This window comes from Schistocerca americana, chromosome X (genome assembly GCF_021461395.2).
Source record: "Schistocerca americana isolate TAMUIC-IGC-003095 chromosome X, iqSchAmer2.1, whole genome shotgun sequence".
In the NCBI taxonomy this organism is placed as follows: domain Eukaryota; kingdom Metazoa; phylum Arthropoda; class Insecta; order Orthoptera; family Acrididae; genus Schistocerca; species Schistocerca americana.
The window spans coordinates 343613461-343901818 of record NC_060130.1 but is presented as its reverse complement, the minus strand read 5'-3'; the positions used below and the strand labels follow the sequence as shown (position 1 = coordinate 343901818).

At 38.4% G+C, this 288358-nt stretch overlaps 1 protein-coding gene across 1 annotated transcript; it reads left to right on the top strand.

Annotated features, from left to right (window-relative positions):
* Positions 1 to 92208: 92208 nt before the first annotated feature.
* On the top strand, positions 92209 to 279710 carry LOC124555796 (WASH complex subunit 4). The gene is made up of 19 exons (XM_047129858.1): positions 92209 to 92427; positions 92571 to 92710; positions 104974 to 105139; positions 133169 to 133359; positions 135728 to 135952; positions 147537 to 147782; positions 161104 to 161289; positions 161452 to 161550; positions 171450 to 171683; positions 171768 to 172100; positions 184968 to 185087; positions 195852 to 196017; positions 207415 to 207569; positions 215585 to 215764; positions 227290 to 227533; positions 242850 to 243067; positions 248386 to 248566; positions 255159 to 255352; positions 279412 to 279710. Exons 1-19 carry the CDS (start codon positions 92376 to 92378, stop codon positions 279532 to 279534), a joined length of 3453 nt encoding a protein of 1150 aa, XP_046985814.1. The 5' UTR covers positions 92209 to 92375; the 3' UTR covers positions 279535 to 279710.
* Positions 279711 to 288358: the final 8648 nt, after the last annotated feature.

Below are 288358 nucleotides of genomic sequence, written 5' to 3'. Positions count from 1 at the left end.
GTGTAAATGCCTTCCAATTCCCACTCAAGGAAGACAAAGATACACAGTTTAGCTTCAATATTATAAATTCGCCTCAGTTTGCGGATGAACTCAGAATTAGGTTGATAATCATTTTGAATATTTAGCAGTACTGTACCCATTGGTGTTAAACTCGTTTTCAACCAATGATTCCCACAGCTACAGAGACACTACTTGTGATACCTCATAGACAAAATACTTACGCAGTGCTATCAGACGAAAAGATCAACCTGACACAAACAGTGGGAAGTTGGTTTTACAACCTTCGTACCTGGATAATGAGCTTTTTCCTATTTGAGATGTCTGTGAACGTTGTTGCTTGAGATGATTTAGGACGAAATTAAATTCCTTCAGCTACAACAATGTTTAAAGAAATCGTCATAACGGCACAAAATCGAGGTTTGTGAATCGTTTACCGGCCGTACTCTGCAGCATTTCGCTGGCTGAAAGGCAAAAGGCTTACTGATAAGTTTCACAGAAGGAAAAGGGGGACGAAATGTATCCCACTGGAAGTTCATGTTGTTTTATTTAAATGATTACAAAATCAGGTAAACCTAACAGTCAGGTTGTCAGTATAAGCACATTACTGTTGTCAGTATGATTTTGCACTGCCCAGGGCCTGTAATGACAAAGGGCCCGTTTAGGTCAGGCATATTGTATACAGAAGTGGAAGAGAGAGCAGCACTAAATTCTAATCCATATGCATTGCATACACACAGAAATTACTGTTACAGTGAACTTATGGAGCCCAATGAGTGAACTGCGTATTTCCCGGTGAGAAAGATCAATGCCAGACAGTCTTCGCTACATTACGTTACTTAAACTGGTGTCACTCTGAGCTAGAATTTATGGTCAGCGAGTAAGTGTAAGGTCATTCAGTAGGATGCGAGTTTTGCAACTGTGAAATACTTTCCTACATTATAGAAGCGAATGTTAAATTTGAATTAATATTGCGAAAATTTTGTACTTGGATAGCTTAGAATGAAAATCTTTCTGTTTATTGCAAAGGAAAACAATTGATTTTCTAAAACATTGTCTACCATACAAAACTTGAAACAGGTCATGTTAACCAAATCCTATGGGAGAACTAACAGCGACGTATATCGGAAGGCAGTAAGATCTCTTTTCCTTTTGGCAACACACACACACACACACACACACACACATATTCTTTCTTTTTTATTTGTTTGTTGTGCTCGACTATCGGCGAGGCACGAAACCGTCTGTGAATGAATTTCTTAGTTTTGAGTACATTTACGAAAGAAATACAAAAACAACTATGAGAATTACTGCTTTATGATGCTTAGTTTGCAGTCAGTTCTGAGTGTTATTAGTAACTACGCTCCAGTCCCCAAACCTAGTTACAGAAATGCGAATCAGACGCATTACGTATTCCAGGCCGTAGCAGCCGCGACTTGGAGACACCAGCTATGGTCACTTCCGAGCCCGCTGTAAGATCACATCGGTTCGTCTTGTTCCTGCTGGTATTGTAACTGAGATTTGGCAACAAGGCAATGTATGTTTGGCAACTCTGTGATCGACGAGTTACTTCCTGGTGTGCACGGAATTAAGGCTCAAAGTTCACTTGATTTTACCTGTCATTTCCATTGAATAATCTGAGTTATTATCGCTTGAGGTGTAACAAAAGATTGTAAATTTACGGTTTTCGGCCTAGGAAAGTCGTTGCACGTGGAAATCGCAACTAATCTCTTCCTTCAAATAGCGGTTTACCAGCTCGTGGCACTATTGGTCTTGTAAGAGGAAGCTGAGACACATACTTCTTCACCAGCTCTGTGGTAATGTGCTGACCTGTGAAAAGGGGTGTTATAAGGTTCGCAGATCCAGTCTCACTGAGTGTAGCGTTTTTATCCCTTCTGTGAAAGAGCTACAAGCAGTCAGATCAAACATCGATAAGGAAATCGCATGAAAATACTTTCGGCTCCTAGTGCTATGGTGAAAAACTTACAATGCTGCACAACAGGTAACGCCTCTTTCCGCTGCTGACAAGCAAATTTTGGGTTTTTAGGAATACATAACTTTATTTATGAAATGCCACATTTGCATACCTCTTGAGTATGACACAGCATACCAATTAAACACAGACCCAATCAAAATCTAAGTGAGTAGTACGTTACCAATTCGTGACGATAGAGGCATTCTTGTGTACAGATACTCAGTTTTATTAAAACAGACTTTCGTCTTAAGGTTATCGTGGGTAGTTTTATTTCATTTTTTATAATACAGTTCACAATTTTCGTAAGGTTTCCTGTAATGTTGTTAAAACAATAGTAAACATGAGAGAGAAATTAATCATCAATGATATATGCGAATTCTCTGATGTCATCTATAACAGTCTGAAAATGCACATGTAGTTTATTGATTACATGCATGTAGAAAACTTGTTCTGAGTTAAAGCTGTCAAACAAGGTTTGAAGAAGAATAAAATGCCACTAACAGACGACAGCTAATGTAGAAAATACTTTTCCGACGTATTTTGGCACGATGCCCTCTACCCATACATAATACAAAAGTTTCGAGATGCATCTACTGTCTGGCTGTCTATTAAACCTGACATGAACAAAATGTCGCAGAAGTTAGCCCTTTTTCCACATACGACTATTTTGGGTTGAGAAGTGAAGGAAATTATGTTACAAGTTCCAATAGATTGATAATTTTAGCAGACAGCAGAATTGCGTTTTAAAAAACATAGCAGTGAATGTATTCGAACTCACGACATCTTATCTACCGTGCGCAATACTTACCATTATGCCACTAGCTGACACGTAGCAATAACACTTCCAGAAGTCAAGAACAATTCCTCCAGAACTTCTGCATTCCACAGTGCTGTGGGATAATGCATATCGCCAGGTCAATACTTATGAGAGACAATCAGTTATACCTTCTCTTTTGCACTGCACGACGTTTTCAACAAACCGATAGCGCAATAGAGTAGCTCAAGTGGAAAGGAACGCTTCCTATTTTAATTTCTGCATCCTACACTGTTGGCAGTTCTGTTTTGGTGGCAGTTACGAGATTTTATTTTGGTGATTACAAAATAAAGACCAATGCATGCACTGGGTAGCCGAGGCAGCTAGTTCATGGTGATTCGGTCAACCAAGTAAATGAATTTACTCAACATGTTTCAAATTGATACAGGGGGCCTGTGTGTCAGAATTCTCAGCCAGTGTGGTACAACGGCGTTATGATAGAAAAATGAGCCCCCTAAGAACAGGATTTGGTGCTCTGTTGGCCTGATGATAGGTTGATATATCTATGGTCTGGGTTCGATTCCAACTTTGGTCAATGATTTTAGATAGGGAGAGACAGATTCCATTCTCTTCAGGCTACACCAAGTGAAGAAGATATAATGGCATTGTGGTCTGAAATTCACATTAAAAATGATATTCCTTCTCTACCAAGTAGACGTTAGGTTGAGCCACAATAAAGTCTGCAGTGGCGACATGTAGAAACTCCATCACCAGTAACCTTTCTTATACTAGTTATTTATTTCTAGTGACGAAACAAACGCTATGTAGGCTCACAGGACACTTATTCCATCTTTTATCTGAGCTTCTGTATGTCGATAAAATTACTTCTGAACTGGGAATGTGCCGGCCGAAGTGGCCGTGTGGTTAAAGGCGCTGCAGTCTGGAACCGCAGGACCGCTACGGTCGCAGGTTCGAATCCTGCCTCGGGCATGGATGTTTGTGATGTCCTTAGGTTAGTTAGGTTTAACTAGTTCTAAGTTCTAGGGGACTAATGACCTCAGCAGTTGAGTCCCATAGTGCTCAGAGCCATTTGAACCATTTTTTTTTTGAACTGGGAATGCAACTCAGGCCGCCCTTAACGCGGAATTTGATCCCTTCGTGACAATACAGCTCGGCTACAGTTTGTTGTTTGTTCAAAACTCCAGATTCCTCAACATCTCCACATTTTGCGCGCGAATGGGTTCGAATCCTGGCCCGGCACTAAAGATTTCATTATGTATTATCAAGCTCTAGCATGAGAACACCTATCTGCTGGTGGATAATAATTTCGATTTTTAATGTATTTTCATTCGTTGTCAACACTAACGATATTTAACGTTTTTGACTCCCAGTGAGACACAGAACTATTTTAGAGATCACTGTAAGTTCAAGATGTTATTCCGAGCTGCTGGTGGAGAGAAATTCGGTAGCTGACGTCTCTTTGTGTGTAGTCAACAACGATATGCGTGGAGCTCTATTCCCAGTCAGCACTGAACTCTTCGTCATACTATTTCTAGTTCAAACATGCCCACATGTCGCTGCTGGTGCAACAAACCCATATTTAACGTTCGTTTTCTCTAGAATATAACAGCGGTAGGTGCTGGGTTGGAGTCCTGGGAAGGAAAAAATTAATGTTCCGTCTCGTCATTTCAGTTAAAACATCTAGCTACTGCCGAGAACATCAGATATGTCACAGTTGATTGTGCTTCGATATCTATCTTATTAGGTTTTGGGTTCGAATCCCTGTGCAACACAAAGCTTTACTTCACGACGTTTCAAATAAGTTACTTATTAAGAAGCAATATTTAACATCTCTCGTAGTTCGTTAACAGGGAAAATAGGTGCTGGGTAGGAATTCGTGTCCGTTAAAAATGTTTGCGTTATGTAATTTTAAAAAAAATGGTTCTGAGCGCTGTGGGACTCAACTGCTGTGGTCATAAGTCCACTAGAACTTAGAACTACTTAAACCTAACTAACCTAAGGACATCACACACATCCATGCCCGAGGCAGGATTCGAACCTGACGGTAGCGCCTTTAACCGCTCGGCCACTCCGGCCGGCTATGTAATTTCAAGTTGGTATTTGCTAGCTGATACTGTCTAAAATCGAGGTATATCACTCTCTGTATGCCTAATCAGGAATGACTGTTAGTTTCCGTCAGTCACGAAATCTTTGCTTAGTCTGCATGACCTGAGTTTGAATCCATATGCAGAACGAGACGGTTCGTCGTGTCATTTGAAGTTCATACATATTCTCAACTAGCTGCTCGTAAATAACTTAAATTTTTAATGTCATTTTGTGTTAAATAATAAGTACGGTATGTTACTTTGAAGAAGAAATCATGAATACGACGAACTTACTACGTGCATTACCTATCTGGCGTAATAATGAGAGTGGTAACATTTCAGGTATGTCATTTATTGTAACAAATGTGAGCTTACAAGCCTCAAGGACAGTCTTGCCTATGATAAGGTGTTCCCTGATATTTGTAGTATCGTAGTATTACTTTACATCTTGAGTTATTGCGATACAGAGCAGTGTTTTCTAGTGGTGACTTGTTGAAACCATTTTCAATAGTCAAACGACTGTACCAACGAGCGATTAGAGGACCTGCTAGACAGCTTCGTTATGTGGGTTACATGCGAATCAGGCGAAATGCAATTCAGGTCGTTCGGATACTTTTGAGCATGACTGTACATCGAGTGAATTGGTGTGACGAGTGTGCTACCACCTAACAGGATTTACGCCAACTGCCAAGCGAATGCGAATTAAGGTCTCCCATTGTGTGCTACCATCTAATGGCACTGACGTGAACTTGTACTTGAATGGTAACGCCTATGCACGCCACGAACCATACACATTGTTTATAGGTCCGTATGTATTTCACCCATAAGGCAATTACATCATGCCAGTTGAGCATGCGCAGAGGCTCCTTAAAACGTGCACAACTGAAGGTGTGTCTGTGCCCCTGATGCCCAGTTTCACGGAGGCTAGAGGGGTAGTGATGTGGCATAGTGCGGTAGATTTAAGTGCCGTATATTTCATATTACTGCATCTTATTACGTTTCACAGCATTCAAAGAAAAATATGTTGTTGTTGTTGTGGTCTTCAGTCCTGAGACTGGTTTGATGCAGCTCTCCATGCTACTCTATCCTGTGCAAGCTTTTTCATCTCCCAGTACCTACTGCAGCCTACATCCTTCTGAATCTGCTTAGTGTATTCATCTCTTGGTCTCCCTCTACGATTTTTACCCTCCACGCTGCCCTCCAATACTAAATTGGCGATCCCTTGATGCCTCAGAACATGTCCTACCAACCGATCCCTTCTTCTGGTCAAGTTGTGCCACAAACTTCTCTTCTCCCCAATCCTATTCAATACTTCCTCATTAATTATGTGATCTACCCATCTAATCTTCAGCATTCTTCTGTAGCACCACATTTCGAAAGCTTCTATTCTCTTCTTGTCCAAACTATTTATCGTCCATGTTTCACTTCCATACATGGCTACACTCCATACGAATACTTTCAGAAATGACTTCCTGACACTTAAATCAATACTGGATGTTAACAAATTTCTCTTCTTCAGAAATGCTTTCCTTGCCATTGCCAGCCTACATTTTATATCCTCTCTACTTCGACCATCATCAGTTATTTTGCTCCCCAAATAGCAAAACTCCTTTACTACTTTAAGTGCCTCATTTCCTAATCTAATTCCCTCAGCATCACCCGACTTAATTAGACTACATTCCATTATCCTTGTTTTGCTTTTGTTGATGTTCATCTTATATCCTCCTTTCAAGACACTGTCCATTCCATTCAACTGCTCTTCCAAGTCCTTTGCTGTCTCTGACAGAATTACAATGTCATCGGCGAACCTCAAAGTTTTTATTTCTTCTCCATGAATTTTAATACCTACTCCGAATTTTTCTTTTGTTTCCTTTACAGCTTGCTCAATATACAGATTGAACAACATCGGGGAGAGGCTACAACCCTGTCTTACTCCCTTCCCAACCACTGCTTCCCTTTCATGTCCCTCGACTCTTATAACTGCCATCTGGTTTCTGTACAAATTGTAAATAGCCTTTCGCTCCCTGTATTTTACCCCTGCCACCTTTAGAATTTGAAAGAGAGTATTCCAGTCAACATTGTCAAAAGCTTTCTCTAAGTCTACAAATGCTAGAAACGTAGGTTTGCCTTTCCTTAATCTTTCTTCTAAGATAAGTCGTAAGGTCAGTATTGCCTCACGTGTTCCAGTGTTTCTACGGAATCCAAACTGATCTTCCCCGAGGTTGGCTTCTACTAGTTTTTCCATTCGTCTGTAAAGAATTCGTGTTAGTATTTTGCAGCTGTGACTTATTAAGCTGATAGTTCGGTAATTTTCACATCTGTCAACACCTGCTTTCTTTGGGATTGGAACTATTATATTCTTCTTGAAGTCTGAGGGTATTTCGCCTGTTTCATACATCTTGCTCACCAGATGGTAGAGTTTTGTCAGGACTGGCTCTCCCACGGCCGTCAGTAGTTCCAATGGAATATTGTCTACTCCGGGGGCCTTGTTTCGACTCAGGTATTTCAGTGCTCTGTCAAACTCTTCACGCAGTATCATATCTCCCATTTCATCTTCATCTACATCCTCTTCCATTTCCATAATATTGTCCTCAAGTACACTGCCCTTGTATAGACCCTCTATATACTCCTTCCACCTTTCTGCTTTCCCTTCTTTGCTTAGAACTGGGTTTCCATCTGAGCTCTTGATATTCATACAAGTCGTTCTCTTATCTCCAAAGGTCTCTTTAATTTTCCTGTAGGCGGTATCTATCTTACCCCTAGTGAGATAGGCCTCTACATCCTTACATTTGTCCTCTAGCCATCCCTGCTTAGCCATTTTGCACTTCCTGTCGATATCATTTTTGAGACGTTTGTATTCCATTTTGCCTGTTTCACTTACTGCATTTTTATATTTTCTCCTTTCATCAATTAAATTCAATATTTCTACTGTTACCCAAGGATTTCTAGTAGCCCTCGTCTTTTTACCTACTTGATCCTCTGCTGCCTTCACTACTTCATCCCTCAAAGCTACCCATTCTTCTTCTACTGTATTTCTTTCTCCCATTCCTGTCAATTGCTCCCTTATGCTCTCCCTGAATCTCTGTACAACCTCTGGTTCTTTTAGTTTATCCAGGTCCCACCTCCTTAAATTCCCACCTTTTTGCAGTTTCTTCAGTTTTAATCTACAGGTCATAACCAATAGATTGTGGTCAGAGTCCACATCTGCCCCTGGAAATGTCTTACAATTTAAAACCTGGTTCCTAAATCTCTGTCTTACCATTATATAATCTATCTGATACCTTTTAGTATCTCCAGGGTTCTTCCATGTATACAACCTTCTTTCATGATTCTTAAACCAAGTGTTAGTTACGATTATGTTGTGCTCTGTGCAAAATTCTACCAGGCGGCTTCCTCTTTCATTTCTGTCCCCCAATCCATATTCACCTACTACGTTTCCTTCTCTCCCTTTTCCTACACTCGAATTCCAGTCACCCATGACTATTAAATTTTCGTCTCCCTTCACAATCTGAATAATTTCTTTTATTTCATCATACATTTCTTCAATTTCTTCGTCATCTGCAGAGCTAGTTGGCATATAAACTTGTACTACTGTAGTAGGTGTGGGCTTCGTATCTATCTTGGCCACAATAATGCGTTCACTATGCTGTTTGTAGTAGCTTACCCGCATTCCTATTTTCCTATTCATTATTAAACCTACTCCTGCATTACCCCTATTTGATTTTGTGTTTATAACCCTGTAGTCACCTGACCAGAAGTCTTGTTCCTCCTGCCACCGAACTTCACTAATTCCCACTATATCTAACTTCAACCTATCCATTTCCCTTTTTAAATTTTCTAACCTACCTGCCCGATTAAGGGATCTGACATTCCACGCTCCGATCCGTAGAACGCCAGTTTTCTTTCTCCTGATAACGACATCCTCTTGAGTAGTCCCCGCCCGGAGATCCGAATGGGGGACTATTTTACCTCCGGAATATTTTACCCAAGAGGACGCCATCATCATGTAATCATACAGTAAAGCTGCATGCCCTCGGGAAAAATTACGGCTGTAGTTTCCCCTTGCTTTCAGCCGTTCGCAGTACCAGCACAGCAAGGCCGTTTTGGTTATTGTTACAAGGCCAGATCAGTCAATCATCCAGATTGTTGCCCTTGCAACTACTGAAAAGGCTGCTGCCCCTCTTCAGGAACCACACGTTTGTCTGGCCTCTCAACAGATACCCCTCCGTTGTGGTTGCACCTACGGTACGGCTATCTGCATCGCTGAGGCATGCAAGCCTCCCCACCAACGGCAAGGTCCATGGTTCATGGGGGGGGGGAAAAAAAAAAAAGAAAAATAACCAATTTCAAAATTTTGGGTGTTCGCGTACTCTTGTGGTCTTACACAGCAGCCGCCACTGATCGGACGTTTAACATCTACTACAGACGACTTCCACTGCAGCTCAGGTACATTCATCAGATACAAAACAATTCAACAAGAGTTGACAAGACTTGGTTTTCTTGCTCTTCCTTCTCCCTGCAAATCCCTTTCTATTACAAGAAATTATTGGTGCCTCAATCGGTGCAGCCTGAAAGAGGATGGAAGTGCATAGTCATATGGTTGTATTCTACTGCGACTCTGATACTTGGAAAAGAGTAACATGCTGTTCACCAGTAAACCGCGGCCTTCATAATGGCTGCCCTTTTAGCCTATTTGACCATAGCATATGTATCTTTATTGAGATGTTATATCACAAAGACTAAAAGTTAAAATATACATATTGTAATTCATGGGTAAGGCTGATTAAATGGTCTTTACTCCACAAAGCACACCCTGAACCATTTTTTGCGCTGGGCGGGGTGGTCGAGCGGTTCTAGGCACTGCAGTCTGGAACTGCGCGACCGCTACGGTCGCTGGTTCGAGTCCTGCCTCGGGCATGGATGTGTGTGCTGTCTTTAGGTTAGTTAGGTTTAAGTAGTTTTAAGTTCTAGGGGACTGATGACCTCAGAAGTTAAGTCGCATAGTGCTCAGAGCCATTGGAACCATTTTTTGCATTCACAGACTTCACTGTCACACTCGTGATGTTTGACTGGCCAAAAGGCTCGTAGTGGGGCAGTAACAGGCAGATGCGGGACCCATTCGACCAGCCAGTGTGGCTGCGGTGGCCAGCAAACACAACCCTGTGGGGTGCTGTTATCAGATAAATGGAATACCCTGTAAATTAACATACGAATTTCTCAGGGTAGGATATTAGAATCCAGACTGTTCATAATACGTGTCAATACCTTACCTTATACTGCCAGTGTTAGTCATGGAAAAAATTATCTTTGCTGATGTCGGTAACATTACAGACACTGAAAAAAAAAGAAGTTCATAAAGAGAAAATAGATCAACCTGTGAAGGAAATTTGCAATTGATCTACATGCAATAAAGTTGCATTAAACGCAGAGAAAATTTATACCTTGAACTTCAGTTTGAAGAGGAAAATATCATTGTTAAGTTAAATGTAGATGGCACCTTTACAGGTTACATAATAAACACAAAATTACTAGGAAAGGATATTGATTTTCGGTTGAAATGATGTGACCAGGTAGAAATATTTGCAAACACAATGCCATCTGCATGTAATTCCCTTAGGATACTGTCACCAGCGTGTAACATTCAGTGCCTTGCAGTTACTTGTACATACAGTTCATGTGTACACTCATTTCTTTGTTATGTAATTTTTTCTGGGAAGCAAAGAACAAAATACAAATCCAGCCTTCAGACTGCAGAATAGGAGATAGGACCATAAGAATAATAGCAAAACATAATAATCAGGCTGCTCATTGTAGAAATGTGTTTAAAATTGTCAATTTTAAACACACTATCTACCCTTAAATAGGAAACATCATCTAAACTAAGTTTATATTTACTAAAATAGAATAAACATAAAATTAAAAACAGCATTTTATAAACAAAATTATTGAAAAAGTCAGTTAGAAACTTTCCTGTTGAGCTATACATTTTACATAGTGAAGGATTATTTAGAAAACACAGAGTGACCATTTGGTAAAAAGCGACAAAAATAAATAATAAAACAACTTTCTCATTTCATATCAGAATTGTTGTTTTTAATATCCTACACCAATGCCCTACAATTGATACCACTAATTTGTTATCCTCTTTCTGAACTCAACATCTTACTCATTGTGGAAGGATACTGACTTAGGTTTTAGGTGAGCAAATGGGATATTGCAGAACATTAAATCAAAACTAAACATCATTGTTTATTTTATATGTCATATGAATGCATAGTGTCTCTTTGTCTCTTCTTTCGGACATATCCTAAAGAACAGACACTACACATTCATATTATTGATTTGTCTCAATGGGCAATGAATCCACCATCTTCAGTGCAGATATACAATTATGATAGGCCTCCTGTGGGAGTCTCAATGTGCCAAAAATGGAGGACATAGATGGGGACTGTCGATAGGTGGCACTAGGTGTGAATGTGGGATGGCCAGGAGGCATACACTATGTGATCAAAAGTATCCAGACACCTGGCTGAAAATGACTTACAAGTTTGTGGTGTCCTGCAACGGTAATGCTGGAATTCAATATGGTGTTGGCCCACCCTTAACCTAGATGACAGCTTCCACTCTCACAGGCATATGGTCAATCAGGTGCTGGAAGGTTTCTTGGGGAATGGCAGCCCACTCTTCATGGAGTGCTGCACTGAGAAGAGGTATCGATGATGGTCGGTGAGGCCTGGCATGAAGTAGGCATTCCAAAACATCCCAAAGGTGTTCTATAAGATTCAGATCAGGACTCTGTGCAGGTGAGCCCATTACAGGGATGTTATTATCGAGTAACCACTCCGCCACAGGCCATGCATTATGAACAGTTGCTCAATCGTGTTGAAAGATGCAATCACCAACCCAAATTGCTCTTCAACAGTGGGAAGCAAGAAGGTGCTTAAAACATCAATGTAGGCCTCTGCTGTGATAGTGCCACACAAAACAACAAGGGGTACAAGCCCCCTCCATGAAAAACATGACCACACCATAACACCACCGCCTACAAATTTTACTGCTGACACTACACACACGGGCAGATGACATTCACCAGGAATTCGCCAAACTCACACCCTGCCATCAGATTGACACATTGTGTACCATGATTCGTCACTTCGCACAACACTTTTCCACTGCTCAGTCATCCAATGTTTACACTGCTTACACCAAACAAGGCATCATTAGGCATTTACCAGCATGATGTGTGGCTTGTGAGCAGAGTACTTGCAATGGATCCTGATGCAGTTTGGAATTCCTGTGTGGTGGTCTGGATAGATGTCTGCCTATTACATATTATGACCCTCTTCACCTGTCGGCAGTCTCTGTCAGTCAACAGACGAGGTCAGCCTGTACGCTTTTGTGCTGTACATGTACCTTCACGTTTCCACTTCACTATCACATCAGAAACAGTGGACCTGGGGATGTTTAGGAGTGTGGAAATCTCACGTACAGATGTATGACACAAATGACATCCAATCACCTGACCATGTACAAAATCCGTGAATTCTGCGGAGCACCTTATTCTGCTCTCTCACAATGTCTAATGACTACTGAGGTCGCTGATGTGGAGTACCTGGCAGTAGGTGGCAGCACAATGCACCTAATATGAAAAAGTAAGTTTTGGTGGTGTCCGGATACTTTTGATCACATAGTGTACCAAGATAGTCAGCACAACTGCGGTAAGCACTCTGCCCGGGTGGTACAGTGGTTAATGCAGCTGCTTAGTAAGCAGGAGATCCCAGGGTTTAATCCCAGTATGGCACACATTTTCACTTGTCACCACTGATTCTGTATAAAATAATGAAGCAGCTGACATCAATAGTTCTTTCCCTTTGCTTTCCTCTTTCCCCTCTCTACTTTCTATTACATAATAAAACATCATTCTCATACTCCTGAAGTCAGCTGATAGTGTGCAGTCCATGCAGAAATTGATACTGAGAAATGAGTGGCCAGTGTAGCAATATCTTCTTACATTACAATATGCTTTCTTTGCAATAGTTATAAACAAAACAGTACTATACACTAGAGATAAACTGAACAATGTCACACTATTTTTAACAGACTGGTCTTGTAATTTGGAGGATGCAGACTATAATCCCCATCCATCTAGCCTGATTTAGGTTTTTAGTAGTTTTCTTCATATTCTTCAGGAAAATATGAGGATATTTCTTACTAGAAGGACATGACACTGACTACCTGTCCCTTCATTGTCAAGTTATACCATATAAGCATTAAATGTCTGTTTACACAAATTACATTTTTTGTTGTTAAACTATAACACCAGGACATGTCAAATGTCCTAGTAAAAATGATCCATAGATGAATTTGCAACTGTAGCTGTCAGTCGCACCATGGACACCTAAAAGTGAATGTACTTTACTATCTTTTTGTTTACCTTTGAGATCTTACAGGGTTCAGTATCCAATCATTTCAGCCAGCTATGTGTGTTTCTACATGAGTGCTGAATTAATAGACTGAAGTACATGTGCAGTACAGAGCTCATGCTAATATGCAGCACAGCCCACAATTTTTTGAATAACCAGTCATGAGGCTTTGTGACTGCTTCCCTCATCTATTTGCAGAGTGACACTTCTAAATTACCATGTTTTGGTGTATAAGCGAAAGTAAAACTAAAATTATCTAATTATTTTCCTCATAATTTGAACAAACTCACTAGTGAGTATAATTCAGTTAGATTACTTGGAAAAATTTGGACAAAAAACTTAGGTGGAATACATATATGGAGCAGTTGCTTACTAACCTATCATGCAAATTGAAAGCTTTTGTCAGTAATCAACAGCTTTTGTCTTCTTGCTATGCCTTCCTTCACACTCACTTAGGATACGTTGGTTACATCTCCTTGTGCAAAGAATTCATCTGACAAAAGAGGACAATGAGGACAATTGCGGCTATTACAGGTAACAAATTGTGTCAGACATAGTGCAGTGAACTAATAATACTAACAGCAATTTCCTAGTGTTTTAAAGCTTCCTTGCTTAATATAGAAATATCAGCTAGAGACTTGTCCCTACAGGAGCACTGACCAACATTAAAAATCAAGGAATAGGAGTAATATAGATTTAAAATACACTAGAATAAGCAAGTGCCAAAAATCTTTAAATATATCTACATCCATACTCTGAAATTCACTATGAGGCCTATGATGGAGGATATTTTCCATTGTGCCACATATCTGTGTTTCTTCCCATTCCATTCGCATACAGAGTGCAAGAATCATGATAGCTTAAATGGCTCTATGCATGCTGTAATTGTCTTTATTGTCCCTATTTGACTGATACATAGGAGACTGCAGTACATTCTTAAATTATTTGCTTAGAACTAGTCCTTGCAACTTTGTTAGTAGGCTTCCATAGGTTAGCTAGCATCAATTCCCGCACGTCTGGCAGCTCAGATTTTTAAGCATTCCACGATATGCTCCAGTGGGTCAAACAAACCTGTGAACATTCATAAGGCCCCTATTTTCATACACGCAATAAAGATCAGTTAATCAAATGATAAGGGTTCCAAACACCTGAAAATTGTTCTCAGATGGATTGTATGAACATCTGTCAGCAATCCCTTTTGTATATTGATTTCATTTTCTGAGTATACTATGAATGAACTAAAGACTGCCGCCTGCTTTAACTATGATTGAGCCTGTGTGTCATTCTACTTTATAAAGCTATAAGTCGTTACACCCAGGTATTTATATGAGTTGACAAATTTCAATTGTGACTCACTGTTATTGTAGTTACAGATACTCCACTTTCTGGATTCTGTGAAGTGATCTGTTTTACATTTCTGAACATTTAAAGCAAGTTACCAACTTTCTGGTACAGTGAAATCTTATTAAGATTTGACTAAATATTTGTAAAATTTTTTTCAGATACCACTTCATTTTAGATACCTGATGGATGCAACAAATTTACTGGGGAGACTGCCTATACTTTATCTGTCTGTCATCTGGAGTAGTGCTTTGTGGTATGCAATCCTTAACAGAGATGGTTGATGGAAGACATATTGTTAATGTTTAAGTTCTATGTGTATGGGACAGTACACAATATAGTTTTTAGTGTGACATAGATTGCATGAAAATAATCAATCAAGTTTTAAAAGCCATTAATATTTATATTAGCATTATTTTCCCTACCATTATGAAGTCTCCTTGTTGACTTTTGTTGATTTCCTTTCATTTCTTGTATGACAATGTCTAAGTATGCACTGAGTTTTATTACAGCTTAGGGAAAATGCTTCAGTTGTATCTCCTCATATAGGAGGATAGTAAAAGCCTGCCGTTAACCATCTATCAGAAAGACCGTTTTGCTCCTAGTCTGTTTCTCATAGTATCATGATTTTCTGCAAGTCTGGAGTGAATGGAAGATTTTGTTGGCCCTACTTGCCTTTTGTCCATATTTATGTGAGGAACAATTTTGATACATTAAAAGTTTCATTTCAGTCCAAATTTTTTTTGTCTATGTCTCTTTTGCTCTGTATTCATTTGTGAAGCAAAATTTTTCATTTGTACCATTATACACACATCGAAAAAAGTTTTGCATCACTCCAGTCCCCAGAACTCCTGAAGATAGATGTTTACTGTGGATATTGTATCACAGACACAGTTCCTTTGACTGTTCAGAGATCTCACTAAACCCACCTAAAGATGTACACAACCATACACCAGCAGTGCCTATTAGATGGAGGGGGTCTGACAACTAATCAATTCCAGTCATTCCACCAGGAAGGAGGTACATGGCTTGTGTTGTCTGTAGTTCAACCATGTCTATATGGTCAATACCGCAGTTCGATCATGTCTACATTGTTACTTTGTGCCAGGAAGGGCTCTCAACAAGGGAAGTGTCTAGGTGTCTCGGAGTGAACCAAAGCGATGGTGTTTGGACATGGAAGAGATACAGAAAGACAGGAACTGTCGATGACATGCCTCGCTCAGGCTGCCCAAGGGGTACTACTGCAGTGGATGACCACTACCTTGGAGGAACCCTGACGGCAACGCCACCATGTTGAACAATGCTTTTAATGCAGCCACAGGATGTCGTATTCTGACTCAAACTCTTTGCAACAGGCTGCATGATGCGAAACTTCACTCTCAACATTCACGGCAAAATCCATCTTTGCAACCACGACACCATGCAGCGTGGTACATATGGGCCCAACAACATGCCGAATGGATCGCTCAGGATTGGCATCACATTCTCTTCATTGCTGAGTGTCGCTTATGCCTTCAAACAGACAATCGTTGGAGACGTGTTTAGAGGCAACCCTGTCAGGCTGAATGCCTTAGACACACTGTCCAGCGAGTGCAGGAAGGTGGAAGAGCCCTGATGTTTTGGAGTGGCATTATGTGGGGTTGATGTATAACGCTGGTGGTCTTGGAAGGCACTGTAATGGCTGTACGATATGTGAATTCCATCCTCCAGCAAATAGTGCAACAATATTGGCAGCGTATTGGCAAGGCATTCGTCTTCGTGGATGACAATTTGCACCCTCATCATGCACATCTTGTGAATGGCTTCCTTCAGGATAATAACATTGCTGGACTAGAGTGGTCATCATGTTCTCCACACATGAACCCTATCAAACGTGCCTGGGATATATTGAAAAAGGCTGTTTATGGACAACATGACCAACCAACCAGTCTGAGGGATCTATGCCGAATCGCCATTGAAGAGTGGGTCAATTTGGACCAACAGTGCCTTTATGAACTTGAGGATAATATGCCACGAGGAATACAGGCATGCATCAATGCAAGAGGATGTGCTACTGGCTATTAGAGGTACCAGTGTTTACAGCAATCTGGACCATCACCTCTGAAGGTCTCACTGTATGGTGGTACAACATGCAATGTGTAGTTTTCATGAGCAATATAAAGGGCAGAAATGATGTTTATGTTGATCTCTATTCCAGTTTTCTGCACAGGTTCCGGAACTCTCAGAACCGAGGTGATGCAAAACTTTTTTTGATGTGTGTATATGCACAGAGGTGACAAAGGTTTGGCTATATTAAGGAAGTTCAACTGAGTTTATGTTATGGTAGCCATGCAGTAGTGAGACTTTCACAAGATAGGCTAGCACAGAGAACTGAATCAAACCAGTTTTCATACTAAATACCTCAACAACCATATAATTGTAGGCCAATTTTTCTATATCATCACATAGGTTGTAATTTATGTTCATTTATATTTGTTTCATACAGTGTTTCACCTTCGCTTCACTCTATAAGGATGCCACATGAGACAAAAATTAACATAACAATCTACTACTTGGATACATCTTTGTGTACAAGTTGTTTCAGGGAGAGTGTGAGGCAGTTTGAACATGGTTGTTTGACCAACTTATCAATGAGTAGATTCTACTATGATCTGTATCAATTTGAATACCAAGAGCTTCTACACTTAAAGGTTTATGTAGCATGTGTGACCATTCATATCTAGTAAGTAATTGTTATGTCATTGTAATTAAGAAATACAATTCTTTACAGGATTAAAACCCAAACAGGTTGTTATGAAGTAATGAATAACCAGTTAATGACTATCAGGCAAAATTCTTGAAGTGAATGTAAGAAGCAACACATCAGCTAATAACCCCTTATGCAGCTGAGTCAACTTCAGGTGCCTGCTATGTATACTTACATCATCTTTCAATGTCATAGCCCTTGAAAGATTTATCATTTTTATTTTCATTTATAATGATGAATAAGACTTTGTCACATGTCATTCAGAACAGAAACTCACTCAAAAATTGTTATGCCAGAATAGCAAATAATTCCTCATACTCTGGCAAATTTTAGTTACCATAAATTATTATAGTATGTTCAAACTGTAAAAAAAATCGTAAAACTCAAGTTCAAAAAAGGAGTGAAAGTAATGTTCCTCAATTTTTCCTTTCCATTTACTGGTGCTAGTTTTGAAATAACATTTGAGTTAAAGCAAGTAGCCCCTTACGCTCTCATTTGTAATAAACAATTACTTACTATTGTAGGTAAACTTAAGTTGTATGATTTGCAGAAGGTATATTGCTATCATTCATGGTCTTTGCAGCCTGATCAGTCCTGTTTCTGGAAGATAATTCAGTCCAGCTATATTCCTCCTTAAAGGTTCTACACGTTTGTCAAATAATGCAGTTTAAGTTCCAATCCTCTTTCACCCGCTGAGTTCAATAGATCAGAAACACTTTCATCAAAATTAATATGATTTTCTTGCAGAAAGGGAACTAAATTTAAAATAAATGAAATGCTGTATATGTGAGTTACATGTGGGGCTAGAATTTGGATAATGAGCATTTCCATTTTTTCTGCACATTCTTGCTCCTCTTTATTATTATTGCTACCTGAATTACATGCCCCACTTGCTTCATTAAAGACAAGACTATACTAATTTCTCAAGGATAGATGGAAATTCAAGTGAGACTATAATGAAGGAAGCATCTCGGGTTGTGCTTGAGTTATTTAGGATTTTGACATGAAATCTTAATCTCAAGACTTTTAACAGTATTTGATTAATATTCATACTCATAATAGGTCCACCAATTTTGACCTTCATTTGTTCCTTTACAGTAGCTGGTTCCCTGAAATTTCTTCTTCATACAGAACTTCTTTCTTCCCTGGAAATGGTTCAATGTTAGTGTAATGGGGGGGAGAAGGGGGGTGGATGTTTTTAGATCCTTCACCTATCGGTCACTTTCAGTTTACCTGAAAATATGTGAGTTTTTGTTGAGGTGGTGATGTATTGCTTTTATTTATTGATTTACTAATAGACTGGCAGACTATTACACTAACGAGAAAAGTACCACTCTGTCCATCGACACAGGTCGGGTGGTGGCAATATTCATATGACACACATTTGCTTAGTTTCTGATACAGAATTGCTAGGACATGTTTGTTGCCCTACTCTAACAGCGGCTTGTTGAAGCAAAATGCTCAATGTGAAATAGTAGTATAAGATTTGTGGCATAGAGTATAAATGTTTACATAATGTTCTCATCTGTGGAGTGCCTTGAATAAGCAACCTGAAGATGTAGGATCTCATTTAGATATCTTATTTCACCCTGTTATTTTCAAGTATCCTATAAACTTATAAACAAACTTCAATGGATAAGAAAGGTGGAACATAGGCAGATATGGCATACTGAGGATATTACAGTATGTATCACTTCATCTGCCAGATATCATAACCCTGTTTACAGACAGACAGTTACACAGATAAAGAACATGTAGTTAATACCATATGGTTTAACACAAGGAATGAAAGTTAGTTTTTTGGTATATAAATATTTTCCGTGCCCATTGTGGAAGTCAGTACTTTCAGTCAAAAATTCAGTTGCCTTTTGCCAGAGGAAGACGAGTCATCTTATATACTCAGTCACCCAACAATATAATTATTTTCTCAGGGGCCCAGATTTCTACAGGTTTACACAATCTCTGCAAGAACCAGCAGATCATGAACTCAGTACAAAATATAAAATTATGTGTAATTCTGCTCTCATATGTTAAGCCTACTTTAGTTTTGCTTGGAGATTTGTCAGCTACCAACACTTTGCAATAAATCAGACATGTGTTTATGATGAAGGTTGATATAAGCTGTTATAAATAAACAGGTGCAACTTCTCTCCTGTACTTGCAACTACATTCAAGTGAGTAATTTACTGGAGTACTGATAAAGATACCTGTCTCAAGTACTAACCTCTCCTGTGAAAACTGCCTCATCTCTAGAAGTACAGGACCTTTCACTACCCAGTGATTACAGTGAGGGTGGCAGGTCTGTGGTAGATCTTAGGGGGATTCCTTGTTGTATTCCGTTCCTGTATCTGTGCAGTTGACCACTTCTGGGTAGTTATTGGCCTATGTGAATATGCTGCAGTACATCTACCAGTTGCAGAAATGAGCTGGCCAGTCCTTTCACCGAATATCCTCTCATTTCAAGAACTCCATCACCGGTACTGTTCAATGCAGACAGACATTGTCACAGATAAAAATGAAGTCAAGGCCTAATGTATTCCTGAATAGATGCACATGGGGAAGGAGTAAATGTCCCAATAACGTTGACCTGTGACTGTATCATGTTCAAAGATTTTGAGGTCAGTACACCCATGCATCATTATGCTTCCCCATACCGTAACTCTTGGACCAATAAAAATTCATGTTCAACAGTGCTAGATGTACCCTCATGTGATGAGAGGTGGGAACACCTAAAGCAACCAGGAACATTGTCAAACATGTCTGTTTTAGTGACCCAAGTGTTGTGATGTGATGAGGCATAATGTTGCATGGATTTACTGACCTCCAAATCTTTGAAGACAGTACACGCACTGGTCAGTGTTATCATGACACTGTACACATTTTCCAATGTGCATCTTTTCAGGGGCGCTTTTGGCCCTGATTTCATCTTCATTTATGACAATTCATGACTGCATAAAACAGCACAGGTGAAGAGTTTAACCTAGCTATGTTATTTGGCAGTGACACATCATGCGAAAGTCACTTTTGTCCCTATGTTTAGCCACCAGTGTACTGTAGTTTTTAAATGTAATGTAATACATGCTGTATATTTCTAACATATTTATAAAAAGGTAAGAAGATTTGAAAGAACAGTATGGTTAAGAACATGTGATGATTACAGAGTTTTTTATGATGTTCCAAATACTTAGTGCTCAAGCAAGTACTTTTTAAGTTTCAGTTTGGTTTGGTATTTTCTTCTTCTAGAGTGTTTCCTTTTGTGAAGAGTGGTGCTCCATAGATATGTACACAAGGAAGTGGATAGTGAGAGTCTTAATTATACACATGCATGAATCTGTATGTCGTAGATTTTGTTTTCAATAAAAACATGTAGAAAGTGTTTTAAATTATCAATCACATGGACAACTGCAACAATATGATAGTGAGGAGGAGGAATTATTGCAGGTAGACCATACTGTAGGTGATGTAGGAAAAGAAAGGCTTCTAGATTTGAAGATACGTTGAGAGCATTTTTGGTTCAGTTAAGCGAACAGCTACAAACAAACTGTGAATAGTTAAAATTATAATTATTCTCAGAAACAAAAGCAAAATAATTGAACAGTTACAGAACCTCAGAGCAGAAAACAGTGAACAGTTACAGAACCTTAGGGAAACAGTTAGACTGTCAGTGCTGAATGTAATCCTAATTTTAACAGTGAACAATGACTAACTTGTACTTAACAAGACAGTTTTTGGAAATTATTCTTGTTTTGGCAATTGTGTGAAAATATTGGAAACTTCTTTGTGGGGGAATGCAAGTAAAGACTTGAAGGTGTGACACTAGGAAGGTAATTTTTGTGTCAGTGGCACATTTTATTAAGGTTTTGTGCAAAAAATTGTAAAACTAGCATATACAGTTAGACTAATGACTGGTAGAAACAGCTGATGAAAAAAGCAATGGTTATGTAAGTGGGCATTAACATTTGTGCCCTCAGGGGCTCATGAGCTTTTTTCATGACATATGACTGGCAGTCACTAGGTTCCAAGTTTTATATAACTATTTTCTGATTTTCATTCTTCGGTGCTGCAACATTTATTTGAATTTTTTCTTAGTATCTCCAAATTATCTTCTTCTGCCATTCTCTTTCCTCTACATTATGTGCAAAGTGTTTTATTAGCTAGCAAGTGTACAAATGGTAAAAGGTTTTAAGTATAATTTCACATTGTGTTAATGAACAATTTATTAATTGCATTTATGGTTGAGAAGTGAATTTTTTTCTTTGTTTTTAGAATGGAATTCATGTGTTCTTGCCTGTGACAGAAATTTTTTTCTGAATAATGAAACATTTGATATTGTTTATGTTGTTATGATGCAGAATTTATTTATATGTATGTATGAGTAGGAAGAAAGGTTTCTTGAATATTGAAAAGGGAATATACATTTAAGTATTTCTTACCTGGAAACATTTCTGTTAGTGATGATTTCTAATGTTATTTTGTATTTCTATTCAACCTCAGTACATAGAAATTTATGTGCAGGAATTTTGACTGTTTGGTAAATATAATGTTGTTTTGAAATGAAATCTACATTGAACTGTTTCTAATTACTCATATTACTGAACAAAATGTTATTTAATGTGTTTTGTATTGCTGTTCTATCTGAGCCCAAGGAAATCCATGCTCATGAATTTTTGACTGTGTTTGAGAAATTATTGTGCTCTATTTGAGGGGAATTTGTGTCTGTTCTGAATAATTTAATGAAAGGTAGGAAGTCAGGCTTTTTGTTTGTTTTTATGATATTGTAGGACTGCAGCCAGCAAAGTGAATATGATTATAATGAAAAACCAAAAGGATTTCTAAGAATATTTATATGTATGGAGAACTTCAAGCTGAAATTTCAAAAATTTTGAAAACTTTGTCTGCTATCTCATTGACACTCTGAAATGGATGCTGATTAGAGAAGGAAGGTTGTTTTACAAACCACATATGCATGGAAAATTTGATAGCTGTTTCATAGATTAGAGCCATGTCTTACATGAGTATCTTTTTGTGAGTAAACTGGAGTAATGTTGAAAATGCCCTGGATGAGTATTTGAAAGTTTTTTAATATGTGCTAGATGATTATAAATTGAATGTGAATATATTGATGCAAGATGTTCATTGTAATGGTTAACTGATATGTTGGGGACTGTGAGCCTTTGTTGAGGTTTTCTATGTGTATTATGATGATGAAATACAGGGAGATACTTTGGTGATAACGTTGATGAAGATAAAAATAAGTGTTAGGACCCTGGTTCTTAACTGTGGTAATTATATTCATTTATGTCATGTAGCATTTGTTTGAAGCAGGAAGTAAGAAGAACATTTGAAGTGCAGTATTTGTGGCTCTAGCAGTTATAACAAATATACACTGGTGTGCTAAAATTAAGGCCAAAAATAACTTTTGCATAATGTGTCAATGCCAAGTAAAGTAACTTGATGAAACTTGTATCATACATATTCTTACGGAACAGAAAGTAACTGAATGAAATATGCAGCCATGTGAGCAGTAATGATACTTTTATTCCAAGATAATAATCTCACTCAAGTAGTTGTAATAGGCCATTCCATTTTTCCACCAGCATGGCAGACAAATGCTGGAATGTCACTGGTGCATGCGGATGCGCTGAAATACATCTCTCCAATGCACCTCATGCCGACACAATGGGACTCACGTCTGGTCACTGAGCAGGCCAGTCCATTCACTGAATATCATCTCATTCCAAGAGCTCCTTCACCTGCACAATTCGATGCAATCATGCATTGTCAGCCATAAAAATTAAGACTGAGCTGAATGCACCCCTGAAAAGGTCCACATGGGTAAGGAGTACAGTGTCACCATAAATTCAAATGGTGAGTCCACCATATTCAGAGATTTGGAGGTCAGGACACCCATGCGGCATTATGCATCCACACACCATAACACATGGACCAACAGGTCAAGCATGTTAAACAGTGTTCCTGGATGAATTTCATGTTCCCACACCTGCCATATGAGGCAATGTACTCTCAAAGCATGCCAAAACTTTCCCTTAGGCTTCACTCTTTATTATGTGCTAGCATAAATAAGTACTGGTTTTGTGAGTGCACTAGAACTAATGCTGTTCTGTTTAAATGAAGTTTGTAAACAGTATGGTAACCTGGAAGAAGAATTTAGGAGGGAAATAAATAACAATGATTTGAAAAACAATGTTTCAGTCTGGTTTAATGACAATCCATCTTGTTCACAACAATGAAATTTATCTTGTGAAGTCAACATAAAAGCTAAATGAACTCACACATTATTTGTAATAGTTCCTTCCAGATTCCAGATAAAGCACAATAGTAGTAATATCATTACTAAAAGTGAACTTACATTGTTTGTAGACAATGTTTTTTTATGAGACAAACATTGCAACATATACTCACTGGTATTTAAGATGAAGTATTTCAGTAAGAATACTAATGTGGGAAATAACGTAAGTCTCAAGTAAATAACAGTATTTGAATGAGCACTTGATATATAGGTACCTCAGTACTGCTACAGTTTAGTTGTAGCACACTGTAATTATGAATGATATAGCAGTGTTGAGAAACGGCTGGAAATGGTAAAACTGAACAAGGCCCCAGGGGCGAGGTGGAATCCCTATTAGAATATATACAGAATCTATGACCTACTTAGCCCCTGGTTTAATGATAATATACCATACATTGTTCAGACAAAAAATGCTGCCCAGTGGCACTTTCTTGTGGGTGACACAAATCTGTGACTATTCATGGTGCCCTTCTTTCCATATGTTTAATTATTACTATCACTCCTACTTAATACAAGTCCTACTCAATTGAGCAATATTATGAGATGGGTCACATGAGTATTTTTTAAGTGGACTCATTTTTAGACTGGTATCTTTTTTCCAGTATCATACCAATGAACTACAGTGGGTCAGGGGTGCAAAGACTGTTACTATCTGATGGGAGCCATCTTGGTGTATGGCAGAATGCACTCGACTCCCACCTGGGGCATCCTCGATTAGTGTGATGGCAAGGAAAACAGAAGTCCATAGAAGGTGATCCCAGAACATAGCATTGTAGGAAGGTGAGGGTGACAGGCTGCAGGCAGACATGAGTGTGACGATAAAAATACCTTACCATTTTCTTAGACTCAGGCAATTATTTGTGCACACCCCTGTCCATGGCATGGCATGGAATTCCGTGTTTTCCCTGCACCAGAGCAGTAGTTATAATGAATGGCCTGTGGGATATGCTCACAGTTGGGAGGTGGGCTACTTACTCAGTAAATGCCAACATGGCAGGAGCTGATGCAGTGGCCAACACACATGACACAGTACTGGTGCTGTCTGGTGGCAGCCAGTGATGTCTTCTAGCTATGCAGCCTGATGTCCCAGTAATTGGCAGATGACAGTGACACACAGACTCAAATCCTGGATCATTGGCTGGAGAGCAGTGGCTGGCAGCTGATAGACCCTGGCAGTGTGGAGCCAGGTAGCCATCAATTTGTGCCTCAGACCATGAGGCAGCAGCAGAGTGTATGCTTGCAAGTGCCAGGGTAGTCAGACTGCAGTCAGTGGTTGCAGACCAGTGGCAGTGATGACAGCTGCATCATTAGTAAGGCATCATGTGGCACAATAGAGCCCAGTTGTACCCATTATGATAACATCAGTAGATCTTGCAACAGCAAGTGGCAATTAGTGGGCTTCATAACGTAGCCATTCCTTGCCAGTGATCTCATCAGCTGTTCTGGGACATTAAATACAGCTCTCTGGTACTTACCACACAGAAGATGCACCTCTGTGTCAATGAACACTCCAGCAATTATGGAAGCTTCCTGAAGGAGTGGTCAGTGTCTTAGGCAAGGTTGATGATTTGCAGAAGGAGACGGTACAGAAGCATCTGCTCCTGCTGAGCTGCTGTGTCTAATATGACCCTTTGCTTTGTCTGCAGTCTTCAGTGCCCAGAGCTTGGCATTGGGAACTATGCCATTACATCTGATACAGCTGTATTAAAACCTGCAGTCTGCCACTGACTTTACTTACGACAGAACTCAGATGATCATTCTGTTTCATATCCTCATAAATTTTTACCTCCAGTTATTTATATGAGTGTAATGATTCCAGTTGTAACTCACTAATGTTTTAATCAAAGGATACTACTTTATGGTGAAGTATAGTTTTAAATTTCTGAACATTTGAAGCAAACTGCTAACCTCAGCATCAGTTTGAAATCTTATCAAGATTTAAGTGAATATTTGTGGAGTTTTTCTTACAGTATTTCATACATAAATTCTGCAAACCTGCAAATTCTGAGGTTACTATTAATATACGCTCCATTCAAGAAAACATACTTCATCCTCTCTGCCACTAAATCTAGAGCCCAATCCCAAATTCAGTTTGATGCCCTAGAATACACATTGGTGAGATAATGAATAAAATGGTTTTTGGAAACGAAGAAATACTTCAGCTGACTGACTTCATTGATCATTGAATATGTTAATGTCATATCAGAAAAATGCAAACTGTATTCCACATGACAGATGTTTTTGGAGTCCATGCTGGCTAGCATGGAGGTATTCCTTCTGTTTGAGATATCTCATTAAGTTTGAGATCAGAATATGTTCCAAGATTCTATAATGAGTGAATGTCAGTGGTTATGGAAAACAATTTTGTGTCTCACTTCTGACAGGTGTAACCAGTTCTTTGTTCTTGCTACCCAGAAGAGGGTTCATTTTGAAAGCTACACAATATTTATAACATGACACTTTGTTTCATATCAATTAAAGAAGAAGAGACCTACTTATTGGACCTGAAAAGCCATAAATTTTAAGTTTCTCCAAAGAATGTTATGATTTGTACAGTAAAAAGCTTTATACAGATCAAAAAAAAATTATCATAGGTGAAATCTGTTCATTCAGGTATGGTTAGTGAAACAGTAGATGACACCATGAAATTTTCACTCTGCAGTGGAGTCTGCACTGATATGAAACTTCCTGGCTGATTAAAACTGTGTGCCAGACCGAGACTTGAAATTGAGACCTTTGCATTTCACATGCAAGTGCTCTACCATCTGAGCCATCCAACAATGACTCACGGCCCATCCTCACAGACTAAATTCTGCCAGTACCTTGTCTCCTACCTTCCAAACTTCACAGAAGCTGTCCTGCAGATGTTGCAAAGAGGCAAAGGTCTCGAGTTTGAGTCTCAGTCCAGCACATAGTTCTAATCTGCTAGGACATTTTAGAAGATGACACGTTCAGTGGAGAGCCCTTCTGAAATCCAAATTGTGACTAACACTGAATCTTGTATTTGCAGATCTGCTCAACAATTCTCAGTTATGTTAATTTTTCCAAAACTTTTGAGAAAGAAGTTAACAGTGAAATGGATTAGTACTTACTGATATGTGTCCAAATGCCTTTAAAGAGAAGTCTAATGATGGTATACTTTAGTCTGTCTACAGAGCTACATTGTAAAAGTGACGCATTGAATACATTGCTTTATACAGAAGCTGTATAAGAAGAACATGCATTTAATATTTTATTTGAAATATTGTCAACCCCTTGAGAAGCTTTTCTTCTAGGACAATTAAATTTCCTGTAAGAAATTGGAGTGATCTAGAATTGATTGACTGCTTGTGGTGCTGATAGTAGCATCTACTGCCTTGTGTTTTCTTTTCAGATGACCACAGCAAGTTTCCTCATTACATTTAGAAAGATTTCATTAAAGAAACTATATGTTTGTCTATGCTGAAATAAATGTTAACTCAATGTTTAATGACTTCATGCCCATATTTAAACTGAATTCTAAAGAAACAGTCACCAAACATTGTGTTCCATCACAACCTCAAAAAGAAATACAAGGGTGACCAGAGGTGTCAAAAAATCGTCTGAAACCTTAGGTATCTTGCTTCCATTAGAAGTAGATGGACTGATCCAGCCTTTTGCAATTTTACAAAATTACAGGAGAATTTATAGAAAGGTACTGCTAGCTGCAAAACAACTTAAAAACCATAAAATACTATCACAGGCAGAAAATGAGTGTAAAGTTGCCTGTAGCATTATCAAATGTGAGACCTGCAAACACTGGGCAGAAACATTTGAGTTCACAAATTAAAAACAAAGATTGTCAAATAAGCCACCCAAAATAAGTAGCAAACTTTGTGAACAACTACTTTAACAATGCAGTTAAGAAATTACAACAGAAATATCCAGACACTTATGTCTTACCCACCCAGAACCAGTCACCAAACTCAATGATAAATTATCCAGTAACAGAGAGAGAAGTGGCACAAGCTATACAGCAGTTAAAAAATTAAAAATCAACCAGTCTAGATGAAACACCAGCTTGTGTTCTTGAACATTGTCATATACCATAAAAGCTCTATTGACAAAAGTAATAACATAATCATTCAAATCTGGCTTTTTTCCTGAGTACCTAAAAGAACAAAAAGTAACATCCATACTCAAAAATGTTGATGTCGAAAATTGTATAAAACTACACACCAGTCTGTTTACTATCCATCATTTCCAAAATTACTGATGAGGCCTGGACAAAGGTGATCATGTGAATGGAATTTTCTTGGACTTATCTAAGCCATTTGACACAGTTGACCACAGAACTTTATTGCATAAATTAGAGTTACTAGGAGTAAGAGGTGTGATAAGAAGTGGTTTATGTCATGTGGAAAACCTGGTTCAGTGCATTGAGATCTTACATGGTTCAGAAGGATTTCTAGTAAAATAACTATCAGGTACAAAACACATTAATATAGGTGTCCCACAATGGGAGTGTATTAGGCTCAGTCATTTTTCTTATTTATATTTATGTTTTCCCACAGAGTGTCAGATGTGAAAAAAATACTGTTTGCTGATGACAGTAATATAGTGATAAAAACTAAAATGACAAAAAAGTTGACGAAAAAAGCTAATGTGGGCCTCAAAGATGTCCAAAACTGGTCACTGAAAAAGAAAGCAACTCTAAACATAAAGAAAACTAGTTATATGCACTTCCAGTTGAATAAAATACGCAATAGTGGTAGATTAAAAATTAATTATGATTTATTAGTATGTGTAACTGACACCAAATTCTTAGGGTTGAATGCAGATGGTTATCTGAGATGGACAGATTATATAAAAGCTTTGGCAAAGAGACTAACCACAGTGTGTTATGCTTTGTGAATACTTGCACCAGTTTACATTATTTCACGCATCAAAGCGACTTATTTTGGATATATACAGTGCCCTGTCACGGAAACATGTTTTGGAGAACAACTGCTGGTTACAGTCAGCCTGTCTTCAAGGTGCAGAAAAGGTATGTAAGTACTGATTTATCCAAAAATCTAGAAATTATGACTGTCCCATGTAAAGCCATTTTCCAGACTATAATGTATATAAGAAAAAATATTCATCGATATATATGAGCATGGAAATAGATCCAGTCACTACTTATACCTAAACCGAAAAAACAACTCAAAAACACACAACAGTATTCTACACTGAAGCACCAAAGAAAGTGGTATGGCATGCGTATTCAAATACAGGGATATTTAAACAGGCAGAATATGGCACTGTAGTCGGCAACACCTATATAAGACAAGTCTCTGACACAGTTGTTACATTGGTTACTACAGCTACAGTGGTAGGTTATCAAGACTTAAGCAACTTTGAACTTGTTGTTATAGTTGGCACATGAGCAATGGGACACACCATCCACAAGTAGCGATGAAGTGTGGATTTTCCCGTATGACCATTTCACAAATATACTGTGGATATCGGGAAGCTGGTACAACTTCAAATCTCTGGCATTGCTGCAGCTGGAAAAAGATCCTGCAAGAATGGGTTCAATGACAACTGAAGAGAATCATTCAATGTGACAAAAGTGCAACCCTTCCACAAATTTCTGCAGATTTGAATACTGGATCATCAACAAGTCTCATTGTGTGAACCATTCAATGAAACATCATCTCATTTCAAATTGTATCAAGCAGATGGACATGTACGAATATGGAGACAACCTCATGAATCCATGGACCTGGCATGTCAGCAAGGGTTGTTTGAGCTGTTGGAGGCTCTCTAATGGTGTGGAGCACCTGCAGTTGGAGTGATATGGGACCCCTGATATGTCTAGATGTGGCTGTGACAGGTGACATGTACGTAAGCATTCTGTCTGATCATCTGCATCCATTCTTGGCCATTGTGCACTCCGATGAACTTGGGCAATTCCAGCAGGACAATGTGACACCCCATACATCCAGAATTGCTACAGGGTGGCTCCAGGAACATTCTTCTAGTTAAAACACTTCCACTGTCCACCAAACTCTCCACACGTGAACATATCTATGATGCTTGCAACGTGTTGTTCAGAGGAGATCTCCATCTCATTGCACTCTCACTGATTTATTGATAGCCCTGCAGGATTCATGGTCTCTATTCCCTCCAGCACTACTTCAGACATTAGTTGAATCCATGCCACATCGGGTTGTGGCACTTCTGCATGCTTGCGGGGGCCCTGCACGATATTAAGCAGTTGTACCAGTTTCTTTGGCTCTTCAGTGTATATAATGACCTAAACTGTACAGCAGACTACCACAGGAAATTAAAAGCATAAACAGACTTCACACCTTTAGCCAAAAGCTGAAAAGATTTAGAATAATTGTAGGTAGCCACTTAATATTGATGGACACACATTAAGCAATACTATATGACCTAATTATAAATATTGTGAGAGCAATTAAAAGAACCAAAAAAAAATTGTAAGAATCCATGCATGTTTATTTAAGAGGTAACATTGTACCAAAAATTGATGACATCCATAGTTTTTGTATTGTTCTATGGATGAATAAATATATTAGTCTATCTGTTTTCATGAACCATTTGGCTACTATCTTTAATTACTAATTCATCTTCTTCCATGAGAGACTTTCCTATGTACCATCTAACTTGTTATTTTATTATCAGAATCATTGATTTCTGACATGAGATGTAAGCTTTTAGATTTTTATAACTCTTCATAAAAACAAACAGTACTATGAACTCGGCTAACACTGGCCCACTTTTCCATTCTCTTTGACATGATGAACTCTGATACATTGACAGGGTGCTGGTAAACTATAGTTTAATATTGTTTCAGTATCCCTTTGTCATGTGTGACTAAATCAATTTGGTGTAATCATATTTTAGAAACTATCTATCACAACAAAATTTTTTTAAAAAATGAGGTAATGTTACTTTTACTTGGGGTGAGATTTTCCTGTTGTTCAGATCTGTCCACAGTAAGCTAAAATTGCACTGAGCCCATGTTAAACCAACAAAAAATGACCACATATTTAACAGATTGCTACTAAATTTCTATGAATAATTTATTTCCCAAAACTGAGATAAATAACTAAAATTTACAGAGATAGAATGAAAAAGGAAAATATTAATTAGTTTACTTTTATTAGGTCATTTATTTCAAAAGCATGACACAATTTAAATGTTAACCTAACCTATTACACAAAGCTGTCCAATTCTTATCCTCAGTTAAAGATCTTAAGTTATCACTGATGAAGGTCCTAAAAGGGATGATGGTCAAAACCTTATCTCCAGATTCTAAAAGTGTGAAACTGTCTCACCAAACAGATAAAAGTTTCTCAAATATTTGCCAGTGAACTAAAATGAAGCTGACATGGTAGGAAAGCCATTCTTAAAACAGCCACATGCATACATGTCTAAAGAAACATTGCATCTTTCTTCTTAACAACACAGGCACTGCAATATCACAATTATCCACTGATTCCAGGCAGTGACTTCCAATCATAATGTCCCTTCCCCCATTATAATTACATAATGTGTGTACGAGTACATGTTGTGATGCAGGAATGATGACATATGGAAGTTTGGGTCTGTCCTTTCATCGTGCATGAGTAACCAAAGTGATTAAGATGACCACTCACATAAAGTAGGGAATGTGGGTCCTGGTCCAGCACAAATTTTCATTGTCATCATTCCCTTATACATTTGATGGTTGTTTCAATTTGCAATTCTGAATACATTTCATGCTTTTCATAAAATTCTGCTCTGGTTGTCACTGAAGGCTTCACACATTGTCCTTTGACAGCCACGCACATTTCGTTTAGCATATCTGCATCTCTATTCCTCTGGATTGTTTTACATAATTTATGCAGTTGGCATTATTTTTCAGATGTTTCTTTACAAATACTGTATACCGTGGACTATCCCTCCCATCATGAAATAGTCTTTCCCTAGTGCTTGGCCAACTAGTCTTCTAACCTTCGACTACCATTACTTTATATGCTCCTGCCCAGGGCTAAATATTTAAAGTTCCTCATTTGTATGTAACATTACTGACTTTTTATCTAATTTACTGAACATGTACAGTTTTTTACTTATCTTGTTTGCCCTTTGTTCTTTGGTAATCAAACACAGCCTCATGGTCACTGAAAGCAGTTTGGACAGGAACATCCTGAGAGAGATCATGTTCAAGCAACACCAACCTATTTGATGCCTCATAAATCTCCTGGATTTTTTAAAAAATTTCTCTTATTATTATTTAATATGGTAAACAATTATTGAATGAATACATGCACTACAAGTGTTCGGTAAAATCCACTAAAGGCAAAGACTAACTAACTAGCTTAGCTGTCTGCATAATCAGTGGCAATGACTAACAACGTAGTGACTAAACTGTTCGAATCATTGCCCACCCAGCCTATATATGTACACACATAGTATACAAATGACACAGCTGTAAAGCACTAAGCTATTACATTTTAGATAACAAAAAACATAAAACATACCAAAACAATTTAATTTAGGCAATGAATTTATCTTGATTATCTATTAGCAGTATAATCAGATAGTGACATAATGATAGATATTATTTTATGATGTGGAAGTTTTTCTGTGTATTGAGATTCTCAAAGATTGCCAAAAAGTTTTTGAAAGTAAAATTTTCTAATTGGAACAATTAATAGATGTATGTTAATGAAAGCAGATATATATTTTTGGAAAGAGAATGACTTCAGCTACAAAACTATTGGTCTAACAGTAGAATTTTGGCAGGATCACATTTTCAAATTGTAATGTTCTGAAATATGAAAACATCAAATACTTATAACTTTTGAAACAACTTTTCAGAAAATTAGACTGTTTGCTCATAATAGGATAATAAGGATGAGTTGTGTGTTGGCTCTCAACATGTATCGTGCGGTTAAGATTGTTCTGAGTTCTTCCATTCCATCATTAATTGATTCTTTCATATTTATCATTATGCTGTGTACGATTCTGTTGAGATTCCCCTCTGGCAGCGTGTCTGGTCTTATCGATCTTCGAGACGTTGCTTCCTGTTAGCCTTGTGTAAGGGAATAAGATCTTTGGGGGGATGGCCAGTTGGTTGCCTAGCGGTGATGAGTCGGTCAGTCGGTTTTTAAAATCGGTAATTACAGAATGTCGTACGATGAGACCGCAGCATGGTGTGGAGGTGGAGAGTTGGCTGTTGCTCCAAGAAGCCGCGTGGTCTATCCTGGCGGTGCGAGATGTGTGGGACGAGTTGACAGGACAAGGCTGTAAGCTCTTGCTGTGAACACCCGGGGGCCACGGCTGTGGTTCCGAGTCACTACTTGGTGGACGCGGCAACGGATGTCTTTAAATTTTCCGTCTGGAGATGGGAATGATGGACTAGTAACTCGCCTAACCTGAGGAGTGGTATTTCACCGCCGTGGGTGCAGAGAAGATGAGGGCTCGGTGACAGAGCACGTTGCTGCGTGTGTGTGCCCAGTTGGGTACGCTGGCGATATGGACACGGTCGGGTGTGAGGAACCTTTGCATCAGAGTTCACCTCCTATTTCTCTGATAAACTGCAAGTTAAGTTGGTTAAAGGTTTAGATGTTAATTGAAGAATTTTGATTTGTGCAACCAGCGTCTTTTCTGCCTTGTGGCCTCCTGCGATCGGGTTTCCTGTCCCTGTTGCCGGTGTATTCACAGACAGTGATCTTTTCCGCTTCTTATTAGTACTGCCTGGTGGGAAGTGTATTTTTGGGCAGGGATTATTGTTTTAGATTGCATTTTTTCTGCCTTGTGGCCTCCTGCGTTCAGATTTCCTGTCCCTATTGCCGGTGTAGTTATAGACAGTGATCTTTTGACTTCTTATTAGTACTGCCTGGGAGGAAGTGTATTTTTGGGCAGGGATTATGGTTTCTGATTTGATTCCTCCTCCTCCCCTGGCCTCGTGTGAGGTCAATGTGATTGCTGAATGTGAGACGTCGTGTGTCTGTTAGTCCGCTTCTAGTCTGAGCATCCTTCGGGAGACAATTGTGGCCGCCCTTACACCTGGTCACTTAATTATTTCTATCCCAAGACATTTTGGTGACAGGACATGGTATTAAAGTTGTTAGTTACTGTAAAATATTAAATGGTTGTATTTTACTCTGATTGTGTTTGATCACTGTTTAAAAAGGTTAAGTTTGCCTTTCGTTGATGGGTTTTTTAAAATTACGTGGCTTTAAAATTGTAAATGGTGAATGACTGTATCTTTACTTTGATTGTTGTAATCTACTTGGCATCGTTTGAAAATGCTAGTTCTGCCTCCCTGTTAGCAAGCCCTTGTAATTTAATATCTTGTTGTGCCAAAATTTAAAAGAAGTAGCTCCCTACATGTTCAGTAGCGAAATTGTATGCAAATTGGTGTTTTGTTTTTTGCTTTATCAAAGTCTATTTTAACTAAAATGGCTTGGCTATTAACGGTAAAGTCAAGTTTTTAATTTGGAAAATTTTGATTTGTTATCAAATCTTTTATGAAAGTGGGTCTTAAGTAAAATGGCTTGGCCGTTAACTGTAAAGTAAATTGTTTTGAAAAGGCACTCATGCCTGCTAGCTTTTTTGGATCTGTTTCTGGTCAAGTGGTAAAGAAATGACTTTTAATGGTTGAAGTAATCAATAAAGAAATTGTAAATTGCAACTTGCCAGTAACCAACTAATTTTGGCCTCGTTTCCCAACTGGGGGTTTTCCTTGACTAATCGTATCACCTGTCTCAATGGGGTTTCAAATAAGCTATCTGAACCAAAAACCAAACAACTTTTAGTGGGTCAGAATTTTGACGTGTGCTTGGTTTAGGGCCTACAGGTATAATAAACTGTGAATATTTATTCGCATAGATTGTTTCTAAATGAAATAAATATACCATTCTCATTAAAACTATCCTGTGAATAATAAAGTTTAGTGAAGTACTGTGTGAATAAGAGTTTGATAATTTTAATCAGGCCCTTCTTATGGCATATGCAGTTTGTGTAGGATGTAAAAATGAAAATTGTTTAAGGAATTGAATTGTTGCAAGTGGAGCTTTTCCAGCTTGCTATGTCTCAATGTCTACTTGTTTCCATTGTATTTAATATATTTCTAGCATAAGAGGGTTTGTGAGCTATCTGTGCTATTTAGTTTTCAGAGGATACCTTTAGTATTGTTCAGCAGGATGGTATGATGTCCCACCATTTATGAAACAGACACTTACATTCAAACCAATGTGACTGGTATGATCAAACTATAAATTGAAAATCATTAATTTCATTTCATAACGATTCTTCAATTGCTTAGGTTTGTTCATTCTGCTTTTAATGAACATTTATAGCTGCAGGAAAACAACATGAGAATATTGTTAAAATAATATAGAATGTACATGTGCATCAGGTTGACATGTTATGTATTGATACTATTATTTTTCACATACAAGAACGTGTTCTCAAACAAGATTTCAAAATATGTTTTGCAGATATGTCCATTTCCTGCCTCCTATTCCCTCGCTTTCAACATCCCATGAATAGGAGGGCTCTGGTTATCACTCCCCTGTACAGTGCTTTACATTTGCCCAATAGGCTGATGAAATGGAGCATAGTGAGTGGCAAATAATTTGGACGGTATGAAAGTTTAAAACCTCAACATTCTGAAAGTCATCACTGAGTATGACCCAAATTTTCATAGAGGATTGATTCTGGGGCTGATATCCTGCAAGTGTGCTTTTTTTGCCTCAGAATATGAGACAGAGTAGGTGATGTTTCCATGTGAGTTTCATGGCAAATACTCAGTTTGAATCTTATCAATCACTTCAGACAGAGTGCTCTTCCTTTATAATTTGGTTAGCTAAATTTTCATGCAGTAAAAGAGTCTGTGTTATGTCTTAACAGAACTTTTAGCTATATCATTAAATTTCTCGAAATTATCTTTTGGATGTGGGATGCTCAACAGTATTTAAAATGATCTGCCTCTCTTCATATTAGTTATTTCATTCATTTCTACTTGATTGGCTCTCAGTGTGTGATTCAGTTTTTTGATTTTTGTTTCTAGTTCATAAATTATGCTCAACAGGCTAACATTACTAATATTTATTGTAAGTCAGAATCATTTCTTATTTGCATTAACATAAGTTTTGTAGTAGGTAGTTCCCAAAAACTAATGTAATCAAGCCTCAATGAGAATATTGCTCAACTTATTTTTTGAATCTTTCTTTAAAAAGCGTTTTGAAGCAGTAGAGGTACAGAGTCAAAACACCATTATACAAGTAACCTGTTTCAACTAAAATACTATTGTCCTATATAATAATTTACTGATTGAAACAATTATATAAATGCACAGCTAATTTTCAAATGCCATTGCTTCGACAAAATCTGGTTCCAGATCTGTAATCTATTACCTGATGCAATCGTACAATATCCACGTCTATGTTATACTCCACATGCCACTTAATGGTGGGGTGGAGGATACTTCTGGAACTATTAACTGCTCTCCCCTACCCTGTTCCACAAGTGAATGGTGCATGGGAAGAATGATTGTCAATGAACATCTGTATTGGCTCTAATTTCTCAAATTTTCTCACCTTGCCGGACTCTTCCTGGAAGGTAATCTTTCAAAATTTCAGTAGTAAATCTCTCTGTGAAGCACAGTGTGTCTCTTGTAATGTCTACCAGTTGAGTTTGCTGATTTTCTTGGTAACACTTTGGGCTCAACTAAGTGATTCTGTGACGGAAAGTGGTGTTCCTCATTGGATGTTCTCTATCTCTGCTATCAATCTCACCTGATAAAGGTCCCATATTGATGAACAATATTCGAGAATCAGTTGAACAAATGCCTTATAAGCCACATCCTTCATGGATGAGCTACATTTCCTTAAGATTCTTCATATGATTCTCAGTTTAGCATCTGCTTTTTTTGCTATTTGTTTTATATAGAAATTCCACTTACAACTGGTCTGAACAGTTAGCTATTCCTACATGTTTTATGGTAGATGCTGTTTCCAGCAGTTTGCCATCAGTAAAGTAGTTGTACAGTAGAGGAAGTCTTTTTCTATGTATGCGCAATATGTTAGATTTATTTATGTTCATAGTAAACTGCCAGAGCATGAGAGATGTGAATTATGTGAAATACACTGTTGGAAAGAAATGAGTACACCTCTTTAGAAGTTTCCAATTTACTCAAGATTTATTGTTGCAACAGTGCATGTGGAGTACATGATATGATTACATTTGCAGATCAATAGCACAAGCACTTCTGAGGCACCAGATATCAACCCATTTGCAAACACCCATCTTAGTACATGGTATAGCCTCCACAGGAAGCAATGCAGGTGCTGACTCTAGCATCCAGTTAACTATACAGATGGTGAATACTTTCCTGGCATACATTACGCCATGCCTGCTTGACCTGTTCACGTAGTTCTGTAAGAGTTGTTGATTGACAATTCACATGAGTCACTTATCATCCCATCATATCCCACACATGCTTGATTGGCGATAAGTTGAGAGATAGTGTTGTCTGGGGAAGTTTCTGCACATCTTACAGAGAACGTTGAGTTTCGTGCGCAGTATGTGGGTGAGCATTATCCTATTGGAACAACGCATCACTTTCCTGTTGCAAGAACAGCAAAAGAACAGGTCTAACAAGATTCTGCACATACCGTGCACTGGTTAACGTCCCCTCCAGAAACACCAAAGGTGATCGCAAGTTGTAGCTTATCGCACCACAGACCATAAGAGCTAGGGTAGGGTCAAGGTATCTTGGACAAATGCATTCTCTGAGACGGTACTCATCAGGTCTACATTGTATGTGCAAAATGACCATAGCGTGCATGCAGGCAAGACCACACCTGTCAGTCCATCTTCCAAATGATCCTCTGATGGCACCAGTCGAGCCCTGCACATTGATGCTTGCTGTGACATGAGTGGAAGACAGGCTAGAGATGTGCATGCCCGTAGTCCCACTGCTAATAACCGGTTCGCAACAGTTCATGCTGGCATGTTTGGGTTCACAAGCCCTCTTGTCTGTCCTGTACGATCTGCCACTGCTCCCCTTACAATACGATGGTCCTGGCGAGTGTCTGTGCTGCATGCACATCCAGAACCTCACCTACGAATGTGAGAATATTCACGAGACCAGCGTTGTAGCACAACTGACGCCACACGTCCAACTTGTGTGGCAGTTCTCCCAAAGGTCTATCCCGCCACCTGGAAGGCCAAAATTTGATCCCTTTCAAACTTGCTCAGTTGCCTGTAGGAAGCATGAGTGCATCTCCGTGGCATGGTTGCCTGCTTGCTTCACACGTTTGCATCACACTAAGCCTTCTCGCTGTGAGCATTCCCTATTAAAGGCTAGATAAAGATGGTAGTCATGGTACTCTGTTAGCTATGCCATTACTCTATTGGCGGATGACGTTGAAACTACTATCAGTACTTCCAGGTTGCATATGGCGTCATCGGAACAAAATCTATGTCGTCTTTCCGAGTGTACTATTTTTCCTGGCGGCGAACATGTGTTTAAAATGCAAATACAAAATGCAAAATACCCATTTTCTTTTACAATTGAAACACCTTTTTTTCAAAAAGCATTTCCTATTTTACTTTAAATACTTCAAATATCGGTATACATATTTTGTATTTGTAAAATGCAAAGTGTTGTTCTTGAATTTTGCATTTCATATTTTGTAGTTTCCATACATTTAATGAGCGATTTGCTTAAACAAAAATAATTCCACGTTGGATACAGATGTCACACTAAGCGCCAAAGCCTTACCTGTAATGTGTATATAACCATGACCCTAACTGTAAGAATTGAGTATACCTTACATGTTTACTATTATTGTTTCTTTAGTGTTTGTCCTACCCAAAATTATGTGGCGGAAAACACATAATTAAAAATCGCAGAACAATACACAATACGTTGAGAATACAAAAGGAGCTTTCAAAAAGGTTGATTTTGTATGTAATACTTCTGATATTCAGTCATCTTTCTAGAGAAGTTATGTGTGTGTAAAGGCTCACTGGATTCATTGTGAAACATTTGAACGAAAAAGTTCAGCTCTGGCTTGCAAAAGGTATAAGAGAACACACAGTTAGGATAAAGTAGCCGAACATATTGTGGGCATGCATTCTGAATTTGATTTAAAACCGACAAAAACTGTGAAAATTGTTACTGACAATATTTCAAAAGTGGTTAAAGCTTTTAAAATATATGGGAAGGATTCGAGTACAGCAACAGATATTCAACTCATATTCAAAATATTCGAGTTGGCAATGATAATTTTTTGTTGTTGTTGTTGCTGATGATAGTGATGATGATGATTAGGTATGTGTTAAGGCTAAAAGAGTTTCCAGAGACACCTGAAGCTTTTGGAAGTTACAAACTGTCTAATCGTGAGAGGTGAGCCACACACACACACACACACACACACACACACACACACACACACATTACACTTAACAGCACAAAGAGATGTGGATAAGATCAGATTTCAAACTCATTTGTTCAAAAGAGGCGGCAACAAGGAAGAAAACTGAGACAAGTGTATATCAAAGAGGTATTTTCTTTGTTTATAAATAAATTCGCAGTTTCATGATACAGTACCAGATGAATGTTGTAGTGTACAGTACAATTCAGCTGAGATAATGATGTGTTTACACAAATTAATGGTGCCATGGTAGCACAAGTTAAGTTACAAATATGCTGTTTTGGCAGTACCTTCTGCACTATCTGTTGTAAGACTACATGCCTTAAAGAAGGCTCATCACTTTTGAGCGAGTATACCAAAGGTACTTTCCTCCACACAATGGCCCCTGCATATTTGATTATTGAAAATTACTTTTGAAGGATTTTCCAAGGCCGCTGATCTGGTTTAAGGGGTCATCAGATAGGTTTGAAATTTCAACCCTTCATCACCCGTCAGACCATGGGGGCATGTTTGTGCATAGCGATGGTTTTGGAGGCAGAATTCATTTTCCTCGTATGAATTCACAAAATAATGCAGTTTTCAAAACTTGCTGTCACAGCGTCTGCCGTAGCTACCCACGTCGACAACCACATGGTTTTAATCAATAACTGGAGGGAGGACATTTGAAAACAAGCTTTTGTAACAAAAATAATTTGAGGCACTGTTTTCATTCAGACATGCTGCCCATCTACGTTGCCAACGCAGTCAAGAAATTGCCAGCGTTCCACCAATCCCATCTCAATTTTCTTTCAAGTTTCCTCTGCTGGTTGAGGTAAATAACGTGGTTGTTAAACACTGTAAAGTCCGTGACATATATTTGACTAAGCTGGAGACAATTATCCTTCCCATACGGAATTAAAAAGCGTTGGCGAAGTGTAAATCACCAGGGACCAAATATCTGGAACAAAACGTGCTGTTCGTTGGTAATAATTAGTGCATCATATGGAATAAAATAATTTGCATATGGCTTGTCTAACATGTGAGGCTGTTCGAGCAAACCGGGAGAATCTGCGAGACTTTTACAAAAAATATTTAAAATTCGTAAAGGGGCGCACAGATTCAGCCAAGTAGTACCAGAATTGGCCATGGGCTGGTCAATAGGAGTTTCTTCCTGACAAAATGATCAAGAGTCAGAGGAATCATTTCCTGACAACGGGAATCGAGTGGAAGAAGCATAATAGAATCTATAATGTCAGCTCATCCGGCGAAAAAGCCAAGACGAAAAGAAAGAAATGAAGATCAAGTTAGAGTCACAAATTATCAGCACACCAGAGACAGTAATAGGAGAGAAAAGCGCGAGCTCGACCACATGGTGACTTATTTTTCAGTTACACACACTCGTTCAAGACATTCCCAGCTCGAACACAAACTCCTTTAAAAATGCAGCTGGCACAGTATTTGGAGAGATTGAACTTGCAATATTAAATGATGAAACACCACCACATCTCTTCTCCGCAGTCCTTGCATCACCCAGTTCAGTGGTGTCACGATGTAGTGCTGGTGCGACATCCTAAAAGAAGTCACTATTGTAATTTTGGAACCAGGGGAGTCTGCCAATGACTTTTCTAAAAGTGTATGAGAAGGCAAAAGTTTATTTCAGTGTAGACAATTGACCGGTAGCTCACACTTGTTTACACACAGTGTTGACAATATTTTCAGTTTATATTTTATGTAGATAATTCCATGTTTTATGATTATTGCTATTTTTGAGAATATGTAGTTATGGTAAATAATTAAATAAATGGCCCTTACCATAAATAATGTTATATCATAAATAATGTTCTACTAAGCAGCAAGAGAAGAATCAAGTAACATCATAAATAATGTGCTTGCCTCAAACGCATTTGACAATTCTTTCATCTTAACCTACGGCCTTCCTCTAGTTCGTTTCAGTTTTTAAGATTTTCGGTTAAATAAGCTTTGTAATATTTCCAGTTGTTCGCAAGACATTCAAAAATAGCTGAATAGAGGTCTCCACAAGACCACACTGCGCACTTCCTTGCAAAGATGGTGAAATTCCCCATCATCTTGTCGTTTAGGGTTAATTTCATATTTCCACTTTCATCGTTTCCTCAACGCACGCAAGTGCAAATAATGGCAGCAGCTGATTGTTGAGATAACTGCTACTCATGTTTACTGGGTAGCAAGTGACACCATCGCAACGAGTGCCATTAGACAATTGGCGCGCTGTGCCCTACCCGTGCTCTGACCACAGGCTACTGCAGATGGGCAATGGGACATTCTGAGTGCATGGGCAACTGCTGTCTGTTTGACACAACCTTACTCTCCATGTAATTATGCACCGTACGAGATCTTGCTTGTGGCTTGTTGTTAGATTCTTCATCTATTCATTGTTATATTGCTGTCATGCACAACGCAACATTTCACATGTTTCTCTACTTAAAATTGAGGTATATATTTTGTAGGGTCCTTTGTATTTTAGTTAAAAAGTACGGAATGGGTGATCAAGGAGAGAAACTTGTGGTGATTATGGAAGTCAGACAATCTTTATAAAATTTGGTCTTGATACGAAATAGTGTTTTAAATGGTACTTCTGGGTTTCGTACATGCTCAAAATTCATTTATGAAGATTTCCAAGTTGTCAAGAATTTGACACCCTGCAGAAACATTGCCTTAGCAATCATATTTTATTTTATATCTCTTATTTTATTTTATTTCATATATTTTTTATATTTAATCAGTAGTAAGTGGACATGTTGAGTGCACTTGGGGGAGAAAAGAAATGACCATCCCTAAGGTAAAGAACGATGCAGCACAGTGGTGAGTAAAGGCTACAATAATAAAACATTGAAGGTAAAATTGCAATTAAAATAGAAATGTCAAATAATAAAATTCATTATTATTGTTTTTAAATTTCTTCATTCCATTGTATCTCAGTTTAATCTGCCCATCTTCAAAAAACCGAAAATCTCAACCAGTTATTAATTTCAAATATTTGTCTGATAAACAAATCTTAAACTCGTTACTAACCTCCATACAATTTTCTCTCCATATCTAGTACTGAAATATTCACATTCAATAACGTTATACAAAACATTTACCCATTTTTTAAAGAAATTAGAATTACTTACCCTACCAAGCTTCTTGAATAGGTCTCCATTTACGTAGTAAAAATTTTGATTAAAAAAACTTAAATTTTGGTTGAAAATTAGCTACTCAAAACACAATATCATTCTCCAAAACTTCTGTCTTGTATGGAAAAACACTGGACTACACTAACCAGGACTTTTTAAATATGCTGAGTGTTTAAGAAGGATTTTAACAACGAAATGTCCTTAGGAAACATTTCATGTTTGGCAACACAGTCGCCTTACATGCTGAGCTAACCACTCAGAGCAGTGTAAGCTGCTTTAATTTTATTTCTCAAGTAGTGTAAGCAGAGAAAACATAAAGTTGCAGTCCTGATATGTCGAGGCAGCATGTAGCAATATATCAATCAGCCATGAGGCCTGCTAGAAATAATAGTCATGCAACAGTTGCCGCCTGTCACCTGAACAGATCGATTTTTGTTTATTTCTTAGCTAAACATTAACCAATTACAAAAATTATAAAAGCTGGCGTAATCTACATAAAAAGAGTTATCAGGAGAACTAATGATAAATAAAATCGCGTATCATCTTCTAATTGACGTATAAATTTTTCCTCTACCTTTGTTAAAAGATGTGTTTTTTCTAATTTTTTATTCATTTATATAATCAAAAACTTTCAGTTAGTGTTCTGTGCTGTCGATCATTTCTATTTTTTTCCATATAAAATTACATAAGCAAGGTTAGCTGCAGGAATTTTATTATTAAAGCTTGCACAAAGTTTCATGGTAGTTTTTTGTGTGACAACTGCATTCTATCTACAAGTCATGTTTATGACATAAATTGGATAATTCGTTATGAAATAGTATGGATTTATAACAACATTACCTTTCAGTTGCGTAGCTTGTTTAAATTTAGAAATAAATTGTAAGCCCTCTAATAATTATTTTGTGGATCTAAGTTACACATTTCTTGTGGAAAAACTTCATTTATACCATTCCTCAGATAAAGTGTGTGTAGCTTAACATGAAAAAATAATGATGATTCAGTCAACTGATTATGTTTTCGATTTTTCTGAAATGTAACAAGTATGAAGTGTGAGATATTAAATTCTGTTGAGTTATAGAAGTTCATAATATTTAACTCAAAATTCTTCTTCTCACTCAAAGCAGCGACTTCCACAGTTTGTAGTTCATAAAAAGATATCAGAATGTTTGGATTTTTGAAAATATTTTCTCATTGTTCAAGCTCGTAACTGGGTTCATATTAAACTATAAGTACACAAATTTCTATAGATTCAACAATTCTACCTTCGTTTGGAGGAGTGTCTTTTAATTCGGTTCCAGCATCATTGTAATCAGCCCATCTGAGAATACCATCTCCAGAACTTGAAGACCAAATAAAAATTACAGAAAGATCGCCCTCCCAAATGACTATATACTCTGTAAAATCCACGAAGCATTCCAAATGGATAAATCTACGCTCCTCTTCATGCACCTCTGGGGATGGTCCATCTGATCTTGTCAGACGGTTTGTTTAATAGAGAGAATGGTTTTCCTCCATAAAGTGGTCATTTTATGTTTGACGTCTGTTTAAGACAGTGTTATTACTTAGGGAACATACACGTTGAAAGCACCGATGATGACTGTTAATCAGTTGAAATCGATTTGCAAAAGTAAATAAAGAAAACATGATCTAGTGATTTGTTGCTGTCATTTAGTAACCTTTTACTATCCCTCATCAAAACACAGCGTTCTTCAGTGGAGCCAGCCAGAGTGTTTGAAAACATTCTTTGAATGCGATATATTGTTGAAGCTGGTGTTCTACTAAGGGTGGCGCCACAGTCAAGTCTTGGATGGCAGCAACAGTGTTAGGCGTGTATGGTAAGGAGACCTATACAGGAAGACGATTTGCATCCTTGTTTCTCAGCAGACTCAGCAGCGGCAACGTTCGCCTGAACATGGTGGACATATTGATCGCCGAAATATCAAACCATGTTGATTTTGGGATCAGACAGCAAACCAGATGAGACAAGAAAGAATTATTACTCCTGAAAAACCTAGGAAGTCACATTTTTCATCTGTTGTTGTTGTGGTCTTCAGTAAGAAGACTGATGCAGCTCTCCACGCTGGTCTGTCCGCTGCAAACCTCTTGATGTATGTGTAACTACTTCAACCCACTTTCATTTGAACCTGCTTGCTGATTACAAATCTCCGTTTCCCTCTACAGCTTTTACCCACCCACACTTACTCACATTACCAAATCGACGATTCCTTGACGCTTCAGGGTGTGTTCTGCAAACCGATCCATTTTTTTAATCAAGTTGTACCTAAAATTCCCAGTTCGATTCAGGACCTCCTCGTCTAACCTTCAGTATACTCGTATAGTACAATATTCCAAAAGTTTCATCCTCTATTTTATCTGAAATGCCCATCATCCACGTTTCACTTCCATACAAGGCTACACTCAAAACAAATACCTTCAAAAAAGATTTCCTAACACTTAAATTTATATCAGATGTTAATAAATTCCTCTTTTCTGGAATGCTTTTCTTGCTGTTGCCAGTCTACAATTCATATCCTCCCTACTTCAGCCACCATAAGATATTTTGCTGTCGAGAGGGCAAAACTAATATGCAACTTAAAGCTTGTCATTTTCTTATGTAATTCTCTCAGCATCGCCTGACTTACTTCCACTACATTCCGTTATTTTTCTTCTACTTTTACTGATGTTCATTTTATTATCTCTTTTCAAGACACTAGACATTCTATCAAATGCTGCTCCAAGGCCTTAGCCTTCTCTCACAGAATTACAACGCTGTCAAAAAATTGCAAATTCTTATTTCTTCTTCCTGAACTTTAATTCCCTTTCCAAATTTCTCCTTGGTTTACTTCGCAGCCAGCTCGATGTATAGATTGAATAACATCAGGCTACAACCATATCTTATACTCCATTCTCGACTTCCCATTCCGTTTCACATCCTTCGACTCTTATAACAGCAGCCTGGTTTCTGTGTAAGTTGTTAACAACTTTTGGTCACTCCATTTTATCCCTGCTACCCTTAAAATTTCAAAGAGTGTAGCCCAGACCATAATGTTAAAAGTTTTCCCTAAAACTAAAAATGCTATAAATGTGGGTTCAGTATTGCCTGGCTCTTTTCTACATTGTTCTGTAATCCAAACTGATCATCCCAAAAGTCAGTCTCTACCAGCTGTCCAGTCTTCTCTAAATAATTCGTGTCAAAGTTTTGCTACTATGACTTATGGTTCGGTAGTATTCATACCTCTCAACACAAAATAAAATTATTACACTGAAGTGACGAAAGTATTGGGATACCTCCTAACATCGTGTCGGACCTCCCTTTGCCTGACATAGTGCAGCAACTCGACGTGGCATAGGCCCAACGAGTAGTTGGAAATCCCCTGCAGAATTTTTGAGCCACGCTGCCCCTATAGCCGTCAATAAATGCGGAAGTGTTGCTGGTGCAGGACTGTGTGCACCAAGTGACCTCTCGATTATGTCCCATAAATGTTCATGTCAGGCAATCTGGGTGACCAAATCATTCGCTCAGATACCCAGATTGTTCTTCAAACCACTAACAAAATATTGTGGCCTGGTGACAAGGCATTTGTCAACCGTAAAAATTCCATCGTTGTTTGGGAATATGAGGCTCATGAATGGCTTCAACTGGTCTCCAAGTATCCGAACATAACCAATTCCACCAGAGGACACAGTCCATTCCATGTAAACACAGCCCATACCATTATGGAACTACCGCTAGCTTCACAGTGCCTTATTGACAGCGTGGGTACATGGCTTCGTGGTGTCTGCGTCACACTCGAACCCTGCCACCAACTCTTGCCAACTGAAATCGTGACTAATTTGACCATCCCACGATTTTCCAAACTCCTAAGATCCAGTCAATATGGTCACAAGCCCAGGAGAGGCGCTGCACGCGATTCGTGCTGGTAGCAAAGACACTCACGTTAGTCGTCTACTGCCATAGCCCATTAAAGCCAAATTCAGCAGCATTGTGTTAACAGATACGTTAGCCGTACGTACGACATTGATTTCTGCGGTTATTTCAAGCAATGTTGCTTGTCTGTTAACACTAACAACTCTACGCAGACGCTGCTGCTCTTGATCGTTAAGTGAAAGCCGTCGGGTACTGCATTGTCCATGGTGAGAGGTAATGCCTGAAATTTGGTATTCTCGGCACAATCTTGATAATGTGGATCTTGGACTACTGACTTCCCTAACGAATTCCGAAATGGAATGTCCCATGCGTCTAGCTTCAACAACCATTCCGCTTTCAAAGCCTGTTAATTCCGTTTTTGCTGCTATGATCACGTCGGAAACCCTTTCACATGAATCACGTGAGTGCAAATGACAGCTCCACCATTGCACTGCTCTTTTTATACCTTGTGTCAACGATACTACCGCCATCTGTACACTTGCATATCGCTATCCCATGAGTTTTGTGGCCTCAATGTACTTTCTTCCTTAAGTCTGAGGGTATTTCGCCTGTGTTATACATTCTGGACACCAGGTAGAATAATTTTGGCATGACAGCTCTACCAAGAACCTCAATAATTCTGAAGAAAAGTCGTCCACGCTAGGGGCCTTGTTTTCATTTAGTTCATTGAATGCTTTGTCACATACTTCTCGCAGTATTGTATCTCCCATCTCACATTCATCTACTTCCTCTTCCATATCCATAAAATTACCTTCTCGTCATTTCCTTCGTAGAGACCGTGTACATATATTCCTTTCCCTTTCAGCTTTTCCTTCTTTGCTTAGCACTGGCTTGCTATCTGGCTCTTGACATTCATATGGTTGCTTCTGTTTCCTCAACATGTCTCTTCAGTACTCCTATAGCCAGCATCTACACTGAAGCGCCGAAGAAACTGTTATAGGCACGCGTATTCAAATACAGAGATATGTAAACAGGTAGAATATGGCGATGCGGTCGGCAACGCCTATATAAGTTTCTGGTTTTTGTTAGATCGCTAACTGCCAGGTTATAAAGATTTAAGTGAGTTTCAACGTGGTGTTATAGTCTGCGCACGAGCGATGGGACACAGCATCTCCAAGGTAGCGATGAAGTGGGGATTTTCCCGCACGACCACTTCACGAATATACCGTGAATATCAGGAATCTGATAAAACATCAAATCTCCAATATCGCTGCGGTCTGAAAAAGATCCTGTAAGAGCGGGACCAATGACGACTGAAGAGAATCGTTCACCGTGACAGAAGTGCAACCCCTCCGCAAATTGGTGCAGATTTCATTGTTGGACCATCAACAAGTGTCAGTGTGCGAACCATTCAGGGAAACATAATCGATATAGGCTTTCGGAGCCGAAGACCCACTCGCTTACCCTTGATGACTGCACGATACAAAGCTTTACGCCTCGCCTGGGCCGTCAACTTCGACATTGGACTGTTGAGGGCTGGAAACATGTTACCTAGTCGGACGAGTCACGTTTCAGATTGCATCGAGTGGATGGACGTGTACGGGTATGGAGACTACCTAACAAATCCATGGACCCTGCACGTCTGCAGGGGACTGTTCAAGCTGGTGGAGACGGTAACGGTGTGGGACGTGTGCAGTTGGAGTGATATGCTACCCTTCATACATCTAGATACGACTCTGACAGGTGACTCTGACAGGTGACTGTCTGATCACCTGAATCCATTCATGCCCATTGCGCATTCCAACAGACTTGGGCAATCCCAGCAGGACAAAGCAACACCCCACACGTCCAGAATTGCTACAGTGGCTCCAGGAACACTCATCTGATATAAACACTTCCTCTAGTCACCAAACTCCTCAGACATGAACATTATTGACCATATCTGGGATGCCTTGCAATATGCTGTTCAGAAGAGATTTCCACTCCCTCGTACTCTTACGGGTTTATGGACAGCCCTGCAGGATTCATAGTGTCAATTCCTTCCAGCTCTACTTCAGACATTAGCCGAGTCCATGCCACGTCGTGTTGCGGCACTTCTGCGTGATCGAGGGTGCCCTACACGACATTAGGCAGGAATACTACTTTCTTTGGCTCTCAGTGTATCTTTCCTCTAGTTATGTATGCATCTACAACCTCTTACCATCCCTGCTTCATCTTTTTAGACTTTCTATTATTCTCTTTTTTATACGTATGTATTCCCTTTAGTCTACTTCATCTACTGCATTTTTATAATTTCTCAAAAATGGTTCAAATGGCTCTGAGCACTATGGGAGTTAACATCTGTGGTCATCAGTCCCCTAGAACTTAGAACTACTTAAACCTAACTAACCTAAGAACATCACACACATCCATGCCTGAGGCAGGATTCGAACCTGCGACCGTAGCGGTCACGCGGTTCCAGACTGTAGCGCCTAGAACAGCACGGCCACACCGGCCGGCTATAATTTCTCCTTTCATCAATTAAATTCAGTATCTCCTGAGTTATCGAAGGATTTCTACTAGGTCTTGTCTTTTTTACCTATCGGTAAATGATGCTCTGCTGCCTTATTCATTATTTAATCAATCAAAGCTACCACTGCCTTTTCTATTGCATTCCTTTCCCTCGTTTCAGTCCAACATTGACTAATGTTCCCTCTAAATTCTCAACTTTCTCCAGTTGCTTCAATTTATTCGGGCCCAATGTTCTTTATTTGCAAGTTTTTCTCAATTTATTCAGCTTTTGTTCGCTGTAAATTATGCTCAAGTGCCCCTGTAAATGTCTTAGAGTTTAAAATCTGGTTTTGAAGTTTCTGACTTAACATTGTAGTAGATAATCAATCTGAAGACACCCAGTGTCCCCAGTCTTTTCCAAATATACAAACTTCCTACACGATTCTTAAACCTAGTGTCGGTAATTATTCTAGCAAGTAGATTCCTCTTTCATTTCTTTCCCTCAGCCCATGTTCTCATACTTCGACATTCCAGTGACTCATCACAATTAAATTGTAAAGTCCTTCAGCTACCTGAATAATTTCCTTTATCTCATCATATATTCCGTTAATCTCCTCGTTATCTCCAGAACTGGCTGGAAAATAGAGGTGTACTATTGTGGTTGGTGCTGGCTTCATACCTGTCTTGGCTGCGACACTGATTTCGTTATGCTGTTCACAGTAGCTTACCCACATTCCTATTTTCTTATCCATTATTAGGCCCACCCCTGCATTACTCTTATTTGTTTTCTTTTTATTTACAATTCTGTACTCACTTGACCAGAAGTCCTGTTCCCGCTGCCACCAAACCTCACTAATTCTCATTATGACTAACTTCAGTCTGTCCATTTCCCTTATTAAATTCTCTAACCTGCCTACCCATTTAAGGGCTCTGACATTTCATGCTCTGACCGTCAGACTGCCAGCTTTTGTTTCCCCTGATGACAATATCCTTCTTAGTGGTCCCCATCCAGAGATACGAACGTGGGACTTCTTTACATCTGGAATGTTTTATCTGAGAAAATGCCATCGTAATTTAACCACGGCTATAAGCATTCTCTTGCTCTCGGCCGTTCCTAGTACTAGCATATCAAGAGCATGTTGATTAATGTTACAGGGCTACATCAGTTCAACCATGCAGACTGTTACCCCTGCAATTACTGGAAAGGTCGCTGGGCCTCTTCAGAAACTATGGATTAATCTGCCCTGTTCACAGATACACCTCCGATGTGGTTGCACCTACGGTTACAGATATCTGCATAGTTTCATCTATACAGCTTATTTAAGCAACATTTCTCGCTAACACTTCGTTTTTATTAAACTTGTGTTACAAATTACAAAATTTCATAAATCTCTGTATAAAAATTTACAGAAAGGTAGTTTTGGATGGGGAAAAGGGGGGCAGGGGGGGGGGGGGGGAGCTCAGCCTAGGCAATTCTGCAAATTGGGGCAGGATCACCTTCATACGACTATGCTGTTATCTTTCTCTCTGTGTATAAATTGAAGTCGCTTCCTCGCAGTAGCGGATACAGAAAAACCTCAATGAGGGGGTGCTAAAGATATCTTAAGCTACCTTTACTTTTACCATAATAAAAAATAATCACGTCACATGCAAAATTTAGGAAAGATTTATTTAAATTGATTATAAACATATACGAGACAAAGCCCTCTTATGATATAAAAAAAGTTCCAATTCTGGTACTCTTCTTTAAATGATGAATTCTGTGCGCCTATTTTGCTGGCAAATTGGTTAATTACATCGTCAATAGGACAATCAAAGTTAGGGTGAGTGTTCAACAGAGCTAATCCATTAAGCCGATCCTCCTTCATTGTCGACCTCAGCCATGCCTTTGTACGCCGCAATGTTGAAAACTTCTTTCTGCTGTAGCAACAGATGCAGGTGACAAGTAAATATTTTGTACAGCGTGTGCAAAGTAGGGTTGTCAGATCTTGGACAAACAGACAACGCTTGCATGACAGAATCACAACATTAAGGGCGTTTATGCTCATCTGCTTGCATTGAAGAATCTCTTCTATTAGTCTCTTTTTAATCACAAAGAGTGATTCGTCTTCAAAGAACGGTAGTTCAGTTAAGCACTGATTAAATTTATGTGCCAGATCATTACCGTCATGTTTCAGTAGTTGTAAGGGCAAAAGTATGTTGAATTTTAAATGGTAATGCAACATAGAGAAGTACAACTACTCGATAACTCGATTCAGTCAAGTCGACTGACGAAAGAAACGAAAGAATAGCGTGCGGGCTGACTAGCGGCGGCCACACAGGTGACAATGTAGGCGGCCCCTGAAGAAGGGGTTGCGCGTAGCCATGTACACTATTGGCCATTACAATTGCTACACCAAGAAGAAATGCAGATGATAAACGGATATTCATTGGACCAATATATTATACTAGAACTGAGATGTCATTACATTTTCACGCAATTTGGGTGCATAGATCCTGAGAAATGCGTACCCACAACAACCACCTCTGGCCGTAATAACGGCCTTGATACGCCTGGGCATTGAGTCAAACAGAGCTTGGATGCCGTGTACAGGTACAGCTGCCCATGCACCTTCAACAAGATACCACAGTTCATCAAGAGTAGTGACTGGCGTATCGTGACGAGCTAGTTGCTCGGCCACCATTCAAATGGCTCTGAGCACTATGGGACTTAACAGCTGTGGTCATCAGTCCCCTAGAACTTAGAACTACTTAAACCTAACTAACCTAAGGACATCACACACATCCATGCCCGAGGCAGGATTCGAACCTGCGACCGTAGCAGTCGCGCGGTTCCGGACTGCGCGCCTAGAACCGCGAGACCACCGCGGCCGGCTCGGCCACCATTGACCAGACGTTTTCAATTGGTGAGAGATCTGGAGAATGTGCTGGCCAGCGCAGCAGTCGAACATTTTCTGTATCCAGAAAGGCCCGTACAGGACCTAAAACATGCGGTCGTGCATTATCCTGCTGAAATGTAGGGTTTCGCAGGGATCGAATGAAGGGTAGAGCCACGAGTCGTAACACATCTAAAATGTAACGTCCACTGTTTAAAGTGCCGTCAATGCGAACAAGAGGTAAGCGAGACGTGTAACCAATGGCACCCCATATCATCACGCTGGGTGATACGCCAGTATGGTGATGACGAATACACGCTTCCAATGTGCGTTCACCGCGATGTCGCCAAACACGGATGCGACCATCATTATGCTGTAAACAGAACCTGGATTCATCCGAAAAAATGACGTTTTGCCATTCGTGCACCCAGGTTCGTCGTTGAGTACACCATCGCAGGCGCTCCTGTCTGCGATGCAGCGTCAAGGGTAACCGCAACCATGGTCTCCGAGCTGATAGTCCATGCTCCTGCAAACGTCGTCGAACTGTTCGTGCAGATGGTTGCTGTCTTGCAAACGTCCCCATCTGTTGACTCAGGAATCGAGACGTGGCTGCACGATCCGTTGCAGCCATGCGGATATAATGCCTGTCATCTCGACTGCTTGTGATACGAGGCCGTTGGGATCCAGCACGGCGTTCCGTATTACCCTCCTGAACCCACCGATTCCATATTCTGTTAACAGTCATTGGATCTCGACCAACGCGAGCAGCAATGTCGCGATACGATAAACCGCAATCGCGATAGGCTACAATCCGACCTTTATCAAAGTCGGAAACGTGATGGTACGCGTTTCTCCTCATTACACGAGGCATCACAACAACGTTTCACCAGGCAACGCCGGTCAACTGCTGTTTGTGTATGAGAAATCGGTTGGAAACTTTCCTCATGTCAGCACGTTGTAGGTGTCGCCACCGGTGCCAACCTTGTGTGAATGCTCTGAAAAGCTAATCATTTGCATATCACAGCATCTTCTTCCTGTCGGTTAAATTTCGCGTCTGTAGCACGTCATCTTCCTGGTGTAGCAATTTTAATGGCCAGTAGTGTATATCCGCCACTGCTCCCTCGTACCCATATGGATGTGCAGACTAATCTCAGGAACCGCTCCAGGAATTAGTATCTGGTTTTGACTAATGGATACACTGATTCATGAGGAAGGTTTTGTATACAATTTATAAATATTTCGTAAAAATTGTTTGCATTATGATGAATTAAACTTTAGTTATGTAAGCGACTCCTTTGCCACCTAGGGAGAAGTCACCATAATTCGAGAGGGGAGCAGTTAAATTTGCATTTGGTGTGGTAGTTTAGCGGATAATCACAGTGGCTCAGTGTGTTTGGTCAGCGAGCTGACCACCCTCAGTGATAAAAAAAAGAAAACAACTGAGTGAACGGTCCAAATGGCTCTGAGCACTATGGGACTCAACATCTACGGTCATCAGTCCCCTAGAACTTAGAACTAATTAAACCTAACTAACCTAAGGACATCACACAACACCCAGTCATCACGAGGCAGAGAAAATCCCTGACCCCGCCGGGAATCGAACCCGGGAACCAAACTGAGTGAAGTATTCACTGACGAAATTGTAGGGGTGTCATGCTACGTGTGCCCACACCAAAATGCGAGAACAATGACAAAAAAAACGAAGAAAAAAACGGTAAAGCATTTGGCTCGAACTGCAAGGTTATAGCATCGTGTCTTGTCTGGAGCACTTTTTTCACTCTGACCTTAAACCTAGCGTTCATCCCTAAAACGTGTGGAGATTCGCCAGAAACATATAACGTAGCTCGTATTCTACGTTACAATGTAGCTTCCTTCTCCCGGTCGGATAACTGGATAGGGATGTAAAAGGAGTTCGTGTCGGGAAGGGGGTATGTAACTGTTACATCCCACTTCTGACACGAAATGTAAAAGATTACGTGGTTTGCGGACGGGGAGAGAAACTACTGACACCAATGTTACTGTATAAAATGATGGGGAAGGGGGAAGAAGGTTGTTAAATATGCCTCGTGGTGGAAGTGTGCAGGAGGTCGAGCGGTCAGGATTTCATAGTGGGCATGCAGGGCTGCCGTTAAATGACAATACGGGAAGTTAATTACAATAATGAGGATATGTTTCAATACAAAAGGCGCGCCTAGGTTCGGAAGTTAGCAGGTTTAGGCCAGTCTAGGAGGTCGAACAATTAAACGAAATGGGCAACGGAAGGGTTCAAAATGGCTCTGAGCACTATGGGACTCAACTGCTGAGGTCATTAGCCCCCTAGAACTTAGAACTAGTTAAACCTAACTAACCTAAGGACATCACAAACATCCACGCCCGAGGCAGGATTCGAACCTGCGACCGTAGCGGTCTTACGGTTCCAGACTGCAGCGCCTTTAACCGCACGGCCACTTCGGCCGGCCAACGGAAGGGGAAGCGGTTCATGTTGACTTACGTTGGTGGCCGGTCGCGAAGAGCAGAGACAGAGGCTCTGCATTCCAAGAAGACGTCTGTTCTTCTCTAAATCTGGATTCCAAGAGAGAGAAGCAACTGTGTTCGACACCGCAGAAGACTTCAGCGTCCACACACGTGATCGGTGTCCCGTGCACGCTATTGGCTAAAACCAATGAAGTGAATTCGCTAGCAGTTTCAGCAGAGGTCTCAAACTGCTTCTGTTTTGAAAGGCAAGCGACTTGTGTGACGTATAAACGGCCTGAATTACTCTGGGAGAAAACTTGTAAAGATTCCACTGGACCTTTGAAATAATTTTTTTAAACTAATTCCCTAAAATATTTCTTGACTGGCTGCCACCCTGTACAGGGACATGCAAGTCGCCCAAGTGACATCCATTTGATTAAGTCGTTTCGGAACAATCGGAAAGCGGAAATAAGATGTGAATCCCAAACCGGTGGTTGTTAGTTTTCTATGTACTGTATAATGTAAAACACAGCATGGGATGCAACTTTGCTTCGTTTATGATTTATAAGGAAGTTTTACAGCAGCGCAGCGTATGACTCAACATTTAGCTTTCTAGTTTCCTTGACTCAAATACAGATGCGAACACGATTCTATGCGTCGTGGGGCGAAAGATATTATTTGTTTGGACATTTTAAAATTATGCAGAAGAGCGGTAAACGAATCTCTAGTGGTGAAGCATTTCGAAATATAACAACAGTTTCAGAAAACCAAATTCTGCTTCCCTTGGATTCCAATTCGCACTATTAATTCACTGCAAAACCTTCGAACAGTAAGCAGTGAGTTACTCAGCTTTCAAATATTCCAATAAATGTGACAAATAACGAAAAGTTAACCACCTCATCATGTGATGTGAGACTTACAATTTGTTTTATGCTTCGAGTAAAACATTTTCCGAAAAAATACTGCTTCAGCAGTTTTCTTCATTTACATGCAGTAAGTACATTCTCTTGGCAGCGCAGGAGACGACTGAGCCTTCAGCTTTATTCTTTCGTTAATCAAACCTAATTGTGGCTACGATTATTTGCGTGGCATTGCGAAGAAGTCTGCCATAAAGTGTCCACGACAAAGAATTGCGGCACTGAGTCCCAACAATGCATCACAATGCGCACCAAGTTTCACAAAAAGTGTGCTGTAATGCGACCTAAACATGCAAATAATGCGTATTTCTCTTCTATTTTTTCTTTTATTTGTGCTACCTCAGCCAGTCTCTGATACTTACTGAATGACACACACACACACACACACACACACACACACACACACACACACACACACATCATACGCATACAATATTTACATAGGCTGTAAACATATTACTTTATCTCGATGTACTGCCACTACTGCCATAAGATGTTACTCCAAGCGCCAATTATTTATGGAATACGAAACACTCGCTCCACCAGATAAGTTTGCTGCTTACATCACGTAAGTTATATGAAAATGATAGTGTTCACTTACTTAACGCTGTCCTCTGAATAATTTTATTCACTACCCACAAATGAAATACTCTAGCCGGCCGAAGTGGCCGTGCGGTTAAAGGCGCTGCAGTCTGGAACCGCAAGACCGCTACGGTCGCAGGTTCGAATCCTGCCTCGGGCATGGATGTTTGTGATGTCCTTAGGTTAGTTAGGTTTAACTAGTTCTAAGTTCTAGGGGACTAATGACCTCAGCAGTTGAGTCCCATAGTGCTCAGAGCCATTTGAACCATTTGAAATACTCTACGCCAGTCGAGTCGTCTGGCTGTAGGTACTTAACTCTACCCTCGCAAAACAGGGCTGGGTCACTAGTACCTGTATAAATCGAAGTCACCCCGTCACGGTTCTATCTATATGTTCGGGTTAATATCAATAGCTACAGTAGGGACTCTTACACAGTTTTCTGTAGTAGATAGACTGATTCATGAGGAAGGTTTGTATACATAATTTATAAATATTTCGTGCAAATTGGCTGAACTATGATGAATTTAAGTCCACCGCCGCTGTGAAAGCAATACTATTCCCACCTAGCGGTGAACGGCAAGACTTCTTGCAAGCACAGCTTAGCACGGCGCGACACAGCCCCAATCAAACTAAGTGCAGTCGCTCCACGTTGTTTGATGTACCAACAACAGGCGGGACATGTCCGGAGCAGTGAGCTCAGTATGGACGCATTTTAATGTATTCCGGTATTATTTGTCCGAAGGAAACAGACATAGGCATGGTACCGTAAACATAGAGGATGAAATGGGATTCACAAATTCCTTGTGGATGACTGCACAGAATTTCGAAAGACTTCTACAGATGGTTGAGAGACGCATTTCGAGACAATCACTTCTTCATCAAGTTGCGATGTCGCGTACACCATAATTATACTACCAAGCAAACACTGGGGTTACACTAGTATGGCATGATGGCATGAGACTTTCCGGGGGGGGGGGCGAGAGTGGGGAGGGGGGCAGGGTGCACGGGGGGCCGAACCACGCAATGACCCTGGGTTCGGTGTGAGGTGGCAGTATGGTGGCTGGACTGCTGTGACCTATAGTGGAGTTGTGAACCACTGAGGAATGCGGGGGGTTGAAGTCTCTCCATCGTTCCTGGGTCCCCTGTTCAATACATACATACACACAAGCTGCGATGTGAGACCGAGAAATGCGAAAAAAACCAGTTATTATACCGATTAGTTTCCCTGAAACCGTTTGAGAACAAGTGAATAGTGAAAATACACACAATCCAAAATCTGTAGTTTCTAATTATTCACACAAAAACCTGAACATTTTCTACAAAACTATCGGGAGATTATGATTAAATTGATGGTGCTCCAAGTGCTCCACTGTGGGCTGTATACATTGCAGGACGCTGAAACATCTTAGGTACGTTCACTAATCGGTGTGCCAGCGGAGTATGCTGAAAAAATAATAGGTTTACTTTCTGCCACCAGGTGAAAAAATATCGCTGTAAGCAGTCAGAGCCGGCCACAGTGGTCGAGTGGTTCTAGACGCTTCAGTCCGGAAGCGCGCAGCTGCTACGGTCGGAGGTTCGAATCCTGCCTCAGGCATGGATATGTGTGATGTCCTTAGCTTAGTTAGGTTTAAGTAGTTATAAGTCTAGGGGACTGATGACCTCAGATGTTATGTCCCATAGTGCTTGGAGCCATTTGAAGCATTTCTGAAGCCGTCAGAACGTGGAATGTTTCTGGTTTCTACGTCAGTATGCGTTTATTGCTTGGCGATGGATGTTGATTTGCGAAGTGACTGCTGGTGTAAAGGGTGAAGAATGTTGAAATTTCCTATTGAAAACGCAATAGCTATTGAGGAGATAGACAGTGCGCTGCTGGTAAAGCTCTTTTCATTAAAAAGGTAGCAATAGCAGCGTTGCATTGCGGGAATATCGCTGACAGACAGAGCTGCGAAAATGCCCCATGTCAATAAATGAGCTTATGAATATGATCAAGAAATTTGAAGGAACAGGTGAATTAGATGGCGCAGCAGTGAGACGGATGTGGCCCATCCACATGGCAGTTGTTGATGAAGTAGCTGTAGCTATAAGTGACCGTGCAGCATATGCCTCACATTCTGCAGTGCTCGAGCTGTGTCATGGGAATTGTCTCTCCACTGGTAACAGTTCAAAAAACTCTGCGGCGCATTTTACGCTGCTGTACCTACAAGATTAAGGATCTACAACAAATGACGCCCCAAGATAAGCTACAATACTGTGAATTTGCCATTCGCTCTTTGGTATCCATGGAAATGGATGCCATGTGGCTGGGGAATATTCTTTGCATGGATGAGGCATATTTTACTCTGCACTGTGCCATGAATGCACAGAACTATCGTATATGGGGTTCTACTTTGCCACTTGTTGTGCGGGAACATCCACTGCACTCAACTTACACTGAAGTTTGTATACTTGTTAAAGACTGGGGACACTGGGTGTCTTCAGTTTGATTATCTACTACAATGGTAAGTCAGAGATTTCAAAACCAGATTTTAAACTCTAAGACATTTACAGGGGCACTCGACCATATTTTACAGCGAACAAAAGCTGAATAAATTGAGAAAAACTTGCAAATAAAGGACATTGGACCTGAATAAATTGAAGCAACTGTTGCACTGAAACGAGGGAAAGGAATGCAATAGAAAAGGCATTGGTAGGTTTGAATGATTAAATAATGAAGGCAGCAGAGCATCATTTACCGGTAGGTAAAAAAGACAGGACCTAGTAGAAATCCTTCGATAACTCAGGAGATATTGAATTTAATTGATGAAAGGAGAAATTATAAAAATGCAGTAGATGAAGTAGACTAAAGGGAACACAGACGTATAAAAAAGAGATTAACAGGAAGTCCAAAAAGATGAAGCAGGAATGGGAAGAGGCTGTAGATGCATACATAACTAGAGGAAAGATACACTGAGAACCAAAGAAACCGGTACACCTGCATAATATCATGTAGGACCCCGCGAGCACGCAGATCTGCCGCAACACAACGTGGCGTGGACTCGACTAATGTCCGAAGTAGTGCTGGAGGGAAATGACACCATGAATCCGTAAGAGTACAAGGGGCTGGAGACCTCTTCTGAACAGCACATTGCAAGGCATCCCAGATGTTCATAGTAGGGGAGTTTGGTGGCCAGCGAAAGTGTTTAAACTCAAAAGAGTGTTAGTGGAGCCACTCTGTAGCAATTCCGTACGTGTGGAGAGTCGCATTGTCCTGCTGGAATTGCCCAAGTCCATCGTAAAGCACAATGAACTTGAATGGATGCAGGTGATCAGACAGGATGGTTGCGTATGTATCACCTGGCAGAATCGTATCTAGATGTATCAGGGGTTCCATATCACTCCAACTGCACACGCCCCACAACATTACAGAGCCACCACCAGCTTGAACAGTCCCCTGCTGACTTGTAGGGTCGATAGATTCATGAGGTTGTCTCCATACCTGTACAGGTCTATCTGCTGGATACAATTTGAAATGAGACTCGTCTGGTCAGGTACCATGTTTCCAGTCATCACCAGTCCAATGTCTACATCTACATCTACATCTAAATGGTTACTCTGCAATTCACTCTTAAGTGCCTGACAGAGGGTTCATCGAACCATTTTCATACTACTTCTCTACCATTCCCCTCTCGAATGGCTCGTGGGAAAAAGTAACACCTAAATCTTTCCGTTCAAGCTCTGATTTCTCTTTTAGGTGGGTGTCAACAAAATATTTACGTATTCAGAAGAGAAAGTTGGTGATTGAAATTTCGTAAATAGATCTCGCCTCAAAGAAAATCGCCTTTGTTTCAATGACTGCCACCCCAACTCCTGTATCATATCAGTGACACTCTTACTCCTATTGCATGATAACATGAAACAAGCTGCCCTTCTTTGCACTTTTTCGATGTCCTTTGTCAATCCTACTTAGTAAGGATCCCATGCCATGCAGTAATATTCCAGCAGAGGACGGACAAGTGTAATGTACGCTGTCTCTTTAGTGGGTTTGTCGCATTTTCTAAGTGTTCTGCCAACAAAGTGCAGTCTTTGTTTCACCTTCCCCACAATATTATCTATGTGGTCTTTCCAATTTAAGTTGCTCATAATTGTAATTCCTAGGTATTTTGTCGAATTGACAGCCCTTAGATTTTTTGCGATTTATCGTATACCCAATATTTATTGGATTTCTTTTAGTACCTATGTGGATGAACTCGCACTTTTTTTTTGGTTTAATGCTAATTGCCACTTTTCACGATATACAGAAATTCTCTCTAGATCATTTTGTAATTGGAATTGATCGTCTGATAACTTAACTTGACAGTAAATTACAGCGTCGTCTGCAAACAGTCTAAGGGGGCTGCTCAGATTATCACCTAGATCATTTATATAAATCAGGAACAGCGCAGGGCCAATGACACTACCTCGCAGAATGCGAGATATCACTTCTGTTCTACTTGATGATTTACCGTCTATCACTCTGTCAGTGTTGACTGACCCAGGCAATGAGTAAACCTTTGTGTCGTGCAGTCATGGTGTGGTGTGGTTTCACAAGTTCTTTCATTCTCACTCCATTTTTCTTTGCAGGCCTGTTAGGGTTATTGTGACATCTGCACGTTATAGGATGTGCTTGCAAAATACCTGATTCCAGCTTTGCAAGAACGCAGCTGTACCTATAACACTATTTTCAAGGAAGATGTCGCTTGCCAGGTGAAAGATTTACTTCGAGAAACCTTTGGTAATGACCACATCGTCTCTAGGCAATTAGAAGATGTGAGTAGTGTATTTACTAGACTTCTGGGCCAAAGAACGTATTGGATTAAAAATTCCAGGATATAAACCAAAATTCCAATGGCTTAGTATTCCCCAACCAAATCTCATTTGCCTATACCCAAAAAACTAAATTCTTATTTTCTCATTTAAAATTTACAAATCTAATAAATTTTATTATCTATAAATAACGAACACCAAATCTCATTTGCCCTTACCATAAAATCAAATTTTCAATTTCTCATTTGATAATTCACAAATCTAACAAACTTTATTCTTTATAAATAAGAGCTATCAAACCTAGTTTCCCTTCACCAAAAAAACCAAAGTCTGATTTATTTAAGAAAATAACAATCTAATAAATTTTTCTCTTCATAAATGAAATCTGTCAAAACTTGCCTATCTATATCACTGATTGAAATTTAAATTAAAAATCTCAAAGGTACATTCTAACTATAAACGTTTTAATAAATAAAACTCAAATTTCTTTCTATATAATCACAAACAAAACAAAATGAACAACACAGCCAAGCTATTTAAGAAGTTAGAAAATTATAGTAAAGGTACATATAGCTTGAGTTATAGAGATTTAAAAAATAGTTGTAAGGAAAATGGTTATTCACATGGTTAATCAAATGTAATGAGACAAGATCTGATGGAATGTATTGGTTATTTTAATAAGAAAGCAATGAAGAAGAGAGAACTAAAACATAAATATAAAAAAACTACGATCAATTCGTAAAACAGAAAATATGAAGAATTATTCCAAACTTAATAAACAAAAAGTAAATGATCTCATTGTAAATCTTGTTCCCCGTATTAATAACAATGAAAACGAATATGAATTGAATCAAACAAATCCTTTAAAAACTTTATAAATCTCTAAAACAAAAAAATTTAAGAAATATCGATTTGAGTAAAAAAATCTCTAAATGATCTTCCAAAAATCTGTAAAACGAAAAACTTAACAAATTATTCTATATTCTATAAATAAAAATTAATTGATCTTATTAATGTAATTGAGAGTAAAATTAATAATATCAACAATGCGAATTATTTTCAAAAGCCTCTAGGCAAGAAAATAAGCATAAAATTCAGAAAAAATTTACCAGGTTTCAGTTTGCTAGATTTTTTCAAATCACATAAACGAATTTATAGAAACGTTTCTGCTGACAAGTCTAGAATAATAACTTACGGAATTAATAATAATGAGAATATTGTTGCACCATAATAATTTTTTAATCAAATTAAAGAAGTAGTAATAATGGAATTAAAGCATATTTTAATTCAAAGAAGGGTGATTAAAGATTAAAGTTAACATGAATTTTATTGTAATTTTTAAAAGTCAATATGAAATACAAGAATTTGATTTTAATACAACTACTCAAGTTTTTTTAGAACAACTGATAGAGAAGATTATCATCAAAAATCAGTGAATAAATTATTAACTGCAATGGAGGAAATGTAAAGGAAAAAAAATCTGGTTAGTCTTTTATTTTGTATAGTTAGTTTAGAATTAAATGTTAATAAACACAATCAAAATTTGATTCTTCTTATATCGGTTTGCCAAAAGTTATTAAAGATAAAAAAGCAGTAGTTAATGTTAAATACTCGGTCAATAAATGTTTTTCTTATTCAATAAAATCAGCTTTATATCCAGCAAATACTCATGTAGAAAGAATTAATAATTATAAAAATATTGGATTACAATTAGATGAATTTTTTAAAAAGAGAAACTTAATTTTCGTATTTAGTAATCAAATATCAAAAACTGGAAAAGAATTCAAATATTTGAATTATATTGATGCATATGAAAGCAATGAAGATGAAGAACGAATTATTGTATATACTCTATGTCATACACAAGATAAAAAACTTGTGGAATATCGGTAAATTCTTCTACATAATGTCAGTTATAAGGAACCATTTCTTTTTCAACTTCTCTACTTTCTTCAAGTGGTTTTCAAACTTTTTCTTCTAACTCCCTCAGTTCCTTGGTTAACGTTTTCAATTGTATCGATAACTGATTGATCTTTATTTTATATTTCTTATTTTCTTTTCTCAGTAGTTTTTTCCATTTCATAAACTCTTATTTTAATTGTTCCTATACTCTTCTATTTCGTCTGACTTTTCTAAGAACTTTTGGATCAAATTTTGCAAAGATTTATTAAGGATAAAAATCAATAATCATTCATTCATTTAGATTCAATATTTATGTTCAACATTTATGTTTAACATTTATGTTGAATGTTTATTTTCAATGTTAAAAAAAATTCTTAATCTTTTCTTGGTATTTACTGTCACTAATGTTTCTTGTTATATCTATTGTTATAAAAGCAAGTTCATCTTTGTTCCAGCATTTACTACGTTTTTTTTTTAAATTTGGCACACTTTAAACCTCCACCAACAGACTTGTGATAAATATGGTTTAAATTTGTATCATCTTTTCTGAAAATGTTTAAAAAATTAAAATTATCACTTACTAGTTGCCTTGTTACTTCTGAATATGATTGATGTAAATAAAAACATTCTATTCCTTCATGTATACCTCTAGTAAAGTGTGCTCTAGTTGCACCTTTATTTTTGAGAATGAAGTAATCAAAAACTTCAACTGAATTATCTTCAAATTCATCTGACAGAATAATTTCATTATTATTTGTAATTACAGTAACAATTTTTTTCATTAATTTTATCCTCGATTTTTCTCACATTTTACAAAATTCTTTATATTTTGGATGATCTAAACTTTTTGAATAAACTTACAGATGAATCATTTTTTCCATTTTAACCATCCTGGTGCTAGAATATTTCCACAACCACATGGTCCTATGACTGCACAGTGAATAGAATTTTGTAAAAGTTTAATATGTTTATTTTTTAATTTCTTCTCTGTAGTTCTTATTCTTGGTTCCCAATCTCTCATTTATTTACATATATTTTACTAATATAAATGAGTATGTTATATCAACTGACAGTAGTTCATTTGATCTGAAAAAGAGATGAACTGTCTCAATAAGAGAAACTTATAAAAGTGTTTCACTAATGTGTTATTATTCAACTTTTTAACTCCAAATATTATAACAAAAAATAATAATCTTTATTGAGATGGAGAAACAATAGAAATTCCTGTTAATCAATATAGTTTGAAAGCTCTAGAAGAATTTATTCAATTTTTCATATTAGAGTAGATGAAATTTTAAATTGAGTTGGTATTGAAAGTGATGTTAAATTGTTTGTGGATAAAGAAGATTGTGTTTTCAAGTTTTAGCATTTAGTAATCAAATTGCAGCAGCTAACAAAAAATCTGTTGCTGAAAATGTTCCTAAGGTAGTTCCATTTGAATTAATTAATGTATATTTTAATTTGGTCTCTGCAATGTTTGTTTAACATAATGATCATTGTCATTGAGAAACTAATTTTATTGCTTCATTCAAACCTAATGCTGAATTTGCTGGTCCAATAATTTATGAACCAAATCATCCTATACATATTCCAATTTTTGATAGTATAAAGAATTTAGAAATAACTGTAAGTGGCGAAAATGATAATTTTATTTATTTTAATGGTGCTTGTGTAACAGTTGTTTTAGAAATGAATTAATAATTTTTTTCCTTAATAAGTCAATGAAAAATCGAGAGTTGTCACTTTTACTCATTTCTTGTCAGTGAGAAAACTGAGTGAGAAGATTAATATTGGTGATACTTTGGTTCATCCTAATTGTTCGCAACTTTATATGGCATCTGATGTTACACATGGTAAATCGAATATTAAACTAAGTGAGAATTATGTTCTAAAATTGATGTTATTCCAATTAAAACAGGAAAGAATATTTTATCTAGATGTCCTCTTATTTCTTCCTCAACACATATTCAATTTAATTCATTCTCATTAAATGAGTTAAATATGGAAGGACATATTCTTAACAATGGAAAAATTATAACCAGAAGGACATATTTTTAACAATGGAAAAATTATAACCAATCAAAATTAAGTATTTTATCTATTAGAATTATTTGACGGATTTTTAAAGAATATAAAGAAATTATGTTTACGGTGATTTATCTATAATTTTTACTTGTAGTTCAAGAAAAGATCAATAAGATTTATACCTCATTGGACTACTGATCATGATAATAGTACCCTTAATAAATATGGTAAAATTGTTGTTAAAAGTATGGACATACAAATTCCAGTTGTTAAATATGAACCAGAATATTCACTCAAACTAGAACAAGAAAGACTTGAAAGTCCAAAAATTCCAATTTGTTTCTCTAAATTCCAAACAATTGAATTTTCTGGATTACAAGGAAAGAGAAATTTTGAACAAGATATTACTAAATACTATATTTCTACCGAATTTGATATACCTTACTTTATGTTCGTTGTTTTCCAAACTAATCGAGAAAATAATCGGTTAAATGTTTCTTCTTTATTTGATCATGTGAAATTACAAAATATCTTTGTCAAAAATTGAAGAAATGAAGTTTTTCCTCAAGAATTATGGAATCTTGATCCACCAAATAACTTCTTGTAGCTTACAATGCTTTTAGAAAATTTAAGAGAATAACCCCTGTTAACTAACGATGTAAATGTAACTCCTTTCAATTTTGTTGAAAATTATCCTATCTATGTAATTAACATGTCTCAGAGAATGAATGTTGTAACTACTCTCAAAATAATAATGCTATTATGTGCATTCTTTGAGGAAAATATACCTAATGACACAATTGCATATGTTATTATGTATGGCAAGAAGGATTTGACTTATGATTCAGATAGATCCATACTGAAAATTTCTAATTACATAAACGACCAAAAATTAGAAAAAGATTAAAGACCTTTTAACTTCATGTCTGCATTACTTTTTGATATATTTTCATAAAACTAGAGAAAATAAAAACTGAGAACTTTAGATTTGTAAAAATTAAAACTTTTCCAGATGTTTGAAAAAGTTTTAATTTTTGATTCCTTAAATTTTCTATATAAATAAACATAAAACAAAATGAACACATTTTGTAGCATTGAAAATCTATCAATTGAACTTAACAATAATAGTAATGATTGTGCAGAAGTGTTCACTAAATTTTCAGAGCTTAAAAAACATAAATCTTTTGACACTTCAAGATCTGAAACTTTACATGGAATATTTGTGGATAAAGTTTTATTACTTTTAGATGATAAATATAAAATTAATCTTCCAGAACGTTATACTAAAATCTCTACAAATGATGATGATAAATTAGATAACTTGTTGGATTATATTTTATTTATCAAGGTAGAAAACAAATAAAGATCATAGAATTCATGTTTTTTTTTAAGTTTTGAACATCAGCTTTTAATTTTAAATATCTCAGGTTAGGTGCGTATATCCAATTTTAAATGAAAATTTCGTTTTGTGGGTATAGACAAATTTTTTGGTGGGGAGATACTGCGATATTAGAATCTTGGTTTGCATCCTGGAATTTTTATCTGGTATGCCCTTTGGTCCAGAACTCTCATAAATATACTACTCATGAGTTGCCTTCCAGATCCCTCAAGCTAAATCCATACTACTTCTGGTAGTGGAGATTTACGAATAATCATGTCTGTCAGGAATGTATTCACTCTCCATTATCTGAAGGATAGCATGTGATGACATATTACTCTGATTACACTGGATGTACAAGCAACCCAAGACCACCCTGTATTGCAGATGCAGCATGTTACTGAGTCAGGGTACCATATTACACACATGTTGTAACTTGTGATCAGATTCTAATAATGTGCTAGACCCTCCACTATCATGTCTTTGATAGTCCCCCCCCCCTTTCACCACCCTGTGTTGTATGAAGAGCCCACACAGCTGCATGTGGAATAACATCAGTTTAGTTATAACCAGAAAAGGGATTAAGCTGTACTTCATTTACATAAAGGAAGTTTTTCAGCAGTGCAGCAGATGACTTAGCTTCCTGCTTTCCTTCAATTAAATCTATATTCAGAAACAGTTAGATGCATGCCAGGGCGAAAAAGTCTACCACAAAGACTGTGTGACAAATAATTGTAGCTATGACTCTGCACAGTGAATCAGTGCACAGTAATCTTTGCAACATGAGTGCTGTCATTGACTAGTAATCTACATCAGATATTGGCTTTTTTTCTTTTCTTCATTCATTGTATTTCTGGCCTTCAGACATGTTCCACTCAGTCAGCCTCCACTACATCATATGCTACAAATTAAAAGAAACATCAAATCACACACACATCTGATACACGCACGATTCATGTATTATATTTATGTTGATTGCAAGCATATTAATTAACTGATAATGTGCTCCATTGTTACCATAAGATGTGACTTCAATATCAATTAAATATTGTGCCTCCTAAGTACTTTACTGGTGTGTACTACTTGTTATATGAAAGTTATGATATGCACTTACCAAACAATGTTCACTGATTTTTATTCAGAACTACACAGTGGCCTGTAAGCATTACCAGTACAATATACAAATTTTCCAACTGTAGATAATTAGTGCTACCCACGCAGAATCAGGACTGGTCTCTACTTCAGTATAAACATTCTTTATTCAGCATGACTCCCATGTGAGATTTTGCTGTTGACATTCCCACAGTGGGTATGGAAATCTAGACAATGGTGTGTTACCTCAGTATAACAATGGCAGCATACTTGGCCCTGCAGCAACAGGTGCATATAATAAGGTTGTTTTCCACATGCAAAGAAAATGATACCATTTGGCAATCACTTCAGTGACATCACCAAAGATGTGACATCACTTTTAGCCATGTCACAAAAGTTAAAAACACTTTGACTTCATGATTCCACTTTCCCTCTCCCACTACCACATAGCTTCAGAATGGGTCATTGAAGTTAGCAAGCCGTATTTGAAGTTTTTCATATTTATACGTTTGTATTGGAAATATCTGTAATTTTGTTGATACATCACACTAAGATTCTCCGCAAAACAAGTTGTTTTCAGTATGGCTTACTAGGCTGCAGTGGCTGGGTCTATGACACAGTGGTTAGTTATCTGGTGAAAATAAATGGTGTTTCTAATACATGATGCAATGAAAAAATTTGTGAGTGATTAATCAAGTATTATTTAACTAAAGCGAGGTGATTTGTGGTTTCACAGACGCTCACATTATTCTAAAAATGGTGAAAATTAATGCAGTACTGGCAGTATATTCAGGTAATCAGATTCCAGTGTTGGAACGTTGAACACTCTTTAAAATGTAAGGTACACTATTCAGTATTTTCTTTTTAAAAAGTGAATAATTTCAAATGCATTGTTAATGTGGGTAAATTAATTACAACTATCATAAAATTCTGGTTGGAGATTCAAATATATAATTTTTTTTACAATATCATGTGCATTTGTCAATTATGTATTTTATGTGGAAGCACCAGAATAATAAATGTCATAGAAACATTGAAAACAAAAATATTTTATATGTTGGCATATTGCACACTTTATGAAGGACTATTATTTACAGGAACTACGTTTTGTTAAAAGTTCTGTTTAAAAACGCACTTTGTTGACATTCCTGAAAACTTCTCTTTCTTCAGAACGCCTGGATATATACCAGCGAAGTAGGATCATTTCCTGAAAAATTGGTGATGACAGCTGATGACAAACTATTGGATGTATTTTTATGCAGTCTTCACAATAATTTATTTCTCTATTATTTTAAATAAGGTAAGTTCAATTTTATGTACGATTTATAAGATTCTTTAGTTGTCAGTCGAAAAAGACATCTCATTGTGGAACAACTGGAGTACATTTTGGAGGAATCATTGTAATTGTACATGTTTCTGATTTCTCATCATCGTGAAAGATTTCGTCTTATAATTCAGGTTTCGCTTGTCTACCCCAAGAGTCCATAATTAACAGAAAACATTCTTGACCCACATGAGACTTCAAACACTGGTGGAGAAAGTCAGTTATATTGCTAGCTTCCCAGATTTTTTAAGACATGATTACAACATTTTTACAATTTTGCTCATGTTCTTTTACTGATCTTTTGAACTCAGGGACCAAAGTTATCAGTTGTCTCCTGTGAATGAACGAACACTTGAGGTAGGCTGTTTGCAGACAGAGTGAGAGCATATTGAGGGGTATATGTATGTGTCACTTTATTCATGCCGTGTCTTTTGACGAAAATAGTTTTGCTTCCCTTGACAGCCAGCGCCATGTTGTACACCAACTGATCAACTGATACTGACATCCTGAAAAGAGGAAACAACGGAAACAGAACTATTTTGTCAGAGAATCGTAAAAATAGAGAGCTAAATGAATTTTTAAACACCTACAATAAATACCTGTCTGATCACTGTTGATAACAAAATCTTTGTTGAAATTTGGTATCAATTTTAACGTCTGGGTTCGAAAAGTGTCTGTAGCAGCCAAGATTTCTTCGATCGTCTCTGTTTCTTTTCTTGAGACAAATGTTGTCACTTTTGCTGACGAATTTCGTGCTTATTTTTTATCTATGAACCCAGCTGTCAAAAGCTTTAAATTCAAAATCTGTTAACTATTGTGCTTCTTCCATGAACAAAACGAGCATACGTCCAGAAACTGATTGCTGCATACTTATCAAATTGATTGCCTCCTTTTTTTTATATCTTCTTCCAGTTGGGATAAATATTCCTTCTTTCTTAACCAGCTGCATCCTATTTTTGGTAATGTTTGTAGTTTCCACATAGAATGAGCACTTGCGATATAAAGAACGTTAAATTCTTTAATCCAAAGAAAGGCAAGCTACTTCTTTTGCCTTCTTTTCTTCTGATTCATATTCATTAGATGAGCTGTTGTCTTTGTAATTTTCGAAAGGTTTACCTTCACAGTTTTCACTTTCGTGAGCAAGTTCATCATCAGGTACATGTATTTTTTCAGCCAACATGTCCATAGCACTTCTGTAAATTCCTTCACCCATCAACAGTGCTTCACAAGCAACTGTAGTTCAAGATTCAGTTGCTATCAAATTATTTGCAGCAAGCAAGCTTTATTTTATAAACAACCGCATCTTTCAACATCACCTCCAGCAATTCACTGTATGATGAATGTGCAGCTTCTGATACTTTCCTGATTCCCTCATTGACGGACATTCTTAAATCGCAGTATTGTAAAAATTCTGATAATATTTCACAGTAGAGAACGCTTCAATCTCAGCAAAAGTCAGGAATGAGCTGGCACTGTAGCAGGTAAGGTCCATTGCTCGATTAGTTCTGTGGCAGCCTTGCCACTTTCTGATCGTCTGCTCATTTGTATGTACAACTAGGTAAACAGCTATACTGTGATTTTACATGAAGACACCAGTTCCTTGAATTTACAATGAATATTTATAACACTTTAACACAATTTTGCAATAACATTATAATGACAGTAATTAATGCTCTAGTTTACTTCCATTAAAAAGTATTTGAAATTATTCACCTTTATAAAAGAAAAATATTGACGAATGTAATTCTCATTTTAAGTATCCTGTGACAGCCATTTCATAAACAAAATTAAATTATTTATGATTTAACTGATAATACTTTAGGTCATTAACTTTAGTTAAACTTTGTTATAATTTTTAAAACAATTAAGAAATCGAAATAAAATGGAGCCTGTAGGTAGGATCGAAACTGCGTCAGCCATATAACTTTTTTTTTTTTTGCATTTTGTCCGTTATTTTTCGTTTTATTTTGTCATAGCGGACCTCACATGACTTCCGTTGAACTTCGATATTGATCCCTTCACTCAGTTTCTTTTATTACACAAAGCAGCCTGTTCTCTGACCGAATACACCTAGCTACCATGCCAGTGTCATTCAAGAGCGCTATTGATTGAGCTATTTCACCTAACTGCTGGAACGCTACATCTGTTGAATATTAGCTACACTTAAAACTTAAGAACACTTTTTATCTCAGAATTTTCTGGGTAGTGCACTTTACGACAGCCCTGAGGTATACTACCAACCTGCTAAGTCTCATCCTGAACTGAATTTCCGAGATCGATAGGTCCTCTTGTAAGAGCATTTAAACATGCAGACTCCTACCTCATCTTGCCTGAAGTTGGTCCTGTGGTAGTAAGAACCGGTTATACACATTGTCCATTCATTTCTCGCTCACAGCCACAGAACATACATCACATGTTATATACACATTGTTTCATAAAAGTACACATAGCCCATAGAGCTGCTATAGCCACTTATCTAACAATGTTTTTGATTCAGTCCCAGGAGTAATATCAAACTTTTAATCCAAGAAAAATCTTACCAGAATACATGCTAGAGTGTGACCAAAATGAATTTTCGGAGAAGAACACTTCATTTCTAGTGGATAATAAACACAAATATGCTATTGCCACATCTTGGTATTTCTGCTGTTGGTATACATACTGCAGGACTCTGGATGGTAGTAAACCGAATATGATGGAAACTGAAACTATCAGCTTTCAGGTTAACACACACATCCCTCTACTCTACAATTAAGTCTGCCACCACAATGTAAATTCTGCCCTTCAGGTGAAATCATACATCAACAAAGAAAGTGCAGAAGCACTGTACATATCAAGGAAAGAAATGACTATCAGCTGTAAAACCAGAATATCAAGAAGGGGCCATCCACAAAATGCAGGTATTTTGTATCCTCTCACCACAATCAAAATTCACAATTCTCACGAAATCTTTAGCAAGATTTCAAAATAAAAGGGGCAAATTTGTTGTACAGTATATCAACTCCAAGTTGGCCATACCCACCCAGCCCTGAATCGGTACAAGTCGGCAATGTGTTATCGGCCACTATCTGGTCGGCCACACCTTCAAATATGCCCGCCGCCAATTACGTCGCTGCGTTTCCTACAACCAACACCATGGCCCAAGGGCGCTAACATGAAAGATTACGTTACTACCAATGCAATGCAACCACTCCCTCTCCAGAGCACCAGTGGCGAGTGTACTTATGATTGAACATTCACACATGTTATGCATGGTTGCCAGTTAAATAACATTTACAGACTTTCATAGTGGCCTGGGCTTGACATCTTCTGAATGGACATTGTGCTGAAGAATGACAGATTTATAAAACTTTTGTATCTGTATATATTTCTACACTCAAATCTACAGTTAGCAGCTAATGCTGCAAATACAGCAACAAAGTTAAGTATTATCTTTACTATTTGATACCAGATGAAGAATAAATTAATATTTGAATTCTCTGTTCACGGATAGCATCTGTTCCTCGCCTCTGTATTCACTAGAGAACCACTCAGTATGCAGAAGTCATATCAGACTGGCGACGAGAAAAAGGAAGTGGAACAACGAGCCTTGGACATCAGAGCAGGACACGTTTTTTCTTTCCATTGAATTTCTTTGTGTGTATGTGTATGAATATGTGTGTGGGGGGTTACGTGTTTATTGAGCTGAAATATGTAGGTGAAATATTGAAGTTCAGATATTTAGGGAATCACGGCAAACCTGGGAGAGGAATATGTAAGTGCTGATTAGTGTCTAACATCTCTTGTTCAGTTTCAAAGTCAACAAATAACAGACCTGCTGTCAACAGTTCCTTGCCTCGTACAAGCACAAGCAGACCAGCAGCAAAAGGCGCCAGAAGCTAAAGAAGGAATTCAGCTGCTGGCTCTACCATTCTGGCAATTCGATGAGCCGAAGGAGACATGGAAAGAATACATAACTCTGCTAAATCAACATTTCGATGCTTACAAGACCACAGCTGAATTACGACGTGCTTTTTTCTTTTCATGTGTAGGAGTTGCTATTATTCAGAATCTATTAAAGCAGAGATCGAGGGCCGAAATTCTAAAACATCACAGCCCTAACCTTAGGAAAGTGCTTAAAGTTACCAATGCATGCTAAGTTAAAGATTTTGCTGAGTGAGATTTCTGTCTGTCAGTTACCGCTTCATTTGAGACAAACACCTCATGCCCTAGCCACAGCCCTGACCCCAGCACTCGAAAGTCAGCACAGCATAAACAGTGTTGGACACACTACTTGCAGCGTTTGCCGCACCGGCGCTACGGTAATTACACTGCCCTAGTTCTGTGCAAAGGAAAGCCGTGTGTGAAATGCTATATCAATGGTGATCGGAAGAATTTCTTCTTCAGACAAGACTAATTCAATTTTTGGCATCGCATGGGACATGCGAAACCGGCCTACATGCAGAAGACTAGAAAGCCATCCTCAGTTTCATATGGATATAATGCAAAGCAGGAGCGGATGGTAATCAATGCCATTTCACATTCAAATTATCCACCTCCTTTTGCTCTAAAAGCAGAAGACACGCGAAGACACAGAACATGCACACAGACGCATTTAATGCTTATACCAAATACTTAAAAAGAGCTCTCCGAAAAACTAAATTTACGAAAGTGCTCTAGTGCCCATGCAGAAACAGAGAACAGTCTTTCACCACACAGAATGAACCGTTTATTCAAAGATCACACCACAAACTGTGGGTTACATTGCAAATTTGTAACCATTAGGTACCTTTTCAGCTAGATACTGGAGCAAACATCAAGACTGCATCTCACCGCCTATAATGGTGACATCATTTCTATGCTTGAAATGTGCAACTTACGTGCTAAATATATTTTAGGCGTGGATGCCTTTGGTCCTTCAGATTAGACAAATATTAATATTGTTTGATTGCACTCTAGGATGTGCAAAAGATTTTCACCCTCGTGTTATGCTGGAAACTAATGCACAACCGAAATTTTGCTGAGCACATGCTGTGCAACATGCATTAAGTGATAACATACTACAGAAATTCAGACTGGAATCTATTGGTGTCTTAAAACATATTTTGGCAAGCCAGTGTCCATCGCCCTCAGTTGTCATTCATAAACCAAATGGGAAGAATCGTCTTTTTATGGATTTCAAACACATGGTAAATTTGCAGTTACCATTGAAAGAGAGACAAAGAAAATTTTTGTTGTGAATACTCTTATCCACTTATTTGAATATCAACACCTGCCTCTTGGAAGTGCCACTGCTAAAAAAATTTCTCGAACAAGTAACGTCCAAGATCCTTCTTGTTTTAATTTTCTTTATGACATAACCATCTATGGACAAACACTCAAATGAGACCATAAAAATTTGAACAGCCTTTTTCAAGTTTTAAACTAGGCTGGACTCAAATGTATCCTGCAGAAATATTCTTTTCTCGAGAAACGACCAAGTACTTAGGGTATATCATAGACAGAAATGGTTCTCGTCCTTCAACGAAAAATTTGTAAGCAATTCAGCAATTGCCTTCCACTTACAATTAATGTGAACTGTTAGCTGTTCTTGGAAAATTGAATTACTACACAAAGTTCAATCTTATTCCAGCCCAATTTGTCACGCTTGTGAACCACCTCAAATCTAAAAATGTTGCATTCAATTCAACAAAAACTGTGAACAAACTTTCCAAAAACTGAAAAATGCATTGCTTCATCAACCTTGCCTTATGTATTAAGATCCACTCATACCACTTGTGCTTGCAATCAAGGCCTCATAAAATGGCGTCAGAGCACTTTTATCCCACAACATTGGAAAAAAATACCCCATTGCATTTGCTTCCAAAATTTCAACAGTGCTCACATTAAGTATAGTCAGCTGAAGAAGTAAGCCCTGGATATAATGTATGGTGTCACAAAATTTCACCTTTAACTGTAGTGCAGAAAATTTTATTATATGAATCTTGGCCATTTGTTATACTATCTTGATGACTGTAATTTGGCAGAAATAACAAAAGTGTGCATTTTTATATGTATAAAATTTTTAAAAGATAATAACAAAATTAGAAATTTTCAATTAATATTCTATTTTGAATGGCACATGTCAAACTCTTTTTCCAATTAAAATTGTATAGGCTACAGTAGCAGGAATTTTATCATTAAAAGTGGCACTTAATTTCAGTTTTTTGTGTTCACATAAGGTTTTTTCTTTGACTCATATTTATGACAGAATTCATTTGACATAATACTGAATAAAATTATGTGGATTGATAACAATATCTCCCTTTAATAGTGTTGCTCATTTGAAATCACCATATGAATCATAAGCTTTTCAAATATTATTTCGCAGAACTAAACTCCACCTTTCTTGACGAAAAATTTCATTTCTTCCAATGTTTAAATAAATATTCTGAAATATAACTTTATCAAATAATAAAGACTCAGTAAATTGTTTATTTTTTCTTATCCTTTCAAAAAAAAAATAAGACGTATCAAATTCTGCTGAATTATAATTAATTGTATCATCTGTTATAAAATTATTTTTTACTACTTCATAAAGTGATTTCTGTAATTTGTAATTCAACTGAAGGTACTGGTATTTTAGGATTTTTTAATCCTGATTGTTCTAATTCAAGTTTGTAATCAGGTTCTTATTTAACAATAGGTAACATAAATTCCACATTTTCAGTAATAATTTTTAATTTGCTTAATAATGTATCTTTTACTTTGGCTCAAACATTATGAATATCAGACCATCTAAGAACAGCATTTCCAGCAATAGAACTCAAAGCAAAAATCACATTTAAATCTTGTTTCCACATTACTTCCTTTTAATCTTAATAAAACATGGAAAATTTCTAATAGATAAAGTGCTTCACATTCTTCACTTTTCATTTTACGATTATTGAGTATATGTCCTCCAATATAAATTTTATCAGAAAGAGACAAACTTAAATTTAATGAAACTGGTGAAGAGATAAGAAGATATTCTATTCATCATAAGATAATTTCCAGATTTTATAGTTACAAAATCAAATAATTTAGCAATGCAATTATGAATTAACCCTAATCACCTTTTCCATAAAATTTAGGGTAATCTTAATCGCCATATTGAATGATTTCAAAATTTATCTGTAACTGACCATGATTAGGATGAACGTGACCATCAGGAATATTTATATTAATTTCCTCATATCTATTAGTAATGTTTAAATTTCGTTTACTTTCTCATTTACTGGAAAAGAATAAAATTGAGAAGTTTAATTTTGTTCATTTATAATGATTCGAATTTATTAAAAATAATATTATAGCATTATTTTTAAGTACCTAATGATTTTGAGAATTATCAAAACCAAGCCATTTAACTAAAACTTCATTATCTTTCTTTTTTATAACTTTTTCGAGAAGATATACCTCTGTATCTTGATTACAAAATTTCCTACAATCTCTCGATTGAAGTCTCTTTATTTGTATGTCACTGTATTAGAATAAATGATATTGTAACTTTCGAAAATTTCTGTTGACCAATTAGCTGTATAGCTTTTTTAAAAAATTCCCCATTAATTGACTTGCACCTATTTTATCACCTTTTTTATATTTTGGCTGACTATCTACAAAATTTGTTGCATTAATACGTTACAATAAACTTTTTCATTTTCTTTCACTTCATTTCCAGGCTTCAATTTTACTGTGAACTGTTTTGTATTATTTTTTTCATATATTAATTAATAAACTAAATCAGTTCATTTATAATTCCCTATCATACTAAATTTTTCTACGTTTTTTCTTGTAATATTCAACTAAATTTATCAACAGCAGACATACTCAATTAAGTAAAACTTGAATAGCGATTAATATAACATTTTTTCATAAGTTTTAAATTGATTAATCTTTATCTGTTAGTATAGTTTTTTGAGATATTTGCTTTAAATTTTTTCAATAGTTTCTAAGTTACTTTTATTAGTATTAACTTTAGTTGCAATACCCCAAACAAATATTGAAAAAACATTGATTATAGTCAATAAATATTTATATCACTTAATTATTTTAGATACCGCTTTAAAATTTCCAGCACCCTTTTCAACTAAATCTACTTGTCATAAATCATCCATACAAGAAAATTACATTTCCTCTGACTGATGACCTCAGACATAAAGTTGCATAGTGATCAGAGCCAGAGCCTACATTTGCTCTTTTAAATTCCTCACTCATTTACACAATTCGTTAATACCTACTTCACGAATATTATGTTGTAAACCATTTCATGCAATTCCTTTATCAAATTTATTAGTTTAGTTTTGTAAATTGAACAAATTCCCTCGATTCCTTATCTTACATTTTTGTTGTTCCTCTTTAGGAAGATGTGTTTCAGGTGTGTTTTTACATTTTAGACACCAACTATGATTGTCTTCAAGGTGAATAAGTTTTGCATTCATACTGTATAAAATTACAGCAAATAAAATTTTTTTCATGTTTTAGTTGTAACTTTAACTTTCAATTTTACAGTTAGAAAATTTGATTTAAGTAATATGTGTGTTGATTGGATTTCTTTCGTTATGTCATAGCTATTATCAACCACAGTTAACGATATATCAAATTATTTAACGATAGAACTTTTTAAAAATGTAACAACTACATTGTTAGGGTAAATTCATGCTCAAAATTATAGTATTATTGTTCATTTCTAGTCATAAATGAACATTCAATTATTTGTTCACCATAGACCATTTTTTATAATCCATTAAATTTATAAAATTCAAAATGAAGCATGGAATTGTTTTATTTATCTTTAAATGATAATCTTCTATAACAATATGAAAAACCGTACTTCTTTTCATAAAATTAGCTAAAATCTTTTCAGTTCTTTTAAAGTCTTTTTCAAAAATATTGTTTGGTAACAGTTTCTGCATTTAGATCTATTTCATCTTTTGTTTTTTCTAATTCATGTATATGTATATATATTTGATTCTATTTCTGATTCATATGTAGTAATTTTATTATTTTTAGAATTATTTTAATGTTATTTCTTCTAATAAATGTTTATAATTTTTGTATTAATTTTTTATTCTAATTCTTCTAGATTTATATTTTTATTAATATCAGTATTAATATATTAATTTTATTTTACTTACAAAAACGAATATTTAGTAAATTAAAAATTTTAATTTTTATAATGCTCTGAAAATTACTTTAACACGAGTTGTCATAAGTGGCAGTAATGAATTTACCAAAATATTGTAACCTTTTCGTGATTTTCCAACAAATGCATTAAAAACAATTTTCGGTTATTTGATTATAATAACATTTACAATGATTACAAAATCATCAGAAATATCTAAATTAACTATGGAAGATTCTATTTTTTATCTATTAAGTAGTTCATCTACCACACAAACCTACCTAAAACGTTTAATTTTTTATTATTTGGCAACATTTTCTATATCAAAATTTGATGAAGACTTATTTACTTTTTTAATATTATTTGACCTTTCTTACATCAGTTACATTCTTTTCCATTACTAAATTAGGTTTATCTTGTTCTTTGAAATCCTTATCTGTTTTTTTATTCATTAGTGTACATGCTACTGTACCAGACAGCGCACTAAAAGTACCTAAATATAGCGATGCAGCCAATAACAACGATAAAAAAAATCTTCATCTTTTGTTGATCCAGAACCTGGTTTTTCTTTTTTTATACAATGTTTAGTAATTTTTTTCATACTTTGAATAGCTATCGTTCGCATCAATTAAAATTATCAAATAATAAATTGTTTGGTATTAAATTTTATTTTTCCAGGCTGCAATTTGTAATCAGTTGCATAACCATTTATTTAATTAGATTAAAATTTTATAAAACCATTATTAAAAGGTTGAAATTTAAAAAAATATTGTTTAACTAAATACTTAAAAAAGCGATTTATTTTGGTTATAATTTTGAAACACACAATACAAAATTTATAAAAAACACACCATTTTAATTAATATCTGTAAAATATTCTTTACATTTGCATTGTATAAAATTTGGATTGAAAACATTTTACTGAATATAATTCAAAACATAATTACGTTCAACAGCTATCATCGATGCCCATTCCTAATTTTCGTTTTCCTCAAACTTCAGTTCCTGATAATTTTTCGCCAAATGAAGCATCTTCGGTACATATACATTTATCTACATTTAATTGAAGTTCTTTACCCACTTCGTTTTTCTAAATCTTTATTATCTCTATATGAAATTTAGTACTTTTTACAAGCTGTCTCTGATGCTTTTATACCTCGGTAGCCTTTGGGTATTCTGTTTCTTATATTTTGTTCCTGGACCACAATAATTATTATCAGAAAGACTGATTTTAGAAATTAATTTATTGTTTAAATAATTAACTAATCCTTTTCAGTACTATTCCACATACGAAATTGTGTGAGGTAAACTATTCAGAAACTTAGTTATATAAGGAATTACTGTACATTTATAATAATAAGATCGTTAAGATAATTTTCTAACATTTTTGCTATTCCAACGATTTCATTATAGTAATGCATATTTCACCTAGTTCTGCATGAATCATATCGCTAACGTAACGATTAATAGAGGGACATTACTCATGAAAATAATTTCGATTGGTTTTTCGACAAATATTTTAATAAAACTTTGACCAATTTTTAATCTAAACTTGAATCTGAATCCAAATCTGCTGAAAACATTTTTGAAAAATTAACATGTTTGACTTCGTTTACAAAAGTTTTATTTTTGTTACCTGCATTTTAATTCATTTTATTTGGATTATTATCAGAATATAATTCACTTGAAGAAATTATTAAGTCACTTGAATAAATTAATGTACCTGCTAAATGTAGTTAAATTATCGGTACTTAATTTATTATTCATGTCATTCTTAGTAACTTAATTTTCGGTAAAAGATACATTAATCCACTTTTTCCTTCATATCGTCGCACACCATCTGTTAATTTATCATCTCTACACTTTATTGGAAATTTATCAAAAAATTTTAACGTGCTGACAGGTCTTAATCCTTAAAAAATCTGGTATTGTTCTTATGTTAGTTCTTAATACTTCTTGGTCGTATTTCAACTTTATTACCTTTAAGTACTTTTTCACACTCATTGAATAAATTTTGCTTTTCTAATTTGCTTAAAGGAAAACATAAATCATATTGTATGACCACTGGTATATCATGAAATTCTTGTAAATAATGTTGTTACTCATGAGGAACAACTTCTTTTTATCTTCTTTATTTTCTTCATCAGATTTTAAAATTGAATGTACTATACTTTTGATTCAATCAATAACACAGTTCTCTTTTTTTAATAGTTTTCATATTCAGTTCTAGATTTTTTCCATTTCTTAAAATTCCTCTCTTTATGGTTCTTTTATCTTCCCATTTAGTTCAGCTTTTTCATCAACCTGTGCATCATATTAGTTCAACATTAATCATTTCTTCTATAATGTTGTAAATTTAACATTTATATTATTACCAAATGTTTTAAGTTTTTTGTTTTGTTTTTGTTTTCCTAAAAACGTTTTTAATCTTTGTGTTTAAAATTTTATTAAACATTTATATTTACAATAGTTTTTTATTTGCTGTCTTTCCCTTGGTTTGGTTTTCTAGTCATATGTATTGTAATCTAATCAAATTTATCATCATTCCAACATTTAGTAGATACTTCCTTACAATTCTCAATTTAAAATAGCCACTCTCAAACTCGTTGTATGTATGATTTAAATTTGTACCACATTTTTTAAAAATCTTTAGATAATTAAAATCAAATGTAACTAATTGTTTTCTTCTTTCTGAGTATGTTTAAGCTAAATAAATAGAACCTATTTCTGTATCTCTTGCTCTAGAAATATATTCCTTAGGTTAATATTGATTTTCTACAGTAAAATCATCAAACAAAACAACTGAACTATCTCCTCATCCATCTAATGTAATAGTTCATCATTTTCAGTAACACCAGAAATTTTTTCATTATGTTTATTTTCCATGTTTTCGCATTATTTTATAAGTTCTGAGAATTTTGGTTGATGTAAACTTTAAAAAGAAATATACAGATGATTAATTTTATGTCAATTTTTCCATCCAGGAGTTAAAATTTATTGATGACAAATATCGTTTTTCCTCAACCACTTGTGCCTATTATTGTGCAATCAATTAAGATTGTTAAAAATTTTTCACTTTTATTTTTTAATAATTTCTGGAATCCTTCATTTTCGTTCCTAAGCGGTTCTTTCTATTTAAAATAATTTTTATTAATGTTAAATGAGTCGCTATTTCAATTAAATGTAATTCATCATTTCTTAAAAAAAGATAATCGGTTCCTATAAGAGATAGATACACAAATTTGGCAGTAGTTGATTATTACACAACTAATTTAACTCTAGATATTACTTCAAGAAATAAAAACATATTTTGTGATCAAAAACTAAAGTACTGCAATAACTGAAGAAAATTTTATTCATGTACAATCCAAATATTCGCAGAAGAAAAGAAAAAAATTTAAATAAAGTTGTTATAGAGTGTGTTATTAAGTTATGTACTGGTATAAGTGTACTGGAAAAAATTTAGGATTTACTGAACAAATTATTGAAGATAGTCAAAAAACTGTTGCTGACAATTTACCATACCTTTTGAATTAATAAACTTAAATTTTGTTTTATCTGGTGGGATTTTTGTATAAAAAGGAACATATTTTCATCAAGAAACTGATATTATTTAAATCTAATTTATGAAATTGTTTTTCCTGTTATTTATTAAGCATAATATCCTTTATTTTTTCCATTTTGTGGGACACGAAATGATAATTTTGATAATTGACATATTTTAATTCCGCTACTGTAACAGGTAATTTACAAGTGACTTAATCATATTAAAATTATTTCAGTGTAAATTTTTCATTATATAACTGGAAACATTTATTAAGAAGGGCCGCAATATAACCAATTCTAATTCATGTAAAAAAATTAATGAGATTGAGTTAAGGTTTTAAAAAAATTTTACTACTTGCGAATTTTTAAATTGTATATATTGTGGATAAGTTTGCCTATGATTCAGTAGCGATGGTTTTGATGTTTACACCCAACAACTTCTAATAATCTAATCAATTTCTTTTTCTTCAGCATCTAATACCTTTCAATTTTATAAATCACTTCTACCAAATCTCATGTTTAATTTTTTAAAAATTATCATAAACAATTATAAGTGTTTCCTTATAAAGTAGACTGAAATTAAGAGCGATTCTAATTTGTTTTAAAAATGTAGTGATTAAAAATTTTTTTTGTATTTTTGTTTAATTAAGAAGATGATAGCAGTAGAACAACTAGAAAAAACGAATAAATAGAAATTACTACTTATAAGTATACTCAAAAACCTTCTGTTTTGTTTATGCCATTTTTGAATGTTTATTGCTAAAATGGTTAATTTTTACCCAATTTCACAAATTTCTAAAATATGAAAACTAATTCAGGAGTATTGAGAGACAAGTGAGAATAATTTTCGTAATCAGTTATACAAAGAATTATTAAAAGAAAATTTACAAACTTATCAAAAAAGGAAGAAAAAATAGAATTAAAATAATGTTTGACTCTTATACTATGAATTATCGAAAAACTGAATTGTGTATTTTTCGTTATTATATTCAACATTTAAATGGTCACTAGAAAGTACCTGTTATGGATAGAGGACCAAAAATTCGCTGGATCTATGAAAAAAGGAGTTAAAAAAATTTGAGATATTTATTCTTAAATTGAAGGAGTGACACCATTTACAACAGAAGAACAATCTAGACATAGTAAGTCTAACATCTGTTCTTTATATGGAGAACATTATCCACAGCAGGAAAGAGATTCTTCAGCATGACACTTTAATACGAAAGTGTACAAATCTATTATGGCAAATTGTTATTTAGAACAAAAAAACTTCTAGTTTTGCCTATTTTATTTGCATAATTTGTCAGAATATGATTCTAATTTTATGTAAAAGTATTTGGTTAGAGTGGAAAGAAACAGATTTAATATTTAATAAAGAAAATAAAGATATTGCTTTTGGCAAATGAATTGAAACTTTTTTGAAAAAGAGTTTTCTTGGTACATATAGATTAATGCCAAGAAGTCTTAATATTCTTTTTAGAAATTTAAAGACAATCAAATGAAAAATATAAAAAAAATTCCAAAAGGAGTAATGAATTTACTAACTAAGAAGGGGGTTTATCCTTATGATATTTATGGATTGGAAAAGATTTGAAGATATGAAGCTCCCACCTAAAAAAGAATTTAATAACAAATTACACGAATATGATATTAGTGAAGAACATTATAAATAGGTTAACCTAATTTTGGAAATTTTGATGTCTAAAATTTAGAGTGATATCACAATTCACATTTAAACTAGCTGATGATTTTGAAATTGTAGAAAAACTTGTATAAAAACGTATAGTTTAGGTCTATCATAGTATTAATCAGCACCAGGTTTACATTTTTAGGCTATGTTAAAAATAACCAAAGAACAGATTCAGTTATTACATGATTACAAAATGATTTTAATGATTGAAAAAGGAGTAAGTGGTGGCGCACACAGTGTTGTTAAAGATAAGATTCATGAAAATTTTTTATAAAAATATTTTATAGAATTAGATAGCATATTTAGATGAAAATAATTTATATGGAAATGTTATGAGTCAATGTTTACCATATGGTGGAGTTCTATCGGAAGAACCAAAAATTCTCGTCCCTAAAAAAAAAGTGAAATATCGAAAAATTCTAAAATGGTTATAACTCTGAAGCAGATTTATAGTATCCTAAAAATTCACTCGAGTTACATAAAGATTAACAATTACTCCCAAAAATAACATTCTGTCAGGCACTAATGGATAAATATTATTAATGGCTGTATATAATATATATAATTATGTTGTTCATTACAGAAATCTTAACCAGTATCTGTCCCTATGAATGAAAATAAAAAAATTATAACTAGGTTAAAATTCAAACTACCTGATTGGTTAAAAAAGTATAGAGATTTAAATACAAATATGCGAATGAAATCAATAATTCGTTTGATGACTAATGCTCTATTTCGAAAAAGTTGGTAATTATAAGAAACACAGTAGATTTAGATTAGTCTGAGATGGTGAAAAATACAATAAATTAATCGCTAAATCAAATTTTAAGAATACAGCAGTGTTTAATAAAAATGTAATTGCTGTCTATATGAATGAAACTAAATTTCTTTTTAATGAACTTATTTATATTCAGATGTCTGTGATTGATTTTGGGAAAGAAATTATGTATGATTTTAACTATAATGTTAAGAAACCAAACTTACGAAAAGGTATTGAAATTTGTTATCACGATACTGATAGTTATATCTACAGTATAGAAACTGTATGCACTTTAGGATAGATTATTTTTGTACTAATGACTATACAGAAAGTAATATTTCCATCATACCTCTATTAAATAAACAAGTAATATGAAAATTGAAAGATGAATGTAAAGGAAAAATCATGGAAAAACTTTAAGGTTTAAGATAGAAAATGTATACTTATAAAGTTGATGGAAAGGTAGAGAAATTATCTAAAGTAGTACAGAGTTGTTGCAAGAAATGTAATATGTTTACAATATCAAAACGGTTATTTATCTGACAATGAAGAACAATATAGAACTATGAATTCAGTAAAAAACTTTAAATATGAAACCTGTTCTATTGAAACGAAAAGAAATTATTGAGTCCACATGATAATAAAAGATATACCTTTGAAAATAAAGTAAATGCATTACTGTATGGACATTAATTAATTCAATAATCTTATGACTTTCAATTTTCTAATTTTTGATTTGTATAAAATTCACATATAACATATTAATGTTTTCAAAAAGAAAAAATGCAGTTCAATGTTTTTTGACTCCAAAGTTATATTCAGAACCATCATATTCTTCCTTTTAATCTGTAAACATGAATAAAATGTGAAAAACTTTTTTATCATATTCCTCAATTTAATATGTGGGTGTAATGAACAATATTTTCGTAGATTTATTGAATAACATTTTTGATGTTTTTAAAATATATTTTGTGTTATAATTTTCTGACTTTTCTAAAACATCAAAAAGACACATTAATATAGAATTTTTACATTTTTAATCTAGTACAGAATACGTGTTTTTACATTATTTAATAGTGTCTTTAGTTGTTGGGTTATTATAAAAGCAATTTAAATCTTGAATTTCTTGACAATTTATACTTTTTTCAGTACATATTAGCTAAAGATGACTCATCTCTTATGTTTTCCAATGATAATAATATTTTTATGTTATTCATATGGAATTCGTTTTAAATGTTCTTTACAATATTATTTTTCACAAACCCAAAGAATTTCTTTAAATTACTGGTTTTATGATGTTGTTTTAAACAAGATCTATGTGTTGTTCTATAATCTGCTTTCATATATTAATATAAAGCAAAGTTATCAATTCGTTTCTCAATCTTACAATTTTAGAAATTTGTTTTTAGAAGCCTGAATTACTTCCATTCATAAAGAATGCAATTTAATTGAAAAAATAAAAGGTGAAGAAATAAAAATCAAAATACAAAAATGAAAATTAAAAAAATAGTAATAAAAAATCTTCACCTAACTGAATTTCAGTTATTTTCATATTCTGTTAATGTTTATGATTTTTATATTCACTTCAAACCTATATTTTTATTGATGTTTTATTTGCTTTTATTTATGAAATTCACTTGTTTATTTTATTTTTGTCGAAATAAATGTGGAGTAAATGTTACTGATTTGTAATTGGGTTGTTTGTAGATATAAAATGGGGATGCACATGAAATGTGTGCTGGTAGCCCCATTTTATGCCAAGTAAGGCCTCCATATAGACTTCATTGGCCCCTTTTGGCAAACACATTCGTTGATTATCGTCAATGGCTACAGCAAACACCCAGTTTTATACCAATACATTCTACGAATGCTGCCCACATTATCAGTGCACTGGTTTCTGTATTTTATCTTGATTTTTTCTGACAATGGACCTCCTTTTTTCCCAAGGAATTTGCACAGTTTTGCAAACACAATAGAATATAAAATGTCAGGATAGCACCATTCTCGCCATGCTCTAACTACTTGGCCAAACATTTCGTTTGAACATTCAAGATGCAAATGTCAAAACTTCGAGCTTCACATGATGCCTTACTGATGTTTTTGAGTTTGTACCACACTTTACCTGGTCCTGACATTTCTCTAGCAGAACGTTTGCATGGGAGACATCATTGGACCTTGTTGCATTTACTTCATCCTTACTGCTCTGCTCTAGCTTCAGACTTCTCTACAAAGTTTCACTCGAATGTCAGTGTCCGATATTGAGTGTACAGCAAGCCAAGTTATGGACATCCATCGTTGTTCTCCAATCAGCTGGCAGAGCACAGTATACTATTTTCGACATTTGCACTCATGTTTCAGCGCCACCAAAATCAGCTATGCTCTATGAATCCAGTGATCCTGCCATAGATCAAACTGTTTCAGATTTCTGCACTGCATGATGTCCGACTGCCATGACACAGTGACACTTATTGGCAGCAATGCAACTTACTGAGTCCGTGCCTCCACCTGTGACTGTCTCACTGGTGGAAGTCTCGACTTGCCCACCTGTGACACTGTTGCTGCGAATGCCACAGGTCCTCTCTCCTGCGCCGTCATCGTCAGCTAATCACTGGTACCCTCTGCAGTGTCCTTCATGCTCCTACCTGTACCATCAGATGCTTCCTGCACCTCGTTTTCTGGGGAGTTACCTCTCACTCACAAGGCGCAATGTCGGGATGCAAGTTGGTCAGCTCTGCCCCCAGCCAAGCAACCAGCCTCATCACTATCCACATTGCAGGCGCCCTGCCACACCTCCCAAGTTGGGTTGGGAGGGTTGAGTTATTGGCCACTATCCAGTTGGTCACACCTTCAAATAGGCACACTGACAGTCAGTGTTTCCTACAGTCCTCACCGAGCCTCAAGGGTGCTGCTGCGAACAATTATGCAGCTGTCAATGAGATGCAAGCATCTCTTATCTGCAGCTCCAGGGGTGGGTATTCTTAAGTTTGAACATTCATGCACTGGTCCGATTTTGTGTGTTTGCCAGCTGAATAACATTTACAGATTTTATAGTGGCCATAGACATTGTATTGAAGAGTCACAGATTTATAGACCCTTTGTATCTGTAGATACATCTACATTCAGATCTACAATTACCAACTGCCACTACAAATACAGCAACAAAGTTGTTTTTTTGTTTTGCTATTTGATATTCGATCTAGAATAAATCAGTATCTGAAGTCTCTATTCATGAACAGCATCTGTACCTCGCTTCTGTATCCACTAAACAATCACACAGCATACAAGGCTGTCATAACAGGTAACAGCCGGAAAGCTTTGCACAGTAATCATTTGTTTCTAGCTACAGCCAACATTAGCTAGCTGACAGTGCTGTGCCATTGTTGTTGCTGTGTTTCTTTGTAGTATTTCATTGTATTTTGTACCGTTTCTGTTTCCTGTCCTTGCAATAAGTGTACATAACTGCAGCAGTTAGGATATTTATTAAACGTGTTCATATACGAAACGTTCCAGTTCCGGTTATGAAGAACATTTAAGCGATTTTTACTCCCGTGTGTGACGTCTGCATTCGCAGATGGATGAAGTACAGCTTATGGTGCCAGCACTAAAAGGAGCAGTCGTGGCTTGTCTTCCCACATGACTCCACACCCCATGATGATCAAAATGAGAGTCGGGTTTGCTTTCTCTGCTTTCTACTCGGCCCTTCTGAAATTGTCCAGCTTCCATTAAACACATGTATATACCTCAATAACAGAAGTGCTGCTATGCAGCGAAAGCACAATATGAAGGAAATGCCATTCATATACATAAACTGATTCACTTGTGGGCGATATAAAGAAGTATGTTGTTAATAGCTGTTCATTGGATAAGACATATCACAGAACACCAAACTGCAGGAAGTGCAAGGCCCTTATTATGATATGGAAACAGAGAACAACAGTAGTGCTCCTTGTGGCCTGGCAGTGAACTTTGAATATGGGGAAATATGGAGAGAAAATCCATATTCTTGTTGTGTGAAATAAGAGTATTACACGATCATATTTATCATATATACTTTATGGGCGAGTGTCATTGTCTGGTGGTAAAGTGATTGGAAATGTTTTTGTGACCTTACAGAGTAACACATCGTGATCATCTTTTGTCTATTAAATTATTTATTTGTGATACCCAACATTGCAATTTTGACCATGTGGCCATTATCAAATGGAAATAATTGTGCTTTAGGGCTTGTGGAAACCTAAAAATCATCTGAGGTGACATGAGTAAGAAGCTGGTTCCGTAACATTATGTTCCCGGTTACGAGCTTGTGTGTATGGCACTCTTTGAATTGCATTGTAAATATGCTGCTGGCATTCTTCTTAATTTTTGCTCACATCTATAATACAGTACTAGATGGGGTAAATTATTCCATATTTGTTTTCGTTTTGTATAAAACGGAAGCTGATTTTGTTGCTTGGTATGCTGTGGGCTCTTGTTACTGCTTGTAAATCCATGTATGAACTGTCAGTTTACATGCATATAAATTATATTGTTCGTATTCTGCTTTATTTTAGTTTGCATCAATTTTTCATACTTTCTCGCATTTACTAGAGATTTCCATGGTAACAGGTTTTGACAGAATTGGTATTCAACTCCACTAAATCTTCTTACAGAATGAGTATGTATTTATACTTTGAATGGTGTTACTGCTGCCATTGGGTATGCTTTGTAGTATTAGTGAATAGGGCATTCTTCCCTGAAAATGCTAGAACCTCAACAGTAGTTAAGCAAATAGGTTCACACATTACTAGTAGTTACTACAAACAAGACATTTTAGCAGATATCAATGTTCTACAATCATCCTTCCATTCTAATGAAGATTTAAAATCAAATAATGCTTCCATCATTAGATCTACTAGTGAAATCTGTGTAATCAGTTTACTAAATGCAGTAGAGTTCAGTACAATGACCATACTAACATACACTTTCATGGTAAAAATTTTTGCTGTGTAATAGTACCTGGTACAATAACTTGGTACTCTTTCACTAACACTACGAAGCATACTCAGTGGCAAGAGCAATACCAATGAAAGTACAAATGCATACTCATTCTGTGACAGGTTGTAATGAAAGTGAATGCCAATTCTGACAAAAGCTCCTAACTCTGACAAAAGCTTCGAACATGAAGTACAGGAAACAGATGCAAACAGCAATAAAGTAGAACAAAAGCAATGTACTTAAGGCATTTAAATCTAACAGTTCACACACAGATTCATAAACAGTAACGAATATATAAAGTTCACACAGCACCATGTGACGAAATCAGTTTCTGTTTCCTATAACACTAAAACAAATATGGAATCATTTACAGTATTACAGACACGATCAGAAATCAAGCAGAATACGAAGAAAGTATTTACAATTCAATTCAGAGTGCAGTACACACAAGAAGTTGTTATCAGAAACACAGTGCAATGAGTCAGCTTCCATTTACCACGCCACAAAAACAAATATGGAAGAGTTTAAATTTTAAAATAAGAAAGTGTATTGTGACTTAGTTAATAATGCCCTGAATGAAGAAAGTAGCCATTTTTAACCCAAGTGGCCACAGCAGCGCTGTGGATAGAATTGTTAAATTCTCATTTATGAGGAAGTGAATGGGATGATAGGTGGATGTACTATCATCTTGCGTAAAGTAAACAATGATCTACAGTTCTAATTTTGTCCTAGTTTTTAAGGGAAATATAAAGTGACTAAAATGACGAATTTCGTAAATCTGTTACTGAAATCATTGGACTTTATTTTCCTCATAGTGCAGTTAAAACTTACTCTCACTTACTGTTGTGATTACTAACTCACGTCCATATAAAAAACTTATAAATGTTTAGTATGTAGCCATATTTACAAATTAATTTGTGATGTGAATGTAAAATGACTCATTTCATATCATTTGATTTATCATGCAAAGTAATCCATAGAACATAAAACTAACTAACTAATACTGTTCAGTTATTTTTCTCTTTGCGAAAATCATACACCTTTAGAACAGACCCAATGGAGACAATTGGAAGTGGTAATCTATTGTCTTTGACGATTTGTTTGGGAAGAATAATGGTCTGAGATTGTTAAATGGTTTCTCACATACATCAGGTGTGAAGTATAGTTTCTTAACATAGTTTTTATGATTAACTTCAAATTGATCAGATGTAAAATGAAACTACTAAATCAAAATAGGTTTCAAAGTCTAAATGATATAGAATTTTAAACTGTTATGTAACAGTATTGCAAATAAAGTAAACTTAAGAAGACAGTAATATTACGCAAACTGGAAGGAAAAAGAAGGAAAAAACTTGCTCTCAATGAAAATCGATCCTGTGAATCTTGCATTTGAAGTCCAACACCCTACTAATTACAGTGAAAGTGATAACATATTGAAGGTACTAGATAATGGGTTGTATAATTTGACTGTTAAGTAATCCATAATGAGAGAAATGTTTATTTATTTCACAGAGTCTAGCAGAGTTGTGTGGAAATGTGTCTTATCTTCCAATTCGGTGCAGCCATATTTTGCATTTTCCACAGTCCTTTCGCCTTGTGGAATCCTGCCACATTCCTCTACCCCCAAACAGCATTTTACTACATAACAGTAATGTAAGGCATTCTTTAACACAGAAAAGTTGGCACATTTCGTTAGATTCTTAATTTAATATAAAATGAATCTGCTTCACACATCACTACATACTAAGGTGACAGCTAGTTGTATCAATTTTACTGCTTACTCTCATATCCTAATTGGATCAAAATGGCTGCCTTGTACCTCATGACATTCAGCTGACCATTGGCAGCGTTCAGTTGTCAGTAATCCACACATAAAAGTCAGTTCACACTGGCTGTCATGTTAGAGTGTATTCACACTGCCTGTCACATCAGGTCAATTCAAGTTACTTGATTTCAACTCTGCCCTCATTTGTTTTTTGCGGTAACTGTGGTCTTTGCAATATGGATCTCAGTTGTTTTTACCCCCAAAGTACACACACACACATGGATGCTGGAGTCCACATTTGTACGAGAATGACAGTTATCGAATGATTTGCAGCTTGCAGAGATAGCTTGTATATCAGAGAAGGAAGACAGAAGTGTGAAACAACACAAAAAGTTGTGAGTTCGAAAAATGTCAGTATGTGGTACAGATGGGGAATCTGCATTTCACACTGTAGAAAGTCGAAGCACCAGGCTTTTTTTCATTTGTTACTTCAGATTGAACCTGGAATTACTAAAAGGAGCACAGTGTTACAGCTGCAATCACACCTCATTAAAATTTTACTTGTTGAAGATTTAGTTGCTTGTCCAGTGTAACTTTTTGAGCAGTAGTGATATCTTCCTCAGTACCTTTCTCTTCAATATTTCTCGGTTTTCTTTGCATCTGGTATAAGGCTTTTAATAGTCCCAATGTCTTATTTGTACTAGGATTTAATGGTGAAACCACATGAATAATGAGCATTGATGCTAGCAAAACTGTTTCACACTCAGTCCAGAAAGCTACCTAACAATAAATAAGCCTATCACAAACACATATTTGCATAAACAACTCTAATACATTACTTGGTGTATACTTTACAAAAATTGCAGCTGTTGCAGTCTCTGGAGTTTTCAGTCAATTTTTTTCTCAAACATTAGAAATGCCCTACCACATAAAAATATATTCCACTCAACAGTCTATCTGATTTTACCCACAATACTCCTTTCACTTCAAGTTGCAGCCATACTGCAGTCCATTTCATTGTAAAATATTAAATACGGTATCGTATAAAAAAATCTCTCTGGGCAAGATATTTACTTTCTTGAGTCACAGCTTAACTTTAATTAAGCGTATAGCCCACTTACTATTAGAAGAGTCAAGTGCAGTTAAACAACACAGAGATTTCTTGTATTATTTTTTATAAGTCTCTTTTGTAAAGTACCATATAACACAGTTGTTATCACTGATAAATACTAAATGACTGTAATGTAGGAGGTTTCCACATTCTGTCCTACTGTGAGTTAAACATATTTTTATATTATTAAATAGATGGCAAGTAATTTAGCACGCTCACGTCATACAATTCAGACTGCTACCTCATTGCTTCAATTAATCTTTCGTCATTCATTATAGAATTCTAAATTTTAACAAAAGAAATAACGGAACAAAACAATTTATAAAAAATATAAAAAACGACGAATAACGAAGACATAAAATAACAAATGATATCAGCCACGAAAAGCTCGATGGGACGAAGAATGGAGATGAATGCAAGGGCGTGTATTGAGAGCGATGAGCTCTTGGGTCTCATGATCAACTATGGATGTTAATGTCAGCAGTCAAAACTTTCTTCTCGAGAAACCTTGACGGTGTCGTGACGTGACGTAACGGTCAGTGTGAATTGGCCTAAAAATTGTCACTACTTTCTTTATGTAGGGCTTTATTAATTAAAAACTTGCAACGCTCCAAGTGGTCTTGCAGTGAAACAAGGTCTTGTTACTGGAAGTCCCTACTTGAGTTTCATGCCCGTAGCACATACTATCCTCTTATTGGCTGTCTCCAATTTGCCACAGCGGCGCATTGTCAGTATTTGTTCTATGCAACAAACAAGAACAGAGCGTGGACGACCGTTTGTAAATTTTAGACCATTCTCCTATTAATTCACTGTTTATGGAAAAGACCCAGAGTTTTTTCATAAAACATAACCATGTGCAAGTATTTCAATAAGGTTATGACCACGTCGTGGTGGCTTTATAGAACCATACTGTTTATTTACAAAACTAATCACTATCTTAACTTTAGTGGATACACTGAGTGTAAAATACACACTCGATTCAAGAAGCTGGAAATTTAACGTATTATTCAATATGAAATGTACGAGGATTTGACAATAATTAGATTCCTTTGAGTCGTAGTGTGGGTCTGTAACAGAATTATCAGAAAAATATGTTTAGCTCACAGTAGGACAAAATGTGAAAACTTCCTACATTATAGTCATTTAGTATTTATCAGTGATAGCAACTGTGTTATATGCTATTTTACAAAAGAGACTTATAAAAAATAAGACAAGAACTCTCTTTGTTCTTAACTGCACTTGACTCTTCTAATAATAAGTGGGCTATACATTTAATGAAAGTTAAGCTGTGACTCGATGAAAGTAAATATTTCGCCCAGAGAGATATTTCGGTAGTTAGGTTGGCTCTCTGAAAGGCTGCATTTGACAGTACACAATCGTCGTATTCCGACGTGATAAAAAAGTTTGGTTATGGTGTTGTTTGTGTTTAAATTGTCGATAATAGATATTTTGAAAAATGTGAAAATTAGTTTTCAGTGATAGTAGCAGAGGGCATGTAACGTGCTGAATGATTTGTGATTAAATAGAAAATAATGTTTGTAGGTCCCGACTGGGATTACGACAAAACAGAAGATGGCAGTCAAAGTGTGTATTTGTTTTTCTTGTGAAATTGATATTTCGTGCGAATAACTCGAGGACTATGTGATTTTCTTGTGTGCTGTAGCTATCAGGGAATTTAGAGATCTATTTTCTTTGTCAATAACATGTTGCGTTTTATTACTTGATAGAAATTGCTGGTGAACTCCAACTGCGCAAGTACGGCAAGTTTTTGGAAGATTATGGCAATCAGTTGAAAGGAATAGAAGAAGCATTAGCGGAAAGCATATGTAGCACATTAGATTGCAGAACTGACCCTGTTGGAATCAAGGTTTGTGTTTTAGTTCTGAAGCTTATTCATTAAGATTATACCAAATGTCTGTGCACTGATGAATGATTGTACGGTTGTGTTCTAAATCACAAACTGTCCCTTTCGAATATTAGTATTCAACCATTAGTTAAGAGAGTTCGCACATTTGAACCGATAAACATAATTTTACTCGTTGGTATATTGACTTGGATGACGTTCATTACATCCCACTTTAGACATATTTCCGTATATTTACATGTAAACTGATCTGTGGATAGTGTAGTAAGTGCCTTGTGGAGAGCTGCTGCGTATGATGTATGAGTACTATTCATGACCATCTACCTGATGCCATTGCACAGACAAAAGATAGTGTCCACTTTAGAACTAATATTATCATAAATCTTGTAATACACAAAGAGGTGGCCTGTTACATACAGAGTGAGGTGAATGTTTATAGTTGGTACTTACGATGGTTGGAGAACTCTAACCAGACGATGCCCTATGTCGACATAGGGCCTGATAGGTTTCTGTTTATGAGAATATCACAAAGTAAAAGGACATGTTACTGTCATGCTGAACCAAAAGATTATATGACTGTCAAGCATACTTGTTGTAATTACATAATAATTTCATAAGTTTTGACAAATTTCTGAGGCCCTAAGCATATTCGTATACACAGAGATGCTTATGGACAGATGGTGAAGATTGTGCTTTGTTATGTGGTCAGTATAGACCATATAAGTATTTCTTTGTTTTTAATGTGGTTAGAGGCCTATGTAGAATGTATTCTGACGTGCTATGCTTGTTTGCATAAAAGTGAAGTATTTGTAAAGAAAGAATTACCAACATGTCTTACCAGGATGGTTTCTCCAATAAGACAATGGCTGACCGACTGTCTTATTCTTGTCAAACACACATTCGTCTATTTATGTACCCAATTATGACTTTATTTGTTCTTTGTATTGATCTGTCAGGTCCTATATTATTGTAAAAGTGACCCCATGATGAATTAATTACTGTACTATGTTTGGTTTTGAGGCTGTAGGCTTGACTAATGAAGTGTGCCAGCTGTGCAACTGCTATTGTTGTTTATAGTTGGACTGTTTAGTGTGATATTTGACATTCCCGACACCTGATCTGATGTCTTGGCTTGGTGTCAGGCTGATTTGCTGCAAAGGTTGTTGGCTTGGTGTCAGGCTGATTTGCTGCAAAGGTTGAGCCCTAGGTTAGGTTGAAAGGGGTTTTGGTTATGAGTTGGCAATGGGTAAGAGTGCCAAATGAATGTTTTGGTAATAGATTGACCATAGCCGAATGTTTATGTTGAAACACACTTTGCCGTATTTAATGCAGTTTTTGTGTTAAAAATTAAAGCCGCAAGGTAAATTCAGGAAAGTCTATAAGATAACTTACAAATCTCTGACAAGTATTTTGATGAATATTGCGTATATATGTTGCAAATAAACTACAGAAAATACAAGGGAGGAGTCCACTACATAACTTTTATCATGAAATATTTTGAAGTTCTGGTAAACGTCAGTGCCGTGTTGATTACACGGATCTAAAGTAATAATTGTCAACATATTACACACAACTGAGGATGACAGAACAGGAGATAGTTAACGATGCTGATATGAAGTTTTCAGTTTCTTTTATTGTTTCAGTTGTAGACAATAGAGGTCAGTGTATTTTCAATACCAATATTCCAAACAACTAAAATTGTAGCAGAGCAATATTTTTGGTAACTGAGGGTTAGATTAAATTAAGAAATCATCCAAAATCCTCCCTAGTGGAAATATTGTACAGTTTTCTAACACTGTTGATACTGTCACACCAAGCCTTGAAATTTGTTGTAAAGTTTAACAAAGTATGTTTTGAAATAGTGCACTATTGTACCATGTATTCTAATATAGTGTATAAGTTCCCAGAACACTCTTTACAATCATTAATTATGAGGGACTGGAAAATTCCTTAGTAAATGTTCCTAAGAAAAGTGAAATAATGAATTTTCGAAGTGCTTTGTGTGTGTGAAATGGGGTATTACTTCTATATGTAATGAATGAGAACGATATTGCCATCAAGAAACCGATGTTTTGAAGGTAAAAGTACCAGTGAATAGCATACCAGATACTAAGATTTGTTTGTAATAACTAGACAAGAAAAGATGATATACAAAATGTCATTCTTTTCTTCTGAGAAGTCCCTTGACTTTCATTATGTAGTTTCTAGTGGCCAATGGGTGTATTGGATTGATGTTGAAGAGTGAATTATTATTTTTGCAATGCAAGTTACAGGAGTCTCTGGAGAAACAGAAGAGAGAGTGAAATATGTCAGTTTTGTCAAAGCATGTTCAATTTTGTGTGCTCACTGTACCATATGCAGATTAATTGAGGCTTTAGATACCACTTCGCCAACTTGCAACAGAACTGTCACCTTTCAGTGTAACCTAATCCTCATGGGATAAATGAAAGGGTCTGATTCCACCTGTCTGCTTTGGCCAGTGGTGTAACTGTGTTGTGTTGTGTGACGTCATTGAGGCACGTCTTGTTAGAAATATTGTGTTTCCAAAAGGCGTGTTGGGGTAAGCAGTGGCGCACTGTAGTGTGTGGTGTTTGTTTCAAAATTGTTTGTGAGTAATGTTAGTTTGGTATTGACCTTAATGCTGCATGTTACTCGATGTTGTGGGAGTTTTTCTTGCTGCCTAGTGGCAATATGTTATTTCAGTGTCCTTAGTTATTGGGTACTGATTTAATTTTGTTTTGAAATTGTTAATGGTTTGGAAGTTACATATTTTTTGAAGTTCTGTTTGGTAGTATCTATGAATGTTACAATGAAGTTTACTAGTTGTTGGTTGGTTGCTGCTATGGGCGACAATATGGCGTATGCAAGTCTTTGTGTTCTGCAGTTATATAGCCACTTGGTGGAATGTATGAAGTGTCAGCAGTTCGTGGAAATTATCACGTTGAGCAGAATCTCTGCTTCTCAAACTAGGTACAAGTGTGTGCAACAATGTTTTAAGTGGGTTTCAGTAATAGTTTATTTGGTTTGTGTGTGTGGGGGGGGGGGGGGGGGCAACTTGCCTGGTATCATCATTTTCCTTTGAGCTATATGTGTAAAATCAAGTATTAAATTCCAGATGTTTCGGTGTTTTCTCTTCAGTTTATTCTCAAGGATTTTGTGTTTGTTATTTTTTGGTATTGTTTATTTTACAGTCTTACTACATATTTAGCTTGTGCCCTCCTAAGACCCTCTACTTTCTGCCCTATTAGTTTCATTTTATTGCTGAAGTGAAATATTTTGCATAGTTAAATATCTTTGTTTGTGGGTGTATTTAGTGACTTTGATTGCCATATTGTATGCACTGGGCATAGGGGTGTCTGCCATCTTGATAATGTCACTGGTCAAAGCAGTCTGGTGGAATCAGCAACTTGTGTACTGCCACCTTGTGCTATGTTGTAGATCAGAATGTTACAACTAACTTACTTTTCATATTTACACTTGTTGGCTTTGCCAATTCTCAGCCACATGTGACCTTTCAACCTAACCTATACATCAAGCTACACCATAGGTCAGTGGTTCTACAAGATGTATATCCGAAAACGTAACATAGATGGGGGGGAATTATCAGTGTCCTCTTCTCTTCCTGTTTGCACATGCATAACATGCTACAATGTCATTTCATCGTGGGACAAAGCAGACATTCAGCATCAGTAGGTTCACTTGACAATTCTGTTTATTAATCTAAGATGGCAGCAGTACCTCGTACCACATTGGTATGTAAGGTGTCGCCAGTTGTGGCAAATGTAGAAAATTACACTTTAGGTCGAAGAGTTGCACAGTTTATGGTGCACAGTTTCTCCTGCATACAGAATTAGACATGGCCTGTTGGGTCTTATAAGTTAAGAGAAAGTGAATGGCAATGTAGCAAATATATTTTGCAATAAAAGATAAGCACTTATCAATCCAATTTTTTTCTTTGAACATACTGAAATGTCCTCATTGTGACTTGGCATAGTGGAGACAGTATCATGTGTGATGTTCAGGCTTTAATTTGTTTGTAGTGTGGAGACATACATTGGGAATGAGTGGACAATCCCTCACCAATATTTCAGTACTCAGGCTGCCCCACCCACTGAACTAGGTGGTGCAGTGATAAGACTCTGTGAACTCTTGTTTGACAGGATTTTTCTTCAAATTCCCATGTGGTCATCTCTGTATCCTTAAATCGCTTAAGGTGAATGCCAGTATGATCGTTTTGAAAGGGCATTGTTCTTCTGCTGATTTCCATTTTGTAGTTGTAGATAGTCCATCTGAAATGTGAATTTTTATTAACAAAGCACACTGTTTATTGTAGTTCAAACTAAGATTCTAGGTGCCTCTTACAGCCACTATTTAATCAGATTTTGTATAATCTACTTGCACAAGGGACTGCATGTAGCAGATACCAGTATGCAATACAGAAATTGAATATTACTGATACATGACATTGTTGTTGTTTGTGTATGCTGATTAGCTCTTTTAATTCAGTTTAGGATGTTTCTGGAGCAGTGGAAGATGAAATATTTATGTATTACATTATGTGTGGGGCATATTGTGATACTCTATTTGTGAAGGATTGTAACCATACCACAGATGTAAATGTGCTTTTCCACTGTTGAACAATATTATTTATCTGTCTTTATTCATCTAAGGATCATCTTACAATGATGTAGGAATTGGCATGGTGGTACAATGAAAATCAGTAGCCCAAAATACAGGTGAATGTAGCATTGCTCTATGGGGATGTGACAGATGGCGGACCATGGCCTTGATGAAGAAAGGCCTCCTGGCAGCAACAAACAGCCCTGAACTTAACGAATCAGTTAGCATAGAGCAAGTATCAGTGACCATAAGGTTGTGATAGCATCTATGACGGTGAGTCTTACAAAGAATATTAAGAGAGGTAGGAAGATATTTTTGCTTAGCAAGAGTGACAGGATACAAATTTCAGAGTATCTGAGCAGTCAACATCAAATACTTGGTGATGAGGATGAAGATCTAGAGAACAAATGGAAAAAATTCAAAGATATCTTGCAATATGACCCAGACAAGTGTGTTCCGAGTAAGGTCTTAAGGAATGAGAAAGACCCACCATGGTTAAACTTCTATGTAAACAAAGAGAACTTCATCTCAGATTCAAGGAAAGTCAAAACCTTGTAGGCAAAGAAAAGCTGAATGAAGCGAAAATGAGCATAAGGTGAGCAATAAGAAAAGCATTCAGTGACTGAAAGTAAAACTTTGTCAACAGATCTGAGTAAAAACTCTTAAGAGGTTTTGGTCATATGTAAAATCAGTAAGTGGGTCAAAATCATCTCTTCATTCACTCAGTGACCATACTGGCACTGAAATGGAAGATAACAGAGAGAATGCCAAAATACTGAATTCGGTCTTCTGAAATTGTTTCATTGTGGAAGAAATGGACTACTACTTCTTGTTATTATTCTTGTGGCCCTCTATTGCAGATTAAAAATTGTGTGCACATTTTGTGTTTTCGAACCCCAGAAAATGAACCCATAGCTGAGTCCTGAGTGTACATAGAAACGGTTAGTCACCGCAAGAGATTGGCTGCTATAAGCAGATAGTAAAATCCTGAAAATGTAATGTGCTGATGACATTCTTTTAACCAGTATCTTTCTGTGTTCATTCCATGTTAACTGACAATCAGTATTCACCCCGAAAAGCTTTGTGCTTGTTACACAGTCTATAGATTTATCATCTTTGCTTAATGCAACACAAATATTTTGTACGCTGAAAGGCATGCTGTGTGTGTTCTTTCTGTTGAGTGATAATTTATTACATACTGCCCAGTCATAAACATCCTTGAGGGTTTCATTTGCTTTCTGTAATAGGAACTCTGGTGTTTCATCAGTGACTGTGGTGTTGCTGTCATCAGCAAAGGGAATTTTTTTCCCATTTATTATACTCTCTGAAAGCCATTAATATATACCAGGAACAGATTTGGACCCAGTACAATACCGTGAGGAGCATCTGTGTGTGTGTGTGTGTGTGTGTGTGTGTGTGTGTGTGTGTGCGTGTGTGCATTTCTTGCCCAACAACTGTTTTACTGAAAATTTATCACATATCTGAACTACATCTACCCTCTGCGCACTGTTTTCCAGGTAAGACTGGATCTAATTGTTCGCTGTTCCTTGTACACTTAGCCCTTCTAACTTGTATAGTGGTGTTTTATGGTCAAAAGCCTTAGTCAGATCTAATAATATGTCTGTAAGACAGTCATCCATATCAAGAGCTCCAAGTATCAGTTTTGTGAAGTCTGACATTGTACTTCTCCCACTTTGGAAACCAAGCTTTGCTTAGTTTGTGTTTATACAAGTAATTTCTTAGTTTGTCTTTAGGCATCCTAGAAAGATACCTGAAGTGAAAGACTCCGTTTTTGTGTTTGTTAATGGGGGCTTGAAGGCAGTCAGTGCAAGCCTTTAGAACATAGAGTAGAACCTCACCTACTCCTGCTGACTTCGTGTTTCTTTTTAAATTTCTGTATTGTGTTCTTGACCACAAGCTATGTTCGCGAGTGATGTGGCACAGTGGTTAGCACACCAGACATGCATTCAGGAGGATAACGTTTCAAATCTTTGTCAGGCCAGCCAGATTTAGGTTTTCCACGATTTCCATAAATTTCTGTAGGCAGATGTTGGGATGGTCCCTTTGAAAAGGGCATGGCCAATTTCCTTCCCCATCCTTTTGTAATCAAAGCTTGTGCTCTGACTCTAATGACCATGCTGTCAACAGTTTGTTAATGAATTTTCCTTCTTTCCTAACCACTTTTGTGATTGACAGCCTACTCCTCTGCCATGACTGCTACGTAGCAGCAGTACTCTTCTTCCTAACATTTGTGCCCTTCGTATTTTTCATACTCTTGGCATAGTCTACCCCTAAACTCTGGCAACTCGTTCTGTTGCTGGTAGACAAAACAAAGCTGTCAGACTGCATCCTGCTCCTGCTAGCCTTCCTATCAATTGCAAGTTCCCAACTACCCATTCACCATTGCCTTCCTTCATCCTCACTAGATTTGCCCTATCTTGATCTAAATGTGCCTCAGGAGCACAACTCTTTCTTTCCTGCTCATCTTTTAACCTATTTCTGCTGTGTATTCTGCAGTTCCAGGAGAGGGTCACAGTCTCCCCACTAGACTCCCCTTAGTGAAACCACTTGCTGCAGCTCCCACAATACATCCCACTACTTACTTTCCATCAACAACTCACACAGTCTGCACTCCTGGTCGAATAAAATGTGTGTAGCAAAGAAAAAAATTAAATATGTGAAACTAAAGTAATATCAAACAATGGAAACTCCAGGTAGGAATATCAACAGTGTAGGAAAGGTTGGAGTGCTACTTACCACACACACAAGCAAGCACATCTCAAACACACACAACTGCTAACTCCAGCATCTCGGCCCGGAATGCATCATGTGGGATGCAAGCAGCATTCTGGAGGGATGGGGAAGGCTAAGGGATAGTAGTGTATGGATGGAAGTAGAGACAAATACAGTCTGGTGGAGTGTGCAGGAACTAGACTCCAACAAGTGCAACATCAGGAGGTTGTGAGGCAGGGAGGTGGGGACAAAAAGGAACAAAAAATGAGAGGAGCAGGGAAAGATGGGTGGATGCATTGTTAGAGGGCTGAAAATAAACAGGGTGTGAGGTGATAATGGGGAGGTGGTGATAGGATATAGGGGGTGGAAACTGTTGGGTGGAGGGTGTGGGGACAGTGTGTTACTGTTGGTTGAGACCAGGATGATTACAGGAGCAGAGAATGTGTTGTAAGGGTAAATCCCATCTGCGCAGTTCATAAAAGCTGGTGGTGGAGGGAAGGATCCAGTTGGCTGGGGTAGTGAAGCAGCCATTGAAATCAAATGTTTTATGTTCAGCTGCATGTTTTGTCACAGGGTGGTCTACTTTGCTCTTGACAACAGTTTGGCCGTGGCCGTTCATCCTGGTGGACAGCTGGTTGCTAGTCATACCAATATAAAACACAGTGCAATGATTGCAGCAGAGCTGGTAAATGATATGGCTGCTTTCACAGTTGGCCTGACCATGATGGGGTAGGATAATCCCATGACACGTAATCTAGCATCCCACATCAAAGACACAACCACTTCCTTCACTGACTCTCCACCATCCCCACCCTTTTACCCCCTAGATCCCTACTCGTTACTGTTGGTGCCACCTCCCTATACACCAACATCCCTCATGCCCATGGTCTTACCACTATTAAATACTACCTTTCCCAGTATCCTTCAGACTCCAAACCCACTACCTCATTCCTCATACACTGTACTAACTTTATCATAACCCACAACTACTTCTCATTTGAAGGGAAGGAATATAGGCAAATCTGCAGCACAGCCATGGACACCTGCATGGCACCCTCCTATGCCACCCTTTTTATGGTCCATGTAGAGTAGACCTTCCTGTTCTCCCAAAACACCAAACCCATTGTCTGGTTCAGGTTCATTGATGAGATCATCATGATCTGGACCTAGGGCCAAGACATGCTATCTTTGTTCCTTCACAACCTCAACATCATCTCTCTCATTTGCTTCACGTGGTCCTCCTCAAACCAGCATGCCACCTTCATAGATGTTGACCTCCTCCTCTCTGACAGCTCCATTTGCACCTCTGTCCACATTAAACCCACCAACAGTACCTGCATTTTGACAGGTGTCATCCCTTTCACACCAAAAAATCCCTCCCCCCCCTCCCCATCTCCCATATAGTGTGGCTACCTGGGGATGGTGAATCTGAAGTGACAAAAACTTCCTTACTCAGTATGCTGAGTGTCTCACCAAGGACTTCATAGATGCACTCTATCCCCCGACCTAGTCCGCAAATAGATCTCCTGAGCCATTTCCCCTCATAACCCCAATCCTCCCACCATCCCAAGAAACCAGCCACAAAGGCATGCCACCTTTATCAACTAGCACCACCACTCACTGGAACAAATGATCCACATCCTTCGCCATGGCTTTTATTACCTATCATTGTGCCCTGAAACAAGGGACATCCTACCTGAGATACTTCCCACCCCTTCTAAAGTGGTGTTCCGTCACTCACCCAAATTCCACAACATCGTAGTTCATCCCTCTACCACTCCCAATCCAACCCCTTGCCACAAGGATCATATCCCTGTGGAAGATCCAGGTGCAAAACCTGCCCAATCCTCCTGCCCAGCACTTCCTATTCCAGTACTGTCACAGGTTTATCCTAACCCATTAGGGGGCAGGCCCCCTTTGAAAGCAGCCATGTCATATACCAGCTCTGCTGCAATCATTGCAAAGCTTTTTGTATTGGTATGACTACCAACTAGCTGTCCACCAGGATGAATGGCCACTGCCAAACTGTGGCCAAGAGCAAAGTAGACCACCCTGTGGCAAAACACGCAGCTGAACATAACTCTTTTGTTTTCAATGGCTGCTTCACTACCCAAGCCATCTGGATCCTTCCCTCCACCACCAGCTTTTCTACACTGCACAGATGGGAGTTATCCTTAAAACACATTCTCTGTTCCCACAATTATCCTGTCCTCAACCAACAGTAACATACTGTCCCCACAGCCTGCACCCAAAAGTTTCCAACCCCTATGTCCTGTCATCTCCCCCCCATTCTCATCTCCCACCCTGTTTATTTGCAGCATCCACCCGTCTTTCCCCACTCCTCTCATTTTTTGTTCTTTTTTTTTTTTCCCCCTCCATCTCCCTGCCCCACAACCTCGTGATGCTGCACCTAGTGGAGTAGAGTCCTTCTACACTCCACCAGACAGTGTCCGTCTCTCTTCCCACCTGTACACTGCTATCCCTTCCCTACACACTCCAGATTGCTGCTTGCATCCCACGTGACGCATTCCAGCCTGAGATGTGAGCGTGTGCACGGTTCTGCATGCACGCATGCGTGCGCGCGCGCGCGCGCGCGCGCGCGCGCGTGTGTGTGTGTGTGTGTGTGTGTGTGTGTGTGTGTGTGTGTGTGTGTGTGTGTGTGTGTGTGTGTAAGTAAGTAGCAACCTCTCTTTTCCTACACTGTTGCTAAACTAAAGGAATATTAGGAGGTGTATTATGTTATTTTAAAGAAAGGAACCTCAGATAATGTATCATGAATTCAGTTGCATCAGACGTATCTAAACAGAAGTATTGGACAGAAGCCACACCTAAACAGATATTCAAAGCAAGAGATATTTCCTAAATGCAATGCAGAGATGCCAAATATTTTCTGTTGTGACAAGAAAAGACACTAGTACGGATATTCACAATACATGGTACATATAAAAATGTGTGTGAGGTGATACTCAAGCTACTGCTGTTCTTTAGGTCTTCTATATTTCCTTATTGTTACATGGTAAAGGTCCAAGACTGATGAGCAATAATCAAAAATCAGTCAAATGAGGGTTCCGTAAGTTTGCTCTTTAATGGATGAGATTTTAAAGAATCCTCCAAGGAATCTGTGTGTGGTATCTTTTATTTTCCATAACTAGTTCCCATTCCACTTAAAATCCTTCTTAACACATACTCTTACATATATTTTTTGATTATGGATTGATCACCAGTCATCTGGCTGAACATCTGGAGTGTCTTCCTGCTTATTAGTTGATGTTGTGGATCATTTACATATTCTAAGAACAGTAATTGTTCATCAATATTCCCGTGAGGTACACCTAAACAACATGCAGTGTTTCTTTGCTGAGGAAGTACTCAATACATCAATATTCTGTTTATATTATCTTTACTAGGCAACATTACTAAACGTAACTAAACTTTTCAGAAGTGAAGGAACATTAGGAACATTGCAAGAGCCTGTTCTCTCTCTCTCTCTCTCTCTTTCGCACAGGAGGGGTGGGGGAGGAATGGGGAGGGAGAGAGAGAGAGAGAGAGAGAGAGAGAGAGAGAGAGAGAGAGTGCGCGAGCAGTGGCAGTATTAGCAGTGAAGGGCATAGAAAGTGTCTGAGGGACATGGAAAACAGTGCAGTCAATTTCTTAATGCGGAAACAGAGTGATTTATCTGGTGCCGAAAAGGGCATGATCATTGGCTTTCAGGCTAAGGGCGGAAGCATTTCTGAAATGGCTAAGTTTTGTGAACTGTTTGTGTGCTGCCAGGGTTGAAGTATAATGTGCAGGGCAAAATGGCACTATCCGTAACCAGTGCTGAGGCAATTGTGGTTCACCACAGGTCATAGATTATGTATAATTAACAGCTGTGGAGATTTGTACAGGTGAATAGATGTTCAGTTGTTGAGCATCTGTAGATGAACCAAGGGGCTACCAACAGTGTCTCCTCAACAACCATTCAGCAAATGTTGCTGCGTATGGTCCTCCGCAGTGGGTTCCTGGTTCATGCAGTTATGTGGGCTGCTGTTCACTGACAGCAGAGGCAGTAATTTTCACACCAGTACTGCAGCTGGACGTGCATTGACTGGCAGTAGGTAGTATTTTTAGTTGAATCGTGTTTTATGTTGCATTGGCCTGAAACATCTGAAAGAAAACACTCTACAACTGTCATTGGAAGGGTCCAGGCTGGAGGAGGGAGTGTTATGGTCTGGCGAATGGGCGAATGTTTTTGAGGCATTCCCCGAGTGATCTCATAATTGTGGAAGGCACACTGGATCAACGCAAGTACTCATCTATACTTGGAGATTATGTCCATCCCTACATGCAGTTTGTTTTTCCTTGGCTCAATGACATCTACCAGCAGTACAGTTCAATGAGTTGCGCAGCCCACAGTGTATGTACATGGTTAAAAGAGGACCAGAATGAGTTCATTGTAATATCCTGGCAACCAAACTCCCCAGATGTAAACCCAATGGAGAATCTGTGGGACCACCTCAATTGGACTGTTTGCACCCTGGATCCTCAACCAATAAAGGTAGTGCAGCTGGCCACAGCACTGGTGTCAGCATGGCAGTATGTCCTTGTCAGCACCTTCCAGAACTCGTCGCTCTCTTCCTCCATGCCTCGCAGTAGTCCATGCTGCAAAAGATGGTTACTCGGGCTTTTCTACAGGTTGTCACATTAATGTTTATTGGGCAGTGCATATTGTAACAAGTGCAGCATGGGTGCTAAAACAGTAATCTTAAGATTTAAAGTGCACAAAATCTTTGTGAACTAAATGCTGATCATAGTTGCAATTTATATCTCATGTAGTTAATTTTGGTAGAAACTTCATTTTTAGTTTACTGAACAGAGCAGTTAGTTTTACTTTGCCATCAGCATACAGTGACAGACTTTTCATTATTTTCCAGCTTTCACCACATGAAAATACATCATTGCTGCAAATTATTGATACAGATAACAAAGTTTTGAATAAAGTTGTCACTGTATTTGCTTCATTGTGCAAAGAAGTGAGATGCCTGCAAGCTGATGCAAGTGACAAATACTACAATGCTCTTCTATTTTATGGTGAAGGAGGTATGTTAATGTTGTTCACGTACCTAATGTAAATGTTTTTGGAGGAATCTTTCATTGTTAGTTATGTCTTGTAGTATGCTTACAATAAGACTTACTAGAAGACCATTTATTCCAGGAACAATAAATAACAGTAAGAAATCTGTTCTCTTGTTGAGAGTTTCAATACTATGTGACTGAGAGAAACTGTGGAAAGGGCTCTGTTGTCATGTTCCTGGTAGTTTCTGTTGGCACATAATCAGCATGCAAATTGTCTTGTTATTCCCAGACTCCAAGACTGGGCTGAGATGATTGTAAGCATAGCTGTGCTAAGGTTTATATCAGCTTATTTATCTTGCCATACCCTTAAGGCTGTTTACTGTGGGTAATGTGATTTTATGCTGTACTGCCGTGTGAGAGCTTCTGGGATGTCTGTTGTTCTAATTGGGGTGAAAGACAATTGGGAGTAGTGAAATGTGGCGCCCTCTACAATCTCCATATAAGCGGCGGCCCCAGCTCCTAGCAGCCAGTCGTCGACTCGCCTCGGAAGATGTTCTCCTTAGTTGAGAACGAAACGTCAGGGAGAAGAAGTTCTACAGATCAGATCGACCATGGCAACTTAGCCCGGAAGTGTTTACTGATGAAGACGCCGGCCGTGAAAGACTACATTGGATGAATAAGGCAATGGGTTTAGGTAGGCCATCAGATGTGTCCAGCCACTTGTGTGTCTAAACATGGAAGTAACTATATTTTATCAATCAGTTAAAAAAAAAAAAACCATCAGCAACAGCATGCTCCACAATTGTGTTAATGAGATCCAAGATAGGAGGAAGGGCAGAATCGGTCATAGATTTTAATCTGTGTATTGCAGATAGATTTCAGCTACTGTGTAGCTACACCATGTGATAAAGAGTATCCTGACACCCCCAAAAACATAAGTTTCTCATATTAGGCGCATTTTGCTGCCGCCTACTGCCAGGAACTCTTTATCGGCGACCTCAGTAGTCATTAGACATCGGGAGAGAGTAGAATGGAGTGCTCTGCAGAACTCGTGGACTACAAACGTGGTCAGGTGATTGGGTGTCATGGTCGAGCGGCTGCTCATAAGCCACACATCACACCAGTAAATGCCAAATGACACCCCGCTTGATGTAAGGAGCGTAAACATTGGACAGTTGAACAGTGGAAAAACATTGTGTGACGTGACGAATCACAGTGCACAATGTGGCTATCCGATGTCAGGGTGTGGGTATGGCAAATGCCCGGTGAACGTCATCTGCCAGTGTGTGTAGTGCCAACAGTAAAACTCGGAGGTGGTGGTATTATGTTGTGGTCGTGGTTTTCATGGAGGGCACATGCACCCCTTGTTGTTTTGTGTGCCACTATCACAGCACAGGCCTACATTTATGTTTTAAGCACGTTCTTGCTTCCCACTGTTGAAGAGCAATTCGGGAATGACAATTGCATCTTTCAACACAATCAAGCACCTCTTCATAATGCATGGCCTGTGGCGGAGCGGTTACATGACAATAACATCCCTGTAATAGACTGGCCTGCACAGGGTCTTGACCTGAATCGTATAGAACATCTTGGGACATTTTGAATCACCATCATCATGCCAGGCCTCACCGACTGACGTCGATACCTCTCCTCAGTGCACCACTCTGTGAAGAATGGACTGTCATTCCCCAAGAAACCTTCCAGTACCTGACAAAGTATGCCTGCGAGAGTGGAAGCTGTCATCAAGGCTAAGTGTGAGCCAACACCATATTGAATCCCAGCATTACCAATGGAGGATGTAACGAACTTGTAAGTCTTTTTCAGCCAGGGGTCCGGATACTTTAGCTCACATAGTGTATCTTCAGTGCAGTTGTATCAAAAGTCAAGATGACTCATTGTAAATGTTGTCACATTGACGGTAGAGATAACAAGCAGTGAGAGTCATCGTGACTTGGAGATAACTACACTGAAGATAGCTCACAGTAGCTGAAATTGATCTGCAGTAAACAAATTAAAATTTACAACTGATGCTGCCCTTCCCCATATCTTGGAGCTAAAAAAAATGTGGTATGTGATTGTCCTGAACCATTTTAGAAATTAAATATACTGTAGTTGTCATGGCACAAGAAGATCCCTGACATCTAGTAGCACTCTTGCCAGCTTTCAGGTACATAGTGCGAATGGCTGCAGGTGAGATAATAGCCTTCTATAGGACTGTGACAACCCTGCGGCCTTGCCATAGAGACATTTACACAATTGCATGATGTGACTGGTTCAGATAAGCAAGTGAAGCTGCCACAACCGGTCCACGGCAGTTGTCAGGTGTCGTCTTATGCCACTTAGACTATAGTAAGATGAAAATGAGTACAAAAATCTACAAAGAAAGAAATGCGTCGGACAGGAAACCAAAAATGTAAATTATGGTAATGTATTTAAGGCTCATGAAGTACATCACATTAATGTAAGTAGTAAGTACATCATTTTATAAAATGAAGATTATACGGGCTAAGATAAAAGGAGCAAATTTAACAGTGATAATTATGTAAACAGCAAAACATATTGCAAGTACAAAGAAGGCAAAAGAACAAATAATCAAATAGAAAAAGGCAACAATCAAAGAAAAGGCACAAGTTTGAAGAAAAAATAAAATTAACATGATATAATATGCTGAATGAAACAAAACTGTGTGGACATTTTTTAAGAGCAAATGAGACTTTACAGTGAATATTTGATGAGAGAAGTGTTTGTGTGCAAGGACAGTATGAAGGAAATAAAACAGAAACTTATGTTGACTAAATCTCACATTTCACCTATTCAGATGGTAGGTGGCACATTAATAAACAACAGAGAAAAATGTACAAGCACATGAAGAGTGATCTTTGTGTAATTTTTAAAGTTTTCCTGGTGTAATAAGTATTCCACGAGGTGGGATATTTTGGGATTGCAACCAGATGATGGTGATGTCTTGCCATAAAATTTTATCTGACAAATTTTCAGGCATCTTCATATGAGTTTTACAGTGTGAAGATAGCTGAACGTCTGTCAGTCAGAATTTCATGGAGAAGATGTCGTCGTCATCTATCTACAATCCTGAAACCTCGTGTAATTGATTTTTAGAGTTTGTATAGTTCAATAGTTGAATCAGAAACTCAGGTAGTAAATAATGAAAATAATGACATTCTGGATATGATACGGGATGTTGTGTAAAAGAACATTAAAGATACTTACAAAGAAACAGTGCCTGCAGATTGATAGTGTTACAGTGGAAATGGCTACAGTCGAAGAAAAAGTAATATGAAACAAACTTAACAAAATCATTTACTAAAGACATTTTAGCCCCTGTGTATAATTTATAAGTCATTCCCTAAAATCATTGTCCACAGCTCGTGGTCTAGTGGCTAGCATTGCTGCCTCTGGATCATAGGGTCCTGGGTTCGATTCGCAGCCAGGTCGGGGATTTTCTCCACCCAGGAACTGCTGCCCACCATGAGATTGAATGCCACCTGGTTTTGTCGCAGGCATGTAACTTTGACAAGAAAAGTAGGAAGCAGAGCAGGGACAAATGTAGTATCATTCTATTGATGATATGAACCACAGATGAAGAAATCCAGTCATAAGTGATTTTGATAAAGGGCAGACTGTTACACACCAACACCTGGGAATGAGCATCTTGGTAATGATGAATCTAATTGACTGTTTGTATTTTAGTGTAGCGTGCATCTGTAGAGAGTGGTTGAGACAGTGAAACTATGACCATGTGACAAGGAGCTGAACATCCATGACTGATCACATAACTTAAAGGTCAGAGGCTTGCTCAGTCTGGAAAGCAGTATAGGTGGTGATGTGTGGCAGATGTGGCAACAGAATACAATGCTGACTCAGGCACAAGAGTTTCGGAACACATTGCTCAGTGTACACTGTTGGAATGTATGCCTCCTCTGCAGACAACACCTACATGTTTCTGTGCTGAACCAACGACAAAATCAATGATGATTGCAGTGGGCACTGGTTTTTTGGAATTGACCATGGATGAGTGCCTAATTGGATGAATCACACTTCTTGTCACAACAGTCCAAAGGTTGTTTCATAAAAACATGGGAGAACTGCCGGATGTCAGTAACGTCCTGCCACGATATTTCGGCGCAGAGTCTTCTGGCCATCTTCAGGTGAGTACCACTGTAGTGGTACTGGCGAGTACGTGCTGAGATCTGCTATTTAAAGCCGTACTGAGGTGACATTGCGCATGCACTGCTCAGCGTGCACGTTCATAACAACTCTGTGCGCTGCGCCTCGCGCCCTCCATGGTGAAAGCCTGGCGTATTGATATCAGGTCGATTTTCATCTTTATGCAGATAACTACGTCGACTACGAAGTTTCTCTATAACGGGATTCCAAGCAGAGTTTAGCTGATAACCGCTATCATGATTGTCTGACAATGAGACTCTCATCAATCTTATTTCCACAGATTCATTGGTAATCAAGCTCCAAAAGTTTGATGTATGGACCAAAATTTGTGTGTCGTCGTAATTCATGGAGTGGTCTGTGGAATTACAATGTCCGCCGATTGCGGACTTGGTGGGTAGGAGAAGGCGAGTATGTCGTTGGTGTTCCACAATGCGTTCATGTGCAGTTCGTGTTGTTTGCCCTATACGTGTTTTGCCGCATTCACACGGAATCTTGTAAACACCTGATTTACGCAGACCCGGTTCATCTTTAACGGATCCCACCGGTGATGAAATTTTGGAAGGAGGCCGAAAGATGACTCTCACTTGATACTTTCTCAATATTCTGCCTATCTGTGAAGAAATATTCCCAATAAATGGTAGATAAGCAGTCGACTTGAAGGCCTCTTCCTCTTCCTTGTTCCGTCGTTTGTAGGTCTGCATCAGTCTGTGCACTTGCCTAGTTGAAAAGCCATTCTTCAGAAATGCTTTTTTCAGGTGTTCCAGTTCCGCTTGAAGACTGTCAGCATCAGAGATGGTATGGGCACGGTGGACTAAGGTTTTGAGAATGCCCATTGTTTGTGCTGGATGGTGGCAACTAGTAGGTTTCAGATACAGGTCTGTATGACTGGGCTTTCTGTACACTGAGTGAACAAGTGTGCCATCACTCTTATGTCGCACCAAGACGTCTACAAATGGCAAGCAACCATCTTTCTCCGTGTCCGTGGTAAACTTTATGTTTTCATGTATGGAGTTCATGTGACGTAAAAATTCTTGGAGACCGTCCAAACCATGAGGCCACACTATAAAAGTGTCGTCAGCGTATCACCAAAATACTGTCAGTTTAAAAGTGGCAGAGTCGAGTGCTCTGTCCTCAAAATCTTCCATAAAAGATTTGCCACTAGGGGAGACAAAGGACTCCCCATGACGACACCGTCAGATTGTTCGCAAAATTCGTTGTTAAATATAAAATATGTAGAGGAGAGAGTGTGTGCTCAAACAATGCTGTAATGTCTGCACCAAACATATTTCCAATGAGGTGTAGTGAGTCCACAAGGGGCACCTTTGTGAAAAGAGAAACCACATCAAGACTGACCAATAAGTCGTTACTTTTCAGCTGTAGTGACTGAAGTCGGCTGAAAAAACCCCTGGAATTCTTTGTGATGTGCACACTTGCCTATCACTGGTTTCAGCAAAGATGCCAAAAATTTTGCTGGGTCGTAAGTGGCTGCTCCAATATTACTCACCATTGGACGTAACAGCACATTTTCCATGTGGATCTTAGGCAGTCCATATAGCCTAGGTGGAACTGAACTGTTTGGTTTCAGTCTCTTGATGACCTCCTTCAGTAGAGAACTATTTGATAAAAGTTCTACTGTTTTTCGCACCACCCGGCTTGTGGGATCCTTATCGATTTTGCGATATGTTGAGTCACATAATAAAACATTCATCTTATTAATATAATCATCCCTTGGTATGGGGACAGTAGTGTTTCCTTTGTCAGATTTTAAGACTAGTGTATCCACATCTGCTCGTAAGTTACGGAGGGCTATCCTCTCCATGGGTGAGATGTTACTCTTCATTGGTGCACCTCTGGTCATCACATGGCAAGACTCTCGGCAAACTTCCTCCGCTTCGTCTGTATCAAGACGGCGTACAGCCTCTTCAATGGCACTGACGAAATCCACTAGTGGCGGTAAATCAGGTGTGGGAGCAAAATTCAGTCCTTTTGCTAGCACAGATACAGTAGTGGTGTACAGAAAGCCCACTCATACAGACCTGTATCTGAAAGCTACTATTTGCTACCATCCAGCACAAACAATGGGCGTTCTCAAAACCTTAGTCCACTGTGCCCATACCATCTCTGATGCTGACAGTCTTCAAGCGGAACTGGAACACCTGAAAAAAGCATTTCTGTAGAATGGCTTTTCAACTAGGCAAGTGCACAGACTGATGCAGACCTACAAATGACGGAACAAGGAAGAGGAAGAGGCCTTCAGGTCGACTGCTTATCTACCATTTATTGGGAATATTTCTTCACAGATAAGCAGAATATTGAGAAAGTATCAAGTGAGAGTCATCTTTCGGCCTCCTTCCAAAATTTCATCACTGGTGGGATCCGTGAAAGATGACCCGGGCCAGCGTAAATCAGGTGTTTACAAGATTCCGTGTGAATGCGGCAAAACATATATAGGGCAAACAACACGAACTGCGCATGAACACATTGTGGAACACCGACGACATACTTGCCTTCTCCAACCCACCAAGTCCGCAATCGCTGGACATTATATTTCCACAGACCACTCCATGAATTACGACGACACACAAATTTTGGTCCATACATCAAACTTTTGGAGCTTGATTATCAATGAATCTGTGGAAATAAGATTGTCTGACAATGAGACTCTCATCAATCGTGATAGCGGTTATCAGCTAAACTCTGCTTGGAATCCGGTAATATAGAAACTTTGTAGTCGACATAGTTATCTGCATAAAGATGAAAATCGACCTGATATCAATACGCCAAGCTTTCACTGTGGAGGGCTCAAGGCGCAGTGCGCAGAGTTGTTATGAACATGCACCCTGATCAGTGCATGCGCAATGTCACCTCAGTATGGCCTTAAATAGCAGAGCTCAGCACGCACTCGCCAGTACCACTACAGTGGTACTCACCTGAAGATGGCCAGAAGACTCTGTGCTGAAATGTTGTGGCAGGACGTTACTGACATCCGGCAATTCTCCTGTGTTTTTATGGAACAATCAGTACGCCGGGAAAGCTTTAAACATCAGTCCAAAGGTTATGTCTGGTTATGCCATCATCCAGACAAATGGATGCTTGAAATATGCACTGTACCATGGAGACAGACCATTGCAGCCACTGTAGGCGCTCAGTCCGGAACCGCGCGACTGCTACGGTCACAGGTTCGAATCCTGCCTCGGGCATGGATGTGTGTGATGTCCTTAGGTTAGTTAGGTTTAAGTAGTTCTAAGTTCTAGGGGACTGATGACCACAGATGTTAAGTCCCATAGTGCTCAGAGCCATTTGAACCATTTGAACCATTGCAGCCACTGTAATGCCATGGGGGACATTCACCTAGGCTTCCATAGGGCCTGTAGTAATCAAAAGCATCCTGTTAGCTGTGGGCAGTGTTAACCACATTACAGACCAGCTCCATCTCTTTATGCCAGATGGCATCTCCCAACAGTATAACTGTCCATGTTCCATGTTACAAGGCAGAATTATTCTACAGTGGCTTGAGGAACTTGATAGTGAACTCATATTGGTGTCTTGGCCACTAAACCCGTACAGAATTGCTGCTGTATTAAGTTCTGTAAGTGGCGCAGCATGCTATTAAGCAGGTTGTCATATTGTTTTGGCTCATCAGTGTATGTGAACAACCTTTCTTTTGTTTATTACATTGTACTGTTTCCCATTACTGAAACTCCACTTCAACAAAAAAAGAAAAAAAAACTTCATAAAGTATGTTTGAAAGTCATTTATAATAAGCTCGAAATAATCAGCTAAACTTTACAAAGGGATGACCACGTGCTGTGTTAGTTTGTGGTAAACAATAGATGTTGGTAACCCACTTTTGTGTTAAGTTGAAGGCAGCCAATGAATGAGTGGTAACTAGATTGGTCATCACGTTGTTAACATACGATTTAATCACATTTTGTAGACAGCCCGTCCTTCACATTTTGCTTTTGCTTTGTATTGACAATCCTGTTGTTATAAAGTTAATTTCAGGAATCAAAATGATAAGAATTACATATGTTGTGTGAGCAGCTCTATCTTCATTTGTTTTATGTTTTTCATGCTTGCAGGAGTTTTTTTCATTGATATATTCAACACTTTTGTTATTTGTGTGTTGAAATATTATTAAATATTTTGTCCCGAAAATGAGCTCTAGATTTTGATGACCGATAGATCTGTTTTGTAAGGTTAGGTTGCAAGATAACAGTGTGGTTGAGAGTCAGCAAAGGCAACCAATATGCAACTGAAATCTTGGTTGTGGTGATGAACTGATCTGCAGCATGGCCGGAGGTCTGTAGATGGCTGCAAAGATACTAGTTTCATTTGTCATTATTATTTTCTGTTTACTTGCATACAGAGTTGTGCGGTCCTGCTTCCTTCCTTATACGAAGAGACTGATATAGGCATGTGTATTCAATACAGAGAGATGTAAACAGGCAGAATACAACACTGCGGTCAGCAATGCCTATATAAGGCAACAAGTGTCTGGCTCAGTTGTTAGATTGGTTACTGCTGCTACAATGGCAAGTTATCAAGATTTAAATGAGTCTGAACGTGGTGTTCTGGTCAGCGCATGAGCAATGAGACACTGCATCTCCAAGGTAGCAATGAAGTGGGGATTTTCCCCATATGACCATTTCGCGAGTGTACCTTGAATATCAGGAATCTGGTAAGACATCAGATCTCTGGCATCGCTGGGCCGAAAAAGATCCTGCTAGAACAGGACTGACGATGACCGAAGAGAATTGTTCAACATAACAGAAGTGCAACCCTTCCACAAATTGCTGCAGATTTCTATGCTGTGCCATCAACAAGTGTCAGTGTGCGAACCATTCAACAAAAAATCATCGATATGGGCTTTTGGAACTAAAGGCCCACTCGTGTATCCTTGATGACTTCATGACACAAAGCTTTACGCCTCACCTGGGCCCATCAACTCCGACATCGAACTGTTGATGACTGGAAACGTGTTGCCTGACCGGTTGAGTCTCATTTCAAATTGTATCGAACAGATGGATGTGTATGGGCATGGAGACAGCCTCTTGAATCCATGGATCCTGCATGTCAGCAGGGGTCTGTTCAAGCTGGTGGAGGCTATGTAATGGTGTGAGGCGTGTGCAGTTGGAGTGATATGGGACCCCTGATACGTCTAGATATGACTGACAGGTGACACTTGCGTAAGGATACTGTCTGATCACCTGCATCCATTTGTGTCCATCAGTCCTTCCAATGGACTTTGAAAAATTCCAGCAGGACAGTGTGATAGCAGTGAGAGTGTAGATGACTCCAGCAATCTTCATATGTAACATTTGTTTACCTCCAGGTAGGTTACTGTTTACCTTGAATAGACAATCTTGGTCCAACAATTCTGCTCGCTATTCTCCTAATTGTGTAATTTCAGTGCACACTGCTGCATATTGGGTAGTACCACTTTGTTTGATAGAGGCCGTCTGATGGACCAACTTCTTTTCGATCTTGGTCTGTCTCCTCTCAATGATAGTACTCTTATACACTTTAGTGCCATTTACGGTACCTTTTCAGCCATTGACTGTAGTTCTCTTCACCCAATCTTGGGACCTTGCTACAATGGTTACTGCATGATGATATTTATAACAGTGACCACTTTTTGGCGACCCTGTCACTTTCTTTTCACTTCTCAATGGACCACTTACCATATTGGGCTTTTTGAAAAACCAACTGGCAATAGTGTACCTTTGCCATCACCTTAGAGTTGGCACATCACACAGGCCCAAGAGAATGGCATCTCACAGGGCTCCATACTGAATGTTTCACTCTTCGTCATTGCCATCAATGGACTAGTGACCTCCATTGGGTCACTGGTTGCCCTCGCACTGTTTCTCCAATCTGTAGTCTTTGCTGAACACCAGCTCCTAGGTCCCATCCGAAGGACCTTCACTGTGACCCTTTCCCATGGCTTCCAATTCTCTCCTACAGAAAAGCGAGTTATGCATTTCTGTGTACATACCATATCCCATCTCGACTCAGAGTACTATTTGAGTACCCAGTGCTTGGCTGTTATTGCACAGTCATGATTTTTGGGACTCCTCTTTGATAAAATGCTGACATTGCTACCCAATATTCGTCAGTTAACAACTAGCTATATGAAAAGCTTAATACTTCCTGCCTCCTTGCCCAAGTCTTTTTGCATGCATATTGCACTATTCTTCTCCATATTTTCCAGGTTCTGCTTATGGCATGATCACACCACGGTTGCTACATTTATGTCTTGGTGACACCTTCAGCTTCAAAATTGTTGGGCCCCATCCATCATCATGTAGTAAGACTAGCTACTGGTGCCTTCCGTTCAGTAGACAGTCTGCTTGCCAAAGCAGGTATCTTCCCTCATTAGTTCCAACAGCACCAACTCTCGCTCAGTTATGCAATCACCGTCCAACAGTTTCCTAATCATCTAACTTCTTTCTGCATACAAGGGTCATTAACACCCTGACATCAGCCCTTGGGTCAGATTGTCAATTGGAATGGGCCTCGAGGCCTTCTGGTGGGACCTGTGCCAAACCTCCTTAGAATGTACTTTCCATGTTTACCGGTGCAAACCCCTTTGGTTAGTACCCAGACCATGAATTAGGACTAATCTGTTCAGGAACCTGAAGTTTAAATTGCCCTAGGACCTTTTGGTGTGTTTCCATTGTAAGTTCTTCAGGAGTATCAGGTTTCTACCATCATTTACACCGACAGCTGTAAAACTGTGGATTGGACAGGATATGTATGCTTTTACTGGTGCCACCAGTCAGGAACAACTTTTGCTGCTGCGAATGTGAAATATTTTTATGGTGGAGCTGACAACCATTAACAGAGCCCTGTGGTTTATTAAACAGGCTTCCTTCAGTTGTGTTTTAATTAGTTGTGGCTTAATGAGCAGTCTCCAGGGGAGGGGAGGGGGCTTCAGACATAGGTTTTTTTTTCTCCCCACAGGTGTGCTCTGGGAGACCCCTTATCTGCTCCAACCTGTGTACTGGCCAGACCCGTATACTTTTACTTCTCTTTAAATTATATCTCATCTCTGGCATCAATATCACTATAAGAATATTGCTTGGACAAGGGACTTCGGCTGACGATATATCTGAGGAAAAGTACCACCATAGCTGTATCTCGAGAATGTCTTTATTGTATTACATGACTAGTTTTGGCAGCACAATACTGCCATACTAAGGCCCCACCACTGCCAAAAGAATATTTGATTTCCTTGGTGCATTTGCTCTGGGATCCTTGTTATTAGCACATGTGGGCTAGCTTTCATCAGGAGTCTGCACTCGACACCGTGTTGTCTCCAGTGCGATCCCATGTGCTGACTTGGAGCAACCTGGAGCAGGAGAGGCACCACAGGACATTTTAATTTCAACTGTCTATGCTTTTACAAATAAATTCATAAAACTTTGTCAGCGTGACCAGGAAGGATTTAGGATTCACACTCATAGTAGTGGAATTTGAAAAACATAACAAAATAATTTTTTTTACATGTGAAATTTCATAATTTTTTTCACTTGCTATTGGCTGCATTTGTTGCTATAGGTACACTTTTCTTCATAAGTAAGAGAGATTCGTCAATGAATTTTGCACAACATACAAACCACACTTACAGGTGTATGAAACTCTAGAATTTTCCAACTCTATTAAAAACTGTGCTAAAAATTGAGATGATTAACCATAAAACTTGCGTTTTTTCTAAACGTGAAGTTTAAAATGTAATAGCTAATTAATTTTTTCATAAATCTAATAAATTCTGATGTTCTACCACCCCTTAAATGTTTTCATTAGAAAGACCGTGTTCAAAACAACCCAAAAACTGTATTTGGTTTTCCAGTGTGATCATAAAAGGCCCTAAAAAACAACGAGGAGGCAGTGCGTGGGCCTACATTACGCTGATACTCAAATTGAATGTGTCACATATTATTACGTTCTCTAATTATTTAGTACTCTCTATGGAAGATAATATCAAAACTCTTGACACAAATTTTTCAAGTGTCTATTTTTTCAGCTGACTTTGCTTCAAATTATCCATATGAAAATTGTTCATGGAATATTTATTATTATTTCTTCCCTTTCTCAGACATTATGTCTGGTTAGAAATGGAAAGTGACGCGGACCTTGATCAAGCGTGACTTCCTTTTAACTGTATGGTATATGTTACATTGCATTTAGGAATTTTCGGGTAATTGAACATGTATCAATAATTACAGATTTCTGTAGTTGTATATATACATTTGGATGTAGCTGTATTGCGTTGATCTACTGGTGGATATTGTGTGGTATGACTCCTGTAGTTGATAGTATAATTGGTATATTGTCAACTTTATCCTGATGCCACATGTCCTTGACTTCCTCAGCCAGATGGATGTATTTTTCAATTTTTTCTCCTGTTTTCTTCTGTATATTTGTTGTATTGGGTATGAATATTTCGATTAGTTGTGTTAATTTCTTCTTTTTATTGGTGAGTATGACATCAGGTTTTGTTATGTGGTGGTGTTTTATCTGTTATTATGGTTCTGTTCCAGTATAATTTGTATTCATCATTCTCTAGTACATTTTGTGGTGCCTACTTGTATGTGGGAACGTGTTGTTTTATAAGTTTATGTTGTAAGGCAAGCTATTGATGTATTATTTTTGCTACATTGTCATGTCTTCTGGGGTATTCTGTATTTGCTAGTATTGTACATCCGTTTGTGATGTGATCTACTGTTTCTATTTGTTGTTTGCAAAGTCTGCATTTATCTGTTGTGGTATTGGGATCTTTAATAATATGCTTGCTGTAATATCTGGTGTTTATTGTTTGATCCTGTATTGCAATCATGAATCCTTCCGTCTCACTGTATATATTGCCTTTTCTTAGTCATGTGTTGGATGCGTCTTGATCGATGTGTGGCTGTGTTAGATGATACGGGTGCTTGCCATGTAGTGTTTTCTTTTTCCAGTTTACTTTCTTCGTATCTGTTGATGTTATGTGATCTACAGGGTTGTAGAAGTGGTTATGAAATTGCTGTGGTGTAGCCGATGTATTTATATGAGTGATTGCTTTGTGTATTTTGCTAGTTTCTGCTTGTTCTAGAAAGAATTTTCTTAAATTGTCTACCTGTCCATAATGTAGGTTTTTTTATGTCGATAAATCCCCTTCCTCCTTCCTTTCTGCTTAATGTGAATCTTTCAGTTGCTGAATGTATGTGATGTATTCTATATTTGTGGCATTGTGATCGTGTAAGTGTATTGAGTGCTTCTAGGTCTGTGTTACTCCATTTCACTACTCCAAATGGGTAGGTCAATATTGGTATAGCACAAGTATTTATAGCTTTTGTCTTGTTTCTTGCTGTCAATTCTGTTATCAGTATTTTTGTTAGTCTTTGTCTATATTTTTCTTTTAGTTCTTCTTTAGTATTTGTATTATCTATTCCTATTTTTGTCTATATCCTAGATATTTATAGGCATCTGTTTTTCCATCGCTTCTATGCAGTCGCTGTGATTATCCAATATGTAATCTTCTTGTTTAGTGTGTTTTCCCTTGACTATGCTATTTTTCCTACATTTGTCTGTTCCAAAAGCCATATTTATATCATTGCTGAATACTTCTGTTATCTTTAGTAATTGGTTGAGTTGTTGATTTGTTGCTGCCAGTAGTTTTAGGTCATCCATGTATAGCAGATGTGTGATGTTGTGTGGGTATGTTCCAGTAATATTGTATCCATAATTTGTATTATTTAGCATGTTGGATAGTGGGTTCAGAGCAAGGCAGAACCAGAAAGGACTTAGTGAGTCTCCTTGGTATATTCCACGCTTAATCTGTATTGGCTGTGATGTGATATTATTTGAATTTGTTTGAATATTAAGTGTGGTTTTCCAATTTTTCATTACTATGTTTAGGAACTGTATCAATTTAGGATCTACTTTGTATATTTCCAATATTTGTAGTAACCATGAGTGGGGTACACTATCAAAAGCTTTTTGGTAATCAATGTATGCATAGTGTAGCGACCTTTGTTTAGTTTTAGCTTGATATGTCACCTCTGCATCTATTATCAGTTGCTCTTTACATCCTCGTGCTCCTTTGCAACAGCCTTTTTGTTCTTCATTTATAATTTTGTTCTGTGTTGTATGTGTCATTAATTTCTGTGTAATGACTGAGGTTAATATTTTGTATATTGTTGGTAGGCATGTTATGGGGCGATATTTAGCTGGGTTTGCTGTGTCTGCCTGATCTTTAGGTTTCAGATAAGTTATTCCTTGTGTAAGTGTATCAGGGACTGTGTATGGGTCTGCAATGTAACTGTTAAATAATTTAGTTAGATGTGAATGTGTTGAGGTGAACTTCTTTAGCCAGGAATTTGCTATTTTATCTTTTCCAGGGGCTTTCCAATTGTGCGTAGAATTAATTGTTCGGGTGACTTCATGTTGCAAAATTATCACTTCAGGCTTTTGTGGTATCATCTTGTATGTGTCTGTTTCTGCTTGTATCCACCGTGCATGTCTGTTATGTTGTACGGGGTTTGACCATATGTTGCTCCAGAAGTGTTCCATGTCTGTTATGTTTGGTAGATTGTCTATTTTAGTATGTGTTATCTATTGTCAGGTAAAATGTCTTTTGGTTTGAGTTGAATGTTTGGTTTTGTTTCCTTCTATTTTCACTTTTTTTGTATCTTCTAAGTCGTTTGGCCAATGCTTGTAATTTCTGCTTCTTTTCATCTAATTGCTCTATCGCATCTTGTTGTGAGATTTTACCTAACCTTTTTCGTTTTTTGTCTGATATTTCATTTCTTATAAATTGTGTTAGCTGTCCGATGTCTGTTCTCAGTTTTTCTAATCTGATCTGTAGCCTGTGTTGCCATGCTGGTTTTGTGGGTTTCTTCTGTGTGTTGGTTGGTTCTGATCTCTGCCTAGTGTGTATATTTAGTGTAGTGAGTGCTCCTATATAAACCAGTAGTTGTAACTCTTCCATAGTTGTGTTTTCATTTATTTATTATGTATGATAGTGTTGATAGTTGTTATTGTTGTCTCGACTTGTGGGTTATTTGATGGTCTATGCGAGAATGGTCTAATGTCTGTATTTGTGTCTTTGTATTCTGTATATGTCAGCTGAAATTGTTCTTCTATATCTAACATGTGTGTCACTTCGTGTTCTATTTGTGCTTGTTCTGGTGGCTGTCTTAAGATTTCGTTTCCCTCTGACTGTTTAATTGATGCATGTTGTTCTTTGCTTGTTTGCTCTGGGATGTTTGAGTCCATTACTGTATTTTCTTCTTCTTCTGATTGCACATTATTTTGTTCCAGTATTTGTTGTACTTGTTGTTTGATGTTTTCTAATTCTGACTGGGGGTATCCTGTTATTTTTGATTATTACACGGATCTGATCAGCTAGTCGTTGTTCTGTTAAAAATTTTAATACTGGGTATCTGGTAATAAATGTTGTGTATACTTGTGATCTGTATCCAGTTGTGTTGGTTCCTAGGTTTGTTGCTTGGTAATAACAGAACATGAGGTGTCGGTTAACTTCATCTGGCCCACTCATCCTCTGTCTTTGTTTTCCTGCTAGGGTGGTTGCAGGAAGCATATCCTGCAAAACACCTCTATTTGGATTCAAATCATTTTCCAGTTGGTGGGCGGGCATAGGGTTCAAGCGTCGTCCCCGACCATGACAGCGCTTGTCCGAGGCTTCTTTAGTTCTGTCCTGAACCAACTAATCCCACTAAAAGGGGGGTTAGCCCTATTAGTGGTTTGTTCTTTCCGTCGCCTTTTACGACTGGCAGAACATTCCGGAGGCCTATTCTTTTCCCGGGCCTCCTATTATTATTATTATTATTATTTTGCCTAAGAAACTGCAAAAAGTTGTGCAAGATGGCTTAGCCTTCTTTCTTTCAAGAAAATATTGCCACAAAATTGCCAAAAACTCGCAAGTGCACTGTTGATAGCTGCACTATAGGGTCAAACAAATGACTATGTCTCCAGAAGTATTGAAATTTTTTTTTTTTTTTTTAAACCGATGTTTATTGGGAATGTGTGCAGACCTCCTTGGGGTGCGTGGGTTCTAGTTAGTTTGATGCAGTGTACCTCACATTCTGGCATTCCATTTATTTCCTCAACCTGAAATGCAAACAGTTTTTGTAAATCACCCACATGTCACTCAGATTTGGTATCCACACAAAGCAATGCCTCGATTCCCTGTGTTTTCCTGGAATAAAAGAGAGAGATTCCACAAATTATGAGGTTCATTCGAATGAAACCTGGTCAGTGCATTTATCTTTGCCTTACATGAAAAGTGACACCATGTAACTGCGGGTGTAGTGGTGCCATCTATTGGTAGAGAGACTGACGCCTGTGCACCATTTGATGTTGTGTAGCACGAGTGTGGGTTCACGTCGAAGAGAAGGTGGTCACACAAGCTGTCATCCACTACCGAATATGCAGGAGCAACAAGGAGTGGCTTGATTTTTGGCAGCGGAGGGAGTTGAAGGCTGTGAAACGTATTGACGGATGAAGGCTGTGTACGGTGAGTACAGTCTGAGTCGTTCAAGTGTTGTGGAATAGCGCAGACGATTCTTTGAGGGGCGCAAGTCACTGGAAGAAGATACTCATCCTGGACAAGCTCATTGTGTCATCACACCAGAAATGGTTGCGGAAGTGAATGCTTTAGTCTTTGACAACTGCAGAATCACCATAGACGAGATCCATCGGCTACTGGGTATTAACGTGGGCACCACCCACACCTTCATGCATCAACACTTGAACTTTCAAAAAATCTGTGCACAGTGGGTTCCCTACCAACTGACCGCCAAACAGTGCAATAAACGAATGGCGCTGTGTTTGAGTCATATGCAACATTATCATGAGGAGGACTACTGCTTTCTGTCACGTATTGTCACAGGTGATGGAACGTGGTGTTACCATTTGAACCAGAAAGCAAACGTCAAAGCAAGCAGTGGAAACATGCAACTTCACCACATCCATAGAAATCAAAGGCCGTGCACACCAGTTCTGGTAATGTCATGATGTCCTTCTTTTTTGACCACAAGGGCCTACTGCTTGTCGAGTTACTGGAATGGGGAACCACCATCAATGCCCAGCATTAGACAAGCCATCAAGTCGAAATGCCAAGGCAGATTTCCTGTAACCTAGCCTCCCACATCAAAGATACTAACCATTTCCTTCACCAGCTCTCCACTGGCCCCACACCTTTATCTCCTTGACCTCTTCCTGTCACTGTTGATGCTACCTCTCTATGCACCAACGTCAATCATGCCCACGGCCGTGGCACTATCGAGCACTACCTTTCCCAGTGCTCTTCAGACTTCAACCCACCACTTCATTCATTATACACCTTACCATCAACATTTTCTTTGAAGGGAAGGTACAAAAACAAATCTGCAGTGCAGCCATACTATATCCGCGTGTTGCGGGATGTCAACGCGTTTATCAGAACCCAGGCGAGAACACATGAAGCAGCAAAAGGCAGAAGGGCCACCTGCAGAAGAGAACACAACACCATGTGGTAGCCGAGCTACACATGGCTGACTGACTGCAGACAAGACACAGACAAGGGTAAGACCAAAGTAACATAAGTAAACAATAAGTGCAAAGCAGATACCATCACCACAATGATGACAGCAGGTCAAGAGCAGACTGACTACAATCTAAATCACAACCAGAAAGATCAAGTGCCAAGAGAGATTGTTATCCAATTGTCTGTAGTACAGAGATAATAGTAACCAACAGTATAAGGTGCGAGTAGAGAACTGACACTGTCTGGCCGTATTTATATTGGCCGCGAGGAACACTATTGGTCAGCTTAATCATGCGGCTAGACGAGTGGTGCCACTTACGTTGCAAGCGCAGTGGTGTGGCAAGACTGTGCCGTGTAATGGCCATCTAGATCCGTTACCTGCAGTTGGCTTGCAGCTTCCACGAAGCCGAATACCAGAAGACATGGGCACCAGAGTAGCGCTCTCATGTTCTAACCTATTTGTGGGCCATCTAGAGGAAACCTTCCTAACCTCCCAAAATTCCCTCCGCCTAATCTGATTCAGGTTCATTGATAATATCTTCATGATCTGGACTCAGGGCCAAGACACCTACCTACTGCTTTCCTTCATTACCTCAACACCTTCACTCCTATCCACTTCACCTGGTCCTCCTCTACCCAATGGACCGCCTTCCTGGACACTGACCGCCACCTCTCTAATGGCTCAATCAACATCTCTGTTAACATTAAACCTACTAATTACCAACAGTACCTGCATTTTGACAGCTGTCATCCCTTCCACACTATACATCCCATGCAGCCTAGCCATGGGTAGACTATGTATCTGCAATGACGAGACCTCTCTTACCCAGTATGCTGAGGGCCTCACGAAGACCTTCACAGACAGGCAATACCCCTAAAACTCAATTCACAAATAGACTTCCTTGCCATATCCTGACAGACCTCCAATTCTTCCACCACCTGTAAGAATCAGCTACAAAGGAGTGCCCCACTTGTCACCGAATATCATCCTAGTCTGGAACAACTGAACCATATCCTTTGCCAGGGCTTTCTCTCTTGTCATTCTCTGAAATGAGGAACATCCTACCCAAGATACTTCCCACCCCTCCTAAAGTGGTTTTCCACCACCCACTCAATCTAAACATCACCTTAGTCCACCTCTATGCCTCTGCCACTCCCAACCCCTTCCCATAGGGATCATATCCCTGTGGCAAACCAAGATGCAAGATTTGTGCAGACCGCCCATGAAGCATCTCATACTCCAGTTCTGTAGCAGGCTTATTCTTCCCCATCAGAGGCCGGGCCACCTGTTAAAGCAGCCATGTCATATGTCTACTCTGCTGCAAACACTGAACAGCTTTTTATGTTGTATGACTAGCAACCAGCTGTCCACCAGTATGTATGATCACCGCCAAACTGTTTTCAAGAATAAAGTAGATCACCCGGTAGCTGAGCACAACATGCTGAGTTTCAATGGCTGCTTAACAACACCAACCACTTGGACCCTTCTCTCCACCACAAGCTTCTCTGAACTAAGCAAATGGGAGTTACCCTTACAACACATCCTCTGCCTCTGTAATCATCCTGCCCTCAATCTCAGATAAACCACTTTCTATGCACCCTTCACCAAACAGTTTCCCCTTCCTCCATTCTGTCGCCCTCTCTCATTTCACCTCCCCACGTCCCTTTTAGTGTGCACTGCTCCTCACTGGCTCCTACATTGGGCATCACATGCCTAACCTGTGTTCTTGCCACCCTTCCCTCCCACAATTCTAGCCAGCAAATCAACTGCCTCCCTCTCCCTCTACCCATCCGACAATACCCCCAACACAACCAATCCACCAGCTGAAATGCAGCATTAGCACTGTTCGTCCAGCTGGCACCTTGTGGGACCAAAAGCTAGGTTTTTCTTTCTTTTTGTGTGTGCCTATCGACAGTCAAATGGTTGCGTTTAATCCAAAAGTATTTGTTTATTATGTTAAGATTTATAATTTTTAGAGTTATAGCCATCATAGAAATGTCAGTAAGATAAAATCTGACATCCTGAACATTTTGTGAAGGTTACCCGCGGAGCAGCATTTAATATTCAATAAATTTGATGCTTAACTTATATCATGAATACTATGCAGTATTGGTTTCATGCATATTAATTTTGCAGCTGTAAAGCAGTGTATAATGGAAATTCAGTGTTCCTAGCCTCCCTTTTTGCAGTAATGAAGAAAACTGATTTTAGTTTGCATCAGCTACATTTTCAAAGAAAACATTAAACACAAATTACTTAAATACACTGATGAGCCAAAACATTATAACCACTATCACTGTGAGGCGTTTGCTGCCTAGTGGTGCTGAGGGCACGTGTCATGGCAAGAGAAGTGTATGTGCGAGCATCTCAGAAATGGCAAAGCTGGTCAGCTGTTCACGTGCTACTGTCGTAAGCATCTATGGAAAGTGGTTGAAGAATGCTGAAACCATGAGTAGGCCACGAGAAGTTGTATGTCCGTACCTCATCACAGAACATAGGGATATGAGGCTTGGCCACTCTCTAAAGTAGGATAGGTGGCGATCAGCAGCAGATCTGATGACAGAGTACAGTGCTGGCAGAAGCACAAGTGTTTTGGAGCACACCGTTCAGCACACAGTGTTGAACGTGATGTTCTGCAGCAGGAGACCCCTACGTGTTCCCACGTTGACCCATCATCTTTGGTTACAATTACAGTAGGCACAGGATCATTGAGGTTGGACCGCGGTTCAGTGGAATTGTCGGTGGTTAGATAAAACCCATTTATTGCTAAACCAGATCGATGGTCGTGTCGAGATACGCCATCATCCAGGCGAAAGACTGCTCAAAACGTGCAGTGCACCATAGGTGCAGGCTGGTGGGAGCAGTATTATGCTATGGAGGACATTCATGTGGGCATCCATGGGACCTGCGGTAGTAATCGAAGGCACCATAACAACTGTGGATTACATGAGCACTGTTAGGGACCACCTGTAACCCCTTATGCTTGATGTCTTTCCCAGCAGTGATGGCATCCTCCAGCAGGATAACTGTTCATGTCACAAGGCCAGAATCAAGCTGGCATTGTTTGAGGTGTGTGATAGTTAACTCATGTTGATGTCTTGGCCATCAAATTTGGCTCATTGAATCTGACAAAACCCAACTGAGATGCTATTGGGTGGTAGAATGTATGATCTGTGCATAGGAATCTGGTGCTATGAACCTCTGGAAACCCATCAAGTACTTACTGAATCCATGGCACACATGATCACTGCTAAATTGCATTCCAGAAGTGGACCAACATGATTTTAAGTATGTGTTCAGAATGTTTTGGTTCATCAGCGTATACATAAACCTCTGGAAACCCATCAAGTACTTGCCCGCATCTCGTGGTCGTGCGGTAGCGTTCTCGCTTCCCACGCCCGGGTTCCCGGGTTCGATTCCCGGCGGGGTCAGGGATTTTCTCTGCCTCGTGATGGCTGGGTGTTGTGTGCTGTCCTTAGGTTAGTTAGGTTTAAGTAGTTCTAAGTTCTAGGGGACTGATGACCATAGATGTTAAGTCCCATAGTGCTCAGAGCCATTTGAACCATTTGAACCATCAAGTACTTACTGAATCCATGGCACACACGATCACTGCTAAATTGCATTCCAGAAGTGGACCAACATGATTTTAAGTATGTGTTCAGAATGTTTTGGTTCATCAGTGTATACATAATTGTGTTGATACAGTTCAGAGTGTTTTTACACTTAGCTTTGTACCAGTCATATAGCATTGAACAGAAGAAAATAACTTGCCCTGATTCTGAATGAGTCCATGAAAACCAAAGCAATTTTTCGTGTTATACTGAATTTGGAACACTGCATTCACTGAAAGTAATGCCAGCCTGTTCCAGTCTTCTGTTCATTCTGCTTTCACTGAAGAAAATACTCTCTCCACATTGACATTATGCACGGGCAATGGGAAATAGTACTGCATGCTTGTAAGCAGTTCTGGATATTGCTCTCCAGAAACACAATTTTCAAAAAGTGTTGCCCACTTTTTATGAGGCACAATGTCCAAATTCAGGTTCTTTGCCTCTCCTGGAAAACCTTTCAATTTTTTACTTGGTTAAACAGCACACTCTTAACCATTTTTCAAGTTAAATTTTCTTCGATCCACTTCAATGAAGATTCTAAATTTGGCAATCAGGTACAGCTTTCAACAGTATCTAGTCAAAATGTTCAAGTTAGGGTATAGGGTTGTTCCACTTCAGGAAGTAATCTATAAATGGCTAATAAAATACCTTGACTTCCTCTTGAAATTTTGGCTTCTGAGACTATCAGATCAGACATTGATTCTTTCCTCTAAAACATGCACAATGTTCTTAAATTCCAACCTACCCTCATTCACAGGTATAGCTTCTTTCTCAGTGCTGGCAATTGCCTTTGAAATAGACTCATCTGAGCATGCAGAAAATGTAAATAAATTTCTCCACAAAAATCAGAAAAAGACTAGAAGACTTAGACACTTGTCAAGAGATGGGAAGTATGATTTAAGAGCCTGAGACATGTATGTGAGCCTTTCAGTTGCAGGAAGTAAGCTCACCCAACTTGTTTTTACATGCATGAGTAGATCTGTGTGTCATATGCAGGAAATCACAAAAATCCTTTAGTGGTGCTCTACGAACAGTATAAATTGAAAAGTGAGTATACATTTTAATAATTATAATTTAAATATGTTGTGAAATTATGTCTGTTCCTCTTTGGATTGCATTATGTAATACATGAACTGGGCAACCTACCCCTACCTATTTAGTTTGTTTTCCCCCCGCCGTTTCTCGTTTTTCCCCCCGCCCTTTCTCATTTTTCCCCCCGCCCTTTCTCGTTTTTCCCCCCGCCCTTTCTCGTTTTTCCCCCCGCCCTTTCTCGTTTTTCCCCCCGCCCTTTCTCGTTTCCCCCCCCCCGCCCTTTCTCGTTTCCCCCCCCGCCCTTTCTCGTTTCCCCCCCCCCGCCCTTTCTCGTTTCCCCCCCCGCCCTTTCTCGTTTCCCCCCCCCCGCCCTTTCTCGTTTCCCCCCCCCCGCCCTTTCTCGTTTCCCCCCCCCGCCCTTTCTCGTTTCCCCCCCCCCCCGCCCTTTCTCGTTTCCCCCCCCCCCGCCCTTTCTCGTTTCCCCCCCCCGCCCTTTCTCGTCCCCCCCCCCCGCCCTTTCTCGTCCCCCCCCGCCCTTTCTCGTCCCCCCCCCCCGCCCTTTCTCGTCCCCCCCCCGCCCTTTCTCGTCCCCCCCCCGCCCTTTCTCGTCCCCCCCCCGCCCTTTCTCGTCCCCCCCCCCGCCCTTTCTCGTCCCCCCCCCCCGCCCTTTCTCGTCCCCCCCCCGCCCACTTTCTCGTTTCCCCCCCCCCCCCCCGGCCCACTTTCTCGTTTCCCCCCCCCCCTGCCCACTTTCTCGTTCCCCCCCCCCCCCCCCTGCCCACTTTCTCGTTTCCCCCCCCCCCCCCCCCGCCCACTTTCTCGTTTCCCCCCCCCCCGCCCACTTTCTCGTTTCCCCCGCCCCCCGCCCACTTTCTCGTTTCCCCCCCCCCCGCCCACTTTCTCGTTTCCCCCCCCCCCCCCGCCCACTTTCTCGTTTCCCCCCCCCCCCCCCCCGCCCACTTTCTCGTTCCCCCCCCCCGCCCACTTTCTCGTTTCCCCCCCCCCCCCCCCCCACTTTCTCGTTCCCCCCCACTTTCTCGTTCCCCCCCCCCCCCCGCCTCCCCACTTTCTCGTTCCCCCCCCCCCACTTTCTCGTTTCCCCCCCCTTTTTCTTTGGTTCCCCCCCCTTTTTCTTCTAACACTTCTGAAGTTAGTGTTATCATTACCACACCAAAAGCGCAAGCTGTGTCACTAAGGCTGAATTCAGGAATTACTTTAGATACACACTGAGACTGTAATGAAGGTTTCATTGTCACACTCATTTAAATGTAATAAATTTATTTGAATACTGCCTGTCATATCAAAATATTTGGGCAGAAAAAGTAACATTTTTACATGCTTGTGAGTACATGCATCTGTACGGATCCCAGGATAATTCACTTTTGGTAGACTATTTCTGACTTAGTGGTTTTTGAAATGTGCTACGACATTGTTAACAATTGCCTCAGTTTTATGAAAACGGGACAGCTACCTAAACTGTGCTTTTTAATGTATGCATTGTACTTACCCACATACTTTGCAAAATGCATCATGTTCATTTCTCCCATGTTTCATGCTTGGAAATTGACCCATTTAGTCTTCTCAGAAGTGAATTTTAGGTTTTTGACAACATATTGATTTTAAAATTCCATGTAATGATGTAACATGTAACTGTGCATCAGGTTCAGATTCAGAATTACCCTCCATACAAACCACAGAACAAGAGATACAAACACGAAGCAGGTACCAGAAGTATAGGAACCAGAAACTACAAAATTCTCAGAGAATTTATTAGTGTTCTGCTTCCGCTGTCACTGTTAGTGCAGGATCAGTGATATTTTACTCTCGGATCGAGGCTATTGATACAATACAGACTGTTTCATCAGCCACAGTGTTGCCATCTCAAAGCTTCTCTCACAAGGAGGGGTGAAATACCTGAACATCAGTCAACGCTGAAACTCAAGTTAATAAAAAGAAAATATTTTAAAACACTCAGTGCTTTTATGGTCTTCTACTCTTCATCTAGGGCATTTGTCTTCTAGCATTAAATTTTGGATTGTCCACAAAATTCATGAAATGGCAACCAGAATTATACAACTAGCATCAAGCCGGTCGCGGTGGCCGTGCGGTTCTGGCGCTGCAGTCCGGAACCGCGGGACTGCTACGGTCGCAGGTTCGAATCCTGCCTCGGGCATGGGTGTGTGTGATGTCCTTAGGTTAGTTAGGTTTAAGTAGTTCTAAGTTCTAGGGGACTTATGACCTAAGATGTTGAGTCCCATAGTGCTCAGAGCCATTTGAACTAGCATCAAAGTGTACTGTGTCAGACTGATGCTATACGCACTGAACTGTCTCACTATGGTTAATCTGGTTACCATTGTAATGAATAGTAGGTGAGCTAACTCATCCAGTTATTGACGATAAAGCTCCTGCACAAAGGCCCACCAGTGGCAGTGGCTTTGCTGTGTGATAGCCAGCAGTTTAAAGATACATTGCTATTCAGTCTGTTTTCAGCCTCTCATCCTGGCCCACATCCTCCACGTGTGAGAAAAAGTGATGACCTTCAGTTTGTTGCAGAATCCTTGAACATGTTCTTAATTTGAATATAATAAACTTTCTTGAGACTGAGAAGCTTATGTCCATGAATCAGCATGGTTTTAGAAAACATCACTTGTGTGAAACTCGGCTTGCCCTTTTCTCGTATGATATACTGCGAACTATGGCTGAAAGGCAACAGGCAGATGCCATGTTTCTAAATCTCTGGAAGGCATTTGGCATGGTGCCCCACTGTAGGCTGTTAATGAAGGTACAAACATAGGAATAAGTTCACAGATATGTGTATGGCTAGAAGACTACTTAAGTAATAGAACCAAGTATGTTGTCCTTGATGGCAAGTGTTCGTCAGGGACAGGGGTATTGTCAAGAGTTTCCCCAGGGAATTGTGATAGGACCACTGTTGTTTTCTAAAATGATTTGACGGACAGGTTGGGCAGTAATCTACAGTTTTTTGCTGTTGATGCTGTGGTGTACAGTAAAGTGTCGAAGTTGAGTGACTGTAGGAAGATACGAGACAACTTAGACAAATTTCCTGTTGATGTGATGAATGGATGCTAGCTCTGAATGTGAAAAAATGTGAATTAATGAGACTGGTAGGAAGAAGAAACCTGTGATGTTCAGATACATCATTTTTAATGTCCTGCTCGACACAGTCAAGTCATTTAAATACCTGAGTGTAAGATTGCAAAGCGATATGCAATGGAACAAGCAGGTGAGAATGGTGATATGGAAGGCGAGTGGTTGACTTCAGTTTATTGGATACAAACAAGATAACATACGAGGGTCATTTCAAAAGTCCTGCACACTGTTACTGTGGTTTGATAAAGTTGAAATTCTAAATTTACATTGATACTTCGCAATCCACCATACAGCACATGGCGGAGCTCACCCCATACCACTACTAGTCATTTCCTTTCCTGTTCCACTCGCAAATAGAACAAGGGAAAAACGACTGTCAATATGCCTTCGTATGAGCCCTAGTATCTTGTATCCTGTCTTTATGGTCTTCACACACAATGTATGTTGGAGGGAACAGAATTGTTTTGCAGTCTGCTTCAAATGCCTGTTCTCTAAATTTTCTCAGTAGTGTTCCTCGAAAATAATGTTGCCTTCCCTCCAGGGATTCCCATTTGAGTTCCCGAAGCTTCTCCATAACACTTGCGTCAGTTGTAAGTGAGACATTAGGCGTGACTGTTGTATATGTGTTCTCTGGCTTGCACAGCTGAGTGTAAGTAATTGAATTTTAAATTGGAAGCCGAAACTGAGTCGGGCCGGATTACATGCAGTTACCAGTGTTTCTACATCAAAACTGAATCTCCACATGGAAAGAACCCAACAGAAATTTACAGTGCTTTGAGAGAGGTGTGTGGGAACAGTGTAATCAATCCTAGCACAGTATCACGGTGGTCTGCATGTTTCCATGAAGGTCAGCTAAGCACTGAGGACAACCCGAGAAGTGAAAGGCCACCAGCTGCAACAAGCTACACCTCTCAAGTTATTGTTAATGACATTTTGTGAGACGATCAATGAAAAAGTGACGAAATTCAGATGAGGGCAGAATGTGTGTGACTTCAATTTATAGATTCATGTCTGAAAAGTTAAAGATGAGAAAAGGTGCTACTAGATGGGTTCCACATGATGTGAGTGAAGAGCATAAAGATCAGAGAAGAATTGCAGATGAACAGCTCCAACATTATCAGACAGGAAGAGAACAGTTTCAGGAAGGGGTTGTTGCCCTTGATGAAACCTGGGTATGAGGTTTTGAGGCATAACTGAAGACTCAGTTATCACAGTGGCAAAGTTCCAAAATGCCACACCTGCAAAAATTCCACCACCAACTATCAGAGGTGAAACTGATGTTGCCTTTGTGTACGACATGAACAGAGTTGTAGCTGCAAATAGTACACTGCAAGAGACGTCTACAATAGCTGTGTAGTACAAGCTGTTTTGGCAGAATTTTTTGCTCCTGAGCATTCGTTGAAGAACACCTGGCTTGCTTGCAGCTGGTATCCTCATTTTGCACAATACTGCAAGACCAGTTATTGCTGTACCAGTGAGAGACATGTGTGACAAATATGGATGGGAAATATTTCCTCACCCACCATACATTCCTGATATGAGCATACCAGACTTTAATATGTTCCCCAAACTGAAGGAACAAGAGTGTACGCCTTTACTGTCTCCCTTGTTTCTTAGGGTGTAAACTAGATGGTGCTGCCACCCTGCCAGATAATCAGCTTGCTTTTTCGGGTAATATTACTGCAAGAGTTCAAAGTTATGATGCAGAGGTATCAGGGTACAGGTGATATTAGAGCACTGGAGCAGATGAGATATTCAGACCATGGAGTTCTTAATCTGCTCTGGTTCCATGAATACACTACAAACTAACCACTACTGGTGCATCCAAAACACCCTCCTTCACCTACAGCATCTAGGTAGGATGATGCTTTTGCTGGCCGGGGTGGCCGAGCGGTTCTAGGCGCTACAGTCGGGAACCGCGTGACCGCTACGGTCGCAGGTTCGAATCCTGCCTCGGGCATGGATGTGTGTGATGTCCTTAGGTTAGTTAGGTTTAAGTAGTTCTACGTTCTAGGGGACTGTTGACCTCAACAGTTAAGTCCCATAGTGCTCAGAGTCATTTGAACCATTTTGATGACGCTTTTTTGCTGGATTCCCAGGTGTAGAGGAACATGTCCACACTGGACACAGTTCCCTGCCACATAGATTTCTCCTTTGGTGAGAGGACCCACCAGCGTGTGGTGCTTGTGGTTTATCCCTGTCGGCATGCCGCATTTCAGTCAGTATGTTATTTGCTGACAAAAGGGCGGTACCATAATTACATATGGACTTGAGCTCTATTGTAGGTGACTATGATACATACAAGTGTAGTGTAAATTACAACATTCTGTGAGATTTCAAGGCTGTTCATTAAGTTACTATCACTGACTTCAACTGGGATCAGAGTGGCTGGGCATCTCCCCTTACTTTTTACACACACACACACACACACACACACACACACACACACACACACACACACACACTATTTCATTATTATATTCTGTTCAATCAACTCACTGTGACACTTCATTATTTTAGACTTTGATGTGAAATGAAGACCATTCACAACTGAAATGTTTTCTCAACCTCTTTTGCAGTTGAAGAAGGGACAAAGAATGAAGCTGCACAGTTGATGATTAGCCGTCTTTTACCCGATCTACAAAGTTTATCATGCTTTTTGAAACGTTGTGAGCAAGTTGAAGTAAATATTATACAGCAAATTGCAGCACTGTATCCAACTACAAAGGATGTACCTCAGGTTATAAATGCAACAGACATCCACTTTCAGGTAGAGTACATAGAAAAATATATTAATTTATGGGGATTTAAGAAGGAAAGAAAAATTATTGCAGACTGAAGTAAAAGAACAAAAGTTTTCTGCCTAGTCTGTCTTATAGGTTATGAGCCTAGGTATGGTGGATAGCTTTTCTGTTATAACAGAAAAGCATATGTATATTAGATGTACAAAAACTTTAAATTGCACGTTTTAATATTCTGTGCTATCCTAAATATTTTACAGGTTTGCCTTTCATCAGGAATGTGAGGTGATATTCCTTCTGAAATAAACTGCTGTGCTGTTATAAAATTTTAATGGACATTACAGTTAAGAAATGAAAAATAAAATCATTTTTGAAGGTTGTAGTAGTTGACAGTACAGATTTTTTTATTTGTGCATGGTCTGTACTAATGTGAAATGTCCTATAGGTTTCATATTGTACAATACTAATAGTCCCTGTACAAGACTACATTTTCAGTCAGTTTCTCAAAGATTAGTGAAAGATCCAGTTTTCAATCAAAATAATGTAAAAACTTCATTTTAAATTTTACACTTCACGTGAAATGTTGTCAGATATGCAGATTTCAAATTCAGATCATATATAGTTTTGTATAAATCACAAGAAGTCTTAAATGAAGCTAAAGTTAATCTTACTAATTGCACATATGTGAATATATCTTTCAGTTTATTAAAATGAATGAATTTTGATAAGCCATTGTCCTGTTGTGTATGCAGAAAGAATAATGTACAGTAATGTCAGTAGGAAGTATTACTGAGAACTGACTTACTGTAATAGGCATGAAGTTTATGTGCATTTGATGCATGCAACATTGTTAAAGTGAGAAATACTTCTTCAGCATTTGCAAAGGAGATGATGTTTGCAATTATAAATATAAAATTGTTCAGTGCTACAATTTTTTTAGTGTAATGACAATTAAATGGTATTTTTGGAAATATTGAAAAATTTTAATATAAATTTGTTTTTTATTCATGTTTCTTAGTTTCTGAAATTGTGACAGTATGTCTGGAATTCAAATTCCAGTTCATCTGTGTGGCTTTAGGTTTTTTGTGATCTGTGTAGATTATTCGCAGTGCATTTCCTTCCACATAATCTAAAACATAGATTGTAAATGGAAATTCATATCCTTAAAGAATTATGAATGCGGGATATATAGTATTAGGTGGCTAGTTTTCTTGTCTGGCAGGTCTATGGAACACTCTTCATGTTATCTGGTGTCCAGGGTGATGTCAGCAGCAGAAATGGAATACAGAAGAATTTACATATAGTAACTGTCACTTTTGGGTTTCTAGTAAAGACTGGCTCATGGGAATGTTACACTGACTTCACTGAAATCATTATTTCAGAAAAGACACTGCAGCATTTTAAAAGTGCACCATTAAACAAAAAGAAATAATTGCAGTTTTGTTCATTAATGTTGTACTGGCATGAAATTTCTTCATAAAACACAATGTGAAAGAAAAAGTATCTTACAAGGCATTAAAAATTCGGAATTGTTTCCTTCTTTATATTTATAAGAGCATTTAAATGCAAATTCTAGTAATGCTTGGGCTTGTTGCAGAATGTGCCTAGAATAATTCTGATTTTTGTTAACAGTAATTGTTATTACAATTTAATTTGTACTACTGATATTTATCATTTTGCCAGTAGTACAATAAATAAATTATTTGTAAATATGAATACTAGAGTTCTGACTACAGAGAAATTTTTCATGGCCTCGTCCATTTGTCAAAAAGAGAAGTGAAAGATAGGACTTTCAGTATTTACTAATAGTCTCTAGTTACTGATGCAATTACAGATGAATCTAGTACCTTTTGACAGGCTGTAATTGTTTTACATTATCTCAAAATAATGAATGTTGTATATCTGTCTTTCGACTTCAAGCAAAGTGTTAAACTTTTTATGCTCAAGACATAGTAGACTGAAAGAAAGAATGATTTTGGCATGATTTCAGATCAATGCTGCTAGTTTCCTTTATACTGAATGAGTTGTGAAGCATGTCAGGGTAGGTGAATCAGCAGGAAGGTATTCTTAAATACCAGTGCTATCTACGCTCATGATTTGGTCAGGCAGGTAGTTTTTAATGTCAAGGCGTACATTATGATATACGCACTTTGAAATGAAATATTTATTTAATGAAAGGAGCAATTTTGTTGCCACTTTTCTGTAGTAAGCATGTGGAGAAATAGATTTACATATAAATTCAGAAGTTACTTGATACAAAGAAAGAGGTGTGTGTGTGTGTGTGTGTGTGTGTGTGTGTGTGTGTGTGTGTGTGTGTGTGTGTGTCTTCTGAAGTCTTTGAAGAACTTCATAAGTACACTTAAATGACAGACACTCAAATCATTATTTATCTTTCAGGATGTTTTTGAGCATTTAGGAGATCTTCTTTTGATTTTGGTGACTCTGGATGAGATTATAAGCACCCAGAGTACTTTACATAATCATTGGAGCCTGTTCAAACGCACGATCAAATCTGTGCACCATGATCCAACAAAATTTGGTGTTCCTCCAGAAAAACTCAAGACCTTTGAGAAAATGTTGTGTGAACTGGAAAACCAATTACTCACAGGAAAAATATTTCAGGTAACAGCAGCATACAATATTAAAATGTTTGTGATGTTAACTAGTACAAAGCTAGCCCACATAATAATAGCATTTACTTTCGTACATTGAGTAGTTGTTTAGCAGTGACTTCTACCACTCCTTATGCCAAAAATTTCGGAGGGGCATTTCACAGGTGCATATTTTTGCGTAACATTACATTCATTGGAGACATTCATAAGACAGAGAAACACTTATTTATCAAATAAGATTTTGTCTTTAGAACAGAAAAAACAGTCTTAGTTGCACATGATAGGTTTATTTAAACTTCACACGTGACATGTTTTACCTCTTCTTGACATCATCAGACAATCTGGGGAAATTACAAACTGGTATCAGTTATAAATTGCTATTAAAGGCAATAATAAATGAATAAATTAAGAATAGCAAGAGGAAGACATTCACAGATTGGACTATGGAGCACAGGGCCACATTTGTGTTTCAGGGGTTGGTGAGGGACATAAATTCAACTCATAAAATATTGCACCACAACTCAGTTTACTGATAAAAATTCTTGCTAATCATAATTGAGGCATTGTAATTGAGAGTTTCATAGAAATGGGAAGTAACAGCCAGATAGCCACTGTCAATACTTCATTACATCGCCTAGAAGCAACACGAAAAAAGGTAATGACAGTAGGAAAAAGAAAGCTGCTAAAGCATGGAAGAGGTACCTAACTTACACAGATAGGTATGTTCAGTGAGCAGAGAAAACTAAGGAGTTCAAAATGTATAACCATATAATGGCTAGGCTAATACATCTTTGGCAAATTAAAGGGCACTAATAAGCGTAAAGAAACAGCTAAAATGTTCACTAAAAGTATGAAGCAACGAAGCCAGAAGCAATGCTAAACTGGCAAACTAACTGTAATGATGATAACTTACATATGGAGAAACTGCCCCTTGAACACAAATATGGTCTGTTCACAATACTGTGAGTACATGCTGTTGTGCCAAAAACTAGACTGCCAAGCAAGTGTCAAGGCCCTGTGGAGCTGTAGCAAGAAAAGGCCCTCAAGGTGGTGTGCTAAAACCTAACTGATGGTTAAGGCTTAAACATAATAATTAATAAGTATACAGGTAGCAACCCAATTTAAAGATACACATCATTATATCCAAAGATGTTTAATGCTTCAAAAAGACCTGATCATTTATTAGATTCAGAGATTTGAAATAGATATGCTTAGAAATTTCAAACTCTTCCAATAAATTCAATTTCTTTCATTTGTTGGCCACATGAAGGATTTTAAGGTTTAGATTTGGGGCCAATGGCCAGAAGATTTGAGGTGCTGGGCAAAGGGGGAAAATTTTTTCACCTGGCCATTTTCACCCCCACCCCCCACCCCTCCCTCACCGGGAGATGCTTGCTAAACCTAACAGGAAGAGATCTCCCTGTTTGACCGATATACTTGGTGGAACATTCTGTACACCTAATTTTTTAGACACCTGACTTAAGAGAATAAATTCCTGATAGGTTACTCATTATGGGGGAACATGTATTGCATGGGAGAGCTCTTTGAAAAAACGAGTTTAACATTAATATACTGAAATAGCTTAGCCAAGTTGTAGAAAAAATGGCCCAAGAAACGGAATAGCCACACATGTGCTTTTGCGCACTGCGGATGTAAGTGAAGAATTATTAGTGGAGACTACGGCATTTTTTTGTTCTTTGTATAAACAGTCCATCAGCGAAGGGCTGTAACCTTTTTTACGTGCTACAAAGTTCAGATTGTCTAACTATTTATTGATTCCACTGTCAGAGGGAGGGAGTTCACACATTTGTGTTATACCAGCTCTAAAACAGCTGAGACTGTTGTGCCAAAATATGACTGACTTGAGTTGATGTTTTGAATGTAAAGTTGGAGACTCAACATTCCCCTTGTGTGTCATGAACGGATTTGAGACAGCGGTTGGCAGGAAATACAATATTCTTGTTTGAAATAATCCAGTGCAAAAACTTTTCTTACTTACATACCCTCTTTTTCATAAATTTAAAAACCCTCATTGTTTTTGTTGAATACAAGAAATTAGTGAAATTGTAAAAGGTTTATCAACCTGAAATGCCACAGAGGATAATTGGCCCATAGAAAGGCACAGTAAGTGTTAAATATGATGCACCTATCACTGAATGCCTTTTAAGACAAATTTATTGCAATGAGCCCCAGGGGTAAAACTGCCTTATGAAATATTGATTCCTGTTCCAGCAGAAGGATGTATCATACTGTATGACCCGGCATTTATGTTCCCAGTATTAATGTTTTCTTGTTGTTTATAACATTTTTTGTCAATCCCTTCAAATTCTCTGTGTTCAGAATGCTAGTTCTCACCTGCTTTTGCATTATCATAGTTACAAATTTCTCACCATAACACTTAATGAAACAGAGTTAATGGAGAGAAACAAAAACAATACAAAAATGTGTGAGTTGTAACGAAACTCGTAAGGCATTAGCTTTTATGTAGTGTTGACAAACATTCCACTTTGTCTCTCTAGTTTTGAATCAACAGAAGTTGTTAAAAGTTGGAACAGTTCATGCTGCTAGTGCTTGTCTCCTAGCACTGTGTTTTTAGTAGTTATGTTATCAAATGAAGTGTTGTATTTGGCTAAAACTCCAGAATTAGTCCAAATGGGGCGAAAAGTTGGCTGTGATAAACAAGAGCTATGGTAGCATTTCTTCCAGATAATAAACAATGTTTGAACTGTCACAGATCTTGTGGCTCTTGCAAGAAAAGTATGAACTACAAGGGAATTTTTGGCACATTATATTGTATTTTTGTATTTTTGAAAAAATAGAAAGGCAATAACTTTTAGCTGCAGGGAGATACAATCGTAATTCAAAATTTTTAAGGCTTTCATGGACACTTGTTGACAAACTGCCTGTTGGCTTCTGTCTCAGGGTCTTCAGTCAATGTTTGTCTGATGATTTTCCTGACATTTCACCAGCACGAGTGACTGTCGTTGTTGAAGCGTCACCCCACTCTTAATGCCCATTGCTGGAGCTGGACTGGAGCCAAGCTCACGGCTGCAGACTATATGTATCTGGTGCGCCAACATTCAAGGACTTCTCCGCAGTCATTTCTGGTGCAATTCTCCTCTTACTCGTTCGCTGCAGCACGAGAATCCAGGCTCCGTTAACCTTGAGGCTTTCTTCTTTCTAGTTGAAGCTATTTTTGTGTTTGTATATTTCTATAGCTTCTCTGAACAAGTGGGTGTGATAGCTCTTCTCTACAGCCAGAACTTCCGTGCCAGTGAATTTTACTATGTGGTCAGCCACACACAGTGCATGCTTTGCCATGGCCTATTTATCCACCTGCCTCAACCTGGAATGTCGCTTATGTTCTGTGATCCTGGAGTTCATTAATCATCCAGTCATTCCAACATAAACTTTTCCCCATGCGCATGGTGTGCAGTATATTCCTGACATTGTACGTGTGTCCCTTTTCACCTTTGCCGATCTGAGACACTCTTAGATTTTCTTTGTCAGTCAGTAAATAGGCTTCACACTGTATTTGCCTGATATATGGCCAATTCTATCCATCACTCTGGGAATGTATGACAGAAAGACCATACCCAGAATTCCTTTCTCCATAATGTCACTTCACTGAGGGCTTGACTGTTACATTTCTAATATAACTTGGGAGTACCCATTGCTCCTCAGAGTACTTTCCAGGTGTTGCATTTCCCGTCTGAGGTGCTGTGGCTCACATATTCATCTTGCTCGCGTTACGAGCATATTAATTGTGCCTCTTTTCTGGCTTGGGTGGTGATTTGACAGTTTGTGCAGGTATTGGTCTTTGTGTGTCGGTTTTTGTTACAAGCTCCATCCCAGGTTTTCACCATCCCTTGTGACCAGCTAATCTAGAAATGGTAGCTGTTTGTCCTTTTCTGCTTCCATGGTAAATTTTACATTGGCATAGAGGCTGTTCTATAGTCTTAGGAAGTCACCGAGCTGTTCCTCACCATGTCTCCACACAAGGAACATATCATCGAAGCATCTGTACCACACCTTAGGTATACAAGGTGCCAAGTCCACTACCTGTGGTTTGAACTGTTCCAATAAGAATTTGTCCACCACTAGACTAAGAGGATTATCCATGGCAACACCTTCCAGGTGTCCGCAGAAGTTATCATTCCACCTGAAATAGCTCATAGTGAAATATGCACGAAAGAGCTTCATGATGTCTTGCGGGAAAATGGCACCAATGTGCTCTAGAGTGTCACTTTTGTAAACAAAGAAACAACATTAAAGCTAACCAGAATGTCATATGGTGTAAGTTCTAGTTTCTTAAGCTTCTCAGTGAAATGTTCTGAGTCCTTTATATATGTGTCAGTCTTCCCCATTTGTGGTTGGAGCAGAGAGGCCAAGTGTTTTGGCAGTTCATACATCGGTGAGCCAGAAGCGCTAACAATCAGTCATGTTATGGATCTTTGGTAATCCATACAGGCAAGGTGAAAGGGCTTCTGTATTGTGCAGGTTCCTGTGTATATCAACTGGCAGAGAAGATGCTTGATTAATAGATTCATATTTTATGTAATATGCTGTGTTGGATCTGCACTTAGTTTTTGGTATGTCATTGGATCTAATAGGTCCTGAATCTACTGCTCATAATCTTTGATCTTCGTTATGGTGGTTGCATTTCCCTTACCAGCAGGCAGTACCAATATGCTTTTTTTGGTGTTAAGACTCTTTATCCCTTCTACCTCACCTTTCTTCAGGTTGCAAGCTGGTGGTTTTGCTCAGGACATTAGCATGGCTGCTTCAGTGGGTATTTCCTCTGCTGCTTTACAAGGAAGGGTGGTCCAAATGGCCACTTCAGTATTAGTAATGAAGTCCTTCATAGGTATATTTATCAGGGTGATAGCGAAATTCCCTCAGTTTTGAAGGACAGACTCTTCCTCTTTAGTCAGTTGTCAATCAGTGAGGTTGACCACTGTGCGTGACATGTCAGGAATTGCCTTGTTAATCTACTCCTGGCTTCTTGCAAACTTTTTCTTGTGTCACACATTGCAGCACTTAAGTTTGTTCTGCATGGTCCTGTGAGTAATGCTGTCGATCTTGTCCCAGTCATCTCAGTGCATTCTGATAGTTAGTTGATAGAAAATGTCCAAAAGTTCGTCATTCATTCTTGCTAAGTATCTCCATGTTGTGTGAATTTTCTCATGAAGGAAATCTTATCCCATTCTGTTGTACATTCGACTTGCTTGGGTGGTGGTGAATAGGCGCTTACATTTCAAGAACTTCGATGTAGCACCCTCATCCTGGCACCACGACAGAAAGGTGAGAGGGGACATCATTTGTGCTTCCTTCTTCTGTCATTAGTCAAGGTGTTGGTACAATCTGCAAATCTGCTCCCCATAGAGGCATAATACAAAATTGTTAAGGCTTTCTTGGCCACTTTTTGACAAGAATGGATGAGGAACTTTTGGACATTTTCTATCAAATTACAAGCAGAATGCATCGAGATGACTGGGACGAGATCAACAGCATCACTCACAGGAGCATGCAGAATGAACTTGAGTGCTGCATTGAGTGACAGAAGAAAAAGTTTGCAAGACGCCGGAAGCAGATCAACAAAGCAATCCCCACCATGTCACGCACAGTGGTCAACCTGTCCAATCACAACTGACCGAAGAAGAAGAATCTGTCCTTCAAAAAGGAGGGAGTTTCACTATCATAATTAGAACTATACCTATGGAGGATGTCATTGCTAACTATTAGGACCCTTCCTTGTGAAACAGCAGAGGAAACACACACTGAAACAGCCAGGAAACTGTGCCGAGCAAAACCACCAGCTTGCAACATGAAGAAGGAAGTGGTACAAGCTATCAAGAGTCATAACTCCGACAAGAGTATACTGGAACTGCCTGACGATGAGGGGAAATGCAACCATCCTAGTGAAGACCAAAGATTATGAGCAGAAGATTCGGGATTTATTAGATCCGACGACATACCGAAAACTAAGTGCAGATTCAATGCAGCTTGTCACACGGAATATGACTCTGTTAATCAAGGCATCTTCTCTGCCGACTGATATGCTGAGGAGCTTCCATGACACAGAAGTCCTAATATCTTGCCTGTGTGGATTACCAAAGATTATAAGAGCAATGTTCCACTAAGAACAATGGTTAGCGCTTCTGGCTCACCGACGTATAAACTGCCAGAACACTTGGCCTCTCTGCTCCAGCCGCATGTGGGGAAGACTGATACATACTTAAAGAACTCAGGAAATTTCATGCAGAAGCTGAAGAAAATAGAACTTGCACCAAACAACATCCTGCTCAACTTTGATGTTGTTTCTTTGTTTACAATTTTGCCACTCAGCAACTCTCTGGTGGACACTGGTTCCATTTTCCTGCAAGACATCACCAAGCTCTTTCATGCATGTCTCACTAACAAGCTATTTTATATGGAATGACAACTTCTACAAACAGCTGGAAGGTGTTGCCGTAGGTAGTCCTCTTAGTCCAGTGGTGGCCAACTTCTTCATGGAACATTTCAAAGCACAAGCACTGGACTTGACAGCTTGCAAACCTAAGGTGTGGTACAGATATGTCAATGATACCTTCCTAAGGCAATAGAACAGCATTGATGCCAACATAAAATTTATCATGGAGTTAGAAAAGGACAAACAGCTACCATTTCTAGATATGTTGGTCACAAGGGATGGTGAAAACCTGGCACACAGCATGTAATGAAAACTCTCTCTCTCTCTCTCTCTCTCTCTCTCTCTCTCTCTCTCTCACACACACACACACACACACACACACACACACACACACACACACACACACACAGACCAGTACCTGCACAAACTGTAAAATCACCACCCAAGCCAGAAAAGAGGCATGATTAATACACTCGTAACATGAGCAAGACAAATATGTGAGCCACAGCACCTCTGACACGAAATGCAACACCTGGAATGTGTTCTGAGGAGCAATGGGTTCTCCACAAGTTATATTAGCAGTATAACATAGTCGAACACTAGGCGAAGTGACACGTCAGAAAAAGAAATGTTGGGTACAGCCTGTCTGCCATACATTCCCAAAGTGATGGAAAGAATCGGATGTATATTAGGCAAAAACAGCATTAAGTCTATTTACAAACTGACAAAGAAAATGTAAGTGTGTCTCAGATCAGCAAAGGAGAAAAGGGACCCATCTGCAACATAGTGCATAACATGCATGTGTGGAGAAGTTTATATTGGAGTGACTGGATGAGCAATCAACACCAAGATCACAGAACATAAACGACATTGCAGGCTGGGGCAGGTGGAGAAATCGGCCATGAAGCAACATTGCAGCTTGAGGTAGGTCGAGAAATCGGCCGTGGCAGAGCACACATTGTGTGTGGCCGACCACATAGAAAAATTCACTGACACGGAAGTTCTGGCTGTAGAGAAGAGCTATCACAACCAGTTGTTCAGAGAAGTTATAGAAGTACACAAACACGAGAATAGCTTCAACTAGGAAGAAGAAAACCTTGAAGTAAACAGATCCTGGATTCCAGTGCTGCAACAAACAATTGTCGCAAGTAGCAAGAGGAGGACTACATTGGAAATGACCTTGTAGAAGTCGTTGAATGTTGGTGTGACAGGTACATATAGTCTGTGGCTGCCAGCTTGACTCCAGTTCACCACCAGCAATAGAGGGTGAAGTTTTGACAATGCCAGCCAACAGGCAGTTCGTCACCATCATAATTTGTCACATATGTTCAGCACTTCTTTGAGCATATGTCCCAATATCTGAGGTGTCAGTTATGATGATACCTGTTGTTAAGGATACCTTGATCAATGTGCTTGCCAGTGAGCTACATAGCAGCAAGTGCTAGCTTGTGAGCCTTAACATGTAGAACTTTGTAGTTTCCTACCTTTTCCAGCAGGTGTGGCATTGTCAGGTTTGGTCAACAGTGTGAGTTAGTAGCGAATGTGGGAGAGCAGTAGTGGAGCAGAGTCAGTCGAGTGAACATGTAATAAACGAGTTTTGAGCCAGAAATGCGCACAGGTGAATACAAAGTGTGTAGAAGTGCATTGAGAGAAATATTTACTTGGAATAAGAATGTTGACTCATTTGTGGCTTTTTGGAGTGCATTATCTTTAAAATTTGTCAGTATAATCAAAGGAATGAGTGTGAAACAGGTAAGCACGTTTTCCATTGTTTGAAGATGAATAAATTAAGTTAAAAGACATCATCTTTTATTTCAAAGGAACCTCATCCTTTTATATGATTAATTTGATATTAAATAACTACAGTTGCAAGTATAGTCAGGGACTAGTTTAATGTTTTTGTGCGATCATGGCTGAAAAAAGTCTATCACTGTATAGTCAGATAATAAACTTTTAGGATTATTGTCAGATCTCTTAAAATTGTGGGGCAAGAGCTTACACCTGGCACCACAGCTAAAACTGAACTGCACATTCTGCTCTATATCATGTCTGACAGAAATATATTTGATGAGACTGGTGCATATCTATATCCATTTAACTTCTTGATGACAGTTATAGAACAAAATCTGTCACTGGATTCACCATATTACATAAACAGTCAGCATCACCCATTGCCATATGTTATCCTGTATTTGCCATATTTTTCTAAAATTTTCATTTTTAGTGCATGATGTAGCGAGTTTTATAATTTGAAATTAAATATGCTTCCTGTCTACAGTTTGAGATATATAATGTCCTAGTCTTGTAATCATTTTCAAAATTGCAAAATTTTTGATAGAGGCATCAAAACTTTAGAACCTATTTATGAACTAGAAAAGAAGATAGATAAAAATTCAACAGTAGAAATGGAAATGAGTATAATTCTTCATATTATGTCAAAAGATATAAGCTTTTAACGTGTTCATGAAATGTGAAACTTGTATATGTGCTTGAAAATTCATCCCTCTACCCCGTTTACATTTTCCTGCAGTTAACATCATTTTCTTAAAGTCCCCTGAAAAGTGTAAAAAGGATTTTACTGCATTTATGGTATAGTAATTTTAGTGTCCCTGACATTCACTTATGTTCTACATTCTAACAGAAATGCAGCTTGAAGTTAGGAGATCACTTAACTGCTATTTTAATTATAAATAGATGAATTCAACACTCTTTTTATGATTTTGTGTAACATGAAATTTTGTTCCAAAATTGATAACTGGCTCATTAATTGTTTGATTTCCTTTCCTGATTAGCCACTCACACTTCTGTGTTTTAGTGATTTGTTAAGTTAATGAATGTAAAACCAAATTCTGTTTCTTGTAGAATGCCAAAAACTTAAGTTCTGTTTACTTGATTGTGAACTTAAGCTGGATGAGGCGAAGTGAAATTTTCAAGAAAAATTTTAACAGTGGAAACATATTAGCCATTTGAACATTCATTGCATATAATCAAGGGACCAATAACCACATTGATTGACACTGCACAGGGAGTGTCACTGCTCACACACTTGTGCAAGTATAATGTGTGCTCCATCCTTTCTTTTGTATAAATTGCACACACTGGAGTAACTCCAAACAATGGAGAGTAAACTGTCAGATTTGAAGACCACCTTCTGAGTCACATGTGGCCCAGTTACCACAGACAACATACAGACTTTAAAACAAGCGTGCTATGTAGGGTGTGGCTAACTTGTTTAAATTGACACCAATTGCCTTGTGTACAAGATAGATGATCAGTACAGATATGTGGACCTGGAATTTGAGATGATCTGATTGTGTTTGTCAGCATTTCACTAGGTCTTGCGATGAAATAATTGAAATGAGGCTGGACGCATCAACTGCAAGGCCATTGAAGATTGCATTTTAACATCCATTATGTTATTACAGCTTTGCAATGCAGTTTTAGTCGTCAAACACTGTTTCCAGCTGAGACACGTACCTGCTTCTCACTTTCAGTGACAGACATTGGTCGAGGAGGTGTAGTGAAAAGACATTGGACCTGCATTCAGGGCAGTGGCAGTTCAAATACCCATAATGTCATCCAGATATTGGTTTTGTGCTGTTTTTCTAAATGAGTTAAGGCAAATGTTGGGCTGTTTCCTTTGAAAAGGACGTGGCCTTTTTTTCCCTGATCCAAGCATGTGTTGTGTCACTATAGTGGTATGCGCATAAGAAAGCAGTTGGTGGGGCAGTGTGCTGTGGCAGTGAACCAGGCGTGCCAGGCAGTGTCATTATTCTTCCATGTCTGTATGTAGAATTTGCTTTGGAGTGTGCATAGAATATTTAATGTTGATTTTGTGGTAGTTGGAAGTATGGTCTAGGCACTCATGCACTGTAGTGTTCATTATGGGTGGCATAAAGTAAACACAGCAAGTATTACGTTAAGAAGTGACAGCAGTTTCTCTGAGGATTTAAATTGTTTTAGGGAGACTTAGAAGCAGAAAGAGTGGTCCAGTGTGGGATGTGGCCGGTTACAGAGGTAGACAATGGCTGGAGCTTGTGACATGGGATGAAGACATAAAGCACACTTGTGATGCAGCAAAGTATTTTCTTCATCAGGTTGCCCTCCATGGGTTGGGTGCACGCAACAACTGTGGTTATATTGGGCTAGATAGAGCAGCAACCAGTCATGGAATTAAGTTGCTTTAATATGACATTTATAGTAACAATGCAGATCAGATTTCGACCTGTTTCAGTTCATTATCAATGCAGTGCGGAATTGTAGCAGTTGTTCGTGTTCAAGTGAATGCTTACACAGTTCAACCACGGGCAATAAACCAATGGATAATGATTAAATTATAGAGCATGTAAAATGTGGACGAGCAATAGCTAGAAAAATATTTATGAAAAAGAGAAATTTATTAACATCAAATATAAATTGAAATGTTAGGAATTTCTTTCTGAAGGTATTTGTCCGGAATATAGCCTTGTACAGAAGTGAAATGTGGACAGTCAGCGTATCAGACAAGAAGAGAATAGAAGCTCTTGAAATGTGGTGCTCCAGAAGAATCACAAATAGTAGATGAGTAGATCAAAATAACTTATGAGGAGGTACTGAATCAAATTGGAGAAAAAGAAAATTTTGTGGCCTAACTTGACTAAAGGAAGGGAACCATAGATAAGGTGTATCCTGATGCAACAAGGAATCATCATTTTCTTACGGTGAAGTGCGAGGGTAAAAATTATGGGAGGAGGACCAAGGCTTGAGTACAGTAAGCAGGGTTAAATATAATAAAGTTGCAGTAGTTGTACAGAGATGAAGAGGCTTGCACAGAATAGATTAGCATGGAGAGCTGTATCAAACAATGCTTCAGACTGAAGATCACCAGTAGTTTTCCAACGGAAAGTAGAAATGTTGCTTTTGTGGAAAATGTGTACTAAGCCCTGCATGAAATAATGAATAACCACGAAGAAGAATGAAAATTCAAAAACTAGTTTGTAATGCTCGTTTTTTAATATTATTATTGTGTGCCTTATGTTGCTCAACATGTCGTTTATACAGCGGATGGTTGTGTGTTCGCATACTACTGTTTAAATATCAAGAAAAGTTTTTAAATTTTGTGTACACTAATGAATCTCTCTGTTCAATTGTATTTATCTATGATATTTCATATTTTTATTAATAAGTGTTGCTGTCTTTACAGAGAGCAGTGGAACAGGCATTTGATGACAGAAAACCATCAATAAGTAAGAACACAGCACTAGCTGAAGAATTTGATGCATATCTCCGTAGTACTTCAGCTGAATTGGAAGCGAGGCAGACAGAAAAACTAGATTCAGAGTCAGCATTACTCTGGGTGAAAACAAGTGCATTGTATGTTCTTAATTTTCATTTATTTGGATCACTGGATAAGAAGGTCTTCAAGCAACTGTGGGACTTCTCAAAAAAGGTAAAAAAGTGATCCTGTCTTTGTTTATTGTGCCATTAGATGACCAGTGTTATTTTACATTCACTTTAAAAATGCATTTCTTCTTGCAGATCCTTCCATTGAGTATTCCTAATGTGTACTTTTTTATTTCATTGTGTTTTAAACTATTTGTTTTGTCCCATCATAAAAAGGGAAAACAATGAAAATAATTTTCTTGATCAAATCCAAGGTTAGGATATTGACAGCGATCAGTCATGGTAATGGCATTTCGCACACAGTTTAGATCAGAATGGTATTAGATACACTGAGGTTATAAAAGTCATGGGATAGTGATATGCACGTATACAGATGGCGGTAGTATCGCATACATAAGGTATTAAAGGGAAGTGCATGGGCAGAGATGTCATTTGCACTCAGGTGATCTATGTGAAAAGGTTTCTGAAGCGATTATGGCCGCATGACGTGAATTAACAGACTTTAAATGTGGAATGGTAGTTGGAGCTATGCACATGGGACATTCCATTTCAGAAATCGTTAGGGAATTCAATATTTCGAGGTCTACAGTGTGAAGAATGCACCAAGAATACCACACTTCAGGCATTACCTCTCAGCACGGACAATGCAATGGTCTTCAGTTAACGACCAAGAGGAGCAGCATTTGTGTAGAGTTGTCAGTGCTAACAGACAAGCAACACTGCATGTAATAACCACAGAAATTAGTGTTGGACATACATCGAACATATCCTTTTAAGACAGTGTGGCAAAATTTAGTATTAATGGACTATAACAGCAGATGACCGATGCGAATGCCTTTGTTAAGAGCACAACATTCCCTGAAGCACCTCTCCTGGCATCATGACCATGTGGGTTGGATCCTGGACAACTGGAAAACAGTGATCCATTTAAATGAGTTCAGATTTCAGTTGGTAAGAGCTGACGGTAGAGTTCACGCGTGGCGCAGACCCCATGAAGCCATATACTCAAGTTGTCAACAAGGCACTGTGCAAGCTGGTGGTGGCTCCATAATGGAGTGGGCTGTGTTTACATGGAACTGATCATTAACTAGAAATGGTTATGTTCAGCTACTCGGAGAGCTTTTGCAGCTATTCATGGACTTCATGTTCCCGACCAACAATGAAATTTTTATGGATGACAATGTGCCACATCACCTGGCCACAGTTGTTTGTGATTGGTTTGAAGAACATTCTGGACACTCTGAGCAAATGATTTGGCCACCCACATTGAGTGACATGAATCCCATCAAACATTTATGGGACATAATCGAGAGATCAGTTTGTGCACAAAATCATGCACTTTAAACACTTTTGTAATTACTTTTGTAATTATGGACAGCTATAGAGGCAGCATGGCACAATATTTTTGCAGGGGACATCCAGCGACTTGAGTCCATATTGCACTGAGTTGCTACACTATGCTATTATAAAGGAGGTCCAACATGATATAATATAAAATGTCATACAAATTGGTTTCTTGGCTTAGGGGACTGAACATATCAGTTATTAGCTAGTGTTTTAAACACTTCTTTAAAGTTGACAAATTTACTGAGAAAGTTGGTTCAATAATTTAGGCACTGAATTCATATTCAGGTGGAACAAGGTTAAATACTAATCTGACCATCCTGTTGTATATTTTCCATTGTCTCCCTATATTACTTGAGGCAAATGCATAAGTGGTTTCTAAAAGAGGTCATGGTCAATTTCCTTCCCATCTTTTCCCAACTATGAAGTGTGTTCCACGTCATATGAAGTCAATGGATTTTAAACTCTGTCCTTTATACGTACATAGGCTTCCATAGCCAAAGATAATTTGAACAAAATATTATTGAATATTATGCAGTGTAAGTTTGGAACACTAGATACAACTATAAAACAGGCTTTTCAAGAGTGGTCCTCTTCACTGCACCTAAACTGAAAGTTTCTGCGGCTGGTCTTTCCTATATACTGTCCTATTTTGATTGCCAAACAGCAACTAATATCACTCTTTATGAGTGCCATTCGACTGTTCACAATGAAGATGCCTTTTGAGTAGGGGTGGTTGTTCAGAAGGGTATAGCCTGTGCTATTCTTGCAGGCTATTGTCAGACAGTAGCAAATCAGCTGCTTGTACCGAGAGACAGCATTTTCATGCAGAAATACATTGATGCTGCACAATAGTTTTCTCAGGAACACCTGTTTATGCTGCTGGCTGATGAATACACTTGTATTGCACTGGGATCACTGATAATGAGATTGTCGACAACTTTTACTTGCTACGGAACAAACTTAACATAAGATAATCAAAATGTTGTTCCAGCAAAGACAGCATTATTATTATTATTATTATTATTATTATTATTATTATTATTGGGGGGGGGGATTTTGGTGAATAGTAAAGTGACATTAAAATGTATCAATACATCATCTCACTTCAGTTTAACAGTTTCATTGCTCTTAGAATATTCACAAATAGTACTTAATTTCAGATGAGGCGATTGCAGTGAAGCACTTGGGCACTCAGCAATGTAGCCAAATGTTTTGACAGTGCCAGTGCCTGTTATCCCTAGTGATACACTCTTCTTATGTACCTTTGGTGGGCCATATAGACAAGGTGGCTTTGGTGCCTATGGCTTCAACCATTTCATGATATCTCGCACTGTAACCAAAAGTAACTGTAGTGTTACACCACTATTATCTAGTTGAGATCGGGTTTTCTGCCAGTGGTCCAAGCCTTCCCCACACAATATTTTTACTCCATAACTCAATGACTTCATCAGGTGTTCTATGAGTATGGCTGCCTGGCTGCATATTTATGCGTGGACTGTGCATGGAGTTCCGTTTGCCATCTATTCCGGATTGGGTGTCCCTACTTTGGTCCACACCTGCAAGGTGCACTTCCCCACTGCTCCAGGTGTTCCCCATTCTGTCCACACTCACTTTGGTCATCTCCCGTAGTGGTGACCGCTGCCTGGTGCTGTGTATGTGGTCTGATCCTGTCTTTTCCCTCAGAGCCGTAGAAAACACGGAAGGTCATTTTTCGCAAGCTACCCTTCAGATTGGACCATGAGTACCTCGGAGAGCTGCTCGAGCAAATGGACTTCCCCATTCACACTATGTCATGCAGGAAGGCGCCCAGGGACAACTCTGACATGCCACTCATCCTGATCATCCTTGACAACAGTGCAGCGAATAGGAAGATTTTCCAGGTCTTCCACATGGCAGATGTCGGAATCACTCTGGAGGAACTCCACAGACGAAGAGGGCCGCCACAGTGCTTCAACTGTCAGAGCTTGGATGATGTTACCAAGTTCTGCCAGATGCTCCCACACTGTGTTAAGTGTATGGGGGATCACCTTAGTAGTGGCTGCAGAATCCCAAAGACTGACTTGCCAACATGCTACAACTGCAAGGAGAAGCACGTTAAGAACAGTCTGCCCCAGGAGATTGACATACAGTAGGAGCAGCTTGTGCCAGCCATAACAGGCATGCATGGCAGTGGACTGAAAGCAGAACACCCTGTGCCAGCCAGGGCAGGATGAGTGGGCTGTCAGAGAGTGCACCCAGTCCATGACTCCACCTCTTCATGGCCTGATGATTGAGCTCAACTGACAGCTGCACACCCAGAGAAACCAGCCATGAATATTGAAGCTGCAGAACTCAGGGTGGTGATGGCATAAATTGCGAAGCTTCTGCAGCTGATCACATCTGCATTTCAGGTGTCTGTCGAGGCCATCACCACACCTGCATCCTCTGCACCCAAACATGGCCCATACACCAATGACGAGGGAGAGTTCTGGCAGTTCCTGCAAGAAGAGGCTGTGAATGTCTGCCTCGTCAGTGAAACCTTCCTAAGCACTGGTGTTAACATGCGAGCAACAAACTTCCGCTGCTACCACATAGCTAGAGGAATGACAGGCAGAAGGATGGCAGTATATATCTGTGGCACTATCAAATACAGTTGCGGGAAATGCTAACTTTTGAAACCAGTATCACAGTTGTCAGCAAATCGGAGGGCCAAGTGGCATTCATTGCTGCATATCGACAGCTGGGATGCATCCAGCAACCCAATAACTTCAATGTGCTGCTGGCATTGCATGGAAACCTTTTCATTTGTGGTGATTTGAACGCCAAATACCCAGATTGGAACTCCCGAGTGACCACCACCAGCTGAAGACGGCGGCTCAGAGTAGCCACTGACAGTGATGTGTGACCCCCACACACTATCCAAAATGTGACCGTCCTAAACATCACCATCATAAAGGGGACAACCCACAATACTTTTGTGACCAAACGCTGTTCTCTATTCTGGGATCACCTGCCAGTGGTCTTCAACGTGGACACAGATGGGGTCGCGCCACCATAGAGCTGGAGCCCTACATGACATTGACTGGAACACTTCAGACTGCACCTGACTGAAACAGTCGCCTCTATGCCTGAACCTGACACTGAAGGCATGGAAGCAGCAACCACAGCTTTCACGTGTTGCACATGGGACACAGCTGATGCAGCCACACCACACGGACCACTGAAGCCTATGGATAGCTCTCACCAGCTTCCTCCAGACATCCTGCAGACCATCAGTGAGAGAAATGGACTGTCCCGTGAATGGCAGGTCAGGAGACAACCTGTCACAAAAAGTCTGCTGAAGAGATTTCACTGCACAATCTCAGCTGCTGTCGCAAATTACCACAGTTGAGTCTGAGCTGGCAAGATTGCTACTCTCAGGATCAGCGATGGCAGTGCATGAAAAATGACCAAGCTGTTCCTGAGACGAAACCAGCACACCCCACTGCTGCATGCAGGTCATGACATCATCTTGGAGTTGGAAATCAAAGCCAGCATGCTAGCCAATGCATTTGCAGCTAACTTTACGACAGTGGAAGATGTTATTGATGCAAACCACATCCACTCAGTGAAGTACCTGCTTCTGGTATTTGTGGCAAACGTATACCAAGGGAAAGTCCAACATTAATTCACAAATCTGCAACTCAGGAAGGCTGAGGGCAGCAAGAAAATGGGCAATGTCTTGCCGAAACAGCTGCTACCAGAAGCTTTCCCATTCTGATTGCAATATTCAGCTCCATCCTTAGGACCTGTGTTTACCCCACTGTGTGGAGACATACTGAGGTGGTGGCCATTCCTAAGGCTGGAAAAGACCTCAGGCTGACAGAAAACTATCGGCTTGTCAGCCGGCTGCCAGCACTCTCAAAAAACTTAGAGAGGCTTGCATGAAGTGGCTGCAGTGTCACATCAGGAAAGAAGGCTTGCTTCCTCACATGCAGTTTGGTTTCCATGAGGCTTACTCAATGCATCACCAGCTACTTTAACTGATGGAACAGCCGATGGTACTCGTGGAACATTGGGAGTACGTTGGGGTCGTACTACTTGACACCTTAAAGGCCTTTGACAGTGTGTGGCACGATGGCCTCCCGTACAAGCTGCTTGACAATGTAGTACCTGCATTGCATGCCTGCCTGCCTGCCCCCAGTGTACCTGTGTGGGCTTACTTTCCATGTGCATTTGGACGGCAGCACATCAACAGTGCACACCATCAGATCGGGAATATCACAGGGGTCCATCCTAGGCTCTCGTCTGTTGTAACCTCTTGTGACTGTGACCGGAACAGTCACGGGGTGGCTAAGAAAGCGCGGCGGGACCAAACGGAGAGCGGCCTGCGAACAAACGAACGAATGGAAAGGACGGACATGAAACAATGACGGACGATGGAGAGAGACCTTACGACGACAACACACAAGAAGGGACGGAGTGACAGAGACAACCAAATGAATCCAAGACGTCCATGAGTAATGAAAACAAAGAACAAACAACACACTGTCTGTTGAGGCGATGTGTCGAGAGTCACGTAATGATTAGACTTGCTGGTTGAGCGAGAGGCAGGCGCTTAAATACTCTATCGGGGACACCGCTATTGGCCGCGGGAACCACATGTTCCACTGTGGTGCCCTCATACTAAATGTGGGCCAGGATACACGCACTGCCACAGCTTACGGCATGATGGTGCAGAAATCTCTAGGGGTCTTGGACGTCCAAGACGTGTGGCGGGGATTCAAATTCCGTGGCGTGCGGTACCAGACCTTCTGTACTCCGTCTTCACAGCAGACATCCTGAAGACACAGGGGGTGCACCTGGCACTCTGTGCAGATGATACTGCACTATTTGTGCAAAGTATGAAAGCACAGATTATGCGCAGTCACCTAAAACTGGCCTGCAATGTGCTGGATGCCTGGGCCACTAAGTGCGGCTCAAATTTAACTTAGCCAAGAGCCAGGCTGTGATACTGTCTCATAAGAGAATTCCAGAAGATCTCCAATCAGTGTGGTTAATGGAAGGCAGATATCTGTCACCTTGGACAAAAAAACCAGCTGACTCAGAAGATGTGTGTCAAAGAGGTGAATGGTAAAGCTTTAGGCATGATGCGCCTGTTGTACCCCTTATAGAACCCCACAACGACAGTTCCTTAGCACTGCTGAATCTCACTGTACCCAACTACTATCAGGCCAGTGCTTGAGTGTGTGACCATGGTTTGGGGAAATGCTGCAGACAGTACAGAACGAGGCTCTCAGCCTGGCGCTGTTCCTCTACGGAGACTTCAGTACCAGAGAGATTCACTAATTAGCCAGAATTCTGTTGCTAAAAGCACAATTCTGGAAAACTGCAGCAAGATTCTATGAGCCAGTGCGGGATTCGGATAATCAACTCTTCAGGAGCCTAGGAAACCAGGTGCACTGGCAACTGAACATGAGATGGCCGGATCTGCTGTGTGAGGATCCATACCACACAGCACGAGAGGAGAAACAACTAATGTGAAGTGAGAAGTCAGTCCACAAAGTGATGTACACCACATCAACCCAAGATATGAACAGCAGAATTTCTGTTTAACCTAAGATTCCCCAAAGCAAGAAAGCTTCGAGAAATGACAGGATGCCAGGCAGCCAGTCGCAGGGAATGCCTAATGAAGACGTTGAGTTACGGGGTCAAAATATCATGTTGGCAAGATATGTATCACCAGCAGAACACTCGATCTCAATAAGATGACAATGAACCACCAGGAAAGTATAATAGACTGTTATTTCACTACATAATAATGATGTGTTTTCTTCATAATGGGAACTACTATGAGGAAGTTGATGGGATTACAATGGGCTCCCTTTTGTCACCTGTCATGGTGAACTTCTGCATGGAGAAATTTGAAAAAATCCCTCTAAAGACTGTGCCATGCCAACCAAAGCATTTTTGCAGCTGTCTAGACAATATGTTTATGCCATGGTGACTTCTCTGTAGTATACAGAGAAGTTGGAGCATTAGAAAATTGTACCGAAATGCAGGAAGATCTGCAGTGGATAGGCACTTGGTGCAGGGAGTGGCAACTGACCCTTAACATAGACAAATGTAATGTATTGCGAATACATAGAAAGAAGGATCATTTATTGTATGATTATACAGGGTGTCTACGACCCGGGACGACTGGGAGATCCGGGAAAAACCCGGGAATTTTTTCATCTGGGAGAAAACCGGGAATGTTTTAGATTTCCGGGAATTTTTCATTGTTTTTGATTTCAGTTAAATTTTTGTAATTTTGACTGGTAAGAACCGATACTCTAACAAAGGATAGTACTCTATCCCGCTACTGCAGAATAATACTGCAGGAGTAAAACATGAACGAGAGAAAAAACAAAAATGAAACGTAAATTGCAAAGGAACGTGCCATATACAACAACAAAACACTGTGCTCAGACAAGCGTCTGCCAACTGCAAAATGTGTCAAAGGCTTTGCTTCGTAACAACAAATTGCCTCCGATGAGCGTGACGTCACAATCGTTTTAGCAGTTACTAGCAGGATCGTGCGCATGCGCAGTTGAGTAGTGCCATTTCCTGCTTCTGGCCACAGAAATGTGGCTGTCGGCTGTGTAAGCAGTCGCAGCAAGCAGCTAGATGCTACCAGGAAAAATTTTACTGGCATGTCCAAGCTGCCAGATTCATGCATGCGCAGCAGGCTGGATCTAGGGAGGAGAGGAGGGGGGGGGGGGGGAATTCATATTCTTGAGGAAAAAAACCTTGTTTCTCAAAGCACCTAGCCTCCAGCGCACGTGATCTATCGATTATTCATATGGCTTTGAAACGCATCCCTGTCGGTTTTTGAACACATTCTAAGTTGATTTCTGAATGATTTGTGAATGCGTGCATAGTGTACATGATGTCTGTCAGGGGAATCCCCGTCGCACCTAGAAATAAACTTTCCTGCAGACAAAAAGGGCTATACAAGATGAGCGAAGTAAAGCCAGACGGATGAATGCCAACCACTGTCTGATTATGTGGTTGAATGGATTTGTGAATGATGAGCGTTGTTATAATGACTTGCGAAATCCATAGATTCAGACTACCAGAGTGGAAATAAATTACTAACAGGAATAACAGGTAAGAAAGATTACGTATTATCTTCTCGGTGTATCTAAGAAAATGAAATTCTGACAGAAAAGTTATGGCCACATCGCTATACTACTAAGGGCCAGTTGTACACTCCCCAGCTAACAGCCGCTTTAACTTCTATTCGGGAAGTAGCGCGGAAAACGCGTTGTACCAACATGTAACAACGCCTAACCGGAGAATAATCGTGGGACAGAGTTAGTGAAGTTATGGCGAATAAGCTTTGACATTCACAGGGATAGTTACAGAATTAGTGATGACAAGACTTTGATAGAACGGGGAAGGAGAAGAAACGGGGACATCACACAAATTATGGAAGAATATGACAATCCCAAATTTGCATAAAAATTTCGTACTACTACTTTTCGATCTCGTGCTTGACAAACTGGAGCATATGATTGAAGTGTGAAACTATTTCCCAACATAAAGCTCTTTGCTTGTAGTAGGCCTAATAGGCATTTGATATTGGTACTTTGTGGATTATATTCTGTTGTGTTATAAAAATGACCATTTATGCCAAAACAGTCTCGTTTATTTGTGTGTTACACTTGCCGCAGTATTAGAAAGGCCTATTTTGTTTTGTCTAGCAGACAATGACAAAATAGACGTAATCGGATAGAGAAACCACACCAGTCTTGGGTCCTATTTGTATTAACAGCTTTTTCAGTGTTAGACAACGACATTTCGATTTTTCATGTAGCAAAATTTTTTAGGAACTTTTATGAGATAATAGATTCTTTCGCAGAAAGGAAAGCCCGCCATGTACACCTGTAGCAAGATTAGAGAGAAAAAGCTCTAGGAACTAAGGATTGAAGAAATGTGTACTATCTTGCGTGTCTCTTGTCTTTGCTGGTTTTATGTATCCTGTATTTAGTTTTATGTCACACAAAGCAGCAAGTTGTTAGCTAATAGGGAATAAAGGGTGCAAATTTTCTGAAGAGTTTTTGTTTACAAATAATCCCATCCAGTATTAACAGAGAGTTTAAAAAAAGGGGGTGGGGCAGGCTGTCAAACCGGCCGACTGGAAGCAGGAGAGGCACCGTACGACATTTTACTTTCCACTGTTCTGAATATAGTTTGATGGCAACCATTACAAAATATACACGTTTCAATACCACAGAATGAAATACAGTGACGTGCGATAGAAGAATGCTGTGTAATTAGCCGAGCGGTCTGAGGCGCTGCAGTCATGGACTGTGCGGCTGGTCCCGACAGAGAGTCGAGTCCTCCCTCGGGCATGGGTGTGTGTGTTTGTCCTTAGGATAATTTAGGTTCAGTAGTGTGTAAGCTTAGGGACTAATGACCTTAGCAGTTAAGTCCCATAAGATTTCACACACATTTTTGAATGCTGTGTGAAGAGGCGTGCCACTGCACTTTGGCACACTTAAGACCAAATAGCATGTCTTATATTTCCTCAAACACAAATGTTTTATGCATCAGACTATTCAGAAAGATGTGCGCTACAAAATGAACATATTTTTGAAAATTCAATTTTTTTAGAAATTTTTTGACTTATCTCAAACACTTGTGGGATGGGCGGAGTATTACTCCGGTTCAGAAATATCGTAGATCCAGGGCTAATGCGCGGAGCAGTCCGAGTACAGTGGGGAAGTGGGTAGTCTCCATGTGACCTGTGTTTACATTTAGTGATTTTGCTGTTTCCTCTTCCTTTACTGCTCTCACGTCAAATGAAAACAAAACGGATTTCTGTGGCCGGGAACTATCAAGTGAATTAAAATACATTCACATGATTACGGAAGGCAAAGATATGTTATTAGTTTCGGATTTTATTTTATTTTCACCTTTCTGATGGCGAAGCATTAATCACCTTGTAGAACAATGAACTAATTTTTGTCGGTTTGCTAAAGAAATTTCCTTTTATTAATTTTTTCCGCTGAGGCAGTCAATATATTTGAAACGAAGTGTAATTCCACACTATAGGCTAATTTCAACTATTCGCTGCATTTCAAGTGCACGTTTTCACTCCTAGCACGTATCGCATTATGCCATAATAAAGAAACAAACATGAGATAACACAGTACCGGTACTCCAAGAAAATTTACATCCGAAAACCACATTGAAAAGCTTAATATCAGGTCTACGCCTATTTCATTGGGAATTTGGACATACGAATGTGGACTTTAAATGTATACATTTTAGTATGGTTCACGAAATTCCGATACTCTCGGAATATCCTCTCATGTCTTGTTTCTTTTATGACAATGTAAGATCTTTTAATGCTTTACACCTATGAACATAAGGGTCTCCTAAGTCATCGTAGCTACGCAAGCACGGTGGCGCCTCTTATCTGGTGCTCTCTGGCAGCTGCTGAAACGAACCTATTTCTAACAGGTCGCGGGAAAATATTGCGAATGGTGGTTTGAAAAGCGTTACTTTAAAAGTAAATTTCCTTTTACGCAAGTTGAACTATGTGCGAGATTGTACGATGAATTTCTTAAATCACAGAGCGTTTGACTCTCTTTTAGAAATCAACTGACGACGAGCCATTTAGAAGAATTTCGAGCCCAGAAGTTCAGACATTTATGTCGTTGTTAAAAATTTTACTGGCTCATTTGTGTGATGTATCTTAGTGTAACACGAGCATAAAAATCCAACATTATATGTGAAAGGTTTGCATTTCTTGTAGGAACACTATGTTTATTAATGTAAACTGTTAACTGTTGCTGTTTGTGTGTTTGCGCTAGTTAACAGTGATGTTGCCATTGGCTGACTACATCATGTGTCCTAAGCTCTGAATATCTGCTGTCATCGGCTGGCGAGATCACGTGACATGACCTATGACTGGCTTTCAAAGTGCATCACAATCCTGATTTCAATGCTTTGGAAAGTAATATGCGGTGTTTGGTGGAATTCGAATTTATACTTTTGTAATACGAAAATATGCAGTATACATGTTGGTGCACATCAAAGATCTTTCCAAAACGTGTTTTCTTCCCTGAGTTTCGTTTTATAATGTGCCGGGAAATTCTACGCCGTGTATAAAACCATAAACATTCAAAGGATTGCTAAGTTATACAGTTCCGAAAGAAAATATACTGTCAGTTAACAGGGAAAAAGTGCGTCTTCACCCGGGAGAAAGTGTATAAATAATCGGGAAATCCGGGAATTTTTTTTCCTTGTCCGCGTATATACCCTGTTATATGATAGCGGAACAAACACTGGTAGCAGTTACTCATGTAAAATATCTGGGGGAGTATGCGTGCGGAACAATTTGAAGTGGAATGTGCATATAAAATTAATTGTTGGTAAGGCGGGTACCAGGTTGAGATTCATTGGGAGAGTCCTCAGAAAATGTAGTCCATCAACAAAGGAGATGGCGTACAAAACACTCGTTCGACCTATACTTGAGTATTGCTCATCAGTGTGAGATTCGTACCAGATCGGGTTGACGGAGGAGATAGAGAAGATCCAAAGAAGAGTGGCGCGTTTTGTCACAGGGTTATTTGGTAACCGTGATAGGGTTACGGAGATGTTTAGCAAACTCGAGTGGCAGACTCTGCAAGAGAGGCGCTCTGCATCGCGGTGTAGCTTGCTTGCCAGGTTTCGAGAGGGTGCGTTTCTGGATGAGGTATCGAATATATTGCTTCCCCTTACTTATACTTCCCGAGGAGATCACGAATGTAAAATTAGAGAGATTAGAGCGGGCGCTGATTCTTTCAGACAGTCGTTCTTCCTGCGAACCATACGCGACTGGAACAGAAAAGGGAGGTAATGACAGTGGCACGTAAAGTGCCCTCCGCCACACACCGTTGGGTGGCTTGCGAAGTATAAATGTAGATGTAGAAGAGAAACCTACTGAGGAATTCCCCAAACACCAAAAATAACATTCATAAAATCATAACTGAGGCTGAGAACAACCATCACCTCGCATTTCTGGATGACCACATGTAGAATAAACTTTATGTGTCTTGTCACACAAGGCACACACACAAAGTAACTGTCTCAGACCTATATCTGCCAGCAATGAGCTGCCATTACACTGAATAGTAATTGTCATTTCTGACAGTACTGGTGCACAGGGTGAGGACTATATGTGACTAGGTCCCCCAACGAATGCAGATGGATTGTCTGCAAAGCCCCTTTCTTTCAACCATTATGGGAAAGAAAGTATTAAGAAAGTGCCAAGAGAACTGAGTGAGTGTACAGACAAGAGCAAATTAAGATGCCATAAAGTACACAGTGCTGTGTCTTTGTACATTGTTCTGAATGTATATGCAACATAAGACTTAGCCAGCAAGGAGATGATCACAATAGAGAGAGCATACTTTGTGGGGCAGCAATGGACAGAGTATGTATAAGCTGCTGGCCACATAAACTTAGGGCCAGCTGTGGTTAAATAGTTATGGAGTGACCATTGCAAGGATTTAAGTGTTCATCGCAGCTGTTGACTGTAAGGGGACTGATTGCAAGATCCCGTTACTTCACCACAAGATATGAACGTAGTATATGCCTTTGTAAAGCAACAGGCACACTGTGATTTACGTGGCAAGAAATCTGAAATTTTATTCCATTGACATTCTGTTAATACCTTCATTTACATACATATTTTTGGTCATTAAGTGGGAATTAAATACATTTGAGTAGAGCCTTGAAGTTATAGCTTTATCAGTAAAGAAAGAAAGAAAACCCTGTGAGATTGCAGTAAAATTAATTATAGTAAAAGTGCTGTGCCTACTTAAGAAATACTGTAACAGGATCTGATATCTCCTTCTTCAGTCAGTTTACTTTGAAGCACTAGATCGTGCATAGTGTGTGGGTGGGGGGGGGGGGGGGGCGTGCACAGGAAAAAAAGGTGTCAGTATTTCTTAGCATGTAATGTTTTAAAGTCAAGTCACTGTAAATTATAGGTCTGTTAAGCATTTAGAAATTCATCTTTACAGGTACCTGCTGCATCGTTGTATGGATATGTCACTTGGTACCCTGAACGATTTTTATTGACTCATATACCAGCCATGTCAAAATTGTATGATAAAAAGGCACAGCAGAACTTGGAATCTTTGCGTTTAAATTATTTGCAGCAGAAGACAGTCGGTGTTGTAAAAGATTCACACACCTTTTCCCTTCAGGTAAGACACCTAACATAAAGAAGTTACCTCTACGTTTTTTGCAAAAGTCTGCAAAAATATTTGAAAATGTTATATTGGTATTTCATTAATTGCGTGTGTTACCTAGAAACAGATTTCATGGGATAGTAGAGAGTAAGACAAAAAAAATCATTCCATTTCTAGGTTTGTTGCTGGATGATTCAGATGGAGGCATTATTGAAAAGTGAACATCAGAATCTCAAAATTGAGGATATTAGTCATAGATGCAATGTTTTTCTACAGGTAAGTTGGCATGATCATTTTGTCTTCTTATATAATACTTTTGGTGGGATGTCTGCTGCATTCATCTGGTATAAGATACTACCAATTTGTGCAATTATTATTTTTTTTTATACGTATTTTGGTTGTTTCATTCCTGCCATCATAAAATCAATATTTTTCTTATGCAATTATCAAACTTATAAATTATTTATTTTTCCATTGTCTCAGAAGAAAATGTATTGTTTGTTATTTATTAAACACCCCTATTAAAAATCAAGAGAGGCTCATATAATTATCAAAATAGTGCTCCCGTTTTCAAATTTCATATATTAAGTCCTATCTCTTCCACTTACATTTAATAGGCACAGTAGCTCAGCAATATTTCTTGCACTTTCTGGCCACATATTCCATTTAGTTTATCCATAGATTGCCCATTTTTATCACTGTTATAGGGTACCCCTTGTTCAGCTTACCATGTTGGTAGATTCTATTCCATTATTGCAGAGAACTGAAACAAACAGTGAAACATTAAAGATGTTACAATATAAACTGCCTCATAACAATTAGATGTGGTACAGTTGTGTCATCGAGAACTAAGTTGATATGGTGTACTTCCGTATTTGACATTGTGTGGGATATCAATTCTGTCTAGATGGACTTTTACGTACTATATACTCCCTATCATTCGGTATAATGTGGGGGAGATGGTGCATCTGCACGTGCTCTAGCACAAGGGTGCAGCCGTCTTCCACTGCCAGACTGGCTTAGTGACCGCTGCTGCCACTAGTGGCCAGCAACTGATGTATGAATAATCCCCACATGAATAATGGGGAATACACTGTACTTTGTTATTTGTCAGTTGTCAGTTGAACTCTTTGGTTCAGATGGAGTAAACATACATGTGAAGAGTGTCCAGGTATGCAATCCTGGTTTGGTATCGATTAGAATGGAACATAATTACTGTAATAGGATTAAAGGTGATGTAGATAAGTGCTTATTATTAAGCATGGATCCCTTTCACACATGTAGACATGTTGGGAATGACTTTGTTTGCATTTGTAAGTTATAATAATATCGTTATTGGGTATTCAGGTAAGCTGATGACTATTAAAATGCCTGCAGTGCAGTGTACATACTGTACCAGTATAATTTTGCAATCTTCCTATTCCAGTTGTGGATAGTGACATTGAAGAAAGACTGCCGATATCCTTTTGCCCAAGTCCAAATTTCTCTAATTTTAATATTGTGACCACTAAACAGCTTATATGCTTGACTCATTTTGAAATGTGATTCCTTGGAAATTTGTGGGGATTAGTCTCTTCGATGCACATGATCTTTCTTTTAACCTCTTCCATTGCAGTTTACTGAGAATTCAGTGACACTGTTACTCTCACCTACATTATGTTTTGATTGGTACAAGACCCAAGTCAGACCTCATGCACGTGAGGAGCCTTGGAGGCCCAAATGTAGGTTTGGATCACATTTCATTTTGGGCACAAGTGAGGGCTAGAATCTCAAATACATCTAAAGGAACTGAAACTAACAATCAGAAATATAATATAACTGCTCTAGAATCATATGCAACTAGGAAGCAATACCAGCAAAAGATATCACAGATCCTTAGGAGGACACAAAAGTATGATAACATTGAGGATGAATGTGGATTGATAAGGAATGCAGTGTAGATGTCACAGGAGCAGTGATGGAAATTTATAAAGAAGGCAGGAGGATTGAAAAAGAGAATCCATAAACAAAAAAAATGAGGGAGTGGATGAAAGCAGATCTAAAGAACTGGAGCTTCTGAGGAAACTCGTCTTTCAGCATGGGTTGAGTAGAAACTTCTCCAGCAATGGAGAGAAGGAATTATATGCCCTGTATACAAGAAAGGAGCTATGTTGGTTTGTGACAACTGTGAAGGAACTCTGCTGCTACACTTTGGATAATAAATCACATATTCACTGTAAGCCAAATTTTAGAAAAGACAATTGAATTCAGAATTGAAACTCATCACTTCTTCATCTACTACAAATCAGCATATGAGAAAGAGAGAGAGAGAGAGAGAGAGAGAGAGAGAGAGAGAGAGAGAGAGAGAGAGAATTGTGAGAATGACACTGAATGGGGTACAGAGTAGTATAAGAATGGCAGGAATGGTGTCTGATCCATTGGATATACAAGATGATGTAAGGCAAGGAGATGTACTGGTGTCTCCCCTTTATAATACTGCCTTGGAGAAGGTCATGAGGGATGCATACCTGCTGTGTAGGATAATGATTTTTCATAAATCAGTGCAGATACTAGTCTATGGCAGCCATGCACAGTGACAAGAACTTTGAAGGCAATATATGTTGAACAGGCCAGTAGAAATATGAGACTGAATATCAATCAGCAGGAAACAAAATATATGGCTGCCAGGAAGGCATGCAAGGACGACATGCCACCCTTAATGACAACGGGCAATTATGCTTTTGAAAGAATAGAGTGGGTTAAATATCTAGGATCGACAGTCGCCCATTCAGATGACACCTCTTACAAAATTAGAGATTACAAGCAGTCAGCAGAACCTATTTTGCATAAAAAAATGTTTCCCTCAAAGCTTGTAACTTACACCACCAAATGAACAATTTATTTAACATTTATAAGACAGGTGGTTACATATGCCTTGAAACTTGGTCATTAATATCAAAATATATTGGAATGCTAGATACCTTTGAGAGAAAGGTGTTTTGAGAAATCAGCCTGTGAAGGAGTTATACACGATACGTATGGTGTCTCATGTAAGTCATCAGGCACATTTTCTCTGGTGTTTAGGCAGATATTTGCAATTTCATTTTTGCAGTGTGTGGCAGCCCAAATGAATACTGCTCACCACATCTTTCATGCCACACTCCGTACTGTGGAAAAGCGTCGGTTTGTTTCCCTTTACAAACAAAATTATTTTTAAAGCGGAATTTTACATGGTCATTTGATAGAATGGTTCCAAATTAGTGTAGTGTGATGTTTGTTTCATCCATGTGTATTAACAGAGATGCTAAAACATGAAGAATAACCAGTACTTCAGCAGTGAAAGTATTGCCCTGGCCTGTGCTGACTGCTACCATGATGCAGCAGCGCTTTTGTTCAGTTGCTCCTAGAATACAGCTTATTCTTCATGTTTTATAATCCCTGTTCACTCATATTGCTGAAACAAATGTCCCACTAGACTAATTTGGGACTGCTATATTGAATGAGCACATAAAATTTCACTTTTTAAGTAAACTTTTTTCGTACAAGGAACGAAGCTATGCTTTCTTTCCATCGACACAGGGAATCGTGTAAAAGACATGATGAGCTGTAATTATTTGGGCTGACTCCAGATACACATTGCAAAATGAAATTCCAAATTTCTACAGAAACACAATAGAAAATGCACCTGATGACTCTTACTTAGTAGAGACACTTGGTGTGAAGATACACCTTGTAGAAGAATAGTGATGTCAGCCGGGTTGATATGGGCAGGACGTGTAGCACAGCTGAGTGATGTGGAAGTAACTGAAATGATATTAAACAGAAATCCAAGGTGTCAAAGGGACAACAACAGATGGAAAGATGAAGTCATGGAAGGTCTACAGAAAATGGACTTTGAGGAATGGAAAATTTGAGCATTGAACTGTGATAACTAACGAAGAATTGTTGAAGAGGCCAGGGTCCGCAATGAACTGTATAGTCAATAGTCTACAAAGGAAATTGCTTACGAATCACTTGTGCGACTGGTTCTAGAATATTGCTCAAGTGTGTGGGACCTGTACCAAATAGGACTAATGGGAATATTGAACATATACAGAGAAGGGCGTCAGAAATGGTCACAGGTCTTTTGATTCATGGGAGAGCATCACAGAGATACTGAAGGAATCAAACTGGGAGACTCTTGAAGATAGGTGTAAACTGTCCTGAGAAAGTCTATTGACAAAGTTTCAAGAACTGACCTTAAATGATCATTGGAATATACTGCAATCTCCTACGTATCTCTCACATAGCGATCATGTGGATTGGATTAGAATAATTAATGCATGCACAAAGGCATTCAAACAATCATTCTTCCTGCACTCCATATGTGAATGGAGTGGGTAGAAACCCGAATAACTGGTAAAGTGGGACGTAGCCTATTCTATGCACCCCACGTTAGTTTGCAGAGTGTGGATGTAGATGTAGAGCCACAGAAGAAGTAGAAGAAGAAGAAGTTGGGAGAAGCAGTGACTACCTTCAGAGCATAACATCTTTGTTTTAACCTATTCCACTGCAGTTCATTGAACATTTCACTGAACGTTTCTGTGGACTCTCACCCTGACTAAACAGAAACACAATGAATCATGCTGCTTTTCTTTGTCTTTCCCATCTTATTACTCGATGTTGGTAACAGTTCTAGACTGATGAAGAATATTCAAACATTGGTCAAACACTAGTTTTATAAGTGGCCAGTTTCATACATTAATCACACTTTCTCAGCATCTTCTAATAATGTGAGTCTGCAGCCCTCCTTCCATATGGTTAAAGTTATGTAATCATTCTACCTTAAATCACCATGGACAGAAACTTCCAGATACTTAAAGGCTGTGACTGATCCCAGTGATTGATTGCCAATTGTGTAGGAAAACAATATTAGATCCTTTCATCTATTTGCACGACACCACATTTATTTATGTTTTGGGTCAGCTGCCAAGCAGTGCACCACACATTGTCACCTTGGTTCCTGTGCTTTTTGTAACTGGGTTCTAATGATGCCACCTCCCAGTATCCAACAGCATCATAAGGCTTCATACTTCACCCAGAAGTTCATTTATTATTTTGTGAAGAGCAGTTGTATGCCAGAAACTACCTTCGCCTCTCAGGATGCCACTCCATTAAGATCAACTTACTGAGTTCTGCTTACAAGGATGTCTTCAGTCCAGTTGTGCCTATCTGTTCAGATATTATTTACACACATATTTGTTTATTTAGCAGTGGTGTGGAACTGTATCAAAGGTTTTCTGGAAATGAAGAAAATTGGCATTAACGTTAGCTCAGCTGTGTACTGCCTTCTGGATGTAGTGAACGAACATGGCAGTCTTAAGTTCCATATGGTTGATATTTGCAGGAGCCATGTGGATTCCTGCTTAGGAATTGCTTAGTCTTCAGAAAAGTCGTCATACCCAAGCATGGCAGGTGTTTCGTAACTCTATAAGAAACTGATATCAGCTGGATTGGTCATTCTGCGCATTGGCCCTGTGACCCTTCTTATAGACAGGATTTTCCTGTGCCAATCTGCTCTGTGGATTCTGCAACCTAGGACAAACCGATGCTAAAAGAGGAACCAGTCCCTTCACATAATCAATATATACTCTTTACAGGCACCCCATCAGGTCCTGTGGCCTTTCCTATATCGAGCAGTTTGGGCTGTAGAAAACAGAATTTAGTATTTTAGCACTCACTTAGTCTTTATTTCAGGTTCCATCATTGTGAACAAACATTTGTTCCATTGGCTGACTTTATATAGCACCAAAACTAGCTTTTTTACAATTTAGCAGATACTTTGAATTCATTTAGTGCTCCTTGCATAGCTGTCTAGATGCTTGTTTTGATTTTTTCAACTTTTGTGTGTCAGCAAGAGTTGTTTCACTTGATATGCAGCTGAATCTGCTTTTGTAGTATCTTCTTAATGTTATTATTGAACCATGGTGGATCTTTCTATTCCTTAATGTCTTCCAGGGCACCAACTTACCTAGTGCATATGTGTGAATTTCTGCCAGAGATCTTCCACATTCTCTTCCCCAGAGCTGCATTTCTGTCCAGGTGATTACTAATGATTTTGTCATCATACTTGTTAGGCAGAAATATTGTCATGTAGAATCCACAGTCAGGTACTAAATATGATTGCAAGGTAGTCAACAAAAACTAATGCTTAATGCTGAAAGCAAATTTATTAAGCACACACAGAGGTATGGACAGAGCTGAACTGCATGACTCAGCAGATTTTTTTCTAATGCATTTACTGCATCATTAAGTCACAGAGGAATGCTAAGTCTCTTCTGCATCATTCTCATCATCATTATCTTCCTCGTCCAAGTCCTGCTGTGCATCTTCAACTATCTCAGAGATAGTCGTGGCTTCTGTAGTGACAATATTTTCGTCAGTGTTGCCTGCTCTTGAAGTCAGTTCTGTCCTTTGTCATTAGATGAAATATCATCAGTAATATCATTTCCACTGTGCTCATTGTCTTCATTTCCATATCCGGCTTATCAGAAACAGTCCTGAATGGTAATGTCTCAAACTCGGTGCCATGAAGCTGCGATGTAGTGTATTGCCTATCATAAGAAACAAATTCATTAATAGTTTCTCAGAAGTGTTGTTTGGCTGTGGTAGTACAATAACAAAAAAAGGCAAGTAAAAATTATACCTGTAAAATGCTTATTTTCATTTCTTCCTTTTTTCAAAAGTTTACACACTGGATGATAGCGTGCTGTATGAGCATTTTGCGATAATGCAACCTGAAAATATGAATTAGTCCAAGCTTGGAGGTCACTCGTGCAATTCAGTGGAAAGAATTCCGTGGTCACATTTCTCAAACAGGAAGTTAGGGATGGGTTTTGTTGCACACCTGTCTATGAACAATTAAGTCTTTCAACCTGCTGCATCCATTTTCCATTATTTTAGTATGATGATCCCGATGTAGATTGGCATCAACAAAATATGTAGAGTCTTGTACTGCAAGGAAGCAAAAGAGAGGATGTTGTTATGGGTGGCCAGTGTTCTCTTTCTACAGATAGATGCACACGAGGATTAATATGGTTCTTTATTTACATGAGCTGGCAAATTTAACTTAAATAGTCCATGTGTTCTGATACAAGCTCATCAGCAATAGTCCACTTGCAAACAATATCGGTAATGTCGCTATTACAACTTCAATTTCATTGCTAGTCCTGGTATAGGCACTAATCTAATCGCTATGTTCTGTCATAACCTGTGATATGAACAGAGCCTGCTCTGTGATTAACTGGCTGATGCCAAACAGGAAGAGAGAGTCAGTTAGGCCCTCCAGTCAGCGGCGGTGGAAAATACATGCTGTCGAGAGGGCGTTGGTGGTGTGTTGCTTGTCGGTGTGTCTCTGGCCTCTCGTTGTAAACGCACTTGATCCAGCACTTATTATCAATCTTCACACTACATCTTTGTCAACTGGGGTGCTGGTGACAACTTACGCCAGCACAAAATATTTTTGCATTCAGCGAGGGAAGTTGATGATTGAAATTTTATGAGAAAATTGAAATTTTGTGAGAAAATCCCACTGCAATGAGAAACACCTTTGTTTTAATTATGTCCTCCCCAAATACTATATCATGTCCTTGACACACTCTCCTCTATTTCTCAATAATACAAAATGTGCTGCCTTTATTTGAATTTTCCTGATGTACTCCGTTAATCGTATCCGGTAAGGATCCCACAACACGCAGCAAGTACTCCAAAAGAGAATGGACAAGTGTAGTGTAGGCAGTCTCTTTAGTAGATCAGTTACATCTTCTGAGTGTTCTGCCATTAAAACACAGTCTTTGGTATGCCTTCTCACAACATTTTCTGTGTGTTATTTCCAATTTAAGTTGTTTGTAATTGTAATTCTTAGGTATTTATTTGAATTCATTGCCTTTAGATTTGATTGATTTATTATTTAACTCATGTAGATGACCTCATACTTTTCATTATTTGGGATCAGTTGCCAATTTTCACACCATACAGATATATTTTCTAAATTGTTTTGCAATTTATTTTAATCTTCTGATGACTTTACTAAACGATAAATGACAGCATCATCTGCAAACAACCTAAGGTGCCTGCTCAGATTGCAGCAAATGTTACATTGCGTGGGACAGGCTTTACTAGTAGAAATTCCGAACATACCTGCACTGTCTTATATTTCCTTTGCCTTCACTACAATTGAATTTAAGATAGACGTAGCAATTCCTTTACAATATCCACTCACTTCCTATTACTGTTTTCCATCACCTCACTCAAAACTCTGTTTTTCAGTGATCATAAATGCTTTTCTTCTTTCTTTCACTCATAGTCGTATTATCAGTTTCAAAGTAATCAGAAACACAGTAAATATGGTATGGTCGCATATACAGCAGACCTAAAAAAAATAGCAGTCTTTAATATGCATATTACTTCACTGGAAGCAGGTATGCTAATAAGCTGTGACGTGCTTCATAACTCCCAAATGACACGCAACAATTCTTGTTCAGTTGCACCCTAGTGCTGGTTCAGCAGAAATCATTCAGCTTTGGGAAAACAGATTACTACTGCACCTATTAACAACCTTATCTGTCAATCTATAAAATAATATCAATTCTATCACATTAAAAATTAGGTGTTAGATGGCTGTGAGTGCTCATTACAATGTGATTTTCTGGATGGCAACACAGCACAGCAATTGCTGCTACATCCCTCCCTCCACGGTGCTGTGTTAATAGGCGGAGCTTACCAATCACCTTCTCCACAGCTCCTTCTGAAACCAGACATCATAGCTTGTGTACACTGTAGAAATTTCATCAGGACTGGAAAGAAAAGTATAAGTGAGGAAAACCTATACAAGTGAAAAAGTGTAAATGATGTATTACTGTGTTGTTGGTAAAAAGGAGGCAGGGGATAAATACAATGCTGGCACATAGCCACTTCCTCTCAAATAGCACCAAGCAGACCATCAAACTTAATCTCTCCAGCTGATGGAAACACCAGCACAAATAATGCCACAGCCCACATTCCATGAGGAACTGCAGAGAGATTTTGAACTTAATTCAGAACATGGGCACAAAGTCTGATGATCAGGAACTTTCCACCACTAGGTGTCCAACCTTGTGACCCAAATACTGGCAGCAAAAATTTCTTACACCATCTGATTTCAAACCAACTACCCATGAATCAAACGGCATACCTGAGGGAGGCATTAGCAGCCTCAGCTTCAGAGGAAGGTATTCCGCAATATTGAAATAACGCTCTTGTTTGCAGATTTGCATGAGATTTTTGCTGCCTTAACATTTCAAAGGAAAGCATAAAAATTACTAAGACCTTAGTACTATCAGTTTAGTGATCGTGAGTATTGACCTGATTAATGTTACGATACAAGTCAGTGATAAAAAAGTCCAGCATATTTTACCATAGGGGTTTAACGTGCAATAGTCTTAATTGTATGTTGAGTTAGGGTATGTGTATGAAATTGCTCATACTAAAAACATTTTGTACTTCTCAGCCTGATAGAAGCCTTTGACTTTACATCGCTTGGCAACTTAAATGACAAGTCACTCTTTTTATTTATTTGAGCTGCTCCTGTGTTACTGGCAAGTAACTGTATGTGCACTTGTCACACCATTACAGGGTAGAAAATTCAAGTTAATCTCCATGAATTTGAACTGGAATGTCTAGATTATGAAGCCAAACTTATCCAATAAATGTACTTACAAAATGATCAAAATTTAAAATTCATTACCACCAGCAGGAAAGTATAGATATTGAAGTGGGATTGTGAGAAAATTTGCTGCAAAAAATTCAGGCTGGTGCGACATGAACAGTACACAAATGTTGACACATTGTTACTTGTACTTAAGAATCAATTATTAGGGTATGACACTATCAAGCTTAACATAAAGGCATCTAGAGACAGCCAATTCCAGTGAAATCCCATTACTTATTGTAAAAAATGTTGAACAGTTCATTTATTGTAAAAATTATCGAACCATCCAAAACTACATTATGAAGTACTTTGAAACAGCTTCGTTTGTCAAGTGTAGATGACTGACAAATTGAGGGATAGTTGGGGTGTGTGTGTGTGTGTGTGTGTGTGTGTGTGTGTGTGTGTGTGTGTGTGTGTGTGTGTGTTTTCTTCACCATTCTTCAAATAATATTTGCTTTTAACTTTACAGGGTGTCCAGTATGCTTGTTGGATAAACCGTATAGTAAAAACTGTCACCAATTTACATGTTTCACTCTCCAAACCCATGACTAAAACGGAGGTGATGGCTCTGTGTAGACTGATAGAATTGCTGAAAGGGATACAGCATACTTACCATGTACATTATACAACTACTTCAGAGACCGTGAACCACATATTCCAGCTATTGTCATATCAAGCTCTAATCATAATTACAAATGTAAAGGTATGTTAAATCTGATTTTTATTGTAAAGACATAAACTTCTGGTTTATCACTATGTACATAAAGTACATTTTATTGTGTTTCAGAAAGGCCTGGTGCAGGATAAACGATATAGCGAAAAGCATTTGGATATACTTTCAGCATTAGTGCTTGCTGAAAGAGTTCTACATGGTTGTGGTACAAAGGACAGACGTTTGGTGCTACGACTTGCTATTTGTGCGGCAAATCAGGGACACACATTTCGTGATGACTCCCTTGCCAGTCTAGTCAGCATAGTCTATAGACTGAATGTGATATGTGAATTACAGGAAAGAATTGCTGAAGTGTGTAATTGCTCATTTATGTACTGGCATCGTGTCATCTTACCAATTTACTTTGAACATTTATATGAAAATAAAGCTGATTTGCATCGTGTGGTGGTAAGTGGTGCTTGATACCTTTCTAATACTGTTTGTTCATACTATAGTATTAATTGTTTTAATAGTGTGAAGATTTTCAGCAATTTTAATATTAAAATGTCTTCTTTTATAGTCCTATAATGTATAGGGTAGTAAATAATTTGCATTTAGCAATAAATGCAATTATAGATGTGAAATCTGCCTCAAACTGCAAAAATGTGAATTATCTAGTAAAGTCTGTTTCATAGCAAATTTTTTCTAGAAGAACTATTTCATCAGAGATAGTTTGAATTAGCTTTATTGTTCGCATATATATTTCAAGAAGTAACCAATCTTTGATTTTGTATTGCACATCATCTGGCAAATCCCAGTTTGGAAAGATACTGTACTTGCAAAATAAAAATGCATGAACAAAATGACATCACAATGTGCTTGATGTTTCGGTGCCACACCAGTTTTCTGCAGTTGAATGGTCTAAAAAAAAAAGTACATGCCTCATAAAGCAAGACAGGACTGTGCCTGGGTATCAGGCATCTTATAGCAAATAAACCCGTATGTTTGTCAGCTATCAAAATTTCAAAAGTAGGTGTAATGTGGACACTTAAATGTGGCAGTTTTAAGTGGCGGCTGTTTCAAACTGTGGTTCAGTGGTTGTGTCAAATACAAGTAGGGCTAGGGATTGAACTACCTTATTTGTGACACTGCCAAACTCAGCAAGCAACTGCGCAGTAGCCTTTGTGTTGTGTATTGCTCATTGTTTTCATCTCTTATTTTGAAATGAGTGAAGAGACTAATCCTGGACCATCACACAGTTCAGTTACAAACTTCACATCTCCACTCTTCTGGCGGTTTGTTTACGTTTGCTCATAACTGACATCCAGTTCATACTGTCACCACTTTGTACTAAAGGAGCAGAAAACATAATCATTCAACATAATTCTACCACACTAAAAGTCTTCCCCTAACATGCAATTAGAGCTACTTTTGGTTGTACTCCTACTCCTAATCCTGCTCCTACTAATATACAAAGTACCTAGTCGGTTCTATCTGTAGTATTGTCAGGTGTGAGTTACATGGCTATGAATGTTTATGAAAGTTTGAAATCAATATTCTGCAGATTTTGGTGTTATAAAGTTGGAGTGAAAAGAAAAAGTAGAGAAACACTTTCAATCAGAGAAGCACATTCTTGTTCAGCAGGAAAATGCTGGTGCTTCTCAACAAAAACAATCATTTGTTGAAAAGCCCAAAAAAAAAAAAAAAAAAAAAAACAAGCAAAGATCTCTTAGAAAAAAATCTGATAAAGTTTTTGCAAAAGCAAATATTCCAGTCAAAAAACTCTCGTCACCACCTTTTTAGCAGTCAGTTTCAAAGCACTAAGGTTTTGTTTTCAGGCACATAGGAGACAGTCTTTTAAATTTGTATGTCTAACCATTTACAGAAAAAAGGTTATGTATGAGTTTCACTGAAATTAGATATGAATTTTGCCCACAACAGATGTTACATTTTCAAGTCCTTAATAATTTATTTTGATACATTCTCCGCCTACATCTGCATCTACATACACATTCTGCAAGCCACTGTACAGTGCGTGGTGGAGGGTACCCTGTACCACAACTAGTCGTTTCCTTTACTGTTCCACTCGCAGATAGAGTAAGGGAAGAACATCTGTCTATATGCCTCTGTATGAGCCCTAATTTCTCATATCTTACCTTCATGGTCCCTATGCAAAGTGCACATTGGCGGCAGTAGGATCGTTCTGCAGTCAGCTTCAAATTCTGGTTCTCTAAACTTTCTCAGTAGCATTTTGCTAAATCGTCGCCATCTTCCCTCCAGGCATTCCCAATTGAGTTCCCAAGAAACATCAGTAATACTTGCGTGCTGATCTGAATTGCTTTGGTATCTTCTTTCAGTCCAGCCTGGTGTGGATTCCAAACATTGGAGCAGTACTCAAGAATAGGTTTCTCTAGCATCCTATATGTGGTCTTCTTTATAGATGAACTACTCTTTCCTAAAATTTTTCCAATAAAAGGAAGTCGACAATTCGCTTTCTCTACCACAATCATCACATTCTTGTTCCATTTCATACCATTCCTCACAGCAACTAGAAATTTTGCCTCGGTCATCTTTTCTCAACCTGCAGTCACTTTATGTTTGACACCTTCCTGTACACCACAGCATTGTCAGCGAACAACCATAGATTGCTGCCCACACCGTCTGCCAGATCATTTATGTACAGTATATAGAAAATAGCAACGGTTCTCTCACACTTACCTGGGATACTCCTAATGTTACCCCTGTCTCCGATGAATACTCGCCATTGAGGACACCATACTGGGGTCTATTACTTAAGACGTCTTCAAACCAGTCACAAATCTGGGAGTTTATTCCATATGCACCTACCTTTATTAACAGTGGGGTATCATGTTGAATGCCTTTCGGAAATCTAGAAGCCCTTCATCCATAGTTCGCCGTATAGTGTGTGAGAAGATAGCAAGCTGGGTTTTGCACGAACAATGCTTCCTAAAACCATGCTGATCCATGGACATGAACGTTTCGGTCTCTATGTAATTTATTTTATTCAAACTCAGAATATGCCCTAGAATTCTGCAGCAAACCGATGTTAAGGATATTAGTCTGTTATTTTGCAGGTCCGTTCTTTTTCCATTGGTACATACAGGATTCACCTGTACTTTTTCCCAGTCACTTGGCATTTTTCAGTTCAGTGCTGCTATCTCTATTTTGTATGGTTCTGGTTTTATGTAATCAGTTTTGTACTATACCAGTTTTTATGTTGTTGTGGTGGTGTTCAATCCTGAGACTGGTCTGATGCAGCTCTCCATGCTACTCTGTCCTGTGCAAGCTTCTTTATCTCCCAGTACCTACTGCAACCTACATCCTTCTGAATCTGTTTGGTATATTCCTCTCTTGGTCTCCCTCTACAATTTTTACCCTCCATGCTACCCTCCAATACTAGATTGGTGATCCTTTGATGCCTCAGAATATGCCCTACCAACTGATCCCGTCTTCTAGTCAAGTTGTGGCACAAATTTCTCTTCTCTCCAATTCTGTTCAATACCTCCTCATTAGTTTTGTGATCTACCCATCTAATCTTCAGCATTCTTCTGTAGCACCACATTTCGAAAGCTTCTATTCTCTTCTTGTCTAAACTATTTATCGTCCACATTTCACTTCCATATATGGCTACACTCCATACAAATACTTTCAGAAGCGACTTCCTGACATTTAAATCTATACTCGATCTTAACAAATTTTTCTTCTTCAGAAACGATTTCATTGCCATTGCCAGTCTAAATTTTATATCCTCTCTACTTCAACCATCATCAGTTACTTTGCTCCCCAAATAGCAAAACTCATTTACTGCTTTAAGCATCTCATTTCCTAATCTAATTCCTGGAGCATCACTAGATTTAATTTGACTACATTCCATTTACCTCATTTTGCTTTTGTTGATGTTCACCTTATATCCTCCTTTCAAGATATCTACATCTACATTTATACTCCGCAAGCCACCCAACGGTGTGTGGCGGAGGGCACTTTACGTGCCACTGTCATTACCTCCCTTTCCTGTTCCAGTCGCATATGGTTCGCAGGAAGAACGACTGTCTGAAAGCCTCCGTGCGCGCTCTAATCTCTCTAATTTTACATTCGTGATCTCCTCGGGAGGTATAAGTAGGGGGAAGCAATATATTCGATACCTCATCCAGAAACGCACCCTCTCGAAACCTGGCGAGCAAGCTACACCGCGATGCAGAGCGCCTCTCTTGCAGAGTCTGCCACTTGAGTTTCTTAAACATCTCCGTAACGCTATCACGGTTACCAAATAACCCTGTGACGAAACGCGCCGCTCTTCTTTGGATCTTCTCTATCTCCTCCGTCAACCCGATCTGGTACGGATCCGACACTGATGAGCAATACTCAAGTATAGGTCGAACGAGTGTTTTGTACGCCACCTCCTTTGTTGATGGACTACATTTTCTAAGGACTCTCCCAATGAATCTCAACCTGGTACCCGCCTTACCAACAATTAATTTTATATGATTGTTCCACTTCAAATCATTCCGCGCGTATACTCCCAGATATTTTACAGAAGTAACTGCTACCAGTGTTTGTTCCGCTATCATATAATCATACAATAAAGGATTTTTCTTTCTATGTATTCGCAATACATTACATTTGTCTATGTTAAGGGTCAGTTGCCACTCCCTGCACCAAGTGCCTATCCGCTGCAGATCTTCCTGCATTTCGCTACAATTTTCTAATGCTGCAACTTCTCTGTATACTACAGCATCATCCGCGAAAAGCCGCATGGGACTTCCGACGCTATCTACTAGGTCATTTATATATATATTGTGAAAAGCAATGGTCCCATAACACTCCCCTGTGGCACGCCAGAGGTTACTTTAACGTCTGTAGACGTCTCTCCATTGATAACAACATGCTGTGTTCTGTTTGCTAAAAACTCTTCAATCCAGCCACACAGCTGGTCTGATATTCCGTAGGCTCTTACTTTGTTTATCAGGCGACAGTGCGGAACTGTATCGAACGCCTTCCGGAAGTCAAGAAAAATAGCATCTACCTGGGAGCCTGTATCTAATATTTTCTGGGTCTCATGAACAAATAAAGCTAGTTGGGTCTCACACGATCACTGTTTCCGGAATCCATGTTGATTCCTACATAGTAGATTCTGGGTTTCCAAAAACGACATGATACTCGAGCAAAAAACATGTTATAAAATTCTACAACAGATCGACGTCAGAGATATAGGTCTATAGTTTTGCGCATCTGCTCGACGACCACTTCTTGAAGACTGGGACTACCTGTGCTCTTTTCCAATCATTTGGAACCTTCCGTTCCTCTAGAGACTTGCGGTACACGGCTGTTAGAAGGGGGGCAAGTTCTTTCGCGTACTCTGTGTAGTATCGAATTGGTATCCTGTCAGGTCCAGTGGGCTTTCCTCTGTTGAGTGATTCCAGTTGCTTTTCTATTCCTTGGACACTTATTTCGATGTCAGCCATTTTTTCGTTTGTGCGAGGATTTAGAGAAGGAACTGCAGTGCGGTCTTCCTCTGTGAAACAGCTTTGGAGAAAGGTGTTTAGTATTTCAGCTTTACGCGTGTCATCCTCTGTTTCAATGCCATCATCATCCCGGAGTGTCTGGATATGCTGTTTCGAGCCACTTTCTGATGTAACGTAAGACCAGAACTTCCTAGGATTTTCTGTCAAGTCGGTACATAGAATTTTACTTTCGAATTCACTGAATGCTTCACGCATAGCCCTCCTTACGCTAACTTTGACATCGTATAGCTTCTGTTTGTCTGAGAGGTTTTGGCTGCATTTAAACTTAGAGTGAAGCTCTCTTTGCTTTCGCAGTAGTTTCCTAACTTTGTTGTTGTACCACGGTGGGTTTTTCCCGTCCCTCACAGTTTTACTCGGCGCGTACCTGTCTAAAACGCATTTCACGATTGCCTTGAACTTTTTCCATAAATACTCATCATTGTCAGTGCCAGAACAGAAATTTTCGTTTTGATCTGTTAGGTAGTCTGAAATCTGCCTTCTATTACTCTTGCTAAACAGATAAACCTTCCTCCCTTTTTTTATATTCCTACTAACTTCCATATTCAGGGATGCTGCAACGGCCTTATGATCACTGATTCCCTGTTCTGTACATACAGAGTCGAAAAGTTCGGGTCTGTTTGTTATCAGTAGGTCCAAGATGTTATCTCCACGAGTCGGTTCTCTGTTTAATTGCTCGAGGTAATTTTCGGATAGTGCACTCAGTATAATATCACACTGTCCATTCCGTTCAGCTACTCTTCCAGGTCCTTTGCTCTCTCTCTGACACAATTACAATGTCACCGGCGAACCTTAAAATTTTTATTTCTTCTCCATGGATTTTAATTCCTACTTCGAATTTTTCTTTTGTTTCCTTTACTGCTTGCTCAATATACAGATTGAATAACATCGGGGATAGGCTACAACCCTGTCTCACTCCCTTCCCAACCACTGCTCCCCCTTTCATGCCCCTCGACTCTTACAACTGCCATCTGGTTTCTGTACAAATTGTAAATAGCCTTTCGCTCCCTGTATTTTACCCTTGCCACCTTCAGAATTTGAAAGAGAGTGTTCCAGTCAACATTGTCAAAAGCTTTCTCTAAGTCTACGAATGCCAGAAATTTAGGTTTGCCTTTCCTTAATCTATTTTCTAAGATAAGTCGTAGGATCAGTATTGCCTCACGTGTTCCAACATTTCTACGGAATCCAAACTGATCTTCCCTGAGGTCGGCTTCTACCAGTTTTTTCATTCATCTGTAAAGAATTCGTGTCAGTATTTTGCAGCCGTGACTTATTAAACTGATAGTTCGGTAATTTTGACATCTGTCAACACCTGCTTTCTTTGGGATTGAAATTATTATGTTCTTCTTGAAGTCTGAGGGTATTTCGCCTCTCTCATACATCTTGCTCACTAGATGGTAGAGTTTTGTTAGGCCTGGCTCTTCCAAGGCTGTCAGTAGTTCTAATGGAATGTTGTCTATTCCCAGGGCCTTGTTTCGACTTATGTCTTTCAGTGCTCTGTCAAACTCTTCACTTCTCCCATTTCATCTTCATCTATATGCTCTTCCATTTTCATAATATTGTCCTCAAGAACATCTCTCTTGTATAGACCCCTATATACTCCTTCCACCTTTCTGCTTTCCCTTCTTTGCTTAGAACTGGGTTTCCATCTGAACTCTTGATATTCATCCAAGTGGTTCTCTTTTCTCCAAAGGTCTCTTTAATTTTCTTGTAGGCATTATCTATCTTACCCCTAGTGATATGCACCTCTACATCCTTACATTTGTCCTCTAGCCACCCTTGCTTAGCCATTTTGCACTTCCTGTCTATCTCATTTTTGAGACGTTTGTATCCCTTTTTGTCTGCTTCATTTACTGCATTTTTGTATTTTCTCCTTCCATCAATTAAATTCAATATATCTTCTGTTACCCAAGAATTTCTATTAGCCCTAATCTTTTTACCTACTTGATCCTCTGCTGCCTTCACTATTTCATCTCTCAAAGCTAACCATTCGTATCAATTGTTCGCTAATGCTCTCCCTGAAACACTCTACAACCCCTGGTTCTTTCAGTTTATCCAGGTCCCATGTCCTCAAATTCCCACCTTTTTGCAGTTTCTTCAGTTTTAATCTACAGTTCATAACCAATAGATTGTAGTCAGAGTCCACATCTGCCCCTGGAAATGTCTTACAATTTAAAACCTTGTTCCTGAATCTCTGTTTTAGCATTATATAATCTGAGACCTTCCAGTATCTCCAGGCTTCTTCCATGTACACAACCTTCTTTCATGATTCTTGAACCAAGTGTTAGCTATCATTAAGTTATGCTCTGTGCAAAATTCTACCAGGTGGCTTCCTCTTTCATTCCTTACTCCCATTCCTTACTCCCATTCCATATTCACCTACTACGTTTCCTTCTCTTCCTTTTCCTACTATCGAGTTCCAGTCACCCATGACTATTAAATTTTCGTCTCCCTTCACTATCTGAATAATTTCATTTATCTCATCATCATACATTTCATCAATCTCTAGTTGGCATATAAACTTGTACTACTGTGGTAGACGTGGGCTTCGTATCTATCTTGGCCACAATAATGCGTTCAGTATGCTGTTTGTTGTAGCTTACTCGCATTCCTATATTCCTATTCATTTTTAAACCTACTCCTGCATTACTCCTATTTGATTTTGTATTCATAACCCTGTATTCACCTGAACCAGAAGTCTTGTTCCTCCTCCACCGAACTTCACTAATTCCCACTATATCTAACTTTAACCTATGCATTTCCCTTTTTAAATTTTCTAATCTACCTGCCCGATTAAGGGATCTGACATTCCTCGCTCCGATCAGTAGAATGTCAGTTTTCTTTCTCCTGATAACAACGTCCTTCTGCGTAGTCCCTGCCTGGAGATCCAAATGGGGGACTATTTTACCTCCGGAATATTTTACCCAAGAGGACACCATCATCATTTAACCATACAGGAAAGCTGCATACCCTCAGGAAAAATTACAGCTGTAGTTTCCCCTTGCTTTCAGCCGTTCGCAGTACCAGCACAGCAAGGCCGTTTTGGTTAGTGTTACAAGGCCAGATCAGTCAATCATCCAGACTGTTGCCCCTGCAACTACTGAAAAGGCTGCTGCCCCTCTTCACATTTGTTTGGCTTCTCAACAGATACCCCTCCATTGTGGTTGCACCTACGGTACGGCTATCTGTATCGCTGAGGCATGCAAGCCTCCCCACCACTGGCAAGGTACATGGTTCATGGGGGGGGGGGGGGGGGGGGCAGGCAGTTTTTATATAGGACTGAAAGCACACATTGTGAGCACACTGGAGACAGATTTGTTAAAGGGCCATAACTATTCTATTGTTACAGAGTGTAAGTTGTTTATAAACTGAAATGGAAAATTTCCATGAATATCTTGATATGTTAACAGGTGTTTTGTGTGAAAAGATGATTATGTCATTTAATTAACTGAAACCTTTATTGTGCTGCTCGAGTGTTTAGGATCCCCCCCCATATCTTATTAAAAGAAAGTATCAAAACAGTTTAGAGGTGGGCTGCTAGATTGGTTATTGACAGGTTCGATCAACACACAAGTATTACAGAGATGTTTCATGAACTTAAGTGGGAATCCCTAGAGGAAAGACCACATTCTTTTCACAAAACACTACAGACAAGCTGATTGTGGAATTATTCTACTGCTGCCAACGTACTTTTCATGTAAGGGCTATGAAGATAAGATACGAGAAATTAGGGCTCGTACGAAGACATACAGACAGTCCTTTACCCTCGCTCTAGTTGTGAGTGGAGCAGGAAAGGAAATTAGTAGTAGTGGTACAAGGTACCCTTTGCCATACACAGTACAGATGCTTGCCATGTATGGATGTAGATGTAGATGATGTTCAGTCTTTACAAGTGTTAAACATTTCATTGTAAGGGAATACAAAACTTATTTACTTTTGTGTTTAACTTTTATTACAAATTAAGGCTGTTTTGGAAATACCTAAAGAACAAAACATTCACTCACTTCAAATGTCTGAAGTTCCTTGCCTATTTGTAACATTACTTGTATTTCTACTCTCCCCAAAAGCTGTTATGTTGTGTTCCTTTTTTTGTTTTCTGTGCAAACACGTTTCTGGTATTTATAAAATACAGAAATCTAAAATGAAATAAAATATAAAATCAGTAACCATTTTTTTCTTTTCACTCATGCCTCGTGAAGCTGTGAGCCTTTCTACTTGAGTATCTTCTTTTTGTGAAGGGGAAAAATTAAAATTAGAAGCTGAAGTTGTAACAAACACACTGTTGTTCTTCACTCTGTGACAGGTTCCCCCTTACTTCAGTTTAAAATGACTTTCACAATGTTGAGTGAAAATATTACTTTTGCACAGTTATTGGGCACCTTCAGTGAAATTGACTTGTGAATTGTCAGTAGTGTATGTATTTCTTAAAAGTACAGAGATGTATTACATTTTTTGCTGTAATTTATTATTATGGAAACAACTGATGATAATTTACAGGGCATGTATGACCCAGGAAATATGGGAATTTTTTCTGGGAGAAATCCAGCAAAAATGGGGGAATTTTTCATTGGTCTAATTTTCAGTTAAATTTCTGTAATTTTGACTGGTAGGAGATGACACTCTAACAAAGAATTTTTCTTCATCCCAGCCATCCCAGCAAAAATTGTTGACTGCCAATATTGTATGTGAAAGCTTAGCATTTCTTGTGGCTTTGCTGTATCTGTATTAATTGAAACAGTTAACTTTTCCTATTTCTGTGTTCATGTTATTTGACAATGATGTTGCTATTGGCTTACTACATCATGTGTTCTACACTCTGAATATCTGCTGTCATTGGCTGGTGAAATCACATGGCATGACATATGATTGGATGACGAAAGTGCATCACAATCTCAAGTTCAATGCTTCAGAAGCTACCATGCTGTATTTGACAGAATTCGTGTTTATACTTTCTTAATATAAAAATATGCAATGTACATTTTGCCACACATGAAAGATCTTTATTTTTTGGCGGGTTTTATTACCTAAAGTGCTGTGAAGTTCTATGCTGGTGTATAAAATCCCCACCATTCAAATGATTGATAAGTTTTACGGCTCTGAGTGGAAATATATTGTCACTTAACACAGAAAAAAGTACTTTCACAAGGGATAGAATGTATTTTCACTAATGGAAAATTTGTATTTTTAATCAGGAAATGTGGGAAAAATCTAGGAATTTTCTTTCTTCTGGGTATACACCCTGGTAATGTACTAGTATCTTGTATTGTTTTATGATTTACTGACATAATAATCATGATAATTAGTGTTTGTTGAATTCATTTTATTAAGAAGGTCTGCAAATAGCCTTTTCAGCCGTGGCGTTTAAAACTGCAGACAGGAACAACTTCAAAGTTACGCAGTGGATGTCACAGTAAGGAGTAAGTGTTAAAATTCTATTTGTCTTTGACAGGCAGATGTGAGACAGGCAAAGCCAAGGTTTTTAGCACAGTCTTGATTTAAAAATGTGAATAGCTCATGTCGGCTTTGATTTAGATTTGTTGCATCTTTGTACACCACAATGGCCTAATGTTCCTCAATGAAAGTCACTCTTTTGATTTGAGTATGAACATACTTTTTAAAGATTTAAAGAAGTTGAATAACATAGGAAAAACTTTGTTTTGTTGTTTGAATTTAACTCTTTGTCATGTTGTTGCACTATGACAATTTTGATCTTTTTTACTGCTAGTAAGGCAGTCAGTTTGTTACCAAAACTAATCGCATTGTTACTGCAGTTCATGTATGGCTTTGGATTACTGTACAACCACTGCTTCATTCTCTATATTAAGCATCATGAATGGCAGCATTGGAGTGACATGTGGTTAATATTCTGATGTTCTGCACAATAAAACTGGTTTATAAAAGTGGTGCCTCATTGTTGCGTTTAAAACTATAGCAATAATTGTGTGCTTACTTTCTGTAGTTACTATTTTTAGCGAGAAACAACTGTTTCATTAATGCTTTGTAAGAATTTTGCGTCCTGTTTCTTCTCTGTAAACCTAGGGGTGACCACCAACCTTACCTTTGGGTGTCAGAAACTTATGAAACTAATTCAAAGAGAGCTGCAGTGTTCAGAGGATATTAGTGCACATTAATGAAGAAACATTTTTTTTTTTCATTTATAAAGCACCTTCAAATCACCAAATGTGCCATTAATTTTTTTCAGTTAGGTTGAACATTTTACATAAATAATCTTCAGTTTCCTCTTAAATTTCAGGAAGGTACATTAATGTTCTTCAGACATTTGAAGTGTGTGAATGTTTTGGTCTTAAGGTCTTTCCGAAACAGTCTTAATTTGTAATGAAAGTTAAACACAAAAGTGCTAGACCATAAATAAGTTTTCTATTTCCTTGCAATGAAATGTTTAACATTTGTAGAGACAGAACATCATCTACATACATCATACATACATACATACATACATGGCAAGTGTCTGTATTGTGCATGGCAAAGGGTACCATGTACCACTACTGGTAATTTCCTTTCCTGTTCCACTCACAACTAGAGGGAATGAGAAATGACTGTATGCCTTCGTACGAGCCCTAATTTCCCGTATCTGATCTTCATGGTCCTTATGTGAAATGTACATTGGCAGCAGTAGAATCATTCTGCAGTCAGCTTCTCAGTAGTGTTCTGCAAAAAGAATGTGGTCTTCCCTCCAGGTATTCCCACTTGAGTTCATAAAATATCTCTGTAATACTTGTGTGTCGATCAAACCTGTCAGTAACCATTCTAACAGCCTGCCTCTAAATTGCTTTGATATTTTCTTTTAAATCAATGTGATGGGGATCCGAAACACTCGAGCAGCTCTCAACAGTGAGTTGAACTGGTGTTCTATATGTGATCTCCTTTACAGATAAGCCACTCTGCCTTAAAATTTTATAAGTAAACCAAAGTTGACCATTCACCTTTCCTACTGCCATCTTTAGCTGCTTGTTCCAAGTCATATTGCTTTGCAACATTCCACCTCGATATTTAATCAGCGTAATTGTGTCAAGCAGCACACTACTAATGATGATGTATTTCAACATTAGGGGATTGTTTCTCTTACTCAGCTGCATTAACATACATTTTTCTATATTTAGAGCAAGCTGCCATTCATCACACCAACTAGAAATTCTGTCTTGAGTCATCTTGTCCTCTTACAGTCACTCAGCAGTGTCACCTTCCTATACATCACAGCATCATCAGCAAACATCCACAGATTGCTGCTTGCTGTGTTTGTTAGATCATTTATGTGTATAGAGAATAAGAGCAGTCCTAACTGACTTCTCTGGAGTACTTTTGATGATACCCTTGACTCTGAGGAACACTTTCTGTTGAGGAAAATGCACTGGATTCTATTACTTAAGAAGCCACTCACATATCTGAGAATCTCTTTCATATGCTCATACCTTTAACAGTCTACAGTAAAAGGCATATCCAACTACTACTGTATGTCTTCAAGTTGAGGGAAAGACTTGCATTTTTCTTGCAGAAATTGTTTGACTGGGTCCACTGATCAGAAAAAAATCTTGAAGACGACATTGCTTACTAAAATCTATCTCACTAAGTAATGTTGTCTCTACTCCAACGTTTTCATTCCATTTTCCACTCTTTTGTAAACAATAAAACACCTACATCTGCACATTTATTTTGAAAAACATCCTTCATAACATTTGAATGAAAAATTTATTGTGGTGCAGATATGTAGTTCAGAAATCTGCTTTATGAAAGTATTTTTATTACACTAATTGTGAATATCTTTCCTTTGTTTCAGTATATGTTTTGTGCCCTACACGACTGCATTGGCGCCATACTAAAAACCAAACATAACTCATCAACTGATGTCTTGAAACACACATTCAGTGAAGAAGTCTGTGGGTACTTGCGTAAAAGTGTTAGTATGATTCTCCTCTCTCTTCTTCTTTTTATTTTTTTATATATATATATATATATATATATATATATATATATATATATATATATATATATATATATATATATATATATATGTGTGTGTGTGTTTGTTTTATCATCATAGATTATCATCCTCTGTTGTTACGTAAGTGTTGTTTGATTATTTTGTGTCGCATCTTAGTCTAAAAGTTGTTAAATTACACATATACAGTGAGATTGCATTGCTGCTAATTGTGGGATTATAACTCCACTCACTTTTACAAAGTGTATGGTTTATATTTTAAAACGCAGACATTTTTAGGTAGATGTGTTATCATACACCTGTTTTATTAGTTGTGATTCAGGTAACCCATGTATAATGATTCCGAGTTTTGGCATAATTTTTGTACTGTTCATAATACATTTAATGAACGTCCCTTCAATTGTGGTATCAGCATTTTACAAATCGCGTCAAGCATCTAACAGGTGATGTTGAATTGTTAGGTGAAGGGATATTGTAAGAGAAAAACGGTTTCATACAGAAAAAAATGAAAGACTTAAGCTCAAGAAACATCAATTGACATAACCTTCTGAAAGAAAAACAATACTGGTATGAACCAACTGATTCTGAAAATGTACTGGAAACCATAAATTCTGGAGCTCAGCAGCCATTTTGGAAAAGTTTCAGTTTATTGGAGGCTTCTAGATGATTTGGAAAAGTTTCAGTTTATTGGAGGCTTCTAGATGAAAAACACTGACCTCACTGTTCAATTTCTTAACTGAAGATTTGGAAGCCACTATAACAGATGAAGAAAAATAGGCTGTCAGTGGTGAAGGTATGATCACTTTAAAATTAAGTAGTTGTTCACTAGATACACCACAATGAAGAGTGTTATTTGTGCTTGTACTTGATGAGGAAGAAAGCAAACTCATGGTTTAATGTTGTATTGATGATGGAGTTAGAGATGTAGCATAAACTCGAACTGGGAAAGGAAACTGGTAATGCTCTTTCAAAGGAACCCTCCTGGCATTCACTGTAAGCACTTTAGGTTTTCTGAGACATGAATTTGAATTGCCAGTGTTTTATCGTTACACCACCTTATTAAGAGAGGGGGGGGGGGGGATAATACCAAAACTTGAAGCCTAATTGTTGCAAAGGAGAGAACTGGAGCTTAGCATGACAAGTGTTCTAATGATATGGAAGATGTGCCACTGAAGAGTCATATGCATGTTGTCCACACATCATACTGCTGAAATGGCATCAACAGGACAGAAAGACTGACTACAATCAATGGGAGCAGAAGACAATCACGATTTTGTTAAAAAACCATGAAATGAAATTATATTTAAAAATATTTCACACATTGGTCTGTTGTTCACAAATTCCATGCAGGAAAAAAACTATCATTGTCTGAGTGGCATCTGACTCTTACTTGCAAGACTGTAGAGAAACCTCAGAATAAATAAATCATAGGGTGCCAATTGGAAAAGGAAAGCCCCTTACAGCTTAGATTGAGGCACTTTCCAAGCATTGTTGAATCATCTTGAAAAGAAAATCACCACAAGATTAGTGTTGTTCACAGCAAGAAAAACAGGTAGAAGGAGCTGCAGTGGTGGTTTTAACAATATTATGTGAACCTGTGTGTTGTTTCATATTTTGAACTTACCATACCCAAAAAATTTGTAAAAATTATGTCTTTATCATAAAATTTTGTTAATGTTAATAGACAAATAAATCTGCAACATTGTTGATTACTTAGCGCAGTAGCAATGATAATTTAGTGTGGCAGACACACTGTGTTGAGCAACAGACAAGACTAGCACAACAAGGACTGTGGATGAGGCAAGCCACACCACATAAATCTCGTGCGTTGTCGGCAGGAACTCGGCAGGAAAAGGATTAAATGAAGGTATAATGTTGAGCATTCATTTGTAAGAAAGTCAATTTATTTCCTGACAGAAGAGGAACACACGAGGTACAAAAACCCATTCTCGAGAGTAGTTGATATTGATGACATTTTAACTATGTGAACTATCAAATAAGATTACATTCATTTGCAGTAAAACACAGTTGTAAGATGGATAAGAAGCAGGTTATCATGGATACCAGAGTTTTGGGCAAAACTTAAGTCATGTGTTGCAGTACTGAATAAGAATTATCATGATAATGTACAAGATGAAAATACAGATAACCAGTTTTGCTGAAAAAATAATCAAATTTAAACTAAAGATACAATGGATAAAGTAAATGAAAGACTAAAATTACAATGATATTCAGAAGAAAAGACCTGAGTGTGGCTTTTCAGACGTTACTGGTGGAACTACTGAAAATATGTGCCAGGTAACACTGTAAAAGTCATCCCACAATATTTCATCAGAGCAAATGTTTGACATCCTCTGCAGCATTTGCCTTAACCATTTGAAGATGTTGAACAGTTGTTTTGATGAAATGCTGTGGTACTTAAACAGTGTTATTGCAAAATACTTGGGGTTCAGAACTGAAAAGGTATATGACAACAGTGAGTTGCACTAAAACTAATAACCTAACACTTTCAAGTCCAGAAGTATCAGCTCCAAATGGAATATTGAGTACCTGATGTCTGGTCAGTTTAACCAAGCACTCCAAGTTTGTAGAAGGTCAGAGAGGGACTGGTTGCAGGCAGTAATATTTAATAGTGTGCTCCTGGCTATGATGAAGTTACACCAATGTGGAAGTTAGCTACATGCAGAATTTTATTGGTCATAACCAGCATTATGGAGATAAATTAATGAACAGTCACTGAAACAGTATATGTACACAGAAAACACCTGAGAAATGCTTCAGTCAACTAAGAAGGCAATACAAAAAGAATAGGACTTAAAGGATACACAGACACACTCAAAGGGAAGAATGGGTTAGGAAACATTCCACAAAGAACTATCTATGATGTACATGTTCTCGTGATTACCAGCACTGACTGACAATAAGTTACTTATCAAGAAATATCAAGGTTGAAAAGGAACGTCAGTTTTGAAATCTGCTGATGCCTAAGAGTTCCCCAGATGGCAGGATGGTGGAATTAAATTCACTAAAGATGATATATGAAGATAATATTAAAATTGTAAGCATGAAAACTGGATAAACAAAATTCAAAAGCTAATTTCATCTGGAGAAAGAATTTACAGAGATGTGTGCTCAAATTGACCCCAAGGATATATTTTGTTCAAGGATTGAGACCAAAAGTTATGTATACTGTGTTTTGTATGGGTAACTTAAGTATGTGCTACACAAAGGATCATTGAATGCATTTCAGGAAGAATCTATGCCATCTGAATATAGTGCAGTATATGAAGGGTTGCTCCACATAACAGAATTTATGATCTAAAAAGTGAAAATTTAATATTCGGTAACAACAGAAGCTCACAAGTACAAGCTAAGAAATTCATCTTTTGATATAGACCTCATCAAAACACACAATGTGATGCAAGTGAGTAGAATTAGTGAAATTATATTAGATATTAGGTTAGAAGGAAAATGGCAGGTGGCAAGATGAATATGAGAGAGAGAGAGAGAGAGAGAGAGAGAGAGAGAGAGAGAGAGAGAGAGAGAGAGAGGGGGGGGAGGGGGGGGGGGGGTGAGAGTGCACATGAGTACAGGCTTGGGTTGAGGAAGGATGAAGAAGGAGAGTAGCTGTCTTCTTTTCAAAGGAACCTTCCTGTCTTTGCTCTAAGAAAATCAGATAAATAATAGAAAACCTAAATTTGAACTTTCCTACCCCCAAATGAGAATCCATGGATCCACCTCACATGTTTGCAAAGATGAAGGGAGAGTTAATTCGTAGCAAATTCAACATTCGTTCAAATGTTCATTTGTGAACTGCATCAGGAACAGTAATAAGAAGTGAAAGCAGTACTGAAGGTCAAAGTTTGTTCAACTGAAATTCCACTGCATCGGAAATAAAATAGACAGTGGGACAGTGTATCTCAACTTATTCCAGCTCAGACATGGCTTATGGTTTCCATACTGGGGAAGGCTGTGATGTTTACCTATCTGAACTAACCTATAACTCGAGCTGTGCTACAGGTCAGTCCTTCTCCACAACCAACCTCTTTTTTTTGAGGGGGGGGGGGGGGGGGGGGGGCTGACAATATCACACTCTAGCCACAAGTTTACATAAAATATTGTCCTTCCATTTGATGATCAACTACTGAATAACACCAAAAGCTAAAACTATGATAAGATCTGCAGGTGGCATATCTATACGTCAACGTCACATTTCCCAACACTTTTATCCCAACCATTTGTACTAAAAGATGTGTTTTGGAGAGAAATCTGTAATGCAGTGTATGTTTCCTTTTTTGGATGCTTAATGTAGAGGAGACCAAGAGATGAATACACCAAGCAGATTCAGAAGGATGTAGGTTGCAGTAGGTACTGGGAGATGAAGAAGCTTACACGGAATAGAGTACCATGGAGAGCTGCATCAAACCAGTCTCAGGACTGAAGACAACAATAACAAAGTGTTTTATGATTTCAAATCTAAACTTGTGGCTTGTAATGTTTTGTATCAATCCAATCAATGGCATTTATGAGTTCGCAAGATAAAGTAGTGAAGTCTCCATGATGTCAAGGATGTTGTGCTGTGATTGGCTGACTGAAGCAAACTGAGCAGCTGTTGTGTTGATTTGTTTACAAAGATAGCATACCATATTTATACTTGTGTATTATGAAAATTTGTAGTTTAAGTGATAACCCACATTGAAGCTCTCTCTGAAAGGCATTATTTTTTAATATGGTTTGTTGTGCCAAAGTATCGTAAAATGAGATGTCAGCCTATGAAGTGGAAGTGGATAGTTCCTGTGAATTATTATGGGTGGAGGTTACACTCAACAACCGAGCTAGGTTAATAATTGGCTCCTTTTACCGACCTCCCGACTCAGCAGCATTAGTGGCAGAACAACTGAGAGAAAATTTGGAATACATTTCACATAAATTTTCTCAGCATGTTACAGTCTTTCGTGGAGATTTCAATTTACTAGATATAGACTGGGACACTCAGATGTTTAGGACAGGTGGTAGGGACAGAGCATCGAGTGACATTATACTGAGTGCACTATCCGAAAATTACCTCGAACAATTAAACAGAGAACCGACTCGTGGAGATAACATCTTGGACCTACTGATAACAAACAGACCCGAACCTTTCGACTCTGTATGTACAGAACAGGGAATCAGTGATCATAAGGCCGTTGCAGCATCCCCGAATATGGAAGTTAGTAGGAATATAAAAAAAGGGAGGAAGGTTTATCTGTTTAGCAAGAGTAATAGAAGGCAGATTTCAGACTACCTAACAGATCAAAACGAAAATTTCTGTTCCGACACTGACAATGTTGAGTGTTTAAGGGAAAAGTTCAAGGCAATCGTGAAATGCGTTTTAGACAGGTACGTGCCGATTAAAACTGTGAGGGACGGGAGAAACCCACCGTGGTACAACAACAAAGTTAGGAAACTACTGCGAAAGCAAAGAGAGCTTCACTCTAAGTTTAAATGCAGCCAAAACCTCTCAGACAAACAGAAGCTATACGATGTCAAAGTTAGCGTAAGGAGGGCTATGCGTGAAGCGTTCATTGAATTCGAAAGTAAAATTCTATGTACCGACTTGACAGAAAATCCTAGGAAGTTCTGGTCTTATGTTAAATCAGTAAGTGGCTCAAAACAGCATATCCAGACACTCCGGGATGATGATGGCATTGAAACAGAGGATGACATGCGTAAAGGTGAAATACTAAATACCTTTTTCCAAAGCTGTTTCACAGAGGAAGACCGCACTGCAGTTCCTTCTCTAAATCCTCGCACAAACGATAAAATGGCTGACATCAAAATAAGTGTCCAAGGAATAGAAAAGCAACTGGAATCACTCAACAGAGGAAAGTCCACTGGACCTGACGGGATACCAATTCGATTCTACACAGAGTACGCGAAAGAACTATAGACCTATATCTCTGACGTCGATCTGTTGTAGAATTTTAGAACATGTTTTTTGCTCGAGTATCGTGTCGTTTTTGGAAACCCAGAATCTACTATGTAGGAATCAACATGGATTCCGGAAACAGCGATCGTGTGAAACCCAACTCGCTTTATTTGTTCATGAGACCCAGAAAATATTAGATACAGGCTCCCAGGTGGATGCTATTTTTCTTGACTTCAGGAAGGCGTTCAATACAGTTCTGCACTGTCGCCTGATAAAGAAAGTAAGAGCCTACGGAATATCAGACCAGCTGTGTGGCTGGATTGAAGAGTTTTTAGCAAACAGAACACAGCATGTTGTTATCAATGGAGAGACGTCTACAGACGTTAAAGTAACCTCTGGCGTGCCACAGGGGAGTGTTATAGGACCATTACTTTTCAAAATATATGTAAATGACCTAGTAGATAGTGTCGGAAGTCCCATGCGGCTTTTCGCGGATGATGCTGTTGTATACAGAGAAGTTGCAGCATTAGAAAATTGTAGCGAAATGCAGGAAGATCTGCAGCGGATAGGCACTTGGTGCAGGGAGTGGCAACTGACCCTTAACATAGACAAATGTAATGTATTGCGAATACATAGAAAGAAGGATCCTTTATTGTATGATTATATGATAGCGGAACAAACACTGGTAGCAGTTACTTCTGTAAAATATCTGGGAGTATACGCGCGGAACGATTTGAAGTGGAACGATCATATAAAATTAATTGTTGGTAAGGCGGGTACCAGGTTGAGATTCATTGGGAGAGTCCTTAGAAAATGTAGTCCATCAAGAAAGGAGGTGGCTTACAAAACACTCGTTCGACCTATACTTGAGTATTGCTCATCAGTGTGGGATCCGTACCAGATCGGGTTGACGGAGGAGATAGAGAAGATCCAAAGAAGAGCGGCGCGTTTCGTCACAGGGTTATTTGGTAACTGTAATAGCGTTACAGAGATGTTTAACAAACTCAAATGGCAGACTGCAAGAGAGGCGCTCTGCATCGCGGTGTAGCTTGCTTGCCAGGTTTCGAGAGGGTGCGTTTCTGGATGAGGTATCGAATATATTGCTTCCCCCTACTTATACCTCCCAAGGAGATTACGAATGTAAAATTAGAGAGATTAGAGCGCGCACGGAGGCTTTCAGACAGTCGTTCTTCCCGCGAACCATACGCGACTGGAACAGGAAAGGGAGGTAATGACAGTGGCACGTAAAGTGCCCTCTGTTACACACCGTTGGGTGGCTTGCGGAGTATAAATGTAGGTGTAGATGTAGAACATGTTACCACCAATTTTTTAAGTACTTCACTTAGTAGGCTATATAGGTAATAACAAAAAAATAAAAGTGTATTGTTTATTAAGACACAATTTGCTAACCTTAATTAATTTGTTAGAATGGTTTAGTTTGTATTATATGCACACATTATATTTTTTAGTATATTTGGTCAGTATGTGCTCTAGTTCTTACCACCATTTTTAAATACAGCTACTTACATTAGTTAGTGGCATGAGATGTGAAAACAAATTTCATTAATCATTGTTACACACAGTCATGTCACCTGCAATTACTGTTTTCCAAAGGCAGTTTATATGCTCACTTGAAATAAAAATTTTGAAATTATTGACTCTATGCAACAATTTTCAGTTACATTTTTTTCAACTGCAGGCCATGAAGTTCTTGTAAAAATAACACTAACATTCTTCACTTGATGATGATGAGCTTTTCTGTAGAATCCCTATAATGATAAAACAGTTGAAACAATTGGCACTATGTTTCTCTCTTAACTAGTTCAGGAACATCCAATTCTTCAACGTGGGAGACATGCTGCAGATGAAGCCCAAATCGTTTTTGCTTGTATAATCACAAGTGCTTCCTGTGGAAGTCAGCACGATGATTTCTTTGGAGTTGGTATTTGTCAGTCATTCACATTTTGGGTTATCACCTCCTACAATCCTGCAGTAAAAAAAAAAGTTTGGTTTTGAGTTTAAATGACAAGACTCCCATAATCTTTTTTCATTGAACATGTACCTTCGAACTTCTTCAGAAAATTGTTAACTTGCCTTCACCAATTCTATCTCCCAGTAAATGTGGACAAATTACACTCAGTATGTGCCACTATAATTTCTAACCATCTTGTGCACAGACATTAGTACCAAACTGTTTTCTGTTTAGTCTATAAGACCACAGTGTAAAATCCTGTAAATTTTTATTTATTTAATAGTCCTGGCAGTGAAAGTTTATTTTACTGTTAATTTTAAAATATTAATGACTTTAAATGTGGCAGGAAATAAGTCATCCTGCACCTGACTTTTGTGGGGTAGTCTTGAGTTTAACTCATTTCATCTCTGGTGCCATTGCAGTAATAAATAAAATCTTATAGTCTAGCCAGCTATTGAAACAACTTGTGATCAGATTTCACCATGTACATTTCTGATACCACCCAGAGAAAAAGGCAAATAAACAGAACAAGAGTGAACAACATGCACAAAGCACATGCAATGTGCTGCAACAGGCTGACGAAGCTATGATGAAGGAATTGATTACTGCAACATGACTCAAAGAAATTGGAACCTCCATAGCTGGTCTAAAAATGGCAATAGAAGTTTAATGCTAATTTTACTTACCACTTTCATACAGCAAAAATGTTTTAACATGATATAAATATGATGTAATCTTAAAAATATTGCTCCAAGTGCCACTGGGAGCTAAAATTCCAGGGAATAATTTTGTTAATATTTGCTGAGTAAATTAATTTCACTGTCTCGTACGCTTATCTGTAATTGCTTGAGATAAATAACAGTCTTGATTTATGTTCCTGTCCACTTCTCAGTGCTGCCCTTTACCATTTTGTATCTTCAGTATTTCTTTTTTATAACAATTTTTTTTAGTTATTTTGCAATTTTTTTATTTTACAGTGAAGTGTAAAATTGAGTTTTGTTGTTTAGCACTACATCTATAATGGTACAGTAAAGTTTTAAGTGTGTAAATCTTTACTAGATGCAGTACACTGAAGAGCCAAAGAAACTGAACTGGTACACTTGCCTAATATCGTTTAGAGCCCACGTCAGCCTGTAGAAGGCCACAACATGATGTGGCATGGACTCGACTAATGTCTGAAGTAGTGCTGGAGGAAATAGACACCATGAATCCTGCAGGGCTGTCCATAAATCTGTAAGAGTACGAGGGGATGGAGATCTCTTCCAAACAGCACATTGCAAGACATCCCAGCTATGCTCAATAATATTCTGTCTGAGGAGTTTGGTGGCCAGGGGAAGTGTTTAAACTCAGTAGAGTGTTCCTGGAGCCACTCTGTAGCAATTCTGGATCTGTGGGGTGTTGCACTGCCCTGCTGGAATTGCCCAAGTCCATCGAGATGCACAATGAATGGAAGCAGGTGATCAGATAGGATGCTTATGTACATGTCACCTGTTGGAGTCATATCTAGACATATCAGGGGTCCCATATCACTCCGCCGGCCGAAGTGGCCGTGTGGTTAAAGGCGCTGCAGTCTGGAACCGCAAGACCGCTACGGTCGCAGGTTCGAATCCTGCCTCGGGCATGGATGTTTGTGATGTCCTTAGGTTAGTTAGGTTTAACTAGTTCTAAGTTCTAGGGGACTAATGACCTCAGCAGTTGAGTCCCATCATGCTCAGAGCCATTTGAACCATTTGAACCATATCACTCCAACTGCACACGCACCACGCCACTACAGAGCCTCCACCAACTTGAATAGTTACATGCTGACTTGCAGGGTCCATAGGTTCATGAGGTTGTCTCCATACCCGTACACATCCATCTGCTCGATACAGTTTGAAATGAGGCTCTTCCAACCAGGCAATATGTTTTCAGTCGTCAACAGTCCAAAGTCGGTGTTGACGGGCCCAGGCAAGGCGTAAATGTTTGTGTTGTACAGTAATCAAGGGTACACAAGTGGACTTTTGGCTCCAAAAGCCCATATTGATGATGTTTCAATGAATGGTTCGCACGCTGACATTTGTTGATGGCCCAGCTTAGAAATCTGGAGCAATTTGTGGAAGGGTTGCACTTCTGTCATGTTTAACAATTCTCTTCAGTAGTCATTGGTCCCATTCTTGCAGGATCTTTTTCCAGTCACATCAATGTCGGAGATTTTGACAGTTTACCGGAGTCCAAATGTTCACAGTAAATTTGTGAAATGGTTGTATGGGAAAATCCCCACTTCACCACCACCTCGGAGATGCTGTACTTCATGTGCGGACAATAACACCATGTTCAAACTCACTTAAATTTGATATCCTGCCATTGTAGCAGCAGTAACCAATCTAAGAACTGCACAAGACACTTCTCTTACATGGATGTTGCTGACCGCAGCTCTGTATTCTGCCTGTTTACATATATTTGTATTTGAATGTGCATGTCTACACCAGTTTCTTTGTCACTTCAGTGTAATATCCACTGAATAGCTATCTTGCCCCAAGATAGAAACAATCATATTTTAAAAATTCTAATAATGTGGTAATCTTAAGTACTGTATTTAATGTGTGTTGCAAAAAAAATTGATAGGAAATATTTACTTTCTTGATCATTTTAAATTTAGCTTACTTGAATGTTTCTGGTTGCTCAAACAAGTTCTCATTAAGTGGTGGCACCTCTCTAGGTCACTAAAGAACATATAGAATTTTGTTGTGAAATATGTCTGCTTACCATTAGTTTCTATCCACTTTATTTCTCTACATTTTGTTAATATAGAGAATTGGAGAGGTATTATATATATAATGCGTAAATATCATTTTATCTTCAGATTGTGGTGCCATTATGTCATAGCATTGAAACAGATCTGAGATTACATGTGCATTCGCATCTGCAACTTGAGGATTCAAATCCCTTTAATGTTGGAGTGAAGGACAACCTATCATTATTAAAAGTTCAGCCAATTCGTTTCATGGATTATTACATTGACATTAAAGGTACAGTACATATTAGTTAATTGTTACTTTTAATTTCTCCAAAAAATACAAGAAGTGGAGTATCCACAACTACTGCCATACATCTGTGCAGCTGTTTATAGAAGTCTTAGAGAATTCAAAGTGGGTTTAATTCAGTTGAGTGTACTGTTCCTTGCATTTGTTTTCTAGAACTACTGTTTGCTGCAGAGAATGTCATTGAAAGGAAAGGGGCAATATGAATTTGTTCTACATTTGTACTTTTCATTTGCGGATCAGTCAGAAATTAAACTCCATGATTGTGGAACACACCTGCATAAAATCTGTAGTCTAATTATCACAGTAAAAGCATAACACTAACTGTTGTGCACATTGTTTTGTACTAGTTACTTCATATAACGAAAGATAAAGTATGTCACAGTTAAATACAAACATAAATATCTACTTTAAATGTGGATGTTATAGAAGAGATAATAAACAACTATGCATTAGGAAATAGTCCAATGTGAAGTACTGGATGTCAACATCTAATGGGCCCGCTATTTCAGCAGATGACCATGTTATGACGGTAATGGGGCCTTTTGCCTAAATGTTATGTCCACTGGACACTGACATACGGCATTTCACCTGTGAACAATTTGGCAAGAAGTTTGCCAGGGGAAGTTGAAGAATCACAACTATACACTAAAATGCAAGAAAAATTATAGTTACGAGTCTCCATCACTCATAAATAGAATGATTGTGCAAGAATATATGTTTCCATTTTAGATCAGAATATATGATATTTGTTGCTGAAGTAGTTAATTTCTCTTTAAAACATCGTGGGTTGTTGTCAAATACCGTGTAACCATTCCTTCAGTTATACAAGGGTTGTCCAGAAAGTAAAGAATGTTTTGGCGTAAATAAATAAAAACAAAAGGTATCAACACAAAACTTTATTTACTAAGTTATAATATCTTACTCTTACTTTTCAGTGTAGTCACCATAGCTGTAAAGGCACTTAATGGGGCCGATTTTTCAGTTTCCATGTTGTGCTCCTCTGCCACCAAACATTTGAGCTAGGATGTGACTGCTATTCTGAGGTGTTTTGCACATAAAAATTCCTTTAGTTTTGGAAATAAGTGAAAATCACTAGGTGCCATGTCAGGCTGTAAAGAGTATGCACAAAAATTTCACAGTTAAACCATGAAGGTGTGTGTGCCCATGTGCATGTGCGTGTGCCCGCGTGCGCGCACGCTGAGCCACGAGACCGATGTCATGACTTATAAATGCCTTTACTGACAACATTGTTCATCACTTGTTTTGGATAGCATGCCCAAGTTATTATAGAGCTTCACAATGGGTCTGTGATTTCATTATTTATCCTCTTGGCATGCACTCCATATGGGTCAAACAACTGTCACCACACACTTCATATTTGACAGGATTTTCAATGGGCGCCACCGTTTTGAAAGGTTACAGAACAAAGCTGCATGGCAACTCGACAACAAAACTTGACTCTCACTGAGATGGTGGATTGAGTTAATTGGCATGCTTGCGATCATGGGGATCTGTGCTGGGCGTGGTGCGCAGTCATTCTTTACTTTCTGAACGATCCTTCTACAAGGTGGGTTCCATAAGTAATCTGACCAAACTGGTGAAAATACATTTATTGAATGTATTTGTACAAATAGTCAAAAATTTTTGAAATAGCACCCTCCTGTGTAGATACACTTCTGGAAGTAGTGTTTTGGGGCCTGGAAGGGATGTTGAAAGGCCTTCTCTGGGGTTTCCATTAGAACTACTGTAACATGAGCCTGGATGTATTCAATCATGTATTAATGTGTCCCTTTCAGCTCTCACTTTAAGTGAGAAAATGTTAAACATCTGGGATAGCCAGGTCAAGTGTGCAGGGAGGATGAGGAAGCAATGGGGTGCGAGTCCTGGCCAAAAATTAGTTGTCGTTGTCGTGTTGCAGTTTACACTTGTTCCTAATGTCACTTGAACAGTGCACAGCTCTCCTTTTCAATCTTTGGAGCACTTCCAAGTAGAAAGCTTCATTCACAGTGGTCACGGTAGGTACGAATTCATCGTGGGCAATGCCTCTGGCATCAAAGAAGACACTGAGTGTGGTTTTCATGCTTTACTTGGCCATGTGTGCTTTCTTGAGGAGGGGTGATGTTGGGGTATTTCACTCTGAACTCTACCTTTTTATCTCAGGATTGTACTCAAAAATCCATGACTCATCCTTGGTGATAACAGAGTTTAAAAAATTAGGATCACTTTCATATGTTTCCAAGAGTTCTTATCACTGGAGCACTCGCATTCCCCCTTATTATGTTGTTTAAATGGCCTACTGAAGCTGTACAAAGTTTGAAATACATCTGTGATCCCAACGTTATGGCCTCTCCTTGTTAGTTGTGGCGTATCTTTACTAGAGAATCTAGATCTCATCAAGTCACAATTGCCAAAATTTGCAGGGATTGTTCATTTATAACTGACCTCCACAACACCATAACTTTCAGAAAGAAGTTTTTGCCCTCTGAGAGATCTACTGGAAGTAAACATCCAAAGCAATTGAGCGGAGGGACCTTCCTGAAATTAACAGTGTAATGAAAAAAAGAAAAAAAAAGGAAGAAAGAAAGAAAGAAGAAGAAAGACTGTGACTCGTTTACACTTGTGTTTAATTCCCAAGTGATACCCGAATATACAGGATGTTTAGGGAGACATAGAAAATCTTTAGGAGGTGGTGGTAGAGACTAATTCAAATGCAACTTTCCATATAATACACATCCAGATTTTTATTGTCTGCAGTGATACAGTTGTTAGAATGTAACCCAAACACCATGTAGCTCTACTGATATCATCTTGGCATTCTTTTATGAGGGCAGTACTATTTGTAATCTGTATAATCACTTTGTCTGTTCTGTTTACGTTTTTGTTTGTAGCCTTTGCCTTTCAACCAGTGTCACATGTAAACACTTAAAGGGATACGGTCCAGGGACCATGAGGTCTAGAAATGTGTCCATCTCTGCCTATCCATCTTAATAGCAATCTTCTTATTGATTGATGACATTTGATGGCTATAATATGTAGGGCCTCCATCATGTTAGAGGACCATACCTGTTCCTGTAACCAAAGCAGAGAAACATTCTTGAAAATGGCCCTCCACAAAGACATATTGGTCTTCAGTCGTACTTGTAATGTAGTTTACAAATGCTAATTCTGAGTGTGGTAGCTAGGTTCTGGCAGATTGCAACACTTCATACGGAGCCACTCAAGAAAATAAATCTCCACCTTTTCCGCTTAACATTGAAGACGCACACATTGCCATCTCATAGGAAGAAGTCATTTTTAGTACGTCTCCTTTCACACGTTAAGATTTGTATGCCCATTGTATTGTAGTCCCACCAGCTACATGAGTAAGAGTGCCTTATTTAGCTCTTATTATGCAGACAACTTACTAGTACCTAACTATGTGGGGTGTGTGTAACATTTTGCTATTGATAACCTGACATTCCCCCTCATGAACCACGGACCTTGCCGTTGGTGGGGAGGCTTGCGTGCCTCAGCGATACAGATAGCCGTACCGTAGGTGCAACCACAACGGAGGGGTATCTGTTGAGAGGCCAGACAAACGTGTGGTTCCTGAAGAGGGGCAGCAGCCTTTTCAGTAGTTGCAAGGGCAACAGTCTGGATGATTGACTGATCTGGCCTTGTAACAATAACCAAAACGGCCTTGCTGTGCTGGTACTGCGAACGGCTGAAAGCAAGGGGAAACTACAGCCGTAATTTTTCCCGAGGGCATGCAGCTTTACTGTATGATTACATGATGATGGCGTCCTCTTGGGTAAAATATTCCGGAGGTAAAATGGTCCCCCATTCGGATCTCCGGGCGGGGACTACTCAAGAGGATGTCGTTATCAGGAGAAAGAAAACTGGCGTTCTACGGATCGGAGCGTGGAATGTCAGATCCCTTAATCGGGCAGGTAGGTTAGAAAATTTAAAAAGGGAAATGGATAGGTTGAAGTTAGATATAGTGGGAATTAGTGAAGTTCGGTGGCAGGAGGAACAAGACTTCTGGTCAGGTGACTACAGGGTTATAAACACAAAATCAAATAGGGGTAATGCAGGAGTAGGTTTAATAATGAATAGGAAAATAGGAATGCGGGTAAGCTACTACAATCAGCATAGTGAACGCATTATTGTGGCCAAGATAGATACGAAGCCCACACCTACTACAGTAGTACAAGTTTATATGCCAACTAGCTCTGCAGATGACGAAGAAATTGAAGAAATGTATGATGAAATAAAAGAAATTATTCAGATTGTGAAGGGAGACGAAAATTTAATAGTCATGGGTGACTGGAATTCGAGTGTAGGAAAAGGGAGAGAAGGAAACATAGTAGGTGAATATGGATTGGGGGACAGAAATGAAAGAGGAAGCCGCCTGGTAGAATTTTGCACAGAGCACAACATAATCATAACTAACACTTGGTTTAAGAATCATGAAAGAAGGCTGTATACATGGAAGAACCCTGGAGATACTAAAAGGTATCAGATAGATTATGTAATGGTAAGACAGAGATTTAGGAACCAGGTTTTAAATTGTAAGACATTTCCAGGGGCAGATGTGGACTCTGACCACAATCTATTGGTTATGACCTGTAGATTAAAACTGAAGAAACTGCAAAAAGGTGGGAATTTAAGGAGATGGGACCTGGATAAACTAAAAGACCCAGAGGATGTACAGAGATTCAGGGAGAGCATAAGGGAGCAATTGGCAGGAATGGGGGAAATAAATACAGTAGAAGAAGAATGGGTAGCTTTGAGGGATGAAGTAGTGAAGACAGCAGAGGATCAAGTAGGTAAAAAGACGAGGGCTACTAGAAATCCTTGGGTAACAGAAGAAATATTGAATTTAATTGATGAAAGGAGAAAATATAAAAATGCAGTAAATGAAGCAGGCAAAAAGGAATACAAATGTCTCAAGAATGAGATTGACAGGAAGTGCAAAATGGCTAAGCAGGGATGGCTACAGGACAAATGTAAGGATGTAGAGGCTTATCTCACTAGGGGTAAGATAGATACCGCCTACAGGAAAATTAAAGAGACCTTTGGAGATAAGAGAACGACTTGTATGAATATCAAGAGCTCAGATGGAAACCCAGTTCTAAGCAAAGAAGGGAAAGCAGAAAGGTGGAAGGAGTATATAGAGGGTCTATACAAGGGCGATGTACTTGAGGACAATATTATGGAAATGGAAGAGGATGTAGATGAAGATGAAATGGGAGATATGATACTGCGTGAAGAGTTTGACAGAGCACTGAAAGACCTGAGTCGAAACAAGGCCCCCGGAGTAGACAATATTCCATTGGAACTACTGACGGCCGTGGGAGAGCCAGTCCTGACAAAACTCTACCATCTGATGAGCAAAATGTATGAAACAGGCGAAATACCCTCAGACTTCAAGAAGAATATAATAATTCCGATCCCAAAGAAAGCAGGTGTTGACAGATGTGAAAATTACCGAACTATCAGCTTAATAAGTCACAGCTGCAAAATACTAACACGAATTCTTTACAGACGAATGGAAAAACTAGTAGAAGCCAACCTCGGGGAAGATCAGTTTGGATTCCGTAGGAACACTGGAACACGTGAGGCAATACTGACCTTACGACTTATCTTAGAAGAAAGATTAAGGAAAGGCAAACCTACGTTTCTAGCATTTGTAGACTTAGAGAAAGCTTTCGACAATGTTGACTGGAATACTCTCTTTCAAATTCTAAAGGTGGCAGGGGTAAAATACAGGGAGCGAAAGGCTATTTACAATTTGTACAGAAACCAGATGGCAGTTATAAGAGTCGAGGGACATGAAAGGGAAGCAGTGGTTGGGAAGGGAGTAAGACAGGGTTGTAGCCTCTCCCCGATGTTGTTCAATCTGTATATTGAGCAAGCAGTAAAGGAAACAAAAGAAAAATTCGGAGTAGGTATTAAAATTCATGGAGAAGAAATAAAAACTTTGCGGTTCGCCGATGACATTGTAATTCTGTCAGAGACAGCAAAGGACTTGGAAGAGCATTTGAATGGAATGGACAGTGTCTTGAAAGGAGGATATAAGATGAACATCAACAAAAGCAAAACGAGGATAATGGAATGTAGTCGAATTAAGTCGGGTGATGCTGAGGAAATTAGATTAGGAAATGAGGCACTTAAAGTAGTAAAGGAGTTTTGCTATTTGGGGAGCAAAATAACTGATGATGGTCGAAGTAGAGAGGATATAAAATGTAGACTGGCAATGGCAAGGAAAGCGTTTCTGAAGAAGAGAAATTTGTTAACATCCAGTATTGATTTAAGTGTCAGGAAGTCATTTCTGAAAGTATTCGTATGGAGTGTAGCCATGTATGGAAGTGAAACATGGACAATAAATAGTTTGGACAAGAAGAGAATAGAAGCTTTCGAAATGTGGTGCTACAGAAGAATGCTGAAGATTAGATGGATAGATCACATAACTAATGAGGAAGTATTGAATAGGATTGGGGAGAAGAGAAGTTTGTGGCACAACTTGACCAGAAGAAGGGATCGGTTGGTAGGACATGTTCTGAGGCATCAAGGGATCACCAGTTTAGTATTGGAGGGCAGCGTGGAGGGTAAAAATCGTAGAGGGAGACCAAGAGATGAATACACTAAGCAGATTCAGAAGGATGTAGGTTGCAGTAGGTACTGGGAGATGAAAAAGCTTGCACAGGATAGAGTAGCATGGAGAGCTGCATCAAACCAGTCTCAGGACTGAAGACCACAACAACAACAACAACCTGACATTGCTTGAGGTGCCTATACAGTAAATTCTCTCTTGCAGTAATAGCTTTCTGTTACATCCTTCAATCATGAAAAGGCTTCCCATAGTGCTATATGACAGGATACTCTTAATACTGTACCATGGATGGGGCTTCGGAGCATATAGTTTTATTTTCATACAGTCCACCCTATTACAGTGTTACAGGGAGAAAGCCTGGACCAGAGACAACGTTAATATCTACACTGTTCGGCTATTGTTATATTAACACACTTGTTCAGTAATGTACTTCAGCTGTCAACTTGATGTGTAGAGCAGGTTTATGTGCAGCACAAGGTCAAGGCTATACACTGAGGAGACAAAACTCATGGGATAGTGATATACAGATGGTGGTAGTATTATGTATATGAGGTATAAAAGGGAAGTGCATTGGCAGCGCTGTCATTCGTACTCGGGTGATTAATGTGGAAAGGTTTGTGATGTGATTGTGGTTACACAACAGGAATTAACAGACTTTGAATGCAGAATGATAATTGGAGCTAGATGCATGGGACTTCCCATTTTGGAAATCGTATCAAATACAATATACCGAGATACACAGTGTCAAGAGTGCATGAAGACTACCAAATTTCAGGCATTACCTCTCACAAAGGACAACATACTGGAAGATGTCCTTCAATTAGACAAGCAACACTGCGTGAAATAACCACAGAAATCAATGTGGGACGTACGATGAATGTACCTGTTAGGACAGTGTGGCAAAATTTTGTGTTAATGGTTTATGGCAGCAGATGACCCATGCGAGTGCCTTTGCTAACAGCACATCATCACCTGCAGTGCCTATCCTGGCCTCGTGATCGTATTGGTTGGACTTTAGATGGCTAGAGAACTATGGCTTGATCAGAGTTGGTGCACTACACTGGCAAAAGGAAATCTGATATATCAGGAGTTATTTCATGATTTTTGTCACCTTAGTGTAAATCAATACCTAGTCAATATGCATTTGTTGCTGATTAGTCAGATATACCTGTCGTATTTAAAAACCACTTTCTAAATGTAACAGGTGAATTAAATAAAAACTTTTTTTTTCTACAGGTAGTGGTATAACTCTCTTAGAAAACTGACATTTTGATTGCATAGGATGAGCATATGATTAGCGTGTCTGAACAGTCCAAATTCTTGGCTGTTCAGATAGATGGTAGGCTGTTACGGAAAGTCCATGTTCAGGATCTTGTACAAAAACTGAATGCTGCTATATTCACCATTAGAATGGTATCTGCAGTAACTGATAGTTCAACACAAACATTAGTCTACTTTGCTTATTTTCATTCGCTTATGACATACAGCGTTACACTTGATGATAACTCTTTCCATTCAAAAAGGATATTTTTGGCACCAAAGAAGACAATTCGAACAAGTTTGTGAACCTCTTGTTGGCCACTGTTAAAGAGTCTGGCAATTATGACACTTGCCATTCAGTATGTAATTTCTTTAATGTTGGTTGTTGTTACCAGTATGAGCTTATTCCCAAGAACTAGCAGCTTTTGCTCAGTTAATACTAGGCCGAAATCCAATCTGCATTTGGATTACACCTCCACAATTCTTGTGCAGAAAAGTGTGCAGTGTTCTGTTGCATCCATTTTCAACAAGCTATCACAAGAATTACGAAATCTTGACAGTAATCCTTGCACTTTGAAGTCCAAGCTGAAGAATTTCCTTATGACTGAGTCCTTCTGTTCTGCCTAGGATTTCCTGTAAAAACAAATGATGCATATTATTTTTTTAGTTGATTATGCTATATGTACTCAGCAGTTTGTCATCTGAATAGGGTTTGTGTAAATTTTATTTTGTTTCTTATTAACTTTCCTGATGTTCTGACTCATTACATAACCATACAGATTTGGTCCTAGAGATCTTGACATGTGAAATAACAAAATCTTAGAAAATGTTACTGTTGTGATTTTCATCAGGTCTTAAGTTTATTTGTGTATGCTATGGCTTGCACACCATTGTAGTCACTTTGTGTTTGGACTGGTGGCTTTCGTTGTGCTTGTATTTATATTTGCATTTGAGATTTCCATGCAAAGCTAAATAATACTCATAATTTTAATGACAATAAATTAAAAAAATTTTGGCAACTGTCAATAGAAACAATTATATTTACTCGAATACTGTGCTGTTCTGACATTATTGATCTTCAGCGGATTAACTAAAGTTCGTGAAAGCTTATATAGGTGAAAGTATATATATATATATATATATATATATATATATATATATGGAGTTTGATCATTATTCTGTCAGTGCAAAGGTGACATCCATATTTTATCTAATTCATCACCTTTCCTTATTTGTTAAGTTTTACGATGTTTATAACTCTCAATAGTCTCTCTACACATGCGTGTATGAGAATGTGATATTTCTGATATGATGCTTGTCTCACAGAAGTGAAATTAATACCGACCGTGAAAGCCTACTTTGTGTGAGGAAAAAAATTGTTTTATGGCCAATTTTGTTGTTATGCTTTGCAAAATTTCATATTGTTTTCTCTCAGTATTGATATTACTTTTTGATGACTTATTCATGAAGTTTGTATGTTGTTTATTTTTGTGTAATTTCATTGTTTTGTAATATTACGTTGTAAATGAAAATACATTATATTTATAGACATCAACACTACAGTTATTCACATTATTGAAACAAATTTATGTTAAACCTATTAAATCTTGGCTGATAAATAAAAAAATAACTATCCAACCATGCAACTGAAAGTTTTACAAAAGATAGCATTGTTATAACTTCAAAGTTATCTTGTGGGACATTATTACACCAATCCATCAACATTTCACTTTAGTGTGAAAAAAGCCACCCAGAGTCAATAAGGTGTCCCATTTATCTTGACCACCCCACATGACTGTGTGTACGGAAACAAAATAAAAAATATATAATATGGACATATAACAAAAAACCTAATATGTACACAGTAATGATGAAGTTTGTGAAACAATGCTAAAAAAGTGTTTTGTTCGATTAGTAAAATATGCATTGCTTTGCCAAGAACCCACAGTTGAATCAGTTAAAATAAAAAAAATTATCTAGCAAATTTTTATTACCAGGGACAGTTAAAAAACTAATGTTATTGTCCTCCTTGTAACTCCATTCATTACAGAGGTATGAACAGCAGTATACATTTTTAAATAACAGTTTTCTGGGTATATTATCACATCATGTTGTAAATAACTATCACTGATGTAAGCAAAGGAGGAGGCAACTGTAATGGTAGCTGAAACATTAGTTTCATCAGTTATAGTCAGTTACACAGAAAACTGCCTCTGACCATAGCAGCCCTCTTCGGTTATGTTACTTAGAGTGGTTAAGATAAATGGGACAGTGTGTGTGTGTTTGAATAGAGAAAAAAAATGGTCTATTGTTGTGTGAAGGCAATGTCCACATTTCCTGTTGGCTTGGGCAGTTGATCTTCCACTGAATTATGGAGGAACTTGTATCTCTTCAGAGATACAGCTAAACGACACTCTGATGACATATTAGCATGAACAGTATGACTACTTTAAAAAGCAGTGTAAACAAAACTATTCTCCAGATTAAGTTGACACTTAACTTATTTGCTATGAGTAACAACATAACAAAAAAAAAATATCGCTGATATCAGTGCCATTTTTGTGCCAGTGCCAAAACTTGTCATGTATTCTTCATAACTGGCTGTTCTCGATGTGACTGCTTGCGCTTCATCCGGAATACAGCCTTTTGTAAATGGGAATGGTTAATTTTAATACTATACAGTGTGGTTGTCTCTTGGACTCCTTCACATGCCCATAACAATTTTCACACTAACTTAGCTTAGGAAGGAATGCATTGCAAACATACTTGCTGGCTCTTCATTTTGTACCATTTTAAAAAGATTAATTATGATTTTACTGTAAACGGATGCATAAAAGTAGAAAAAGTTCAGTAATTTTCTGTAGTTCTCTCCAGAGTTCATCTTCAAATCAATAAACTATTTATAATGCTGAGTTGTAAGTAAGTGTGAGGGCATTGGAGCTTACGAATTGTTGCAAAAGGAATTTTTCTCATTTACTACATGCTGTACCATGAAGAGCCATGCCTTTTCAGGCATCCATTTCACCATTGTATGAGTTTGTACATACATCAGTGGAAGTGCAGCTGGAAAGGGGAGGGGGGGGGATGTATTTGTTCCTACTGAAATTAACGCTCTTGCTGTAATTCACCTTCTAGTCACTGAAGTAAGAAGAAGAAAACACATTATCTTCAGCACTTTGAGAACCAGTGTAATGTTACATGGCCAGCTGTAACATACAGTCCTGAATTAGATCATAGAAAATAGTTGTACCCACAGTAACATTTTAGTTCCAAGATCCTGTAAAATCTTGATAATTTGTATGAGTGAGAGTCTTACTATGTTCAAACATGGCAATAACTAGAATGGTACAGAGATTTTAAAAAAATAATTGTGCAGACATGTTTGATGAGTGAAACTACTTTTTGAATTTAGATGAAGTTGATAAATGTGACCTGTGTGTACTGCATCCAAATAACCCTCTTTGTGTGCTGCATCCAAATAATTGGTACAGAAACAGTAACTTCTAAGTTTAATGCATGGCTTTCAGGTTATGTGGAGCATTACCTTGATGAAACATTTTACAATCTGACAACAGTGGCTTTACATGATTGGAAAACTTACAAAGAAATGAGAACACTTGCAAGGAATAAGTTTGGACTGGTAACTGTGGAAGACCATTTACCCAGTCAGACACTTGAACAGGTATGCAATTATAAATGTTTGCACTTGATAGATGTTTACTCCAATCATAGCAAAAAGAAGATAAAAGAAAATTTTCCCTCATTTGTGGCTTGAGTGAAAAAGAAAGAGGAGAAAATAAAAGACACATTAGAGATCCACAAGAAAACAATACCATAGTGTTGCTGTGTATTCTAAGCTTTATCACATCTGCAGAGACACCTTGCTGCAGCCTCAGGATCACAGCTATCACCTCAGACTGTGTATCAACTGGTTAAAGAGGCTCCTTTGTTTGTTCAGTGACCCACCAGATACCTAATTCTTCCCCAAAGGCACCACAGAGCTCTGCGAGTATGGAGTCTTTGCCTATTGTGAGTTGACGCAAGAGCAGTGGAGTATTATCCTGTTTACCCTAGAGAGTGATTCCTGCCATCTTTTAGACGTTAAAATCGTATCAATATTGGGAAAATGAGCTGGCTAGAGTTATGAAATTGGACAGGACTTTGATATGAGTGCATACTTCATTGTATGATGTTCCTAGGGGTATTGTGATGGTTGGTGTCTGTAAAAATAATACGGTCTTCAGCGTGAAGACGGGTTCTATGCAGCTGTTCACACTATGCTAACCTGGGCAAGCCTCTTGGTCTCAGAATCACTACTGCAACCTATATTCTTTTGAACTTCCTTTCTGTATTCATACCTTGGTCTCCCTCTAAAAGTTTTACCCCCACACTTCCCTCCAATACTTAATTGGTGATACCTTGACGTCTCAGAATGTGTCCTATCAACTGATTCCTTATTGTAGTTAATTTTTGCCACAAATTTCTTCTCTTCACAATTCTATTCAGTGCCACCACATTAGTTACACATTCTACCCATTTAATCTTCAACATTCTTTTGTTCTCCACATTTCAAAGGTTTCTATCTAAATTGTTTGTTGCCCATGTTTTGCTTCCACACGTGGCTACACTCCATACAAATACCTTCAGAAAATACTTCTGAACGTTTAAATGTATATTTGATGTTTGATGTCAACAACTTTCTCTTCTTCAGCAATGCTTTTCTTCTTAAAGATGAGGTATCCCAGAACATTATTCCATATGACATTATTGAATGATAATATGCAAAATACATAAACTTACTGGTTTGTGTCTCTCCAAGAATTTCAATGATTCTAAGCAAAATGTGGCTGAAGGACGTTGTTTTAGGAGTTCCAAAATGTGTTTTTTTTTTTTCCAGTTTAAATTCTGATCAATATGACGTATTTACTCGAATCTAAGCCGCACCAGAAAAATGAGACTCTAAATCGAGGAAAAAAAAAAATTTCCCGAATCTAAGCCGCACCTGAAATTTGAGACTCGAAATTCAAGAGGGAGAAAAGTTTTAGGCTGCACCTCCAAGTTGAAACAAAGTTGGTCCATTGTAATATGAGACTCAATTTAGGTCGAATGAATGACGATGCAGCTACTGTAGTTTGGTTCGAGTCGTAAGCTTAGCAGTTAAGCTTTGCCAGGTAGCCATTGCTATGCGTCAGACGCTCCATCCGTATTTATACGGGTACCCTTCCTTTTTCACGTGCTTCGTCTGGTTTGAATCGATTGCTTATTTTTCTTTGATCTGGTAAATGGCGTTCTCTTTGTTATAGGTGTTTACGTCACTCTAAGCCGAAAATGCATTACTGTACTGTGGCCTGCATTGTTTTTCGCATTCTGATAGAGTGTTTACGGCCTGTCGCCGCTCGCGGCATGGGTTGCGTTTGAGTCCGCTACCACCACTCTCCATTAAAAACGAGAGAGAGGGAGAGAGAGAGAGGAATCGTCTCATTAGCGAAACAATGGCAAGAGACTGCTATTTGTTGTTACTTACACTGCTGCCATCTTTGATAATGATCAGCAGGAACCAAATAATAGACTGCATGTGATAAATGTTCTGAATGAGAGTTTAGCAAAAATGTTTAGCGAAAATTTTTCTCCGTTTGAAAATCTTTGCAGACGCCTCTTTAGTACATTACATTCTGCACAGAAATTAGTCATATTAGATTTAAAAATCTAATCAATTGCCGTGCTTCATTTCTGACCATATCACTATTAGGCATAAGAATAATACGAATATAAACATGACATGTTTGTATATTCTTCTGCGGTTGCTGATGTCTCACTCTAGTTTCGTAGTTTATTAGGCAGACAGGATTTAAATGAGATAGCAGCAAACACGAAAAGATACATGGTAAAATGTTTATATTTGTATTATTCTTATGGTGAAGAGAATACTTCATGTGATTCACAATTCATAAAAGTTCCTATTAGCAACCATCTCTTCTCACAGATAGGAAGAAATTCAGTACGTAGAGTTGGCCATATTGACAAACATCCCAAACAGTCTTGCCAGTCGGATTTTCGTAGTACATTGAAATGCTGCTACATTTGAAGATGAACAATACGGAATTTGTATTTACTTCGTTGGATAATGTATGAAAATGCAGTGGTCGAAACTCGGGGTGAAGAAAAAAAAAAAAAAGCTCATCTTCCACCATTTTTTTTTAAATTTATTTACTGACGCAGAGGTTTTGGCGCCAGTATTTATCTTTGTGACTGCAACGCATGCCTGTGTAGCGCTACATATATTCGACGGCAGAAGTTAGTTGTGGCGGCACCTACCATCATTTTTCAGAACTTCCGCTTACTTTGCACTCAATTCAAAGTCGCAGGCGGTTTTTTGGATTACAAAAACCAGAAAAAAAGTGCGGCTTATATTTGAGTAAATACGGTAGACCCGTAAGAATTTTGAGTTTCCACACACTCTATTATTTCCTGACCATGTGTTACACTTATCATTGGTGTAATATCTTTAGATGTGCAGAACTGGATATGTCGTGTCTTTTTAAAATTGAGAGTGAGACTATTTGCAGAAAACCAGTCAAAGATACTTTTAAGAACTTCATTTACCATTTCTTCTGTTTCTGTATGTATGCTTGGCTTGAGTACAATACTACTGTCATCTGCAAAAAGAACTAATTCTGGTTGTTTTATACTAGACAGAAGATCGCTTACATATATGAGGAATAGTAGTGCACCTAAAATTAAACCTTGGGGAACCCCATACGTAATTTCTCCTGAGTCAGAATGGTGTCCCTGGACTATATTGGTTGAATTACTAAGTACAGCTTCCTGCATTTGGATATTATCCATTGTTTGGCTGTACTATCACTACCATAAAACAACAATTTATCTAAGAGAATACTCTGATTCACACAGTCAAATGGTTACAGAAAGTACCAACCAGCACTATTTTATTATGTAATGCTTGGAAAATCTGATGAGTGAATGTGTAAATGGCATTCTCAGTAGAGCAACCCTTCTGAAACCTGAACTCTGATTTGGTGAGGATACTGTTGTTGCATGTCAGCAGGGTGCAGGCTTTGTAATGGCATGGTGCATGTGCAGTTGGAGTGATATGGGACCCCTGATACATTTAGATACGACTCTGACAGATGACATGCATATAGGGATACTGTCTGATCACCTGCATCCATTCGTGTCCGTTGGTCCTTCCAATGAACTTGGAAAATTCCAGCAGGGCTATGCAACACTCCACGCTTCCAGAATTGCTACATAGTGGCTCCAGGAACACACTTCTGAATTTAAATACTTCCACTGGCCACCAAACTAGCCAGACGTGAACATTAATGAGTATATCTGGGACACCTTGCTGTGTGCTGTTCAGGAAAGATCTGCACCCTCTCATACTCATACGTATGTATGGACACCCTTACAGGATTCATAGTCTTAGTCCCCTCCAGCACTACTTCAGACAATAGTCAAGTCCATGCCATGGGGACCCTACACAATATTGGGCAGGTGTACAAGTTTCTTTGGCTCTTCAGTGTATATTTGTTGACCGGAAATTCACTTGTCCCACAGCATTACAATATAAATTGGTGCAAAGGATGTATCCAATAATGTAATTAACTAACTGAAGGCACACACAGCCCATGGGAAAGTGATGATTCTGGATAGCATTGCTATTCACCAGTGTTTTTCTGCATTGAGTATGTGATTTGATACCCATTACCAAGTCTATCTGCATTTACAATCCATAGTAGTTGATGGTGACTCTTGTAGTTGATAAGTTGTTGCTCTCTGCAGATGACTCTTGCAGTGGCAGTTTTGCTCAATTCAGGATACTCACAATACACACTTGACAAAGTGACTTGTAAAAAGCTAAATGCCTGCATGAAGTCCTCCCATGCATCCTCCAGATTTATCTACCCATTATGGGTGTGAGCTAGGTAAATCCCTGTTGCTCCCTGTTTCCTTATGTCACCTCACATTAGGTCACTGTCTATATATTTTTTATATTCATGATGATTAACAGCTGTTCAAAATTAAATCAAAATACATTCTCTGAATGCGAGTAAATTGTCGTCAGCTGTATTAGGAACAGGCGTTCTACCTGTTGGCAATGTGAAAATTTATACTGGACTATGAATTGAACCCGGATTTCGAGCTTATCACAAGTGGTTGCCTTTGCATTACGCTATATGTCCACACCTCTGTACCAACCTAGAATTCCATGTGTCACACTGTCTCTACATCCATATACCATAGTCTCTTACTTTCATCACTGAATACCCACAGCTTAATTATGTATTCCCACGTTGGTGAGAATAAGACTATGGGGAATTGAAACCTAGGGTAGAGAGGTGTAGACAGTGTAAAGTGGAAGTTTGGATCAGTCTGGGAGGCATGAACAGATACCCTAATGGTAACACGACCATTCGCTGAAAGCAGGAAATCCAGGTTCGGCTCTCACTCCGGCACAAATTTCACACATCACCAACAGGTAGAACATCTGTACCGAATACAGCTGACACCAAGTTATTTGCTTTCAGTGAACTTATTTTGATCTAATTTTGAACAGCTGTCTATAATCATCAGTAAATATTACGTACCGAGGCAGTCACTCCATGATATTTCATAGGTCTCAATTCCCCATAGTTTTTCTTTATTCTTTATAATTTCAGTCACTATTTGCAAATAGCCTGTTCTTGTATATACATTTCTTAAGTTACATTGTTTCTGTGCTTTATTGAAATCCAATGTTTCTTCTATACAGTTTATAATTTTAGTGAATACGGTATATATTACAGAGAGGAGATTGTTGGTTTCATTGGTTTTTGTGTTCAAGTTTTTGGAATTTTTCTCACCCTTTTAGATGTTCTGTAAATAGTTTTCCAAATTCACTTGAAACTACTCCACTACCTTCAGTCGTTGCTATTGAAACATTGTAATCTGGAGCAACATTTCCTTTCTGAACATGTTTGGTGGTCTTATGCATCTTGGAATTTCCATTATTAACTGTGTGTTTTTGATTCATTAAGTGCTTGCTGCTGCTGCTGCTGCTGCTGCTGCTTGCTGTTCTGCTGCTTTCCATTTTAACTGCTGAGTGATGATGTCAATCCAATGTACATCACTGTTTTGTTTAATTGAACATATCCTGTCATGTTCCTATCATTGTATGCTTACAATTCTCAAATTCCCTTGTTTCATGTAATATCTTCCTTTCATCTGCCTTCTTTTTTGGCCCAAAGGAGACTGAGTAAAACCTCAAATGGCCTTGATCAAGCAAGATACTGTAGTGGTTAAGACACTGTACTCACATTTGAGTGGACAGCATTTCAAATTCTCATCTGACTGCAGGGATTTAGTTTTCGCAGTTGCAAAGTCACGAGGCAAATGGCAGGGTAGTTGCTAGGATAAGAACGTGGCTGACTTCCTTCCCCACTACTTTTCAGTAAGAGTTGGTGATCCATATCTACCATTGTTGATGGTATATTAAATGCTGACTCCCCTTTTCCCAGCACCCTTTTCCCTTTACTTCTATTGTGTTGCTGTTGGTTAGAATTTTCATCTCAATTACAAGAGTGGGGCAAAAATATGGAAACACAATGAGAAATGCATGCTTTAACGTAAATGCAGATACTAGCCAAGTATGCAGGTTACATTGTTGTATTTAACAATAAATAGCACATCTGCAATGTCCTCAATATGTTGTAAGTAGCAGTTATGGTCAGAATAGTGTTCTGTGTAGTTGTGAGGGCATTGTGTTGGAGCCAGGTGAATTCGAATGTAGATAAATTATTAATGGTCATATGGTGGGTGCTTCGTGCTTCTGTATCCAAGGGAGCCGTAGTGTTTGGTGTTTCAGGAGCTTCTATGTCGAAGATTTATGCCACGTACAGGGAAAGCAAAGAAAAGGGGGGGGGGGCAAAAGCGTGTATTGACTGATTGTGAGCAGATGGTTATTAAAGAGGCTTGTGATGAAAAATAAGTTTGACATGGAAAACAGCCAAAGTTGCAAAATTCAGTTTTTTATCTAATTAATGACTAGTTTTGGGTTCTCTGAACCCATTTTCAAATCATCCTATGACATGGAAAGTGAAAATTACAGTTTTATAGTCATAAATTAAATAAAAAAACTGAACCTTGCAACTTCGGCTGTTTTCTACATCAGACTCATCAACACAACTTGCTGTCCCATTATTGATCCAGTGTGCTGAAAATCCATAAGCTGCAAAAGTCACTGCAGAACTTGAGTGTTGCACTTGTGAATTCTGTCAACATGAAAACAACACAAAGGGAGCCCCATCAGCGGGGATGTGCAGGACGATCTGGAATTCCTAAACAACCCATCAGTGATGCAAATGCCTGCAACAGCAAAACATGGTGCTCAAACTATAAAATGTGGGCTGTGGAGCAATGAAGGAAACTAATCTGGTTAGAAGGTCTTGTTTCACACTATTTCCAATTTCCTGCCGAGTTTACATCCATAGAGTGAAACATGGTGTGTGCTCGGTGACGACTTTGGCAGCCATATCATGGTATTCCATGGACCTGCCAAAGATTATGTGATCAGTTTGGCTGATCGAGTCCATCCCACCGTACAATGTTTTTCCCCCAGTGCTGATGCGTGTTCCAAGACAACAGGGTCCCTGTTCACACAACTCGCATCATCCAGGACTGGTTTTGTGAGCACAAGGATAAATTGTTGCATCTCCCCTGGTTACCACAGCCGCCAGATCTCAATATTGTTGAGTCTTTGTGGTTTACTTAGGAGAGAAGAATATATGATCACTATCCACCTCCGTCATTGTTACCTGATGCCCTCAATTTTGCAGGAAGATGGGTATCAGATTACCTGAAAACCATACAAGACCTGTATTTATCCATTCTGAGACAACTGGAAGCTGTTTTGAATGCCATCGGGTTTCCTACACCGTATAGGTCATGGTAATGTCATGTGTTTCTGGTGTTTCCGTATTTTGGTTTGACTCCTCTATACTTGTCTTCCTCTCCCTGCCCATACCTGCACCCCTTTCTCTTTCCTTTTCCCCTTTTTTGTTATTCTTTCCTTGCCTTATTCTTTCTATTTTTGATTTTGTAATCAATCTTGATTTGGAACTTTGTCCCTTCTATCATTTGCGAACTGAAGCTGGCACTGTGCTTAATAATTTACTATATTTCATATCCTATTCTCTCTGACACATTTTCCTTCATTTTAACATCCCCTTCTCCGCGACACCGTAGATCTTTCTTATCTGTTAGTGTTGATTTTTTATTTATGTGAATGTGAACAGTTATAGAATGGTTCGCCTATATAATGATGTCATAAATAGTTGGTTTAGAAGTATGTATAAGTAATTTATAGTATGAAGCTCAGTTTATTCAGTTATAAATAGTTGTGTGAATAGGTCTATAATTTTTCTAAAATATTAGCAAATATTTTTGTTTTCAGCAAAATGTGAAATGTTTTAAGTTGTTGATGTAATCATGTCTTCTTAAAATGAAGTATATAATCATTTGCTGAAGTACATAATTTGTTATTAAACATAGCCAGAGAAAACATTTTCTCCCTGGATGGGTCTGAGTTTGGTCTTAAAAAGCTCACAAATATCATATCTTTCGAAAGACGTGATGAATTTCTCAACCCTCAGGCTATATATTCTAAAAGTGTTCCTTAAACTTCAATTTATTGTGCAGGGTCTGGATGTTTTGGAAATAATGAGAAACATCAATGAATTTGTGTGCCAGTACTTGTACAATTTGAACAATCAAATTTTCATTCAGCATTCGAGCAGTAACAAGCATCTCAACACAATTAACATTCGCCATATAGCAAATTCAATCAGAACTCATGGGACTGGAATTATGAACACTGCAGTGAGTATTATTTAGATGTGTAGAACTGACATAAAAAAATAAGAATATGTTTATTGTACTTGTAAATTAAATATGTAATTTTGTATCATTAGCAAGTGGTTTAAACTGTGCTAATCTTGCAGTATGTAATGTAATAATATTATTAATAGTTTTTTATGTGTTAGCAGTTCCTGTTCCAATATCCACGTGACTGCAATTATATGACTTCATTTCTCATCATCAAAATCAGTGTCATTCATAGTAGCAACTTTCTCCTGTGAAGTGCAGGCATGCAGATAAGGGTACAGTCATCAGTGGATGATGGTTCCCTGTTAAACTAATCTTTTGTGGAAATGCCTAGGAGTTGTTGACAATAAATTACAATTAATTGATGATTTTTTGTTTTGTTTGGAGATGCATTGAACTTATTGTTGTAACCTCTTCAGGGATAAATTGTATTGATAATTTCAATTCAGACAATTTTACGCTATATTTCAGATGTTAGGAAGTCACTAAAAATGTGTTGTTGGTACAAATGTACTGTCCAGCAATGAAAACAAGAAGTGGCCACATTTGTGTACTTGGTGCAAAGCAGGTTATATAAGCGTAAACATGATGGAATACATAAAGAAACTAAGAAATGTTGTAAAGGCAAATTTCAACCAACAAGAAATTGTTCATATTAGTTATTGTGGGAGAACTCCATACATTCCAGGCAAACTAGCATTTTACATTTTTTGCAGATATATCTGGTTCTTCTTTTGCAGTTTTTGTCTCTGCCATTAGGGGACTCTTACATTCCTTCTTTGCTACTCCATCCAACCTTATATCTGCAAAACATCCAAGGTGTTGCTTTTTCTTCAAGCAAGCAAAGTCAGGGGTGTTTGATGGTCTGCCATGCTTTCGTCACACACTTGAAGCTCTACTGAAAATAATTCCTGTATTTACCAGGACAACATTATAAAAGTGAGAAAAATATTCTCAAATAAAACTTATTGCTCTTACAGTGTGAGGATAATGTGTCACCATATGGTCAGTCATGTCTACTCTTCCCATAAATTTGTTGTAGCGTGCTACGGCATAGGGCCTTTCTGTTTCTCTTCACTTCCCATCTTTTGACTTTATCAGTTGGTGCCACATCAGGAAAGGTAGATACCACATGGACAGTGTTTCTGTTTCCCCATCACACAACTGTTGCATTGTCATTAGATGTAGCTGTAGACATTGAAACCTGACCTGATTTTATTAGAGCTTTGCTGTTGGTTTATCCTCTGCACCCTGTAATCTGCAGTCTGTTCAACCTTATGGTTTCCAATACATGAATTTTCTTTTGCTTCAGGTATGAAAACAGTGAGGTTGTTGTGAACAGATTGTCACAAAGTAGCCTCTGAGTCTTTCCTTTTACCCTTGGCACATTCTTACAATAGTGTTCCCAGTAGGACCAATGTTAGGGTGTATTGTGGTAGCCTGTTTCTGCTTTTTCCCTTGTGACATCTCAGAAAACTGTCACATATCCAACTGAGCTAGAGCAGACGCACACAGACAGTTACCTACACTGAGATTCCAACCACCATCCACAACAAAAGAAAGGCATAGCTAAACTTTGAATCCCCACTTCTTGCATCTAGACTTAACCTACTGTTTTGCCCTGCTCCTGCCCTTGAAGGGGATTCTCATTTCATTTACAGATTGATACTCAGTAGGAGTTACTGTCTCTGAGAATATCTGCTTCAGTATGTCCAAAATGGGTTTCACTGTAACAAAACTGTCAGTGCTATTTTCTGGAATATTCTCAGTGACCACAAAATGCATTTTTTCTTTTTTTTAATTTTCTCATTTATCTTCAGTTACAAAATGCCAGCAATAAGAATCCTCAAAGCAGGATTACTTGACCAGTGCATACAGTAGTTAGAGTAATTTATATATGTCATAATCAAATTAATTGCTAAGAAGCAAGGAGTATCACTTACTGTTCCATTTGAAATACGTGGTTGTGAGGCAATATTTAAACAATTCTGCAAAATCGGAAGGAAAATTCCGATTCAGCTGTTGCAACACTTCATTGAGTGGAACCGTACTGAATAGTGAGACCACATCAAAGCTAATATGTCTTCCAGCTGTACCACAATGCCATTTAATTTACTGATCAAATGTGCTGAATTCTTGATATATGAATCCGATTGGCTCACATATGGTTGTAATAATGCTGTCATCAAGAACTCACAATATTGTCTCACAACCACGTATTTCAAATGGAACAAAGAGTTCTATGGTCAGACAGATGGTGTCGCTATGGGGAGTCCCTTAAGCCCAATTATAGCGAACTTCATTATGGAAAAATTTGAGGAGCAGGCATTGGAAGCTGTGAACAAGAAACTGAAATCTGGTTCCATTATGTGGAGGCTATGTTTGTTTTGTACAGTGTGGTGGGAAGGAACTGAATTGTTTTCACAAACATCTGAATTGGGTCAATCAGAAGATTCAGTTTACCATGGAGGAGGCAGCAAGTGGAAGATCAAATTTTCTTCATGTGCTAGATTCCAAGAAAGAAGATGGTAGCTTAGGCCACACAGTTTATGGAAAACGCACGCACACAGACATTTACCTACACTGAGATTCCAACCACCACCCACAACAAAAGCAAGGCATCATAAAAACGTTGGCAGATGGCGCAAGGAAAATCTGCAAAACAGAGCTGCTTGACGCAGAATTAAAACATCTCACCAATGCATCAGTCAAGTATGGTTATTCGTTCACTGAGGTGAATAGTGTGTTCAGACCAACACGTAGAAATGAAAGCAATGCTAAAGTGCCATTGAAATTAAAAGTTTTCATGCCATTTAAGGACGTAACTGACTGGATAGAAAAAATCTTGAAAAAATGGAGTAATTTACACACCGACACGCAAGATACAAGATCACCTTAAATCGGCCAAGGATGCTCACCTACCGCTTGAGAAAGCTGGAATTTATAGGATAATGTGTAGCTGTGGGGTGTCAAAAAACAACTAGAGGAGATTGACAGATCAGCTGTTGCAGAACGTGCTATGCAGCCAGGGAACCACCACATTCATTTTGATAGGACTCAAGTCCTGCCAGCTACAAGCAGATACCATGAAGGGCTGTACAGAGAGGCCATAGAGATAACAAAACACCCAAGGAATTTCAGTAGGTAGGTGGAGGGCATGAAATTGAATGACATTTGGATTCCAGTGCTGAAGATGATGATGATGATGATGATGATGATGATGTGTACCAGTCTTTCATCATGGGATGATAGCAACAGCAGACAACAGCAGTCGACAGTGGCCAATAGCGCTCATGTAGTCAAAACATGTGATGTCACGCCACTGTGCAGAAGCTCGCAGAAGCAGAATTTTGCTGTAGTCAGTAGTGAGCCAGGGTGTAAATCAGACATTCTAAAAAGCTACGATACCCCTTGAAACTGTCCTCCGCAGATGGGGATGAAACGTTGGGTTTTAAGGTGAAATCCTTTTGAGCACAGCGTAGTAGCCTGGAACATTTTATTAATTGTGAATTTCTTCACTGTGAATCTATAGTTTATAACCAATAAATTGTGGTCAGACTCCACATCTGGCCCTGGAAGTGTGTTACAATTTAAAATCTGGTTCTGAAATCTCTGTCTTGCCCCTACCTTCCAGTGTCTCCAGGTCTCTTCCACATGTATTTTTTTCGTGCATCTTAAACCAAGTTTTAACAGTGATTAAATTATGCTCTGTGCAAAACTCTACCAGGCACCTTCCGCTTTCATTCCTTTCCCCCCAGTTCACATTCACCTACTAGTTTTCCTACTAATGAAGTCCAGTCCCCCATCACTGTTAAATTTTCATCTCCTTTAACTATCAGAATAATTTCTTTCATTTCAACATACATTTCTTCAATATCTTCTTCATCTATAGAGTTAGTTGCCATATAAACTTCTGTGGTAGATGTGGGCTTTGTGCCTATCTTGGCTACAATAATGCATTCATTATACTGTTCATACTAGCTTATCCACATTCTTAGTTTCTGATTCAATATAAAACTTACTTCTTCATTACTGCTATCTGATTACTGGTTAATAAATCGATAATGGTTTGCTTAAAACACACTTTACCAAAAAAAATTTTTTTGCCCAGAAAAATGTATTTTATTCTAGGTGTGGGACATTCTGTGTATTGACCACAGTCATAAACTCTGTGCAACACTTCCTGCATCTGGACAATATTATTATTTTCCATTTATTGGCCAGCCTCACATCACGTCAGTTGTAGTGGGTGCTCGAAAGGTAAAGGAACAGAAGAGGGAAACAGATTCTAGATTTTCATTTGAAAGATATTGTGTGTCATCATGTTGTAACCTGTCACAATTACATCATTCAAAATTTTGATGATGTGATGAGGTGTTGGGACCGTGTATTTGCTGAGAAATTTGACATGGATGCCTGACTTAAAGGGCATGCAGGTAATTCTGCACGTCAGAACAGAAAGAGTTTGATAGCCAGCCAGGTCATAACTTACTTCAGTTTTACAAACAATCCATTCATTCTTAGTCAGATTATGGCTGCGCCACATATCAGTCAGCGCAACGTAAGTAACTTGAAATGCGTAACTTAATGCACCACCAGGGTATCACATTAGCCAGTGAGACATGCAGGGCAGCCTCATAGCCATACACTGTGCAGAGGCTGGACCTTACTAAAAAGGATCACTTAGTGATAGTGAAAGGGGCTAAGAACACTCTCGGTAGAGACCGGGCTTATTATTCTGTATAGGCAGTTGGTATCATAGGATTGCTACTCAGAATTCACGAGGACAAATACTGGTGGTAAGACATTGAAAGTGCCGACCTACCTTTAGGTTGAAGTCAGGTAGGAGATATCCTCATTTGAGGCAGTTAGGTCAATAAGTGGGGAAAGCAGATTAGAGATGCAGTAAGCTTATTTGAACAATATATTACATGAATTACAGCTAAATTAGGTCAAATGCTAATAGAAAGGGACAGGGAAAAATCACTTTATTTTATGGCCAAATGCTGTGCTACTTTTTATCCAAATTTTGTGCTATTTTTGCCATATTTGGTGCTATTTTTTTTCCCAAATCTTGGTGCAATTTTTTTTTACCAATTTTGCTGGCTTTTTGCCAACTTGGTTTTTTTTGCCAATTTCAGTTTTCTCCAATTTTGGTGTGATTCGTGACAACACATCATAGTTACAAGGATATGATCTGTCATTTTAAGCTTCTACACGAACCCTGCCTTGAGGAAAAAAGAAGTCAAAATTCAATTTCAACATTCCATAACTACAAGTTACAAATATTGCTAAACTGCCATCTGCAGATGTACAGGACAATTATAATTTAAGGTAAACTTTCAGACTGCTGTAGAAATATCACCACTGGTCAGAATGACATCAAATTGCAATGGAGTATTGAATGGCAGAAGAAAAATAAATAGTTACAAAATGTCGCAATAGATGGTGCTGTACGCATCATAATTTAATAGTGGTCGACTACAAATGGCGAATGAATCGTACAGCAATGCCTAAGGTGTACATTTGATATTAAACAAACTGTACTACTCATTGTGCATGGATGTACAGGTGTGATATTGTTAGTTACGTAAGCCCATCCACCATGGCAAGGTCATTTCGTATCGGATGGGAAAAATGGATTTTTAATTGTCCTGAAGGCAAAAACCGCATAAAAAGCACCAATCAAACTCAGAACAGATTATTTCTATGTGACTGGCACAAAACATGTTCAATATGCTGAGCACTGTTTTCTGCAACAAGTTGAAATTGAAAAACAGCACATTCTACAACTGATCAAAGCATTTCCGCAATGCATGTCTTCAATACAGCTAAGTTTTAAGTCAGAACACTGAACACAATGTCTTTCAGATAGCCCCACAGCCAGAAGTCAAACGGATTAAGACCAGGTGAGCAGGATGGCCAGGCTGTAGGGAAATGGCAGCTGATAATTCTAGCATTTCCGAAATGGTGTTTCAGCAGCTGCTTAACTAGATTTGCAATGTGCGGAGGTGTGCCGTCTTGCATAAAAATGATCCATCCACATATCCATGCTGTTGGAGAGCTGAAATGATGTGGTTGTGCTAAACACACACATAGTGCTTACCAGTGATGGTACAGGTAACAGGACCAGAAGCACTTGTCTCTTCAAAAAACTATGGCCCTGTGATAAATGGTTCCGTAAAACCACACCACACAGTGACCTTTTCAGGATGAAGTGATACTTGTTGATTTGCGTGTCTATTTTCCATGGACCATATTCGCCAATTCTGTGTATTGACATATCCTGTCAGATGGGAGTGGGCTTCGTCTGTCCACAAAATCTTCTATGGCCAATCATTGTCCACTTCCATGAGAGCAAGAAATTCTGAAGCAAAGGTCTCTCGTGCTGGCAGGTCAACAGGAAGCAATTTGTGCACATGGGGAATTGTGAATGGATAGCGAAGAAGATTGTTTTGTAGGATTTTATGCACCGTGCGCACAGGTATGTCCAATGTTCAGGCAATTCTTCGTGCACTACGCGTTTACACACCACCACTTGTCTCCTCCTGCATTGCTGTGACCACTGCTTCCTGTTGAATCAATTCGTTCTCCCTCCTTCCTCCCAGATTGCACACCAAAAGAACCAGTATTTTCGAATTTCCAAATCATTTTTGCCAGACCGACGGCAGTCATTGGACCAGTTCCTTTTTTTTCAAACTGTTCAGTGTCTGGAACTTCAGCAGAGTGATGTGTGCACATTCATCGTTCTAGTAATACCGCTTTACAAGCAGAACGTGATCCTGCATTGAGACAGTCATGGTGAACATTGCAGACGCGAAAGGAGGGAAAGCAATGTGCCCAGCATGTTTATGCCAACTTCAGTGGGTTGTGGGCATGACAGGTGTTTTCATTAACGTATTCTGGCACATACAGCGCCATCTATTGATCATTTTTCACACTGTTTTTCATCTTCTGCCATATGCTTTCCCTCTTCTCCCATAATATTCTGTTGCAATTTGATATCATTCTGACCAGTGGTGTTATTTCAACAGCATTTTGAAAGTTTAACTTTAATTATAACCATCCTGTATATTTTTTTATACAGGAAAATGACAAATTTCATGACATGTCATAAAAATCACTGATTTAGCAACACTTTGTAAAAAAACTGCCAATCTTGGGTTATTTTTATGCCATCATGAAAGTTTCCTGTCCCTACTAATAGGTCTTGACATTGACATTACTTATGTCTCAGAGCATCATTTATGTAGCAAAGAAATACAAAATTTCACTTTGGACGGGCACATCTTACCTGTAATCTGTGCTAGGAGTTCATTGCAGAAGGGAGAAGTGGCTATTTATGCCCATGTAATATTGCATTCAAAAGAGTTGACATATCAGAACATTACAAATATCATCAGGGGTAAAAGTGACTGTCGTGGACCGGTGAGGCTTCCGCTTTTTTAAGCAGTGGACAACTTCTCATGGGCTGGATGACGTCACGGAGAAAACAGCGCGTACCGAGGTGGCGGCCTCTATATCCATAGATTTTGTTTCCGTGCTTTATCCAGCGTTGCTTGCAGCGCCATCCATGGCAACAAGCGGAGAACTGCGAGGAATGTAAGAAGTCTCCCTCTGCGCTCTTTATCAGTTGCACGCTGAGCGCATAACCGGAGTCTCTGTTGAAATTATTTTCACAGAGTCTAATTTTAACTGCTTCCCTGATGACAGAGTCCCAATAGTTTGAAGCGTGAGCAAGTAGTCTTGTTTCATCGAATAAAATCTGTTTATTTAACAAACTGTGCTCAGCCACCGCTGATTTTTATCGGCAACAGTTCTTATAGACTGGCCCACATAATTCTTTCCACACTAGCAAGGAACGCTGTAAATTCCCGGTACTCTCAGGCCAAGATTATCTTTCACGGGTCGCAGCATTTCCTTAATCTTTAGGTGCACAAATTTATCAGCCTGTTTTTCTGTAGTCTTGCTTAAATTAGCTCGCTGATGTGCAGCCAAGGTCGTGTTTACCCGTTTCCAGTCCCAAGGTGACAAAACTGCAGACAAAAACAGATGGCAACTATATAAGGATGCCACCATCTCGGTTCTCAGTAAGGGACTAAACATACTGTACCGTACCGTACCATATTCTTAAACGGGATCCCACAGCAGCACTTAGTAGGAAGACAGGGGAGCTACTGAAGAACTCTGGCCTCCCAGAAGAACTAGTCAAGAATCTACGACCAAGAGCACCAAGACCACCCAGGTTATATGGTCTACCCAAAGTCCATAAGGATGGGGTTCCATTGAGACCTATTTTTAGTGCTATTGGGTCTCCTACATATCGGTTGGAAAAATACTTAACCAAATTATTAGCACCTGTAGTCGGCCACTCTAGCCATCATATTAATAACTCAAAAATGTTTGTTGACATTATAAAGCAGATGAGGATAGGTCCGAATGACATCATGATCAGCCTAGATGTGGTCTCTTTGTTTACAAAGGTTCCAGTGGAAGTTACATTAAAACTGTTGGCTGCTCATTTCTCTCCTGAAATACTGAAATTATTTCGACACACTTTGACGACCACGTATTTTTTTTTTTTTTTTTTTTTTTTTGTGGTGGAAAATATGAAATGACTGACAGAACAGCCATGGGTTCGCCACTGTCACCAGCCATAGCTAACTTCTTCATGGATGATTTCGAAGAACGAGCATTGAACAGTGCTCCCTTACGTCCGTCCTGCATCTTCATGTATGTTGATGATACATTTATAATCTGGCCACACGGCAATGAGGCACTGCAGCAGTTTGTTGATCATTTGAATGGTATACATCAGAACATAAGATTTACAGTGGAGGTGGAGAAGGATGGGAAGTTACCCTTCTTAGATGTGCTGGTGGAGCAGAAATCAGATGGAAGTCTCGGACATTGTGTGTACAGAAAACAGACGCATACAGATTTATATCTAAACGCGTGTAGTTTTCACCACCCAGCTCAGAAGAGCTATGCTGAATACCTTGGTACACAGAGCAAGGACTATTTCGGACAAGGATCATCTCAGCTCCGAGATTAACCATCTGATGATGGTATTCATAAAAAATGGATATTCCGATCGTGATATCGGATCTACTCTGGCGAAGAAACCAAGGAAGGATGCTGTTCGAACAGATCAAGAGGACCAACACATCGCGCAGCTACCATTCTGCAGTGCAATGACCAGCAAGATCGGCAGACTCCTGAGCCAGCAGGGACTCAGACCAGTCTTCCGGCCACCCAGGAAGATTAAGGAAATGCTGCGACCCGTGAAAGATAATGTTGGGCTGAGAGTACCGGGAATTTACAGCATTCCTTGCGAGTCTGGTAAAAATTATGTGGGTCAGTCTATAAGAACTGTTGCCGAAATACGGGTACCTAGAAAAATCAGCAGTGGCTGAGCACAGTTTGTTAAATAAACATAAGATTTTATTTGATGAAACAAGACTACTTGCTCACGCTTCAAACTATTGGGACTCTGTCATCAGGGAAGCAGTTGAAATTAGACTCTGTGAAAATAATTTCAACAGAGACTCCAGTTATGCGCTCAGCAATGCATGGAAGCGCACAATTGATAAAGAAAGAGCACAGAGGGAGACTTCTTCCATTCCTCACAGTTCTCCGCTTGTTGCGATGGATGGCGCTGCAAGCAACGCTGGATAAAGCGCGCAAACAAAATCTATGGATATAGAGGCCGCCACCTCGGTACGTGCTGTTTTCTCCGTGACGTCATCCAGCCAATGAGAAGTCGTCCACTGCTTATAAAAGCGGAATCCTCACCAGTCCATGACAGTTAGTTTTAACCCTGACGAAGATAACAGGGGTAGTCATAGAAAGCTTGGGATTTTATCCAAATTTGACACGGCAAGTAAACCGAGAACTTTTTATGCAAGGACTCGGTCACGAAAGACTTCGTAGTCACATTACAAAAATCAAATTTTTGAATTTTCAAGGGAAAAACTTCTCATTGTAGCCCTCTACACATATGCCAATTCAGACTACATGAGTTTGCTCTCCAGACTTGATATCATGCTGGGCTCAGTTCTTAAGAAAGACATTTTTTTTTTTTTTTTCAGTATTAACTTTTGAAATGTTTTACCGTAGAAAAGAACATTAATGAATTTGCTTGAATCTTGTAGTCTGGTACACATAACGTAATTTCCAGTTAGTGTTGAGGACGACAGCAGCAAGACCATAGACAGCATTTTCATAGATTGTTTGCTAGTTTGATTGGCACTATGTGAGAAAATGAGAAAAATTTGTAATGACATGTAAAAACATGATGCGCCGATTGTAATACTAAAAGGAATTGAGGCAGAGTTATAACCTAAAGTAGTGAACAAAGAATTCAGAATATAATTCCACTTGCAAAACAGACATTTAAAGGCAACCTTGAAGGGTGTACTTGACAAGAAGGCTACAGTACAGACAACTTGAACAACAAATACAGTGCATTTCTTCAAACCTTTTTATCACTTTCTTTCAAACATTGCAGGCAGATACACAATACTAATAAGCAACCAGTTTGTGGAATTAATGGCAATAGAACGTCATGTATGAGGAAACAGTAGCTGTGTCATAATATGAAGGACAATCCGAGCCTAGTTACAGGCAATACTAAAGAGTGTTGAATGTCATCAGATAGGCTAAAACAGTGCTTTACATCAAGAGAATAAAAAGTTCTCAGGACAATTTAAAAGTATATGGTCAGTTGTGAAATAGGTATCATGGCAGAGTGGGAGTACCCAGCATATTACATACGTATTACATGTGTCAAACATCACAATACATAAATATTTGCACTTGTCAGTGAGAATAAATTCTTGAAATGTATTTCGCTAAGCATGAAAAAAATACTTAACTGGTGCAGCATTTCATTATTTAAACCAGAAACATTTGAACAACACAAAGGTCGCAACTGGAGCTACAAGTGACCAAACAACAAAACATGCAAAATGTGTTTTCAAGCTATCATTAAGAGAGCAACAATAATGAGGTTGCGCATGCGCAGTAGAGACTGAAAAAATGTTGTGACAGGTCATTATTCGAATGAACCTAGTTACTCACATCAGCCACCATGCCAAGTAGAGGTCAGCAGCAGAAAGAAATAGAGCACATATTATACTCACTTTTACTGATTCAGACCTTTTGAGTAGTCTGTCCTGGTTTCAAAAAACTTAACTGCATAACATTTGTAAATACTGCTGAAAGACCAGTGCCAGGTCCGTATCAGGTTATGTCAGTTATGTCAGCTTTTTCTCCATGAACATTGTTTCAGAAAGAGTAAGTCATTGGAAAATTATAGGTATTTTAACATAAAATTGGCATGGAATTATCAATGTGAACATAGGAAATTTGACGGGAGCGATAAAAAATGTCATAAATGGTGGAAAAATGTTAATTCCGGGAACATAAAAGTGGGGTTATACTATATTTTAAAATATTTATTCATTAATGATAGACTGTCAAATCTTGTTTCAGTAATGGTAAATGTCTAATTACAGGTTAACTTCACCTATCAGTTTCTTCGGAAAAAGTTTTTTATTTTTTCCCAGTTCATGTATGATGAACACATAAAATCACGCCTCATAAAAGACATACGATATTTTCGTGAAAACAAGAACCAGCTGGAATCAAAGTACCCATTTGACAGAGCAGAAAAATTCAATAGGGGAATCCGGAAACTGGGACTGACAGCTGATGGACAGAGTTATTTAGACAAGTTCCGTACACTTATTAGCCATATTGGTAAGTATGGTTTTTTTTTCATTTAATTAGGAAAATATTAAATATTGCATGCTTTGTATTTGCAACAATCTGATACTGAACGTTTATATAAAGTGGAGGACAAAACTTATCATAGCAGGTAGGGGATCACCAAATCAAGCAAAATTTTCCAGATAACAATAGGTTGGAAATCGGAGCTGCAGTCATAAAATGACTATCAGCAACAAGTCCACTACAGTATGTACATTCAAATTTATTTGCTCCATCTATTACCTATTATGCTAAAGAGCAAAGTTACTTACTAATGAAATTAGCCAAAGATAATGGCTTCAGCTCAATAATTAAAGCTATACAAACTTTAAATTATCATCCATGGTTGTTACATTTGATGTGAATTTTCTGTGATGTTTACTGGGTAAAGCTTCACTATTGCGTAATCAACATTAAAAGTACTGTAAGGCCATAAATTAGTTAAGATAGTAAGCTGTAAGGCAGAAACTGCGCTGCAGTAAGATATTTGACATGTGGTGCTATAAGGTGCGGTGGTGTTAATAGACAAATTGAAAAGTGATTTGTTTTAATTTTTGGTGATGTACAGAGATCATAAGTGAAAGTTTATTTTAACAAGTACAGTAGATCAGTATGTTGGAACTAAGACAGTGTGAAAAAGAAAACTGTGATAAATTTTTAACTCTCTTTTTTTCTCAAATCAGATGCTTTAAACAAACGTTTGAAATCCCACACATGCTACACATTATTGTCGAGTCCTCAAAAATTCTTGTGACCAGCATTTAATAGATGGGGTCTTTCATAAAACCCCATACAAAAAGTACAGTGGTGTTGAATAAGACTGTCAGGGAGACCATTGTCGAAGACCACTGCATCGAATCAACCTACAACCAAACACTTTATTCAAACATCACTTGCCCACCAGAATGGAATAGAGGATACCACCATTCTGTTTGAACAAACTTTGATGTACATGGAGAGGAATTGTTTTGATAAGTATGAGCGATTCCACGTCTAAATATTGTAAATAATTGTGTCCATTTTATCAAGGAGATAGAATGAAAGCTCTATTCAAGATGTCGCAGATAATTCCTGACCAGACATTCAACAAAACTCTTTTAGTGACATTGTTTTTCAATTTTAATGGTGATTTTCAAGTACCCTCCAGTGACAGTTGTGGTCATTAAGTACTGCTTCTCTAGTAAAAATTCCATCATCCGTGAACAGGATGAAGTAGAGAAAATTCTTGTTATTTAGGTGCACACCCAGGCACAGAAACTTGTTCACCTTCAATAATCTTGTATTTTCAAAGCTTGAATCATTTGTCCATGGTAAGAATGTAAATATTTTCCTTGTTGTAAAATGTAAACTTTCACGGCCCGAATTGTCACTTAATAAAATATTCTGGGCTAGTATGCTGTGGTCTAATGGATTTCACTTTAAAACCCAATGTTTTGTCCCCATCTGTGGAGGACATTTTCAAGGGATTCACACCCTGGCTTGCTACTGACTACAGCAAAATTTTGTGGGGTGTGAATCATCAGGTTTTAAAGTGAAATCCATTCGACCACAGCATAATAGCCAGGAATATTTTATTAATTGTGAAATCATTTTCCTTTGTGACATTCCAAGTAAACTGATAGGTGCTCTTCAACATATTCCAGAGTCCTCACTGTTCTTAGCCATCCTGTACGTGCCTGTTTTGCTGCAAACATGCCTGTTTCTTTCAAGTGGTGATCCCTAAAGTTGTTGACTGCTGATGGCCTACTGTTTGCAAAATGTTCAACAAATTGTTTTCTCGTACCCACAGTGTTGCATTTCACTGCCCTGTAAGCAGTGTGAATTTAGACTTCCTCATTGTTTGTGTACCTGATCACCGTGACTCCAGTGTGCTACAGTATAAGACAACAAATGCAATAGAGCACAAAAACCAAAACATAACACAGCATCAGCTTTATCGGACAAAACCACACTACTAGACGCACCCAAATGTGTTAATTTACCAGCCAAACTTCCATGTGCTCATTGGTGATTAACTGTCATTTTATGTCTGCATCTCCACATTGGTGTATTTCTGACCTATGGATATCAGGAAGGTTTTGCTCAGTTTGGCAATCCCTACCCTGCTCTGACCTAATCATCAGGTTTTTATATCAAATTTTGTTAAAGAAACATGAAAATTTAGACACTACGTGTGCCAAGTATGTGTGAATCACTCAATGCACTTCTTTATTTATTGATGTAGGTAATTTCTTAATCGTGAGAATGACTTTGTCCTTTTATAAAGTCCTGCAACCAGTAATATTCTTACTTTTCCCTGTTGTTTTAAATGTTTTGTATCCATTCTCGCCATATTGTGTTAGTAGTAAGTAGAAAGCTAACAATAGTGGTCTCACACCCAGTCAAACCAAAGAGTTCAGTCAAAATAAGTCTGTTATATATTGGACTTAGAATATAGTGTGTCCCAAATATAAATGACACAGAAATAGTGCACCAAACATCAGTCTTAAAACCAAGCACCAGCAGCTCAACATAGAGAGGAGGATTTTATGGTGTGTAATAGTGCTTGTTCTTAGAGTTCATATGACCGTTATACTGTATTTATCTGATTATGAGCAGAGGTTTTTTTCCAAATTAGTCATTCAAAAAAACACCGGGTTATTTCTTACATTCACAGATTAAACTATTGCTGCTGAGGCTAACATTTTTACATTGTTAAATAGAGTATATGGGGGTAGTCTTTCACTTGCAGATGAAGCTCTGGATATTGAGGTCATGTGCAGATTTATTTTGAAGAATTCGAAAAAGCAGCACTGGGGAAACTATACTCACTTTTGAACAGGTTCAACATCTCCCGATACACCAAAGCGCACGACACAATATCGACATTGCTCGAGCAGTCACATGAAATTTGACTTGCGCGGCACTAGTGCAAGGGATGTGTGAGAAACTATGAACTAGCCACTACAACAATCTGTTGCTCTACTTAAAATATGTGACAGTATTGTGGAACACAGGAGGAAATAGCTCTACATTCTAGCATCTTACAAACTGTTGTATTTGAACAGGTTTGCAATAAAAGTTCTCATACATGTATGGATACTGTGTACAAACATTAATTCTGCTGTGATTCCTGAGTTTCTCCTGGTGTATTGGGTTAATCAAGAGTAAATCGAGCAAACGTATAGTTGTGACGACCACGGTGGACAGAGCCATCACACCGACATCATCTCAGACACTGTCGCAATCTGTTCCACCGCGCAACTGTGGCGCGGACAGCGGAGGGAGCGCGCCACAGGCGGAGGGTATTTAAATCAGCCGCCACCGCGACCGAACCCAGTTCCCTCTGAGCAGCCATAGCGTACGGATCTCCATGCCGGCACGTTCACAGGAGCTCAGTCCGTCAGTTCACCTGATGATGGCGAAATGTATGATTGCCGAAATATTGTGCCCGTTGGACACTGTAGACCGGTAGTACACCAGTGGATATTTTGATTAATTCTGCTTTTTAAATAAAGAAAACATTCAAAAGCAGAAATGTTGTCCTTCAGAAAACATTACTTGATTCTGAACCCATAGCAATATTTTATTTGATTGTGAGAGATTGCTGTGATTTACTAATTAGATTGCAAATCAGAAATTCAGTTGCTGCTCACATATGAGAATACTGGGTAAAAACGTTACCAGCTTTGCAGCAAGATGGTGACATTCAGGTGAAACAGGAAGGAAAATTAATCCAGAATGAAATGTCTGACAAATGAAATCATTCATATTGAACTGACTGTAATTGTTGTGAGAATAAATTACAGTGCAAGAGCCAAGTTGAAGATGGTACCAATAGATGTCAGTAGATCCTGGGCCGAGTGAAAGTAAGAGAATTGGACTGAATCCTGATTGCTCTCTTTTATTTCCGTATTAGTTGCTGTTGTTACATATGACTTGCATCCTAGAAGATATTAAAGTCTGTTTTTCACAGTTGCTCAAGCACAGCACTATGGAAAGTTTTGAAGGGGAACACTGATATCAGTTTGGCTGAGAACTAGAGGAGTGCGAGGAGTGGAGCCATGAGCAGGCAGAAAATTACCTCTTGTTGCCAACCATGTTTACTCTGGCTTTTTAGGAACATCATCCATTTGTAGTTAGAATTGAATTGACGTTAAAATTGGACAAATACTCAACAGTAGTAGTCATTTCTGCAGGAGACAGTAAAAATGTAAATAGGGGCAAGTGACGTACTTATGTGTTTCATGGTACAGTGTTGTCGACGCTGACCATGAGGCATGATGGGAATGAACCAGGGTGTCTCAGCTTCTGGTTCTATGCAGCCAATGAGAGAGCAGTGGGTAGATGATATGTTTGGAAGAGAGACTGAAACATTCTCAGGTCAGTATAGAAGTGAAATCGAATATGTACGTAGATAGAAACAGCTGTGTTAGGTCCCACAGTAACCATGACCTCAGAAATTGCAACATTTTGTAAGAAACAGCCAAATATTTGTGACAATGAAGATATAAATTTCTCAGCTGTGCCATTAGGATTATTATTATTATTATTATTATTATTATTATTATTATTATTATTATTATTAAAAGTAGTGGCACCACAGATGACAGGGTTAGTAAGCCAAAATGTAGAAAAGAAAGCAGTCTGAAAATTAATGTAAATGATTTCTTTCCATTTAATTTGTGTCTCCTTGTTTTATCAAAATGTAGACAACCAATAAATGGCATAATTTTAGAATAAGTTAACATTATAACTTTTTAAGCTGAATACTTTGTCAGTAAAACAGTTTGTAATTTTGATTAGTCAGAATATTTTGAAAATAAATTTTTCTCAAGCTTCTTGAAAAAAGGATGTGGTCTTATAATCAGGGTCATTTTATACGCGTGTAAATATGATAATTGCCCTTCTTTTGAGAGCTCACATACCCAGACCAGCTGAGCCAGGACACATCCTAAGAAATGAAACAGTAAAGATACAAATGTCCAACACCACTTCTTTCAAAAACCACTGGCCGAATGGAGCCCACACAGGTTGAACTGGCTGAGTACCTGGGTATATATTTATTCAAATCTTCTATTAGTCCATCTCCTCTTCTCCTTTTTCCCCTCCACATTTATCACCCCCATCCCAATAGTAAGTTGCTGGTTCTTACCCTTGTGACATTTTTTCTGTATAGTAACGTGTACAGTGTTGGACTGAAATCAGTTCACAAGCTTAGGAGCAGCTTCTTGCCCATAGCTTTGCCCACATACACTCTTTTAACATACACTGGTGTCCAAAATTAAAGCAACAAACTGTTATTTCCCCATCGCATGTCTAATTCACAATATAGTAATACAGACCATCAACACATGTTGTTAAGATTGTGTTCTGCACAGAAGATGGCATTCCAGTCAGTGGGCAACCACGTCAGCAATGACGTCAGGGCACCCACAATTGCTGTGTACACAGTCACAGACTGTGCAGTTTAGCACAGAGAAGACACTCTGCTGTAGAGGGCCATAGGAAGAATGGAAGCAGGAGAGTCACAAACTGTTGTGGTCCAATGACTTAATGTGAATCGTTCTGTTGTTTCTCAAATGAGGTGACAGTTTATACAGACACAAACTGTATTACGGAGACCAGGACAGGGTCAGCCACATGTGACATCAGAAAGAGTGAACTGAACTGTTATTGGGCTGTAAGGGCACGGCAGTACTGCCTTAGTACTGCACTGTGACTGGCATCTGGCCTCACAGCATTCCCTGAATATGTTGTGTTAAGGCAAACTGTGTACAGAAGGCTTCAGCAGAGTGCCCTTTATTGTTGGAGACCTACTTTCTGTTTACGTCTGACGTGTCTTCACAGAAGGAAACGTCTAGGGCGGAGCCGTCAACATGCCACCTGGACAGTCGAATGGTGGGACAATGTTCTTTTCAAAGTGGAATCCCAATTTGGTCTTGAGAGTGATTCTCGATGGATTCACATCTGGAGGGCACATGGAACATGATTTCGGGACCCAAACATCGTGGAAAGAGACCGATATCGAGGTGGATCCCAAATGGTGTGGGCAGGGATTATTTCGACCACTCGAACACCTCTTCATGAAATTGTATGAGTGAATAAGCAAGATTTAATTGCTGTCAAGTACCATGAGGGAATCTTGGGATGTCATGCAGGTTGTTGTGAGGTGCTGTGGGCTCAGACTTGTTATTGATTGAAGATACTGCTCGACCTCATAGAGTGCGAGTGTTTGATGTTTTTTTGGAAATGGAAGATATTGCACACATGGAGCGGCCTGCTTGTTCTCCCAGTATGAATTCCATATAGCATGTGTGGGATGCATTAGGGAGATGGGTTGCATCATGTCAGCATCCACCAGCCACTCTCCAAGACTTGCAAGCAGCTCTGCAGGAAGAATGGATGTTATTGCCTCAACATGAGATTGATGACACCAATTGCAGCATGTCCCATCATTGTGAGGCCTGTATTGGTGCCAGAGGTGGTGACACCCTATGCTGAGCACATTAACCAGTTGTCAGAATGTGTGTGCAAATCCATTAAGTTGAAAAAAACGAAGAACATTGTTGTCTACCTTTATGCATGTTGCAGTTAATTACATTCTGTATTCTTTACATTGTTTCTACTTTACTATCACCTGCTTATACTGTTTTGTGGCAAAATAAACATAACCCTGCAAAATTTCCGTCTGTTGTTTTAATTTTGGACGCCAGTCTATATGTAACGTACTATATAACCATCCCACTTCACACGTGAAGCATTAAGTTTCAATTGTCGAACAACTTGTTTATAATATGTAGTGAGGAGTGAGATAAGGCATGACTCTCTCAATCTGAGTTATGGTGTGCCTCACTTTTCCAATGAGCAAATTAAGACTTCATGTTATCGAGCCATAGCAAGTCTCGGTTTACAATCTTAATTGGATTCTGGAGAAGGCATACTCCTGTCTTTTAGCCATTTTGGTATATTCTGAAAGACCTGACCATTTTCCAGGTATTTTTATTCATAAACGAAACTAAATCAAAATGTAATTAGTATGCACCAGAATCAAAAAACCAACTTCATAAATTCGTTTTTCCTAGCAAAAATATAAATAAGATATATCAGAAGAGGCAAAGCAATGTCATTAAGTTTTTAATACATGAAGCAAACTCAGTAAATCCATATATCCCAGCCAAGTAAATTCAGTGGTATTGTATTCATAAGGATAAGACTGCAGTGCATAATTCAGTATCTAATATAAACTTCCAAAACTACATCTATCACAGAGTTAAAAAAACCTAGCAGTGCTGTCTGTGGCCGGCCGGTGAGGCCGAGCGCTCTTGGCACTTCAGTCTGGAACCGCGCGACCGCTACTGTCACAGGTTCGAATCCTGCCTCAGGCATGGATGTTTGTGATGTCCTTAGGTTAGTTAGGTTTAAGTAGTTCTAAGTTCTAGGGGACTGATGACCTCAGATGTTAAGTCCCATAGTGCTCAGAGCCATTTTTGCTGTCTGTTGGTTCTTTAGTGTACTACGAAACTACTAACAGTGCCACATTTATTGTTTCTTTAAAGTACTATGATGTAAGTATTTAACATCCAAACTACTAAGCTGAGCACACTATTTTAGAGAAAATATTAAATTGTGCAATCTGTCTTTTTTTGTGTGTTTGAATTTTGATAAAATAAGGCCTATACATTTCCCCAAGCTGTACTCAAGTTACATTTGAAGACACCTTGAAAATTCAGCTCCTGGTTTTGAGAATAGCGTGTTCAGACAGACGTGATGGTTTTACAGTTTTATTACTAGTATAAATTTTCCTTTTGTTATGCTTATGGTGTTAATTGTTTAATATGAACATTTGTGGGTATGTTTTCATTTTCTTGTATTTTCCATCCTTCCCTAGATAACCTGTTGCATTTTCTTTGGTTGGGTTTTGATAGTTTTATTCTGTAAGTTGGTGAATAACAGAACAGCATAGATCTTTGGTTATGCAGTGGAGATCACAATTGTTTGGCATTCCCAGTCATAGTATTTACTTCTTCCCCCCCCCCCCCCCCCCCCCCCACACACACACACACACACACACACACACGCACACACACACACACAAAAATTCTCCAGCTTCCAACTTTTTATTGGCTTCCGTTGTAGCTCAGTAAATCAGCAAACATTTTTTCGGATCTCCAGCTTATACCTGGTGCAACGTGTCCCAGTCTGAGGAATTTCTCAACATGATACCAAAGCTCCAAATTCTACTTTGTTTCTTTTATTTCTGTGTGATTTTCTGTAATAGTTCCCCTTGTGTTTTAAAGCAGAAGACAAGCTAGAGGAAATTTCAATAGTTCAGTACTAAATAATAATTATTATTATTATTATTGTTGTTGTTGTTGTTGTTGTTTCTTTCTTGTCTCAGACGTTATGTCTGGTTAAAAATGGAAGGTGATGCAGACCTTGATCAAGCGTGACTTCCTTTTAACTGTACGGTATATGTTACATTGCATTTAGGAACTTTCGGGTAATTGAACAAGTGTCAATAATTACAGATTTCTGTAGTTGTATATATAAGTTTGGATGTAGCTGTATTGCATTGATGTACTGGTGGATATTGCGTGGTATGACTCCTGTAGTTGATAGTATAATTGGTATAATGTCAACTTTATCCTGATGCCACATGTCCTTTACTTCCTCAGCCAGATGGATGTATTTTTCAATTTTTTCTCCTGTTTTCTTCTGTATGTTTGTTGTATTGGGTATGGATATTTCGATTAGTTGTGTTGATTTCTACTTTTTATTGGTGAGTATGATGTCACGTTTGTTATGTGGTGGTGTTTTATCTGTTATAATGGTTCTGTTCCAGTATAATTTGTATTCATCATTCTCCAGTACATTTTGTGGTGCATACTTGTATGTGGGAACATGTTGTTTTATAAGTTTATGTTGTAAGGCACGCTGTTGATGTATTATTTTTGCTACATTGTCATGTCTTCTGGGGAATTCTGTATTTGCTAGTATTGTACATCCGTTTGTGATGTGATCTACTGTTTCTATTTGTTGTTTGCAAAGTCTGCATTTATCTGTTGTGGTATTGGGATCTTTAATAATATGCTTGCTGTAATATCTGGTGTTTATTGTTTGATCCTGTATTGCAATCATGAATCCTTCCGTCTCACTGTATATATTGCCTTTTCTTAGTCATGTGTTGGATGCGTCTTGATCGATGTGTGGCTGTGTTAGATGATACGGGTGCTTGCCATGTAGAGTTTTCTTTTTCCAGTTTACTTTCTTCGTATCTGTTGATGTTATGTGATCTAAAGGGTTGTAGAAGTGGTTATGAAATTGCAGTGGTGTAGCTGATGTATTTATATGAGTGATTGCTTTGTGTATTTTGCTAGTTTCTGCTCGTTCTAGAAAGAATTTTCTTAAATTGTCTACCTGTCCATAATGTAGGTTTCTTATGTCGATAAATCCCTTTCCTCCTTCCTTTCTGCTTAATGTGAATCTTTCAGTTGCTGAATGTATGTGATGTATTCTATATCACTACTCCAAATGAGTTGGTCAATATTGGTATAGCATAAGTATTTATAGCTTTTGTCTTGTTTCTTGCTGTCAATTCTGTTTTCAGTATTTTTGTTAGTCTTTGTCTATATTTTTCTTTTAGTTCTTCTTTAATATTTGTATTATCTATTCCTATTTTTTGTCTGTATCCTAGATATTTATAGGCATCTGTTTTTTCCATCGCTTCTATGCAGTCGCTGTGATTATCCAATATGTAATCTTCTTGTTTAGTGTGTTTTGCCTTGACTATGCTATTTTTCTTACATTTGTCTGTTCCAAAAGCCATATTTATATCATTGCTGAATACTTCTGTTATCTTTAGTAATTGGTTGAGTTGTTGATTTGTTGCTGCCAGTAGTTTTAGGTCATCCATGTATAGCAGATGTGTGATTTTGTGTGGGTATGTTCCAGTAATATTGTATCCATAATTTGTATTATTTAGCATGTTGGATAGTGGGTTCAGAGCTAGGCAGAACCGGAAAGGACTTAATGAGTCTCCTTGGTATATTCCACGCTTAATCTGTATTGGCTGTGATGTGATATTATTTGAATTTGTTTGGATATTAAGTGTGGTTTTCCAATTTTTCATTACTATGTTTAGGAACTGTATCAATTTAGGATCTACTTTGTATATTTCCAATATTTGTAGTAACCATGAGTTGGGGTACACTATCAAAAGCTTTTTGGTAATCAATGTATGCATAGTGTAGCGACCTTTGTTTAGTTTTAGCTTGATATGTCACCTCTGCATCTATTATCAGTTGCTCTTTACATCCTCGTGCTCCTTTGCAACAGCCTTTTTGTTCTTCATTTATAATTTTGTTCTGTGTTGTATGTGTCACTAATTTCTGTGTAATGACTGAAGTTAATATTTTGTATATTGTTGGTAGGCATGTTATGGGGCGATATTTAGCTGGGTTTGCTGTGGCTGCCTGATCTTTAGGTTTCAGATGAGTTATTCCATGTGTAAGTGTATCAGGGAATGTGTATGGGTCTGCAATGTAACTGTTAAATAATTTAGTTAGATGTGAATGTGTTGAGGTGAATTTCTTTAGCCAGAAATTTGCTATTTGATCTTTTCCAGGGGCTTTCCAATTGTGAGTAGAATTAATTGCTTGGGTGACTTCATGTTGCAAAATTATCACTTCAGGCATTTGTGGTATCATCTTGTACGTATCTGTTTCTGCTTGTATCAACCGTGCATGCCTGTTATGTTGTACGGGGTTTGACCATATGTTGCTCCAGAAGCGTTCCATGTATGTTGTGTTTGGTGGATTGTCTATTTTAATGTGTGTGCTATCTATTGTCTGGTAAAATTTCTTTTGGTTTGTGTTGAATGTTTGGTTTTGTTTCGTTCTATTTTCACTTTTTTTGTATCTTCTAAGTCGTTTGGCCAATGCTTGCAATTTCTGCTTCTTTTCATCTAATTGCTCTATCACTTCTTGTTGTGAGATTTTACGTAACCTTTTTCGTTTTTTTTTTTTTTTTTTTTTTTTTTTTTCTGACATTTCATTTCTTATAAATTGTGTTAGCTGTCCGATGTCTTTTCTCAGTTTTTCTATTCTGATCTGTAGCCTGTGTTGCCATGCTGGTTTTGTGGGTTTCTTCTGCGTGTTGGTTGGTTCTGATCTCTGCCTAGTGTGTATATTTTGTGTAGTGAGTGCTCCTATATAAACCAGTAGTTGTAACTCTTCCATAGTTGTGTTTTCATTTATTTTGTTGTGTATGATTGTGTTGATAGTTTTTATTGTTGTTTCGACTTGTGGGTTATTTGGCGGTCTATGCAAGAATGATCTAATGTCTGTATTTGTGTCTTTGTATTCTATATATGTCAGCTGAAATTGTTCTTCTATATCTAACATGTGTGTCACTTCGTGTTCTATTTGTGCTTGTTCTGGTGGTTGTCTTAAGATTTCGTTTTCCTCTGACTGTTTAATTGATGCGTGTTGTTCTTTGCTTGTTTGCTCTGGGATGTTTGAGTCCATTACTGTATTTTCTTCTTCTTCTGATTGCACATTATTTTGTTCCAGTATTTGTTGTACTTGTTGTTTGATGTTTTCTAATTCTGACTGGGGTATCCTGTTATTTTTGATTATTACACGGATCTGATCAGCTAGTCGTCGTTCTGTTAAAAATTTTAATTCTGGGTATCTGGTAATAAATGTTGTGTATACTTGTGATCTGTATCCAGTTGTGTTGGTTCCTAGGTTTGTTGCTTGGTAATAACAGAACATGAGGTGTCGATTACCTTCATCTGACCATCTCATCCTCTGTCTTTGTTTTCCTTCTAGGGTGGTTGCAGGAAGCATATCCTGCAAAACACCTCTATTTGGATTTGAATCATTTTCCAGTTGGCTAGCAGTGTTGTTACCATTGTGGGCGGGCATAGGGTTCAAGCGTCGTCTCCGACCATGACGGCACTTGTCCGAGGCTTCTTTAGTTCTGTCCTGAACCAACTAATCATACTAAAAGGGAGGTTAGCCCTATTAGTGGTTTGTTCTTTTCGTCGCCTTTTACGACTGGCAGAACATACCGGAGGCTATTCTTTTCCCGGGCTTCCACGGGATTTATTATTGTTGTTATTGTTGTTATTATTATTATTATTATTATTATTATTATTATTACTGCGTGTGACTCATCAGCCTGGTTCAAGTCTTTTAATTATCGGCACTTAGAAAACTTGCGTTTTCCTAACCTACCAGGGAAAGGGGACCAACAGTTTAATGTAAAATCCAAACTACATGTCGTTCTTCATGAATCTTGACAGCATTGAGAGGAGAAGGCTGAATTAAAGACAGTATTGAAAATGTATTGTTGAAAAGATGTAGCCAAAACCATCACTGTCACATAGTTAGCTCTGTCTTGATTATTTTTTTTCTTTTTTTTACCATCTTCATTCCACTAATTTACAATAAGTGTAAAGTTATGTAATCAATAATGTTTTAACATACTGTGCATGCTTACATGTGACTGCTTTCGAGTCCTTTATATCACGGGAAGATTGATAACATTCATTTAGTTATGCATATGTGTTCAACAAGAAAAAATGAAAATACATAAAAAATGGAGTTACATCCTAAATTTTACTTACAACTTTTGCAAAAAAAAAATGAAAGAAAGAAAGAAGTATATTTACAACCTGCCTCCATTAACCACGTAGATTCCAGCTTTAAATTTATTATTACGTGCATCACCCAGGACCTCTTTACAAGAATAGCAGCAGTTGTTCTAAAAACATTATAAATCAAGATTGAAAATCAATGTAGGCAGTAGGATAATCAGATGTTATTTCAAATTCCACTCATTGTAAAATGTGTGACTATTTCTATGATGTATGTTTTTTGACCACTTTTATGGGAGGTTTCATATGACTCTGCGGTTTAGGTTTGATCACTTGTAGAATAAGCTCCTTCGTTTTCATTATAATAATAGTAGTTGCATCATATTTTGTGTCCCTTTTGAGGTATATAAGTATGGATCTGTGTGTGTGTGTGTGTGTGTGTGTGTGTGTGTGTGTGTGTGTGTGTGTGTTTTCTGTACACAGGGTGTCTCAGAAGGAATGGTCAGTATTCAGGTATATGACAGAAATGATCATTTGAAGCAAAAATGTCAAATAAATGTGGGCTCAAAAATGCAAATGCTGTGAGCAGTTGTTTATCTTTGCTACTGTGAAACACCTCTTCCACTGAACATGTGCACGTTGTCCTGACAGTAAGCATTTTAGAGCATGTTTATTACACTTTTTTCCCCCCTCTATAGGACACCCTTCACAAAATGTAGAAAGAAAAGAGCTTGCAGAAGAAGAGGTTAGTTTCACAATATTGTAGTGCTTGTAGCTCTTGAGGTATACATTTTAGAGCCAGTGTTTACGTGAGCTTTTTTGCTTCAAATTATTATTCCTGTCATATCCCTGAATATTGACCCTACCTACTGGGACAGCCTGTATGTACTATGTCCAAATGTCCAAGCATCCTTTGACAAGAAAACCAAGAATAGCAAAATTAGTGTCTTGCAGATACATAATTATTTTTTTACTTGGTGAAAAACATGTTGATGGTGTTGGTATTTCTCCAGCTTTTCCTCTCTAAGTGGTTAGTCAGCAGCTGAGGTGACTATGCAACTATGGAAAAGGCTATCTTCTACCACCAAGATGAAGCTGTAGACCAAGTGAAGTCCTCCATCCCTATTTGTAACAGGCTAGCTGACTGTGTTGACATAACTGTGATATGTAAAAAGCCAGGTTTGCTTCTTGATGGTTCACGAGTGCTTTATTTGGTCACAGAGCCAATGGCACATTGAATGTAGTGTTCAATAGAGGATGAAAGTGGAAGTGACAATCTAGGACAAGCTGCTTAGTCAGCAGATGATTGCTGGAAATTAGAACACTAACTTTGAAGTACATAAGGAAAGGAAGGTACAGGTTTAATGTTGTCTTAGTGATATCATTGGAGATATTGCACAAATACAAATTTGAAAAGGTATTTTGAGAAGTAGAAAAGTCTAAATTTGATTGCTCATATTGGTTTTTGAATTTCGTTTCTCTCAAATATGAGTCCATAAGCTTAACCATTATGCAGCCATTGTCAGTAAGCTTCACTGTGTTGAGCATTTGAGAACATAAGTGTGTGAACACTAAAGTAAACACTAGCTGATCCCAGCCCCACTGTCTCCTCTTCTACACTACTTCTGATCTGATAACAAAAAATAACAGATCTTCCCACAATCTACTTGTGTCTGTAAATGTCTCAGCAAGAAGAGTCCTGTGCCCTCTGGCTCATCAAGCACATATAATCAAGTCATGACTAGCCATATTCCGAATGTGGAGGATAAAGGCATATGATAATCATAGAGTTAATAATAATCACATCTTCATTTGCACAATTCTCTTTGCTAGGTACTGTGAGCTGCTTTCTAAAATGCAATATTTTGTATAATTCTTCTGTAATCTTGATACCTTGTGAGATCTGTATATAAAATGTGTGGCTCTTTGTTTCTGCATGAGCCGCTTTTACACTGACCCTGTTACAGGACATCTCGCATATGTTAGTTTTTTTCACTTGTTATCAGTTTCTTTTTCCACAATTACTTTAGTGAAGAAATGTGCATTTGTTGTTACTTTTTCAGTATCCAAGATAGTAGTGCAAGTATTGAACAAGTATTAAATGGAGCAGAATGGCAAACCTTCCCATTTTGAGCCTAGAGGCTCTTCAAAGGGATATTCTCTTCATGTAAATAAATGTTTGTAGTGTTTATAAGAAACAAAACATGTATGCTACCCAGCATGTTTTATACAGAGGGCTGTAACAACATGTTAAGGGAAATACTGAATATACTTGGAAATTTTAAAAAAGGAAAATAAACTGTCACAAGAAATAGTTCACAGTTTATGGTTACAAGTAGTTTCATATGTTAATGTTCACAGTAGTGAAAGGACTCAGTTCTTTACATATGTTTGTATACAGTGTAAGCAGCGATTTAAATAAAATGTTGGAAGCAAAAGAAAAGCAGAAATAATATGGAAAGATTGGCAATGACTGGAAAACCCTGAGGAAAACATATAGTTTGAGTTGAAGTGATCCTGGTGGAAAGTGGAATTAATTATGCATGGAATGCTTCTCAGGCACTGTGTGTGTGTGTGTGTGTGTGTGTGTGAGAGAGAGAGAGAGAGAGAGAGAGAGAGAGAGAGAGAGAGAGAGAGAGATTTCATGCGTATATCTCTCCTGTATTTGTGTAGAGAGACATTTTTTAATTACATTGGATATTTAAAAATCTATTTGCTCTCCAGGAAATGCTATGGGTTATGTGCAGATGATAAGATCGGGTGGACTTCATTGCTGCTCAAATGCTACAAGCTTTATACCTGATCTGGATGATGTTGTGAACTTTGAAGATCTCTGTGAAGAAGAAGGTTTGTCTCGTGAGTGCTGTGAAGCTGCTAAGAGACTTGATCAAGTTATTAGTAATTTAACAAGAAACTTTGCTGAAGGAACAGAATACTTCAAGGTTAGAACTTGATCTTCTCAAGTGACAAATTATTCTGATATAATGTAACTAAATTTGAAGATAAAGTAATTTTAAATATCTGAAATTTTTTGCCTGTCTTTGTTATACTGCTGTATGTTAAGATTGCTGAAATTGTTGGTCAGTCATGCAACCATTTGTGTATTTTTCTTTTTAAAATTCAGTTTTGATCGCTCCACGTATGCTACAAGCAAGAACATAGGTGACTGGTTTCGGTCATATGACATGACCATCAGACCTGTAATTTAATTTAGAAAGTAATAGAAACCATAGTAGATTGACAGTGAAATATGACAAAATACTTATAAGGATAAAATACTATAAGACTTGTTATACCCATGGCATCCTTCGAAGATGGTAGGTGGAGCACTCTTCTCAGCTGCTGCGATGTCAACTGGTGCCAGCCAGTGACGGGCATACGCTTAAATACGAAGATGCTCCGCCTACCTCTTCTCCCCCTACCTCATGTCAACCAATCAGTGTAAAACGGGTTCACATAATCGTTAAAAAAAGGTAGAATAATAACATAAAAATAGTTATGTATAAAATATTTCTTTACAACCATGGAACAACTAAAATATTGTATAAAACATAAATTAAAAGCTTTAAAATAACTGTACAGATGATGTATACTCAGTGTGCCCTCTATCTATGGTCTAAGGTGGTACTACCACAATGGTTTCACAGTCAACGATGTTGTGAAGGACTTTGGCATTGCGGCATCATATCGATATGTGAGTTGTGACTCGACTGCAAGTATACATCTATGCTTGATTCAATCTGTCTGTCTTATATTAAATTTATTTGTCACTGGTGATATGTGTAATAATGAAATGATCAGCTGCAGAGTGCTATAATGTTACATACACTTTTTAAAATGTCATAAAACTGATTTATTAAAAATGGAGTCATATTTCATAATATTTCTAATTGGAAGTTTAAGATCGCGTGATAAGGTACATTCCTGCGATGGATACAACTGGGTCCTATGATGTTCTGAACAAAAGAGTACATACGTATTCATAGAATTTTGTCAAAGAGATCATAAAAATGTTTTTCACGAAAATCCAACTGTTCATTGAGAAGCAGTGATGGTTCATTTCTATAATGGGCATATATCTCGATCTCCTCCAAAATATTTAATAATAAGCCTTTATTAGCGTAGTGAAGGACTTGCAAATTCTGTTGTACCGTCCCTTTGGCATGGTTATTAAAAGTTATGTGATGGCCGAAGACTGATTTTGCTCATGCGGTACCTGATGTATGTTCTTTGTATCATATAGTAAAGCTCTGGCCTGTTTGGCCAATGTTTATTAAAATTGTTCATTTGTGTATGTTTGGTGTAGTCCTTAGTCACTTGTTTGGTAATCAGCTGAAAGTGAATTAAAGCAGGTGTGCAGTGTAGAAGCATCACTGAATTTGAAGTTTATCCTTTTCACTTGTTGCTTTAATAATATATGATAATTATGGAAGCTGAAGAAATGAAACACCACTGCAGCGCTATGTTCAACATTTATGCGGTGGTGTAATGGTCAGCATTTCTGCAAGAAGACCTGGATTCGTGTCCCAGCCGTCACACAAATTTTAATTCATTTCTTCAGCTTCCCTCATTATTGCAGATAAAGATGAGACTAAATGTCTTGCAGTTGTTTTAAGCTTCATGTTATCTTCACACTTGCATAACCATCTGTACCTTTTCTTGCTCTTCATGTATCTATAATATAGCTTGTTACCATATTTTTATTGTTATTTCCTGTTACCATAATTGACAGTTCCATGTTTTCTCATGTTAGGTTGTATATGTTGGCAGAAAATGGACAAAGTACAGCAGCACTTCACAGGATGTCATGCTACATACATCCACACTGAAAAGTAGTACATTCACAAGAATGAAAAATGCTGTTTAAAAAAATCAAATTACAGCAGTGGACATAGCAGATATCACACAAGTACACTACTGGCCATTAAAATTGCTACACCAAGAAGAAATGCAGATGATAAACGGGTGTTCGTTGGACAAATATATTATACTAGAACTGACATGTGACTACATTTTCACGCAATTTGGGTGCATAGATCATGAGAAATCAGTACGCAGAACAACCACCTCTGGCCGTAATAACGGTCTTGATACGCCTGGGCATTGAGTCAAACAGAGCTTGGATGGCACAGGTACAGCTGCCCATGCACCTTCAACACAGTACCACAGCTCATTAAGAGTAGTGACTGGCGTATTGTGACGAGCCTGTTGCTCGGCCACCATTGACCAGACATTTTCAATTGGTGAGAGATCTGGAGAATGTGCTGGCCAGGGCAGCAGTGGAACATTTTCTGAATCCAGAAAGGCCTGTACATGACCTTCAACATGCGGCCATGCATTATCCTGCTGAAATGTAGAGTTTCCCAGGAATCGAATGAAGGGTAGAGCCACGGGTCGTAACACATATAAAATGTAATGTCCACTGTTCAAAGTGCCGTCAGTGCAAACAAGAGGTGACAGACACATGTAACCAATGACACCCGATACCATCATGCCGGGTGATACGCCAGTATGGTGATGACGAATACATGCTTCCAATGTGCGTTCACCGCGATGTCACCAAACACAGATGTGACCATCATGATGCTGTAAACAGAACCTGGATTCATCCGCAAAAATGATGTTGTGCCATTTGTGCACCCAGGTTCTTCGTTGAGTACACCATCGCAGGCGCTCCTGTCTGTGATGCAGCGTCAAGGGTAACGGCAGCCATGCTCTCCGAGCTGATATTCCACGTTGCAGCAAATGTTGTTGAACTGTTGGTGCAGATGGTTGTTGTCTTGCAAACGTCCCCATCTGTTGACTCAGGGATCAAGACGTGGCTGCACGATCCATTACAGCCATGCGGGTAAGATTCCGGTCATCTCGACTGCTAGTGATAAGAGGCTGTTGGGATCCAGCATGGCATTCCGTATTACCCTCCTGAACCCACCGATTCCATATTCTGCTAACAGTCATTGGATCTCGACCAACGCGAGCAGCAATGTCGCGATACGATAAACCGCAATCGCGATAGGCTACAATCCGACCTTTATCAAAGTTGGAAACATGATGGTACGCATTTCTCCTCGTTACACGAGGCATCACAACAATGTTTCACCAGGCAACGCCGGTCAACTGCTGTTTGTGTATGAGAAATCGGTTGGAAACTTTCCTCATGTCAGCACGTTGTAGGTGTCACCACCGGGGCCAACCTTATGTGAATGCTCTGAAAAGCTAATCATTTGCATATCACAGCATCTTCTTCCTGTCGGTTAAACTTCGCATCTGTAGCACGTCATCTTCGTGGTCTAGCAATTTTAATGGCCAGTAGTGTATAAGCTGTAGCACAAAATAAATATTCGTGAATCTCTTACTACAAAATGTATGAAGCTGCAGGTACTGCTTATAGTTACAAATGTTCGTTCAGAAAGAGTTGATGTGTGTTACCTCTTTGACTTCATTGAAATGCACCTCTGGTGTAGAATCAAATTGCTGATTTACGTTTCCATCACAGGAAGAGAATACATCATCCAACTGATTACCAAATAGGCTGAGTAGTGATTCTAAATTGCCACATATAAAACTATTAAATATATGATGTAGCATTGCCTATTGATCTTCAAAGTCATTTCATTTCAGTGAAAAGTGTTGATAGATAAAATGGTCAGTGTAAGATTATTTTGCACGTTATTGAGCTAACTTGTTCACAGTCAGTATAAACACAAGTAAATTGTACATGGCTGTAAATGAATGGCTTAGTGCATTTGTGATAGTGGTGTGCAAGTAATAAGGTGGTCACTTGATGTTTTCTGTGCAGAGAGAGACCTGGTATACATTCTAATGGCAGATATGTGCTCTGTCTTTGTACCACACCACACACACTAGCCATTGCTGGTCCTAGGAAATTGCAATGTTGGGGTAAGGGCCATGTTTGGCAAGTGTTTCTGCTTCTGACCTGGTCCAGGAAAATTTGTATGCTTCAAAAACTGTCAGTCACTTGTTAACGCAATATTTGTGATTTCCTTATGCCACCCCCAATGTACGCTACAGTGGCTAAACACTTGTACCATACCTAAAAACACAAAAAAGTGATGCTGAATGTTCTATGCACATCTCGAAGCATGTGCAACAGACACACACTGCAGAAAGACACTGTTGACTGTTGCATCATGTGGTAACACTGTCCCTTGCTTCTACCCATCACCCGTCAGGTTCTCCAGGATGGTGGTTCATGTTCTGTCAGGCCACCCTCATTTAAGTTTTTGCAGTGTTTCTAAATTGCTTCAGGCAAATGTCAGGATGGTTCCTTCAATAAAATCTCCACTGACCCCCCTCCCCCTCCCCCCGTCCTCTCCTCACCAAAGATGTGTGTTTATTCTCTGTATGTATGAATGATGATTTTCCTTGAATTAAGCTGACAAATCATATATCATTGAATGATGAAATCAGTTGTGCTAATACCAAAGTATTTCAGCAGTCACAAAATTCTGTAGTATATTAATATGCATTAGTTTGAAGAGAGAACAAAATTCATAACGATGTATGCAAAGAGTTTAACTACAATGTAAAATAGATTTGACTCTGTCAAAGAACTATTTGGATTGTTGTGGGAATTAACTGTATTTTAGTTGCAGTGGGTTCCATAGCCAAAACAGGTTTTCTGAATGATAACAATGAGCTCTACTGTAGTGTACTATACTCACTTGAAAATGGCTACACAGTCAAAACTGTGTGGCAATGGTGATTCCAAAACAAAAGGATAGCATAATGTAACAAACAACAGCCAGTATGACAGTGTACCATCATTCAGAAATTAACTATATCTGTACTGGAGTCAAACTGAGTGCAGCATATTTTTGGCAATAAAACTAATGTAGATTAGTGAGTACCAGAGTAGCAGAACAACCTCAAAAAAATCATGAGATAATACATAACAAGCATTTATCACTGGTCTGAATGTGTGATATGTGTTCGCAAGTGCCTCTGGATCTTTTGAGCATGGCAAGACTCAAAATAGTGGTTAAATAACACACCAATAACACAGTAAATTAGTGATACCTTGAAACGTATGGAAAGTTCCGGTTGAGAAGTAAGAATTATTTAGGAATAAAGGAGACAACTCAGCTTGATATCTTTTTTAATGTTTGATGAAAAATTCAAAATCTTGTATCACCCAGTGTGTGTGTGTTTTATAGGGTGGTTTTCTATTTACCCACATTCCATTACATTTATTTTTATATAAAGTATATATTCTTATTTCTGTAATTTTTTTTTTCAGCTTCTGGTAGATGTGTTTGCACCTACTTTTCGGGATCCAAAAAACATTCACCTGAGGAATTTTTTTGCCATAGTTCCACCACTAACCATCAACTTTATTGAACATTCCATAACATCTAAAGAGAAGATGAGTAAGAAGAACAAAGTTGGAGCAGCCTTCACTGACGATGGTTTTGCCATGGGTATGTCATTTTAAATCCTGAAGCTTATAGTAATTACTACATTTTGTTTCCTTTCATTCTCTGTAATTACTGTGAGGTTAAAATATTGTTTTCTGAACTCTGTAATGATGCAGACATTTGACAAATACACTGTACTACAATTTCTAAGAACTTGTTGGAAGCATTTCAGATTCATCGTACAGTTATGGAATTAATCATAGTGAGTTTGCTATTTCAATAAAATCAAGCTGGCTAATTTGTGAGGGAGTGATGTACTGGGTTGTAGAATGCTAATTCTGAAGCAATAGATGTGAAAAAATATACCCAAAAGTGGTCCTGGAAGATATCTACCATTGCAAGATAAAATTATTTAGGTTTCTGTTTTTATGCTCAAACATGTTCCACAGCTACTGCATCATCTATGTTGGCAGCTTGTGTATTTTCAGGTCTGAAATTTTGTTCAAGACTTCAGCATGCTTGAACAAAACTTAATATTAATGCATCAATGAGCATACAGCGAAGACAACCCAAGTGCATGGGAAAATATTTGAGATATGAAAACAAAAAGTGTTTCTGCCAAAGTAGTTTATTCAGCATCCAAACAATTGGGACAAGTAGCTAATTGGCTCCATAATGATTGTATATGTTCAGCCAGAGGTCAAGAATAAAATTGAGAATTTACATTGCCAGACTTTTTGGTGCAATTACTAAATAATAATAATAATAATAATAAGTGTGGAATATACCAAGGAGACTCATTAAGTCCTTTCTGGTTCTGCCTTGCTCTGAATCCACTATCCAACATGCTAAATAATACAAATTATGGATACAATATTACTGGAACATACCCACAGAAAATCACACATTTGCTGTACATGGATGATCTAAAACTACTGGCAGCAACGAATCAACAACTCAACCAATTACTAAAGATAACAGAAGTATTCAGCAACAATATAAATATGGCTTTTGGAACAGACAAATGTAAGAAAAATAGCATTGTCAAGGGAAAACACACTAAACAAGAAGATTACATATTGGATAACCACAGCAACTGCATAGAAGCGATGGAAAAAACAGATGCCTATAAATATCTAGGATACAGACAAAAAATAGGAATAGATAATACAAATATTAAAGAAGAACTAAAAGAAAAATATAGACAAAGACTAACAAAAATACTGAAAACAGAATTGACAGCAAGAAACAAGACAAAAGCTATAAAAACTTATGCTATACCAATATTGACCTACCGTATTTATTCGAATCTAAGCCGCACTCGAATCTAAGCCCCACTTGAAAAATGAGACTCGAAATCAAGGAAAAAAATTTTCCCGATTCTAAGCCGCACCTGAAATTTGAGACTCGAAATTCAAGGGGAGATAAAAGTTTTAGGCCGCACCTCCAAATCGAAACTAAGTTGGTCCATTATGATACGAGACACAATTCAGGTCGAACGAATGACGATACAGCTACAGTAGTCTGGTTCGAGTCGTAAGCTTAGCAGTTAAGCTTTACCAGGAAGCCATTACTATGCGTCAGGCGCTCCGTCCGTATTTATACGGGTACCCTTCCTTTTTCACGTGCTTCGTCTGGTTTGAATTGATTGCTTATTTTTCTTTGATCTGATAAGTGCCGTTATGTGTTTACGTCACTCTAAGCTGAAAATGCATTACTGTACTGTGTCATGCATTGTTTGTCGCATTCTGATAATGGCTTGCTCTTGTGCACGGTTGCTTACACTGCTGCTTTGTTTGATAATGATCAACAAGAACCAAATAATAGACTGCATATGATGGAAGATGTTCTGAACGAGAGTTTAGCAAACATTTTTCTCCGTTTAAAATCTTTGCAGACACCTCTTTAGTACATTATATTCTGCACAGAAATTAGAGTCATCTTAGATTTAAAAATCTAGTCAATTGCCGTGCTTCATTTCTGACTGTATCACTATTAGGCATAAGAATGATACGAATATAAACATGACATGATTTGTGTATTCTTCCGCGTTTGCTGTGCTCTCGCTCTAGTTTCGTAGTTTATTAGGCAGACAGGATTTAAATGAGACAGCAGCAAACACGAAAGAATACATGGCAAAATGTTTATATTCGTATGGTGAAGAGAATACTGTATGTGATTCACAATTCATGAAAGTTCCTAGTAGCAACCATCTCTTCTCACTGGTAGGAAAAAATTCAGGACGTAAAGTTTCCCATATTGACAAACACTCCAAACAGTCTTGCCAGTCGGATTTTCATAGTACATTGAAATGCTGCTAGAAGATGAACAATACGAAATTTCTATTTACTTCGTTGGATAATGTATGAAAGTGCAGTGGTCGAAAATCGGAGCGGAGAAAAAAGCTCGTTTTCCACCTTTTTTTTTAAATTTATTTACTGACGAAGAGGTTTTGGCACCAGTATTTATCTTTGTGCCTGCAAGACATACCTGTTGTAGTGCTACATATATTCGATGGCAGAAGTTAGTTGTGGCAGCACCTACCAACATTTTTCAGAACTTCCGCTTACTTTGCACTCGAATCTAAGCCGCAGGCGGTTTTTTGGATTACAAAAACCGGAAAAAAAGTGCGGCTTAGATTCGAGTAAATACGGTATTCATTTGGAGTAGTGAAATGGAGTAACACAGACCTAGAAGCACTCAATACACTTACACGATCACAATGCCACAAATATAGAATACATCACATACATTCAGCAAATGAAAGATTTACATTAAGCAGAAAGGAAGGAGGAAGGGGATTTATCGACATAAAAAACCTACATTATGGACAGGTAGACAATTTAAGAAAATTCTTTCTAGAACGAGCAGAAACTAGCAAAATACACAAAGCAATCACTCATATAAATACATCGGCTACACCACTGCAATTTCATAACCACTTCTACAACCCTTTAGATCACATAACATCAACAGATACGAAGAAAGTAAACTGGAAAAAGAAAACTCTACATGGCAAGCACCCGTATCATCTAACACAGCCACACATCGATCAAGACGCATCCAACACATGGCTAAGAAAAGGCAATATATACAGTGAGACGGAAGGATTCATGATTGCAATACAGGATCAAACAATAAACACCAGATATTACAGCAAGCATATTATTAAAGATCCCAATACCACAACAGATAAATGCAGACTTTGCAAACAACAAATAGAAACAGTAGATCACATCACAAACGGATGTACAATACTAGCAAATACAGAATACCCCAGAAGACATGACAATGTAGCAAAAATAATACATCAACAGCTTGCCTTACAACATAAACTTATAAAACAACACGTTCCCACATACAAGTATGCACCACAAAATGTACTGGAGAATGATGAATACAAATTATACTGGAACAGAACCATTATAACAGATAAAACACCACCACATAACAAAACCTGACGTCATACTCACCAATAAAAAGAAGAAATTAACACAACTAATCGAAATATTCATACCCAATACAACAAATATACTGAAGAAAACAGGAGAAAAAGTTGAAAAATACATGCAACTGGCTGAGGAAGTAAAGGACATGTGGCATTAGGATAAAGTTGACATTATACCAATTATACTATCAACTACAGAAGTCATACCACACAATATCCACCAGTACATCAATGCAATACAGCTACATCCAAACTTATATATACAACTACAGAAATCCGTAATTATTGATACATGTTCAATTACCCGAAAGTTCCTAAATGCAATATAACATATACTGTACAGTTAAAAGGAAGTCACGCTTGATCAAGGTCCGCGTCACTTTCCATTTTTAACCAGACCTAAGGTCTGAGAAAGGAAAGATGATGATGATAGTAGTAGTAGTAGTAGTAGTAGTAGTTGTTGTTGTTGTTGTTGTTGTTGTTGTTGTTGATACTGCTACTGCTACTCCACTACTATAACTTCAGTGAAATAGCAATTAAGATTCCATGTTTGAACGAAATTCTTTGTGACTACTTCACATAATTTGTTTTTTTATGTAGTAACACAGCACTTTTGATATCCTTATGATTATTCATCTTGTTGCTTTGATTGTCAGAAATATAAGCATAATGTTTTCTCATCTAGATGATATGTTTGTGATATCATAAATATTGCAAATTCCACATGACACAGTTTCGTGTATTGAAGTAAAGAAATTAAGACAGCCCAACCTAAGTACACCAGCCATTGCATACACTACTTTCAATAAGTGAAATTTACCCATAAAAGATATCATATTCCCTAGCATGAACAACAAAATGCTGACCATGGATTATGTGATAGTAATCATACATGTGAGGCTATACTGTAATGTAATGAATCCATGGCAGTTTCTGATGTCTTATACTACGCTGTTGGAAAAAAAAACTACCGCCCCATCTCAATCTTACCTGAATTTTCTAAGGTAGTTGAGAAAGTTATTTATACTTGACTAATGACATTCCTGAGTCAACACAATTTAATATTTGAAAATCAGAATGGCTTTATGAAAAACAAGTCAACATCAGTAGCAGCAGCACAATTAATAGACAAAATAAAAACAGCCATAAAGAACAAGGAGTATGTAACTGGAGTGTTCCTTGATCTAGAAAAAGCTTTTGATTGTGTCAACATCACCATATTACTTGACAAGCTGTGGAACCTGGGTATCAGTGGAACTGGCTATGAGCTAATAAAATCATATATGAGCAATAGAAAACAATTTGTCTTGCTTAAAACAAACAGTGGGTCTTACAAATCTAAAATTACAGACATCAAATATGGAGTGCCTCAAGGTTCTGTCTTGGGACCCCTTCTTTTCTTGATTTATGTCAATGATATACAGTATTGTTCTCCTAACTGTACAAAAATATTGTATGCAGATGACACATCAATAGTGTGTAAACACAAAGACTATGAGAGTCTGGAGGTACAGTGCAACAGTGTAACCAATGAAATAGTCAAGTATTTTAATGAAAGCCATCTAAATGTAAGTGCCTCAAAGACTGCAATGATGGAATTTAAGACAAGGAAACAAATAGAATTTGACATGAAATTATCCATAGGAAATCCCATTGTAAAAAAGGAAAAATGGACAAAGTTCTTGGGAATTACAATCCAGGACAGCCTCAAATGGGACATGCATATTGATTCCTTAGCATGTAAGCTGTCGAAGAATGTGTTTGCTATAAATATGATTAGCAAATATTGTAAGGACATGGGTGTACTAAAAACTGCTTATCATGCCCTATTCTCATCAAACTTAAACTATGCTGTAGAAATATGGGGGCAACAACTTAAGCCAACCTAAGTACATTATTAATACTACAGGAAAAAGTTATCAGAATTATTTGTGGTGCCAAACCTCGAGAATCATGTCGGAACCTGTTCCCAAAATTAGGTGTACCATTATAGGTGTGTACATACTGAAAGTTATATTGCTTGTGAAAACAATTAATCCAAATTTCAACTGTGACCTGCACCAGTATGATACAAGGCAAAAGTTCAGATACCATGTAAATAGCCACAGAACAGCTTTATATGAAAAAAATGCACTTCATGCTGGGCTGAAGCTAGCCAATGCCCTACCAAAAAGTCTCACAACCCTTCCTGCTATCAAATTAAAAGATCAGCTAAAAAGAATTCTAATTGAGAACCCTTTTTATTCCCTAGACGAGTATTATATCTGTATGAAAAGTCTTTCATAAGTATGTCAAGCTCATAGTTTTAAGTAACCTACAACTAATATAATGTTGATAAAAAAAATATTTGTAATATCGTGATTGTATACTACCAGACGTAAAATCCATCAAAATGTAAAATCTATTAATACAAACAAATCTTTAGTTTGTAATTTATAAACTGACATATTCAGAAGAATAATCTGTATGATGTCCTGAAACTGTATTAGTTCTAGGGATTGTATTTGATTATTCGATGTTGAATAAATATTATTATTATTATTATTATTATTATTATTATTATTATTAAGATGGCTTCCTAAGACAGTTGTGTATGCAAATCATTGTATAGTCAGTTTCATATCATGTCATTGTTGTATAAGGATCTGTGAGATTATTTGAGTCCATCTATGATTTATTTTTTTTATCTGTTTCACACTACTTCACTGCTGGATGCAGTGTCCTGTGTTTGGAGATAGACTTCTGGTTGCTAAATGACACACTTCTGTGGAAGTTAACACAATTTTCCCTAGAGTGTTTTCATAAATGTTCATCATATGAGTTAATATAAAAATATAGTAATGGTGTTTACTGTGAAATATTATTTGACTGTGTTGTGGCCTACATTTTATACTGGAACAGAAAGTTAAATACAGTATTGATATTATTAGCTGTTATCTGTAACAGTGTTCTAGCTAGTTTTGTGGAGAAAAAAGTAAAGATGAAGCAACAAACATTCAGATTTTATTTTTTTGTAAAATGTCTTGCTAACGTCAGGTTTGTTAACAGGACCAGTACATTAATTGATGGTACCAATAGTCTTTCATCTATTTGGCTATCTGCATACATGTGGCCAGAAACCATAATTTTGCTTTTCTTCTTAATTTTTTTGCCTATTTGGAAATAATTTCTTCCTAAAATTGATATTGTTTTGTCTTTTTATTACAGGAATAGCATACATTTTAAAACTCCTGGATCAGCATGCGGAGTTTGATTCTTTACATTGGTTTCAGTCTGTAAGAGATAAATATAGTAAAGACAAAGCAGCACTTACAGGTGAGAATTCAGTGGTTTCCAAAGATGATGAAAAGTTGCAGCAGACTATGACATTGACAGCAAAACGACTTGATGCATACAAGCAGGTTAGTCTCATTTGTAATTCATCTTTTGGTTCTTGTATGCTGTACTAAAAATTTGGATTGTGCAGTTATGTCAAAGTAGGTTGTATGCAGAATTCGTCAATTTCAGTGAACCATTCAAAATATGTGATACTACTCTTTCACTTTCCATACCTCAGTTCTTCCTCTGAATGTTCTCCCTTTCCCCTTCCATACACACATTTTGCATACTTTGGATCCCACTCCAGAACATTATCTGGCAAGTATCCAAATTATTTGATGTAGATTTTCTGTTTCCTGTAACTAGTTCTCTGCTACTTACAACTTAATATTGTCTACATTCCGCAAGAAACAAACTATGTTACGTTAATCATAGATAGATAACAGGATATTTAGAATACAGATAAAGAACAACAAAATGTGAGTTGTATGTAAAACAGTAAAAAGGAAGACTACTCTTCATTGCATTAGTCAAGGCACTAAAAAGAGAGGGGGTACCAAAAGTTAGAGATTTGAGAGTGAAAAGTTAAGTAGTGAACTAAACTGCTTTGTAAAAGAATCCTTTTTCCTTCTGGAATACCCCTCCCCCACTTCAAGGGGAAAACTAATTGGAAATATTTTTGTTTCCTCAGACACTGGAGCAGGTTTCCTTTGCATAATGTTTTACACCTTCAACTGTATCTGATTAGTGCGGGTGTCTGTGATAGTGTATGTAAAGTGTAGTGTAATGCAGTGTTTTATCTGTGCTCTGCATTGTACTGCCACAGCTCTTAATACTGTAAGGTGTATCTAAAACACTACCTCAGCTGCTGTTAATAAATACTTTAATGTACACTATATCTGCATCTGCTTACATACTCCACATGCCATCATATGATGCTTGTTGGAGCAGTACTACTAGTTCTTCCATTTTCTATTCCATGACTGTCTGTATATCTCCGTACAAGCTGCGATTTCTCTATCGTGTCTTCATGGTCCTTATGCAAAATGTTTGTTGGCAGCAGAAGAATCATTTCAAAGTCAGCCAAAAATGCCATTTCTCTAAATTTTCTCAATAGTGTTTTGTGAAAAAAATGTCCTCTTCCCTTCAGGGATTCCCATTTGAGTTCATGAAGCACCTCTGTAATACCCGTGTGTTGATCAGACGTACCGGCAACTAGCAACACACCTGTGACTTGCATCAATGTCTTCCTTTAATCCAAGTGGGTGATCACCAACACTTTAGCAGTATTCAAGAATGGGTCATATCTCCTGTGTAGAAGAGGTTCACTTTCCTAAATTCTCCCAAGAAACGGAAGTCTACCATTCAACTTCCTTACCATAAACTGTCTGCACTTGTTCCATTTCATGTCACTTTACGATGTTATGCCTAGACACTTAATTGACATAACTGTGGGAATCAGCACACTATGAGCACTTTATTAGAATATTACAGGATTCCCCCCCCCCCCCCCCCCCCTCCTCTCCCCCCCCCCCCTTACTCGTCTGTGTTAACTTAAGTTTTTGTACATTTAGAGCAAGCTGTCATTCATCACACCAAATAGAAATCCCACCAACGTTATCCTGTATCACCCTGCAGCCACTCAACAACAGCACTTTCCTGTACACTGCAGTGTCATGCCCACTGGGGGACAAACCGCACAATAACCCTGGGTTCGGTGGGGTGAGTGGACTGCTGTAGCCTGTTGTGGAGTTGTGAATCACTGAGGGCTATGGCGGGGACAAAGTCTCTCCATCATTTCCAGGTCCCCAGTTCAATACAATACAATACAATACAAATACATGGTAAAAAGTCAAATTCTTTGTATGGGACATCCCATAAAAAAGAAACTAAGCAATTTAATTGCACATTGTTGGTATTATTCTTTGTATGTGGATGAGAGTACTGATCGAACAGATATTAGTAAGCTACTTATTTTTATTTGCATAATAATGGACGATGTTTCTGTACTTGAAGCGTTATTCACTTTAGTTCCATTGCTCAGAACAACTTGTTTCGAAATTTTAATTTAGGGTACAAGGGGACCCTCCATACTGTAAATCACGGATTTTGATGCGCTCCAAACATGTTGCAGAGGCACTTACCCTGAGTACCTGGCTATCCGGTTTTTTAGTGACGGGCCGTAGTTTTTGAACAAATCGGTTTTGAAGTTCATTGCACACTTTGTATACCCATAACATTACATATATTTGAAGTAAGTAAGCCTAGTGCAGCGGTAAAGGTTCAGGGCTACTGTGCTGGAGGTACCGTGTTCGAATCCTGCTCGTGTGTGTGTATAACAAACAGTGCAAAATTATAAAGATATATTCAGTTATTAATTTTTTCAAATATTCATTCCATTTGTGGTTCGCATCATATTCTCCCAATTCATCTTCTTCGTTGAAATCTGTCAGTTCATCAACAATAATGATTTGTCTTTTGACCAAGAGATCCTTTATTGCGATACATATCTCATCGCCAATTGCAATGGAATTGGCAGAGATCACGCTAGGCGGTGTATTTATTGCAAGATTCAAATCACGGAGTAGATTTTCAGCATATTTAATGGCATTTGTGATTTTGCCTTTTGATTCTTCGTTCAACTCCTCTATTTGTGGATCTTCTTCTGGCTGCACTACTGCAGAAACACGGCACTAGAGACGCTTTGTGAGCAACTGACTCTGTAGTTAGATGCGAATGTAAGGGAATGAAACTCGCATCCTCATTGGCATAGGAACTGGGTTTCCTGTTATGGCTAATGATATTCATGGGAGAGGGGATGGTAATGGGCGGTGATTGATTTCAGATAATACAAGAAGCGACCGTTGTACGAACATTTGGAACTCGAACTGCGAACCACAAACAGAATGAATATTTTAAAAAGTTAATAATTGAATACATCTTTATAATTTCGCACACCTTGCACTGTTTGCTGGTATTCTTTGAAATAAAATTGATAAATTCGGTCGATTTTGGAAAAAAAAAAAGTGCATGAGCAGGATTCGAACATGGTACCGCCAGCATGGTAGCCCTAAACCTTTACCACTGTGCTACGCTGACTTGCTCGAAATATATGTAATGTTATGGACATATAAAGTGTGCAATGAACTTCAAAATCGATTTTCTCAAAATCCAAGGCCCATCGCTAAAAAACCGGATACCCGGGTACTCAGGGTAAGTGCCTCTACAACATATTCGAAGTGCATCAAAATCCATGATTTACGGTATGGAGGGCCACTTGTTAGAAGCATGTTGACAAAATTGGTGCTTATAAAAAATATTGTGCAGTTTGTACAGATGCTGCACCAGGTACGATTGGTAGCAAAAATGACTTCATTGCTCAGTTAAGGAAAAATGGAATAAATTATTTAACTTTTCATCGCATTATTCATCAGGATGCACCATGTAGGAGCACTTCGTGGGAAAAATGTCATAATGCTGTCCATATAAAAATATGTAACAAAAATTATGAATATAATATGCAGAGGAAATTGATCACTTTCTCATAGAAAACCTAAATAATTATGTTTTATGGATGGTAATGGTTTTCATTATATAAAGTATCCAGCCAACTGCTTGCATAAGTTTAATGTAAAACCTTCACCAGGTTTTGATACCTCTAAGGGCGACTTCGTCAGAAGGAAGCCACCTACATGTTTAAACATAGCATCTAAAATATTTAATACTTGACCATACTGAAAAGGAGAACATGGAATAAAATTGGTACTTACATAAATTACATTATGTTAAAATAGTGTCACATGTGATGAGCTAAGGAGCTAAAGTCCAACAGTGGAAAATACGAAGTCCTCAATGGAAACAGTAAAAATTGTTACAATAGGTACAGCTCGTTAAAAGAACAGACATTAGACTGAACATTTGGCAACTAGTTATACTCCACTTACTGGGCGCTAGTAGCACGATAAATGTTCAACTGTTTGAAATATGTAACTGTTACAGTAATACATGAGTATGATACATTTTTCGATGCTTTAAAAAAAGTCATTGTGTGTGATATAAGAAACAGGATGTTTAAAAGATACACAAGGAGTAAAATAATTTTCATAAAAATGACTGACAATACGTAGCAAAAATGAGTAAAATGATTGATTACACATATGTGTTGAGAACAAAGAATCCACTGTAGCAGGATTTTTTATCAAGATGTTACAACAAGGAAAAGGGAGGAAATATGCTTTACACGAACTATACAAACCAGGATGTGGTATGCAGTGCCTTCTGGTGTACACTTGGGAAGCAAGTACAGAGTCCATAAATCATAGGGAGAAACAACGGTTCTGAATTGGAAGTGAGTGAAAAAACATGAACCAACGAATCATAAAGTTGCGAACAGTGGATTAAAGGTGTTAGCTTTTGTTTCATAACTATAGTTTTTTGTGTAAGATGAGGCCATTGTTACTGATCATATGTCTAAAGATCTCAAGTTCTTGTAAGACATAAAGTTTCCACCCTTTCTTCTCTCTATTCTCTCTGGATTGTGTCTGAAGATTAATCAATTCTCTGTGAAAGTGGAATTCTCAACATTACCTAGCAAGTGCTCCTTATATCTTATGTTAAAAGCCATACCGGTTTGTCCGATAGAAAACACTGGACAACTATCACAAGTGATTTTGTCAACTCCTAAGATATGTAAAGGGTCGTTTGTTGTTTTTAAATTATGGATTAAATTATTTTTTTTGTTAGCTATTATTCGTGTTGAAAACAATCTTGCAGCCATATTTTTTACCTAACAGATGCTAAATCGTATACAATACATTACCCAAATAAGGTATTGAAATACCTAGTTAATTCATGGTACCCCTTGCTGGGTTTCTTCATGGAAAGATTAAAAAATCATACATCTTCCAAAATAAGTATTCAGTAGCAGATAGTCAGATCTTGGTGAATAAAATTAAAAACTTAAAATGTAACCAAGGGATGAAATTAATATCATTTGATATTATTAATTTGTACACTAATGTACCAATTTAAACTGCTTCAAAAAAGATATAACAAAGGAATAAGTTATAGACCTTACACAGTTTCTGAAAGTGGTAGTTAAATACAGCTATTTTGAATTTAATGGAAAATTGTTTCAACAACCAAATGGGCAATCTGTTAGCGGGCTTTCTAGCAGACATTTGTATAAATTCACTAAAAGAGAATTTTTTGCAAAGTTGTACTGCTCCAGCATTTCACATTCAGTGCGACACCAGGTACGTAAATGATATTTTGATTATGTACATTGGAATTAATGAAGGAGCTTAACCAACTCAAAATCATTTTATTAGATACTGCATTTGACAGATAACTTTGCGTTTCCATCTACATATTTGACACTCCAAACCAGTCCTATTTGCAGATGATACCAGTGTATTGATTGAAGGTGGAAATAGAAAGGCTCTTAGGCTGTATGCTGAAGTCACAAATGAAAAGATTTCAGAGTGGCATAAATGAAGGAATGTGCGAATAAATTGGAAATACAAATTATTAATAAAATCAAGGGTCTTATTTAAAATTATCTATGGTACAGAAACAGTGTGTTCCGATTTACGAAAGAAATGTTTCCTCCAACAAAAATGGCTTAAAATGTATTGCACTGTAAACGTATCACTGACTGCTGCTTTGATCTTAAAGACATATTCACAACAAAGAGACGAATGAGTGTGATATGTGAAAATAAGGTGTCATGTGTGAAATATATTGTGGGAAAATTTGACTATGTCGAAAAAGGGGGGGGGGGGGGGGGGTCGCTTGACATGTTCACAAGGGGCGGCAAAATCCCTGGAGCCGGTACTGATTTGTGTGGTGTTGTACCAAGTGATTGTCAATAGAATTTACAAAAATGAATGAAGAGTCTTTAATGTTACCTAGTCCTTCTAGCGATCGCCATCAAATTCAGTGTCACTATTGCTCATTAGTATCTTTTACAAGCTGCCAGCAGGTTGCTGTGGGAGGAAGTGGAGCTCGTCCTAGCAGCCAAAGCGCTGCGAGCTCATGGTGAGCTTTCCTGCATACCTCCGTACAGTAAAAGTGTGCGAATTGTACAGATGCAGGGGACAAACTCTGTGACAACAGTTCAGAGGAGTAGCAGAAAGGAATACCCAATAGCTCGTAAAATCAGTATTTTTTTCCTGCATAATGATTCCATACTATTATGCAAAAATGTATGTGCAAGTTTTAACAAATTTCCCAGTAAAGGATGAGGAAGTGGGGAGAGAGTGGTGAGAAATGCATGTTTGAATATTGGGGGGGGGGGGGGGGGCGGTGAGAGGTGTGGCCCCTACTTTTAACTATTGGGGGGGGGGGGTCACAAAGTACCTTGCCCCCCCCCCCCCCCCCCCCCCCCCCAAGTCTGTGCCACTGCTTATGATTTACAATATATGTTTAAATGCTTACCGCAGCATTGCAGTACTGTCTCAGGTATCCCAAAACATCATTTTCATCCTCGCTGTCTGATAAAGATGAATCTGAATCGTGAAGATTAATTATGATAGGCTCCATCACCTAGTCTTGTCGATTTTCTTTTTAAAATCTTCTTCCTGGAGTGTTACAGAATGTCTAACCACAGTGTGCCCATGCAGATATGCTTACGTTGTTCACTGCTTCATGTGTTAGTCTTTCCACGTCAGCAATTCGGAAGGTGCTGTTTCTTTCTGAGATATGGGCTTTAACTTGCACACATACCAGCTGAATAGGATTGTAGTGGCAGTGGTATGGAGGTAACCTGATTACTCGGTGACCATGCTGTCTTGTCAGTTCATCTATCTCGTAAGTGTGGTATTTAGGCTTGTATGTATTTACTAGCATGAGTAACTCAGCCCTGATCTGTGATGCTGTGTGAGGAATTCCATTAGACGACAACCATGAAATAATTTCATCCTTCCTGGTATTTGAAGTAGGAGACTACTGCCATGTACGGAAGTAGCTATTAAACAAACCACCGCTTGAAGACAGCATATGTCATTTCAGACTGATAGTCACCTGATTTCTTTGTCTTCGATGCTTTAATTATTAATTTACTCTCTGGTATGAAGCTTGTTTCTGCAGAAACAGCACAATAAGGCATCTCCATTTTCCCACAGGAACCTTCAGGCCACCAACATCTTCACTTGTCTTCCAACACAGTGGTCTTAAATGGTTCTGGTGAATGTATGTTTCATTGAGATAATAAATATGTGGTTTTTCGGCTTGTTTTATCTCCTGCATTTCTCTCAAGAACACAGTTCTTGCTGCTACAATGTCACTTCTCTCTAAGAGCAATTTTCTTCCATCATTGCTCTTTCTGTATTTAAATCCCATCTCCCTTAATATTCTGAGCATGGTAGATTTGCTGCCATTGAAACTTTCGGCTTCTTTCATGTAGGAACATAATTTATCTGCCGTAGGATATTCACCTTTGCTATACATGTCGAATATTTTGTTGCTATACATGTCGAATATTTTGTGCCGTAACACATTCTTGCTGAAATCGTCGAGTTCACTTACAAATTTCTTTAGATTTCGGCATTTACCAGGCGACTTAAAAATTGGTGATTGGTTCTCTTCAGTAGATGCTTTGGCTTCACTGGCAATCCGTCGTACAGTTCTCAAACTGACACCACATGCCTCAGCTGTTCATTCTTGGCACTTGACAACACTGGGCGATGCTTTTTTGTCAGCTGTGGCTGCCGCTTCCAGCTCCCGTTTAAAGAACTGATACGTGTGAAATATTACTTCTCTCACCTGTCTGTGTAATACTGGGTGAGATTTGCTGTTTCCATTGATATTACCACAATGCCTTGCAATAAGTTCCGAAAAAGCACCACACACAATGCTAAAACCAGTCATAAACTTGCTCCGCACAGAACCACATTAAATCGGGCGTCCGCTATGGCTGACTGACTCTGTTGGTCAGCAGGTCATGTGACGCCCATGCTACTGCGCATCCAGTCCTCACCCACCAAGTTACATGACGCCCGCTCTAACACCTTTACACGCAACTTTGATACGTTGGTTCATGTTTCAGTTCACTTCCATTTCAGAACCATTGTTTCTCCCTATCCTTTGTGGACTGTGTACTCGCTTCCAGATTGTACAGCAGATGGTGCTATGTACCACATTCTGTTTTGTATAGTTTATGTAAAAATTTCTTCCTCCTTTTTGCTTGTTGTAAAATCTTGATAAAAAAAAATCCTGCTACAGTACATTCTTTGTTCTCAGCATGTGTTTGTAATTAATCATTTTACTCATTTTTGTTTCTTATTGTCATAGTCATTTTTATAAAAAATATTTTATTTCTTGTGTATCTTTTATACAACCTGTTTTTATATTGTGTACAAATACATCTATAGGAAGTGGAGCACGTTACACCATGTTTACCTGGCATTGTAACTAGTTGCCAAATGTTCAGTCTAATTTCTGTTCTCTTAACAATTTTTTTTTGTTTCCATGAAGGACTTAATATTTTCTGCTGTTGGACTTGAGCCCCTTAGCGCATCATATATGTTTACAATTTTAACGCCATGTAATTTATGTAAGTACCAGTTTTGTTCCATGTTCTCCTTGTCATTGTGGTCAAGTATCAAGTATTTTAGAAATTTATTTCGTAATATGTTTAAATATGTAGGGGATTCCCACCTGAAAAAGGTACCATCAGTGGTATCAAAACCTGGTTAAGGTTATTACTCAAACTTATGCAACTGGTTGGCTGTATACTTTATATATTGAAAACTTATTTACGGTTGCTGATGTCAGCCATGTTTAAAATTGTGGGTATTAATGAACTCGTATAAGAAAAATTTGTTGTTTCCTGAGAGTTGCTGTGAATGAAATAAGAATACGTGGAGCAAAGTTTTAGGGATTTACTTCTGTTATTGATGAAGTCTTCCATGAGTTTGAGAGTTTTTTTAAAGATTTTTAATGTATAGTGTTGGAGAGAATTTTCACTAATAATTCAATGAAAGTTAGTTTTCGTATTCATAGAAGTTATCGTCAGTAGGAAGTGTGCAATTCACAGAAGATCCATTCATGGTATCCATAACAAAAAGAAATGGTGCAATTTTTGAAGTTATTCAGGTACCCATAACTTGTAAACTTCTCTTAAAATGAAATCTTTTTTTGGGTCAACATGTAATTTGGTAGTAGATTTTCTTCTACACAGTTAATTAAATGTGCTCAGCGTAAGAGACAGATAACGGGATAAAAATCAAAGTTTTAGTAGTTTATGTCACATAATGTTCGCGCTAAGAGTGTTAGAGAGTACGTAGGTTTCACTAGTAGCTATCGCCACTGACTGCCAGTCATCCCTGCAATTGGTTGAGTGTCTGTGGCATGGCTGTAACATCACTGGCGCATTAGAGTTGGAACAGGAAGCACTCATTGGAGGGGACTGCATTACCAAGCCTGCTATATTTCCATCTTATTTTAACTAAATGACGTCCACTCATTGTCTTAACAGGATGCTGATAACAGCTTGTCTGTTATTTCCAGCGTAAATAGTCTCCTAGCCTTCTTGGCAGATTGTTAACTTTGTCACTGTATCTTGATCACTAATCCCTGTGTGTCTACTGGCACTGTCAATAATGTCTGGCCCGTTCCTAGCTGCAAGATCTAATGCGTTTTCATTTCGTATGAGCTACTGAACTAGCTGCTAAAGATAGTTTTTGGAAAACATGTTTAGAACTACTTCAAAAGTTTGTCAATTCTTACCACCTGCTATGAATCCACAGATATCCTAGTTTCTGCTTGGTAGGTTAAAGTAAACTCCAACTAATATTGTACTACTGAGCATAAACTTTCTTCGAATGATTCTACAACTGCTACAGTAGAATTTGGTGGCCAGTAAAAATATTCAGTGATAAATTTGAGTTCACCTAGGCTACTTACTCGCTGTCAGACTCAATTTTGACCTCAGTAGACACAATACTTTAGTCGATTGCAGTAACACTCCCTTCCTGTGTTGTCCAATCAGGCTTTTCAATATGCATTCCATGCCTCATTAAATATTTTGGAGCTTTCTACTTTGGGTTTCATCCAGCTCTTGGCTCTGAGTATAATTTGAGAGTGACAGCTTTCCTGGAGGGTGTTGAATTCAGGAAATTCGTTACAAATGTGTTGGCAATCTACTGTTAAAAATTCAACATTCAAAGAGTCTGTATGTGATCTGATTTTGCTCTCTGTTTATTGACTGGTGAATGTTCATCACAGGATTTCAAACTATTGTGTACTCTGTAACCCAAGTAGCTGCTGGCTCTGTATGTTGCACACCTGATCTATTGAGAGATGTCCTAAGGTTCTCAACACCGTAACACAGGTTCAGAAATTTGCTGCCAAGACCATCACAGAATTGACAGTCTGTGGTCGAGACCCTCCACTTGGGTCTAAATCATAGGACCCTGATCAGTTTCTGGGTATGAAACTACAAATTCTGAGCTATGCTAGCACCCCATGAGTGAGGCCACTAGTCTTCACCACTTCAGCCAGTAGACCATATGAATTGAGGGTGGTCTCAGGACCCAAGCAACACGCACCATTGGTGTCAACATGAGCCACAAATTAAAGATGACTGCACTCTGCACCCTTGATATTCCCTGGCAGTCCTCTTCCAGTCTTGGCTGAGGTCACCCAGCAGACATACTGAGTGTACGTTAGACTTGCATCCAGCCCTGGATGCTATTTTCCTAAGGAGCTCCATAACTCACCTAACATTGGAGTTACTGATAACTAACAAACCGCCTCTCCCTGTGTGCCTGCTCAGACCTGCTGTAGAAATGGCCATTTGTCCACTTAGTGGGTGAATGGGCAAGGCCACATAGCCAGTTCACACACTGAGACTCCACCTCAAATGCTGCAAATACACTACAACCTGCCATTCACTCTGTGGTGATAGCGGCTGCCCCGCATCAAGTACATTGGAAGGTGCCTCAGCCGAGCCCGAAAGTGGAACGAGCAACATTTGAGGTGTCCCATTCAACTTGACACTTTCTCCGCCATCGCTACACCAAAAGTCTGCAGAGGGCTGACCATAATCAACAGCATCTTCCAACAGTTCAGACTATGGTGAGCTCCTCCTGTGCCTGCACACAGCATGCACATTTCCTATCCCTCTTACTGCTAAATTTCAAATAAAAACAATAGGTAACAAATTTATAAAAATGAACCTTGCTGTATTTAAGAAAAATACTTGCACTATCAAACTTAAGAACACGAACACAAGCTTCTACATCTACATCTACATCTGAATCTACACCTACATGACTACTCTGCAATGCACAGTTAAGTGGCTGGCAGAGGATTCCTCAAACCATCATTTTTCTCTATGTAGGTTGGCACCAACAAAATATTTTCCCATTTGAAGGAGAGAACATTGAGTTTGTCACAGACACTGGTTTACTGCGTGCTTTCAGACAAAACAAAGGATCTACTCTTCTGGCAGTTCACGAGTGGAAGATGGCACCTGACAAAGATATGCTAGCGCAAGTGGTTACCTTACAATATTCAGAACTACACGACTGTGGCAATGCAGGTGGCAGTAAGCTACACTACAAAAACTAAAAGCTGCAAACAATGGAAACAACAAATAAAAATGATGCCTGTTACCTTTAGACACAGACTTGCAGTACTCAGTTTCTTAAGATCAAGAACACACACTATTAGAAAACACTGAGACCATTTCACCGAATGCTGGCAGATGAGGAAACCAGTTACATTCATTGAACATCCTCAGGTAAGAGGTGCCTGGGCTCTAGTGGAGTGCATTGGTGCACATGCTGTTGACCCTGCTTTTATATCTTCCAGAGATGTTCAGTGAACATAACTGGCAGTGAAAATCAGGGATTGTCATCACTGCAACTGTGTTAGTATTTTATATATGTTTGGTGCTGGTGGCGGCGGCTATGGCTATGCCTAGATGCCATGGGACACTGCAGGCAGGTGTGGGACTTTACCCAGGGAAGTGGTGCAAAGTCCAGTGGTCAAGTACTTTAAATACCCACATTTCCTCCCCTTGCTGCCAACATACCGTTCATAAAATTTTCTTTCACCACCAGGATTCAAAACAGAAACGACTGTTTTGAGCATCATCGTAACTGTGTAATTTATCAAATTACTAGACCAATATTCAGTTTGTAAAAGTATGGCACATTTTGTTGTTACTTTCTTGTAATTCTGTAGCTATGTATAAAGATTCATTTTTCTAGCTTTAATAATAAGTAATTTCAGTATATATTTGAAAATAGTTACTTCAGTGCTCTGAAATTTTAAAGAGAATGACTTTAGAGTATTCTCTGTCTGATATTGAACTTAATTTTCTGATTTTTACTATTAAAATTGTTCACTGTTGTATAGTGTTGCTTAGTCTCAATCCTCATAGATGGGAATCATCCAGAATTGCACTTTAGGAATGTTATGGACTTACTGAGAAAACCTCATACTTAGTACATGGAATTCAAATAAGGCTATACATGTAACTAAAAAAGGACTATATCAAAGAATTAATGCAAATTAAACCTAGAAAATAATGTCCATCATCTGCACAAGAACTTTCCACCTTGGCCTTACATTGTCCACAATCTGCTCCTGCTGATAGTAGAGTGAGATTTTATATTAGGATAACAAAGTAGAGGCACAAAATACACGCATGTTAAAAAAAAGCAACTAGAACATCTTGATGAGATACGATGTTCATATTCACTGGACATGTACAGGTCATTCAAGATGCATCAGTGTTACTTTTGTGTGTGTGTGTGTGTGTGTGTGTGTGTGTGTGTGTGTGTGTGTGTGTGTGTGCGCGCGCGCGCGCTACGGATTGCTGTCTTGTCCACTAATTCTCATTCCAGATTGGGTTTTCCGCGAATGATTCCAGATCAATTCATTCCCTGGCCATTATCTGTAGTAAAGTCTTCTATAAACTCGATATTGTTACTATCATCATCATCATCATCATCATCATTATTATTATTATTATTATTATTATTCGTAAAATCAGTGTTCATTTTGTGCGGCTGGCTCAAGGAAAAATTCATTCATTTTAATCTGAGCTTAAAACAAAGATTATAATTGTAACATCCTATACAATTGTAATGCCTGAAACAATGAATGCATGACAAGATGGCACCAGTGAATTATATTTTATACACATTTTAGCCTACAATTATGTAGCAATCTCAAAAAGAATTCTAGTGTAGTAGGTGGAAGCTGTGGAATGTATAGCATATTCTGCAAATAGTAGGAAAGGCAAACTGTGTCTCAGTAGCTGCCATCCAGTTAACTCATTGTAAAACCATTGACATATTTGGTTAACTTCTCCTGTTTGGTTTCACAGCCATGTGGAATTTTTTAAAGGACATTATATATGCCATTGAATGTAGAAATGATTTATTTCACATTTGCAGTTATGGCCTTTGGGACATTCTCAAGTGATACTGCAAAAGCTAAAAGAATACAAAAATTAAGCACAGAGTCTGTATACAGAACTGCACAAATATGTCATATATACAGTAGCACATTACAAAAATGGCTAAAGTAACCATCACTTACCTTTTGCTTCAGCACTTTTGTTTTTAAAATCCTCTGACATGTATATGTGTCATTGTCAAAACTAAGACTTTTCACTGTAGAAATACAGCATCACCAAACAAGTGCAAAGTACTGTACATAGTGAAAGGACATAAATTATGTGAACTGTTACCAACATTAACATCTTTCACATATATCACTACAGATCAATATTTTAACACACTGTTTACATGTGAACTAAGGCTGTTGGCTTGAAGATTCATTCACCAATCACACTGTCAGTGCACTTGGCACAGGTAGTACATCCAGTGATAACAATTGTAAGCTTCATATCATAACATCTTCCTATACCTATTAATAGCGTACAGTTTATATGTAATGATGTAGTCATAAAGTACAGTATGATGTTGTTGCTGACTGCTGTGGCCGAGTGGTTCTAGGCGCTTCCATCCGGAACAGCGTGGCTGCTACAGTTGCAGGTTCAAATCCTGCCTCAGGCATGTGTGTGATGTCCTTAGGTTAGTTTGGTTTAAGTAGTTCCAAGTGTAGGGGACTGATGACCTCAGATGTTAAGTTCCATGGTGCTTAGAGCCATTTGAATGATGTTGTTGTGGTCTTCAGTAAAGACTAGTTTGATGCAGCTTTCCACGCTACTCTATCCTGTGCAAGCCTCTTCATCTCCGAGTAACCACTGCAACCTGCGTCCTTCTGAATCTGTGTACTGTATTCATCTTGTCCCATCTCTCTACATTTTTTACCCCCCACACTTCCCTACAGTACCAAATTGGTGATCCCTTGATGCCTCAGAATGTGTCCTACTACTGATCCCTTCTTCTAGTCAGGTTATGCCACAGATTTCTCTTCTCCCCAGTTCTGCTCAGTACCTCCTCATTAGTTACGTGCTCTACCCATCTAATCTTGAGCATTCTTCTGCAGCACCACATTTCAGAAGCTTCTGTTCATTTCTTGTCTAAACTATTTATCATCCATATTTCACTTCCATACAGTCCGCAGCTCGTGGTCGTGCGGTAGCGTTCTCGCTTCCCGCGCACAGGTTCTCGGGTTCGATTCCCGGCGGGGTCAGGGATTTTCTCTGCCTCGTGATGACTGGGTGTTGTGTGATGTCCTTAGGTTAGTTAGGTTTAAGTAGTTCTAAGTTCTAGGGGACTGATGACCATAGATGTTAAGTCCCGTAGTGCTCAGAGCCATTTTTTCACTTCCATACATGGCTACACTCCATACAAATACTTTCAGAAAGGACTTCCTGACGCTTAAATCTATACTCAGTGTTAACAAATTTCTCTTCTTCAGAAACCCTTTACTTGCCAATGCCAGCCTACATTTTATATCCTCACTATTTTGCCCATCATCAGTTATTTTGTTTCCCAAATAGCAAAACTCATCTACTACTTTAAATGTCTCTTTTCTTAATCTATTCCCTCAGCATCAGCAGATATAATTTGAGTACATTCCATTATCCTCATTTAGTATTTGTTGATGTTAATCCTATATCCTCTTTTCAAGACTCTGTCCATTCTGTTCAACTGCTCTTCCAAGTCCTTTGTTGTCTCTGACAGAAGTACAATGTATCAGCACACCTCAAAATATTTGTTTCTTCTCCCTGGACTGAGTCGCCCTGCTATGATTTTTCCTAATACTTTATGTACTATACAGAGCAGTGCAATTCCTCTATACGAGGTATGTCCACAAAGTAAGTTCCGTTTGGTTATATAAAACAAACATGTATGGATACAGAAAAAATACTCATTGTACAAAAATCTACAACTGTTAAACTACTTTTCTACATAGCTTCCGAAATTTTGTAGGCACTTGTCATAGCGTGGCACAAGTTTTTGTATGCCTTCTTCATAGAAGGTTGCCGCCTGTGTATTCAACCATGTGGTAACATGTTCTTTCAGCTCATCGTCATCGTCGAAGTGTTGACCACCATGGACAGATTTTAGGTGTAAGAAGAGATAAGTCTCTAGGAGCGAGGTCCGGGCTGTATGGGGGATGATCAAATGCATCCCAGTGAAATTCCCATAAGAGTTGTTCAGTCACATTCACTGTGTGAGGTCAGGCATTATTATGGAATAAAACACCACCTTTTGACAGTAATCCTCAGCACTTGTTCTGTATTGTGTGGCACAATTTCTTAATGGTCTTGCAGTAACCATGTGCATTGATTGTTTGGCCTCTTGGTAAGAAATCAATCAGCAAAATACCTTTTCTGTCCCAAAAAATGGTGCACATGACTTTTCTAGGTGTCAAGATTTGCTTAAGCTTAACCTTCGTTGGGGATGAAGTGTGCCTCCATTCCATTGATTGCCTTTTTGTTTCATGGATGTTGTACAATACCCAAGTTTCATCCCCCTTGACTATCCGAGAAAGAAAAGCATCGCCTTCTTCATTGTAGCATGTCAAAAACTGAAGTGCACTGCCAATCCATTGTTTTTTGTGTTGTTCAGTAAGAATTTTGGGTACTCAACATGAGCAAAGTTTTCAAAATTTCAGGTTTTCAGTAACAATTTCATGAATTAGGGATCGTGAGATTTGTGGAACTTCCATAGCAGGGGCACTATGTGTAAACCTACGGTTGTGCTTAATCTCCTCTTCAGTTGTGTGAACCAGTTCATCAGTAACCACAGACGGGTGTCCAATTAGTTTTTGATTGTGCGCTTCATCACGTCCTTCATTAGACAGTCTGACCCATCTTCTAACGATTGAATCACTCATAGCATTTTGTCCGTAAACTTAGCAGATTTGCCGATGAATTTCCTTTGGTTGAACTTTATTTGCATTTAGAAAACAAATCACAGATCTGATTTTACACGCAGCGGCATTTTCAATTACGACTGACATTATAAAGAAGCACTACAAAGCACACGTTGGCAGCAGCAATGTGAAAATGTTGTACATGTCTTCTCCTGTAGTCAGAGTAACTGCCACGCATGCTCAGAACTGCAATTTTAGCGCTGTCGCAGATATAAATAGAAATGGAACTTACTTTGTGGATGACCCTCATAATTCACAGTCAGCTTTGTCATGTTTTTTTTATGTAGAGGGTAGAATATTGCTGTATTCCACTATTCCAGCATATTTTCTTTCCACCATATTTCCACTATAGTCTCATGAAAAACCATTATTAGTTTTTCTCTACCTTATTTTATCATTTCTGCTGTAATATTGTCTTCTCCTGGAGCTTTACTGTTTTTAAGAGTCTTGATACTATCTTTAACTTCTTACATTGTTGGTTTCATGACAGCTTTGTGATACTCTTCTTTTCTGTTTACTTCCTGCTCCACCAGCATCTACTTCACCTACATTTTCAGATTCTCTATTCAGTAGTTCACTAAAATACTCCACCATCTGTCTAAAATCCGATCTTTTCCTCCAGTCAGATTTCCCTCCTTATCTTTACAGTAAACTGCTCTGGTTTGGAGTCCTTTCTTTATACCTTTCACCCCCATATAGAATTTCCTTATTTCCTGATCAGTCTTTCTCTCTTCTAATTTATCAATCCACCGTTTTTCAAATCCTCTCTTTTTCCTCCTACATTCTTTATTTGCTTCCTTTCTCTTCTCCTGGTATTCTTGTACAGTAATCCTTGTTCTCCTCTGCAGCATTCTTTTTCTTGTCTCATTCCTTTCTTCTGGCTTCCTCCTACAATCTTCATGAAACCAGACCTGGGTTCTCATTTGCTTCTTTGTGTCCAGTACAGTTTCAGCTGTCTCCTGTATTGTACCTTTGACTGTTTCCCATCTTTCTTGAGTACCCTCTCCTGCCCAATCTTCTGTTGCATTAAGTCTATTTGTCAAAATAGTTTTATACTGTTATTCTGTATTTTCATGATTTCTGAATGTGGCATTATCAAACCTTGGTCTGTCTGTAATTGGCAATCCTCTGTCTGTATTTGATTCTTACCAAATAGTGATCACTATCTCCATCTGCACCATGACAACTATTGACTTCTAATATATCTGAAGCATGTCGTCTATCTATTAGTACATGATCAGTCTAATTTTTTGTGATCCCATCTGGGGAGCACCATGTAACTTCCCTTGTATCCTTCCTTTGCATCCATTTGATTTTAATAATCATGTTATTGCCCATGGAAAAAGCAGTTAGTCTGATACTGTTGTCGTTAGAAGCTTCATGCACACTCTCCTTACCAGCTGCTTTACTTTCCTATATGCAATTTCTCTTCCTCCTTGAGCATTGAAGTCCCCCATAACCACCTTAACACCATGCTTTGCCACACTTGCTGTTTCCTGTCCCAGTTGCTCATAGAATATAGCTTTTTCCTCCAGCTCTGCACCTTCTGTTGGAGCATACTTATATACGAAGGATACACTGAAGAAGCGGGCTTTCATTTGTAATCATAGATTCTTACACCAACAGGCTTAAATTTCAGTATGGCAGCCTTCTGAGCATTATTAACCAGAAAACCTGTGCCTCCACAGCTGTAGAACAATGTTTGTGTCCCAGATGCTAATATTCCACTTTCTTTCCAATACTCGTGACTATTAAATTTTCATTTCCCTTAACTATCTGAATAATTTCTTTTATCTCCCCATACATTTCCTCAATCTCCTGATTTGCAGAGCTAGTTGGCATATAAACTCGTACTATTGTTGTGGGTGTGGACTTTGTGTCTACCTTGTCTACAATATGCATTCGTAGTAGCTATCTGTGTTTCTATTTTTTTAATTCAATATTAAATCTACTCCTGCATTGCCCCTATTTGATTCTGCATTTATAACCCTGTATTAACATCATCAGAAGTCCTGTTCCTCCTGCCACCGAACTTCACTAATTCCCACTATGTGTATCTTTAACCTATCCATTTCCCTTTTTAATTGCTTTAACCTACATGCCCAATTAAGGGATCTGACATTCCAGGCTACATTCCGTAGAACGCCAGTTTTGTTTCTCCTGATAAATATGACGTCCTGAGTAGTCTCTGCCTGGAGATCCGAATGGGGGACTATTTTACCTCTGGAATAGTTTACGCAAGAGGATGCCATCATTGTTGAACCATACACTAGAGCTACATGCCCTCGGGAAAAATTATGGCTTTTGTTTCCCTTTACTTTCAGCCATTAGTGGTACCAGCACAGTAAGGCCATTTTTGTTGATGTTACAAGACCAGATCAGTCAATCATCCAGACTGTTGTCACCAGCAACTACTGAAAAGGCTGCTGCCCCTCTTCAGGAACCACACATTTGCTTGCCTGACCTTTCAACAGATACCCCTCTGTTGTCATTGCACCTACAGTACAGATATCTTTATTGCTGAAGCATGCAAGCCTCCCCACCAATGACCAGGTCCATGGTTCATGGATAGAATAGGACAGGAAATTTTATTTATAACAGAGTAGCATAAAAATACATGTGTTACTTTTCTGAAGGTCTCATGCTGATTTGGGTACTCGTACAGAACATGGCAACAGTAATTTAATATATTTTTTTGTTTGTGTATACATTCCAGCTGATGAAAAAACATAGAATGCACAGAATGCTCACTGATAATACACCCAACAGTGAAGCACAACAAATTTGGATAATACATCGCAAGACACTGCCATGTAAATACAGGATATGTCTTTTTTAACAAGCGTTGATATGGGGAATGTAGTTTTGTAAAAATGTATGTACACACAACAGTAAATTCCAAAGTGCTTAAAATGCTATCGAGAAATGTGTAAAAATTAATTATACCATATTATGTTGCATTACTAAAATAGATTAGACAAGAAACACACTTTAGATAAAATGTACTGCAGAGATAAAATTAATTTACAGAAATAAAATGAATGGTAGTGTGCTTGATTCACCCTAATTGTGTATAAAAATTCCAATACATTAGAAAATGTCGGGAGCATTTACAAAACTTGTCACATGGTATTTATGAAGAGCTGGTAAAATACATCACATTAAATAAGAGATTCTAAAATTAAATTAAATAGAAATGAAAATAAAAGTGGGAGTGCATATGGTTCGTACCTGTTACCAAATAACAATGTCATAAGCGCTATACATATTATGAAATTTAGGTACATACATTTCTATACAAAATGTTTGTGCAGTAAACCCACATCATATGGGAAAGGTAATGTGTCCTTATGCCATGTTCCTTTCTATCATTTAAGCAGATAATGTATAAACTTTTACTCGGCTAATTTATAAATAAATTTACCAATCCTGTCCACTTTGTACCTTGTGACTATATGATCACATAGAAAGCTGTAAGTTGTCAACAGATGTAAAAAGATGTTATGATATGAAATTTCTAGTTGTTATTGCTGGAATGTACTACCCCTGATCAGCGCACAGATAGTCTGAATTGTGAATGAATTTTCATGCTAGTGGCCTTAGTTCACTTGTAAACAGTGTGTTAGAACATCGCTGAGCGATACAGGTGAAGGATATGAACTGGTAACAGTTCACATAATTAACATCATTTCACAATGTACAGAACTATGAGGTAGCATTCTAGCTTCCCGCGCACGGGGTACCTGGTTCGATTCCCAGCGGGGTCAGGGATTTTCTCTGCCTCGTGATGACTGGGTGTTGTGTGTTCTTCATCATCATTTCATGATCAATGACTTGCAAGCCTCCGAAGTGGCATCAACTAAAAAGGACTTACAATACGGCGGCCGAACTTCCCCAGATGGGGCCTCCTGGCCAACAATGCCATACGATCATTTCACTTCATTTTTTCATGTACAGTGAAAAATCTTATTTTTGATGGTGGATTTTAAAGTCCGACATGTGCTGAAGCAAAATGTAAGTGATCGATTACTTCCCCATTTTTGTAATGTGCTACTGTCTATATGACATGTTTGTGCAGTTCTGTATATACTTTCTGCATTTCATTTCCGTATTCTTTTAGCTTTTGCAGTACCACTTGAAAATAGACCAAAGGCCGCAATGGTAGTTGTGAAATAAATAATTCCTGCAGTCAACGGTGAATATGATATCCTTCAAACAATTGAAATATCTAATGCTCTTCCATCAAATCAACTTAATGTTATCAAAATACTCTTCACTCCAGACAGCAATTGAGAACTTTTCTTTCAGTGCAATATTGGTGATTTTTGTGTAGTTACATAAATTTATTAATTACTAATTTTATGATGTCAAGGATACACACGAATGCTGCTTTTCAATCACCTTTCAAATAGTTTCCTTCAGACTTAATACACATACCCCAACTTCGTTAAATAGTTTTTATATTTGTTCAAAGTTACATTGTGAATTGAATAGAGTAGTTTTTGTTTCATGTTTTACAAGGTCTGAAAAATAGTGTCTGTGAGGTTTCTTTCCATTGTAAGAAACAGAAGAAAATTGGAAATGATGTTCAGTGAGTAGGGTTGAATAAAATCTATTGTTATTCTGTTATTAGCTAAAACTAGAAATGGGAATAAGGGCCATTGAACTTGATCTTTACAAATTTGTGACTAGTCACAATGCTAGCAAAATTACTGACTGTGTGAAGCAGCACATATATTTCTTCACAGGTGCCAGATATCACTTGGTGGACTTATCCATAGTAGTTACTAGTGATGGTATGTAGCAGCATAAAGTACACTGCATGACAGAAAAAAGTGAAGCACCCACAAGGGAGGATAAAACAAAATGAAACTTCACAGGTTGAGAGTGTGTGTGATGTTATATCAGAGATTACAAAACTAAGTCAAATTTACAAAGGATTTGGCAGTTTGAGCCCACTTATCAGTACAACATTGCACCCCCTCTGACCTGGATGTGTCCACTCGTTTGGTAGGAAAGGGTATCATAAAAACGTTGGATCCTCTCCTCACATGAACTCGCCTACAAATGTTGTAATTGGTCATTGATATCATATATACTGGCAATGGGACAGAATTGACATCTGAACTGGCCCCTCACATGCTCCGTCTGGGACAGATGTGAAGGTCTTGCTGGCCACTAGGGTACCTCATGGGGACATGTGTGCCCTGTGTGGACAAACATTATCTAGGTGAAAAATTGTGCCACGATAATGTCATGTGAGAGTTAACACGAGCCCTGACCTGAAGTCATGCCTGATGGCACCCACACCATGATACCAGGAGTAACATTGATGTGCCTCTCCGAAACATTGGAAGAATTGGAGCTCTCACCAGATCACCACCATACTTGATGACGATAGACATCTGGTGTAGTGCAGAGTCACAATTCATCACTGAACACATTGTGATGCCATCCATCAGCAGCCCAAATCTCCTGGTCATAGCACCACTCCAGATGTAACCATTTGTGTTGTGATGTTAACGGCAGCCTGCGCACAAGACAGTAATTCCCTAGTTTGGTTGCTACTGATCTCTGAGCAGTGGCGCAGGGTGACACAGAACAATGCAGGGAACCCATTACTTGTTCTTAGATGGCAGGCACAGATACGAAGGCTGGCCTCCCTTGTGGTTGCCAGACATGGTTGACCGGAATCTTGACGATGAGTAAGGCTGCCCTCATGTTCCCATGCATTCCAACATAAGGCCTCTCACATGCGAATGCCTCAAAAACACAGACATTGCACAATTCAACCTGTCAGCCAGACACTGCCAATAATGCTGTCTCACACGAGTATGCGGCATCTCCATGTTGTTCAGTGATCACTCAGCATCTCACGCAGTTCACACCACTTGCATACTGTAATAGGCCTGTTAACAACACTACTGCACTCTGGTGGCTGTTCTACCTGTCACAGAAAATGGCAAATCTAATGTTTTACATACTAGCTGGTTCGCTCCCCCGCGCGCGTGTGTGTGTGTGTGTGTGTGTGTGTGTGTGTGTGTGTGTGTGTGTGTTTTGAGAGCGCCCCTTTTTTTTGGCGGGGGGGGGGGGGGGGGGGGGGGGGCGGGCGGGGCAGTCATGTCACCACTTGTAAAATCATTCTTGTGTCTTGTGGCTGATGGGTACCCCTCCACAGTGGGGCAAAAATTGAGCAGAGTTTTAGTTTTATAAAAGTTTAATATTCCCAAGATCACTCACTTAAAAATTCTGTGTTCACATTACTGTTTCCAAATTTTCATTGCCATCTTCGGACATGATTAATTCGTTAACAGCTTCATCAAGATATACAGGGTGAGGCATTTAAAACTGTTTTTAAAAAATCTTGAAAACTACAAATTGGATTGAAAACAAAGTTGTAATAAAAGTTGTTATCTCAAAGGGGGGACATCCAATGACACCAAACTCAAACCCGCTGCCACACTGCCAGGGGGCAGGAGGGATCATCTATGATATCTTAAATAGCAATCTCTATTTTTATTCTGGATTTTGATTCTCCAGAAAAAATATGTACCTTTTGTAGTTTTTGTGATACATGGCGTTGCAATGCACAAAATAGAAAAGGATTAAAAATCATTGAAAAATTATAAGATCTCAAGAAACAAATCAGATTAGAATCCCCTAAGGTTAGAAAGGCAATTTGAAATTCGCACGAGGTTCAGGAATTTTGCAAAAAAGTTTTCTCTGCATACTATGTGTACAACACAAATTCCATCTACATCACTTATCATTGCATCAAGAACTACATGAGGATAACTTTCAAAACCACTTGAACTTTTGCATTTGGGTACAACTGCCAGCACCCTATGATGATTGTATATTCTCTGGTGGACCAACTTCTACAAGTCATGGTTAATTGAATGGGCATAATATGCATTACTTGTCAGTGGGGAATCACCACTGGTTAAGGCAAATCAGGCATCATTTGTAAAAGAAATTACACCAGCAATGTTGATGAATTACTATATTAGGTTATGGATAATAAAGTTTTTTCAGTATACAGAACTGGTTTCTCATTGAAGATTTAAGAATAACAGCCTTTCTAACCTCTTGGGCCCCTAATCTGATGTATATTTCTTGAGATTATATCATTTTTCAAAGGTTTTTGACCCATTTTGATTTTTGTTGATTACAGTGCCATCTGTCACAATGTCAAAATGTTGAACATGTAAAATGTTGAACATGTAAGTTATGTTTTTTCCAAGAATCCAAATCTGAAACGGGGGGGATCTTATTTAAGATTTCAAAGGTTACACCCTCCCGCCTTCTGGGGATGGGACACAACGCAGCCAAGTTTGGTGTCGTTGGATGTCCCTCTTCGAGATGAACAACTTTTATGACAATGTGTAATTTTCCAAATATTTACAAAAACAATTTTAAATGCCACATCCTGTATAACAATTGCAGCTAAACATTCTGAACATCATGAAATCTTATGAGCTATGTCAATGAATACATCGTATCCTCACATATTTAAAAAAACTCAAGTCCACTTAACTGGAATTTTTACTTCTTTTGATGAAGCGATTAGTGAATGAATCACAACACAGGCTGGCAGCGAAATGCTGAAACCAGTCAAGTGAACACTGTAACTTTTAAGTGATCTTGGCTGTAACAAATTTTAGTAGGTTGCATACTTCATTTTGACAATAAGTCAACATTTTAAAAAAGTTTGTTTCATTCACGTTCTTACCCCAGCATTCTGTTTGATTTGTTAGACAATTAGTGATCTTCAAAGTAATTGTTGTTTATTGCTGACATCAGGTGACTAACATACATCTTTTAATTTCAGGAATTTGATCTGCTGTACTATACCCTGAGCAGTGCAAGGATATTCTTTCAGAAGGACAGTGTACCACTGGAACAAGATAGTGTTAAGTATGGGTCTCGGAGCGTTTTGTCAGGAAGTAGTTAACAGCTAATATAAATTAGCTGAGAATTACGACTGTCGTATATGTATTTTGTAAAGTATTGTGGGAGAAGAAATGTTCTTGTTATTGTATGAGAGAATTATGATTGTTTGAATTATTGGTGTATGTTTATATTTAACAGAAATTTTATGTATTGTTTACATTAAAGATGAAATAATGATTTGTGTAATTTTTCTTTTCACTTAAGAATCTGTATTCTAGTATAATACACTAATTACCAACTGAATTACACATCTAACTATAGTGATGTGAAGGTAAGACAAGTGGTGGGGTGATAGGCAATGACAAGGAGCAGTGTACCACATGACACAACAGCCAGTAGTGTCATTCTGCTGTTTCTGCACGTAGTACTCATTAGGGGTGCTCATAGAACATTTAGCATTGTTTATCACATTGGTTTATGTATAGCAAGTTTACTTAGCCACTGTAGCATTCATTGTGGGGGTCATAAATCGTAGACAAGTATTACCTTAAGAAGTTATAGTTCTGTTTGCATATAACTTCTGTTAGGATGGTCAGAAGCAGAAACAGTGGCCAGGTGTAGAGACCACCCCACTTTTCCCAGTTACCAGGGTAGTCAATGGCTGTAGCATGAGGCATGGGGCAGAGACGGAGCACACCACTGGCACCACAAAGTATTCTCTGACTCTCTCTTCACGGAACACATCGAGCTGCCACCTGTGGACATGCACACCACTATAATAATGTGCAACACCTCTTTCTCAGGATGATGGAAGCGACCGATTATGGCATGGACTACTAGAGGCACAGAGTATTGGGGAGCCATCCTGATCCATCTCCACTCAATCAACATCTCACTTGATGGGCACACAAGAATCTTCATGTATCTAGATGAACTGTTATTCAGCCTATTGATATGGGTGGAAAGCATTGGGTTTCACCTTACTTATTACTTTTATGTTACCAACAGATAGCATGAGCGATCGGACCAGGTGACCATTTTTTGATGCAGGTGTATACAGTGCTGATGACATGAGTGAAAAATACTACATATTTATTTGAAGACTTTTGCCTCTAAATGCTAATTTAAAAAAAAAAGCCAAAGATTACGCAAAGAATAAAGGCATATTGTAGAACAACATACCTCTTAGTCAGAAAGAGCTCCAGTGTTGATGCTATAGCTTATTACCTCATTACATGACATACTGCAAAATATTGAAGAAAGTAGTACAGGCATTGAAGCAAATACATTACAAGAAAAGCTTTTGCACCAGGTAACAAAATAAAGACAATATGGGATATAGTGAAGGAGGCGATGTTGAACCAGAGGTGAGGAACAGGAGATAATTTTAAAATTAGATGCTGCCATGCAATTTGTAAGATCAGCCATTCCAGACAACTTCAGTTACATGAATAAGACCCTCAGTACACCATAAAAAATGTCTACCACAAAATCTTTAAATTAAAAAATTTGTAGTGGTTATGATAAAATATCAACAAAGTTAAACTGTTTCTTTTCAATTTTAGTAACATGATACATTATTTGTGTAACCAGTCATTCATTACTGGATGATTTCCTATTGTTTGAAGTTAAGCCTCTGTATGAGAAAGGAGAGAAATACCATCAAATTCCCATCTAATTTCACTTTTGCCAGCCAGTTCAAAAATGTTAGAAAAAGGTAATATACATGTGGTATCTTAATCATACAATTACAGATAACAATTGTCAGACACACGTTTCAGATTGCTAAAGGTTTCCAACACTGAGTATGCCATTTACATTTTCAGGAAGAATATACTTAACTCATTAGACAATAAATTACAGGCTACTGGTATATTCTGTGGTCTGTGAAAGGAATTTGACTGTGTAGATCACAACATTCTTTCAAGTAAATTAGAATACTATGATGTAACAGAAAATGCCAAAAAATGATTGACATGGTATCTCTGTGGTAGGAAACAAAGGGTGTTAACAGGAAAGAGTCTTGTATTAAGTTATTGGCCATCATCCATTGAAAACTAAATACATGTTGTGTCACCCAAGGTTCAGTCTTAGGGTCCTTGCTTTTTCTTGTGTATATTACTTAACTTGCATCAATAACATTACCAGATGCTAAGTTTGTTTTGTTGGCAGATGATGAAAACATTGTTATAAATAGTAAATCTAGTATAGTTTTAGAAAGATCTGTTAATGAAATTTTCCAGGATGTTAATATATGGTTCTTAGCCAGTTATTTGCCATTAAACTTTTAAAACACACACTGTACACAATTCAGAACTTGTAGAGGCTTTCTCCCAGCATTCGTCTAAAAGTATTATGGCAAGCAGACGACAAGGTTAGCAGTATTAACTTCTTGGTATTGCAACTTGATGAGAAATTCAGTTGGGAAGAGTATACCACAAACTGTTGAAATTCTGAAACAAATTTGCTTTGGCCATGTAGATGCTGTCAGGCAAAGGTGATATGAAAACAAAAAGTTAGCATACACTATCTGATCAAAGTATCTGGACACCGTATTGGAGGACATTAATATGGGATGCATCTGCCCTTTGCCTTTATGGTAGCTTGAACTCTTCTGAGGGTCCCTACAATGAGGTGTCTGAGTGTTTGTTGGATGCTGGTATCTGGAGCAAAGTTGAAGTTGTAACTCATCTCAAATGTGTTCCGTTGGATGCAGATGGGGACTTTTGCGGGTCAGTCAATTTCAGGAATGTTATAGTTTACAAATCATTGCCTCATAGATGTGTCTTTATGCCATTTCACTTTGTCGATACAATCAACCTTCATTCACAAACTTCTGCTCTGCTGTATTCAGTACGCATTGTTGTAAAATGTGTTCATATCCTTTTGCATTTAGCATTTTCATAGGTGCAATAAAGGGACCACACCGCAACCATGCAAAAACCCCCAATACCATACCACCACCTTCTCCAGGCATTCACCAAACCCAAACATTTCCATCACACGTCCAAAGGGTATAGTGTGATTAATTTCTCCTAATTACTTGTTTTCAGTCATCCACTGACCAGCAACATTGCTCTTTACAGAACATAAAGTGTTTTTTAGGTTGACTGAAGAAATGTCCGGCTTTTGAGGAGCTGCTCGAGCGTTGTACCCCATTATTTTTAACTCCCTATACACAGTAGCTATAATGTTGCGAGTACTTTGGAACTCACGAGCCCTTCTGTTGATTTCATGCATTTTTTTTTAAAAAATCACCCTCCGCACTGCTACACGGGTTCTGACAGTCAGTACATGAGGTCTGCCTGTCTTGATTTAGCTTTGGTTGTTTCTCATTTACACTTCACAATCACATAACACGCAGTCGACTTGGTCACCTTTAGAAGGATTGAAATGTCTCCAATCTGTTACTCAGGTGACATACAATTACTAGTCCATGTTCAAAATCACTCAGCTCTCCTGAGCAACCCAGTTTGCTGTTAAAGTTTCTCTCAATGACAACACAGTACTCCCGGCCCCCTTTTACACCAGCAGGTCCACTTCTCGTGACATCTAGCAATTAATTTCACATTACATAAGGGTGTCCAAATACTTTTCTTCAGATTTTTTGGGTAACTCATCAAGCCAAGATTAAGCTTTCAGATTCTAAACGTGGCTAACACATATTAGTTGTGTTATTTGTGGTGTGAATGCAAGAATGTCTCATACAGGCCTGTTCAAAGAACAGGAGGTAGAACTACCATTCTCAGTATATTTATTCCTCAACAAAAGTTGTTATAAATAGTATCTCATGTTCAGACCAACAGCACAGTTCACAGTATCAGTACTACAAATAAGAATAATTTTCATGAGGATATAAAGTCACTTTGCTCCAGAGTGGTGTCCTTTAGCCAAGAACACACATTTTCAATAACATGCCAGCAGCCATAAAAAGTTGGCTACTAATAAAGTTCAGTTTAAGAGGAGACTAAAAGAACTGCTGGTGGCCAACATTGTTAAATTTCTTAGTGTGTAATCTACCTGACTAAAACACACACACACACACACACACACACACACACACACACACACACACACACACACACACAAATCGGCAGGTATGTAAATGATAAATGATTTAGAGTTGCAATTCTCTGTGAAAAATGCTCACCAGAGAGCATCACTGTTGTTTGTACCTAGTGTTATTACCAGGCTTGGTGGGGTACGGAAGGGGTGCTAACAGTATTAGATATTTGAATGACCACTGTGAATGATATGGAGGTGCTGCATACTAGTGTGAGACATTATCAGCACCTGACAGAGTTTGAAAGACGCTTATTGTGGGTCTCCATTTGACTGGTCAAATTGTGCAGTATCCAGATTTGTGGGGCATTCACATGTGACAGTGGCCTGAAGTTGAACTGCATGGGAAAATGAGGGCAGGCATACTTGTGGAGATTCCAGTTGACCACGTCTGACCACAAGGGAGGATTGTCATGCTGAACAATAGGCACATACGAGGGGCGTTCGAAAATTCCATGCAAAAATAAAAACTACTTACGTGTTTGGAGTAAACCTTTTTTATTTTTCGACATAATCTTCTTATAGACTTATACACTTTGTCCAACGCTGTTCTAATTTGTTGATCCCTTCCGAATAATAGGAATTGTCCAAGTCTGCAAAATAGCTATTAGTTGCTGCAATCACCTCCTCGTTTGACTAAAATCTTTGTCCCGCCAGCCATTTCTTCAAATTTGGGAACAAATGGTAGCCCGAGGGACCCAAGTCTGGAGAATAGGGTGGATGTGAAACTAGATGGAATCCTATTTCATAAAGTAATGTTTAATCACCACTCGAAATTCTTTTTTGTCCATTTTTTGAGAATCACTCAGCTTCCTTGATTCACACGAATGCCAAACACAAAGAAATACACCAATATGACTGAAATGTGTTGTGCGTTCTTTCCAAAGATACTACTAACTAAACATGACCTCAATACAGGCCGGTGGTGCCATCTCTCGGACTTTTCAAACGCCCCTTATAGTAACCCCTTCACATATGCATCTGCCTTCTGAGGACACACAATATGAGGATCATTGAAAAAGTCATCAAAACTATTTTTTGTCTCAAAAATGGTAATGAATTAAAAAATTCTGGAATACGCAAGACGGCCGTGGTGGCCAAGCGGTTCTAGGCGCTACAGTCTGGAACTGCGCGACCGCTACGGTCGCAGGTTCGAATCCTGCCTCGGGCATGGATGTGTGTGATGTCCTTAGATTAGTTTGGTTTAAGTAGTTCTAAGTTCTAGGGGACTGATGACCTCAGCAGTTACGTCCCATAAGAGTCCCTCAAAATAGTCTCCATCACTGTGGAAGATGCCTAATACTCATGGCCTCACCACAAGTGAATTGTCGGATCTCACGCATCAAGGCTGTGCAATGTCTTTATGTGTTTGAAAGTGTGATCCACACAATGGCTCTTTCAGTTTTGGTATGAGGTCACATGGTGACAAGTCTGGCGTATATGGTGGATGCTACAGTGCTTTCAATCCACGTCGGGTGAACAGATTCTGTACACACGCTGCCATATGGGCTCTCGAATTGTCCTCACAAATTAGATGTTCTGCCAAATAGCCTGTCATAGGTGTCGTTATAGGAAAGTGCAACAGTAGTACAATGTATTAACAGTTTGTCCATGTAGGACAAAATGGTATAAAATCACTGTTGTAATATCATAGGCTATGATGACCATGAACTTGACAGGAAAGGGATTGTGATGACATTTCTGCCTGTGTGGTGAACCTGAATGCCACCATTCCATGGACTGATGGTTCAGTTCTGGCTCATAGGCCCAAGCCCAAAGTACATCAATGGTTTTGATTCATGCAAGCATGTTGTCTCCCGCATCCTTGTAATATACTAGGTGCATATAAGAGGTTTTGTAATGTGTCCACTTCTCTTAACACATGAGGCATCTGCTTTGCAGCAACTTTACACGTGTGTAGCTTGTCGCATAAAATCCTGTAGATTATTGTTTTCTCAATTCCAGTATGGCACAGTAATTCCTGCAGAGTCCATGTGCTGTCATTCTCCAAGCATGGGGTGGTATGAGAACAGTCTGTATGCCTGCCCGGATCGATGCATGTTGGCTGTTGCAACTCTGCCATGATTGAATGCATCTACCCACCAAGCAACTGTTCAGTACTGTAGGGCGGCATTTCCTACCTCTTCCACAAGATCCTCATGGCATTGTTGTGCATTCCTTCCATGGTGAATACCAATCTTCATGTAAGAGCGCTGTTCAAGTCAGGTAACATCCATGCTGTGAATGGCTGCTCAACTCGTAGTGTGGTTCATTGTCCTGGAGAGGACTGCCATCTAGCATCACATCACATCACTGTGGATTCTTGGGGAGTCACCTGATGCCATTTAATGCACATAGTTTGTAATGTACTATTTTGTACTGTTGCAATTGACAGTTAAATATGTTTGCAATGACAAACCTTTTTTTATCTTTTTTCTGTGCTATACCTCGGTGGTGGTGGTGGTGGTGGTGGTGGTGGTTGTGTGTGTGTGTGTGTGTGTGTGTGTGTGAGAGAGAGAGAGACTAGCAGAATCCAGACCAAGGAATTTGAATCTCATACATAGGCTGTCATTAACACTGCAGTACAAACTGCAAAATCTCGCTTCTAGGGCATGACAGACAGTATCAATTAATTATTTCTATAAAGAAATGACATTTGTGGCCAAGTTCTTTTAATTCTATTACACGGACAGCATAACGTAGTGATTATTTTTGTCATGTTTTGAAAACCAACTGCAGTGTGACTATATGTGAGTATGAAAACTTGCAAGTCATCCCCGTGACTACACCCTAGAAATGATTTTGCATGAAAGTCAGCAGTGACTGACAAGTCTGGACCATACAAATACAGTTTGCTCACCAAAAGAAGAGTGAATTCTGAGACAGGTGCGGGGAGCAGAACAAGCAAGCTCCGCCCAGCGAATCCCTGCATGTGTCAATGGTAGAGGGGCAGCGTGGGTGAAACAAGCCTTTCTAACTTCAAGCAGGGCTGACAACACACTTGTGCTCACATAAAGTTTATGATCCAAGTAGCACTGATAATACTATCTATCAGCCACTGTCATAACAACTGTCAATTGCTACATATTGCACAGCTATGCAAGGAAAAACTGAGACAGGGGTGTAGCTAAAGATCAGAGGCTTAATGAACTCAAAATTCATAGCTTAATGTTTAATGATGGCGATTGTGGCTACCAACTCCATGTTAGTTCACCTAAACAATTCAGAATTAAAAAGAAGCAGTAGTAAAACTGCAATAAAAAGAGAGAGAGTAAAATTTTGAACATCTATTCATATATGTAACACTGAATTGTACGTACACATAAATCTCACTGACTCAATCTCATTACGTTCCTCATCTGTACGTGATGCATTATTGTTGTTTCTGTCAGATTCAGCAGTACAAGTATTAATAATGGTTTCGTCTATAGTGAGTTTGGTAACACTGCCACGCCTCTGTAATCTTCTTCCAGTTGCTGGACCTTCCTACAGGGTACTGTCATCAACAGTTACTGACAAGGGATTCACTTGCAATCTTAAACAGATTGTATTTGGACATGCCCTCTGAAACATTTCGCTCCCGAAACAACTGTTTTACTTCTGCTCATGCCAGGTCTATTGCACTCAAAGAACATGCATACGACGGCAAGCAGACAACCGTGTGGCCTTTCTCTTCTGCCATTTTGTCGATCACATACTTGTTTTTTTAGCAGGTTAATGTTCTTGAATTAAAGCGAACAGATCCTGCTTCCTCAGGTTCTCATTACAGGTAACACATCTCTTTTGCAGCCATTCAAAACATCCTCCCTTTGGCATCATACACGTGTGTGTGTTGTCCTTGTGTCTGTTATGGAATTGAGTATGGACTGTGTAGTTTTTTTTTTTTTTTTTTTTTTTTTTTAAATACCGGTAATCCGATGTATCGATAATTAGAAAAAATAACATTATCGGCTCTCGATGTATCGTAAGAAATTATCGATATGTTGGTGGAAAATCTATCTACAAACCTGCCTATTCAAATAATGGCTGCACATTGTAAATATACTGCTGGTTTTAGAGCTGTGTATGTAAGTATTAATATATTATTAGATATTCTGTAAATCATCAAGCTATGGGGCTATCTATCCCCCTTAGAGCAAGATTCGAAAGGAAATCGATGCACGTTCAAACTTGGCGATAACCAGTTTGCTAACAATGGTAGCTGCAATGTTAGTGGCACAATAAAAGGTGTCTGATGGGTCCATCGTCCTGTTTCGTCACATACCGAATTTTTCAGGAACGCTTCATGTTGACTTGCATATTTCCTCATTTCTACAAACGGCAGCAACGTAGCATTTGTAGTATCAAGTGTAAAGCTAAACGTTGCAGTTTCTGTTGGTAGCGCCAAGCGCCGATTACGTCAGCATTTTCCCCTCGCACGTCTTCGCCCACTGCAACGACCAGTCTTGTCATTTACATTTTTGTTCATAATTTTCAGCAAGTGTTTTTGAATAATATCGACGAGGTGCGTTAAAAATTGTTCTTTAACGCCAGTGGTGTGCTGTTTCTTTACTTCGGAAATCTTGTTATTCCATTCACACAGTCACTCCCCTCCCCCCCCCCTCCCCCCCCCCCCCACAGTGCAGTCAGAGTTTTTCTTTTGTGCCACATATAATATAATTATATAATTGCTTCATACAGTCAGAGAGAAAGTTTGGACATGATAGAAGCTCAAAAAGTAGTAACAATCCTTCACACAGTGAAAGTAAAATTATGTTCTCTTAAAATTTCAAAAGAACGACTTAAAATATTTTCCGAAAATTGTGAAAAATTATAATATAAAA

Excerpts from the sequence above, each read along its gene's own strand:
- LOC124555796 (XM_047129858.1), top strand. The coding sequence starts at position 92,376 with ATGTTTGTAGGTCCCGACTGGGATTACGACAAAACAGAAGATGGCAGT. Across the intron at positions 171,684-171,767 it reads TCATAATTACAAATGTAAAG|AAAGGCCTGGTGCAGGATAA; the intron begins GTATGTTAAATC and ends ATTGTGTTTCAG. Across the intron at positions 248,567-255,158 it reads TGACGATGGTTTTGCCATGG|GAATAGCATACATTTTAAAA; the intron begins GTATGTCATTTT and ends TTTTTATTACAG.